This window comes from Chiroxiphia lanceolata, chromosome 2, assembly GCF_009829145.1.
Source record: "Chiroxiphia lanceolata isolate bChiLan1 chromosome 2, bChiLan1.pri, whole genome shotgun sequence".
NCBI lineage: Eukaryota > Metazoa > Chordata > Aves > Passeriformes > Pipridae > Chiroxiphia > Chiroxiphia lanceolata.
The window spans coordinates 25,549,453-25,837,810 of NC_045638.1; the positions used below are offsets into that span (position 1 = coordinate 25,549,453).

The 288,358-nt window shown below is 39.3% G+C and overlaps 1 protein-coding gene across 1 annotated transcript; it reads left to right on the top strand.

Annotated features, from left to right (window-relative positions):
* Window positions 1-21,655: 21,655 nt before the first annotated feature.
* ARHGEF7 (Rho guanine nucleotide exchange factor 7) lies at window positions 21,656-147,311 on the top strand. Its single transcript, XM_032680272.1, is given in 24 exon segments — window positions 21,656-21,894; window positions 36,939-37,025; window positions 69,294-69,378; window positions 73,623-73,753; window positions 76,209-76,410; window positions 85,413-85,501; window positions 93,078-93,172; window positions 93,453-93,548; window positions 100,487-100,609; window positions 111,428-111,456; window positions 111,459-111,565; window positions 112,439-112,502; window positions 113,674-113,807; window positions 115,681-115,714; window positions 115,717-115,766; window positions 119,187-119,265; window positions 120,665-120,804; window positions 121,451-121,675; window positions 124,014-124,107; window positions 127,887-127,976; window positions 131,192-131,368; window positions 140,487-140,586; window positions 141,228-141,282; window positions 144,412-147,311. Coding segments are annotated over 24 exon segments (2,574 nt in total). The 5' UTR covers window positions 21,656-21,729; the 3' UTR covers window positions 144,535-147,311.
* The last annotated feature ends 141,047 nt before the right edge of the window (window positions 147,312-288,358 follow it).

The following is a 288,358-nucleotide window of genomic DNA, read 5'->3' on the forward strand; positions in this document are numbered from 1 at the left end:
ACTTGGCTAGAGACTATTGGGATGGTTCACTTAAAAGCCATAATAAACAGCTACCAGGTAATAATTATTTTCACTTACTATCAAGACTGTTTTGGGTGACTAAGGGATAGGAAATAATGTATTGCAGCCACTCACCTATACTTTTTGGATTCAATTGCATCCTGCTTTTGCATCTGTTCCCCCTTACACTTTTTACTGTAATTCCTGATGTTTTAAATCCTGTCATTTTTAGAGTGGCCAAAATCATATGCCTTGTTTTTTCTCTTAAAACTTGATTCTCTATGGATGTGTTATTTGACTTCATACACGTGTTTCTATAGTTGATGATTATAAGGTCAATCACCAAGTGAGCTCACTAGCAATGTGCATTCAGTAGCAGTCCTCATTAGTTGGTTCATAAAAGCATGGCTTTCTTTTCAATTCTTTGTACATTGTACCAGTATGAAGTGCCCCAGGAACTCAATACCAACCTTCTGCTATTTACCAGCCTGTTTTCTATTCTTTTAGCTCAGCTAAAAATTACTTTGACTAAATACTAGCTGATGCACAATCTCATGAGCAACATGAAATGTGCTTAGTAACAGCATTTTATTTAAATAATGAAATCCACAATGGTGTTGAATTATGGTGCTTGCTTCAGAAATGTTTTCAAGCTCTTTACCTTTCTAATATTTAAAGCACATACTGCGGGTGTAAGAAAGAGGAGGACACAGCCTAACTCTCTGAGTAGAAAAGTACATCTTTGTGTTAGCACTGTGAAAAAGGCCCAATCAAGGACCTAATCAAGAGACTGCAGAAGCTAAAGGCTCTCTGCGATCAACAGGCCTGGTATGGGGCTATTGTGTACTGTTTTATAGCTGAGGCATTGTGTTTGCTATTCTGATGGAGCCCTGCACAGGGTATGAATAGGAAAATGGAAGCCAATGCCAGTTCCTGTTATTTTTTTTTTCTGTACAAGAGCCTGTTAGCACTTTGCCACACACCCTGAAGTCCTACTGTCACATGGGCTTGTTTCCTGACTGTGCCTCTGCCAAATTATTTTCACCATCCTTTGTTCATTATTCTCTCCCGGCCTCTCTGCTGCACCTGTGTGCTTTTGAACTCCTTTACGCATCTGGAACTCTTTGTCAGACTCTGGACAGTAGTTTTTCTTCCTTGGCAAATCTGTCTCTCCATACTGTATGAAGAGATCTGGCTGTGTTCCAGCCTGCTTGAAAGCATGGCTTTGCACGGTAAAGTGTGTACACATGAATACCCGAGTGAGCGCTCAAGTAAATCTACAGAACAAATCTATGTGAATGTTACCTGGGTCAAGGCTGAGTGACTTAAATCAGACAATTAGGGAGTCATATTTCACAATTTAACAATTACCTGCTACCAGATCTAAATCTAAACAGTTTTTAAGGGGTGTTAAATTTTTATTTTTTCATTTATGCCAGAAAGGAAGAGCTTTTCATACTCGTTTACTGATCTAACGTAAGTGTTACCATCATTAACAGAGGAATTCATAGGTTTAAGTTACAGAAAAATTAATCTAATAGCTATTCATACTATTGGCAGGTCAATAAAAGAAATCTCACTATATTGATTTTTGGTAGTTACAGCACACACATCACAAGCTGCAGATGCAGGTGCACACTGAGAAGTCTGATGTCCATCTACTTTCCATAGAAGTGCTTTAGCTACTGGGCTATAGGACAAGTTGAAGGCAAAAGCAGTCATCACTCTCATTGAAGCTTGGTGAGGGTGTGACATGGAAAGCTTGAGGAGAATCTGAAGTGCTATACCTTCATCCTGGAGACAGTAGGAAAAATGGCCATATTTAAAACGTGAAGATTCAGATTTACATGAATTCTGCATAGAAAATAAACTGGCCATCTAAGTCTGAATATGTAAGAGCAGCAGTCACAGGAGCCTGCCTGTTTTCCCCGCTTAGAAGCTTCTAGCTTATCAAATTATCATGCAGACATTCAGTGAGCAAATGTGTCGTGTCAGTGAACAAATATTAATTGAATGTACTTATGCCTGTTACCATGGTTAATTCTACATACTTATCACAGAACTGCTGGAAAAATGAGGAGATTATTGGCATGGTTGATTTGTATTCCGTGTCTAATGCATAATACAGAATTTTGCTTTCTTATTTGTGAACAAAACAGTTGGGACTCCAGGTGGACTTGAGAGAGCCAGCAGGCACTGCCATCTCTTGTCAGCTTGGTCTCAAGTAAATGCTTAGGTTAGAAGATGCAGGGTTGCTAACGTTCATGGTTCTATTGCAATATGTGACATTTTTCTTAAAATGTCAGCCTCTTGTTGGACTTCAATAAAGCATTCAGTATGGTTTCCTTCAGCCTTCTCCTGCACAAAGTGACAGGGGACTAGATGGGTGTTCTGAGAGATAGGCAGGAAATTGGCTAACAGTTACGAGTAGGATTCCCCAGGGATCAATACTGGCACTGTGCTATTGAACATCTTTGTAAATGAACTGAATGATAAGATTGAAAGCATCCTCACGAAGTTTGCCGATGACACCAAAATGGGTGGTTGAGGTGGGCACATCAGAAGTGAGAACCACCTTACAAACGCGCCTGACCAGGCTGGAAGAGTGGGCAAGCAAGAACAGTATGAACTTTACAAAGTGTGGTTGGGGAGCAGCCTTGCTCCTGGGGACCTGGGGCTGCTGGTGGACAACAAGCTGAGCAGGAGTCAGCAGTGTGCCACTGTGGCAGACACGGCAAATCGGATCCCAGGCTGCATCCGCAGGGCTGTGACCGGCAGAGACAGAGACATGATCATCGCACTCTACTCAGCACTTGTCCAGCCACACCTGGAGTGCCCAGTTGTGATACCCACAACTCAAGACAGACTGGAGAGAGTCCAGAGGAGAACTGTGAAGGTGATTCAGGGGCTGGAGAATCTGCCCAGTGAAGAAAGGCTGAAGGAATCAGGACTCTTCCCCCCGGAGGTGAGTCAGGGGGCACCTCATTGCAGTATTGCAGCTGCTACTTAAAGGGTAGCTACAAAGAGGACACAGGCTCCCTCTTCACCTGAAGAGGACAAGGGGCAATGGGTAAAAGTTGCACCAGGAGAGGTTTCATCTCCATATAAGAAAGAAGTTTTTTACCGTGAGAACAATCATTCACGGAAATAACTTTCCCAGTGTTGGAACCCCGGTCACTAGAGGTTTTCAAGAAGCGATTAGATCACTAAGGTGCTGATAATCTCATCTAGGCTCCCTGTCTGCACAAAAGGGGCCAAGTAATATTTTGAGGTAATTTCTAATAAGGGCTGTTTTGTAATTCTATTATTATTTAAAAACCTGTTTTCTTTTAAATAAAAGTAAGCTTTTTAGCCCTAGATGTTGTAGTGTCTTGAAATGTTAAAAATAATGTGAGAAGAGCCTTGGCGGGCAAATAAAAGGAGCTGAGAATGAATTATGGGATGAGAATGAATTATTGGAAAGCAAATCTGAAACCTTTTGCAAGCCAAAACTCTTTATGTTTGAGGAATCAGTTCAGAACTTGTAAAGGCGTAGAGAGTTAAGTATTGTAAAAAGTCTCTCTTTGCTGCAGCTGGTTGTGAAGATTCAGATTTACATGAATTCTGCATAGAATTCTGCTTATTGAGAGGATAAAGGAACTGGTACCCCAAGTGGCTTGCTAAATTACCCCATAAATTCTGGAGTTTATATTCTTTGGCACCATAAGAAATTTTTCTTCATTTTTTTCAGAAATGCTTATGTTCTTCCAGGCCTTCTGCTGAAAGTTTGATTATTTCCTCCACATTATATTTCTAATATTCCACTGTATTACTAATCATGTAATATTAGGATTTTTAAAAAATATTTTTAAAAATTTTTAGATTTTCATGAATGCATCTCAGCTTTCATTGGAAATAAAGTATCTACACATTTCAGTTTCTAAGGAAATGCTTGAAAATATGACTGGAGCACACTCTAGAGGCTCAAAATTTCAATGGCAGATAAATTACCCTAAATTTATTCATATATCAAATCTCATGATTTTAAACCCAATTTTGTTATTTTTTTTAAGCTTTTCATTTCTACTGAAGATTTGAAGCAAGGTTTCTGAATACTATAGTCTCATCTGGCATTCCTCTAGAGAACTACCTTGTATTACTCTTAATCTGTTGACAAGGAGCTGGTATGTTCTGCTAAGTCTTATATCTAGGTCAAAGATGGATGACGTTCTGCCAGTTCATAAAGGTGCTGATATTATTTCTCTCGTGTTCTGCAAACTAGGAAAATTTATCTTGCTAGGTTTTATAAAAGAATTGTGTCCTGAAAAGGACAAATGCTGCACTTCATAGATTTGTTTGAAAGACTGAGACACAAGTGTACATAAATTAAGAAATTCTAAACAGGTCTGTGGATGTAATAAGGTTGTATAGAATTTATTATGCCACTTAAAAAAGGTCACTACCCTACATAGAGACTATGTGTTCTCTGCTATTTTACATCATGTTACATGACTAGGAAGCTTGCATGAAGAAGAGGAAGAGCAAGATTGACAAAAATCTCAATTCATAAGTTCCTTCAAATAATTTGAGTTTGACCACACGTCTATCGATCTCCGCTTTGTAGATATTTTTTTATCTGCATAATATTTCCAATCAAATGTGAAGCTTTTGAAGGTTACAGCATAGTGCTGATAACACTAAGATTGTGGGTTTGATCCCTGTATGCACTATTTACTTAAGACTTGGACTCAGTGATTGTTGTGAGTGCCTTCCAACTCAGAATATTCTGTGATTCTGTGATTCTGTGAAGTGTAGCAAAAGGATTAGTGCATGTTTTGGACTGCTGACACTTTAGGATCATGTTTAGTAGTGAGTTCATGTTACTCTCTTGAAGGATGGTGCGAATTGGGCTAAATGTCCAGTTGAGTGACATAGACAGCTGAATGCTGTCACTGTATCTGAGCAGCAACTTGTGAAATCATTCACAATGTTTCTAAGCTGCCAAATAGGCAACTATCAACACTGTTAAATTTTTGTTATTATTTTCAACTATTTGTTAAACATACATGTTGCCTGCTTGGATTCTGTTGATCATGTATTATTTTATGCTGACACTTTGGAGCCTCAAAGATGAATCAAACTCAGGCATCCCTGTCTGGGTGTGGAGTCCACATTCAGTGATCACAAGATGTTTCTTTTTTTAAACTGCACTTGCTGTCTCTGTTCCCATTTCTCTGGCTGGTCGTTTGTTCATTACCCAAAAAATGTGCCCTCCAGTCATCTGTCCTACACTGGCTATGCTGCTTATTTGAAGAATTTGGGGCAGAATTAGGCATTGCCAGGAGCAGCTCTCCTGGTTACAGGTTCTAGGGATGTGCAGCCTGTCTGCAGAGCAGTTGGCCTGGCATGGAGCCGCTTGGCACACTCTTGTTATCAAGACTCTGCAAGTGCTCAAGACCCGAGGATGTGGCCAAGGCAACTGAGGGATGTGCTGATCCAGCATGTCCATGCTGAAACATAGATTTCCAAACTGTAACCTCTGTGCTAACATTTACATTTGGAACAGGTGCTGGAGTTTTTTTCTTTAGTTGGTAGAGAGCCTTTGCATTTTGGAAATTATCTGAATGTCTGTTCAGGTCCATGAACTGCTGTGATTGTAGTTACCAATCCCTGGCAGAAACCCCACAGCTGGAAGTCAAGGATAAAAGAACAGGGGTAAAATGGCCAATGCATCTGAGCAGATCTTTTTCCTGAAAGGTATGGATCACTATATAAAAGTAAAATTTTTGATTCAAAATGTCCCTGGATTCTGGCTTATAAGTGGAGAAAGACAAAGTATTTTCATTTAGAAACTCAAGGAAAATTTTAAAAACTTTTAATATTTTTTGTTAAAAAAGAGATTTCAAGGCAAATTTGTACTTTGTCAATGTCACACTTTCCCATCAGAAAATAGTTTTGCCAATCTTACTAGACAGTTTTCAAAAGCAGACCAAATACCAAGTTTTTATGCCAACCAAAATATCTAAATTCTTTTTTAAAGGAATTTTTAATTCTTTTTAAAAAGTGGCCAAGCTGTCCATTGGCATTTGATCCCTTTTGGCATTCTGTATCCCTTAAAATTTGGAGTTTGTCCAAATTCTGGTTACAGAAAGGGTTTTAGCAGTATTAACGACTGATTTTTGTGTTCATGTAGTGAAATTCCTCTGGGCAGGAAAGCTTATGTTTCAATAGTAACTACCAGTAATGACAAAAGAAAAAGCAGAGAAGACCCACAAAGGAAAAGTAAAGTAAATATAAAGAGGGAGAGAACATTAAGAAAGAGGGTAGGAAAAAATGTGCCATGTGACTGGAGTCAGAGCAGGAAAGATCATTCTTGGGGTTTGATCCTGAGCCTTCTCTTCGTTTACTGATTTTCATGTTTAGCACTGATGCTGGGTAAGACATCTAAGATAGTTTAAATAAAAGTAATTAATAGCTATAAATAAGACAGGATATTCTTAGGAAAGGCATCATTCATACACATTCTTTCAGAGTTTGCTACAACTCCATGGCTTTTGTATTTTTAAAAATTGTTCCTGATTGTGCAAATGCAAATAAAGGCACAGAATGATTTCTGCCTGCACTATAGCCTTTATGTATGCAAACAGCACTGCCATAGTTACAGCTAAAGATAGAGCTAAAGGCTAGGGAAAAGTCAACGTGGAGTGGGCTTGTTTCTTATCTGGAATTTTAAAACAATATTTATTCATAGATCACTGACTATAAATCTTGAGAAAAATTCTTTTTTTTTAACCTTATTTTAACAATTACAAAATTAACATGTTTAACTGTTAGTTACACTTGGATATTTTCTAAGACCTTTATATAAACAGGTGTTGATTTCTTACTATTTAATTACTACAACTTAGCCTTCAAATACACTTATTTTTAACTGCTTGCACAGATACCTTTGTCTACTGCTAAAATTCAGGAGGAGAATTATACTACAGGAGAACTAAGAAAATTATAAAGTGGCTTCATTGTTTTGTGCTACTGTTACGTTGCATGCATGTGTAAAATCAGTCTGTGTGAACTGACAAAAATCATACTGCCTGAACAAAATTTGTATGTATTCAGCGGTCTGAACTCTGCAGTTGGGGAGAGCCTTTCATTGCCAGAACGTGACAGGAAGGAGAAGCCACTTCTGGCAAAGGCACATGATGAAATTAATTCCCATTCATTGAACTCATCTTACTAGTAAGGGGAAGCACTGTAAAAGTAACTATTAAGAGACAGAGCTAAGAACATCAGTGAGCTCAGCATACTGTGCTTTTCAGCTTTTGTGATTTTATTAGATATCTGGATGAGGTCACCTCTTGAAATAGCTGAGAGGAAGAGAAAGGAGAAAAGATGCCGGCTGCCTAACATCATCCTACTAAAGAAATTACATAGCCTCTTGCTAACATGAAGAGATTCATTTTGAGTTGTTGGCTTTTTTTATATTAAGGGATATGCTAACCATTAGGGATTTTTTTTGTTTTGTTTTCTTTCCCTGATTGTTCTTGAAGAGTAAATCAGAGCCATTCCTGTGAATGTAACTTCTTGTCCTGGCAAATCATATGCCATCGCCGTAATTGTTTCAGTCTTTCTGGTCTTTTGTGATGGAAGAGAAATCCTTTTTTATGCTTGCATTTTAAGACCGGAAGTGTGAATGATGATTATTTAGCCTGACATTCTCCGTAACACAGGTCACATCTTAAGTCATAGTCACAGAGGATCCATTAGATAAGTGGCTGCTGTCTCATCTGTTTATTCAATACTGAGTAATAAAATGCCTTGAGCTTATTCCTATATGTTGGGTTTTTTTATATCAAGGTGATAACTATGAATTTCCATTAGCAAGTACTATCACAAGGAAAGACTGGCTATTTTTATCTAAAATTCATCGATTACTGGTCTTTTATTTATAGCTGTAATTCTAGTTCAGATGATATTTTAAATTGCAATTTAGACTTAGGGTTTCTTTGGGGGGTTTCTTTGTTTTTTTTGTTGTTGTTGTTGTTGTTGTTGTTGTTGTTGTTTATTATTTAATTTATTTATTTTTATCGTTTGATATATAGAAGCTTCTGTATGAAATCATTGGGCTTGAAAGGACATCAAAGTTCATCTAGTGCATCTTTCTGTTACCAGGCAGGAACACGTGTAGATATATCCCTTCTGACAGATACTTGCCTAGTGTTTTCTTAAAGGTTTCTAACAGTGCTAAGGTTATGGCACCTCCCCAGAAAAGCTGTAAAAATGTTTCCCCATCTCTAATCTGAGTTCACCTTGCTGCAGTTTAAACCTACACCACAGATATGAAACCCACATTATTTCCATATGGTTTGCAATAGCCATTCTATGTATTTGAATATACACTCCATCTTTTTGCATAGGTCATATATTTTGTGTACTGTGCTGTTGTTCCTGCCTTGCATTCTCATTTTCCCCTTGCTATCATCAGTAGCTTCATTAGCACACATATCTACTGTTATTCTTATTGTTCTTTCATTTTTGCCTCAGGTACTTAGAGTTAGAATCTTCACAGCGAGTAATTTCTTGATAGTAAAACATCAAATCTTGCTTTTATATTTTATCTAAATTATTTTAGCCATACTGGTAAAGGCAAAAGATTTCTAAAGTCAGTACAAGAAGAATTTTTGCTAATTCAAATGTTCTATTTTGGTATTTTTTTAATACTGATTTCCATTTTCAGCTCTCTAGAATGAAAAACAGGGCAGTATAGGTATCCCTTGCACATGCCTCTGTTTCCAGGATGTCAGATTGGACGATTTTGTGCAGGTGATGTTCCTTCCAGGGAAACATCTTGGGAAGCAAGGCTATGTATCTTGCCCCTCAGAAAGATTTAGCTTTGAATTAGCTTCGCTGTGCTACTAGCTGGTAAAGAGTTTGAGTAGTCTGCCCCTAGAAGATAGCTCTTGTTGTGCAATGGTACTTGCTTTCCATGCCCAGCTTCCAACGGTGAAACCTCTGTGCTCCCTTCAAGATGAACCTGGACCATTTCGCCTCACACAATCCTGGAGCAGCATCATGGAATAACTTGGGTCAGAAGGAACCTCTGGAGATCTCCAGTTCAGCCTCTGGCTTAAAGTAAGGCTTATATAGTACTATATCTAGTTGGGTTTTGAGTAACTACTAGCATTTGGGCTGGTCTCCTCTACGTAAGATAACATGGAGCCAGCTGTTTCCCAGGAGGAGCAAGCCCAGCTTTCTCAGCCTCTTCTTTTAGGTGGTGTGCTTCAGCCCCCGGACCATCTTTGTGGCCCTGCTCTGGACTGGCTCCAGATAGTTGGCAAGTCTCCAGTACTGGGGTGCCCAGAACAGGATGCACCCCTTCAGATGTAGCCCCTTAAATGGCCTCAGAGAAAAAAGAGAGGAAAAAACCACTTCTCTTGACTGACTGGCCACACTCTGAGTGCTCGAGACACCAGGGGGTTGATGTAGCTGAGATATAATTTCTGTATGGATTTAAGTTTTATTATTTCGAATGCCTCTTTCAGCCTTTTTCACTTCTTCATGCTACCAGTGCCACACACTTCCTGTGTCTTTAAACAGATAATGCTAACTAATGACCTGTGGGATGTGGATCCATTTGCAGGCTTGCATCATCTAAAGCCTTTAAAGGAAAAGTTGTCTGTAGATCTCATTTTCTTCTAGAATAAGTTTCAATATTAACTGACTCTTCAGATTATTTGCAGCATTCCTGCTGTCAGTGTATTTAGACCTCCCTGCCTGAGTAGAAAGCTGAGGCTTAACTGCACTATGATCAGCAAACTCATCTGTATTTTGGGAGCCTAACTGCCTGTTACAGAGGGGCAGTTTCCATTTCATCTGAGCACATCCTGTGCTAGTGAAATAACTTGATCATGAACATATGTTACAGGAAATATAATTGTAGCACATAGGGGGTTTTTAATTTATTCTTGGACTTATGACTAAAGAGCAATGTCAAAGTTTGTGGTCTAAAAATGAGTATTTCTTGACAGTCATCTTATTTTTAGGTCCTTTAACTTGAAACAGGATTTGTCTTGACTTGAAGTGGTGATCAAAATATACACATCTGTACTTTGCAATAAACAATTAAATGCCTTTGTTGATGCTAAATTTGCTTCTGTGAGATTCTAGTGTTTACAAACCTAGTAAGAGAACAATATTTGACTACAAAAAGTGGAAACATTTCAAAGTTTGTTTGCTTTGTTTTTATTTTCCTTTTGGAAGAGGAAGCTAAATTATATCCAGTTTTGTAGTCCTGCAGGCATGATGTGCCATTGTTTCTCATTTCATTATGTTGTTTGGCTGTAAATTATATATATGTGTATTTCAGATAAACCTATACTGTTTAATAAATACACCTCTAAAATGTACTTTAAAATAAAGCAAATAATCTATCATGTGCTTTGCACATCAAAAGGTACAAAGTGTCTTGGGCTCAAATTTTGATCTCCTTCTTGTATGAAATATTAGATGCTCCTCAAACAGTCCTGCTGTGTCTCTTCAAGAAGTAAAGCCCATTTCCATGTGAATAAGATTATCCCAACCTTGTCACTGAATATTTAAATACAAAAGATCTGCCCTTATAGTTGTCTTATAGTTGCTTAGGCAAAGATCTCAGTATGTTTATCAGAGACTGAATAAAGATTGTGGGGTCACTGTAGCTGCTATTGTTTAAGTCAAAGGCATTACAGTCTGTTTTTGTGTATTGCTTAAATAAGTACATATGGTGTTGAACTACTGGCTTCATAATTCTCACCAGTTGGAGTCTTCAAAGGCTTTTGAAGACCTTTCCTTTGAAGAAACTTGGATACTAGCTGGAAGAGCATAGAAAAAGACCTCATCTCAAGTAACTGCAGAATTCATCACTTCATTATTTTCACTATTTTTTACATATGCAAAATTTTTAGCTGTGGTCCAAACACAATATTGCATTTATTAAATTAAAAATTTGTTGCAACTTCTGTATAAAGATCAACCTTTGTTTACATCAATATTCAAAATCCAGAGAAATTCAAAACAATTTTCCCTGGTCATGAATTATTTCTTCATGCATTAAAAACAATAGGAGAGAGTGAGGAAGGAAAATAAAGTAAAATAAAAAATAAAGATCCCATCAGACTTCTCTCCTTGCCTTTTAATTTGGCCAAAATTAAACTTGGTATTCAATATAACGAGCTATGAAGCCTGGAAAACATACAGTCTTCCTGTATCAGTGCTTCTCTTATTATTGTGCACTTCCTCTACACCACAGGATAGTGCAATGGTGTATGGTGATATATGATCAGTCTTCTATAGCAACAGAGAAGCATCCTTCCTGGAAAGATGTTAAGTGCAGATTCAGAGGGGTGTTTCCTTACCGAAGCTGATAAACAGTCCAGTTCCTCTTTTAAGGCAATAGCAGCAGTGGATGGTGTCTCTAACTTTTCATTTGCCATTTCAGAACATTATGAATGACAGGAAACAGCAGTGTTTGCCTTTTCCTTTGAAATATTTCATGTATGTATGGAAGTTGTGTTCAAAAGACTATTTTTATGTTCGTTTGAGCAAAAGTAGTACAGTTTCACAGGCATGATAGTGGCCAATGGCATTTTTCTCCCTGCTGGTTTAGAAAACAACCCAAGCTTGGAGGTTAACTTCTGAACAGCTCTCGTGGCAAGAACAAGATGTTGAAACTGGCACAGTGGAGCCCATTTGTGAAAGATCTGCTTTCTGGTGGCTCAACCTCATTTGTGCCATATTGGTTGAATTGTCTGAGCTTGAAATCAAAGGTGGAGCATTACTGGTGAAAGCTTGTCTCCCATGTACCTGCTCATTCCTTACACATTTCCATGATCAACTCCTCAGCTTGGGAAACTGCACCCAAGAAAATAAGATCTTACTTTTTAAGTGTTATTCAGCTACAAGTTTGACAGAACAGTTTATTCTCATCCACAGAAGTTGCAGGCATAAATTGCCGCAGATGAAATTTGTCTGCTGAAGTGATGCCTTTTGAATAAATGACAAAATGAGCTTTTATACTTTGTGTTTAGAACAGTACTTTTCCTTTGTTTTGTATTGGAATTTAGGGTACAAAAAAAGCCAGAAGTGGGCTTTTTTTTTGTCACTCCTTTCTCGTGTAATACTCTTAGTTACTTTGTGCAAATTTGTTTGAGAGTGAACTTTGGTGTTTTGACTTCTGTGTTAATTAATTAAATAATCCTATTTTCAAGAAGGACTTGACCACTATACACAAGTGCTTATAATGTAATGCAGTGGTGTCAAACTAATCGTTACTGGTCCAGACAGTCCTGTGAGTTTGGGTGGAAAAAATGATGAGAAAATAATGCGGGTTTGAATCGCAAGGACTATACTCTATTTCAGGCTTTTTTTTTTTCTTTTACCACCACCCCAACTTTTTTTTTTTTTCCAGGATTTGTCTCATTTCCTAGTCTATATTTAGAAGGTTAAATAGGTGAATCAAGTTACTTTGGTGGTGCTATTTCTTCCCAGTGGAAAGCTGTGACATTCAAGCCACAGCAGCACAGCCAAGCAGCATTTGAGCATCTCTGTGTACATCAGTTATGTCAGAAATCAAAGCCAGAGGCTCACATTTAGGTCTGACCCCACCCGTATTATTAAATTTTAAGATGATGTCAATACTGTTGTGAGTTACACATCAAATATAAATTGGTTACAAAACATATCTGAATGTTAAACTGCCTAAGATTGCCTCAATTGGTGCAATTAGACAGTGAATGTAATTTACATGTTGAGCAGCGGAAAAATTCTTCCTTGTACTAACAAGGATACATTAAACAATGTCTCCAGCAAATTTCCTTCCCTTAACATCCTTTGCTTCTTAAGTTATTGTTTAATACACTTCCTAATCCTAAATTAGTTCAGGTAATGCAGATTTAGTACTATTTGGCATTGATGCAGTGATTGCATGTTTTCTTTTGACCAGCATACCTGATAAGAAGCTTTTAATTTCTGAACTGAACAATTATAGACTTGTTTTGTTGTTGAACTGAATATACAAATAATTATGAGGAAAATAGGCAATGCTCCCAGGAAAGCCTCTGGTTTCCAAGTCCAGTCCAATTAGTAAAGAAGGAAGCTTTCTTACACAGCTTTTATCATGGTCTGTTTCGCTGATCAGATAGAGATTCTTAATAGAGATGGGACTGAACGCTCTCCATATTGAAAGATAACTAGGTATAGAGTCAATCCATTATATTGATTACTGGTTAATCTCATATAGGCTTATAAATATCATCACATCAATCATCACATGTAACATGCTAAAAATATAGAGATCTGCAGTGCTTTGAAGGTGCCTTAGAAAATCCAAGGTAAATACCGAAAAGCTTATTTTGTTTAATTAAAAAAAATTTTTGTCTTACCTGTGCAATGTTGCTCCTTTCTGTAGCTATGTCTGACAAGCAGGTGGAATATGCCTTCTGGAAACTGGCTGGAAGATGTGGCAGCAATGGCTGCAGAGTTGTCTTCAAAATATATTTTACATGCATACAGAAACTCTCTATTGGGAGCATAGAAAACATGGGCAAAGAAAAGGGAGACAAAAATTTCGGACAACCTTCAGGTTCTTTCCATGGTTTATAGTCCAGTTCCTGCGTTTAAAAGCAGGAATATCCCATTACTTTGTTGGAAACATGAAGTTTAATACAAGGCCACAGAGTAATAAAAGCCTGACACTCTCCTTATAAGGGACATTTTTATATGGGGTAATAACTTTAGTGGGATTACACCTAGAATCCTAGAATCATGGAATCATTCAAGCTTATCCAGTCCAGCCTTAGGTTGTATACCACTATGGCCACTAAACCATATCATGAATTGCCATGTCTTCTTTTTGGAACAATTCTGGGGATAGTGACTTCATCACTTCCCTGGGGAGCCTGTTCCAATTCAAATATGAAAGATTGCTAGGAGAATATGGCATGGGAGAATATGGCCTATGAGGGCAGATCTTACAGAGAGTTTGTTTGCTAAATGATGATGTCATCTGAGCTTGAGAACTCTGAGAAATCCAGCATGTCAGTGATACTTATTTCTCCTTTGTAATCAGCTCTGGTGTGACTCTGTATGTGCACCTTGGCTTTTATAACATTGTAGATCTTTTGGATTCAAGGCCTCTGGAAGATTTTGTTTGGTAAGCTCCTTGTCAAGTGATACTGATTTATCAGAGCATATTTATTAGTTCTATTTGGCTAAAATTAAGAGCACTGAAAGTTATAATCATTGCCAGCAGGACTATAAAAAACAAGGAAAAATACAAAAGATTGGTGTCCTTAAACACTGGGAGCTTAAAGAGAAAAAGCTGAGGGCTGAGCCAGATAACCATCACCATAATCCATCTCTGTTGGGTAGCTGCAGTTTTAATCAGCAAAAAAGAAAGTAGCCAGAGATGCCCAGAGATTCTGGAGTGAAGCATAAGATTTTAGCTGTTGTCATCTCTGTATGTTCTGTCTGAGAGGACAGGGAGCATCTTCCACAACTGGCCCTCCACCTTCATCTTGGTACCTGGTGACAGCGTCCCTGCAAACCCTATAGTGTAGGGAGGTGAGGGTCCAATAAGGTAGGTAAGCCTTCAGCAGGGCTTGTGCTAGAAGAGTTTATTTAGTATTTGGTTTCTTTCAAAAGGAGCACTAGGAGAACATCTTACTGTTGATTGAAAGTGTCAGAAATAAATCTGAAGTGAACTGTGATGATATAGTCTATATTTAGGTCTATAACCTAAATGAATATAATGTAATAGAAATAGGGGCTGGAAGGGTGCAGATGCTAACTGTAAGGCTGATGGTGACATTTATTGACTGTAACATTTAGTGACTGTAACATTTATTGATGGATCATTAGAAGGCTTCCAGTGCCTTGGCACTTCAGTACCTGCTGCATAGGAAACAGCCATAGTCAACAAATTATATGGTAGGACTAAAAATAAAAGCTCCATTAGCTCACGTGGTCTGCTGCAAAAATAGTCTGGAGAGCACTTAAAGCCTGATGGATGTTACACTGAGCCTTGCTGTGTGCCAGGATGGGGCTCTGGCTGGGTGCCAAGGGGAGCAGGTTCCCAAAACTCTCCCCTGAGCATGCCAATGCCAGTGAGTGCAACCCCCACATCCAAAAAATAGTGAGAGTGACCCAGCAGATGGTGACTAATCCACTTTTACAGTTTTATTAAACATACTCAGAATGTCAATCATTCATACAACTGTGAATAAGAATCCTCTTGCAAACCTCACCAACTAACCAATCCCACCAGATTCAATCATCTTCCTCTTTACTTGAGCAAAGTGTGGAAATTTTATAATAAATACACAGATGAGAGAGCGGTACATTTTGTTGTTCCTCTTCAATGCATTGACCAAGAGCTTCTATCATCTCTGTGGTCTCTTCCCTTCTCTCATTGCCTGTGGTGCCCTTCCATCCTCCCGTGCTTCAGAAATGTCTTGAAAACTGTCTGTCTACTGCCAAGCACTTTGGAGTAAAGTGGCCTATTGATACCACTAGCAGAACACTACTTCACTCTGGTAGTCCCTATTTAAAAACAAAAGAAGCATAGATCTATAGCAAACTTTTATAGGATGGAAAAATTTGAATAGAAAAGGACTCTACAAAATATACCCAAGGGTCACTATGTGCAGCTTCCAACCCTATGAGCCTATATCTGAGAGAAGAGGATTTTCTTCAATTAACCTAGTTTACTAAGTGTATTTTCCAAGCGGCAGTGAACGAGTGTCATTAGCATTCACTCGGAGTGAGAGAATGGCTTTGACTGTGGTTCTGCTTATTTGACTTCTCTCTCTAAACCTTATCCATCATGATGAATGCCTGGCCCACTTTGATTCTGGTAGGCACAACGCACAGTCTGCTGAGGAATGGAGCCTGGGTGATGTCCAGTCCCTGCTACTGCAGTCAAGTCATAGAATTACTTTAACCCACTCATTATACTCCCCTCTAAAAACAGTTGGGTTATTTGCCCCGCTATTTCTTATGAGCGGTGAAGAATTTTATGGCTAGAAGAATCAAATATCTTTTTCTGATTTTCAACATAAATTTATTCAGGACCTGTTTATATCCATTTGGTCTTGTGCTAGCATTGTCCTGAAGCTTAAGTAGCTGCATGCCGATCTGTGATATTTACCCACTGATGTATTTATAGACAGACCTCCTGTACCCTTTCTCAAGCTTTGTTTCACCAGGGCAAACAAGCTGAGCTCCCATAAGATCACTGTCAGTCTTTTAACAACTCCGTTTCAGTGTGATTTAATTTTTCCTGAACATGAGTGTCCAAGTCTCTGTGTTATACTCCAAATAAATTTTTACTACTGACTCTGTAACACTCTTTCTTACCTTCACTTTGCCCAAAATTCTTCATCAGATACATCTTAGAATCCAATTTGCTTTTTCTGTGGATGGTCATGTCAGTTCTCTGTGATCAGAGCTCTTTGCAAGTTTTAGAGCTCACTGTTTAAAAATGTCATAGATTCATCAACTTTAAGGGAGCTGTGACAACTTCCACCAGCTGGGGATCTGCATCTGATAATTCAGCTTGCAGGACACAGCTTTCTCTGCGTCTGGCCTGAAATGGTGGAGCTCACTGCCAACTCCCCTCCCCCAAGACCTTCCTCAGGGGAACCACTGATTTGCTTCTGTCCAGCCTGCAATGTTAAAAAAGCACTTACTCCATCTTATGCTAAGAAAACATAGGGCAAAATTTGGCAAATACTGTTCATTCAGTATGCATGTGTTTAAAAAAAATGTGAAAATCTCAGCTCCCTTTTTTTGTTTGTTAAAATTCAAAATATTTTCATCCATTTTGTCCATTTTGGTTTCTTGCCACTCCATTCTTGTCTTTCATTTCTTTCTCATTCCTCGTTAAGTGTGAATAAAACTTTTGAAATAGCAATTAAAATAGATGTCTTTCTGTTAAGAGAGCCTATGTGTGACTGTGCTGCTGCCTATTGTCCTGCTTCATTTCTTCCTTTCTCAGGTCTATCCTTCATCTTCTCTCATCTGTGATCTAGACTAAGCCCTTTGTGGCAAGGACTTTTGTATTATATTCATCTCTGCCTAAAGCAGAGACACTTATTATTGGTTTGTGAAAGTATAAAGAATGTAGCGGATCAATGCCATTATCCTGAACTGCACTTAGAAGACAAAGGCAGCACAGCTCTTGAGTTGATGCTCTTGGGAGGACAGAAGCAGAGCTACATTTTGGGCTACTGCAGATTTGCCAGAGGACTCTCTGTATATTTCCATCTAAAGATCATAGCCAGGGCAAAACCTACAAAAGCACTGGTGACTGCAATAAAGCTTGTAACACAGAATTGTCTTAGTTGCCTTATCAAATCAAGAAGACATTAACAAAAATTTTGACTGCTAGGACTCAGATAGCAGCAGCCTGGACTCTGAGCTCAATCAGAGTGTGGTGTCAATAGCCTGCACTGATTTAAAATAGACGTGGTGACAGTATTTCTGCTTTTGAATAGACCTTAAAGGCACTTGCAAAGGAGGCAGTAGAGCAGGTGAACTAGAGGCTTGAGAGATTTGAGATCTGTGATCAGGGGAAATAGATTAGGGAGCTGAGCTCTGGGGCATCTCTCCCCCAGCTAAAAGCTTTTTCCCTTAAATCCCACAACAGGTGCACGCAGCCTCCACGAAAGAAGGAGGTTCAGAAGCACCTTTTTCTTTGCTTTTTTTCTTTTTAGGGATGGCTTGGACATTGGTGCATTCAGCACACCGAATGCTCTGATCCCTGTTTGAGAGGCCAAGCCTGCTTGGCCACCCATCACACTGCCCTGGAATCAAGCACTGCAGCCCTAAGCATCATGCTGCTGTCACCCTTGGTCGAACACCTGCTCTGAGAGTCCCATATTTGTGTTTCTGTGTCAGCACTTTAGCTGCACTCTGTATGGTATGCATTTATTTATGCTTGATTGACAGGCCTCTCAGGATCAGAAACTTGGCATCAGCCTATTAAAATACTTTGCAGCTTGGAGGATAATGAAATAGTTTGTTTGCTATTGTGTTTTTTCTCTCCATTGACACCTGTGCCAGTACTATTGATCTGCTTTCCCGAGTTTGCCAACACGATCTTTGGTATATGAGTTTTCACAAAGAGAGCTGGTGATACTGAACTTGTGATAGCTGGTTTCAGGAACTGCAAAAGACCAGCTCCCCTCGAAGTCATTTAACTAGGCATGGAAATACATCTCTGAGTTTTGCACAGAAGCGTGCTTTGTTGGGGTGAGATTTTTACTATAGAGAGATGTAAACCTCCCTAGGCTAAAACTACAGAGATAATTACATATAACATGGGAACCCCATCACAGCAATTGATCCAGCATGACCCTTATATAGCTAATTACGGACTGTCAAGACAATTTCTGTTCAAGCTGGACTAATAGTTAATTGGTTGACTCCCATTGAAATCCTGACTTTGGTTTGGCACAGGGAAAACAGAGAGTTGTGCATCTGGCCAAAGCATCTCATTGCTGCCCTGGGGGCAGGCAGACAAGGTATTAACAGCTGAAAATGAAAAATGGCAAATGAAAGTCCAAAAGAAGCAGCAGCTTTCTCTACCTGTTCTTTCCTTCCTCTCCTGCTCTCCCTCCTTCAAAACCTGTTGCTCAGGCTATAAGACTAAATAATACACACAGAAGTATAATTGTCTTTTTAAGACTTTCAGTTAATTCACAGCGCAGAATAGAGGACATATCTCTACTGGTAACTTTTTGGTCAAATTGAAAACTGGCAATTTATTCCAGCTGCTTTGTCTTTTGCTGCTTTGTCTTTCAACACTTGCTAATCCACAGCAGAAATTTATCTTCTACCTTGTGCCTACCTGGTTTCCTTAGTAACTTCTCATAAGAATATGACAAGCGCTTGCAAAAGCGCAAATAAATTGTCAACTACTTAATCTTTATTTACAGAAAATCTTGTGCTGTTAAATCTACTAGATCTCTGCCAAAGCTGGCTGATGTATTTCACAGAATATTGCTTTCTCTCTTGTTCAAAAAAGGATCCAGATATTATTAAACCAAAAAACCCCACCCCAAAATGTAAAAATCTCATTGCTTGTGTAAAGAGATTTAAGACCTGGAAGTTACCCGAACCTACATGCATGCTCCATATCTATCCTTTGTTTATGAGTGTCATTACCAAAATTACTTTTTCAGCTTTGCATATATTTAAAATATTTTGCAGAAAAAGGAGGTTAAAATCATCCCTCTTGATGCCTTCAGAAAGAGTTTAGATTATTTAAACACTGTCAAAATGGATGCTTGAATAAAGATGTTACCGGTTTATGATTTAGAAGCAAAAGTGGGACCAAGGTTGGGACAGAAGAGAATCACAAAATCTTTAATTGTGAAACAAAGAAGAAGAAGGAGTGCAGATTGGCAAAAATTATATATTTCATTGTTTATGCTACTTCAGAACTTCCACCATGGTGTGGGTTCCACTTGATGGATAATGCAGATGCAAAGTATCTGTCTGTCCTACAAGCTTACAGTATGAATAAATGGACAGTACTGGGGCACACAGGAGGAAACAATAAAACAAGGGAGCTATGCAGAGAGTTCTGGTGGTTTGCAGTAAATACTTTGTAGGGGAAGGTCTGATAAGGAAGAAAGCTAGGAAGGGAGTGGCATGCTCCTAAAGCCTTTATGCACTTCCATTTTTTTCCTTTAAATATTTGGAAATGGTTCCCCTACCTGTGGTAAGCTTCTTTCAAAGGTCTTCAGGCAGGCCATCCACACAGCTTTCTGATGGCAAAGAATTGCCATGTTCGTGTTCTTCATAGCTAGCCAACTATTGGGTAGGAAGCTTTTGCTCAAAATATATATGGAAAGGTGTATGGTTAAGTGCAGAAGAATGGTGAGGAGATAAGTGATGAAGGTCAATACAGCAATAACTCAGATATTGCTTATAATGAAATCCTTTATGCTTTTTTAAGATCACTATTCTGCCTTGTAATGTATTGTTACTTATGTTGCTTCCTTTGGCTGAATTTTCCCAGAATGTGTCATGTATCATGCTCTCTACTGTAATTAGCTGTGTGCTTTTCACATTATTCATGTGATGACTACATCACAATTACTGCTCATGTGGTCTCTCACATAAAAAGCTTCATAAACTCGTGTCCATTTTTCTCTGCCATGCGTCATGGTGCCAGTGGTAGCATAGTGGTGCCAGGGATCTCCCCACTTGCTGCTTACCTCACTCAGAAAACTATTGGGGAACCCCCACTGGGGATTCTGAGGTAATAAATGCTTTCTGACCATTGCTGTGTGCGCTGAGCTTGTGGTATCCAACCCTGCTCGAGTTTGGGTGGGCATCAACACTGGTGGAGGCCATTCTGGTGCTGTCACCTGGACTAAACAAGGCGCAGAAGGAAGGACAAATTTTGGAAGAGATATCACACCTCAGGCATCAGAGTTTAAGAAAATCTGCATCTATTATGGATTAGAAGGAGACAATGTTGGAATTAGATTATCTTGTCTCCAGTCCAAATGCACTTCTGTTTTTCTGGGCTGGTCTGTGGTCTGGGAGGAGACTCCAGGTCAGAAAAACTTACCAGAGGTGCTGCTCAGGGGCTGTGATGATGGCAAATGTGGCAAGCCAAGATGGAAACAGAACCACAGAGATGAGTTTGGGGTTGGCAATATCCCTTCTAACACTGCCTTGAAGGCGGTTTTGTCCCTTGATGGGGTCAGGTGGAGTGTGAGGGGAAGGGGGTAGAGCATGGGCTGTGGTGACATCACGTCTCCCGCCTGATGGCAACAGAGGGGCCCTGGGGAGCCCATGTCAGGTCTTAACAGAAAAATACTGATTGCTCGTAGAGTCCTGTCCAAGCAAAGCCTTGAGGAATGGGTTTTGCCAGAATAAAAAGCACGGGAATGCTTTCACCGCCCGATTTCAGGTTAGCCTTCACAGTCCTTACGGGTATTTACATTGGCTTCCCAGCCGGTGCCGCAGACCGCCGGGCGGACGCTGGCAGGAGGCGCACTGGGGATGGAGCATCCCAGGAGGCGCACGGCGGGGACGGCGCTCACCGGGGCGAGCCCGCGAATCGGCCACTGGGCCAGGCTCCCTAAGGGGTTTCCTTGCGCAGGGCAACGACGGGCAAAGGCAAAAATCGACTTAATACGACCAGTCGGGCCGGGACCCTCTGCTGGTGCTCCCAGAGGTAGATGGTTCGAAATCAGTGGTCCCGAGCCTGGAGCTAACGGCTTGCGGGGGTTTGTTCCCAGCGCAGCGGCGCTGTCCGAGGAGGAACCGAGGGGTCGGGGGATCCCGCAACTTTTCCCCACCGCTCCCGGTGCCCGCCGGCGCCCGCCCCGCGCCCCGCGCCCCGCTGCGCGCCCGCGGAGGCGCCGCGAGCCCGCCAGGGGGCGGCCGTGCCTGCGCCCAGGGCGCGGTGCGGGGCGGGCGCGGAGCGGGGCGCGGGTCTCCGCGGGCGCTGCCCCCGCCCGCCGCCGCTGCCAGTGATGTCATGGGGCGGCGGCGGCGGCGGCGGCGGCGGCGGCGGGGGGGCGGGGAGGAGGCGGCACTGCAGCTGCATGTGTCTGTAGCGGCGGGGCCGGGGCGTCGTCATCTGCATTCACATGGGGGCGGCGCCGGCCTCCGCCTGAAGCCCCCGCCCGGGGAGACACAAAACCCACGCGAGGCGCGGGGCGCCGCGACCCCCGCCCCGCCGCCGCCATCGCCATGAATTCGGCGGAGCAGACCGTTACGTGGCTGATCGCCTTGGGCGTGCTGGAGTCGCCCAAAAAGACCATCTCCGACCCCGAGGGCTTCCTCCAGTCCTCCCTGAAGGACGGCGTGGTGCTCTGCCGCCTGCTCGAGCGCCTGCTCCCGGGCACCATAGACAAAGTAAGTGCCCGGCGCCCCCCGCCTCCCCGCCCTTTGTGCGGCCGGGTCCGCCGTCCCCGGCCCGGCCCCGGCCGCCGCCCCCCGCGGGAGGGGGGACCCCCAGCCCCGGGGAGGGGGGCGAGGGGCGCGGTGGGGCGGAGCGGGCGGTCGGTCCCCGTCGGGAGGGCCGGGGGGACCGCGACGAGCGGCCGCGGGCAGCTTGGCTGGAGGGGCTTTCCCCTTGAGGGCCACGGTTCTGCAAGTGTTTTACAGAAAAAACCGCTCTCCTCCCCAAACCGAAGTCCTGGGTGTGCACGGGAGATGCATTTATTTTGGGGAGTGCGTTGTGGACCCTTTCTGGCGTGCCACTAGCTGGCTGTAAACTTGTCTACGCAACTGCTGGAATAGCCGGTGCCTCACCTCACTTGGGAGGTGATTCAGCTCATCCCTTCCAGCCTCTGAAGGACATTTTAGCGTTTGATGCTTAGTTTTCTTGAAGGGTGTTTTAGCGTGATTTGGTCTTTTACTGTTTGGTAGCCCGTGGAAAAAATCTCATCATTTTTTTTTCGGGTTGAAAAAATGCATTACAGCTCTACTCTGCGTTGTGTTTGAAGAAAACGTACTCTGTCAGGTAACTTTTATGTGTTCTGTGTGCGTACGTAATTCCCGTCATAGCTCGGCTAGAGGAGAGGGTTTTGATTTGTGCCTCAAGACTTGGGACAGTGCATTTGTCTCACCTGATGTTCAATAACGTACTGCACATAGAGACCCACATATCGACAAAACTTTCCTTGTGAGCCAATCCGAGGTGGTGAGAAGAAGATTGATGAAGGTCATCTACTATGCTGATGGGATAACTCCTTGCTTGAAAGTAACACCATATTTTTCACCTTTTACAGTTGGCAAAGCACTCCACTCACTGGAGCCTGCTGACAATGGGCTTTTTTTACCTTTTGTGGCTCTATTTCAAGTAGCCCACAGACCTTCAAAGTTGAAACCAGTGCCTTGAGCTCAGTAGGGCACTGGACTGTGCTGTCTCCCTTTGGTTCTTCAGTTTGCCACCAACTGGAGTTGTTACTGTTTTGTGTTACATTCTAGTGTGGAGGTCCTGGCTCTGGACTGGATCCCCTTCTACAGGATGTAGTAGCTCATTCCTGCCCCCCTGAATTTGCAAGCAAATTAGGACATGACATGCGGATATGGAAACCCCATGGGAGCCAGCAGTGTTCTTGGCAGGTGATGGAGGTGATGAGAATGCAGGCAATGTGTCAGTGGCATTGTGAGCCACCATGCTGGCCAGCAGAGCTATTCAGGACAGCTGAAGCCACTGCTGCCGCCGCTGCCAACTTTTCCCTGCCATCATTTCCCCCAAAGTGGCTCTGTGGGCAGTAGAGCTGAAGAGGATGTGCCTGCTTCCAAAGTGCCATGGCTTTGCAGAGATGGTACATAAAGTGCAAACTGCTGTCCAGTACAGTGGGCTGCAAACTGTGGCTCCAGAGCGGGTAAACATTCTGCTCTGCGATCCGCAGTGATACATGTGACATGTGGGGCTGAGGGCAGGGACTGTCTGGCTATCCACTGGCTTTGGCAGGCTCTGCCCATGCCTCCTTGCCCCCAGGTTCTTTTGCCTGCAAGCCCAAGGAGGGTTTTGGCAGCCTGTCCCACTGTGCTGCTCCAGGCACACTCTCTGAGTACCTCTTGGACTTTGGGCTCTGAACTTTGGGGCAGAGAAGGTCTTTCCCCTCCTGTAGATGTTAAGCCTGGTAAAATGGGGTCCTGAACTCAGTTTGGGAAACAGGTTCTACTGAACAACAAAATAAACAAAAAAGCACAACAGAAATAAGTGTTAGAACAGCGTTTCCCACTTAACATGCTTTTCTGTGTACAGTGTAATTAGGGACAGCTCAGTTAGTGAATGAAAGGCTCTTTTTTCGTCTCAGAGGAGGGAACACCTCTCATGTTCGGGCGGGGGTCCCTTCCTAGCACCCTTAGTCAAAGGAGGGTTTGCAGAGGGGCACAGCTCCCCACAGCCAACCCTGACACCAGCCTGGCATGCAAGGAGCTGTCAGTGGGACTTATCATGGACCTCATGGTGTGACAGCACGGGGTTTGCAGCGGATGGTGTGCAGGCTGGGATGGAAGCCAGAACAGGAGGAACGCTGGCGCCTTGCAGCCTCCCACCTCCCTGAGTTCATCTTGCATTGAGCAGGGTGCTGGGACAGGCAGCTGCCCTGGAGGTCCCTGCTGACCCAGTGTGTCTCCTTTGGCTTTGACTTCGTTGTAAGTCTGGGAGAAATAATCCTTCTTAATTTTTTTTTTTCAGGGGATCTTTGTTTTTGCGAGGGAAGCTGTATGTATTTTTTGGGCCATTCACATTGCACTTTCTAATTCACAGATGCATCTGAGAGACTCACAGACTTACTTTTCCTTCTAACTTTTTGAATATTCTTTTTCTGTAGACTCATAGTATATACTATGTGTGTATAAATATACACACATATACCGGTATATATCTTTCGTACTCTCGTCTACCATTGTAAGTCTGAGCTATTTCCATGATACTTTATTTTTTTTGTTTGCTAATAAAACCATATAAAAGTTACATTTTTCCCGTATCATGTTATTTTTTCCAAGTCTTTTTTGCTACTACTGTTCATTATGTTACTTTTTTTATACTGAGTGCATTTAAAATATGAACCCTTTTATTCCTTATTTGCCCTGAAAGTCTCCCGTTCGAATTGGACATTTTTTAAGTCTAAAAGATTCAAAGTTTGTCTTGATGTAGACTGATTCAGTTCTTAAAATCATTTGAGATCATAACTTTCTATAAATATCTGACATTAGCAGACACTTTGAAGACTCACAGAGTTCATTTTTCTGTAAATACAAAATAGTAACTAAAACCAAAGAGAACATTAAAAAAAAGCAAATTATAAATATGAAGGAATGTTTATAAGTCTGGGGTTTTTTTAAGATGTTTTCTAGAAGATGCTATAAATGCATTTCTTTCTTTCAAAAACAGTTTAGAAAGATGATTCAATATATGCAGGAATGCAGTAATACGTTTTTTGACATTTTGTGCTTTTTAAAGCCTCTGGGTACCCTGAGAGTGATTGGTAGAAGATTTTTAATAAAATATTGTGTGACCATAAAAGGAATCAAGTATTTGAAGTTCAAAGAACAGAATTTTTTTGAGTCAATAAAAACAAATTAGTGGGTTTCAAGCCTGGTTAGTATGTTCTTTCTTTTGATTGCTGTGTATTTATGTACGGTCTGTGCACAGAACAACCTACAGAGCTTCTTGCCAGGAAGTTTTGGCTGAATTTGTTTACATTGCAGTCATCTTCTATCTTGAACAACAGCAAAGGACAGATATTAAATTCACCAGATTTCAAGACATCTGAATGAAAATATCATGAAAAGTAGTGTTATTACGGACTGTCTCTTATTTTCGGGCTCCCATTTAGTGTAATAATCATTTTGTTGATTTTCAGAGAGACCATGACAGGGTAAAACAAAACAGTTGGTTTAGGCAGTGTGATGGTACTGCTCAATAACTTTATCCTGAACACTGAAAATGAACAAAAATGAGAGCAATTATGAAAAAACCCCAAAAATCGTAAAATCAACAGAAACCACAACAGCTTCCCCCACCCTGTCCAAACCCAGCCATGTCTTAGCTTTTCAAAGCACAGAGGTCTGTACTGAAACACCCTGGTTTGTTGATCTGCTCTAAAAGATAGGGAATTGCTGAATTCAAGTAATTTGAATAAAAAGCTGTAATTTCAAGTTACAGGATTTAAACCCTGTGTGATAAAATTGAATTACTTTGATGGCAGGGGAAAGGATCCCCCTGGAAGCATTGCAGTGCAATTGTCTGCCGCTTAGATGCTTTTCCTCACAGAGATCATTTTCCAAACAGATTCCTCCATCACAGACCAGTTTGACCCACTTTCAACGTTGTAGACAGAGATCAGAACTGGAGCGGGAATTTTCCTTGTCATAGGAGGCTTTGCGCTCCATTAAGTTTTGTTTGTACTTTTATTTTTGGTCAGCTGCTCAACAGAAAGCATCGTTTAGAGGACAGCTTTGTTCTGTTTGGGGAAATAGGGAGATGCATCAGAGGATGCGATGCAGCAGCCATTTGACACCCCGTTACCCCCCCTCCCCTCTTGTTAGGGGCTTCTGGAGGGCACGAGAGCAGCTGGTTCGGTGCTTTGAAGCCAGGGGATGGGGAAGCGTGCTGGATGCACGGCTGGGTCTCTCAACGCCCTGGCCCCCCTCTGTCGAATGGACCATCCCCAGCCATTGCACTGAGCGTAAGATTGAACAACCCAGGAGCTGCTCTGCTGCGTGTGGGAGGCTGATCCAAAACACAGCCGCTTCCTATTGCTGCTCCCGCATTGCTGAGGTGGGAGACGGACAGCATGGGGCTGGCCTCGGGAAAACAGATACAGATCGCTCTCTTGCTGGATGAGACTTGGTGTGTGGCTGGAAGGAAACATCATTCCGTCTCCCTGAGGTGGATTGGGTACTGGTGTTGACATTAATTTGGTTATTAATTGGGATACTATCAGGACTGATGGCAGCAAAGATTAAGATCTTTTTACACGTACCTTGTATATCTATATATGATTCTCTTTTTAATGATAGAGGTCTTTGGCTAAATGAGGCATTCTGAATTGTAATTTAGGAATAAATTAACTCCTTGCAGTTCACAAGGCAGATGAACTGCTGTGTATGAGCACAAGCACTGAGAGTCAGTCTCCAAACGGAGGGTTTGGGCTGCCATGTGCAGCAGCCGTCTCGCCAGCCATGTCCTTGCGATGCGGGTGTGCGCCTATGGCTCAGGCAAAGGGAAATTTATGTTCACTTGTCTCTGATTTCACATGGATGTATTGGGGCTAAGTACTTCTCTCCTGTTATGACAAGGTGTGACCTGAATGTGGTATTTCAAGTGTTGCAAAGGAAGAAGAAAGGGAAGGTGTTTTGGAGCCAGAGTTAATAATAAGTGATGATTTTTTATAGCCCAGTACCTTTGCAGAGGGTGCAACGGTGGCTGTGATCTGACTCTGGAGCCCAGGCAGAACTTGGGAATCGTGGTGAACATCCCACCAATGATGCAGATGTTCCTCCCAAGGTAGAAATTTCCAGGTGCTAGTTGGCCCTGCACAACTTACATTTTGGACGTTCTTCTGGCAGGATGGTTCTGACCCTGAAGCGAAAGGTGGGGCTATTGGGGTCTGCCTGGCTGAACCCAAAGGCTGTCCTGCCTTTGCTCACTGTTATCTCTTGGGAAGGTAGTGGGGATGCTTGCATTGCAGCAGCAGCAGAAGGTCATCACAGGACTAGACCTGAGAGGCAGGAAGCAAAATCCTCATTTTAATGTGCATATGCTCTCTCCTCTTGGCAATAGTCCTCCCAAGGAGATTACTGTGCTTCTGGCAAGAATAATCTGCCCTGGACAGCTGTGCCTGCTGTGGCTGCATGCTTGGGGAATGCCGGTGTGCCTACAAATGCTATTGCTCCAGGGTGGAAGCACTGCAAGGTCTAGCCAAGCCCCAGAGGAAAGTTATCCCAAAGAAGGTTGTTAGAATGCCTTTATCCTGAATACATGCTGTTCTCCTAAGTGTTGCTGTGAGCTTCTTAGGGTTGTTTGGTCCCATTACAGAGTTGTCATTTACCATGTTACTCTTATTGCCTTGTGAGAGCAGGGATGCACAAATGTTCTGAAGGATAATGCCTGTGCTTTTCCTGGCTTTGTGGTTCTGGTGACTGGGATATTGTCCATAGAAATATGGTCTGCCTGTATGCATAGAGGAAGCTGAGGACTTGTATCTGTGTTTGCTTTCTTTTTCCTTGAAAATCAGATCCTGTCAATGCATAAAGGTCTAGACTGAGTTTAATAAGGGCATGCCAGACCTTGAAAAGAGGGAGCAATTAAGGAAACTGTTGGTGATTAAATTGTTTTTGTCAGAAAATACAGAAAAATAATGTAGTTTTGCTGGTCTTACTCTGATTAATGTCCTTTCCACAGTTTCTAGATATGTTCTTTCTATGTCTGTGCATAATATGGGCTGCAGAAAAGGTGATTCTTTGGCCCTTGAGTGCCCTACTCACTCTACCCAGACCATGATCCAAATGCTATGTCTGTGTGGAGAAAAGAAAGAACTGTGGGGATGCCATCAGCACGCTTCACTCTGTTTACTACTGCATGCTAGTGGCCGAGGGCACCACATTGTTCAGCTGTAATTCAAACCTTAATAAAACTAGAAGTCTGGCTTCAAAATTGAAGTTTGCAAATTGTGTATGTATATAAGTGTATTCATATATATATATAAAATACATATTTATATACATATATATACCTAATGTATACATATATATTTTTAAAATTTTGCTTTGAACCACTGAGGGGCATTCAACATAAATCATCCTTAAGTAACAATTGTAATTAGTTATTACACAGTGTCCGTGATTTGAAGAGCTGGAACCTTAAAACATTTCAGCATGACATTGCAAAAATACTGTGAGCTGGTAGCATGAAAGCAGTGTCAGTCTTGCACCTCGGCTGGCTGAGCTTTACTTCCTGATCCTCAGCCAGTGTGACACTCCTGTGCTCTCCCTCACTTCGCTGCATAGAGCAAAACCATTTTCTCTCCACATCTCTCAGTATTATGTGGTTACTGCCATCACCCACCACCAGAATCATAGAGTCATAGAAACATTTGGGTTGGAAGGGGCCTTAAAGATTATCGAGCTCCAACATCCCCACGGTGGGCAGGGACACCTTCCACTAGACCAGGTTGCTCAAAGTCCTATCCAGCCAGGCCTTGAATGCTTCCAGGGATGGGGCATCCGCAACCTCTCTGGGCAACCTGTTCCAGTGCCTCACCACTCTCATTGTGGTGAGGAGTTGAGGAGGGGTGGCCAGCTTCATCTGCAAGAAGTTTCTGTCGTGCTGCTTCTTTTCATGGATCTTTGGCACCCAGTGGGCAGAGCCCCCTGTCCCCTCCTGGCCTGCGAAACATTGCTTCTGTCTACAAGTGTTTCATTCAGATCTCCATTTTCCTGCTCTGCAGTGAGTGCTGTTGGATGATGTTGGCAGCTTGCCCAGGAGAGGATCCCCACTGTAGGGCTTTGGTAGTCCTATGGAATATTTTCACAGAGAGAGGCAGGGGGAAAAGCAATAAAAATCATATACCCCCTCCACTGGTGCAGCTGTGCTGACAGAAGTGCTTTTGTTGGCTTTGTTAATGTCACTGGGGGAAGTGGTACCGTTAGACTGGCAGAGGAATTCCCTCTCTGGCATATGTTACATCCACACTGAGGAGCGATGCCAGCATATCTAGCAGCAGAGCTCTCCCAGTGTAAACAAACCCTGAGTGATTGGACTCCTGAAGCCTGAGCTTGCGCTACACCAAAACAGCAATGCTCCACAGGAAATGCTGCAGAGTTTATGTGAGAAGGGGTGAAAAATCCCTCCCCACCAGCCTCCCTTCACAGCAGAATGTCTTTAGTTCGGTTCTTGCCAAGCCTACACTTGGAGCAGCACTTCACTGGGCTTTTTCCACTCACTGACTTCAGGGAAATACATGTCTTCCTGGGGATACCTAATGCTGGCACCTCTGGAGCTCCACAGCCTGATGGTGCTGTGTGGGGTTGCATGCTAACTGATTTCCTCTTTTTCTTTAAAATAGCAAAAAAAAAGTAAACCCACAGGAATTAGGAGTATTAGTTCTCAGTATCTGGGAAACATGGGAAAGCAGATTACTCCTGCAGCTGGAACTAGACCCTCTTACGTGTATATATCTTTCAGGCACACTCCTGTGCATGTATTCCAGTAGGACCCCTGCTTAGTTCAGGTCACAGTGTGGGCCTGCAAGTGGACCCTGATTGCATTTGCAGGGGCAGCTGCCAGTCTTGTAAGCTTTATATGTGTGGCATTCTCAATTTCTTAAAGCTCTGTTAATGTAGGTTTTTTGTGTGAAATATAAAAATATAATGGAAACTTGAGAAAACAAAGGTCCTGTACAGATTGTCCTGGTGCCCTTAACTTACTTGTTTGTATCTTAGGGCTTAATTGAATACCTGCCTCCTAGGAGTCAGTTTATAGACTTCCACAGAATCACAGAATTAGTTACTGTGGAAAAGACCTCTGAGATCATCAAGTCCAACCTTTGACCGGACACCACCATGTCAACTAGACCATATCACTAAGTGCCATGTCCAGTCTTTTCTTAAACACCTTCAGGGACAATGATGCCACCACCTCCCTGGGCAGTCCATTCCAATGTTTAATCACCCTTTCTGTGAAGAAAGTCTTCCTGATGTCCACCTGAACCTTTCCTGCTGCAGCTTGAAGACTATGTGTTTGATGGGGATTTAAACAGGGTCCAAGAGAAGTGACAAAAGTACTGTACTTCCACTGCAAAGAACGTGCCGTTTTCCTGAACATTGTTTAATACAGGTGTATATCTGAAAGGATGAGCTCAAACAGCTGTATCGGTTTTACAGTATCATTTTTGCAGGGCAGATGAAAGGGAAAAAGTTGCTCTAGTTGTTGTGTAAGACTCCAAGGTGCAGTTTATAAAGGCTGCCACAAACCTGGCTGGCATTTTAACCAAACTGTAAATTTTCTTTGCAAACTTAGCTAACTTAGGTTTTGAGGGCTATTTCCAACAAAGGACCGAAGCGGCTAAAGCAGAACATGTGTGTGTTTGAATGTAGGTCACTGTTAATGAAGGCTGGTCAGGCAGACAAGCATTTCTGAATGTGTGTAGGGGAAGAAATCAGAAGAGCTGGAAGAGTCTTTAGTCAACCAGAAGTGCTCCTTGTTTCAGATACTATAGCAAGGTGGAAGTTGAGGGAGTGCAGAGCTGTGGCTTATGAGTTGGTGTGGTCCATTGAACAGTAAAGAAAAGGTGGTGGGGTAAGGTTGTGTGGTAAAAGAGTAGGGCTAAAATGTGGGATTGGAAGATGGTGGTGTGTGATCTGAGGTGGGACAGATGGAAGGACAGAGTGTGGAAGGACTGGTGTGGGAACGTAGGATGTGCAGCAGAGGAGTGTCAGATGGGGAGTTAGCTGTGCTGATGGCTTTGGAGCAAGGCATTGGGATCTAAGAGCTGCTGCTGTGGCTGTCATCAGTAGTGGTGTCCAAGCAAGAGGTTTAGGGAACCTCTGTGCTGTATTATTTCATCAAAAATGGGCATATGTCACTTCTCAGAGAGGAGGCACTTTTGAGTTCTTCCAAAGGACACTTAAAGGACTCTCGTAAGTCCAGGAGATGACTGGAGTTTGGAACACTAAGAAGATGAAGTCTTATTTTGTTAAAGTCCTGGATGGGGTCAAGAACATAGGTGCACTCTTGCTTTTACCTTCTGCTCTGTCTTGATTAACTTCGTGGCCTTGTATCCTTCTCAGCATATAAGAATTTTAGGGCATATTTTAAGGCACCAACCTTCCCCTTTGTACTGTGTGCAGAGCCTAGGTGAATCCTGGGAATGTAAATTTGGGCACCTTAGTGCATGGCTTGTAGGAGCTTCAGTCTTTTACTGGATCTAGCTTTTACTATCTACCTGGCTACCTGCTACTGTGCTTTCAGAGCATGGGTTCCCTCAAGCCAAAATATTGCTGTCTATTCCATGGTGACTGCTGTGTGGATTATTATTGAAAAATTTGTGGGCAGCAGGTTTTATAGGTTGGAAAGAGTCAGTGCTAAAGAGATACAGTACCACAGAGACAGTATCGTGGTAAGATCTGTTGCTCTATCAAGACACCTCATCTTAAAACTGTGGTTTTTTGATAATTCTGATCTGTGTTTTTAGTTTAATTATAGTATCCTGCTAATATGCTGTCAGTTCAAAATGCAATTCTTGAAGTGTTTGGGCAACTGCAGAGGGCTTCGCGATCCTTTAAAGTGCAGCTGTACCTCCTGTTGTGCTGGGAGGAGTGTGGAGCTCCATCCCCAAGTCCTCTGAGCTCAGCTGTGCTTCCTGTGGAAGGAGTGCTGCCCCTGTCATTGGTACCTAGCAATAGATGCTTCCTCGAGAAGCAGGGGATGTCCTCATGTGTAGCTATGTAGCCACTGTTTCTTTTCCATCCCTACTGGATGTGGTTTGTGAGAGCAGGTGTTCTGGGACAGAGCGGGATACCTAAACGCTGCAAGGGATGGGCCTGCTGGGCATGGGTGCGGGTGCAAGCAGAAGGTAACACAATTGGGAGCGGTGGGGAGGGGAAGAACCTGCAGGAGCTGTTGGACAGTTGCAGCTTCACCACCCAGGCCAGTATGAAAATGGCCTGGCTTCCTCCTCATAATGTTTTTAATCTCATTTTTATCCCTGAACGTGAATCCTGGCAACAAAGCCCAGCCTGCAGCACTTGTGCAGGAGGTGTTTGGCTGTTTGTCACTGTGCTTCGTTGGAAGATCCATTGCCCTTGACCAGTCAAAGAGGCTGGAAGCAAAGCACAGCTGCTGTGGGACTGAATGTGATCAATAGGACCCTTTTATTAGCTTTGCTGCATTGTTCATGTACAGTATTTTTACTGGTTAGATTGTGGCAATGCTTTGTGTGTACAAGGTGTTCTGAAACCTGGAGAGAAAACTGTTTCATGCTGAGAGGGGAATCTGGTGTAAAAGGCTCCAGGCAGGATGAATAGGATGAGGTCCAGCATGTGGTGGCGAAGAACAATATCCTCATCACACAGTCCCTACAACTCTTCCCTTTGAGATTGCATTCTTCTGCAATGCTCTTTACAATGCAGGATTTCCCCCTGGTATCCATACTTGAGGTCTGAGTCTTTGAACTTCAGACTAGAGCAGCCATACTCCTGAACGGGACGTTTTTAAGTGTCTGCTGGACATGCCTACTAGTTTGTAGCTAGCTGTTGTGTTCCCTATTAGTTTCTGCTTTCTAGTAACTGAGACAGTCTTCTAACTCACATAGTAAACCATGTTGTACATATTATATGTTGTGCTAGATAAATGATTGATTTAATTTATATATAATAACCCTTCTGTCATTCAGTCTCTTCCTATTGTTCTCTTGGTAGATTCGAGTTTATATTTAAGACCTCATACACCTCTCTGCCTTTGCCCCATTTTGTCAACTTGTTCTGCAGATAAATGCAAATAAACAGCTAATTTCCCATTCATATAACTGAAGATGTCTCCTATTTTGTATTAATTTCTCATGTTTACTCATTGCAGTCAAAGAACTGCAATTTTTTTCTTTTAAACTCATTATTCTACACATTCCTTGCATATTTTCTTAAGATAATTTCTCTGTCCAAATGAACTAATAGTAGCCTTTTTCATTTTTTTAAGACCATCCCTGTCATACCTTTTCATGATGCAGCCTGGCTCTTTTTTATTATTGTGTTGTTGTTGATTAAAACCACAGATATAAACTGATCAAAAAAGATGTAACATTTAGCTAGATACCATCAATTTGCATTGCATATTGTTCTCACCTTTTCTGGATGGTGGAAAATGTACTCTGCTCCTTGATATCTGCAGTGCATCACATGTGTCCTCATTGTACTAGCTGTGATTTCCAGAACTGCTCCCTGAGAGATTAAATCTTAATCAGAACCTGTCCCTGAACAACAAAGAAGTGGTTTAAACTGTGGCATCTCTGTGTATTACCTTACTTGTCTCCTTGGATTCCACCGTGGCACCCTGGTCCCTAATTAAGAATCTGTCATGCCCCTCTGGAATCTTTGTCTTTTCTAATTACTATTAACCTTTTTTATTTGTATTACTAGAGCACATACAGGTTTCAGTTGGACACTGAGGTCTCTTTGTGCTAGGAGCTGTATACACATATAACAAGAAGACAACCCCCATTAATGAATTAACATTGTTGGTCTGTGAAAGCAAGAGGATGAAGCAAATACTGGAGAGGAAAATATGTTACCTCTTTATTTCATTTGCTTTATGTACATGCAGTCTACTTTTTATTAAGCTAAGTCATTTTGGAATATGACCCTACTTTTATTTTGTTTATCCTTTCTTCTCTTAATATATTTGGTGCCTTTCACGCAGGCTAGGACTTACCTGCCTGTGGCCTGCTTGCATGATGTTCTGTTACATTTTGAATAGCCTGTGAGGCTATAAATGTGATCTGTGAGAGACAGGTCTTGCTCCTGAGCTTCCTGTAACTGTATGTAAAGGATGTCATATTCCATAAGTGTAATTTTAACATGGGCTTAGCCCATGTAGCTGCACTTGAACATCCTGGGGCGGGGTTGAGTTTGTTCTTCAGGTCCCTTACTGTGTTTCTCAGCTGTCTGTAGCAAAAGGTTGCCACTCTCACATTAAGATTTCCCAGGTAAATAATGAGTTTGCTTCTTTTTATGGGGTCATTAGCACTTAAAATTTCTAGCAGGATGCAAATGCTAAGATATTTTTAAATTCTTTACCCGTATGCTTCTGTCTTCTGTTGGATAAAAATGCCACTGCAGCCACAGAGCTGAGAAGACATAGCCTGCTTCTTTTATCACCCCGAAGTCTTTTCCCTTGTTTTGTGAGGGAAGAAATGGCATTTCTAAAGATTTACTGTAACTTATTGTTTTGAGGGAAGATGATTTTTAACTGGAAACATGCATTAGAGAGCATTAGGGTTAAAGTCTCAGATGTATATTTGGCATGTATTTTAAACTTCCAGACCTGACATAGAGCAATTTGCAGGGTTTGGGTTTTCTTTGTTGTTTCTTTAATCTTTAATTGGAAATTTTTTCCTTACTCTAATCATGTCTCCCCGTACATCCCCTCCTTTTTATTTTTTTGGCCTCTTTCCAGGTATTATGTGGTCTCTTATGAACTATGTACAGCCTTGTATGAGTTGGTAGTACATATATCTGGGTTTCTTAGAATTATGGAGCTTAATGTGTTGGAGTCTTTGCAACATTTTGTGTTAATGTGGATTATGTTATGGGACAAGACATTTGTTTCTTTTAAGAGAAATGTAGGTTTACTGTAGGTTTTCTTACCAGGGGTTATTTGTGTTTGGAGAGCAGAAGTAATGTTAGGGTTTCTCAGAACGAAAAGAGGCCTTGATGAAAAAATTAGAAGAAAAAGAAAATGGGGGGTACAAAAAAAGAGATGAGGAAGTAACAGCTATAAAGGGAGATAAACCCCAGTTATTATGCAAATAGTTTAAGAAAAAACAGTTATAAATCGCAACTATATAATTCTTATGTAAATATTAAGAGTATGTAGGAAAGAGCATACTAGAAGCATCAATATAGAAAAACTGAAAGAAGTCTCAGGATTCTGTTTTAACAAGGGATGTTGGTATGATAGACTGAGCTTGAGATTTCTTAGTAGAATTAAGAAGTAAATTAATAGAGTAATCAGAAAGTATATCAAGCAAGACTGACAAAACTCATAATGTTTTCAGGAGGGTTCTCTCACTTCTTGTATCCTTCAAACTTCCTGAATTTGTCTTTCAGGATATTGTACTTGCATAGGACTTCTTTGGCATTCCATTTGCATTATAGTATGGTAAAAGGCTTGTTCTTAACCCATGGTGGTTTATTATAGTACCAGATAATTTGAGGAGTTTGGAGGGTATGTGTATGTGTGCTCTTGCTTAAGGAAAGAAAAATTCTTCGACTTGTATTGTTACCAAATTCCTTGTATTACAAAATAGCAGCTTTAATTTAAAACTCGTCTGAATTTTGCATTTAGAAAATGATAGTGACTTGTGTTTTAAATTTCTTTATACCAGGTTGACCCTGTCATGCTGTTGCATTTGTTAATTTTTGTGGTATTGTGGGATCAGAGGTATCTTTGATATCATATAAACGTATGGGAAGGCACTACGTTGGATTCAGCTTGATACGTGTTTAGAGTCGACCTTGTGTGAAGTTTCCAGTGCTATGCAGGTGGATTATACTGTGAGATTATGTAGCCTTGACATACATGTGCATTTAACAAAACTTCCTCTGACTGTAAAACGTAATCAAAGGCCATGACACTGCGTGTTGCAACACCTTGGCTTCCAGGGACTTTCCAGGGCACTTGGAAAGACTTTCCCTTTCCAACAGAACGAGGTGTCCAGGGCTGCAGCTTCACTGCAGGTCAGTTTCGGCAATGATTTATTTGCTGAACTACTTCACAGAAATGAATGAATTTATTGTGAAACGATATGTGCTTATGTGCACATAGAATTTGAGTGAAGCTGTGGGAGGTGAAGCCGTGCCCCTGAAGAGCTTGGGGCTGGCTGCTTTTCCTTGTTACCCTTGGCTGTCAGGGTAGAGGCTGAGCTGAAGGCACCGTGAACGTGCCTGCAGAGAGCACATGCTGCGTTGCCAAAAACTCTCTTAGGTTTAGTCAAGGTTATCCTCCTTGTGAAATTGCTTTTCTTCTGGGGTAGGAAGGGGCTGTTTAATAAACTACAGATAAACAAAGCTCGTTAACATCAGACCCTGGTAATTATTAACTCCAGGTGCTAATATTTTTCCACAGAGGTCTTCGGGGCATTTTTCATGTATTTCCTAGTTAGAAAACCGATACCTAATGGTGGACCGACATCAGAACAAGGAGGCACCGGCAGCCTCACGGACGACACGGGCCACCCGCAGCGTGCGCCTTGTCCCCTGTGCGCGACCACTTCTCGTGCCGAGGAAGGGCCGTTCCCGTGCAGTCGCCTTGCCCTGCAGCCAAACCCGTCACGGCACCGGGCTCTGTATCACCATTTAACAAATTAAGAAACGCTGGGCGACGAGGCCCGGGGGCGCTCCCACGGCGGGTCCCCGCCCGCAGCCGGGGCGGGGCCGAGCGCCTCCCTCCCTCAGCCCTCCCCGCGCCGGGGCAGAGCCGCCCGCGACCGCGCCTGGCCGGGGCACCCCTGCCCGCGCTCCTGCCCGCCGCCCCCCGCCCTCGCACGCCATTTCCTGTGCTCCGTGTTTACTTCCCGGTTCAACCCCTCCAGTGGGAGCGATTGGCGCCGCCGCCTACGAAGGGAGCGGGAGGTGAGGGGAGCGGCGGGGCGGGGGACGCTGGTGCGGTGCCGTCCCCTCCTATCCCCGCGCTGAGCCGCCCGCCTCTTCTCTTGCAGGTGTACCCGGAGCCGCGGACCGAGAGCGAGTGCCTGAGCAACATCCGCGAGTTCCTGCGGGGCTGCGGTGCCTCCCTGCGCCTGGAGGTGAGTCGGGGCGGGGGGCGCCCGGCTCGGTCCCGGGGGCGGGGGGTTTCTCGCCCTGCCTTTGTGCCCGGGCTGACAAGATGGTGGCGACCGCCCCTCCCCTGGCTGCGGGCCCGGGGGGCGGCGGGGAAGCCGCTGCTGCCCGCCCGGGGCTGCCTCGGCGGCCTCGTCGCTGTCCGCTGCGCTGCGGTGGCGGCTGCGCCCCGGCCGAGCCTCGCTCCATCGCCGCGGGATGGCTCGGCTTGCGGGAAGCGAGAGAACCGAGGGCGCTGGTACCGCGTGGAAGGGCCGCGCTGCTTCTCGGAGAGCGCTGGGCGGGCAGGGCGCACCCCGACCCTCTGTCACTGCAGAGAGCCGGGGGTGGGGTTCGCCGGGCCCCGGGGCGGCTGAAACCACTGCTGTTCTGTCCGAGAGAATTCTTGGTGCCTATCAGTTGTGTCCGATAAATTCGCGAGATTGCTTCGGAATCGCCGCAGTTGGCTTACAAGAAATTAAGTTGGTAACAGCCGAACGAAATGCTAATTGAAGAAAATGGCAGGTGCTGTTCCTTCTATTTAAATTTGCGTTACATAAAAGCCTAGCAAACTGCCATCTTTTCCGAACGTGTGTTCGCAGGGTTTCAAATTAGGTACTTGTATATTGCCCGTATATTTAGCTGTAGCAAGTACATAGTGTTGTCGAGTTTACTTGATGTTTGTGTGTGGGAAGGAACTGATGCGACTAAAAACAGGTTTCAGCGTCTCTGCGTTGGGAAGTGAGAGATATTGTATTTTCAGTTATCAGAGACATTTTTTGGGGTGGAAAAAATAGTTTCTGGTGCTTCTGAACTTAAATTAGTGAAATGTTGCCTTAATTAATTCTCAGGGTCTTATAGTATCTCTGGTCCTGCCTGTGATTTTTGCCAGGCAGTAATCAAATATCATTAAAAAAGACTTTGATTGCTTTCCTGAGGCCTCTAAGTATCATTAGTGAAATTAGTCATACTTAGCAGGACTTGCATTTAATCTTAGGTTTCTTCATGGGTAAGGATGGAAATTAAGACAGCTTTTAGCACTGTCTTGTAGAATATGTCTTTACATTTTTACCTGCCTTCTCTTCTCCCCTCCAAATACATAGAGAATCTTGTAGAATTTGATGGGAGAAAAAACAAATTAAGTCCTAAAATACTCACAAACCAGGTCCTGGGGTGAACTGTCCCTGATGTCAAGGGGTTTTTTCTTGGGTTTTTTTCTTTTTTGCTTTTGCTTTGGAGCATCTGTCCCTCCATTTGTCTTTTTAGAGCTGCACTGAGTTTTTCACACTTTGAATGTTCATGTGTGAGAGCTGATCCACATTTCAAATAGCAGATATGCATGAATTTGAGAGAACTGGGGAGGAAGACACTTCAAATCTCAATGCAGAAATAAATTGAGTATTGCAAATATTAAAGGGGGGAAAATAGCACTAATATCTTCCCTTCCCCTTTACTAATTTCCTGCATAGTGTCTTTCACAAAGCTTGGAAGTTATTGCAATTGTGACAAGCTGGGGATAGTTACAGTGTTGCAGTTTGGTCTCTCTTTTGTAGTTGCAGAAAGCTTTTCTCAGCTCTTTTCCTTGGGGTGACAAGAAAATGAAGAAAAATGATTAAAGATAATTTTTGTCTTGCTCTCGGAGCCTGAATATTTTTGGGCATAGTCAAATTGTTAACCTGGCCTCAGGGTCTTCTCAGCAAGACTGCCGGAAACACCTTTCTTATGTGGAGGTAACTGGCAGCAGTAGCTTCCAGCTCAGCGTGTTGGAACAGGAATTACTCCCAAGCTACCAGAGGAGTTGCAGGAAGGGGCACAAATGCTTGGGCTTATGGAGCCTTCTGTGTGTGTATTTATGGCTTGTATGTTGGCCATTCCCTGTTGTTTTCTCATTAGTCTTTCCAACCCCCTAGCTGTGGCCAAAGATGAGAGGAATGGTAACCTGGATTCAACCAGTGAGTAGCTGGCAGGGGCCTCTTGGCCATGGGCTACTCCTGGGCTCTTTCTCCTCCCTCCTTTAACAAGGTGTGAGTCAGCCCTCATGGATCTCTGCCTTTTTCGCTGTGTGACCTGGGAAGATGCCATAGCTCCCCTGTGCAGCATCCTTGTAATGCTTCCTTAACTGTGATCAGGTTTAGAGATTGCATTGAACGAAGAGTGTGAGGAGCATCTCTGGAAGCGGGATATTTTCAGAGAGAGCAGATTAGCTAGCAAGGAGTTAGTGGTGAGTATAAATATTTGACAGAGAGGTGGATGTGTATGTGCTAGCTTAAATAGTAGAAACACTTGGACAATATGGTTGTCAGAGGAAGCTCTGGAATGGTTTGAGATGTGACCTTGTTCTGGGCACTCATGTGGTGTCTTTCTTAACAAGTATTCCACAACATGGAGTTTTACGTGACCTCTAAGGGTTGCACTTGAGCCTTACGTTTAATCTGAGTTATCTGTAGCTGGATCAGGTGATTTCTCAGTGTGTAGTTTTGTGAGCATGGTAGAAGCACGGTAGTGCTTTGATTAGCCTAAGTTCAGCATCGCACAAGCACTTTTTGCTCCCCAGATCTGAACTCCTCTTGGAAGTAATGGTATTGTATTTTTACAAAACCGTGTCAGAGCTCCTTGCCTTGCTGGAGCTCTGTATGACTCCAGTTTTGGAGACTTTGTCACAACATGCTATAGAACTTGATAAACTATTGTGGTTAATGGAAAGTTGCCCAGTAGTAGATGAGTTGTTAGAGTTGCTTTTCTCTGTGGCATCCTCTAATAAGAGGACATGATGACTGTTTTCTTATCTGAAAAGTAAGGGGCAGAGATGAGAAATTTTGTTGGTTTGGAAGTGTTCTGGTGTCTGAAAGTTGTTCTTATTTTCTTCTTACTTCCCAGTGAGTTTTGGCTGTTAGAAAGAGAATAGGATATTCAGAATGGATATTTCAAATTCTAATGAGAAGGATTGCTGTTCCTCAAAGGAAACCAGTGGATCCCTTCCCGCATGCCCTAGTATTTTTTGATATTTAAATGTTCCAGAGAAAAGAGAGTACTTTATCTGGAGCTTGCAGCAGTCTTCTGTGAGATGAAATTTGTTGGTAAAGCAGAGTAAAATAACCAGAAGAATGTTCTGCAAGTGTTGGTTTTTTAAAAAATTATTCTTTAACATGGTTCTTTTTTGTTTGTGGATACAAGGAGCTGAGACATTAATGAAAAAATGTTCCTGAGACCTCAATCAGGGACTGAATTTGCAACTCCATGTTGTTTTTCCCATCTGAAAACTGTTAGTGTTTGCTTAGAATAATTATAGTGTTGAATAGTTTATTCTACTTTGAAGCTTCACTGCCAGTGGTGAATGCCTGTATAGATGGAAGGGACTGTAGAATAGCTGCTTATGATGTCAATTCACAACTTATTTTGCAACTTTTCCTTAGGCATAGGATATTTGCTGCATGCTGTTCTTGGTATTTTTACTTTAAAGGCAGTTTTCCCCTACAGTTTTCATTTTGGGTGGGAAGACACTTAACTGTACTTTCTTCTGAGGAGCATGACATGCTTTTCAAAACAGGGTCCTAGATACTTGTTGTACCTGATGGATTCTGTTCCGGAAGAGTATGGGTCACTATGTATGGTTAAGATGGAACTGGCTGCAGATGTGTCTTCCACAGAAGTTTGGCAAAAGAGACAAAAATGAAAAAGTTTTGCCATCACAATCATCTTGTACCTGTATCATGTTACTCTGGTTTTGTTCTCTTTCGAAGGAGTTTCGGCTTCCTGAATATAATGCAGTCTTTTCTTAGTCTTTGACTAGAGCTGTTTGACAGCTTGCAGAGCCAAAAAGAGGCCATGGAGAAATCACTGTATAGTTCAACAGCAGTGAAGTTTGTTTGGGGAGCACTTAAATATAGAATAATAAACAAAAATAATTTAATGGAAAGCCATATTAGTGTCTACGGTTTAAAGGGCAGATTGCTTGATATAACCTGTGAACAATACCAAGCTCTACATGATCAAATTCCATAAGTAGTGTCTTGGAGCATTTTTTTTCTGGGTTTCATCAAATAAAAGATTAATGGTTACTTATCTGCAAGTATCTAATGTTAACAGATTTCTTGAGCTCAGAAATACTTTGTTTTTGACTTTTGTACTGATGGGCAAGATGGCTAATGGAAATGAAAGACAATCTAAGAACCTTTTCTCTACCTACCAAGAAACCTGCTTGCCACTGGGGTTCAGGATGGTCATTTCAATATATTGGCAGCAATGCTGGAACCAGCATTTTATTTCTACAGTAAACTAACCAAAGAAGAAATAAAGCAAACCTGGCAGCCTTATGCACTCTGAGATCCTGTGTTTGCTTATTATAAAATCCCTTGTACAAGAGGGATTTGCCCTTAAGGTTCAGAACACTGCATGCAAATTTGGGAAATATAATTCATGGCTCTCAAGATTTAATGAAGATATACAAATGCCTATAAATGCCCCTAATAGAGCGCTAACCTTGAGGAAAATTTTGTAAGGGGTGCCAGTGTCATTCTGTTAGACCAGCTAATCTTTTGGGAGCAAGTGTGCCTTGTCTGTCTTCTTCTCTCATACCCACCCCTACCATAGCAGTTCATCTGTTAGGTAATGCTTCTTTCCTCTGAGCCTTACATACTTCTTTGGATCATTATGGCTACAGTCCTACTACCACTGTGGATTTGGAAAGGTATTTTGCCAGATGGCTTTCAAAGATGTATTTGCATGAGGAAAATATAGGCTCTGCTGCTGGTGTGGATGGATTTGGCTGGCAACTGTTAGTGAATTAGGAATAAATAGTTTTCTAGTACTGAAGAGCTTTATACCAGTCTTATGATGATGTTATAGAAATTAAATCATCCACCTATTCCTTTCAGCCCTTGTTCAAACTGTCGTCTTTATTTTGTCAAGAACAATATTCTTTGAATTTGCTCATGACTTCATTCCAACAGAGTGTCTTTCTAACCCAGAAGGTATGCTGCCAAACACCTTCAGGATTCTTTGTCATAAACATTTGCCAGAATGTTGGTGTTTTAAAGTTACCATTCTTTGCTTACAGACCACACATTGGAAAGTTTTATTTGGAAGCTGAGATCTCACTGGTGTGTTTTTCAAAAGGGAAAAGTGGTACCAGAAATTTGTAGCTTTTAATTGAGATATATATTCCTTCCCCCCATTCTCACCCCAGTTTCTCCTTGTTCACGAAACTACTCTGAATATATAGTTACACAGTTAAGTGCAGTGTGTCACTGCAACTTATCTTGTACGTACTGACCTCCAAGACATGACTGTTCCCCGCTACCGGTTTCTGTCCTTTTTCTCGTGTAAATATGATGATTCTGAAAATCAGAAATCAGTGTTTCTTGCAGTTTGTTTTCAGGGGTTTTTTTGGGTTTTTTTTGGGGTGGGGGGGGGGGGGGTGAGGGACCGTCTGTTTTGCGCAGCATATACAATAGAGAAGTACAACCTGAACTCCGTGATTGGAGTCCGTGTTACCATGTCTTGGAACCTAAGGTAGAAAGAGGCTGTTACTTGACTGTTTACATTACTTTAATAAGAATGGCTTTTTGTGATATGAAGGTTTCTTACGATTCACAATCCTTTGTATTCCCATTGAAGAGAAGCCTTTGAATACTACTTTAAGGGTGTCTTACAAATAGAATGGCGGAAAAGTAGTCTTTTTTTCCGGAGGTCAAGCCACTTCCTCATCTTGTATACCATTCATGCATGGTGTCATGGTAGGTGAGAAGGTGATGCAGAGAGGCAGGAACATACAGCATTGTACAGGGAGGAATGGCAGTACCAGAAGCTGTTACAGTTTTGTTCACTAAAATATAGTCTCAAACACAAATGTACATGATAGCTTTTGAGATCCTCACATGGTTCCCTGTTCACTTAAACCTTCCTTCTCTTTCCATGAGAGTTTATTTCTTGTGATTCTGCCGAGCTTGTTGCATCACCAGTAGTGTGGTATTCTGCTATCACCTTTTGACTAAAGTGACTCCAGTGGCTTTCATTAAATAGGAAGAATGTATCTTGTTGGGGTTCATGTTCAAAAGCACCTAATATGGAATAGTTTTAAAAAGACTTAAAAAAAAAAAAAGAAAAAGGTAGCAAGTAACAAAAGTGGATTACAAGTGTGTGTCTGTCACAAATACTGTAACAACCAGCTGAGGAATGTGCTGGTATTTCTTTGGCTGCTTCAGGTTTATATTCAGTACTTCTCAAGTAAAAAAAGATTTGAAATTTTGAATTGGATCATGAATATTTTAATTCCTACCACTTCTTTTGCATTGCATGCTGGTGTGATACTTTGAACACAGAAATATAGGAGAGTGGGCATGTAGACTCTGGCACAATGGCTGTATATCATGAGTGCAGATCTCTTTCTTTGCTGCATGGACCATACGTGACGATGAGTCCAATGTGTCAGCATACATTTGAATTGTTTCAGTCATGTCTTGGTGATCAGCATATACAAGGCAAGTTACAGTGACATTGTAAATATTAACTAGCTCTTCTGGCTTGGGCTGAGATAGAGTTGATTTTCTTCCTAGAAGCTGGTATAATGCTGGATTTTGTATTTAGGATGAGAATGATGATGATAACTCGATGGCTTAGTTGTTGCTGAGCGGTGTCTACACTAAGTCAAGGACTTTTTAGTTTTTTATGCTGTCCTGCCAAGGAGAAGATGGTGGGGACAGGGAGTTGGACACCCTGGACAGCTGACCCCAGCTGACCAAAGGGATATTCTATACCGTGTTACATCGTGCTCAGCAATAAAACTGGGGGGAGTTGGCTGGGGGCTGTCTGCCTGCTGCTCAGGGACTGACTGGGCATTGGTAAACGTTGGCTGATGTGCAGTTGCATTGTGCATCACTTCTTTTGTATATTTTGTTATCGTTATTTTCTCTTCCTTTTCTGTCCTATTGAATTGCCTTTACCTCAACCCATGAGTTTAACCCTTTTTATTTTTTTTATATTCCTTTCCCTGTCTCACTTTGGGGAGGAGTGAGTGAATGGCTGTGTGGTGTTTAGCTGCCTGCCGGGTTAAACCACAACATTGGTATGGATCTGTTCAGAGCAGTTTTGTGAATGAGTTGCTCTGTGGTTTGGGAGAGGCTTCTGTATAACTGCTTTATTTGTGGTGTTCATCTGGATCTTGAGGATGAAATGAACCTTCATCTAACAATTAAAATGTATTGCACTATTAATTGAGAATGCACAGAAGATTTCAGCATTGTACTCATGCTCAAATACACCAAACTGTTTTCACAAGAGGGTTTCAGTGCTTCTTTGATAGAAGAGGAGTTAATCATGTGAGGGAAAGTGTGGAAACTAGGAAAACCAGGAGAAATGGGTGGGTAGAGAGGGCTGAAGGGTTTTGAGCAGAGCTTCAGAGTCCTTGAGGCGTAAAATTCTCCTGATTTGTCAGAGGAGTTCTTACTGTCTGATTTCTTTGGTACTCTCCTGCCCTCCAGCTCTTTATTATGAAGTACAGTGAGGAAGGGCTTATCTGCTGGTTTTCTGAAGGCTGAGAGCTGTGGGAAGGGGGGCACTTTGGATTAGCCCTGAGCAAGGAGCAAGCTGTGCAGAGTTGGTGGGGATACCAGGTGTGAAGACAGCTCTTAGGAGGAGAACAGGTGAGCTGCTCCATCCTCCTCAGCGAGAGAGCAACAACAGGTACAGTAGAGAGAGGAATGGAGATGGCATCAGGACAGTGTTGCACTTGCTGTGAGGCAAGTGCTGAGCAGTGAAGTGTGTTTTAGAAATCAGGTCTGTGTACATGACAGGACCTGCCTGCCATTTTCCTTCCCAGAGGATGGCTATGGTCTTGTTAGTTGCTGTTGTGGTTTTTAGGAATGCTTTGTGAAGTTGGACTTCAGAGGTCTCAGACTCTGTCTCTACACACGCACTTCTCTTTAATAGTTTTGAAGACTTGTAAGAGATTTTTTTAGCTGGCAAACACTGAAAATAGAAATGTAGTTAAAGCTTGCACTCTATAACTACACTTGTGTATACTGAACACAGTTACCTTGTTATTAGCTCTCAGCTGATTTCCCAAGTCTGTGTGTATGACAGAGGGAGAGCGAAAGATTACCTCTATACAGAATGGGTTATAGGTGGTAATATATTGTGTGAAGAAAACTTGAGTACCTGGAGACTTAATGATGTAGCACTGTGGTTTTTTAACATATGCATTTGGACTAAGGTCCTTGGAGCTGAGGCGTATCCTGCCATAGGGGAAATGGCAGTGTTCAGTCTCTGCAGAAGCTTGGAAAACTTTCTCCTTTTATGACAATGACTATGTTGCATCATTTTTACAAAGGATGAATTCTGGCAGAACGTTTGCTTTGAAGATTACCTCAGGACTACACAGAAGAGAGTCCAGCCTCACAAAACAGGCTGCTGTTTTTGTTTACTGTCATCCTGCCAGAATGTTTTGATTTTACTTTGAACTTAAGAGTCAGCGTAAGTCACTTCAGTTATCTGTAAATGATGCAATATCAAATCTAGGTCATTTGTGACTTGCTCTGATTTCTTAAGTGCTTCTAGGTTTGCAACTGTTTGCAGCTTCTGCTTACATGTAAATGTCTTGGCGTGTATGGGAAAGGTGATATGCATTCTGCTGTGGAGAGTAGGTTTCACAGGCTTGATTTTGCAAGACAGTGTTGATGAGAGGAGAAAAGTGCCTTGCTCTAATTGAAAGGAAAAGGAATATTAGAATACAGTAATTTTTCCTTTTTCTTGAGGCGAGTTATCTTAGTGTGCTCAGCTGAATACACAAACAGCTGTAGTACTTGCATGTTTCTGCTTGAGCCCTCTGTTTTGCTGTAGTTAACTGTTTAGATGTTTCATCAGATGCTGGGCTGGTCCTGTCAGTATTACTGAGAGCTGGAGTTTGCCTATGTGGGAAGCACTATGATTTTTTGATACTGCTAGCTTTTTCCAGGTCTTTATGTTTTTCAGAAAATACTGCAAAATTCTAGATAATGGAGAAAATTGTAGTGCTGAAAACCTCAGACTCTTGTTACTGAAAATTTTAGGTGCCTTGAGCTCTGTGCCTCAGTATGCCACCTGTCTGATGAAGCCAGCAGGATTTAACTGGTTGGCTAACTTGGGGGCAGGTGAGGAGGGAAACTCAGTTATGTGGGAAGATGATGTGATGTTTCAGTAGGTGGCAGTCCTTCTCTGAATCAGTCCAGGGCCAGTGATGAACCTGGTGTCAGAGGGAGACAGGGAGAGAGGAAAAAAGAGGGAGCAAAGTCTTTCTGTCAGTGCCATCTTGTGGGCCAAGTGCAAATACCTGAGCCTGAGCGCTGGTGTTTGGGAAAGAAGAGGAATATTCCCTCTGTTGCAGGGCCATCTGCCTGTGTGGTGTCCTGAGGTGGCTCTGCCCTGCTGGCAGCCTTTGCTGGGGGAGTGAGAAGAGCCTGTCTGGACAGCCCAGCAGCAGCTGCCCTCTTTGCCTTTGGGGCCAGCAGGGAGAGGGTGAGGCATTCTTCAGGTACCCTTCACTTTCTGAAGGGCTGGGGCTAGGAACTTATATTTAGCGGATGAAATCCTGCTTGATTCTTCTCCCCCCAAACTTCAGCTGAAGCCATAGACTTCTAGTTTTTTGACTGTTGTGTGTTTTCCACCATGGTGGAGTGTTACCCAATTGGCTGTGCTTCTTTGAATGAGGTAGAGTATTTAGAAATTGTTAAGTAACAGTTGCTTTTGAGTCCAGTTTATAAAAAAACCCTATTAAACACTGAACCAAGTCCCTGCTCTGATAAAAAATCCTCGATGCTACTTGCTTTACTAGCCCTACAAAAGGTAGCATGCAGCAGTGCAGCTGCCTTAGATGGTGAAATAATAAAGGAAAAAATAAAGATGCCATGTACTTCGTAGTCATGAAGGGTATCTTCACAGATCCTCTCCTGCTAGTGCTGAGTGATTTTTAATATATAGGGGTTTTTTTTAATCTGTTTCCATGCTCTCCACTGTCTTGTTTTCTACCCCCTACCTGTGACTTGTTTTCCTTAAGCAGGAGGGCATAAGAGTGGTTATCAGAGAGAGGACTAGTGGTGGTTGGTGAGAACATGGTGATGACATGCTTAATAGTTTTTTCCAGACATATACTTGTTAAATATCTTGCAAAATTCCTGCCTGATCAAGTCTTTTCCATGTGATGTCCGCTCATGTTTCACAAGAATCCCTATGCTGTTTTGCATGATGACTTTAGGAGAGTATTAGCTGGAAGTGTCAGCAAAAGGAGTCCTCCTAGGCTAGTACTGCTGAAAAACAAACCATTGCCATTTTTTTCCTCTTGTCTCTCATCTCCCAAGAAGGGGCCTTAACTGGTTTGATTCTTTCATGCAGCTCACTCAGTAGGTGAATGGAAGGAGTGTGTGAGAGGGGCATTTTTCTTCTAATGGCATTTCCAGTATTGGAGCAAATTAAATAGTCCTCAGTTTTGAGAGTGACTTAAGTGTACTGAGATTTGTCTGAATAGGACTTTGGTCTCTATGCTGAAAGCACTAATGTGCCTTTTTTTTTTTTAAATTTTAGGGGCCTGTACTCTGGATATCCCGGGGCAGGGTTTGAGTGCTGGTTAAAATGTTTTCTCGTTGCACACCTGCCTGGCAGTGACTGAACATGGTGGAGCAGGACTTCTGTACACTAGGCAACTTCCTCTGCAGCCAGGAAAGTGAAGTTCAACTGAAATAGCAAAAAGATAATTGATGGTGGGATTATTGGTAGTTCAGTGTAGCATTAACTGGTGGTGAATTTGTGTAATGAAGGCTGCCAATTTAACTGGTTGCTGATGCCAAAGGAGGAAGTCTACTCCCACCTTTGCTTTGCCCTCCCTTCCATAGCCATTTCATTTTGTGCTGGTTCTCATGTGTGCCAGATGGCTGAGTAAATCTATACAACTGGCAGCCTCTTCCCTCACAGCCCTCCCAAAAGAAGCAAAAGGGAAGGGAAAAATCCCATTCCACCATGGGCAACAGAAAATTGTGCTTCCACTAGTCCACTGCTGATGGCATGGTGAGCCACGTTGCCTCAGGGCATGGTTTCAGTGCCAGAGCTGATGCTGGGAAGGAGTTAGGAACACCTGTTCGCTGCTGAAATATGCATTCCTGCTCTTCTCTGGATGGAATTGGAGTCCTGCTCCAGTGTTTCAAGCATAAATTATCCTTGAGAGTCCCATCAATGGACAGTTGCTCAAGCATCTGTCTGTGTAAGGGAGGGAGGAGTTGGTTTGGTTGGTAGGGGGGTGGGAGGGGATGTTAGGCTGTGGCAGTGCACTGGTTTAGATTAGTGCTGTCTGCAGTGGAAACACCCATAGCTACTGATTCTTTGTTTGGCTCTCCTTACAACTCTGGCACCAAGCATGTACTGCCTGAGTATTATTTTTATGTCACCTATGTGAGTTTACACCATGTTTCATGATTATTTCTGAGAAATATGAGCAGAAAGACCTCTTGCTTTATTTTTAGATGATCTGCCAGACTCCCAGTTAACTACTTGTTACTTCCCTGCCATTCTCTGGGTTAGATTTTTGTTCTAGTATAACTGCCCCCCTGAACTGAATCAGGGTGGATCAGTTGAGTGACTGTGGCACATAGGACACAGTGGAGAAGGGAGCAGTCTGGGACCTCCTCTGTTGATAGCAGCAACTCAACCTAAAATAAATAATCCTTCACTTACTTTTTAACTGGATCAGTCTATTCTTCAAATGTTTTGAGTTCATTCAGTCAGTACAAAGCAAGGGGGAAAGAGTGGGTGGAATTTATCACCCTCTCTCCCACACGCACTTGTTCACTTAATTAAAGAATAAAAATGAGGTAAGAAAAATAGAGTTCCTGGTTCTAAAGTCTGTTACCAGAAGGTACCTAGAAGCACTTGGTTTTAAGTCAGCAGAGCAGGCACTCCTACTTGTTAAATTAACAGGTTTTCCATTCAAAACATCTTGAAATGCTTTTTTTTGTGTGTTCTGTATGTTTATTAGATTCATAGAGTGCCTTCAAAATGTACACTTTAAGTGATGACCATGTTTTTTCTAAAAGCAAGCCTCTGCAGAAATCATGACAGTCCATCATATTTTTTCATTTGATCAAATTCTTTGTTCTCATGTCTGTTAAAGCATTTAAGTATGTTGAGATAGGGTAATTACTTTTTTTGCTAAAGATTGATACCAAATGTTTAAGAAAGTGTTTGAACTACAAATATGGAACAGGATGTTAATCTATACTGATCTAATCATTATTTGATTAGGCCATTTAAATCCATCCACCCTGTGGGCTTGTGAGCAGCATAAAGTAAATTACAAGAAAATGCATTTTCACACCCTTTGCTTTAGGCTAGTTCTTCACCCTGGTGTCACATGAACATTTTGCAAAAGATAAATTTCATGGATAAATGCAGCTAAAGTATTTTCTGTACTTGGCAATAAAACTGACAGAGCAATTCTTCATTGTTAAAATACAAAGTTGTTGTAATTACCTGACTTTGATATTGTAAACTGCTGATAGTTAAATTGACCACATCTAGGTATTATTTATGGCCTAAGTTAATTAGTTGGCTTGAAGGGCTCAGCAGTTTTGAAGATGCCAGTCAGCTAGTTGGTTTCTTTCCTGCCTGTACTTGCTTACTAAGATGACTTATCTCCTAATTTTTTTTTACATTTCTTGCTAGGGGTATCTCATTTTGAGATGTCAATATAGCATTCAAAATTAAGTGAACAAATGTAATTTTATTTATAGCTGTTGTCAGGAAATGCAGAGGAAGATGGAGATGTGCCTTTAGAGCACTCCAAAAAATCTCAAGTCTTGGGAAAGTTGTCTTTGAGATAGAAATGAGAGACTATTGTAACTTAAAATGCTGCAGTCTGTTTTTCTAAGTTCACGCGCTCAGTTGGGGTGGTTTGGCATATGTGTAAATAAATCAGGTTTTTTATTAGTTTAGCTTAAAAGTAGATAAGGGGGATACTTATCTTTGTATTGTAAAAACATTTCAAGACCAGAACAGCCATAGACTACCTTTTACACACCGTGTTTTCTTCAAATCCATTTTTGTTGTGGATGCTACTAAGGCTTTGACCAAGAAAATTGTTATACCAAAACCAAAAAGCATTATTGGACCATTCTATGTGTGCATTCTGGTAATAGGTAATTGCTCTTTTTTTTTTTTTTTTTTTTTTTCCCCGGAACCTTGCGTAGTACTGACTGGAAACCTGTCAGTGCTCTTTGTTCATTGGATGGTCTCAGGCTTTTCTTGGATATGATTTAAGTCTTAGTTTGGAGGCAGAATTAATAGGTGCTGTCTGGATGTTCTGTGGTGCCTTCCACAATACTTTTTTTGGTTTGGTTTATGAAGGAGTGATATTACCCCTGTTTCACAGTGCTTGAGCTGCAGGCTCAAGTGTCCATGGTTTGACACAGCTCTTGTGGGCCTCAGTTAGAGCTGTGAGTGCAAAACATGATGCAGAGCAGACTGAAGCCAGGCTGTGGTCCTGGGGTGGATTAAACCCATTGCGGCAGTGCAGCGGCACAGGCATCGCTTACATATTTGTTTCCCATCCCTCTTCTGGCATGGATGCTTGGCAGATGCCAAGGTGAGATGGTGCAGGAAGGTGGACTGGTAGAAGTAACCCTAATCTGCTTTCTTTCCTACCAAATCAGCTTGCTGTGGGGATCAGGAGGGAGCTGGGACTGGCACAAAGTGGGAGGATAGATTATTGTAAAGTGACTATGCAGATCATCTTTAGGTGATCCTAGACTTAAAAAAAGGTGGGTGGAAAAAAAAACACCCTGTGTCAGCTTGATGATGTGTGGGAAGAGATCTGCCTCTCTCCAACTCAGCCTCTGGACCTGAACTGTCATTTTATCTGCCAGTGGTAGTAGGCTCATGTTTCTTCTTTTTGCTGAGCTGGGAAGAGATGGATGTGTTCTCAACTGTTGTGTTTTCTAAGTGTTGATAGCAGAGGGATAACATTACTTGGCTTCTACACCGAGCTCTTGACAGCTGTTTGTTTCTCCTCTCCCATTCTGCCTTTCTTGCTGGCTCCATTTTCCCACTTGGGTTTTGAGTTCTGATCTTCCTTTCTTCATGTTTTCCCTGGTGACTTGCCTCTCTGTTTCCTCTCTTCTGTCATTCCTAGCCTAGCATCAGCTGATTTTTGAGGTCTTGGAGGTCAGTGCTGTCTCTGGTCGAAGAGACAAGTGTTTTTCAATCTGTTCCAGCTCCTCTGGTGCTGGTCAGGCCTTGAAACACAGAGAACTACCCCAGGAAAAAGCTGAATTGACTTAGTCTTCAACCAGGTCAGGTTGTTACAGCAAGGGGAGTGATCGGCTCAAAAACCAGTAGGAAAATGAGAGTGCAACTTTGTAGCTGACAGTATAGTTAAAGTAATTGGATTTTCCAAGTGTTTGGTCCCCAGGTCTCTATAATAGTATGCTTCCTTTCACTTGCTTTTAGCTCTGTCTCATGAATCCCAGCTAAAGTTAATTATGGAGGCTTCATTTTATAGTCAACAATAGAAGCCTCTCCATAGGATGACCTGTGGTGGGTGGGATGGATGTCTCTCTAGGGATGCAAAAGGAGACAGCATGGACCCAGACATCTGAAAAACTGTTTCCTAAATTTAGGTGAAGCTTAGTATTGGCAGTATAATTCCTGCCCCCCTCCCCCCCGAGTTCTATGTCAAGACCTCCAGGAAATGTTCTGCTCTGTGCTTTGCAAGTGGACTTCTTGTGAATCTCTGATGTGCTCAGGCAGTCCTAAGCATGTGTGTAGACTAGTTTAAAGAAGAAATAAAACAAAGCCAAATAGTTTTAAGATGGTCAAAATTGTTTGGGTTTCTTTTTTCTTGGGAACAATTTCTGGTAGAATTTGGAAAGAAATTTTGATAGAGAGAGGGTATAAAGTCTTTAAAAATTCTACAAAGGGAGTTAAATTGTTTTGAGGTTTTCTTGGTGTCATTTCTGGTAATGACAAGATGGGGAAGTTCTGATTATGATAAAGTAAAGCATGAGACATGTGCACTACATGAAAAGTACTAGTCCAAATGTTTGAAGTTTAGGAAAGCTTAAGAGAAAATAAAGATCTGATAATGGAAAATGTTAACACTGACAGAGCTACTTGGTCCTGCACACTGCTGATCTGCAGTAAAGCTTGTCAGACATCTACTAGTGTCTTTCAAGAGACTGGAAGTGTTGGGGTGATGTTGTACTGCAGTGCTCAGCTGGTCAAGTAGGGTCTTAATGGTTTTACTTCGCTACTGAAAGTCCTGAAAGTAGAATTCTACCTAATTGCTGCCTGTAATTTCTCTCAAGTTTAAGTCTGTTCTTGGTAGTAGTTAGGGCAGATCTCATTAAGGAGTGCCCTTACTACCTACTGAATACTAATGGTTTCACTAGATATGCTACCCAAGGGAAATAATTATATCTTCATGGCAGTGTCTGCCCTCAAGTAACTGTGGTGATGCTTGAAAGGTGAGATACACTGAGGTTTGTTTGAAATAATCATGATTTTAATATTAAGGCAACTTTTTCATCTTGGTGCACTTTTTTTACTTCTGTAGAATAAGGAGGCTTTGTAGTTCAAAAGAGGAAGCCTTGGGTGCCCTTCCTACAAGTTAATGAAGGACATGAAATCCCATCATGAAACTCTCTCCTCCTTTGTTTTCCTGCCTCTTATCTCTGAGGGAATTTATGCAAGCAGGTGCAGCCTGTGCACAGGCAGTAAGCTGTGGCTTGTTTGACCATCAGAGAACAGAGGGCACAGCTGCTCACCTGCTCTCTTGGCTTGAAAGAGATTTGGACAGAATGCATTGGCCTTTAGTTGGGATGGCAGGTGGCACTGGGAGACTGTTTTATGTGGGAAGTCACAATGGTTTTTAGGATTGTGGAAGTGAAATTGTTCGGAAAGCACTGGGATCATGGAGTTTTAGGTGGAGAGTTGCCATGAAGCAGAACTTGAATTGCTTTGGCATGATCCAGACATTGAATTATGACTTAACTCCATTTTAAAAGATGTCATGAAGTTAGAGATTATGGTCTGAATGTCTGTCTGGAAGGAACTACTTCCATTGCTAGTAGAAGGTTTTATGGAAACTACTGCTGCAGGCTTTAAGCACAATCTTCATGGCTGGATTTATTATCTGGGTACCCTAAAACTAATTATGTAGCGGGGCACAAATATGAGGATTATGTACAGTATACATGTATTGCTTTATCAGGTGTGTTGTTTAGGGTAACATGCCAGTCTGTGCAAGAAGCCTTGCAGAGGCTTGAGTAAAACAAATTTTGTTTGACAGACTGATGGTACAAAACAAGCATTTTCAGTCTGTAATGCATTTTCAGTTTGTCCTTAAAAACAAAGGAGAAGTGCTTTTTAGGAGTTACTTTGTGTCAAATTTGTTTAAAAACTGTATGTTTTCAGAGCTACTGTAGTTACTCCTTAGGTTAAAAAGTCTGTTCACTTGGAATTGTTCTCTGAGAGTTGTGATTTGTTGGAAAATTTCAATATTGTCCTAACTTTTGCTTTTTTAGCTTTGCATTGTGTCTTGCAATGTGTCTGAAAAGGTTTCTCACCTGTAGAACAACATAATTTTTTTTTTAACCGTAGTCACCTTCTCAATGACGTCTTCCATCAAGATAACATGCTAACAGTACCAACATTTTGAGAGAACCCTCCTGGATGTTTTTAAGCATTTCCACTTTGTTGGAACCCTATCTTTGTATTTCTAAATGCTTCTAGAGCATCCTATTGGAAATATTTGCTTAACTTTTTAACCTACTTTTAGAATGGCACATTTTACTCCATTATCCATCCAGGATGTGATGCCTGCCTTTGCCGTGTGCAGAGCCACCTTGGTGGTGTTTTTGCGTGTACTGAACTCCTCTGAGGCCAGATCTTGGTGATCACTGTCCTCGTCACTACTTTTAATACACGACCTCTTACTTTTCTGTTTTGTTGCACTGACATTTTCTATGTTAATAAATCAGTATGCTTTGCAGACTACATGTTTTGTAGAAGTTAGGATTCCAGTGCAACATGACTCTGGAAATAACAGGATATCTGCTCTGATCTCAGAGGTAGAGGGTTGAGGTCTTGCGACTGATGTTACATCAGTGACCTCAGAACAATTTTACATGGGGTTTTTGGGGAATGTTGTAATGTAAATCATAATCTGAAAAGAGTTTAAATATGCTCTTACTTTGGCTGGTTCTGAGACTTGTGCTAAATGCCAGTGTTATAGCCATTTATGCCTTTATAGGGATGTCCATGATGAATTGTCTTTCTGAGGATGCTGTAACTCCATTGAGATTTGATTGGTATCGTTTCATCTTAAAGTGTTATGTAAATGATAGTTTCAGTTTTGATGCTTCCCTGTAGGGGTTTCAGTTATACTTGAAGCTTCATCCTTAACTCAGCAAACTTGACTTTGTGGGAGGCTCACAATTTTCTAATACACAGAATATCCATTAGTATCAACTGCTTCAGCTCCATAGTATCAACTGTGAAGATGGGTCAGTATAATAATCCATAACTTGTTCTTCTAGACTGAGGCTGACTTTTCTGTGATATTTAAATAGCAAAGATTAAGTGGGGAGAAAACTCCCACGTGTTAATATACCATATGAAATTTTAAAAACAAAATGTTACTTCACTTCTGTGCCGTAACTTTAACATATTGGTATAATGGTATTTAGAGCTGTTTCTTCTTGCTAATCTCCTTGCTATCATAATTGCTAGCTAATTTTGAAGTAGTGCAAAGTTATGTCGGTGTTTTGGTGGTGCATTTAGTGAAATTAACATTACTGTGTCGGCATCTCTTAAGGTGAATAAGGTTTGTTGCACATCTTTTGCTGTAGCTGTGGGTTGCCCTTGTCAGGAAATCTCTGTAGTCCACAGTCGTAGACACAGTCCTGCCACTTCCCTAGACGCATCCCTTGATTCCTTGGTTGCCCTGCAACCAAATCCCACACTAGAGATGTCTGGCGGGTACACCTGTAGGAGGCGTGAGTCAGCATTGCACATCGGGGTAGCAAGGTGCAGTTAAACTGAACCAGGTAAAATGTTCTCTCCATCTTCTCACAGGTAACTTCTGTCGTTGTAATATTTTTCTGTCTTCCAATGTGACTATTTGATTGCTTAGCTCAGCTTTTAAATCCTGTAATAGTTTTGAGGCAAAGTTTGATGCATGGTTTTGAGAATTTTGGTAATAAACGTTAATTATTGTTACTGAAGCAGTGTTTTACAGAGTGGTTTTTTTGGTAGTAGCTAAGTTAGCATAACAAATATTTTTTTTTTTTCCTAACTTGGTTTTGGGGATGAAAAATGTGGAAATAGTTTTACTGTCTTTAGTGATGTAGGAATAGCTATGGAAGTTCAGATCAAAGGTTTGTGTACCTTGTTATCTTGTGAGATGCGTGTCTGCAATAGTTGCCTGGAAGAAAAAGTAAAAAACCCAAACCAGTGAAAATACAGTGTGACACCTTTTGTTAAATTTTCTCAGCTTCTGACAGTCCATAGCTGAGGAGCTTTGTGAGGAGTCATGGATGTACAGCTGTATATTTAACAGCTCAGTGGACCTCCTTCTATGGCTTTTTTTTTTTTTGATAGCTTTCTAAAGATTCTTTGAGCTCTCTATTTACCTTCACATCCTAGGGCAGTAAGTTCCATGTGTAAATTATGCATTTTATAAAAACTTGCTTTTGTTTGTTCAGCTGCTGCAGCTGGTGGTAGTGGGTGACTTTGTTTTAACGTTATGGATTTTCTCTGTGCTATAAGTGACTTTGTACGGCACTAGTGTACTGTGTTATATCCCATCTCTTTCCATGATGAACAATTTTAGTTTATTTGCTCTTTCCTCATATGAAAATCATTGCATTAATTTAGTTGGTTTAAACAGCTTACATTTTTGTACCCTTTCTTGTTTTACAGTATTATGGTGGACCACAGCTGCTCCAAAATACACAGCTACAATAATACTATGGAAATAATAAAAAACATGTGGGTTTTGCCTCTGTCTCATCTGATTTTCCAACATTATTTTTCTTGGACTTCATGACTTGGCTGATGCTTGCTCTGAAGTTGTTAGCTGCCTGTTGTCTTTTACTTGTCAGTGTGAATAGCTAATTTAGAACTCATTTTTGTGCAAATATAATCAAGAAGTTTTGGGGGGTTTTTATTATTTTGTCTTAGGGTAGGTTTTGCATTTGTTGGCACTGGATTTCACCTGCCACTTTAATGTTTGGTCATCCACATACAATGGTATAGTAACTGTTTTCTGTGACTTCAAGTTTTGACTACTGTGAATATCTTTGTATCCTCAAAAAATTTCTCTTTTCGTGCCCCTTGTGAAATTGCATATACATTGTGTTGAGTAGTGTGGATATTAAGTTGGATATGTGTAACTTTTGATACTCCCTTCATAGCGAAAACCAGCTTAAATTACCTTTGTTTAAACAAAACTATCCCTTGTTGTGTTGTGTTTTCAAAGGATATTCAGTTATGATGTATTAACTGGACTACCCTGTGTTTAGCTAATTGCTTCAAGGAACATAGAATCATTTTGGAAAAGTTACTTCCTTCCACCAAAGCAATGTTAATTCTTTTGTATTTCCCTATTTATGCAGACCCTACCAGTTCTGTTCTTTGCTGCAGCTTTTATCAATTTACTAGGCTTTGGCATTGGCTTTACTAGTCCTTAGATCTCTGGATAACTTCCCTTCTTTCCTTCCTTCATCTTTAAAGGCTTAGTTCGTGTTTTGCTACCTTCCATTCCTCTGCTACCGAGGCTGTGCCAAGTACTGTGTTGCATGCTGTAGTTAAAATTTCAGTTTAGTATCTGAGTTTTTGCAGACAGGTGTCATGGAGTCCTGGCAAATCACAAAGATGCTGTGCTTGGTCATTCTGACTATTCTGAGAATTGTAGCATCGAGATGAGTTATATTTATAGCAATGCACAGGAGAAATGCTGTATTTAAAGGAAAAGGAATAGTCTGCCATTTCAAGACTTAACAGAAGTTGTTACAAGAAAAACAAGGCATGGAGTCCATGTGAGGTGCAGGTGAATGTATTGATTCTTCTGTCAACAGAAGAGATGAGTATCTGAGGTCGACAGGGTCTTGATGACGAGCAGCATGGAGAAAGTGGGAAGGTTGTTTTCTGTTTCTCCTTGTACAGGAGTTAAGGGTTACTCAGAATAAAACAAGCAATTGGCAAGGTTATAACAAATGAAAGGAAGTGATTCTTCACCCGGTAACTGAGCTGTGCAAATAATTTCTGTGGGTTTTTCTAAAAGTCGAAATTGTGTAATTTACAGAACTGACTAGAGAAGTCTGAAAAATCCATTTAAGACCTTTAGGTGCAGACAGTTCCTGAGACAAATTGTTGGAAGAACATCTTGGTTAAGTGTTACTATGTAATATTTGCCTTTTATATCCTTCCTTATTGGCAACTCTGAGATGCAGGTTTTGGGGCTGGATAGGCTGTCATCGATTTTTCTTAAGTGCTAGTCCTGATGCCACAGATGGCATCCCTAGATGCTGCTTGGAGGAGTGTATGACCCTCTGCTAGAAATTCTTCTTGAGGAGCAGCAGTTACATTAGCAAAAGACCTCACACTGAAACAATCTTTGCCAGTCACTGAACTGTTATAACTTGTAAAAGGATGAGGTAGCATACCTGTTTCTTCAGAAGGTCCCAAGCTGTGCTGCCTGTGGACAGACACATTCCTGATCATAAAGGGCATCAGTTGCCACAGTCATGAACTCCTCAGCATTGGCTAGCTGCCTTCAGGTGATAGGAATAGGCTCTCTCTGTATGGTTACCATTGATCATATTGTGGCCAAGGCTTGCTCTGTTCATGTCTGCTGTGGAAACCCAGGACCTGCCTTCTGGATCAGGATACCAGACTGGGGCCCAGGCATCACTGCTGAGGCCGTATGTGTTGCCAGTGAGGGACTGGGTTTGGGACTCTCTTCTGTGGGGGCTGGAGCATGAGTGATTGTGTTTTGAGAGAGCATTGAAGTTAGGACATTGCAATGGGGAAGGTGGTGGCATGAGGCTGGAAGAACCTTGGACAATGGAGACGAGACCGTTTAGGAAGAATTAAGATAAACTGTTGGGCCTGACTGCTCATAGTATCACCTCTAGCTGCCCTTGTCAGCTTGGCTGCCCAAGCCTATCATATCAGCCAGTGAATCAGAACTATAAAATTCTTGCAATAGCTAGTTTCTTGAAGGATTTATCTTTATTTCTTTCAGATTGAATGCCCAGGCATTATGATGAATAAGCAGAATTGGTGTGGATTGAATTTTTGTTGTTGATTGTAACCTGCTAGAGGCTATCTCTTATTAATATTTGGGATGTGGAAATTTGTGTAGATATTCCCATACACCTTAAGTTTGTATTTCTTACAGAAATTTATTACGGCATGTGAGCATGATGCTAGACGACTGACTGGGGGTGGATTGTAGCTAAGTTGGGGAAAGGGGGGAGTGTTATTGGTTTTTTCCCCTGTTGGAAAATATTTGAACTACTGTGAAATGTCAATGCAATTCCCAGTACTTCAAGTGATTTTTTTTTTTTCTTTGACAGATAAGATGTTTCTTTCCATGCATTGGCTCAGGTGCTGGTCTTGTTTGATACTGAATTGGTTTAGCTCATGAAATTTGCAGCAAACTTTCTACTTCTTGCTAGATTAGTCTTCTGCAAGTTCATCTTCTAGAACTGGGTTGCTTGGGGGGGGAGTTTAATGACTCTCTGAGTGAAAAGAGTGTAAAGGAGTGTGGGAGATTTCCATCCTGAAAGCTTGCACTTATCTGTGGGCTTGCGAATCCCGAGCAGGAATGTTTTACCTAGACCTGTGTTGCACATCTTGCTCCGAAGTGGCCTACCTTGCCCTTCATAGAGATTACTTGTCTGCTGGCCTGGCAGCTGCTAGATGCCCTCAACTTACAGGCTGTTGTATTAAATTTGCTTCAGTTTTCTGTCTTCCTAGACCAAAGATGCTGGGTCCTCTGGCTGCCCCATGGCTGCCCAGGCAGATTCCCCAGCTCTGCCGCAGGAGGAGTGATTGGTCACCACAGCAGGCCGTAGTGAGGTTTGTCCCTGTTCCTGGATAAAGTCTTGTGCCTGCTTTGTCAAAATGAGTGTTAAAAATGGTGGGGGATGCTGGATCGTATTATTGCAGGTACCTGGGAGAGAGATCCAGACTCTTTTTTAACAGTATTTGCACTGGCTGAAATCAAAATGGTAAGCTCTGGATTAAAAAGGGTTTGCTTGGAAGGAGTTGTAGCTCAGGGATGTGCATGCAGTTTTGTGCTTTTCAATGGATTTTTGAAAGGGAAGTACTGAAATGAATTTACTCTAATTGAAACCTGAAATGTTGGTTTTGGACACTTCTTCATTTCTGCTAACTACTTGGGAATTATTTTTTTTCCAGTTGGTGGTTCTAAATTAAATGAAAGTTTCAACAGGCTACATGAAAATTCAGTAAGCCTTTATTTTTAATTTTTGGCATTTGCCACAGCATATTAAAGAAGCAATTGAGATTTCTGATTAAATCCCTTTTTACCAGAAGAGTGTAGCACTTCTTTTCTTTTTTCTTTCATTCTTGCATTTCTATGTTATCTTTTTCCCCTCTCCCACTTTTTTTCCACATCTAACCACGCTTAGTCAGATTCTGACTGTTGCCAGAATATCAGTTCCCCTTCAGTCTTTCTCCTCCAACTGCTAATACATATTAAATGCTCCAGTCATTTTCCTTCTTCTGTTAAAATGTCTATTTAAAAAAGTGTGTGTGCACAGAGCAAAACAAGACTCCCAAGCTGATGAGCAGTGGGGGAAATAGTGCGTTTGAGGTCAGTGGGACTGTGCTTCTGGCTCGTGCTCTGGCTGTAGTTTGTTCTCCATTGATGCTGAATCTGTGCATCATCTGATCACTTGGCTGCACACATTTGTTCCAGATGAAATGTGAGCATGTGATAGCATTTAAGTTGTGGCTAGAGCACGTGGTAGTGTAGTAAAACAGCCAGCAGGCTATTTTAAGAGGGCAGATGATAACCTCATGTAGTACAAAATCCTTTGCAGTAAGATGCCTCTTTTTGCCCGCCCCCAGCTCTTGGTCTCTGACATGCTCTGGGCTTACCAGTGTCCATGAACGCTCCTGTTCTGAAACAAGTCTGTCTCAGCAATCTTACCATGTGTCTGTGGTAATTGGATTTGATGGTAATGACTTAGACTGGTAATTATCTACTCTTTTTCCTGTTTTGCAAATGGAAGTTTGGATTGCAGGTAACACTACCTATTTTGGACCCAGAGAAACAGATTTTCCTAGTTTGGGGTTTTCTTGATTCCAAAATTTTCGTTGTATAAATTAAGCTTTTTGCTTCATTATATGGACCTCTTCCCCTTTCTCCATACAGCATGGCTTTTGAAACTAAGCTAATACTTCAGAAATTAGTTGAGAAATGTTGGCAGAACTTGCATCTAGACAGAAGGCATCTGAAATCAGTTATGGCAAGCCATCCTTCCTGTGTCTTTAGGTAAGAATATGGAGATGCTCACAGTTTAGCTGATGTGTCATTTTTTTGTTTTAGAAAATAAATCTAAAATTCAAGTATTCCAAAAGGAGACATCTCTCTTCCTAGCTGAAAGTTTCCTGAATGTATCAATTTTCTCTTCATTAGAAACTGGTTTAATCTGAGCCTTAAAATATTTAATGTGCCACTACTGACTTCAGCCGTTGGGAAAGAGCAGTTTGTAAAATCTTGCACAGAGATGATTTCCTTTGGAATGTTTATGTTCAGTAAGTGCTTTCAGACCCTGGCCAGGCCAATTAGGCAGCCTGTTTTGGTAGTCTTAACTGCTGTCATTGTCGCTGTCCTCTCATTTTGATTTCTGCTGTCAAGTTTTCATTTTCAGTGCTTGAGTACTTCTAGTTAGCATGAAATGTTAACTAAAGTGTTTGTGCGGAACCATGATTTCTGATTGTCCTTTCATAAAGGCTTTTCCAAAACTTGTTTCTTTTTAACTTATTGGGGAAAAAAAATTCAGGAATAAATTGTTGATGTAGCGGTAATGTATGTTTCTACTTCAAGATGGGAAACAGTTTGCAGATTCTGTTACAGTAACTCCTACTGTGATTTAAAAAAAATAAAAGAAAGTGCAGCCCCTGGAGTGACCCAGTCACTCCCATGACTCACAGTCGGTCTAACCGGGGTTGCAGTCTTGAGAAGGTGAGCCGTTGATAGTGTTACAGGCATCACATGAGTTCGGAAGACCAAAAATCTACCCTATCTTTTTTTTTTTTTTTTTTTGGTAATTGCAAGTTATTGACAAACTGATTCAAATAGTTGTCAGCATCTGTCTCATGGACAGACTTAAAAACTGATTTCACAGGCTTTCTCCTGCTACACTGACCTTTAATGAACTATTCATGAGAGAAGGCACTAACTTCACAAAATATAAGTGTCTACTCTCAGAATCAGCATCACAATCCCAGAGGATATGTTAACTTTGTTCTTGTGGGGGGTGAAGGGGCAGTGAGACTTAGAAGCTGCTTTCCTTCTCTGTAGCCTGTTTTATTTGGGAAAACCCTTCACCTTGCTCTTGTTGTTTTCCCCTAGGAAATGGCTATTTAACCATGTTCTTGTTCCTAAGATGCACTAGCAGTCTCTGTCTTCTGCAAAACATTAATTTTTTGCCATTTTTATCACTGAGTGCTTACTCTGTTTTATAGCAAAGCAGACTGTATTTGTTTCCAAGTGTATATTTTGCGGGGTTTTTTCTTGGTGCAGTGTGTCTTCTTACTTACACACAGTATTCCCTTTGCATTTTGGCCTGGATTTCCACAGCTGCGTTTCCTGATTTATTTTAGGAGAGTAGCTTACATAGTTCTTGTCTGTGTGTATCAGGAAGAGAATTGGGTTTTACTGGGCTCAATCTTTCTTGGGGTATGTTTCTGGCCAAGTTTGCCTGTTGACGGTGCCTCTCCTCATTGGCACTGGAAGGTGCTTATGCAGTTGCTGTGTTTCAGCCCAGAGAGTAGGTGTAACCTGTTGCATTGGCAAGCACTGAGACATTTCAACTTCAGCATCCTGAGAAAATTTTATCTTTGGTAATCTAATTCCAACAACTTTTATTTTTACCTGTAGTTCCAGAAGTGTGAGCTTCCTTAAGCCTTAGTACTCAGTCATGTATTAATCCTATATGCTACTGAATGTTTCTCTCTCTCAGTGGCTGCTGAGATTATCACTTCGTAGTCATCAATTTGAAAATGATATAGGATGAAGGTGGGATAGATGTAGCTTTTGTTTTGCTGTGCGGGTAGAAATTTGGAACAGGCTTATGTTTTCTTACTTAAGCAAGTGTAGGCAGTGCTAACCTTTCTATTTCTGTTTTTTAAATTACATCTTTGTTTGCTGCTACTAGGAGTTTGTGCTCAGAAATACCAGATTCTATAACTTTCTTACAAAGATTTCATTTGAGGATTCTAACTTGCTGTGTCGCATTCTAAAAACAGATTTGGAAAGCTTAAGAAATTGTGCAGTTCATCTTCAAAAAGAAACGTAGTATTTCTTTTGTGTTTCTTTTTTTTAATACTGTTTTTGCTGGGGTTGATGACAAGTTGTAAATGTTTTGGTGATGTTTAGATGTTTACTTTGAAGCAGTGGTTTAGGTAAAATGTTGTTTAGTATTTGAAATTAATACTCTGTAGTGTCCTTAGTGCTTTGATGTGACTTTTGGACAAAAATTCTTGGAGCTGGAAATCTTTAGGACTCTAAACCAAGTTTTTTAACCTTTGTCCTCTTTGGATTTGTGTCATAAATGTTTATCTGGATGCACACACGCACAGATGTGCAACAACCATTACAAATGTCCATATACATTTTTTATGACTGGTTGTGCTTGCTTTTGTGGATGTTACATCTTAACATGTAGGAATTAAATGTTGTTGCAGGAATTAAAGCTTTCTAGGTTGTGTTCTGGTTTTAGTACGGTTAGGTTTTTACTTTTGAGGAACAGGCTTATATAAGCAGCAAAATCTATTCCAGACCTCCTCTTAAGTTTTATTCATTCTTTACCACTGACTTTTCTCTTGTGAACTGTTACAGAATCGCGCAGAAATCTTACACTGCAGGTCTGTTCTCCCAGTTATTTTTCAAATTGTTCCTTTTGTCTTACTCTTAATTTTTGAAACAGAACCTAATTTTTTTCTTTTAGCTCTCCTTTGTGCTGTACATTACTACATTTGGGCAACAACATGCTTCATAGAGATTTCCAGAACATTCGTAATCATCTCTTCTCCCCCCTCCCCTTCTTTTCCTTTCTCAGTTGTCATAGTTCCCTGCTTTTCTTATCTCTCCTTTTACTGCCGCAGCTTTCAGATGATAATGCAGAGCTCCAGCAACAGCTGCTGCTTAATAGCTGGAGGAGACTCAGCACCACTTAGAGCTGACCTAATGTGAGAATAAGTGAAGAAATCTATGATTACACGTAGGCTTACCTACAGCATCTTTTTTCCTGCTTGGACATATTAGGTGTCATCACAGGAGGGTGAACCTCTGTGGCTTCACCTTGCCAGCTGCCGCAGGGGTTGTGCCACACTGGGGGCGGTGGCACAACAAAGCAAGATGTTGGGATTCTTAGTGTTTTTCAAGAAGATGATCTGTTTCTAACCACGAATTGCTTTTTTTTCCCTACTGCTTCTTTATTTGCGCTCCCGTGGCCAAAAATACTGCAGCGTGTGCACTAGGAACAGGTGGAGTGACACGTTGTCCATGTCATGCTGTGCTTTACCAAGCCATCCCGCTCATTTCCTTTCATTTCCTCCGGGTGAGTGAGCCAGTGTTCTCCTAATCTTTTGCGCTTGGGGCCCAAGGCCTCGAAACTGAGCTGGAAAGTGTCCTGCTGGTTTAGTACACTCAGCCTGGGGGTTACAGCTTATTTTGGGGCTGGCTGGTGAGCTTAACAGCAGCAGCAGCCCTATCTGTGCTGCACAGATGCCTGAGCTCTGAAGTCCGCTCCTCAGCTGCTGCAGTTTGTGATGCAGTACTGTAAAGAGAGCTGTCATCTATTTTTGTCAGATGCTTAAAGTGTTAATACCCACGGAGAATACTGTACTGGGTATATTCAAGGCAGTAGTCAAGGAAGGAAATACATATTAGGAAAAACCTTTCTAATTTGCTCTTAATCAGTATGTTAACTTTTCTTACTATGACGGTTAGATACAGTCTCACTGATACTTTAATGATTTAAGGATACAAGCAAGTTAAGATTGGTAGACATATTAAAGAAGAAGTGTGTGTCTGGAAGCTTGACTGAATTACCCTCGATTGTTCCCCCCCCCCCATCTCCAGTTGTAGACCTTGTCTTATCAGGTGAAGTACCTTATTTTAAAAATACTTCCTCCATAACTGGCTTCTGACTTTAAGGTCTAGAAGGGGAAAATAAAATAGTATAAAGGTTACCTGAGGCCTTAAAACTGAGTGATTTGAAGAAAAGAATCCTGCTGCAGGCTTACTGTATGCTGTAGTCTGCTCTCAGCCGGTATATTTTCAACTTTTTCTCATTTCCTTTTTCTTTCATGAATTTCTCAGTTAATATTTTTACCTTTCAGTAGATATTGGTTATTGCAGGGATATGAGAGATGAGCATTGTTAGTTTAGTTTTATTTCCTTATTCGTATTAGATCATAAACACTGTTTGAACAAAGTCTCCATCTACTGAGAGTTAGTGATTTAGATGACTTTAAAGTTACCTGAATGTATTATCCTGGCCATTTTGAATGTGAAGGAGTTTAAGCAGATCCATGCATTAGTCTTGTTTAAAATGGGAGGGTGGATTTGGTGTTTGAACAGCCAGTCTGTGGATTAAATGAATCTTAAAGGCATTTTGTTTGGTGTTTAGGAGTTGTCAATGATGGAAAAATGAATATGGCTGTCATGAAGTGAATTTAAACACTGGCTTATTCATAGTCATTAATATAATTGCAAATGTGGAATGACCATCCAATGTATACCTTGCTATAGGGGTTTTTCTGTTTTTGATACTTGACCATGTTATGTAACGTGTCATGAATGATCTGGAAAAGGTCATAAAATTGTTATCCATTGAGTTTGTAGGCAGTTGAAATCCTAGGGGCAAAAATGCATACATAATTATAGGAAGCCAGGCCTGTGTATTTGGAATTAGTATGGAGTGTGGAAAAGAAAACCAGAATCTGTGGGTCAGGGCAGGCAATTGGCAGGTTTTGGCAGTCAGTGTGCTGTGACCAAAAGGGGCAGAGTACTCTTGAATGTATGCATAGTGTTATAGGTCACCTAATACCTCTTGCTGTTAGACTGTTTGATCCGGTCTGGTAGAATACAGTATCCGTCTGGGACATTGTTGTCGTTTGACCCCATCTGGCAGCCACTCGCTTACTCTTCCCTGGTGGGATGGGGGAGAGAATCAGAAGAGTAAAAGTGAGAAAGCACGTGGGTTGAAATAAAGGTAGTTTAATGGGTACAGCAAAACCCGTGCACACCAGCGAAGCAGAACAAGGAATTAATCCATCACTTCCATGAGCAGGCAGAGGTCCAGCCATCTTCAGGAAGGCTGGGCTGCATCACTCCTGGTGGTGACTTGGAAAGACAAACACCATCACCCCCTTTCTCCTTCCTTCGTCTTAATGCTTATAGAAGGCATATCTGTGTGTGGTCCTTTCTATGGTATTTAAAAACGAAGTTAGTTAACTAGTTTGGTCAAAAGACTTGGCTCGGCTGGGTCCTCATCTGATGTGATTTCTGACAGTTTTATTCTTGTATTCTGCCTAATGTTTTATCTGACTGTCTTGGTCAAAGATAAAGATTGCATCAATAAGAGAGTGAACTTCATCACAGGTAGAGTCTCTGCAGAGTTATAAATGTTGTTTGCCTGGAAAGTAAGGGCATATGGGAAATATTTTTTCCAATAAAGTCTTGTTCAGTGTCTATATATGCCTGTTGCATAATGTTTAAAAGACAAATCTCAATATTTCTAAGGTAATATCTTTCTAAGTGTTTGTATTTTTAGATTTAAAGAGCTGTAAGCATGTGCAAGTTTGAATTCATGTGCGTGTGACATGATTAGAAAAGTGGGTTATGTTAGTATTATAGAAGATGATTCAGCATACAGACCTTATTATTTGGTAATATATTGCAGTATAAAAATAACTTTGCCTGATATTTGAATCTCAAAATTCAGCTTTGATTTTTGCAATTGCAGAATTGGGAGTGCTGTGTGGAGGGGATGTTTGTCATCTGGTGTCTCTGAATAGGGAAATTATTCTTTTTCATATCAAGATAAAATTTGACAGTCAATTCTACAGCTCACTTGTCCATAAATATTGGACTAAAGATCACAGGCCACATACAAGTCAGACTTCTCTTGAAAACTTGGAGTAAACTGTTTTCTGTGGCAATCCCATGGGAGCTCCTTGATGCTCTTACTTGTATTGGAGTTTTCAAATATATTGTGAAATGAGCAAACCTTCTCTATTTCATTTGTTTTTTTTTTTTTTTTTTTTTTTTTTTTTTTTTTTTTTGTTTTGTGGTTTTTTTTGGATGTAAGATTTTTACAATCAAGAAGTTGCGTTCATAATAAATTAGCTTAAAAATATTAGAGTACCTGTTTTTTCCTCACTTTTTGTCTCTCTAGGTTAGTTTATTCTTAAACATTAGGAGAAAATCTCTCAGGAGGGTGTCATGGCTCCCTCCCCCTTTATCATTTGCTGCTGCTGAACATACTGGCCATGAGCTGCTGAGTGTGGCTTCCTGTCAGAATTGGTTCATGTAAAATCACAAGGAAGCAAATGCTTCTTGTATCCTCCCATTGTGTTGTTTCCTGTGAAGTAGCAGACTGGATGCATGTCCTGGATACAGGCTTTTTTATGGCACTATACATGTTGGGATGGTCCAATCAAATTGTTTTTGGTATCCCCTATAGTCTCAGTATAGCAGGAAATGAGGCTTCCTCGCATCCTGTTGTTCTCAAGTTAGCCTGATACTGGAGAGCTCTTGGCTGTGTCAGAATCCAGAATGAAGGTGAGCTTAAAATGGTTTTAGGGTTGGGTTGTTTTTTAAGTTTTTGTAAGTTTAAGCTGTATTTTGTAACCTTTTCCTTAAACATTCCTTTCCTTAATCATTCTTTCTCTCCCTTGTAGTCCCTTTCTGATTCCATTCTGGTGTCTGCATGAGCACCTGTCTCATGTATTTCCTTGTTTAGTATCAAGGCCAGTCTTTCATGATTCTGTTCACACTTCAAGTTTCCTTATGTAAAAACTACCACTATGAGCAATGAAAATTTCACACTCCTGAGACTTTTTTGTTCCATAACAGCTTAATTTGTTCCCCTAATTTGCACAGTGGTTAGGCTGATCTCCAGTCTGGTTTTGCATTTATAAATTATGCTATTAATAAAACCTATCATGTCTTTATTGGTTTTGTGAAGTCAGATTATTTCTTATTTCCTTAATGCCTTTTTTGTGTATTGAGTCTTTTAATACTACCTTGTGTTTCAGAAGAAAACTTACCAAATTCATACCTAGGCAATTCTCTGGTCCCTCTCTTTTCTCCTTACAGCTTCAACTAACTAAGAGTAGTCACTTAAATTACCTGTAGCCCAGTGAAACCTGTTGAAATAATTATTTGACTTATTTTATGTGAGTGATAACTGCTTGGAGTAAACTAGTGTGCACCTCTGCTTAATTCTATGTCTGTTCTGTGGCATTGTTCTTTTGAACTGTGCACACACTACTCGAGCTTAAGAGATGTCGGTACCTGTACAGCCCAGGTAGAACTGCTGTGCCTGGGAGCAGAGATGATCCTCAGTCTGAGCGGGGGAAAACTGTGCACAGTAACTTGTTCGAGTACCTCAAATACCGTGGATGCACTGGGAGGAGTTTTTGCTTACTAAAAATACTGTCATTAAATGTTTCCTAAATCTCTTCTACCTTTCTTGGGATATTACATAACCAGTCACAACTGGTCTGGCAGCCACTTCTGTGATTATTTAGGTAGATTCTGTTAAAATTTTCCCTTCTCTTGGGTTCAACTAGCCTTCCTTTGTTTTTCTTCCTCTTCTCTTGGAAATAGGGGTTTTTCCTCTCCTGTCTTGGAAGGCTGCTTTCTGAGGTATGGACTTTCTGATAGTGCCTGGGCAATGGGTTTGTTATCAGGAAAATGAACGTGTTTTTGTTGACTTTTTAGATAAAAAGCTCTATGCTGCGGGAAAGTAAATCTCTTTCTGTTTCTTAAATCAGTTGGAAGAACTGTAGTAGCTGTCTTTTATTGTCAGCTTTCTAGTCTTGCACAAAGAAGTACTGTGACTCCTTCCAACTCTTGGAGAATCTATTGTAAGAGCTATTTTCATGAGACTTTGGATGAGTGTTTCCATTACCTCAGGCAAATATTATGGGTCTCTTTTTTTCTTTTTTTAATCTTCTCTTCCCCCCCCAAAATTCAGATGTTTAATGTCATCACTCAGTGCTTGAAAGTTACTAGAGCGTTTTCTACAAGGTAGTTTGAGGTTTGGATTTCTTTCCCACAGTTAAAAAATTAAAAATAAAATAAAGCTCATCTTTCATCCCTCTGCTTCCCAAACCTCATTCTCCATCTAACCTATCCAGAAACTGCATTTGTCTTAAAACTCATTAGTGTTCAGGAATGCCATTTTCCTCTTTCTTGTAGAGTAAAGAGATAGCATGTACATTGTAGTACTTCTTAAAGTATTTGTAGTAATTCTAAAATGACTTTGTGAATAATCAGGTACAACATCTGTGCACTGCTTCAGAAGAAGAAGAGTATGCCAAGAGTAGTGGTACCCAGTAACTTTTTTGGCCAAAATGTCTGAGGAAAGCTTCTATCTTCTGATAATTGTGTCTTTTTCAACTTTGTTGGAGCTTAAATGAATGTTGATATTTTTACTTCATATACTCTTAACTTTTTTTCAAGTTCAGCTGTTGCTATATTATCCTTCTATTTAAAAATAACTTGGTTTGGTTTTTTTTTTTGTTTTGTTTTTTGTTTGGTTGGTTTTGTTTGTTTGGTTTGGTTTTTTTTTCTTTATGGGAAAAAATCCCTCCACAGTTTTGCTGGTCCATAACAGTCACTAAAAGACTGATACCTTGATCGTGAAATAGCTTCTGCATTCATGGTTTGCATGATAGTATAGAAATGCTTAGTTTAAAGGCTTATTTCTGTGACTTATTACCTTTTTCTTGTTTGTTTTTAGACTTTTGATGCAAATGACCTGTATCAGGGACAGAATTTCAGCAAAGTTCTCAGCTCTCTTGTGGCTTTAAATAAGGTGACTGCAGGTAAGTAGACTGCTCTGTCTTGATGTTGACTTACAATTAATTTCAATTTGCATCAGTGTATATTTATACCTGTTGCTGTATCCATGATGTAATGAGCATGTCCAGCATTTTAAAAGAGTTTTTGTTGGAGTTTATGTTTTTAACACTTTGGCAGTGATATCTTTGGGTTCCCCAGTGGTGTCTTCTGCAGAAGGAAGCTTTGTGGTAGAGCTGAGACTAAGCCTTTAAGCTGGCAAGCAATCTTAGAAAAAGGGGCCTGGTTTTTTGGTTGTTTTTTCTATTTTTTCACCCCAGTTTGAAATACTAAAAATAACTTCTGCTCTATTCTGTCATTCTCATGTTTGGACAGTTTTATCAGAATGTTTTGCCCTCCTCACTCTCTATTCCCCAGCACTACCCTTTCTTGCCAGTAACAGAAGAATAGCTAATGTCTTTGATCCCTTAAGCCACATGTTTCACTGAGGTAGCAACTAGAAATCATGAAACATTTGCTTCAAGCTCTTTGGTGGGAGGGGAGAGAGCTGTAGAAATAACACACAGGTGAGAGGTGTCCATCCATCCTTGTAGGGTGAGGCTGTGCTAAATGATGCCAACTGGACCCAAGGACAATCAAGAAATGTTAACGTTGGTGACCCTTTTGGCTTCTTGCTGCTCCACCGTCAGCAGCAAGTTTCAGTAGTGCTCATCAGGTCAGAATCAGGTGAGAGAGATTTAAAAATGAACCATACTTGTCAGTTTTTATGTGAGGAAGAAAAGTGATAGAAAAGTCAGTGGTGGATCAGTGTTACTTCATTTAATGCTAGTGTGATAAGTATCTTGTCACTTTTATAATACTACTCTCATCTATTTCAACATAGATTTTAGGTTTTGGTGGCTTTTTCTTTCCCTTGCATTAGAAAGCACCTCTTGAGTTTTGCAAGTGGATTCTTAGATTTAATGAATGGGCATGAAGTAACAACCATTGACTTCTTTTAAGCTACTTAGGTTAGTTGGAGATACTGCCTCTTGTCTGCAGTGTAAGTGCAAATGCAAACCAGTGTAGTACATCTTTAAAACTGCTGTACACTGTAACTGCCTTTGCTGTCTTTGAAAATGGAGAAAAAGTGCATTTATTTTGTCCAGATGTCAATAGATTAATGCCCACAGCAGAAAGCCAGCTGCAGCTGGCTTAGAAAGGACTCGGGTGATCCCTTTCGTGGGGGGGCTGGGGGTGGTATGGAAACCAAAAATCGAAACCACGTGCAGACTATGGTGCTGTCTCATTCCTAGGAGTGAGCATAAGTCTTCCTGTTCAGCTCTTCTTCCAAACCATTTTCATTACCTAGGTGTTTGTGTAGAAGATGTTTTAGACTCTATCTCCCTGCTCTAGTATTGGAAGATGGCTTTCAGATCCCTGTGCGGGTCTGCAAGAATTTCAGGCATACACAGGTTCTTCTGAGATGGACCTTCCTACCATACAAGGAATGTGAGTAATGAACATGATTACTGGTGGAAGGCTGCTGTGGATGTTCACTCCATCAAATTTTTAGTCTCAGGAGGGGTGGAATCGAGGAACCAATTGTTGTTTGTAGACGAGTGAGAGGAGAGGAACTGATATAGGGAAGTTGAAATAATGGTAAGAGGGAGAAAGGGTTTTGCAAACCTTGGACATCTTTATATGGATGGAAGAGTAAAGCTTTTGAGGAAATTACCAAATCAATATTTGTCACACATGCATTCTGCTGCCATTCCGGATTCTTGGTTGTTTTAGGAGCAGAGTTGATTTCTTTCTCTGACAATAATTCCATTGAGAAATTCATTGAATGTGTTTGTTAGGATTTTAAGAGAAACTTTAATGGATATGTGAGGTCTGCAAGCCTTTTAAATCTGTCAAAAGTTCAGACTGATTTTAAAGTATTCAGATATTATTGGTAAAAATACTTTCAATTTCCATGTGGTTTGTCTGTAATAATTTTCTTTGTTTTCACCATACGCAGTTCCTAATTCAAACCTTAAAAGGTGCTCTTGTGTTGGTGTATTAGCTCTGCTGTTGGGAAATAGAAAATTTCAGGAATCAGACCACACTTAAATGCAATGTAGTGTGTTTTAGGGCTGCCCAGAAGCCAGAACATACTGTCATAAGCCAACCTGATCCTATTTTTTGAGGTGAACTGTGTTGAGGTATAATGCTGGATTTGTCTGTTCTACTTGACTGCAGTTAGGAAACACAGCAATCTGGACATGGAGAGGTATCAGGTTACTTTTAATTCTTAAGTTCTATTACATAGTGGTGGTTATGGCAAGTTTAAAGTTTCTGGGAGCATTAGAATTGTCCATATAGTTATGATTTACAAATTAAGCCCATGATTTAGTCCCGGTTCTCTACTGGTGGTCTGTGAAAACGAAGATGTATGTCCTTTCCATAATGGACTGTAATCATCAGTGTTTATCTTAATACTGTGACCTTTAAATGCTTTTAGGAAAGCAGGTTCACAAAGTGTGATGTCTTTTGTTACTTCAATGCGTAAGGATACTATTCGTACAAAATAAGCAACTTGATATGTATAGTTCTAATATTGCACTATTTGACTAGGGGGTGTATATTTATAGGGTTTTTTTTTTAGGATAGTGATTTCTGAATGGTAACAATGACTCATTTAAAAAAATACACCCGAGAAGCTGTTTTCTGCTCAGTCGCTGCAGACTTGGAGCATCCTTTGTCAACACTACTGTGTTTGTTGTCATTCTCAAACCCTTTCCCTCTTCCTGCATCTCAGCTGCTGTTGGATACCGTGCTGAAGTTTTAAAGGCTTTCCAGTTAAGATGAATCAAGTCGTCCCTTCAGATTTGATGTGGAACAGCAGAAATGCCTTATTCACTGGTCTCCTCATGGATCTGAGCCTTTGTGTTATTTCCCTTGGACAAAAAATAACCTGGATTTGCATAATCATGGTCTACTTTAGTCTGAAAGTAACTATTAGGAGTAGTTGTGTGTCAGAGGTCAAGTGCTGGAAGAAGAATAAACTACTAGGAAAGAGAGTAACAGAGGCATAAAAACCAGGAGAGCATTTGGGAGGCTTGTGTAGTCTAGTGAAAACATCCAGGTTCGGGACTGAAAAAACTGCATTGCTTTCAGGGCTTCTTGAAGCTCACATGCTCGCTGAGTAATTTACTTGTATGTGGGAAAACGTGAGGAAAAGGAATGACTTTCCATACTTGTGCGGAGGAGCAATGTTTGTCTGCTGTCCTGTGCAAGTGCCCTGGGAGTTCAGCTGTGAGAACTGGGGACAGTGGTACAGCCAGGAGCAACCCCTGTCCCTCCAAAACGTGGGAAGAGGCTCCCAGCAGGGCTGTGGGAGGCCGCAACCAGCACTGACACTGACCCTGGCCCTTATGAGCTGCTTTTGATGCAGCCCCTGTCTAACTGTGGCCTTGTTAATCCAAATGAGGACTCCTCACCGGTGGGTGGGCGACATTACCATCCTAGGGAGGTGCCAGCCCAGTGTCCGGAGCTGGGGCTGCCCCAGTGCCTCCCATTCCTGGCTGGGATGGTGGGATGAGCCCTGCCCTGCTGTTCCCTTGATGCCCCCAGCCCACAAGGGAGCCCAACAGCCCCTTGATGGCACATAACACTGCCCTTCAGAGGAACATACCATGCAGGTGTGCTTCCCAGAGTAGAGACAAATGAAAGAGGGGAGAGGTTTAAGGAGGGTGTTTGTTTATTTGAGCAAGCAGTTTTTCTCCTTTCTGTTCCTATTTCTCCCTCTAAAGAAGAAAAAATAGCTTAGTTGGCAAAAAGAGAGATGAGACAAAGAAATTTAAGGAAAAAAACAGTGGAAGGAATGTTTTAATTGAGATGGAGATGGTGAAGGCGCGGGGTGTGGTGCTGCGGGAAGAGCTAAGAAACAGATGTGGCTGGCTTCACTTCAAGCAAGTTTTATGCATTCAAAGTTCTTGGCCACCAGCTAAAATGATGCTGGTTAATTACCTTTAAATAGGTTGGTAGTGAGTAGGAATAGAGAAATAGAACCCTAACCCTCCTCTTTCTAAACGGCCCAAGTTGTTTTCCTGTCTGTGTGGGAAGAAATTGACAGTGTCTCAGGATTTTAGATTATTTATTGCTATAATTTTTGAATCCTGAATTACTGAGCAACTGCAGATGTATCAAAACTGGTTTAAGCATGTGAATTTTACAGAGGTAAGCAGAAGTTAAATGCAGATTTTTTCAAATTCTAATATTTACCTTTTTTTCCACACTTCTACAGACATAGGACTGGGCAGTGACTCTGTGTGTGCACGTCCCTCATCTCATCGGATAAAATCTTTTGATTCTCTGGGATCCCAGTCTTTACACAGTAGAACTTCAAAACTCTTTCAGGGACAGTATCGGAGTTTGGTAAGTTCTGGAAAAACGAGACATGCTGCAGTGTGATTTTTTTTTTTTCCTTTTACCAAGTTTTATAAGTAACCGATAGTGTAGCAGAGTAACTGTTTCCTCTCTTTCACCACTGTATTTCTAGCCTGTGACATCATGTTTTTGCAGCTTTTCTTATGATGTTCCAAAATGCATGCAGCTTTCTGTGAACTTCTAATGATTTTTTTTTTTCTTTATTTAGCACTGCATGTTGTCTGCATACACAGTGTCTTAATGGATTTGTGTCTGTCTTTTTCCAAAGGCAAGAATCTCATTTTCTCTCTCTCTGAGTTTAGGAGTGATATTGAACGATATTCAAACCTCAGCAAAGGTGGTACTTTTAATGTTGGCAGTAGTGGTAGTTATTCCTGTTGTCTGTTATTCCTACTTGTTTTGAGGTTAATCCTTCAACTTGCCTTCAGGTAACTGGTGTGGACAGTTGTTTTATAGTACAGCTGAAATCAGGGTTGAGTACCTCATAGAAACTAAACTGTGATAAAAGGCGCTTTTAGTGACTGAAGGTTTGCAAGGAGGGTTCAGATCCCTACTGAAACCTGCTTTTTCTGTGCTTGAAAGAGGTTGTCTTGAATAGTGTGATGATTACTATGTGTAACTTGAAACGCCATGCTCTGCTTAAGCTTTCTTAGGTGCAGTTTGTTTTCTCTGTGCAAGTTTTTGCCCTAGGCCACCAATTCCAGCTCCTGTTCTGCTGTTCACAACCCACTCAGTTTTGCTGGTGCAGCTGTTTGTGGGACTAGCTGTTAGCTGGATCACTGAAGTGATCAGAGTTTTAAGTACTTCTATCACTTTGTTGATCTGAGTTACTCTGCACAAAGTTAGAAAGAGCTGAGAAGTGTAAGAAGGAGGGAAAGAGAGCTAGTTGCCAAACCCAGGAAATTGTTAGTTTGGTTTTGTTGCTGTAGATGATCAGTTTGGAACTGTTCTCACCAAATTTGTACTCAGTTTCCTTTACTGGAAAGCCATTCTGACAGAGCAGAGGGGACTGTAGTTGATCTCACTGTGCAGTGTTACTGCTTGTTTTGTGGCTTTTTACTGTTTACTAAGCCAAAACATTTTCTCTTGTTGAGCAGTCATAGTGGATGAAAGCACATGATGTACCAGCAGAGAACTAAGGCGGAGGTACCTGTTCGAAAATGTGCCAATTTTATTGTCAGACACTGTGACTTAAAGTATCTTGGGGCTTTCTGCATGTTTTTGAAGTTGTTTGCCCTCATTTTCCTATAGTTTCTCAGCTCCTAAGTCTGATGGTTAAATTGAGTTGTGATACAGTAACAAGATTGCTGTGGGTATGAATGAAGCTGCTGTGTTACAGGATTCAAGTGACAATATGCAGTACATCTTTTGATCATCTCAACTGTATAGGCAGCATGTAGGTGAAAATCTTCTACCTGAATAGCTGACTAGGATTGCTTACACAGTCATCTTCTCACTAAGTTACTTTTTTAGTTACACAGGTAATCCTTAGTTATAGACAGACATGATTTGTAGTCCTGTTCTCTTAGTTCCAGTGCAATGTATTTAAAGCTGTCCAAGTATTTAGCTTTTCTAGTATTAAGGTTTTCCCTGACTCTCACGAAATGCTTGAATGGTGCAGATATTCAAAATTGACATCCATGAACAAAATGCTAAATTTGAATGTCATTAATTTGAAAGACTTCTTAGAAGTATCTATTAACATTTAGTTGTTATGACAGAGCAATAGTCTGTCTTCACATTTGTGATAGGGGATGAGCATGCATAAATATCATTATATGGACAGCTGCAAGTCTGACATGCTGCAGACTTCCAGCTTTATTAAGCTTGAGAGAAATGATTTGTGAGTACTTATTTGACATAAGTTGCATAATTGTTTTGTAGGTTTTATGAAAGAACACTGTCCTTCTTCATTGTCAGGCCATGGAGTCTTGTACATTCAGCTGTGGAACCTTCCAACTTGATCTGTTACAGGAGAAAAAAAAAGAAGGTTTTAAGCTGAAAACTCTATTTATATCCAAAACTAAATTAAATCCAACTCATTTTCTCCTCCCAGCCCAGTTTTTTAGAAAAAGACTCTTCAATGTAAAACTCTTTGTTCTTTGTAGATACCAAAGGCAATTTATGCTATTTATAGAAAATATGTTTTCTTTATTATTCTCATTTTATTTTCTTTATTACTCTCATTTTAGCTCTCTTAACCCCTTCTGATTTGAAAGGGCTCTAATAAGACAATATACTCCCTGGGCTGATGAGAATTCATAGATTAAAAGTTAGAGAAATACTACAAATGCCAAATCAGTCCTTATAAAAGCTTTTCAGTAAAAATGTGTGGTGAGTATTGTGTGTGGAGGAGAGGCTATTTCCATTTTCTGTTTTCTTCATGGAATAATGTTTAAATCTCTAATGTGATCATTTTGTTCTTTGTGTTCTCACTTACTAGGACATGACAGATAACGGCAACCATCAGTTGGTGGTGAGAGCAAAATTTAATTTTCAACAGACAAATGAAGATGAACTTTCTTTTTCAAAAGGAGATATTATTCATGTTACAAGAGTGGAAGAAGGAGGCTGGTGGGAAGGAACTTTAAATGGAAAAACAGGGTGGTTTCCAAGTAACTATGTACGAGAAATAAAATCAAATGGTGAGTTTTGAAGGGGAGAGCATATTTGCAGAAATTCTTGCTTTGGATAGAGGTTGATAGTTGGTTGATTCATTAAAAATGATAATGTTTTTTGTTTAAACTTGACAGTATTTTCTGAACTTCATTCACAGTGATCATTAATCCTCAGGAACTCATACTTAACACCCCAGTTCACTATATAGAGTGCTCTGAGGCTTCTGAGTTATCAGTAAGCATGCAGAAAACTTCCCATTTTGTTTGCCTGTCTATCTCTGTCACAGTTGGACTGCTCTGAGTTTCTTGGTTTGAATTCCTAGAATACAGGATTTTGACTCAGCTGCTGACTTATTTTGAATTGGTGCTTTGTGTTTAAATAGTGAGAGATTTCCTACAAATCTCTTTAAAAACAACACAACAAAAAAATGTACCAGAAAGAAACCCCAAACCATCCAAAAAAACTGCAACAAAAAAATTACTCAACACATCCCATTACTTAGAAGCAAATAATTGCAGGAAGGAAACCCAGTTCTACCAAAATCCACTTTTGAAAGATAATGTATTTCTGATTTTTCTTTTTCTTTCATGTTCATGTGCCTTCAGCTTTTCTTCATAGAGGCTTCACCCTTCCACTGAAGTTTTATTTTAACCTTTATACAGTGAAAGTGCCTTCTGTAAATGTCATCTGAATATCAAAACTAACATTACTGTCTCCTTTATTTCCTTTTTTTTTTTCCACGTCTTTCCTGTCTCAGCTTACTTTCAGAGATTAGGGATAAATCTGGTATGATAAAACTACCCAGAGACTCTGGGAGGCTTTATCACTCTTTCCCATATCACAGCTCCAGTGAAAATGCACATCTTTTGAGGCCGTGCTAAAGTCATTGGCATGGCTTTTTTTTTTTCATTTTTTTAGGCAGCCATACAGGTGCCTGATTGCAAAGTGAGGTTGTAAGGGTGAAACTCCACTTTTTAAACTTACTTTTCTCCTCCGGTTGCATCCTCTTATTTTCTTCGTTGATTTACTGTGTATGGTCCGTTGTTGCAAAATGCTGGTCTTAGATCTGCAACTTCATTGTCCTTTTCAACTAGATTCTCTTAGACAATTCTCCTAGTCACAATGTAAGACTTAGCTTTAATGTTCTTCAGAGATTAATCAGATGCAGCTTATCTTGACAAACAATTCATGAAGCTTGTTTTTTGTCTGTAGTGTTGTAGCATCAGTCATGATGACCTTCTTGTCCCCTCGTTACTCAATTAAATCAGTGTGGCAGAGGTCTTGTTTGGATTTCGTCAGTTTTGATCTCTTCCAACACTTGAAACTGGAACCTGGGTAGGCAGTTAGGCTCCAGAATAGAAATAGCTTTTAACAGTGAACATGTAAGAACCAGAAGTTTCCAGTAACTGAAATTAAGGTGGTTCTTGTTTTAGTAAGAATACTGCACTTAGGTGAGGTACATCTTGAAGTCAGAAGAGACAACAAGCTGTAGTACCAAGGTTAGTACCACGTACAGTTTGATTCTTGCAAGTCCTTGCAACCCTGTCTGATCCCTGGGGCTGAGTTGCCTCTAGTCTTTAATTTCTAACATTCACTTCTGGCCCTCAGAAAAATTTTACTCCCCAGTCGTTTTCTCTCTGCTGTATAGGTGTGTTCTCTGTGCTACAGCAGCTTACCTCTTTGGGCTTCTGCAAGACTTCTCGCGTTCTTGGAGTGCTCTCTCGTATGTTCAGTTGTTTCTATGGAAGGCAATGTGTGCCCATGCTTTTTTGTTCTCAAAAAGCTTAGTCTATTGCTTATTACAAATGTAAAATGACTGACCTGTAGCTCACTAGCTTTCTCTGTTCTTCTCCATTGTAAAATTACTGTTTTGCCTTTTCTGGTACTTTATGACCTTCACTTGTCCTCTCTGGTTTCAGATATGGATGTAGCTAGTTCTCTTACTATCAGATCAGCACAATAGGTACTGTGTAATTTATCAAAACAGTAATTTTAACCTCGTTTTATGCATTTGTAGGTATGTGTTTGAATTGTCTGAAGTTGACTTTTTTATAAGAAAGACGAGAGGGTGGTAAAAGGAAGCGTGGCATACTAAGAACTTCTTGGTGTTTGTTAATTACTGTTGAGTTGCAGATCAGTTTTACCCCTTGATGTATGTATGCTATGGCATGTTTTGTTGCCACTACCCCTTATGTTCATGTTAGTTGTATTTCAACTGGTGACCTGACTTCTTCTAGTTACTATTGCTTCTTTTTGTGTGTTTGTGGTCAGTATATATATTTATGATATGTGATCCATGTCAGTTTTGCATCTACCTTTCCTGTCCTTTCTTTGAGATGCCTGTAATTTTTAAAGGAGTTGTCATTCTTGTGAGCCTTTTCTGCTTAAGTTATCATTAGTGGCAGTTCTTTTTTTAACCCGTATTTTTAAGTTTACTGAATTCTTCCTACTATAAGATCATTGCTACATTTTTTTTCCTTCATTTTATTGCTTGGTTCCATGAAATTTGTTATGAATGTTTTTATTCTCAACTGATTTCTGCTTTTTGAGTATTGTTGACAATGCTAGAGAGAGGGCTTTTCTGTAACTCTTCTCCCTTCTGTATCCAAGTGCATTGCCACTGTGTCTCTTGAGGTTGGACTTCCTTTGTTCTACTGTTCTTGTCGGAAAAAGGGTGTAGTGCTGTTTACCATAAAGCTCTGAAGTTATTTGAACAGTGGATGTTCATGAGAAGTTTCATCTAGGTTATATGTGTGGGTTCACAGTCTCTTGCCCTCCTGTGTCCCTGCTCTCTTTAGCTTGTCTTCATTAGGAGGGTTACATGGTCCATTTTTCTCGACTTCTTGCAACTATAAAATCCTCACCTCAGGATTTTCCTAATTCAGAAATATTTTAAGTGCCTTCATGCCTTAAGCATGAGGATGAAACATGAAAGTGCTTTTTTTCCTTATGTATTTTAAAACTAGTTAGAAGAATTTGATGTCTTGTTAGCTCAAATTCAAAATGTGTTTTCTGTCAGTGTTACAATGAATTGATTTTAAAAAAGATCAGCATAGAATTGTTAAAATACTTGCTCTTGACTAAGGTCCTGGATATATAATCTGTTTTCAAAATACTTGTAAAATGTTCTGGCATTGACAGTATTACTCTGCCCTTCTTTCTTCTCTGAAATGTGGCTTAAAATACTGCAACTAGTTAGAAATTCTGTACAGGTTACACTGCTTTCATTTCTGATGATGCATTATTTGGAATGCTCCCAGGAGATGGTGAGTTTGACTAAATAAATCTCCTCAGTTTGTTGCAACCTGACTTCTGCAAACTAGGTAACAGAAGAAACGAAAAGTTCTTCACTCATGTGTGTTTTTATTTTAATTCTCACAAACTTCATAGGCGTTAGATGTTTAGATAAATGGATTTTTGTTCTATGTTAAAATCCTCTAATCAGAAAACTGTGTATTTCTAGTCTTGTATTTCTAGCTTGTAGGGTGTTTTTGAAGTTAGATATTCAAGGAAAGGAAGAAACAGCTGCTTAGTAATGGGAACTTTACCCACATTGATTTCTTAAAACTTTTAGAAGAAAAGTAAACTGTATTACATCTGTTTCACAAGCAGAGCATGTTACATGGTAAGGTATCTTAGAATAGCTAAAACCTTGCAAAGTTGTGCCCACCTTGTACCTTGCTTGTTTAGCTATGCCAGAATGATCAGTATTAGCACAGAATTCTAATACATGCATGAGATGAGCTGTGAATGGTTGTAGGATAGATACTGAGATTATGGAGCAAAACACAACATTTAGTTTCCTTAGGCTGTGAATAGTCAGTGACTATTTTGGGGAAAATATATTTGGTCGAGATGGAAAACTGGTTTTATTTTGCTTTTGAGTGTGTGTTTATTCTCTCTGCCTTCCTGACCCAAGGGGAAAAGGAGAATTTGTCTGAAACTGTGATAGCTATGATCAAACATGTAAAGAGAAAAAAAATTTCTATTCAGGTATGTGCCTTTCAAAACAATGGTCCATTTCTCTCTCCCTCCCCCCTTTGTGCACGTTTTCGTTTCCATTTTCAAACCCTGTAATATCTTACTTTTTTTAATGTTCTTTGATCACTAATCAGGAAGTACTTTGAAACGAGAGGACTTTATTTGCATCCTTCTGTACTGTTACACATGACAGAGGGTAAAAGGTAAATACTGTGTAAACTTGTTAGATATTTCACAGTGTGGCCTTACTGAGGTTTTTTTTCTTAAAGTGGAGCAGGAGTGGGTGGAGGTGGAGGTGTCTCTTACATTGTTGTTTCTGTCTTGCACAGTAGAGAGATTTGGAGACCTAGTTTTGAGCGTTCCCTTGCAGAATGGGATGCACTTGCTTAGCTACTGTCAGATGTTAATCAGATTTTTAAAAAAATCACATGGTCACTTGCTGAATTTTATCCAAGCATAATCCCTTTAAATGGCATGAGATTATGCAGAAGGGAATATAGCTTTGTAAAAATTACATTTGATATGTCACCAACTTTATCCTAATTCTTCACAGAAATTAATGTGTCATTACTATCCTAGCCTCTCTTCTGTTACGCTTTCTTGACAGTTATATTAGTATCGGCACTGGTGCAAACTACAATGTCGGTGGTTCTTCTGGTTGGATGTTAAAAAAAATAAAAAATCAGTGTTGGGAAAAGGTCAGAATATAGTGGAAGTGTAGAGAACATCAGCTGTTTCCATCCTGTGTGTAAGGGAAGGACAGATGCACTTCTAGCTTTGAGGAAAAGAAAAAAGGGAAGGAAAAAACAAATAATCCCCCCAAGGAATATTAATTTTTCTCTCCCCAGCCATGTACACTTGGAGGGGTATTTTGTTCTCTCGTCAAGTATTATTGTACAGGCATAAATAGAATAGAGGTTGGGACCAGTAAATACTCTTGGGGAAGAACTAGTGTCCATATTGCAGAGTGGACCACTTCGCAGCGATGCTTGAGCCAGCTTGAGAACTGAGAACAAGTTGAGGTCTGCCCTCTTGGTGTTGGACATGAACCAATTAGTCTAGAAAGACAGGGTTTGCTTATAGTACTTCACTAATAGAGACCACATAGCTTTTGGTGTTCCAGTTGGCACATCTTTCCTTCCCTAATGTAGGATGAAATAGCTCAAATCAGATCTTTTATCTGCATTACGCACCGTAGCCTGGTGATCGCAGAAACACATGGTGCTGTTCTTGCAGTAATAGCGTTTAAGTGTTTTAGTAAAGTATGTTCTGAAGGCAGTGAATACTTTGTGGAGTAGCATGAAGTAGAGCATTGCATGAAAATGAATATGACATAAGCTGGAGACATGACAGAAGGGAGAGAATGTGAGAATCTCAAGTAAATTGAAGGCAAGTGAAAGAAATACTTGCATGTAAATTAAAATAGAATGAAACATAACATTGGGAAGGATTGGGTAAATTGTCTCTGCAGTCAATCAGTAGATGTTTGTAAAGGATAAGAACGTTTTAGAGAGTACATCGAATCTTGTGACTACTTAGGGAAAGGTTATAAAAGCATTCCAGTTGTTATAAAAGCTGCTTCAAGTTGTTTTGGTCCTACTGAAGATAATGAATTGCTGGAAGAATAATGTTAAAAAGCCTGTGCCACCCTCTCCACTCAAAGACGATCTGTTAAGTGAATTCTATCTGGTTTATCACTAGCCACTAGACACTTCAAAGCATTATCAAGTGTAGCTGAGGGCAGTTGAATGTAGTGCTTTGATCACAAAAGAAAGTGATAGTGGTAACTTACCTCCTGGTTTCAGTCATCAACTGGATATGGTCTCTTCCAGTAATTGAGATGCTTGTTTGCTTTGTATGTGATCATACACTGTGCCTGTTCTCATTGTGCTTCCAGTGTTAATGTAATGGATTCACATTGTGACTAGGAGAAAAGTGAGGAGAAGGCAAAAATTTGTATGGGAAAACTTGGTGTCTGGCTCAGGTCACTCTCTTCCAGTGCTTTGAGAAACAGAATAATCTCTGTGTTGGAGTGGGCAAGGTGCCAGGGTTTTGCTAATGTTTCATAAACCTATGGACTTTATAGACATATGGACCTGTAAGATCTGTATATATTTCCAGTATGCTGAATGGGGATGACACCTTCCTTTAATGAAATATGCTCTGTTTGCAAAGGTACTCTTAATGTTCTATTACAAGAATAATAAATAACACTTAACTTAGCATAAACAAAGAAAGTGATTTCTTATGTGCAAGATCAGGATTTTCTTCTGTGTACTTGTGCAATAAGCTAATTGCAACAAGACTGTTTCTTATTCCTCCTCATGAAGCAATGCACTGCTTGAAGGCAGAATACCAGACATGATAGACAGCTGGACTAATTTGCTGCGTCTAATTCTGTGTTTCTACAATAGAAATGGCCTTTACATTTTAAAAACTAAATGCTGATTATGGCTGTTCAGGCAAAATCATTTGAATGTGATTTATTTTTTTTTTCTGTCCTGTTTTTAAATCTGAATTTGGACATATATATGTCTCTGCTGGATAATTGAATTAGCTAAACAGCTGGTAATATAAATGACTGTACATTTCAGCAAACAAATCTCCCACTTTGTTCAACAGCTTAAAAGGAGAAATGTATTTTTGTACCCTTTACAAGAACCAAAATTCTATGACCAGCCAACTCTCTCCAGATTAACAATGGCTAGACATCTGTATAATGATAAATTCAGTGACAAGTATTTACCTCTATCCTTAAATAACTCTTGTTTCTCCTTTCCAGACATGTGTTATTATAAATTCAGTGACAAGTACTTACTTTTATACCTAAATAACTCTGGTTTCTCCTTTCATGCTTTTTGGCACATGATTAATAAAGCTTTAGGTATTTAGTGAACCTGAAAGTCGCTGTAAATTGGAGGATAAGTCAAGAGCTTCCACAAAGCATGAAGGCAAAGAACCAAGTTCGTGTAAATGACATCATTTTCATCATTCAGTACAAAGAAATTAATTGTAATTGTCCCATAAGGAGTAGCATGATAGATGAATATATAAATGAGTAGCCATACATACGACATGATTTTAGGTTCTTCTTTCACACTGAGTATTTGATGGCAAATCTGCTTGAGTTTACGGGTTTTTTCTAAGGGGATGGGAGGAGTCCTGTCACTTGGAATTACTTGGCTTTGTAGCAGAGCATGTATGTGCTGCAGGGCTGGTGGCTGAGAGCATCAGTGTTCCCAGCTGGATAACTGCTTGATCTAATAGTTTTTGTGCTGCCTATTGGCTTAGGTCTGACTTGGGGTGGGTAAGCGGGGGATATTAACCGAAAGGATTTTTTTTGTCATCTCTGAATGTGGTAAGGAAAAATTGGTTTTGCCCTTGTGTGGCAGTTTTTAGACAGTGTTTTATTTTTAGATTGGTTTTTTGAGACTTCCAGTGCAATACAGAGAAAAACCCCTTAAAGATATTAGCGCCTGTGTGCTCATGGGGCGTGAGCTGTGCCTTATGGACCATTAGCTAAAGCCTCAGGTCCTGCTGGCCTGCCAGGCACTCCTGGCATTGGAGTTGAAAGGATGGCCTTCATCTGTAGTCAGCTCACCTGAGATGGCACTGTCCATGGGGTTGCAGCTGGGTGGCCTGAAGAAGCACTAAATTTCTTAGGAGAGGATGGTACCATATGGACTGTTCTGCTTATGATGGCAGTTCCCTGATTAACTTTACTTTCCATAAGAATTTTCCATAGGCAGCCCTTAGAATGGCTGACTGGGCTTCTGGAAAGGCAGGTCTGTATTTGAGACTTGCATAATTTATTCTTAGCCTGAGGTATTAGGTAAACTAGAGTTAAATTATTAATATATCTTTATCAAAATGTGTTTGAAACAGGAGCTTGCCTTTAAAATAAAGGTAAAACATCCAGTAGGTATGTTTTGATGATGGTTTTTTGGTCTGGGGTGGGGGAAGGGTTGGTTGAGAATTTGCCATTTTATAGTTTGGCTACAAATTACTCAAATGTATATTTGAAAACAGCATACTAGACAAGCCTGATAATTAAAAAAAAAACCTGAAAAAAATCCAAAACCACCAAAGCAAACAAACCAAAGCGCCATAATGTCCTGTTAAATATGGTCTCACAAGCTGGTTGAGTGCAGAGTCAAATGATCATGCAGCATCATGCTTTTGATTTTTCTCTCACCTCTTCTTTGCTCCTTTGTGATTGACTTAGAGGAGTGGTAGTGGTGGGAGGGGAGGCTTTAGGGGTTTGTTTTCTGTGCCTCTCTGTTCTGGGAGTCAGCACTTGGGTAACTCTCAGGGCTCTTGTTTTGATCTTGTAGACCAATCTTGTCCTTCTAGGAAAAGTATGCATTAGTGAGGGATACACTCCCTATGGGATTATAGGAAGGATTTGTGTTATGAAGATGTTATGAAGAACTCTTTCGTGTTATGAAGAACTTTCTCAAGTGCATAAGCATTTTTGTTTTTTACTTCATTACTAGCAAAGGACAATTTGTTTTAAAGATGATTTTTTGGAATAGATATCAGGTAAGTCACTTCACTAGTGTAGTATTTTGAATCTCTTGTTTCTACCAGAATGAATGTAATGTCTCACCTCTGGTATGTTCAGCCTTTGATTGTTCACTTGCTTTCACTGAGTTCATTAAAATGATATTAAAACTTAAAAAGTACTTTTGTTTCAAAGTGCCTATAGAGTTTGGAAATGCCTGTTGTTTTTTATTTTTTTTAATTGCAATCTGTGACATTTTGTTTTTAAAAAATAATTTTTGAAAAGCTTAACTGACTTTCTGGTTCCAGGAAAAAGAATGGGAGGTTTTCAACTTGCCTTCAGTGAGGCTAAAGTTTCATTCATTGTGAACTTATGAACCATTTTGATTCTTTACCAATAATTTGAAGTGCAATTATGTATGTTTCTCAGTGAAGCACTATTTTCACTGTATTGTATGATTAATATTTTAAAGCAGTTTGTTTGACCTCTAGTGTTGAGCTATGAAATTGCACCCTATTGACCCCAAAATATTTTACATTTCAGAAAAACCGGTTTCCCCCAAATCAGGTACATTGAAGAGTCCACCTAAAGGCTTTGATACTTCTGCAATTAACAAAAGCTATTACAATGTGGTGAGTGATCATTTTTCCTCCATGGGAGCTGTTATATACAGTAGAATGTCATTAACTAAATGCTCTTATCTGCACAGAAAAAAGGCAGTCTTGTCAGAAAGTGCCAAAACTGGATAGTGGTGTTAGTGGATTCTCATGTAAACAAGTTCATCATTAGTTTAATAGAATATCACACAGATTCTTAAACATGATGCAAAATTATAGTCTAAAGCAAGTGAATAATAGGCATTTATATAATATTATACTAATTAGTTTGCTAGTTGTTAATTTCCCTGTTCTCCCCATCTCCCAAATATGCAATTAGTGTTCCCCAATCTCTGTGAATTACTGAAATTCTGCTGTGTTAAAATGCTTAAGAATACTGTTGTCCTTTTTGTTGAATAAGAGATTGAACATTTTGAAACAATTTTCTTCCTTTGTATTCATGCTTATAAATCAACTCTGTTATTAACCTTAGGAACCTCTCCCTTACACTGGTGGATAGATTTCATAGCAAAGCGGTACAACCAGAGTCAGCTTTTAACACATCCCCAGGAATTCATAACCTGGTACTCAGACCTCTTTAGTAGATGCATGTAAGAAACATACCCAACTCTGACTTAAAGTGTGTTGTAACCATTTTGAGAATCATTTATTTATTAAAAGCAGATACATTGGGAAGCAAAAAAGCATCTTATTGATTTTGTTCAGCACTGCTCTCTGCTGGTGTAAAACCAAACCACAACATTTCTTTCACTTTTCTTTGAAGCAGCTGCCATTGTTTTCATTTTATTTGTCAGTTTTTAGCAACAATCATAAAGAATCGTTTTATGCTTTCATCTTGTGTGGTTGTGGCATGAATAACACCAACCACCTGGAAGAACAGAGGTGTTTTGTGTATCGTATCCTCATTGAAAACAGTGAGGCCGCCTCCTGCTCCTCCCTCTGACTTGCCTCCTGCCTCTGCTGGTACCTGCAACTCCATGGAAAGGGGAGGGCTGCAATTCTTTGGCTATTGTATCCCACACCTGCTAGTCAGAATGGAAGGTACCTGTGCAAGCACACCCTTCCTTCTGCAGGAAGTAAAGACCTTACTGTGGTATATTCAGTGACAAAGTATTGGATTGTTTTCCTTTTGTTTTCACTATCTCTCTTTTTAGTCTTTTTTTTTTTTTTTCCCCGAAGTTGTTGTAGTGTGTTTGTCTTTGTTTGATGTTGAAACCTATGATTTTCAATGCAAGGAAGATGATGTGATTGCAGTACAGGAGAAAATTTAGTTCCTTCGCTAGGTAGAAGACTGCTCTTATGTTTAATCTGCATTTATATTAAGTTTTTAATCAAAATAAATTGGGAGCTGCCTTGAACATCAGACATTTAGATTTGGGGGTTTGGTTTAATTTATTTGTTTATTTAAAATATTTGGTAAATACATGCCACATTTACAATTTTATATTATTTTTTCCAATAGACCTCAGTATGAGTAAGAGTTGCAGCTGCTTAATTTAGAGTTAACTAAAACTTCAGTTTGACTGTGTCCAAAATAAATTGAATCTTGTAGTTGCATATTTTACTTTGTAAGAGTAATGCAAACCATTTTGGGGGATGATTGTGTACTTCAGTGAAAATAATAGAAAGTATGTCTGAATTTGTTCAGGAAGCTAAGTTATAATATGCCATACAATTTTGAAATATCACCTTTGGCTTTTGTGAATTTTTCCCTGGATAACTTACTATCATCGTGGAGGCTCAAGCTACTCTATACTTTTAGAAATAGAGCTATGGCTGGCTTTTAAAGTAATTTAATTAAAAAAAAAAAAGGAAACTAGTGACCATCAGACACCTACTCTTGGAATTAGGTTATTTTTCATCTTTTTCAGGTGCTGCTCTCTTGATGCACTTAACTTCGTGTAATAAGATTCAAGCTGTTTTCACTGCTAGCTATTTACTGACTATTGGCACATTGTGGGGGGTGGAAATGACCAGTTCATAGTTATATATACAGCTGTACATACATATTTATATACATACATACGTACATGTTGTAAATTAGAGCACTGCCCCTAGAGTGCTGTTCTCAAATCTGTCTGCCGTGAACTGGGTAATTGCCTGTTTTCACATTTTTTCACACTGACAAATACCCCCACCTTTTTTTTTTTAACTTGCCATTTTATTCTTTTTGTTTAGAAAATGAGAGGCTGTGCTATAGTATGCACTGTGTTTCAGAGAAAGCAAGACTTCACTGTTGTGTCTAAAACAGACATGTTGACATTTAGATTTTCTTGAAAAATCTGAAGTGCTTCTGATGGTGTAGTGAGTTGACCCTGGCTAGATGCCAGGAACCCACTAAAGCTACTCTCTGCATCCTCTTTGCAACTCGACAGAGGAGAGAAAAAAAAACCCAACAAAACAGCGAAGGATTCATGAGTTAAGAGCTGGGAGAGATCACTTACTGATCACCATCATGGGCAAAACAGACTCAAAGTGAGGATATTACTTAAATTTATTACTAACAGGGTCAGAGCAAAAAAAAATGAGAAGTAAAATAATCTCACCCACCTCTCCGTCCTTCTATGTTCTCCCTCCTCCCCGCCAGCGGTGCAGGGGGCTGGGGAATGGGGGTTATGGTCAGTTGTTCTTCTGCCGTTGCTGAGGGAGAGGAGTCCTTCCCTGCTCCCGTGGGAGGACAGTCCTTCATGAACCTCTGCAGCATTAGTCCATCCCACAGGCAGTTCTTCACAAACCGCTGCCTGTGGGTCACTCTCCGTTGGGTGCGGTCCTTCAGGAATGAGCTGTACCAGCTGTACCCCCCTGTGTGGGTCCCACACAGGGCCACAAGTCCTACCAGGAAAACCTTCTCCAGCGTGAACTCGTTTCTCCATGGGTTGCAGGTCCCTGGCAGGACCCTGCTCCATCTTGGGCCTCCCACAGGGTCACAGCCTCCTTTGGATATCCACCTGCTCCAGCATGGGCTTCTCCATGGGCTGCAGGTGGGTCTCTGCACCCCGATGGTCCTCCATGGGCTGCAGGGGCACAGCTGCTCCAACATGGTCTGCACCATGAGCTGCAGGGGCCTCAGCTCCATCTCCTGGAGAACCTCCTTCCCATCCTTCTGTATTGACCTTGGTGTCTATGTTGTTGTTCCCATGTTCTCACTCTGCTCTTCACTGGATGGAATTTTTCACCTGTGCAATAAATTTCCGTTCTTAAATATATTATCACAGAGGTTTTACTATCATTCCTAATTGGCTCAGCCTTGGCCAGCAGCAGGAAGCCCATCCTGGAGCTGGCTGGGATTGGCTCCACCAGACAGGGGAAGCTTCTAGCAGCTGCTAACAGAAGCCACCCCTGTAGTACCCCTCCACACTACCACAGCCTAGCCACAGAAACCCAATACAGATACCGATATACCTATAAAATAAAAATTTTTCGTAATTATTAAATATGTATGATTTTAAATGTAGTGAAGACAAACAGCAAACATATTCTCTGAATTGAAAGTTGTTTAACTTGTGAGTTGAGTTTTTATTCTATCTTAATACGTAAGCTGCAGACATGGGACTTCTCTGTTCTAGAAGTCTTATCAGTCTGTACAGATAACAAGGTTAAAGTAAAAGCAGAACAGCTCCAAATAAACCTATGGCAACTGGTAGCTGAAAGGATGTAGCTCGAGTTAAAGAGCAAGTGTTAAAATCTGTGTTAAGAGGCTTTCTTGACAACCAGGCATGTATTGAGGCTGGTACTCTGGGACTGCTTGCTATTTTTGAGTTGTGGCCATCTCCCACATAAGGGGATGTGCTGAGACCTCTGTAACCCTCTTGATTGATTATTGCTGTTTTTCTTGGGGAAGGTTTTGTGCAGGTGCAAGCAGCACCTGTGGGTACATTTGTTGGACTGAGGACAAAATCAAAGAGCAGATCAGAGGAAGTCCAGAGGCGGTAGAGAGGCTCCCTTTCTGAGAGAGGACTGGGATAGGCTAAGGGAAAGGTGCTTAATGTCAAGAGAGGAACTGCTTTCACTGCTTTCCTTTGTTCTTCTCACCCTTATAAAAAATGTTCTTTATGGATTCACAGAGCTCTGTGTGAAGTTCGTAATACAAACCACATACTTTCTAGTCCTCAGTGTGCTTAATTAGTTGCACCTTGCAGTAAGTGTTGCTGAGAAGACAGACATTTGTTATACATGTACATTTTACCTGGCTGAGGAATGCAGGTTAGTAGAGAATGCTGAGGTCTTGTCCTCCATAAAATGGTACAAGTCTACAACAGTGTGCAATCTGAACCAGACTAATGATCAAGCATCCAGCATTTTTCATGTAGAAGTAATTTAGTAACTACTAAGTGGGCATTTTGTTGCATGTTATTCTCTGAAAACAGAGCAGGTGTTACTCTGAGTTTTATTTTTACATGAGATCCCTCGAGAATTTATAACTTAGTGTCCAAAATAAAGCTAGGTTATCTCCACTCACAGTTACCTTGAGATTAAGTAGCTTTTCTAAAAGCAGGTAAAGAAATGGGCAAATTTCTCCATAGTTATGAGTGTTTGGACGACCTCATTTTTCATTTAAGTGTTTGAAAAGTAGTGGAAAATAAACGCTTCTTTTGGGGCCGTTCTGTTAAAGTTGGATCAAGAGTTTGTGTCTACTGAATTTCATAAGAGTTTTTGAGGACCCTTGAGATATGATATACTTGTGCAGTGCTTTACACTGCCCCTCTCAAGGGCCTGTTGTAAGGGATTCATCTTGCAAATTCTGATTCAGGAAAATTAGATACTGATCACCATTTCGCCAAAGCATGAGATATTTTGGTTGAGTGCCATACTACTGTGAAAAAATGGGAATGTGCTAACGGATCATGCCCAAGTGTATCTGTATTCTGCCTTTTTTCCCCTCTGATTTGGAAGGCGATCGACTTTGTGTAGGTCATTTTAAATCCATTTTTAGGTGATAGTTATTGCCTTAGGGAGATGACTGAGGTTTGTGTGACAGAATTGTTAACCATGCTTGAATTTTCCATGCTGTGTGATTGAGAGAGCTGGTGCTGTATGAGCTCAGTTGTCTGTGCCTGCCATTCATCAGTGTTACAGACTGCAAAAGCTGCCACTTCAACGCTGCTCTTTTGGTACTCGGTCTTATCTGTGCAAATGTTGTGGTGGAGTTGTGGAAACAAGGTCTTCAAGGTCTCATGGGGTCTTGCAGCAGCCAGAATGCACAGAAAGCAGGAAAGGGAAGAAAGGTGATTATTAGATCATGCGGGTGAGATGTGGATATGAGGAATTGTAAGGGTTCTCTGGTGCCAGAATACTGAATTACAATGCTGGCTACTTGTCACTTCAAAGCACAGTCCAAGCGTTTAATCCTCATAGTTTCTCAGTGAGGTAGGTAAGTCAAGCTGGAAGAATGTGAGATTTCACAGAAATAATGTTTTAGAACTGTGTAAACAAAGTTATTCTTCAAAAAATGTATGCAGTGAAAATTGTACTTGTTAAAAAAACCTGAAATAGTTTTAATGTGTCCTGGGAAGTGTTTAAAGCTATGTATATCTGTAGTAGTGTGTAGTAGTGTGAACTACTAAAATAACATAAAGTTTAAGGGCATCTGGTACTCTGCATAGGTTTTGTAGCATAGTTTTATTTACAGTTGCATTTATTTTCCTTTTTCCACTAATTGTCAGAATGCTAATTCTAGTTTTTAAGCTTTCTCGTTATTGCCTCCCCGCCCTGTTTAAGTCTTTTTCCTCCAATCCTGTGTTCTCTGTATTGCAAAGAAAATCCTCAAATAAAAATCCAAACTAGCACAGGAAAATGAGTGTGTCCAGCATAAAACTAGTTTTATTTCAAGCTTTTCAGACAGCTGTTTATAGTAGAGAATGAGAATAGTCTTTGAGAAAATGGACCAGTGGTGCAGCCCTTCAAGATCTCTAGCAAATTTTTTGATTTTTATCTTTGAATGTCTTTTAATACTTCGTTGGAACACTGTGTCCTTGGTTTTCAGTCTCCTTTTCCCTAGTGTAAGAACTTTGGGCTAGGAGGTTTTTGTAGAAAAAGCTGCATTGAAAAAGATTGGTCTTTCATTTAGTTTTGAACCTCATGGATGCTAAGTACTTTTATATTACCATTTTAACAATTTACTTTCTTTGTTTTATATATGTATAAGAGAATATGGGGGTTAATTAGTACTATGATTGGTGGAAATACTTTATTTCTGTGCCTAAATGGTAAAAAAAATCCTTAGCTTTTTTAAAGTTTGTGTGTCCATGTTGTACTGTATGCTGTAATTTCTTAGTAGCTGTAACTTTCTGTGTGACATTCTTCTGCCACAGCGTTTAGCAGAGAATGGAGACATTTTAATCTCCAGTTCAGGATTCAGTTTTGCAACAAAAGAATGAACTCAAAAATGGTCTCTCTCTCCCTCCAAATGAATAGAAGCATTCAAGGAATAAGCAGAATCAATGACACCAATGAAAAGAGCAGTGAATTCTTCATTGACATACTGATCTATTTAAAGTTATTTCATCAGGTTTGCATTTAGGAATGAATGGCTTTTTTTACTTCCTAAGAAAGAGTATTGACTACAACAGTGAATAATGCACTCAATTACAGTCGTTCTTATAAATGCTGAAATGAGATATTACTGTAGGCTTGACAAATATGGCATGTAGCAAAATGAGAAGGTTTGTGGTGTGGCTTATGACCAGTGAATAGCAATAAGTTTTCAAGTTCAGTTCTGTCACTGAACTACATTTAATTCTGTTGATTGTCTTGCAAACCATTAACTTTTTGGAGAAAAAAATAATTTGCCATCTAGAAGCACAGTAGAACCTGATGTGACTATATTGGAGGATATCCTGAAGCAGACTCCCTGGAGATGGCCCAGTAAAATGTTTTCCTGTACATATTTGGGGTATTCCAGTTGTTGGTTTATATTCAGCCAAAAACCAAGTGTGTGCTGTATTTTATAAATTCTTGGCTTTGCATCAGAATCTGTTGTAGTTTTCTCATGGTAGTGTATTCCCAGTGGAAGGTTGGGCAGCCCCATTTAAAAATAATGTAATAACGCTAAACATTTTGCTAAATAAAGTTGGAAACTACTTGTTATTTGTAAATTCATTAATATTCAGATGTTCTAGGTAGAACAGTGCATCTGAATACGTAAACACTTTGCCAGCAAGATTAGTTGTAATGTGTTGTAATTGAGACTGAGAAAACAACATTATTTGTTCTTTTCTCTTACAACTTCTATTGTGCTTTACCAGCCTCTGATGATCTGTGACTGTTCTGAAGAACATAAGAGGAATAATTGCCCCTGGGTTTGGAAGAGCACTCTGTATAACATTCAGATTTTGCACTAAAGTTTTTGAGTAGTGAAATTCCTGTTAGCTTACCACTGTTTTTGTATATGGCTGAAGGATGGCTCATCATATATATAGTGGGTTTTTTTCCCTATGAATTTCACAGATGTATAGTATTCAATGCTTTCTTGCCGATACTTGCATTTTTAATGTAGGAACACTCATTTAAGTTTTTCTTATGCTAAGTAAATTTTAGTATGCTTTAAAACTGGTCTTAAAAAATACCAATTAGCAATTGTCATTTATTGTAGGTGCTACAAAATATATTAGAAACAGAAAATGAATATGCTAAGGAGCTACAAACAATGCTTTCAAACTACCTGCGACCATTACAAGCCAGTGAAAAGTATGTGAGTTTGTTCTGTGTTATAAATTAAGTTTGAGATCTCTCATGTATTGGGGAGGGTTAACGTGGTCAAAATTTCAATGTCCATGTGTCTTTTCCTCTGTGGACTACGAGGTTCTTGAGGCAGGGCTTGCTTTTATTCAGTTTACTTGCTGACTGAAACAGTCAGGTCCTTGATATAAGAACTAGTAAGCACTTTCTTTTAGCACTGTAGATTGTATTAATGCACAGTTAGTCAATAACTGCAAACCTAAGCATGTTTTATTTACTTTGGCTCCAGGTTAACCTTGGCAAATACTTCATACTTAATGGGAAACCTGGAAGAAATAAGTTCTTTCCAGCAAATGCTTGTACAGTCTTTAGAAGAATGCACCAAGTAAGTACTATGCATATGAGATACAGTAAAATTCTAACATGCAAATTTTTTTTATTACTTAGTTGTTGCTAATGTTGGACATAATTTTTTTTCTTCTCACTGTAAGAATTGTTGCCACAGCAGTACAGTAATAGGTGTTTGGAGAATGTATTGGTTGCTTGTACAGGCAGATATTGGCCCTAGGATGCAGTTGCAGAGGTAGAAATTTTGATTTAGTTTAATGGCAATTTAAAAATTTCCATGATGCAATTGCATACCAGTAGGGAAATGGTGGGTTTTGTTTTGGGGGCATGAATTTTAAGTACTTTCTTAAAAGTAAGAGAAAGAATGAACAGACCTTATGTAATGGTGCAACAGTGAAGAAGGAGGTAAGTGACTTGGATGAAGCGCATTCTGAGAATGCTTGTGCTTAGTATTCTTCTGACCTGAACAGTGGTAGTCATGAAAAGGTGCTGGGAGAGGTGGCCAGGATAGGCAGAAGGAACAACCTGAATTAAATAAAACCCCTCAGTGCTTGTGCTGCTATAGGAAGCATGAAGCACAGAAAGAAGGGGATGAAGACACTTCTCCTCCTTCTGTAGCTGAGGCTGAATTGGTAACTTGGTATTTTTCAGCTTGTTACCTCAGCACTTGGGGATGCTAGAAAGAAGGTGACCATATCACATTTGCATTGTCCTAACAACTTTCTGGTGTTAAAACTCCACTGAAAGTAAAATTTCTGTTTCTAACCTCAATTCTATCATTTTCCTTGCCTATATTCTGATTTTGTCTGACCACATGGTCACATTCCTACTCCAAATATTCTTGGTTTCTGCCAAGTTAGTAATTTGAATTGCTTGAATTTGAGGGCTTAGACAAGTTTCAGTCTGCTGAATGAATGAATGAATGTCTTGGATGCAGGAGAAAATACCTCTTTTGGCAACAGTGATCTTTAGGTCACCTCAGTGTGTCTTGTTTTGACCTTTCCTTCCTCACTTCTGAGCTGCTTTGTGTGAAGAAGCAGCTTTGTCATGACAAAGTATAAGCTGCATCTCCACTAGGCAGTACCGTATGTCTGGGACTGTTGCTGACTTCCCTCCTACCACCTGGCTTCTGCCCTTCTCTCCTGCCTCTATGCAACTTAGACCAGAGAGAAGGGAAGGGAGGATGGTGTAGTTCAGATGGCTGTTCAGCAGTGTAATGGAAACATTCTTGAAATGGTCTTTTTCATGGTGTGTGTGAGAAAGAAGGATATTCATTCCAGACTTCATCAGTAAAGTGTCTAAATCCCTGAAAGTGACCATTTGTCAACAAACTCAAATGTTTCCTTTCTTTTCTTGTCACTGTGCTTTTTTTTTCTCACTCTTTTGTTACCGTGATTTTGTTTCTGTGAATCAGAAGTTAGGGAAATAAAGTACCTTGCATGGAACAAACTGTCATCTTTTGAAACATTTTGTTAAGGTGGAGTAGGAGATCATATGCCTTAAATATTAATGCATAATGTCCTTTATTTGTTCTTTCTGCTAAGTGAAATGTTGCTGTGTAATAAACTAGGTACATACTGGATTCTAGTAGGTGGGCACAGGAAGTGATGCCCTGGAGTTACTGAAGAGTTACTGCAAATATTTTGTGTTATTGTCATTCCGTAAATATGCTTGTCGTGCCAAGTTGTATTTTCATTGTAGTGTCCTTGTGTTTGGAATCTAGTCCATCATGATTCCCATCCTGTAGAAGAATGCTTGCTCTGCTGCCTTTTTTTCTCTTTGTCCTTTTGCCATATTTTTTTGGTTGGTGAATCTGTTCTGTAAACCCAGACTAGCTCCAGGGCTGAAAATAGATTTATAATTTTATTTTATTTTTGGCAGAGAAGGTACATCATTGAGGCACTTCACTTTGCAACATCCGGTGTACTTCTCAATAAGGACAGGCACATGACACACAGGTCTGAGTGGTGTGACACCAGCCTGCATGAACTGCTTAGGTATAGTCTTCTCTGTAGGAAATTGAAGTCTTTTAGGTAGTATCACAGACTCATCCCCTTGCCCTGTAGCAACCACAGCTTGATTTTTGTCCCCTATTCCTCATGCCCCTTCTCTTGCAGTCACAGTAACTGTGTCATCGTGTTCTGTGTCTAAGTGCAAGCAGATACTTCTATTCCTGAAGTGGAATGGAATTAAAAAAAAAAAAAAAAGAAGGGAGAAGCCAGGGTGTGAGAGGGAGACTATTTAAATGTAATCCAAAAGTAATTAGTGTTTCAGGTTTAGTTTTGGAGTGCAGATACAAATTAAGTCTCTTAAGGGTTTATCTGAGTATCATCCTTTACTTTTGGTTATCATGGATATCAACCGAAACAAGACTATTACTATTAAGTAAATTTGAACACCAAGGAGTTTAGATATCCTGAAACAAACATGCCTAGTAACTGATGTCTGATAGGTAAGGCAAAGAGACAATTAGTGAAAGGTGTGGTTTGGAAGAGAGCATTGAAAATTAGACTGAAGTGTTGTAAATGAGTTGAATACTGCCTAGTTTTGTGCAAACAGTAGCTCAGAAAGTTGAGAAGTGGCCCCTTATTTCAGTAACCTTGTTAACTGTGAAGCGTCCAGAGATGACATCCAATCCTATGTTTCTTCACAAACTGCATCTCTTGGAGTCATCAATCGCAATTATCCTGTAATAATTTTTACAGACCTTCACTTCTCTGCTATCAACTTTTAAGTTCAAGGCATTCTCTGTACTCACCTCCTGCAAGCATGGCAAACTTACTATTGATGCTCCAGCTCCTTCAAGAGGGTGAGAGAGTGGAAGTAAATTCTGCTGTTTATCTTTGTGGGAGGAAGTGGAGAAGATCAGATATTCTGTATTGTCAGCTGTCAGGCCAGCTTTAGTTCAGTTCTCATTGCTGGTTTTGATCTGTCTTAAAACTAACCTTGTTGTTCAATCACACTTACTTTTTTATTTCTTTCCTTAAATTACCAGGCAGTGGGAGCCCATTTTAAATCTGGAGAAACAGAAGTGATAGCCATTGGATATAACTCCAACAAGCAGATAATGTCAGGTAGTTTAGATATAGTCATATGATGATTCCTCTAGCATGTCTACAACAGCAGAGCCTTTGTTTTGGTTCTCTTACATCTGTAAATAGAATTAAAAGATGCCTTTGGCTTTTTAGAACTGAAGTTGTTATAGTTTATATATATGTATAAATATTTATGTGATTCCTTTTTAATTAAAGTACCAAATATGAGAAGAATATTGGGATGACAACTTCAGAATGAACTGTGAAATAACTGTGCTCTTTATTGAACACATTAATTACCAAAGGGTTTATATGATGTGGTGATACACATTAAATTGTTGGTTTTTCAGCAGTTAAAGGAGGTATAGATAACTTATCTACTGAAAATTGTAGAACACCTGCAACTAGTGCATGGATTAGAAAAGTTAAAGGGGATAAGTTGCCACCCACTTATAAAGTCTTTTAATTAGCTTAATTCAAAGAATGTGCAGTATAAAGTGGCAATGCATGTGCAACACATGAAAGAGAATAATGTCAGTCTTTGATTCTGCTAAAAGAAAGCAGACGGAGAAGACACAGATGTCTGCTTGGTGCAAACAGCCATAATTCACCCTCCACCCACATCACTACAGTATGAAATGGGAATTTAACCATTTTTAGCAACTGTGTATTGGAGCCTTCTGCTCTTTAATACTGAGTTGTATGCCTTGAGTATGTCTTCAGTTTGTGACTTTGGCTGCATCGATTACTCGAAGAATGTATTATTAGCTCATGCTTAGATTTATTTAAAGGGGACCAGCTGCTAGGCAGGAAATGCTGCTAGACAGGCTGTAAGAATAACATTCCCTCAGTGTGCTGGGGATTGCCCCTCATTTTCCCCTAAAAACCTGCAAAACCAGACAATCAATGCTGCTCAGAATTTAAACCTTTTTTTTTTTTCCAAGAGAAATAAAGATGCAGACAGTAAAACATGAGCCCTAGCCTTTAATATAGGGCGTACTGATAATGTGATCAGGGTGTATCTGGCATGATTTGTGTGCTGGGGATTCAGCTGTCATTTTCTGGGTGTCTGTAATGAAAATCGCTTTCAAGTCAGGAAGCGTGTTTCCCCTGCCTCGCATTTTGAACATCTCTACAGTCAATTTTGATTTCATTTGGGGTAGGTCTTCCCACGCTGTGCAGAGGGACTGAACAGCTTAGGAGATAGATTTAGTGTTTTGAAATTTGGGGGAGTATTTCTTGGCATGAACTCTGAATTCTGATTACTATGAGCAGACCTAAGGAGTGGGACAAGATGACTCTGTTTGAGCGGGATGGAAACATCCACTGCCTGGAGGAGTGGTTGTCCTGGAAAGCTGAATGTTTTCTCTTCTGCTGAGGTTCACTGGAGCATCTCTCACTTTTTTTCCAGGGAATATACTGAATATTGATATCTAGGAATTTATGTACATGTTCAGGACAACTACAGAAAATCTTGACTTTTAAAATTATTTTTTTTTTTCAGAAAAACAATATTCTTCAAGAGAGAATTGTTGGAACTGATCTTTGTGTGGAGCCCTTTGACTGTACAAACACTATATCTATTGAGTACTTACTGAGGACTCATTTATAGCAGAGTGAAATACTGGGTTTAAGAGTAGTAAAATAGATAACAAGAACAACAACAACAAAATCCACTGTCTCATCTTGCAAAGAAGCAAAGACTTTGCATACTTTTGTTAGGAAATGCAGTCTTTATGCAAGGAGAGCAAGTGCATGGAGAAATTGAAACATTTTGTTGTGCACATGTTGTACAGTGGGTTTAGGCAAGGTGTCAGAAACAAGTTTGTAGTCTAAGACTGATCAAAGTTTAGTGTCCCATCTTCTGGTTAGCTTCAGTGTGGGTTATACAATTGGCTATTAGCTGTACCCTGCAGCCTACAGCTGAAGAGGCTTAGTCCTTCAAGTGGGAGTCGCTCTGTTGAAGAGTTTCATCCCTCTGACACTCTTAAAATATTGCTCTTTTGTTTGTCCAATTTATTTGTTCTCACATAGGAAGCAGCCCTGTATAGATATTTCTGTGTGGTTCTGAGAATGGGGGCATAGTAGCAGTTAGGATGCATGGCTGGTTACAGTATATGCTTTTTTCCGTCAGTTGGTGTATAACTTGAAAATTATTTTAGATTATAAAAAAGTATGTGAGTGTGCTTTTTTGCATCTCACCTATACGGCTTAAGGAGTTAATAGGAATAAGATTGGAAGAGCTGCACTCTTTCTTTCACCTCCACCCTGCTTATATTGATGCAGAAATCAGAAGTCAGACTTGTACTCTCTGCTGATTGTACCAGTTCTAAGCTGGAGTCATGCAGCCAATTTCAGATATTTATACTCCAGATGTTTTCTTGCTGCAATGTTCAATAACAGTTTCTGCTAAAAACTTTTCAAAATTACATTGTGTGTATTCATACTGTCTTCCTTTATATCCTGTCCTTCTTTACTTATATGAATATGTGTATATTTCTGGAAAACCTGATCAAACTGATTAGGTTTACTAAGAGTGTGTGAAAGTAAGCTTTTCTTCTAAGTCATCTTTTTTTGAAGTCACTGAGGCTGCTATTATTTAAGCACCATTTTATGCTAGGCAAAGTAAGCTCTTCTGAACAGAATTGTGAAATTTTCCTTCACTGTTTAGCAAATGTGGTGTATCTGAACGTGAAAGATATAGAAAGTATTTCTGCACTGATGGTGGTAAAGCAGCATTCTTGCCCTGGTTACAACCCAACATGGTCCTTAAAAAGGAAGATGAGTGACAATTGTGTAAAAACAGCCTGTTACTGCACTGTAACTGGTTTCTATTTGTGTTATTAGAGCTTAAGAGGGTACTTGGATCTTTTAATGAATATTTAAATCCTATCATCTCTGCTTGTGTAAGGTAAAGGAAGAGAATCCTGTTGCTACTCTGTCCAGTTTTTGTCTTAATTGCTGAAATAGTGCTTTTAAGATTTGTCATGGCATATATAAGTGGATCATAAACTGTTCTAACAGATGGTTATATTCACTGAAAATTTAATTCCTTAAAGAAGGTGCTAATTACCATTAATTTTTGAAAATATTTTGCTGAATGACAGTTCTACAGGTATGTATTATATTCTGCCTATACTGTGGTGGCATAAGCAGAAGGAGGAGAAAACTGTTGGATGCTGGTCAGTAACCATAGAAATCTATCTGTTATTTTTACAAAAAAACCCCAAACAAAAATAACAACAAAACAAAAATCACAAAACGAAACCAAACAGACAGTGTGTCCTGGTTCTACCCCAGCCAGCTGCCAAGCCTCACGCAGCCGCTCGCTCGCTCCCCCACAGTGGGAGCGGGGTAAAAGCTAGAAAACTCGTGGGTTGAGATAAAGACAGTTTAACAGGAAAAGCAAAAGCTTCTCACACAAGCAGAGCAAAACAAGGAATTAATTCACCACTTCCCATGGGCAGGCAGGCAGCCATCTTTGGGAAAGCAAGACCCCCTCACATGCAACAGTTACTTGGGAAGACAAACACCATCAGTCCAAACATCCCCCCTTCTTTCTTCTTCCCCCAGTGTTATACAGAGCAAGATGTCCTATGGTATGGAATATCCCTTTGGTCAGTTGGGGTCAGCTGTGCTGGCTGTCTCTCCTCCCAGCTTCCCTTTTCCCCCCCTGCCTTCTTGCTGGCATGGCAGTACAAAAATCAGAAGAGGCCTTTGCTCTGTTAAGCCCTGCTCAGCAATAGCAGAAACATCTCGATATTAGCAACCCCGTGTTCAACACAGATCCAAAACACAGCCCCATAGCAGCCACTGTGAAGAAAATTAACTCTACCACAGCCAAAAACAGCACACAATATACACTGCTTTTCTAGGCTTTAATTTATTTCTGTGTCTGGTTGGTATTACAGTATTTTCATATTCATTACTCTGTTTTTAGGTTGCCTGAAGCTCAGCAGAGGGTTGGAGGATGTTTTCTAAATTTGATGCCTCAAATGAAAAGCTTATACCTTACGTACTGTGCCAACCATCCATCAGCAGTAAATGTTCTCACAGAACACAGGTATGTTTACTCTGTGGTGTTTTAAGTCTGATACCAAAAGGTGTGCAACATACTTGCATTGTAAAGCTATGATGTCTCTTTTGACATGTGTTTGGTATGGTAAACCTTGTTTAAGGAAAAAAAAATTATTTTAAAAAAAGTAGAAATACATAAAGCCCCATGACACAAAGCTGTTTCGTATGATCAGGACCAGCTTGTCACTTTTGGCAGTGTTATCAACTGTTTGAAAGAATTTTTTCATTAAAAGAGCACATGCTGGACTCTGAATATGTAAAACAAATGTTACTGGTTGTCATTTTTGTTTTAAAAATGTTGAGATCAAAACAAGTTTGTAAAATCATGGCATAATTGACATGACTGCTAGTAGGCTTTCTAGACAGTTGGTGCACTGTAACTTAGCCCTGTAAAATCCTGTGTGTCTGTATGTACTTCATAATCGTATACCCTTAGCTTTACTTTTGAGTGATATGAGTGTGAGCTTTTTAAGTTTACAAAATTACTGTTTTCTGTGTGTAAGAAGTAGGATGCCAAGTTAACATGATGTAGGTTGCTCAGCTTTTGAGCAGGCCTTCAATTTGCATAGAGGATGGCCTGTATCACTTTGAGGGAAAAGTATTGAGGCCAGAATTTGATTCAAGAAATCTGCTTTCACAAACTTTTGCTATGTGTTTGTATTCTGATGATCCACAAGCTGAATCATCTGTTATTTTGGGGCTTTTTATGTTGGCTTGTGTGGTGCAGGACAGAACCATGACCTCCTCTTGAAGGTTAGCCATAGGAGAAATTCTAGCAAGATATATATTCTTTTTTGATTCATCCCCCTTCCTTTTTTGTCTTCCTGTGATAGAAATCCATCTTCAAGAGTTTTGAGTATTCTTAGCACTTTGTAAATGAAGAGGAGCACAATTGATTTTTTTACTGTAGTGTTAGCTTCTTTCAGGAATTCAATTTCATTTTAACAGCAACATCATGTGGCATATTTGTGAGCTTTACTCATAATATTATGAAGATAAATCCCCTAGTTTTAGACAAAAAACCTAAGTATCATTTGTTAGTAAAACATGCAACTATGTTTCAACTCTGGTTTACAAAATCAAGATGCAAATTGACATTACAGTATAGGCAGAAAGAAGGTAAGTTTTTGTTATTAAAATTCAGTAGGACAAAAAAATGTTTAAAACTCCCTGATGAAATCCTTTAGTGTTTGCTTTCTTTCAAATAGCCCTCTTCTAGTACCATTTTTGTTAAATGGTTAAACCACTTGGGTGATCTGTGCCTGTGGGATTTTTTGTTTGCTCATGGCCTTTATGCTCTTTCCATACAGCGAAGTGATCGTCTACATTTCTTTAGATTTGGAGATTCTTGTAAAGGATTATCCTAACTTTCTGAACTCTGAGAAACCGGTGATAGAAATATGAGGGAGGAAACCTGTTTGTTCTGCAAATGGAGAAGAGAAGCATTTCTTCTCCTTCATGTTTCTTTGTGCATAGATTGTCCTAAGAAAAATTCAGCATCAGGTCTGTGAAGTCAACTTGGTATCAAATCCTGGCAGAGCCAATATAAGTATCATAGAGGAGTTAAATAATTTGGATGTGGAAGCAGGTTCAAAGCAATTGTGTTGTTTGTATGAGATAGCTTAAGGGAGAGAAGTTGTGATAGACAGTTCTCTGTTTAATGCTATTGTGTTGCCAAACGTGACTCAACAGAATTAAATCCTGTTGTTTTTAATTACCCTTATTTTATTATTCTAATACCTTAATTTTTGTTGTCCAACATTGCTGTAGTTAGCAAGTGGCTTGACTAAATATTCAGCTTGAGACAGCTGCCATGAAGAAATCAGAAGGTGGCTTTAAGCAGTTCTGAACCTTTTCCTCTTGGAATGCCAGAAAACTTTTAATTACGTTGTTTTAAAAGTGTGGGGAAAGAGGGGAATAACAGACTGATTGGAAAATAGTCAGAACTGTCTCCTTGTCTGTTTAGCTGAGATGTTTTTAATGTATAAAAGCATCTGTTATAAAACTTAATGTAAAAATTACCATGAGGTTTGAGGATAGTCATGATTGTAATAATGATGAAACAACTGCACTGCACTTAATACTGGATAAAAGACCGAGATTTAAGTCTTTTAAGAAAAGATGATGTTTTGTTGGGTTTTTTAGGAGTACAATTTTAGCTGAGGATTCAAAACCATTCTATGTGTTTTAATACCAGCAAAAAATAGGAGAGAGAAATAGGTGTTTGTGGAATACTTGGATTTGAATATCATGTTTGTAACAGCTGTGCTATGCAGTGGCATTTTAGAGAGGAAAAAGGAACAATCTGGAGCGGTTTGATATTGAACATATTTGATTTGTAACAATCTTACTGTCTACAGAAGATTATTTCTTGCCATGAACTCTGTGCACTTCATAAAATGAACAGGTATGTATTAACTGTGCCTCTGAAAGCCTTTTTACAAAAAAACATAGCAAATAATTTAAAGTCAAATTCTTATATCACAAAATTAGTATTTTCTGCAGTTTATTAGGCTCACTTGTTTTTGCTGGGAACCATACCAACAAAAAGAAATCAGAAACATCTCCTACTAGTTACCCTAGACAAAACTTTAGAAACTTTTCCTCTATTTGGTTTTGGTTTTCTTTATTCTATAAAATATAATTGTTGGTTTTTTACTGTCACTGATTAAAAAGCTTGAAGAAAATTGGCTGTCATTAACTGAAGCATTAACTGTGTTTTTTCTTTAACCATTGGATCACTGTAACATCAAAATTGTGAGCAGTTGTTTGGTTTGGTGGAATATTACACATATGAAGTTTTTATATGTCATTTGCTGAGGTATTAAGCATGCTCTTCAAGCAGTGTTGTAATACCTGTTAAAATGTTGTTGACACCTGGTAAAGAGTCTGTGTCTATGCATATATATATATATATAAAACAGGATGTTAAGTTACTCAGAATCATTGTGGACTTCTAGACAAAAAATTGAATAGCATTTTTGTGAAGCCAGTTCTAAATAGCAGTACTTTGGGTGGAATTAGAGATTTAAAAGGGGTATTCAGTTGGAACGTGACTGTCTTTTTTTTTGGGTTTTTTTCCCCCTTTTTTTTAAATGGCATCCAATATGAATGCCTGTCTGTTTCCTCCTTCTCTTCCTTGCCATTGCAGCAGCAACGTGGGGGCTTTTATTCAGTTAATACAGAATAAGGGGATGTGTGTGCATATATGTTCACATATGTGCACGTTTATGTAAATATGTAGTGAGGTGTGAAGGCGATTTAATTATATTATTTAAAGAATAAGAGATTTTTGATGTTCAGATCCTCAAAGCCACAAACATATTTCATTTAATAAGTTAAATTATTAATAAACTATTAAAATAAGTATTATTAGGGACCTGAGTGTATATGACCATGAAGAAATGGGAATAAAACCTAATGGAGCCCCAAACAGGAATTTGGGTTCCAGAGCTATCTGTTTCTGAGGTTGTATTTTCCTCTGATAATCACTACAACAACAAAAACTTTCTATTAAGTTCGGAGACAGATTCTCTTGGTTCCAGTTGTGGCTTTATAAGTTTTATCGGTGTGTTACAGTTGGTACACAACATAATTTCTTGAATTTTATACTGTCTTGAGATTTGGTAGGTGCCTTTTGTCTCAGAAATTGTTTTTGATCTATTGCATACTTTTTTTCCCTGAATTTAACTTTTTTTCTGTGTAATAAATCAGTTATTTTGAAGGATTCAGTAATTTTTATTCAAATCTGTCATCGTATCTTGTAATTGTGTCTTAAACCACTGGCTAGAGCTGAAGAGGTGGAGTTTGGCAGGTACAGTTGGGTAGTGGCTCTGGCAGAGCACAGTATTTTGCATGTACCCTCCACAGTTCCCTTCTTATAGTGGCTATAGTGCCAGTGTACAGGATCCCTGTTTTGTTTACTTTATTCTGTAACAATCATACCTGTGTGACTCCATTGTGTCAGGTTTGTTTCTAGTATCTCATAATTTTGCTTGAAGATCCTAGTTCAAGTGCAAGGGTAGGTGATCCACTATATGGTATTATTTTAGGAGAGAATTTTTGCTAGCTGGTGTTACGACCCGCCCCAGGAAAATGGGAGGGGGGTAACCCAGGTTCTTATCAATAATTCCCTTGAGGTGGATTAGAGTGAAAGGACACTGAATAATCGGTGTCTGAAAACATACATTGGTAAGGTTTATTTTAACAATTTTGTATCAACAGGTATGCTAGCATTTCGGGTGTGGCATAGAGATAACCTTTGGCGGGGGGAGAAATGCATAGGGGAGAAAGACAGGATAAGAGTAAGGGAGAGTAAGGAAAACGAAAAGATAACAGTGGAAAAAACGTATATAGTCACCACCCACGGCGTCCAGCGATGACACTTGGTAGTTGCCGCTTCCATGTCTGTCAGTTGAAGTGGTGACCTTGATCTGCTGGGGGTGAAGGAGGGAAGCCCCCACACTCCAAGAAGTTATGAGTTGTTATATCCATGGTCAGTGTCACGGGCCATGCCTCGAGCCTCCAAACTCTCCCTGGGCCTTCGCAGAGTTTCTGTGTCTGGCCTGGTTCCTGCCTTTCAAGATTGGCAGGCGGGGGGGGGGGGTGGGCTTTGATGGGCCATCAGAGGTATAAACTCGGCTCTTTCTGCCTTTTCAGGGCTTGACACCTTCAACACTGGAGGGGGAGGGATGGGCCCAACTGCCCATCAGAGGTCAAAAGCCTGCAAAAGTCTCCTAGAATACGTAAATCATTAACCGTTTCAGTCTCTGACAGCTGGTGAGAGCAGTACTGCCTTGATAACGTGGTGTTCAGTCAAAGTAGCTCTGGTTTCTCTGTGTGCTTCTGATCATAGACATATGCTTGTGTTCCAGTAAGAGAAGGAACAGAATGAGCAACTGAAGGTGTAAAAGAATGAGTTTCCCTCGGATTAAGAAACCCAGTTGGATACAAAGTACAGAAATGAGTAATTACAATAAGGAGTGCCAGGAACACGAAGTGTTACCTACCTGGGGAAGATCACAAGCCACAAAGTTCAGTACAAGGAGAAAGTCCGGTAAAGAAAAAGTGGGGGCAGAAGCTAGGACTGGCACTTTGTGTGGACTGCATCCAAAAATGACAAGAGGAAAGGTATTTAAATGTAGAAATTACTGAAGGGTGGATAGCGTAATTAAAAAAAAAAGTTTAACAAGCCCCACTGATGAGTGGACATAAGACTCTTCTGAAAAAATATGGACAGTGCAGACCCAACGTAACCAACATTAAGTATGTAATTTTTGGAGGAGTGGAGTGTGGTGTTAAGTTTTCTTTACTTTGTTTAAACAGCACTGTGTTTATTTTAAAACAACAAAAGAAAAATGTTCTCAAAAGAAAATTAAGTTGATGAAAAAGCAGCCAAAATTACTGACAAACACCTGCCTCTTTTATTTTGCTAAGTGGCAGCACCAAGAAGGCAATTCACAAATCTTTGCTTGTTCAAACATTAATTTTGCTAGATTCTTCTGTTCTCTTAGATAACATGTCCCAAGCATATTCTACACTTGCATCACAGACATACCAGTCTGGATAAAATTTGTGGAGCTGAAACATCACAATTACTCTGAGTAACTGGAGCATGGAATACAGATCAGCTTGAGTCAGAAAACTCTTTGTGCCTCCCCCACTTTGGAGGATCCCTGAGCCTGCAAGTGTGCAGGCTGATGTCATACACCAAGCAGCAGTCCCTGGGAGAGGAGCTTGACTGGGAAGTTTAGCCCTAGGAAATTAAAAGCTGCAGTAGAGGGCTTGCTGAGCCAAGCTGTGTCACAACGCTCTCAAAATGCGGTGCCTGTGTTCAGTCCTCAGACCCCTCAGCAGTGATAGCTCGTGCTCCATCTCTTACAAACAGAGACCTACTTCAGAAGTGTAAGTTGTGGTTTTAAATGATTTTTCTGGATCTGCTTTCCTCAAGTTTAAGTAGCCTTTTTTTCTTCGCCGTCTGTTACTTGTAGGCACATCCGAACTTGTTTTCTTCCCTCCCAGTCTGATTTGCAGCTTTTGAGGCAGATATACTATGAAAGATTTGAATATATTAATAAGGCTTAAAGACACTTTTCATGGTGACCTTTAAAATATCTCAGCTGTGAACTAAGTCTAGTCTGGAATGGGGAGAATTCTTGAGCTTGAGATTTCAGAATAAATGAAACACAGCACTTAAGTATGCTTCTCTGCATTTTATTGTGTAAAATAATGTAAGTAGTGAATTAAGGTCTCATCTGCCTCTTTCTGAGAAGCTACTTAAGCAGTTGTGACTGAGTTGATGATTTCACCATTCAAAAGTTTTTCCTGTTCAGCTAAATGATACCTTTTTTTTTTTTTTAAATGTACTGCGTAACTATGGGCTGGAGTTTCGTTTAGTGCATGCTGCCTAGGAGACTGTGGTGCTTGCAGTCATCAATTGAAATTGTGACATGAAAGAGCCATTGTCTTTGGCAAAGCAGCTGACACTGACTTTTTTTAAGCTGCAATTAATTAAAAACCACTTGTGAACTGTTGTCATGTTTGAACAGGATTTTAAGCCACTCATAGGTTATTGAAAGTAAACTCTTCCATTATATCCTGTATTGTGTTTATCTTTTGTGACTAAATGAAAGACATTCACTTTGAGCTAAAGTAACATCCACATTTTGATGGATATTTTATGTCAACAAAGCTGCAGAGGTGGCAGATTGGTATAGCATGAGTAGCATGATAACAGGGTCTGCATGATGGAACTGTTCAGACAAAATTTTGGGAACTCTTGTATTAGTGAAGTGTGTGCACGTGTTCAGACTGGAGCTTGAGCAAGCTGGCAAGTCAAAACTTGTCAGAGGGAAGTGCAGAATTGTATGAAAGAAAATATTGTCCTCTTGGGAATGTTGGGAGGAAAACTACATCATTCAGTTTTAATTACACCTATTAACACTTCTCAGTATAAAAGGCTTGCTGATGATACCATTGCTAAGCCTGTTTTTCAGGACTTTGTGTACATTTCCAAGTGAGCTGAGGTTTAAACTTGCTCCATAGGTTCCTATACTGTAATTAAGTAAAAAGATGATGATAAACCACCAAGTATCACTTGAGCAGTGAATGGCATAACCAAAGAGCGTGTTTAGTGTAAGGGATTGCAGAGCAGATAGCAAAACCAAGTTAATGCCAGGTTTTTATTTCAGGTTTCCATGTAGTCGGTTTTAACTCAGGCTACAATGAGGTTTTTTGTGCTTTCTCAGGTCTGTTTTATAATGCTGAAGTAAAGATGAAATGGAACAACAATAGTGAAAATTAGAGTTGTGGATGTGGGTGAAATGGTAACCAATGTTCCTTCTGCTGTAGAAGCGCTAAATTTAAAAAAAAAAAAGGGACAAGGAAGTGCAGGCATTGTGTTAGTGGGTAGCTTAGCAAATATAATTTATATAATGTGTGTATACACCTGACAGCATGGAGATGGCCGAAGTAATTAGGAATGGGGGTTTTCACCTTTTTGCAACCTAAGGGCAAAAATTAGCACTGATCAGAACAATGTTAAATTGAATGGCCTGTGGTATTTGAGATTGGCACATCCTGTAGAACATACTGCTGTGTAGGGGTGAAAAGAGAAGCTGCATAATACTTGTATGAATTGTGCTGCCTGAAATGCGGAAGAATAGTAGATAATGTAAAGGGGCAGAGCTGGTAAAATTAAGCAGCAGGGGCTGTGTGTCTGACTGGAGTAATCAAAATGTAGTGAATGAGTATAAATAGCTTCTTCCTCTTGGTTCTCATAGCAAATGTCTTTCACTTCAAAAAGATGAAATATGATGAAATACCAAGTACTGTATGTAACCTAACTTTATGATGCTGACATGGATGGGGGTGCTTACAGGTAGAATTAATGGATAAAACAAAAAAAAAAGCAGTGGTGTGCACATGATCAGTATAATACGCATAGTGAATTGAAATTTAAAACCACTGGGTGTCTCCTGACAGAATGACTTTCACAGGTGAACTTTGGTAAAGCTTCCTGTGGAAACTGGGTGTCATGTCTTCATTACTTACTGGAAACAGTTTGTTTCCTTTAATCTGAGTCAGGAGGAGAGGACATGCCACCGCAGCATAGCCATGCAGCTTGATGTTTCAGCAAATTTCCCGGAATATTTGACCAAGAAGTAGCTGGTAACACTGTAAAACCAAGACATAGTTATCAGTCAAAGTCTTTAGTCTTGTTTAGGGTGCCACTGGAATCCGTTGTCAAGTTCTGAAGTTCCTGTGATTTTTGCTGAGCAAGGGCTGGGACTAAGAAAGCATTAGGCAAAGTAGGTCTTCAGACTCTAGGTATTCAAAGTTGGCCAGCTTTACCTAATTTTAAATTTAAGTTCAGAAAATACTCAGGCTTATCTGTGTTCCATTATTATGACTCTTCCTGCAAGGTATTGTAGGAGGTTGTTCGATGAGTTTTTTAATTTTGGCTAAAACCTGATTATGTCACAAACTGATTTTAGGAGGCCTGGAATTGCTGATATATCTTGCTTAAAAGGGATGTAACAAAGTCTTTCTTAAGTGTGCCTAGCCCTTCTCTTTGCATCCTTAAAATGCACAGCAGGTATTGGGAAATCCCCTCACCCTTTTTCTGGACTGAGCAGTTGAATGAAGCAGAAATTGCACAAATACATGCACGAAGGAGTGCCTGGGCCTTGTTAGAATGGGGGTGGTGAGCTCTAAAAAAAGGTGACGTAAAATGATGTTGGACCTGACAATTCAGAAACAGTGCTGGATATACATAAGCAAGGTAGTGTAAGTAAATAACTGATTAACTAATCTGAAGACAAGTAAACTTGGAGTAAACTGTATGGAAAAATACCTTCTCTTCTGTTAACATCTGGGAGATGAATGATCCATGTGAGATAGTGGGTAAAGCACTTATATTGGGGTGGGAACGTGACAGTTCGTAGAACTATAGAATCATTTAGGTTGGAAAAGACATTTAAGGTCAAATCCAACTGCCAAGTCTGCCACTAAACCATGTCCCTAAGCACCGTGTTGATGTCTTGTTCTACTGTCTTCATCTGTTTGGACAAATTACATTAATAAGCAGTGTCACTTGTTCTGAAATGAGGGGGAGTATGTGTGTGTGTCTTGGGGGAAGTACAATGGTCTGTTTTGTCTTAATGTACATAATACTTTTAAATACCATGACTCACTGATGATTGAGTGTGTGTATTATGTCAGTGTCTTGTCAGTGTTTTTTCCCTATGGAATTCGAGCAGGTCAAGATTTGCTTTCACTTCTGCATGGAAACTCTGTGCCCTAGGTTTGGAGATCCTTGCCCTTTCCTTTTGTTAATGTGACCATAATGTACAAGTGTACATGTCCTTTATTGCTCTTTGATATTTGACGCTGTTTTCTTTTTTACACTTTCTGAAAGTACTAAATATGGTATCTGGCTAAGGCTTCCTTTGAAAAATGAGACAATACCAATGACTATGGAGGGGGAAAATTAAGTAGTAATTCTGATTTATGAGAGCGTAATGCTATCGATCAGTAGGAAGTAAAGACTTTCAGAATATCTTAGAGTGGAATTTACTCGACTGTCACATGACAATAGCATTTTTTTTCTTGTGTGTTTTTTTTGAGAACTAGTTAGTTTACTATAATAAGGGCTTAAAACATGAGCAACCTCATTTGCAGATGTCTAGAATACTTGAATGTAAGATGCTATCTTTTTAATAAGCAACTTTCTGAATTTCTTTTATTTAGATTTTGTCCTTAGAATCCCGTGTTCTTCTGCAACTTGTATTTTGTGAAGCCTGGCAAGCAGCCCAGGTCCTGCTGTATCTTCCTTTCCCAATAGAGAGGGCTCATTTTGTTCCTGATAACTTAAACTCTTGAAAAGCTAGTTCTCCTCCACCATGGTCCTCTGAAACCTCTGATTTATAAGGAAGCAGAAGATGTAGCTATTTTGTCTCCTTGATAGCAAAGTGAACTGAAATTCTCAGATGCACTGCTTTTTCAACTGAGTTAATGTAAAAAGTTGAATGGCTGGACCAGTTCTTGTAAAAGATTCAAATATGAAAAAACATCTGGAGAAGGGGAAGTAGCAATCCATGATAATTGGAGAGCAAGTATTTCTTACAACAGCTTTGCTGTCCAAACAAGTTATGTTGTGTTAAGCACACCCTTAGTGAAACCCTAACTCAATTTAAGAGTAGATTACACAGTAATTACTTCTACCATTTGTATGGATGTTCATTACTTTTTTGCAGTAAAACTTTGGATGTGTGAGATGAGATCATTAAACATGTAAGTGTGGGAGGGAAGAAAGTCCTGAAACATTCTGTGTCTTCTCATTAGTACCTGACACCTAAAAAATAGTAATTTTTCTTTAAATATGAAGCCATTGACTCGTATATTACCTGGGTAAACCACCTCTAAGGTCAGTTGTTATTTTACTAGAATAAAGAGCTAAGCAATAGAATAAGTGCAAGTGGTTTTGTTCTTTAATCATTGCTTGGATGGGGTAGCGTTTAGGAATTGCCTTTGAGCAATGGTTGCTTAGAATGGTGGATTGGATCATGTGTCTTTTTATCCCTGGAAGGACCCCAAATCTACAAATGACTTTGTTCCTGTAATTTATTTAATGCATAAACTGATCACAGCACTTAAGTTGTATTGAATTACTTTTTTATTTATTTGGCCCCTTGTTTTATTGGCATATTTTGTTGTAGATGAAAAATTGCAGTCAAGAATCCAATGTAATTTTAGTTGTCTTGATAATTTAATCTTAATTTGCTTAAATATCTTGTGTACACAGTGAGGAACTAGGAGAATTCATGGAGATGAAAGTGCCAACAGCCCTGGGATCCTTGTACTGACCACAGGCCTCAGCAACCTTTTATTGCGTCTGGATAAATACCCCACGTTACTCAAAGAACTTGAAAGGCACATGGAGGTATATCTTATCAGCATTTATGTTCCAGCTTAATGATGATTTGACAACAATTATTTTAAAGGTACATGTCAAACATGATGGGACCCAAAACTACATTTGTTTGCTCTTCCGTCAGCCTTCTAAAGTAACAGGCTGCAATGGTTTATTTAAGACTCAGTGCAGTGAAACTTCCTGTAAAAACTAAACATTTAAAGTAAAACTGTCCAGAGAAGCTAATCATCACTCTTAGAACAGTCTTATCTCGGGGTCTTTAGTTGGCTTGGCATCAAATGTGTCTCCTGCATACTAACTTGAGGCCACTTATCTTGTAGGAGTGCTGCTTCTCACCTCAGCATGTTGAACACATCACCAAAATAGTCCCTTTGACTTCTACTCACCACTGTTCAAAAGTGATTGTTACAATACGGAAGATGTTCAAGGAGCTACTGTTTTCGCCTTTGCATTTTGTAGGTTAGATGTTTGGAGTGTGAAAAAAGGAGAAAACCAGAAGGCATATGGGTCTTGTCACACAACTTGATTTGTCAGTCAATGACAATGACACATGCTAGTTAGTCTGTAAGGAATCATATTTGAGACAAGCTACATGCCAAATAAAACTCTCCTCTTAGGATTTCAAAATTTCTTATCCGCTAGGTTTTGTAAAACTTCTGTGGCTCTATTTAAAGTGTAGTGGGAATGTGACAAATAACTGCAGTTTTACTAGAAGCAACACCCACCAGTCTTTGATATAAGGCGGCCACGAAAAGAGAGCAGATCCGTCTACAAATTCAATTTTGCAGAAATTGTTTATTTGTTTGTAGTTCAGCTTCTAACATTTTTTTAATTAATTGTACTAGAACTAAACTTTTATGTATGTTTCTCCATTGGTTTTAGGATTATCATCCGGATCGTCCAGATATTCAAAATCCATGACTGCCTCAAAAATCTTTCTGTAAGAGTCATAAAAGACTAGATTATCTATTTAAGTAGAATATTTTCTAATTTTATCTGCCTCTATTGCTTAAAATGTGACCTTTTTGTAACTGTTTGTATAGTAAATTTTTGAAAGCCTGGAAGTTGATGCTGTTTGTAGGCAGACCTAAGAATGGTAAATTTAGGATGTGGAGTTACAGCAAATAGATTGTTGATGTCAGAGTTGCGCAAAGCATTCTGCACCTCTGTCTGCCCTCTCTCATCGTGCTTCATTTCCCTTTCTACCGGTGCTAACATAAGTAGTGTCCTGAAGAAGGGCTTTGTTAAACAAAGGAGTACGTTTTCTGATGTTTTTTAAGTGCATTCCTTCTCAGGTAATGGTGTTGGAGCTGGGGAGAGAGGATGAAGAGGAAAGTGCTAGTGAAGTTCAGAAGATGCAAAACTTCCAGTAATAATTGAATATTGGAAGCCTAATCTTTACAAAAGAAACCAAAACCCACACCTCAACTGCAACAAGTATATAATTAATGCAGTCTGAGTTACAATAAACTTAATGTTTTATGCTTCCTGTTAGGAATGTGTGCTGGTGGTAACCTGGCATTTTCTATTTTTTATTTTTTTAAAATCAGAATTTAGTCTTATCAGTGTTCAGAAGAGGTTGTGGATTCCATCCTGTTGGGTGCTATACAAACAAGAGGAAACAATTCTTGTTGAGAAAATTCAAATTAATAGAAGCAGGTTGGAGGACACTTAATAAAAATAGGAACACCAGGTTATACACACTCATTGTTTGCACAGGTGGCATGTGTCTTTTACTGAAGAAAGAGGCTTTCTTGTATAGACATGTATTCTGACAGCTGTGTTACTCTTTTCTGCTGAGCATATTTGGACATATGAAAATTTGAATACAAAGAAAGGAAGAAATTTGAGAAACAGAACTATGACTGAATTTGGGAACGGTAATTGAAGTCAGTGTATTGAAAAGTAAAATATTTAGGTTAGCAAAACTAGTTTATAAAAAATATTGATAATAGTCATCTAAATGAAAATGCTTCAAGTAAGGTGCTATCTTCTGTGTACCAGAAGCACAACAATAAATACAACTGTAGTGATATTTCTATCCTTAACCCATTCCAAATCGATGGAGTTAATAGAAGTGGTATTTTTCCCTATGTTTGTTAGGCACAATGGTCAAGAAGTACGGAAACGGAAAGAACTTGAACTACAAATACTGACAGAAGCTATCCGTTGCTGGGAGGGAGAGGATATTAAAACACTTGGCAATGTGATTTACATGTCCCAGGTCATGATTCAGTGTGCTGGAAGTGAGGTAACATCCTTCTCATCTTTACTACTGGTCTTTCCATTTTGAATAAAGTTCATTATAATCATTATGCAACAGAAATAAATGGAATGCTTCAGGGATGCTAATCTAAGTTAAAATCTGTCTCTGTTGACTTAAAGCCTTCTTTCAAAACCTGAAAAAAAAAATTTCCTCGAAGATGGATGCGTTCATCTGTAAAATTTATTGAAAAGTGACCGAATACAGCAGTTATAAATATTGTAAGATGATTTTTGCAGGACTGTTTTGAATGGGCATAATTAAACAGGATTTTTCATGTGTAGTTATATTACAGGATCATTTTGCATAGCAGTTATCACAGTGTGTTTTAAATAGCAAATGCGTTCAAGTTTTATGTTGTAAAGTGTCTGGGGCACACGTTTCTTCCTGGTTTAGGCACGTTGCTCAAATAGTAAATTTTGAAATGCACGCTTGAGATATTCTGTTATTCTGTGATTCAGAAATGGAATAAGATGATACATTAGAAAGTTGAAAGTGTCAAAGTCTGGATGATTTTTTTTTTTTAACCAAAGAAACAAAACAAAGCACACAAGAAAAGCTCGTACTACTATTTACCTATGTTAAAATAATCTAAAAGCAAGTGTTAGCAGAAAGGAAATGTTATACGAGTTACTGACATATTTTACTGCTTGTTGTTTCCCTGAAAATTAATGAAGCTTTGAACCTGGTGGAGGCTTTTGAATTGCAACCTCATTCAGTCAGCTTCCTGCCTTGGAACAAAGATGTCCATAAATATAAAGAAAAAGAAAAATGTTTATGCAACTGAATATTTAAAAGTTAGTCACTTGATATTTTTCTCTCAGATGTTTAGTTAGATGCTAAAGTAAATAAATAAGATTCAGTAGAGCTAATAGTGCCTCTTCTGCAGTCATGTCTCTTTTGAAGTCTTCAAAAACAAAACAATCATCACCCCCCAGTCTCATTATGAGATAAAATGTCAAGTGGAAGGGACTTCTAGAAGTTTCTGCATAGCACTACATCTTTTTGACTAAATACAGAACAGCTTCATTTGTGCACCAGCAATGGGGTTTGGTTTTCTCTTTTTCAAAATGATACAGACCTTTGTAAATGTTTACTAAAGAACAGGAACATTAAAACTTACTCAGGACTTGTATTTTTGCCAAGATGCTAGAAATTAAGACGGTGGCTTTGTCAATGGATGTATTTGTTTTGTCATAATATTTTAATTTAGTGCTTCTCTGTTCTGTTGTCTGTAGCAGTAGATTAAGAGTACACTTACTGCTCTTTCCATAAAAATACCCCAAAACAAGACCACAATGGACAATTCCATACATGAAACCATCAAATTAAAATCAGACCAAAAATAATGAGTGCTTTCTTCTGACTACAGAAATTACTGATTTGCTTTTAGTACTTTCGTGGCATAATCCAGTATTTAAAATCTGGTCTCTCCAATTTGAGAGACCACAGTCTTGATACTATTGTAACAGCATCCATCTAAATTATATTAAGAAATATATCCAACGTGTAATTTCATTTTTGCTGAAACTGGCCAAACAGTGGTTGTCATATTAAACAAGGTCAGTATTTCACCCAGACTGTAAAATTTTTAAAATATTAGGCTGTACTCTCCAGGACGCAGTATAGGCATGTGTCAATACGTTTTCTACTTTTCAAGTAGAAAAATAGCTAACTCTGTATTCTTTCCTTTCTTTTATTTTTTTTTGATTTCCATGGAGAGCTAATGTTGCAGTAGGCAAATATTTGTGGAGTAATTGTGGAGTTGTAATTGTTGATAGTTTTTAATGATGTAAAATGGAAAAAGGGGGAGGGGACTTGTGATGTTGTATTTACTTTTTCATTTTCTTCTTTTAACAAGGAAAAGAATGAAAGGTATCTTCTTCTCTTCCCTAACATTTGCTAATGTTGTCTGCCAGCCCAAGAATGAGTGGGTTTATCTATCAGGTAAAGTAATGCATGTACCTATGTGTATAAATGTGCTGGGGTGTGTGTTTTTTCCAAATCATATTTCATAGAAAACTTGGAAAGATTAAACTTCTGCATTTATAAAGGTAAAATTCCGGCCTATGAGGCCAGGTTTGTTAGGGTTTTGGGGTTTTTTTTGGGGTGTTTTTGTTTGGTTGGTTTTTTTTCAGTTGTGACTACCAGCAAGGAGGGGGTTTTTTACCTTGTTAGTAGTTGCTAATGAGAGGAAGTATCGGTAGCTTTTTAGATCTACACAGAAAAAGTGTGCTGTTGCATAGGTTTGTTAGTGTTCTTTGGCTGCTGCTTGAGTCTTAACAAAATTACACAGTCCTTTTAAGCTTTCCTTGATATGCTTGGGCTTTTACCATCAGTTTGTTTATATGGAGCTACATCAGTGTGTATCTTTGAATCAGCAGAACGCTTTTAAAATTAATCTTTTAGATTTTTATTTAATGTTTGTTGAGACACAGTGTAGAAGTTGTTCTGGGGCTCGCAGACTAGATTCCCTCTGGATGAAGCTGAACTGGAAGGCACACTCCAAAAATGCACTTGATCTGCTCTGACTGTTGGAGAAGATCAAGTACATGGGCTGACATTCAGTCCGTAGCCCCAGCCTAGGGCTAAGCCCAGTGTGACACCACCAGAAATGCACACAATGTGGCCTTGGACCTTAGCACTAGGTGTTTCCCTCCACAAATCCTCTGCTCATTGCTGGTAGACACGGTCTTGGAGCTCTTCTACCAAGTTCCTTTTCTGAATACTTGTGGCTGTTACCCCACAGACCTATTCCAGAGATGGAACAACTCTGCTTTAGTGCAGGAAGATGAATGGTGTTTGGGTTGGCTCCCCTGTAGCTCTAGGGCATGTTTCACAGAAGCACTGTACATTTTGGATGTGTAGTTCCAAAGACTCCCGACAGGCAAATGCACAGTCCATGACTTTTTGAAATCTGTATAAATGTTCTTCAAGTATTACCACGCAGGTTTGAGGCATCACAGTAAAGCACCATAAGCAAGGGTATAACTGCAACGAAGTTCTAAAGAATTTCACCTGCTAGAAGTGCTTCTGTAAATGAGGCACTTGAGCAGTTTATTCCTTTCTCCCGATTTGCCTGCTTTGAAGGAATGCTGAAGCTTAGTCTATCGGTGTTCCTGTTTTATCACCAGAGTCAGTCACAAAATGTGACTTTTTTTTTTTTTATTAAGAGGTAATAAATTCCAAAATTATGTTTGGATTCATACCTTACCTGCCACGATAGTAGCTGTATTTGTCAGAAATGGTGTTGCCTTCGGTAGTTCAAGTGGACTGTCGAGTTTCTTAGCTTTGTGCTCCTTCTGATTATTCCAATGTTGATGGAGGTCCTAGAAAAGGCAGGTTCCAAGTGGCACATTCAGAATTTCTGATGTATGTAGATTCTCGTGTACTGATTGAAAGGCAACTGACTGGGATTTTAGTGTTGTTAAAAAGCAGTATGAAATTAACAATCTGTGAGGTTTTATTTTGCCTCTCCTACTGTATGTCACATTTCTTCATCCTCCCTCCCACTTTATCCCCTAGGTGCACATCATTGTTCAGGAAATAAGAAAATAAGCAATTTTCTGTGCATTTGTCTTCAGCTTCTACTCAGAATGGCCACAGCCCCTTCTTAGAGTTCACCATCCAACCCTCCATTGAATGCAAATCTCTTAATCTCCTCATAACTTCTTGTATGATTTTCTTATCATGAGCATGTCTCAAATTTCAATGGCTACATATTAACAGCAAGGTAAAATTATTTTCAGCACTGTTTGTGTCTGAGACGGTGGCTTAGAGCATAATTGCATAATGTGGGCCTCCTAGACATTTTTTCTGAGGTTCATGCTTCAGAACTCAGATGGATATGGACAGAAGATGATGCAGTTCCCTCAGTCATTCCCACAGAAATTATGCCACTGGAGGCTGCATCCTTCATTACACCCTCCCTGCATTTCTGAGTAGTCCAGTTGTCAACAGGCTTCAAATTGTCTGGTTGATTGTGCTGATATCTGCCACATGGGCAAATGGGGAGAACTTTTAGCAGTGGTAAACTGAAGTCACAGGGAGCACAGACCATACTTCACAGGGGGACTACGTGATTGTTTGTTGAAGGAAGGGGAGTATAAATGTTTTACAAGTTCAGTTCCATTTTTCTCTGTGTTTTGCTGGCTGTACCTTTTCCTGCCATGCGGTTCAGGTGATCTTTGTCACCACTCTTTTGCTTAGTGTTTGCTTAGTCCCTTCCCACGAATGTCAGCAGTTCTTGCACATCTCTCTGTTGTGGTTGTATGCTGTGTTACTCATGAACCAGCAAACAGGGAAAAGAGGGGAAAAGAACAAATATTAGCTGCATTGTAAGTGCACATGTCCACCACATTTCCTTCGGTGGGGAAGCTGCTGCAAGACAACTCTTCTCTTTGGTATCTTAGGCTCGAGTATGTTCTGTGCATACAGAATACCAAGTGATTTTTCATTTCCAAGCTTGTAAGAAACCTTTGTCCATTCTACAGTTGTTAGGAAAGAAGAATGAATAAAGTCGGTTTTTATTCTTTTCTCTCATTGGAGCCAAAATTCCACAGTATATAGTATTTGCTCTTTTGCCAGCGTGTGTTGAATAGTGTTTGTGTGCAGGAGAATACAGGATCTGTCTTAAAGAACTTTTATTAAAGTTGCAGTTTTGGTAAAACCTTTCATCCTGAAAATATTTGATCTTATTTATTGTTCTGTATTTTAAAGGGTCAAAAGTTATCCTAAACTGACTTTTTTTTTCATTTTAAACTGACTGGGTTTAAAATGAGATCTTCTGCAAATTAGTATGTTCTTCTGAACAAAGATTACAAATTTGAAGGCATTTACTGCTTTCCCCTCCCCCCCCCCAATATTTTTGTGAGTGAATTTAGTAGTGACATTATTAGAGAAATAAATATTCAGTAAATAATTGATGCATTGTTTAGTGGAATCTTCCTTTATAATATACTTGTTCCACAGACCTTATTTTGAGAGCTAATCAAACAGCTTACAAACAAATGTGCTTAAAGAAAGTCACCATTGCCTCTAATCTTGTAACATGGATGACCCTGAGGTCTCAGTTTCAAGAACCTGAGGGTATGAGGAGTGATCACTATTACGTTGTATGGATTTCATAGCCTGCATAGGTACCAACTATTCTTATTGAAGTCACAGACGTCATTTGCAGAAATTGAACATATGAAAAACTTCTGAGATGTTTGTGTTGTTTTAAATGTTTTTAAACCCATCAATATGTGTGTTTGTCAATTTACTATGAATGTTTTTGTTCAGAGCTTAAAGTTAGTATTTTCTTTACTTGGTAATGTTTTTGTGTGGTTTGGATTTAACTTCAGTGTTACTGCCCTTTTCTTTAAGGGAAAACTGCCCATGACTGGAATGACTATTACAAAGCTAGAAGACAGTGAAAACCATAAAAATGCATTTGAAATATCAGGTATTGCCCATTAATATTTTTATTTACTACTTATTCTAGGATATACTATTTCAGACATCAGATGCTCTGTCTGGACAGAGGAAAAAACTTTTTTGCTGTGAGGGTGACCAAACACTGGCACAGGGTGCCTGAAGAGATCTCCGTCCTTGGGGTACTCTGAAGCTCTCTGGCCATGATCCCAGGCAACCACCTCTGGGTGTCTGTGCTTGAGTAGAGGAGTGGATGACCTACAGAGGTCCCTTACAGCCTCAGCCATCCTGTGATTATACAAATTTTGTAAGGCTGCTACCCAGAGCCTCATTTGAAGACTGCTTTTTACTGCTTGTCTTAAGCAGTTAGGGAGCTGTCTTTGCATGGGATTCATCCAGGAATTTCTGTATGTCAATGACTGGAGGCAGTGGCCTTGGAGAAGGTCCTTTATAACAAAGTAGTTTACAGTATGCTGTTCACCAGAAGAACAGGAGTTCTAGAGACTCTGGAAAAGCTTTGAGCAAGAGCTTTCTTTTAGAAATGGTCCGCCTCTTTCCTGAGAGACCTTTAACCTCTCTGATACTAATGATGATTGCTGTTGTGCTTATTTTGGATAATTTCTGTCTGTTAAGTCATTTGTTTCATCATATATCATATGTCCTTAGGCAATTTAAAGGACAGTGGGAGCAGGGTCTACAGGGTGGAGCTTCATACCTTCATTTATTTCCTGGATTAGTTCTGCTCCAAGCAGGTTGCATTAAAGTAAAATGATTTTGACCCTCTGAAGTGGTTGACAGTATCATATCAATGCCATGAGGCACAGGGGAAAAAAACCTGTTGATGGTGTGTGTTTTTTGAGATGATGCTATGGAGCTGACCTCAAGAGGAATGTGATGGGTTAAATGGAGTTAATTGCAGAAATTAATTTTTGGTTAAGATTGCATTCCCGAATGACTTTTCCTCAACTTTAATACTGGATTCAGACCAGTTTTATGTTGCTTTCTGAGAGACCAGTGAACTCTGTTTTATAACTTTTCCTGTATTGTAGCATACGGACTCAAGAATGACTTTTTGGGATATATGCTGGCTTTCCTGGTAAGAGTGTAAGGCTACTAGATGAGCCTGACTCCTACATCTACTTCTTGACATTAAGGTTGTGCCTAATTACTAGATCTGTGGAAGAAAATAGAACTTCTGTGCTTGGCTTAGAATAACTACATGGAGGCAGTGTCTGTGATACCTGTCTTAAGGCAACATCTGTTACAGCCTGGAAAAGTGGGATGCTGTTGTACTGAAAATAGAAGTTAAAATTTTTTGCTTACTACTTAGAGGATATAAAGTTTTAGGAAATGAATATCTTTTATAATTGTCACATTGACTAAGTTCTTCTTCTGTGATTTCCTGTATGTTCTGGTATCTTTTCACCTAGGAAACATGATTGAAAGGATACTAGTTTCTTGTAACAACCAACAAGATTTGCATGAATGGGTGGATCACCTGCAGAGGCAAACCAAAGTCACAACTGTTGGGAATCCCACCATTAAACCTCACTCTGTGCCGTCTCACACGGTAAGGAAGAGCTTCTGGATTGAAGTGAATGAGCAGAATTAAGTTGTCTGGCAAATATACCACAAAGGAAAGCATTACTTCTTTTAGCCATTAGTAACAAGAACTGAATGTTGTGACTGTAGTTTAATGGGTCAAAAGACCATTCTGTTTTTAATTGTGGGAACAAAAAATGCTTAGATCTTGGTGTAATAGTTTAACTGGGTAAAAGAAAATTAGTTATCATTACTTCTTCTGTTTTGACCAAGTAATACATCACCATCTTTTAAGTGTACTTAGAATAGTAGGTTTTAATTGGTGATGTATTTGACAGGCTGTGGAGGAACAATTTACTAAAGTAATTTCTTTTGAGTTCTGCATTTGAATTGTTGGATATGAATGGATCTAAATTTAGCTCAGTCCTCAGTGGAGAGAGAAGTGGGAGCAGGGCTGCTCGTAGCTATTCTTTCTTTAGTGTTTGCTCTGTGGTAGACAATAAAAATTGTTTAAGCTCCATTTTTTCAAAGAATGTAGGGTAAAAAATTTTCAGAGGCCAGCTGTAATAAACAGAAGTACTAGATAGCAAATGAGATTATTTCACCAGTCCTTGACGATACTATGTCTTCGTTAAGATAATATGCTTTCTTTCCCTTCCCATCATGTTTGACAGCTTCCTTCCCATCCAGTAACACCCTCCAGTAAGCATTCAGACAGCAAGCCAATACCACTGACTCCTGCGTACCACACTCTCCCTCATCCGTCACATCACGGGACTCCACATACCACGATCAACTGGGGACCGCTGGAACCTCCGAAAACCCCCAAGCCCTGGAGTCTGAGCTGCTTACGGCCCGCACCGCCACTGCGGCCTTCAGCAGCTCTTTGTTACAAAGAGGTGAGATGCAGCGGCCAAGAAGTAGGATTCTGTAGCAGGCCTACAATGGGAAGTTTTAACCTTTTTCACACACCACCATTTTACGATTTTGTGCATGTTTTTGTATAATATAAAGATGATTTGACAGCCGATGCTGAACCAAAGGTAACGTACCAGTGCTGTTTGTTTCAAAGAGGAATTTAGTCTTGCGGTTCAGAAGATATGAAGGCTTATTTTGTTTTGTTTTTAAACTAACAGTTAATTTATTATGTTGGTCATCCAGGCTTATTGCAATCTAAATTATTTTCTAAGGACACTGCAAAGTACTTAGGATAAGGGATCCTTACTGCTTCCAAGTAATGTACTAAATCATTCCAAAGAACTGTGGTGGCATGGTTGACTCTTGGTTCATGATATTTACCACTGTTACTAGGTAATAATAGAATATTTTTTAAAAAGAAGACTGGTAACTGTCAAAATATATGTAATGTTCCTGTACTCAAAAGAATCTAATAACTAATGTTACTATTAGCAGGAAAAAAAGCTGAGATTTTAAGATGCTGTTTTATTTTTTTAAGTAGCATGTGGTATGAGATAGGAAGCCGTTCCAAAAGCTATGAGTGTGTTTAGCTACATGGTAGGTTAATTTGGTCCTTCCACTACATTTTGCGTAGTTTTGTCAAGAATAAGAAAACTCCATATTGGTCACCATAACTGGTCTACTCTGGCCTCCAGTCAGGAGGCCTGGAGACACGCCATCTATAACGCAGCTGTCTCCTTTGAGAACACACGCAGGATCACTCTCGAGGAAAAAAGGCAACGCAGAAAGAACCGTGTCTTGCAAAATACACCATCTAAGGAGTCCTTCTGCTGCGCCTTTTGCAATCGGATATGTCTATCTTGTATTGGCCTCATAAGCCACCAGCGTGCCTGTAGCAAATGTGGATAGTACCTTCCCAAATCTTCGTTCGCAAAGCCTAGCCATGATGATGAGGTTAATTTGGTCCTTCCACTACATTTTGCATAGTTTTGTCAAGAATAAGAAAACTTCAGATTTATGTAAGAAGTTTGCATGTATGTAAGAATATTGCATGCTCTCTAGCCTGGTGGTATCTCCTGTTTCAGTATTTTTATCGTGCATTCTTATTATACTAGTTTAGTGTAGAACAGTGGGACCCAGAAAGTATCATGCACTTATGCCTAAGAACATTTTATTCTGCAAGTATGAGATGTTGACAGCAAAATTTTATTTTGCAGATATCTGAATTTCAGATTCTTAGAAACCGTAGCCTAAGCACTGTGTCCCAGCGAGGCCTGGCTGTGTTTTTGTTATTGTGGGGTTTGGGTTTTTTGTTTTGGTTGTTTGTTTGCTTTTGTTTTGTGATGGCTGTGTGTGACACTTTCGTTTTCTTTTGTAAATCCCCTAAACAACAAGGAAAAAGTGATAAAGTACTCTGCAGTGCAAGATTAGTATTGTGGCTTGTTTGCTACAAGAGGTTCTTCTGTTTGACTGTATTACTTTGGCTGTACTGTATGCTCATTTTGTTATTTAACTTAAAATACTTTCATGCTTTCATGTGTAGGCTACTAAATTATCTGATGTATTAAAATTTTATCATCTTTACAGTATTTAGCATACTATGATGCTCAAAACCTATCCTCATTTTCTTTGATCTGTCCTGATCATTCACCTTTTACTTTCCTGTTCTTTATTTTCATAGAAGATGTCTTGGGTCCTTAGAGTAAGGGGTAGACCAACATATTCCTTTTGTTCCTGAATCCTAGCATTATTCCTGTAAATTAACATGACCACATTTTGAGCAGAAATGCTGCTGAGGTTTTTTTGGTTGGATGGATGGTTTGGATTTTCATTCTTTTCCTTTTTGTTTTTTTTTACTGTAGGGCTTTGTAAGAACAGACCTAAACTTTTACAAATTTTGGCTTTGAAGAGTATACTGTCTGCCAAGCTTCCTTGTTAGGTCAATTTTTACCTGCTTCTAAGTAGACAAGTGAAATGGATCACGTCTCTTCAATAGTTCAGGGAAAAAAAACCTGTATTAATGTATTCCTGCCTCTTCCCTTCACTCTAGTTCCCAAACAGCCTGTGTGCTTTTGCAGGAGGTTTTCTATATATTTCTCTTATTAGAACATATAAAATACCTGACTTTGTGCATAGTTGGAGGAAGGGTAGAGTGGAAATCAGCCAATTCAGGCAGCTTGAAGGTGGCAAAAAATGTTAGAAAACTTAGTTTTGGTGCTGTTAAAAGGTTTTTAGTTAGTAACTTCAGTATGCATCTTAGAAGTTAAACTTTTGAAATATTGTATAGAAGCTCTACTCTTTTTATTTTTCCCCATACAGGATCTCAGTAAAAGCCCTAAAACCATGAAAAAGCTGCTTCCCAAACGCAAGCCAGAACGGAAGCCATCAGATGAAGAGTTTGCTCTGAGAAAAAGTAAGAGAGATTTGAACAAATGTCTGCATAATACAAGTGTTGGAATTAACATCAGTTCAAATTCTGTGAAAGTTAGGTGTACAGTGTAAGCAAATCTAATTTCCTCTCTTGTGTCAGGGGAGAGGGGTACGTATCTCCAGAGGATAGTTTGTTTTATTTGTTTTAGGTGCTTATGCTACAATGGCATTAGTTATTTTCTAGTGCTTTACTGATTTGGATCCACTGATACAGTGGATGTATGCTTGTGAAGTGCCGATTTCTACCTGTTTATTAGCGGGAAGTGAGGTTGAAGGTAGAGCCATGTAAAGTTCAGTAAGGTAAACCTGACTTTTAATACTGTAAACAACAGTTTGAAGATTCTGTACCACTCTTGCAGAATACTTTGTAGCTATGTTCCTAAATTGATTATGGTAGGAGCTTCTGCTGAGCTTGGTTTTGGAAGGCTGGTTATTGCTGCTGAATCAGAGATGTGTTGCTTCCATGGTCACTTCTGAGATCCAACAGTCTTTTCTAACCTTCTGTAAATAAGGTAATTTGCTCATCTGTAGCTAAAGAAATTGCAGAGCTTTAGACTACTTGAAGTTAGAAGAACAACACTAAGCTGAGAGACTGTAGTGAATGTACAGAAAAAGAGAAGGGTCAAACTCTGGATGCTTGGATATTTTGGAGTGAAGAGAACATTGCAGGACTGGAAGAGATACTAAGCAAGTTTGCAGGCAACAGAACACTCAGAACTGTTGACTCTCTCAAAGGCATGGAGGTCCTGCAGAGAGAACTCAACAAATTAGAGGACTTTGCGATCACCAACCAGATGAAGTTCAACGAGGGGAGGTGCCGGATTCTGCACCTGGGATGGGGCAACCTCGGATGTAGGTACAGACTGGGGAGTGAGATGCTGGAAAGCAGTGCCATGGAAAGGGACCTGGGGGTCCTGGTCAATGACAATTTGAATATAAGTCAGCAGTGCCCTGGCAGCCAGGAGGGCCAACCCTGTCTGGGGGGGGCATCAGGCAAAGCATCGCCAGCCGTTCGAGGGAGGAGATTGTCCTGCTCTGCTCTGCACTGATGTGGCCTCACCTTGAACATTAGGTGCAGTTTTGGGTACTGTAATATAGGAAAGATATTAAGCTGTTAGAGAGTGTCCAAAGAGAGGCAACAAAGATGGTGAAGGGCCTTGAGGGGAAGCCGTGTGAGGAGCAGCTGAGGTCACTTGGTCTGTTCAGCGTGGAGAAGAGGAGACTGAGGGGAGACCACATTGCAGTCTGCAATTTCCTCATGAGAGGAAGAGAGGGGCAGGCACTGATCTCTTCTCTCTGGTGACCAGTGACAAGACCTGAAGGAATGGCCTGAAGTTGTGTCAAGGCAGGTTTATGTTGGATATTAGAAAAAGATTCTTCACCCAGAGGGTGGTTGGGCACTGGAACAGGTTCCCCAGGGAAGTGGTCGCAGCACCAAGCCCGAGAGAGTTCAAGAAGTGTTTGGATAGTGCTCGCACGTATGTAGTGACTCTTGGGAATGGTCCTGTGCAGGGCTAGGAGTTGGACTTGATGATCCTGATGGATCCCTTCCAACTTGGTGTATTCTAATATTAATGTTATCAAGAAAACAGTGTCCACTTAGTTGTCAGTGACACCACTGTAATTCTTGCGTAGAAATTTGTGTGATTGAATAATCCAATTACTTGCATCAGTCAAAGACAGGGAATTTTGTTGACCAGATCTTTACTGTAGCTTTTGCTTCTTTGTCCTTTGCTCATGTGCGTTTTAAGACAGAGTTGTGCCTTGAGTATGGGGTGCATGAAGTGTCTTATGGTGACAATTGTCTCTTATTGGCTTATGGAGGGTTGGAGAGTGAAAGGTTTTCCTCAGGACACTGTTGGTTTGTCTAAGGTGTTAGTCTTTCTGAATGTGCTTTGAATTTCATATGGTAAAGGTTATGGTACTGAATAGAATGATCCTCTTCATGGATGTGCAAGTGGCTATTTTAGTTCGAGATGTTTTATCCTTAAAGGAAAGTATCTGTTGAGGAAAAAATGAAAGTACTATAGTAGAGTATCATTTCAGATGTTGGAGAATGGAGATTCAGTAGTTGTAATGATAGTGGTAAAGCTGTCAACTTACTGACTTAGCAATTATTAAAGAACACAGTGGGAGGAGTTAGGAGTTCTTATTTGGGGGAAGGAGGGAATCTGTAGCTTGCAAATATATTGTTCTACTCCTAATTAAATTAATACAGTATTTTATATGTAGGAGGTAACTTTCAATAAAAGGTATTCTTTGACTTAAAGGTAGCTTTAACTCCAAGAGTGTTACTTATAAAAATCCTTACAGATTCCTAGTAATTAGAAGCTTCTGCTAGTGCTCATTCAGCTTTTTCAACTTTTTTGTGGAGCTGTAAAAGTTTTCCGTGGAGGAACTTCCACTGAACTTAAAGCATACTGATAGATAGGTTTGGGTTTTATTACTTATCTTTTCTGGAATCTGAGGGATTTATGGCCTATGTTTTGAGAACTGCTGTGTCAAATTAGCATTATAACAGACAAAACAAAAGAAGTAAGGTGTTCTAATTGAGTGCCTCACAATACTCATTTCAGAAGTGAAATATTTGTCCTGCTACTGTAATAATCATAATAATGCTGCTGCATTCTAACTACAAAATCCAATTATTTTTCCTGCCTGAAAGAGGAATAGCCTCTACTTTGGAGTACCTGCATCTCTTAAACTCTAGGAAAATTATATCAGGTCAAGATAATTTCTTCAGAAGTTTGCTTGACAGCTAATCCTGACACATGTTTGGACAGTTGGCTTTGTTCTGGTGATAACAAATCACAAAACTAACAGGATGCATTGGCTGACAGAGAACACAACTACATTTTGATGTTGAAGATCGTTCAGATTCATGTAGCAGAAAATGTTCAAACCTAGTTTTTTCAAGAAGGTAAACAGGAAAAATGCTTTTAAAACAACAGATTGTCTTGCCTTGCTCGTAGACTTCTGGTTCCATCTAAACTAATGGCAGAGGTACCTCTAGATTTCAGATTGATTGAAATTTCACTCTGTTACAGGTATTTTTACTGACTTGCCCCAGGAGAAGATTTGGTGTGGAGCTCTGCCTTTAGGAAAAATTTTGCCATGTTAAGTTTGAATAGTTAGATATTTTTCAGTAGTGCTGATTCTGTGTTGAAGTGCGATAAGTTTAATTACTTTACTTTGCACAGATATATGATAGTGGCATCTTTCCTACTGCACACTGTACTGAAATTGTACTTAAATTATGCTGTTAATTCTGAGTTTCCTGTTGAAAGGAATAAATATATATATATATATATATACACACACAAACCCCAGAAGTTTTCAATATGTCTTCTGTGAATTAGTACTCTGTTCCTTGATTTCTTTGATTAAATAATAAAGTAATATGCAGATGAAATTGTATGCATATATAATAACTAGACTATACAGGTTTTTTTCAGTGTAGTGACTGTTTTAGAACCAGAGTGTTTATACTTCAAAACCCATTGTGTACAATTTCAGATGCTCAGAAAATTTCTTGAACGTGAGGGTGATTACTCTGACTTGCTTTTTCTAAGCATTTCAAAATAGTATTTATCTTTTAAAACTGTTACTTTAGTGTGTTGAGGTTTGGTTAAAATAGTGTGATTAAGAGAATTTTCAAGGGTTGATTAGGCTGAACTTTGGAAATGTAGTGATTTGCAAAGACTTCTCTGTATTAGGAAATATGACCATGTTTAAAATTCTGCTTTTTCCCATTGATTCTAGGTACAGCTGCTTTAGAGGAAGATGCTCAGATTCTTAAAGTCATTGAAGCATATTGCACAAGTGCCAAAACACGTCAAACACTAAATTCAAGTAAGTTAGAAAGTAGTCAAATGGGTAGAAATGGTTATCTAAAACACAAATTACATAGTTTGCAAAAAGGTGTGTTGTGTGTCCTCAGGCCTTTGCAAATAGCAAGCTGGACCTGCAAGAAATAATAACCTGTTTCTGGCTTAACATCAGTGCCAAATGTTTATGTATTGGATGCCAAGGAGCATGGTTAGAGACTGTTATTCTGTCAGTATTTAAAAATAATCCAGAACAACAGAAACCCAAACTTGTCATGGTTTAAAATTGTACTAAACCTTCACTAGTGAATGAGAGGTGTGTGAACTGAATATGACAGTTAAACAGTATGCTTTTGATTAAATTTCAAGAAGCTGGTTAAGTAGAGATGAGGAATGAAGTCATAATAATTTTGGAGGACTGTATCTTTGTTGTGTTCTATTTAACAAAGACTTTCTCTATGGAAAAGTAACCTAGACTTATAAAAATTTCTTTCATTTTACTACCACTAGTTGTTTTTAGTATTAATTACAAATTTTAACCCAGTCTCATAATTTCAGGAGAAGTTGTTCTCAGCTATGTGTGTTGCTTAAAGCCATTTTTAGTTTCTCAGATCAATACCTAGCATATTGAAAACCTGTAACGTGCCTCTGGGGTCCTACTTCATTTAATCCAAATCAAGGTTGCCATGTGGAGTTCCTCTGTATTGTAAGTAAAACATTGCACAAAGCAGGGGAGTCCACCAGCATGTGTTCCATTTACACGAGGGAGGAGAAAATGCTGTTGGCTTTGTTCCTTTTTGCACTGTTGAATACTGATTTAATTCAGAGATCCTTGGAACACAGTATAATGATCTAGAAGTACTTGGCTGGTTTTGCTGTAGTCAGGAACTAGGACACTGGACATCATAACTTCTTGTCCACAGAAGCTGTTTCAACTTGCAGTATTAATCACTGTTACTGCTGTCTACAGTACTCTGGGCCCATTTTGCTTCCAAGCAAAAGCACTTTATGCTGACAGTTGAGAAGCCTCAAAATGCAATTGCAAACTTAGTTCATGGATGAACTAAGATGGATGACACTAATATGTGTCCTCTTACTATTATCACCTTGAAAAGAATGCAACTACTTTGTATTCCTACGTAAGTTAAAGTGGGAATATGGCTGTTGTCAGTTTGTACATTTCTACAGACTGTAGAAACTTTTGAAGTAACAGCAAAAGCCTTCCTTTTAATTTTTCTGTCTTGATGAACTGTAGATCTCCAAGGTGATAAAATTAACTATTACTATTTTTTTATTAATACTAATCTATTTTATAGCCCTGTAGTCATTACAGTAGTTTGTACACTTAATTTGTACAGTTAATTTGGATAAAAGGAAATGAATGTAATCAAAGTTCTGAAGATATACTGTTGTTCCAAACAAAATTAAATAGATGATTGCTGTTTAAATGCCTGAACTATAATCTATTTATTATTTCCAAGGATAATGTGACAAGAAATGGTTGGGAAAACATTTGCACTTGCATAGTAGGGTGTGTGTGCAGATATAAAATGGATATTTTTTTTTTTGCTTGCCTATTTTTTCCTTTCCTATGTATATTTAAGAAATATACATATTGCTGTGGGTATCATTGCATACATCAGAAGTTGACAGTTTTTATTTGCTCTTAGTTGCAGCAAGAAACAAGTTTTTTTTATTGAAAGCACACAGCTGCTGTGTTTGAAAAGAATAGTGTTGTCGTCTAAGACTTTAGGTTTCAGAAAACCGGTTTGTAGACTGGAATTGGAAATGGGGAAAGAACCAATCAACCTGGAATTGCTTCTGTAGGAGCAGTAATCAGTGTAGAATAATAGAATGAGAGAGTTGCCTGTAATCCATGAAGTATGCTGTTGTTTTACACGCTCCATTTTTACTTCTGTGTTAATATTCTGCCTGTCCCTCACAGCACTCCTGGGCAATTCCTGCACCTTAATCTAAAGCCCAAGGGGTGCTGCTTTTGGCAGCGTCAGTTCAGCAGAGCCGTGGCACCAGTGCACGCTAGTAAGGTGTGGCATTAGAGGTAGCAGAGCAACTTTTTTTCAGTTCTTTGGGTGGGAAAGATGTGGGGTTTAATTTGGGGAGACAGATGGAAGTGAAAGAGCAAAGTTTTACTTTCTCGTGCTTCTTGAATACTGAGTTTATTTTGCGTTTCTACTTCAAATGAAGACTTAAAATCTTTTGCAATATCATGTGTATTGCAAAAGCACACCCACTTACATATTTCAGTCCTTGGATATTGCCAGGCCTTTATAAATTAAAAAAAGGTCCTTAGACTACCCCAGAGATCTAAAGTATTTAATTGGGAAGATAGATTCAGATAGAGGCGTGTAGGAAGAGGTGCGTGAGGGGTCGGAACGGGCTAGGCAGTATTGCTGTTAGCCTCTTGGCCCTGTTGTTCTGTGAGTAAATTTACCACATGGTTTAACAAACAACAAGGGGTACAGGCACAGAAAACCTGTACTTTGGCAGTCCCCTTCAGTGGATGCAAGATGTTGCTGCTGATGTAGAAGTCAGCAGCCGTGCTCTGCATGAGAACCTTTGCTTTTTTTCCCCCTGCATTTTCCTCTTCACAGTGGTGACACAAGCACTTCTGTGACTGTGTCGTGAGCTGGTGGGAAAATTACCTGCTTGAAAAAACTAACCCTACGAAAGATTCTTTCATCAGAAGGTGTTTCCTTACCTGGCTCACGAAGCAACTGTACAAAAGATTGTGTCATTACAAGGGAGGGAAAGGATGGAGGTACATATATGTGATGGGGAAGGGGCTGTTGCTTTTCACATCAGCACTGGATCATGCTGGCTTACTGTGTTTATTGTTCTGTGCCCAGTCAACCCCCACCCAGACCAGAACTGACACTGGATTTCAAAAGAACCTAACTTCCTCTTCAAAAAATTTTGTTATTCGAAATTCTCAACTGAGAGTAGAAGCTTAAAAGTCACTTCAAAATTGTATTGTAATGGTTCAAACATTATTATATGCTGAGTGTAATTTATACCTAAACCCCAAACAAATTTGAAAAAAAAATAATAAAAAAAAACAACTTTGGTGCCTTTTTAACAATATTTTCTCTTTTCCTTCTCTTCCCATCACCTTTTTGCTTTTATTTCATGTGTTTGGTTGTGGCTATTCCTTACGTTCTCCTCCTCATCCCACCTCTGCCTATCCACATCCACCATTTCATTTCACCTATACATCCTTAGCATGGCAAGGCACTGACCTGATGCATAATCACGTCTTGGCTGATGATGACCAATCAAGTCTAGACTCCTTGGGTCGTCGCAGTAGTCTTTCTCGTTTGGAGCCTTCAGACCTCTCAGAAGACTCTGACTATGACAGTATATGGACAGCCCATAGTTACAGAATGGGGTCTACATCTCGTAAGAGCTGTTGCTCATATATCTCTCACCAGAACTAATGCACTTCTGAGCTTTTTCTTAACAAATGCTTGTTGTATCACAGCCTGCTTTTCTTAGATGTTTTCTTGCTGTTCCTTGTCTCTTTAATGTGATATTTTAACAACTTCTGAGGGAGCTCCTGAAACTTCAGTTATACCTGGTGGATGGCTCTATTGCCAATTCAATACACATACAAATAAGTCTTTCTAAAAAGTGTATGTCCTGTTAAGGATGCTATTTCCTGAGGGCTTTTTTAACTGACAGATGTTAATTTGTAGCTCTGAATGGTCTTTTTTTTCTTTTGACTTGGTCAGTGTAGTAACAGGTCCTTTGTTTCCTTTTTTATTTTAGATACAGCACATTTTTATATTTTGTACTGAAACCATACTGGTTTGTGAGCTGAGTGCCAGCTATATGGAAATACCTTAGTGGTAGTGGTTGGATTTTCTACATATTATTAACAAAATACAAAACTGGTAGAGTAAGAAAAATGCAGCTTAGAAATAAGCGGTACAAGAGCTGTAAAATCATTCAGATATTCACGTATCTGGCCTATTTGTTTGGAAGAGCATTTGCTAATCCACAAAAAATTCTGGTTTTATGGTGCTGTCTTTTCCTCATTGCTTAAAATGTTTATATGAAGGACCTCACTGCTCTCCCCCCACCCCAGTCTGGCAATTGTCATGAAAACCTGGCAGTCCATGCTCATTACATGCAGTGTTTTGATAATCTCATGTTACCTGTGGTCATACTGTCACTTTACTGTATGCAGTAGCGTGGCAGAAAGCAGGGTTTAGATGTTTACTTGCCTGTTAAAATACACAGCTGCCAACTCTCAATTGACCATTCTTCTTCAAAAGACGAGATGAAAATGGTTCCCCTGATGGAGGCTCCAGTGTTCAGCATCTGAAACTCTAGGTACAACTGTAATCAAATTGGCTTGTTTGAAGTTCTGAATAATAGAATGCTTGGCTTTTGGGTTGTACTGTTTGGAGCATGTCCATGACAGATTTTATTGTGTCTTGTAACTTCTCTCATGAGCAGGTTTGTTTTCACAGCAGCTCTTCCCTTACAATCGTGTTGGCTTTTCAGAGAACTGTGACATGCTGTGCACAGCTGAAGGTCTCAAACCTGCACCAGGGGCACTGCTGGGGTGAAGTGTGTGTGTATATGTTCTGTCTTGTTGCTAAAGTAATTGGCATCAAAACAAAAATTACATGTTTTCTAAATCTTTTTTAGCATTAGGGAAAAGTATGATGAATGTGATGAGAGATCAGAAACAGTTCTCGGTTTCACTAGGGTTCCCAAGTGCAACTCCCTTATCCCTTTTCACATAAGCATGTTATCCAGAGTTCAGACATTACTCTGTGAACAAGTTCAGAATAATCATGATGCAATTAACTGCAGCCTGGGAACTTGATCACACTGTTTAGAAAATAATCAATACCTTTCTGCAGGTTACATGATCAGAAAGTTAGTAATTGCTAGTAATTGTTAGTAATTGCTAGTAATTGTTAGTAATTGCTAGTAATTGTTAGTAATTGCTAGTAATTGTTAGTAATTGCTAGTAATTGTTAGTAATAGGCATGCATGGTTCCAGAAGATGGTCAGTGTGGACAAGATATTTCAAAGCAGCTCATGTCTTCAGATTTGCATTCAGTCTTGTTTGATGATGTGTTTTATCCTCTCTTACTATTATTGGCATTCAGTAATGTGACTAACAAAAGCAGTGGTGCTTACTAAGGAGGGTTTTCAGGGCTGTTTTACTACTGGCCATATATTTATGTAATGACCAGGAACTTCTGTATGTTGAATCTTTTTTAAATGGAGGAGTGTTGCTTAGAGAAACGAGATAAGTATGTGTGCTCCATGCCATTTCACAGCGCATTTGTAACACACTTCACTCCCCTCTTCCTTTCAGTCAGTTTTTGTTTTGTTTGTTTTTGTTGGGTTTGTTGCCTTTCTTTTTTTTAACATATATGGAAAGTATGGATTTTTGCCCTGTTTCTTATGCTGTGGTGTTCTAGTTGAATAATGTTTTCTGCACTGGATAAATGATAATTCTTTTATGTCTGTTTCATGTTATATAGTGTAAATATGAGTTTGTAATACACTTGTTGCACTTGAAATTTCCTTATCACACAGAAAGGTTTGCTATCCAGATATGAAGATTTTACTGACTTTATATACACCAAAGCTTTGACAGTTTACCACCATTAATTATTGTAGCATTTAAGTCATTAAGTATTATCATAATTAGGATCTCTCATATTGTCTATCCTCATATTAACATCATAGCACATTTAAAACCATTCTATGTCTTCAGTGTTACAGGCTGTAAGCTGTTGTGAACTGATCAGGAGTATTAATGCAAAATGCTTAAAACAAACAAACAAAAAAGGCAAATGTGGAAATGGTGGTATTCAGTCCGAAGGTTCAGTGTTTCTATTTTTGTGGAACTTCAGTCATGGTAATAACAGTACCTTATGTTTATGCAATTCTGTAAATTGTATGTGTACAGTTACAAATACACTGGAAGGATGGAGAATCTGAATTGGAAGGTAGGTTCAAGCCATTGTCAGCCCCTCTTCACATGGCTTATGCAGTGTTTCCATAAATTAGTATTTGCCATAAATTGAAACCAACCAATATTAATTGGGTGTTTTGCATAATCTTGCCAAAACACAGTAATGTGTATATAAGTGACGTAAAACATAGAAAAAATAATATATATTGTGCACTTCATTTGTGAATGGGAGAAGCCATCTTTAGTAGGTGACTGCCTTTTGAAAATGCAAAATGGATGTATATCTGAATGTTGCATTGTACTGTACAGTATGCATATTGTTTGTGGTTGCATATATCAATTAAGTGTTTTGTTTTCTATAAAAAGAACATCTGTTATGTACAGTTGAAATAAATTTTCCATTTGCTAGACTGTGACTTTAATATTTAATTATTACACAGGGGAAAGGACAGCATAACTTGTAACTTAACACCTTCTCTTTTCCTCGTGCCTCCTTTCTCTTCCTTCCTTCTTCCCAGAGGAATCAAATGCTGAACTGAAAGACCTTTTTTGACATAACTGTGTAATCTTTGTTTAATGTAGTTGACACCTACAAGAAATTCAATGTATTGTGAAGTATGTATTCTTCTATATCTTCTCTTTTTTTAATAACATCTATAGAATGTTTCTCTGTTGCCTCCCTTTCCCCTTAAATTGATTTTATTTTCTTCTCTTTTTGGTTTGGGGTTTATTTGGTGGTTTGTTTTTTTTTTTTTTTTTTTGGATTGGTGTGTTCTCAGTAAAAACACTGGCTGAATTACTGAATTACTCTGCAGGTCTTGTTACCAGACTAAAATTTTATGAATATACTAATCGTTTAAATAACTTACATGTTTCCAAGATTTAATATTACAATGTTTCTCTTTTTAAAGTAAGAGTTATCTTTAGTCTTTCTGCTTAAAAGATGCTCATATATGAGTGAATTTAAATAAAATTATAAGCTAATATACATGCTAAAATGTTTACATCAGTATAAATGAAATGATCGCTTCTTTCTATTAGAGTTCATAACATTATTTTGCTATGATTGTAGCAATTCTAGTTTTAGTCCTGCAGCCCTCTGGCTGGAAGTTTTTGTGTTGGTTAGTGAAATACAGGAAGTTTAGTGGGATGGCTCTTTATAAATGTTGTCTTAGAAATATCCCACTTCTTCAGATGGCGTATCTGTCTGTTTAAATTATGCATTCTGTTCTTATGTGACTAACACTTGCATACAAAGTTGTGTTTTGGTCCACTTTAATTAGTTCCATTTCACTCATCAAAGCATATTGCTATAAACTGCCCAGATCAGTCATCTCAGTCATGTGGAGTTTTTTCCTGTTTGTGTGTCACTGTTAGTTAAAACAAACAAAAAACTACTTCATGCCCAAACCTTTTTTATTATTCCCAAGAATTTGCAAACAGTGGTGTATTTTGTACAGTGAACTAAAGTTTAGTCTGATATTTGGATTCTGATTTGTTTTTTTCTAAAGGGGCACCCTTTTGATTTTGGCAGATCTGTAGCATGAAGGATTGTTTTTTCCAATAATTAAATCTCAACACACACAGAGTCTGGGAGCACCATTTTTAGGATTCTTTTTATTAGGACCTCATGAAAAATTCGTAAAGAAAGAGAGGGTTAATTTGGTAGGTCTGCTCATCCACTTTAACATCCTTAATATAACAAATGCAGTGTTGTAAGTGACAGGTAGTTTTTTTTTTGTCTGACTTTTGCTTCAGTAGGAAGTGTACATGACCATACATGCCAGTGGCTAATGGTAGATCTAAACAGTTTTATACGCACACACTTGATTTTTCAGTGGCAAGTCATGCTTCTGTCTTTGAAACTCAAGCAAATTCAATTTCTGAGAGCTTTTTAGCTTGCAAAGAGAGCCTAATAAAGTAGTTGAAAACCAGAATTGTATATTTACAAGTACTGTTGCTAATTTTACCTTTATCCCTGCCTTGTTCCCCTTCTTACCTGTCCTAATCATGGTCAAGGTATGAAGAGGTGAAGAAAAGAACAATACTTAAAAGCTGTGCAACAGAGAAATTGCTGCTGACCTCAGATTATGCTGTGTACTTCTTGAAATTAACAACCATCACCACACAGCGAACTTCCATAGCTTAAATTAGGGCACTCAGTCTTCTATGACTATGAGCCATCTCCTCCAGGTGGCCAGCTGGAGGAAGGAAAACTGTTCTTGATTGACTGGAGAAAGCTGGCTTTTGACTGAGGCCTTGAAGTTAGCTGCTTTAAGTAGGTGATGTGAATACCCACCTCCATTTTACTGTTGGTTTCAATGGTTCTTGGACAGACAAGGTCTTTGAACATAGGCAGAGACTTAATATCCGGTTAAAGTGAAAAGGTTTCTGAATTCCATCCCCCTTTTTTTATCTCCCTCCTGCAAAATTTCTGGACTCTCTTCACATGTGTCTTCTAAATGATTCAAACAAAGGACCAGACTGTTTACCAGTACAGCTCCTGAAGCTTGTCTTCTGTCAACTTGTTAAGGTCCCTTCCAACCCAAACATTCTGTGCTTCTGTATCAACCATTTTGTAAAATGGTCAAGCTCCTTTAGAGGAGAGGGGAAGAAAGGCTGGGGTTGTGAGTTATGATTGCAAACAGACATCACTGAGAACCTCTATGGCATTCAATCTCTGTAGTATCTTCCTGTTTTGGTGTTAAGACCATACTCCAGGGCTAGGAGTGACATTCTACCTGTTTCAGACAGGTATAAAGTGAACTTCTGTCATGAAGTCTTTCAGCCATGTAAAGGTTTCAGAACCTTCAGAACAGGTTTCAGCTTTCCTTTTTTTTCCAGAAATGCTCAGAACTGCTTGCTTGTTTTTGGCTGATTGATTCAGCTGGAAAGGACATCAGACACTGAAAACTGAAAGCAGGGGGCTGTTACCCACAGGCCTATTCTTGTATTTCAGGTGTTGCACGACATTATGCAGGGGGTGTTGCTAAGGTCTGTAGCGCTGATCTTAATGCTGGGTGGGCTGTGTTGTTACTGGCTTTAATCTGGAGGCTAAATTTGCTAACCTATGATTTAGGGCAGAGTATTGTCAAAAAGCATTGTAATTCTTTATTCTCCATTCTAGGACTGAGAGGTATTGATAGATACCTTTATTTTTGTGATGGAATTTAATTGATGGAAACTTAATTGAATCTTGATTATAGTGGTCAGTTATTTACCTTAATTATTCAACAGATTTCTAAATAGTGGAGTTGTTCTTCCAAGACCCTGGATTTAGGAGTTCCCCATTGACAAGTTATGGCAACTTACTTGGCCTTAATATTTGTTCATTATTCTTGAAGTATTTGTTTGGGTTTGCCAAACATCCTTTCTTCTCCCATCTACCTTACTTCCCCCAGTACCCCTTCAGCCCCCCCCCACCCCCAAAAAAAAGAAAACCAAATGAAACCCTGTTTTGTACAGCTTGGGGTAGGGGATGCCCATCTTTAAAAAAACCCCACAAAACGGAACAAACCCAAAACCATCCAACTAGTACTTTTGATTATATTGTCTGAAGGTGATTTAGGGACAGAATTGTTGGAAGTCAGTTTAAATATAATCATTTGGCCTGTTTGACTTTTGAGTGAGACCAAGTAGTGTCTCAATAAAATTCAGAAACTTGGATGCTTAGGCTTGAGGGATGGCATGACAAACTGAAGTAACTTGATTCTTCTGCTTTACTTCATGAAAATGTGGAGTATGTCTCAAAGTTGTTTGGAATTATCTGAGCTGCAGGAACTTCCTAGACCATGCTTTTAGTACAACACAGTGTGAAATACCCACTGTACTGTAACACAACACTCTCTTCATGTCCTAAAGCTGTAGCTTTTGTGGAGAGAAATGGTTACGCAGAGAATAGGCATAAAGGTGGAGGCACAAGGTGCAGTTTAGGGAATATTCCTGAGTACCAGTGATGAGGTGACTCTGCTTGAAATTACTGCTGGATATGTAATAGCCAGAAAATGCATGTTAAAAAAAGCTGCTGACATAAATGGTGCATAAAAGCAGGATGGCGAAATAGTTTCTTTCTGTCTTTAGAACTTGACTTCTCAAGTCTGTTACTGTGCACATGCTCATTTGATTACAGGGTCCTTTGTGACAGGCTTGATGCACTGTGTGTTTGTACCTGTGATACTCAGCATGCACTTGTGGGGTTTAGGAAGAAAAGGTCTACAACAATAAAGAAAAACCCACCGAAGCTCACAAAAGCAAACCAAGATTAAGGAGCAAGTGTGTGGGTTTTTGCATAAATACAAACTGTGAGAGCAGCAAAGATCTGAGATACAAGTAAGAGTTGTATGACTGAGGGTATTGGAGCAATGAAGCCAAGAGTGAAACTTTTGATGTCTCGAGTTCCATGGTAGTTAATGTTTTATGGCACAGGAAGGTCAGTGTTCATAGCAGCAGTTTTCCATTGTGTGTATATGTGTAGCATGAGGTTTCCTTGTGTGTATAATATTGGTGAACTGCTTTCTATGTCTCAGTAATATTAAATGTTTGCTGTGCTCTGCCATACATACATCAGGATATGCTAATGTAGACGTCTCTTTTACATGCATGTGTGTGTATAACATGTATGGGACGTTTTTTTTTTCCAAGCTGTCCACACTATTTCTACTTTGCAAGGACCCTTATTACTCTGCCCAGGCAGACAGTTGGATGCAGCTCTGTACAGAGAGAATGATAATGCATGCTCCTTTTGGTTGAAGGGAGTCACGGGTGAGAAACACGTGACAGTTCTGTTCCTTTGGTCAGTGTGTCCCTTGGTGTGTGCTGAGCTGAGGTGCTCCACGTTGATACAGAGACCCAGAATTTAGTGATCTGGTAGCAGCTGCTGCCAAGTAATTCCTAATATAACGTTTAACTCAGTGTTGTGTGTTACCTGTTAGGCTAATAAAGCAGAGCAGTAACCAGTTAACTGAAATAAACATGAGACAGCTTTTTACAATTAGAGATTGACAGTGCAAACAGGGAAGTGGCCTTGAGTTGCTTGCCGAGTTTGGATATGTTTGTTTTATAAGTTGTTTCTTCCTGGCAAATAAGTGGGAGTGGAAGCATATTAACCCTTAAAAGATTTCTTCACTCCATAAGAACTTACAGCTTTCAAGGACAAGATTCTTCTTCAAATCTTCAGTTATCTTTATTCTATATAATTTTGACAATCACATACTGATACATTAGATATTTACTGTAAGCTTAAGGAAACTGTTTTCTTCATTAGACATTTGTCATTGTTTGCTAAAATAGTTTAAGTAGTTTTAACACATAGAGCTAAGGTACAGTCCCTACAAGATCATTGCTCAAAACTCAAGACTACAGCTATTTGGGAAGTTAGTATTTTGTAATGACTGTGATTTATTCCATTTTTTATTTGTTTAGATTATGTATTTTATCATGAACCATAAAAGAAAAGAACTGTTATCACAAAGCAGCTGTTCAGCAACTGATTTCTCTGGACAGGCCTGTGCTCTGTAATACCAGGTTATCAGTTCAAAGTGGATGAGATGTTCCTCGTTAATGAAAGTTCATTAAAATGAATTGGTAGGCAAATGTACCCTGTTTGTTAAAACTGATATCTTAGTTAAAATATGCAAGAACTTTAATGCCTTATCTGCAGTGTTTGAATTCTGAATAAATGCTTAGACACCAATTTATTTACAGACCTTCTTAAAAAAAAAGACACTTGTAACTTGTTGCAGCCTAATTAAATAAAGTTTCTAGAATACATACTTTATGTATGTATGAATGGATGCACATATCTGAGATTAGATTTTTCCAATCATAACTATTTTTTTTCTAATCTGTGTGTTTTACCTTGATGTTATAAATTGTAATGAGTGTGGAAAATGTTTTGAAGATTTTTGAACGTTCTTAGTTTTTATCATCAAACTGAGATGCTTTTAAAAACGTTTATTAAATACAAAGAGTGTATTTCATTTGGTAGGAATTTATTATAGGACTAAAGCACTATCTGTAAGTGTATTTATGTGTTGTTCACATACACAGAAGTGTAGTGCTTATAGTGTTTCAGGGAAAGGGGTTTTAACTTTTGTCCCCTCACTGCTGTGTCATTTGATACCGGCTATTCTGCTTCTCAGTGACAGAGTAATAGGTTTAGAGCTGAACTGTTTCTTGGATTTTTATCAGTGTTAGATCAGAATCTGTCCTTGAGGCTTAAATCATGGTTGTTTAAACACAGCTATCTCTTTCTCAGTCTGCCATTGTGAATTTGTATAGCTTTTACTGATGGTTGAATAGTGCACTGTTTGTTGAATGGTGTAGCACCCCTGTCGATGACATGGGAGTTGTCAGCAGTGTAGTAGGAGTGTCAAACAATTTTTTGTTGTTTTAAGGCTGTGGTTTCAAATGTAAAAAATGTGTCAGTAGCTTCTGTTTGTTGAGGGAAGGGGGAAATGGGAAGTGGTATACCTTGGTTCTGCAGGTGTATCATGCAGCAAATGAAAGAATGATCTTTAAAAGGCCCCAACAATGTTTGTGATTTGCTCATTTTGTAATTTATTTTTACAACAGGTTCCCGTAAAGAATCAGCTCCTCAAGTCCTGCTTCCAGAAGAAGAAAAAATTATTGTAGAAGAAACTAAAAGTAATGGTCAGACTGTTATAGAAGAGAAGTAAGAAAATATTTAATGATTGACAGATTAAAGTAGTGAACTTTTCACTCTTCTTCCTCCTGGCTCCCATTATAATAGTGTGTGTATGGTATGTTTGTAGTAGGGAACAGAGCTGAGTATCCTGCCAGTCCTTTAGTTGGCCTTCATTTAAATATCTGGTTTCTTTGTATATGCTGTACAACTTACTCCACTCATGTCAAGAAGTGAAATGCTTCACTTAAAAATAATTTTTCCAGATGCTATCAGATTTCAATATTAAACTGCTGTCATCTTTCTAATTAGTGTGTGGCATCGTTCTACTTTTTTGGTAAGGTGTATGTTGGAAATGAAACTACAGTTTTGTTCTAGAAAGCTGGAATACAGAAACTAGTATTGGTCTGTAAGTGCTGGAGAGGTGTTTCCTGTCACAGAAGGTGGTAACATGTCCTTGCCTTACTGAATATAAATTGGGATAAGAGATAGGGGTTGTTTGTTTGTTTGTTTTTAACACAGGTTTGAAATTAGCAATTAGCTGTGGGGTTTTGTTTTATAGGTTGTTTTTTTTTTTAATTGCATTTCATTTTGCAGTTTTGTCTAATAATAAATTTAGTCACGTATTTCTGGAAACTTTTATAACAGATCATGTTCCTTTTTCGTTTTAGAAGCCTTGTTGACACAGTATATGCATTAAAGGATGAAGTACAGGAGTTAAGACAGGTTGGTAACTTGCTACATTTATAGCAACACGGAGAACAAAAAGATGGAAGGCTTATTGTAAAAACAAATACGGATTGTAAGTTTATTCACTTTGACAGGCATGAACTTGAATTTTGGATTATTTTAAAAAGTACCATTTGAGGAAAGGTACCCTCTGTTGTGGTCGTCATCAGTCCTTTGAGAATAGTGTTAAGTATTGTTTCTCTGAGGTGAATTACTAAGCTATTCTTGGATATTGCAAACTGTGAAATGGCAGAAGCATTAAGCAAATTCAGTTCTGCTGTATCACCAGCAAAGTAAGCTTATAGAGGCTGAGAAATAGTATTTGCTCTAGAATGTATCATTTTAGTAGTATAAGTGTCTAGATCTATTTAGGCCTTTATTAACAATCCTACAGTAACCTGAACATCTCTTACAAATCAGTTCTTAAAACCTCTCATTTCTAGAGATGAGAGTCCTTTTCAGTGCCTATCACGTGACCTTTTTTAAATGAGGGTTTCAAGTTAGCTCTGAGTGCTGCTTTGTCACTTGTTTTAAGTGCCCAAAATGAGATGTTAAAAATACCATCTTCTTGTCAGGACACAGCTTGTTTAAACTATGTTAATGCTGCCACATATAGTCTTTGCTTAATGTATAGGTGAAAAAAGCATTGAATTTTCCTCACTCTCCAGTGTATGAATTTGCTAACTGACCTTAAGCAGTCTGACTCAGGAAGTTGGATAAAATTCCTGTGTTGATTAAAAAGGATTTGTATTAAAATTTCTTTAGGTTTTGGGCTATAAACGTGAATCCAAATTCTTTGCCCATCTGTAAGGATGCCCAGAATTTCTAAGGTTGTCATGCATGTTCCTTTCAATAGGACAGTTGATGTCTTGCATACTTCAATTCTACTGGTTCAGCATAATAAGCATGAGTATCCCAGGTTGGATGCAAATTTGACAGTCTTTTTAAAAATACAATTCACGTAATACAAGCAGCAATAATAGCCCATGAATACTCCCATGGCCTGACTGCTTTTGTACAAAGAATAAATGTGCAGCCTCACTGAGGCTCTGCACATCTCTGTGACCCTTAATCAGAAAGTCACCTTCACCTGAGCTTCAAGCAATAGCTCTCTTTTCCTGTGCCTTTCCAAATAGATGGTCTTGAGTATCTAACATCTTCCAAAGCCAAGACATATTAAAGCCTTTAAATTCATTTTCTTGGCTTTTGGGACTCTCAGCTTAGAAGCATTTATTGCTCCACTGCTGTGATGCTGCCAACCAGAGAAGTGGCAGAAATAACCTCTGAGCTGACAGGGTCCCAAGTGAGCAAGGCCTTACGGATAAAGGCTCTCTGGGACTACACAGTGCCCTGCTTGGTATAGACACCAGGCTGCAAAGTGGGATCCCTCCCATAACACCTTCCCGAGGTTATTCATAGCTCTTGCTCCACAGGCACTACACTTGAATAGTACAGACCTCAATTGACAGACTTAATACATTAAATCTGTACCTACAGGAAAACAATGAAATTTCTGAGTTTCTCAACATACTTGAAGAGGGAATGGAGTTAATGAGGTGACAGACCCTGGTTGTGTGTATAGGCTAGAGAAGGAGAAACTGGAGAGGAGCCTGAGGGAACTGGTCGATGGCAAGCCAGGAGGGTAACCGTGTCCTGGGAGACATCAGACAAAGCATCACCAGCTGGTCAAAGGAAGTGATTGTTTCACTCTTCCTCTATGCCGGTGCGGCCTCACCTCAAGTATCATGTGCAGTTTTGAGCACCACAATTTAAGAAAGACATTAAGCTATTAGAGGGCATCCAAAAGAGGGCCACGAGTATGGTGAAGGGTCTGGAGGGGAAGCCTTATGAGGAGCAACTGAGTTTGTTCAGCCTGGAGGAGACTGAGGAGAGACCTCATTGTGGTCTTCAGCATCCTCATGAGGGGACTTTGAGGTGCAGATACTGATCTCTTCACTCTCGTGACCAGTGACAGGACTCAAGCTGAATTGAGAGGTTTAGGTTAGGTATCAGGAAAAAGTTTTTCACTGAGAGTGTGGTTAAGGACTGGAACAGGGTCTTCAGGGGGAATGGTCACAGCACCAAGCCTGACAGAGTTCAGGAAGCATTTGGACAGTGCTCTCAGGCACATGGTGTTATGCTTGGGGTGTCCTGCACAGGGCCAGGAGTTGGACTCGGTGATCCCAATGAGTCCCTTCCAACTCAGCATATTCTATGATTCTGTGATCACATCCTATTTCTGGAAACGTCTGTAAATAAGAGCTGATGTCACCTCCTCAGTGGGACCCCTGAATTGCAGGCCTGCATTTGTTAAACACCAATAGGTTTGTCTTGGGGCCTTATTTCAGTGTTATGTTCTGGTTGCTTCCCTACTGTTGCCAACATCACCTTGGCCTGTACAGAATTAAATGGTGTAAGCATTCCTGTGGATTGGTCAGTAACATCCTTACAGTCCTGTTGTTCATTTATTTCAGTATTGCCTGATGGCACTAAATAGTGAGAACTCTCTATTAACTCTGCTTGTTAAAGTACAAGCAGAGTGATGGTGTTCCTTGAAATTCAGACTTAGACTGCTGGTAGTTATCAATCTGGTTTAAAATTTAGTCACAGAAACACTTTCCAGAGAGCGTAATGGTTTTCAGGATACTCTTTTCAACTATTTATGTTCCTAATGAAGCAAGTCAATTTGCATTAAGTTTAAGAAGCTTTTCTGAGATTGTGAAACTAGTTAAAATCACAGGAGGCTCTTAAAGGAGATATTTAGTCTGTTTATTGTTCCATTTCCTTTCTCCATTAGCAACAAATATATTCTACTCCTCATTGATTAGATTTGAACAGATTCAAGATTATTGGCCATCTGTGACTACCACTTCTGTTATAAAGGCCCCCTAAGTATAAATAGGAAGTAGCTCAGTTTCCATTTTGTGATTTTTGTTCCATTGAATGAAATAACATATGTGTATGTAACTTGAGAGGTTTTAATACAAGTTTTGCTTTTGAACAGCTAATATCTGTTTTACTGAGAAGAACCTTCGGAGTTTGTAATTGACAATGTATGTGTACTAAGAAAAGATCTGTCAAAAGCCCTCAAAACAAACTAGTAATATTTCTGTCTCTGTTAAACAGGATAACAAAAAGATGAAGAAATCATTAGAAGAGGAACAAAGAGCTCGCAAGGACTTGGAGAAGCTTGTTAGAAAAGTTCTAAAGAACATGAATGATCCATCTTGGGATGAAACCAACTTATAACTAATTTTTTTCTTTTTTGTCCCCCCTTTTTCTTTCTATTGAAAGACCAGTTGTAAAACTGAGCTGGGAAGCCTTCTGACATTAGTCAGTGTTGCATCAAGAACACTACAAAGCAGGATTTAACTGGATCTAGTGATTTCTTCCTCTGAGCATACAGAAACAGTCAAGCCATTTTCTGAAGCAATCTGTGCTTTAAGTGTGGAGACCATGGATCCTGAACTCTACTAAACTTAATTTGTTTGCATCTAAATTACCTCATTTGCAGAAAGTGCAGCACCTGACTAAAAGTCCATGTTTTTCAGTGGCTTTTTAATTAAATATATATTTTTCATGTAAATAACTGTAATTTTGAATGCATATGTGATTGATGTATCAGGGCTGATATGTTTGGGGTTTTTTCTCTTGTTACTACAATGGTCACAAGTGTTAGAAATGATGGCAGTACTGTCTTACCTAAGAATGGTATGAATTATGAATTAGGTCCAAATTACCCACTCATCACACATGCAAATTTAAACCCCTGTTTTTCCTATTGACCACTATATTTAAATCCTTGACTGTTACTTGTCTGTCCACACATTTTCAAACAGTTTACAATTCCTTAAGAACAGTATTAAAATACAGAAAATTGTTTATTGACGGTAGAAACAATTTTTAACAAAATTAATGTCCACAACTTACATTCACATACACTTGTTTGGCAGACTAATCTGTTGTGCTTTGGCCACCAGGAGACTCATGTACTTGCCTGCTTTTTATGACTGTGATTTTTAGGTGTTTGTGTACTACATTTTCTATTGTTGTGCTTAAACATACAACTGGCTGATAATTTAATGGATCATACTGTTTGTTAAACAAAAAAAAAATCAATCTAATCCAGAATTTTGTGAATAAATCATTGCTATTTATATTTTATGGTCACAGCAGTTAAATTTTAGCTAACCTTTGTGCATAAGACACACAGGCTAGACCAAATTTCATTCAGAGCTTTGTTTTTATGCCACTATAAGACTCTCTGGAGTTCCCGTACTGTGGAAGCACTCATTTCTTTCCTACCCTATTTTCTCAGCATGTTGCTGGTTTCTGTCCTGCTAGGATTTGAATGGAAAGAGATATGAAAATAAGATTTTTTTTCTTTTAAATCATACTGTAATTTTTACTTTGCACTGCTGACAGATTTGAAAATACGTAAAGGAACATTAATTCCCAAGTCTGATAGGTGCAATTACTGCAGTTTCTTGTATTTGAAATAGGAGATGCTACATCACTGCAAATGGTGAGCTTAAAATGGAGCACTTAAAATACTAATCCCATTAAAGCTCTTTTTTTTTTTCATAGATTTCATCAAACTTTAGGTTCAACTCCAGATGGTGCAGTTTTCTGAGGGGGTTTTTATTCAGCTGACCGTCAGAAGTACAGATATAGCACAGACCTGAGTCGCACCTTTTGCAATCCTGATTTTCTAGTGCCCTTTAACTCCTGTTAAATGTAATGCTCAGACTTGAGCAAATGTTTATATGAACTTTAGTAAGTTGGAGCAAGGGTGATTAGGGTCGTAAGAACTGTCATGCACATTTTAAATCTTTTGGAAAATCTATTTTTAAAGCTATCCACTTTTTTCAGCCAAGAACAGCTTTTTTAAATAGGAAATTATGTCAGTTATTGCATACTTGTGAAATATTCTGTGGGAATGGATACTTGATAATCTGAATAGACAAGTTGTCTGTTTTAAAAAGCTGAATATATTTGTAGGTATTTTGTGTTCCTGCAATTTAAAAATGTTTTCCTTTAATCCTAAAGGAGGAGAAAATGAAAAATGTCTACGTTACATATATTCACAGAACTTTAAACTTATTTTAATTCTCTATACCAAAATCTTTTCTTGATGTTTGCAGTTGCACAAAAGTGTGGACTGGCATTTATATTTATCTTCACATTTAGGAAGTACTCTTGCTGAAAGCTAAGTGATACTAAACCATGCAAATTCATAGTATTTTGGCTAAATTTAGATTTGGGAATGCTGATATAATTAGAATTTTGCTAACATTTTTACTTTCTGACATTCAGGCAAATTTACAGAGTGAACTTTAATTTTCAACTGAGCATATGCAAAAGGACATTCCAGAGGAAGATGTATAAAAGGAAAACACTAACCTTACCAGTATTTAGCAAATTTACTCAGGAAAAACTTCCATCATGACAATTTGTTTTACCTTGTATTGTGAAGAGTGGTGTTGCTATGTAAATCTGCTGACTCTTAGTGCCTGTGATTATTATAATTTCTGACAGTACCCCTATACTGACATCTAATGAACATGCCTTAAACACTGGGATTAAGCAGTTGTAAAATACGACCAGGACTTAGGGACTGACTTTATTCAAGATGGATTGGGATGACTAATTTTCATTAAAAAAACACAAAAAAAAAAAAGGGAGAGGAGATGGGAAGAAAACCAACCTAATATTGCAGACAGCTTTTGCCTCTAGTGTGAAGAGCACCTTCAGGCTTTTGGGAACCAAGGAGTATCTGAAGCTTTTTCCATTGACAATTTGTTACACTGTATATAAATTGTAAATGTCACCATGGACCTTCTGAATTGTTGGAAACTTTATATAAGCATGGATAAATGGGGCACTGTTTATTTAACCTATTAAAGGGTTATTTGTTTGCTCTCATCATTTAGGGATGAGGAGATGAAGCCATTTCTTGTCCTATAGATGTGAAGCACTTTCAGTTCTGAACTGTCCAAAATGTAGCATAACATTTCACTGTACTATACTGATGTATGTGTGTTTGTCTCACCGTGTCATGACGTCTTAAAGATTGAACAACTGACTGCTTTTGTATAAACCTTCTTAATGTCAATCATTTAGGGAATTTAGTGTCTGTTTATGATGTCTGTGGAGAACTCAAATTTAGTTTAGATGTCACAATAATATCCTGGTATCGACTACTAAGGCGTTTATGCTACATTGCTGTAATTAAACCATGATTTTTTTCCCCTACCCTATGAAGTGTTACATTTCATCTAATATGTGGGCTGTGAGATTAAGAAGGTAAATTGCTTTAATTTTTTGCCTTTCTTATAAATAATAATCTCTGCAATAGTTCCTATACTGTCTTGAAAGAGCTTTTTCATGGCCTTTTATAGTAGTAAATTCATACCTGGAGACAAACCGGGAATGTTTATAGGGCTGAGAAGAAGGATCTTAACTGTTGCACTGAGGAATGTTCACTTCTTTGGTAACCTGACTTGCTCAGGTAATGTAAGAAATGGAAGGATTGAAGGTGGAATATAATGAGAGCAAAGAAAGAAAGAAACACTAGAAACTGCATAAATTAAGTAAAATATTTTCTACATGCATGATTTATCTGAATAGACTTGAAATTTGTGATAAGTGTGCATCGTAGGGACTTTTATGTGGTTGGTGCTGCCTGAAATAGGGGAGTGGGATGATTTTTATAGTAGGAAAATGATGGGTATTGCTTTTTACTGGATAATGAGATGGGTTAAGGGAAGTGGAGACAGTAATTTGTTTGAAAAGAGGGTTTCAGTCTTTGGACAAGGCACTTGAAGGGATTAGTAACTGAGCTTAGGTGTGTGAAATGATATGTTTATTCCAGCTTAGTTTAACAAGGAGGTATACTTAGGAGGAACAGAGGACTATAAGTATAGTGGTTTATAACTGTTATCAGAAGTCTCATTTTCCTGCTTTTCTCTATATTCATCACTATACAGACAGGTATTCTCCACAATTTGAAATCATCATTTACTTGTCACCAGAAGTATTTTGGAGATTTTCTTTTTGTGTCTTCTTGTGGTGGGTTGACTATGGCTGGCTGTCAGACCCTCACCCAGCTGCTCTCTTATTCCTTTCCCTCGGAAGGAGATGGGGGAGGGAGTAAGATGGAAAAGCTTGTGCATTGAGATAAAAGATACTAATTTCTTACCATTTAATAAGGGTTGGATGGTAAGGAACAAACAAAAACTAAGCCACCTTTCTCCTACCACAGTCTTCCTTCCGAGGCTGGACTTTACTCCTTCATTCCTGATTCCCCTATCTTGCCCTCTTCTCCCACCCAGCAGAGCAGGGATATGGCAATGGGGGTTGTGATCTCTCTGTAACAGTTCCTGTTTCCTGCTCCCTGTTCTTCATGCTTTTTCCCCGCTCTAGTGTTTATCCTCTCCATGGCTTGCAGTCCTTGAAGGATAAATCTGTTCCAGTGTGGGTTCATTCCTGTCTACAGTTCCTGTCAGGAACCTGCTGCTGTGTGGGCTCACTGTGGACTGCAGGTTACTTCAGTGGATCTGCTGTAGTATGGAGTTCTCCCTGGGCCGTGGGGGAAATCCTGCTTTACCATGGTCTTCTCCACGGGCTGTAGGGGAGCCTTCTCCAGCACCTGCAGCACCTTGTTCCCCTCCTTCTCTTACCTGGGTGTTCTTGCAATTTTTCTTCACTGCTGCACTCTAAAATAAGTTCTCCTCAAGGCATTACCATTTTGTTGAAGAGGCTTAGCTGTGTCCTGCTTGTCCAAGGGGTATCTAATTTACATCCTGTTGGAGCTGCTACACCTTGCAGGCTCATAAATTTAGATGCAGAACCTGCTGTTACCCACTTGCAGTGATCGCCTTTGCTTGCTGTGATAGGTCATGAGAAAGGAGAGGAAGGAGCATGTAACACTGTCAATTATAGGAATGAGAGGCTTAAAATAGTCAGGAGAGGTGTGGGTGAAATGTGTGTGTGTATCTGTATCTACTCCTTGAGTCCCACAGTGCTGATGCTGAAGGGTCCCAGAAATGTGGAGTTTACACTTTGGAGAAATGGTGAGAGGAAGTTTGAGATTAATTTGCTCCGCTAGACATGCTTCATCATCTGGAAAAGGGATATAGGCTTGCTGTATTTCACCTTGCATGCTCTGCACTTGAGCTTTCTCTTTAATTCATGTGAGTCAAATGTTATCTTGGAAGAGGAACTGAGCCTGGATTCAGAACTAAATTAACCTCCTGAGCTGTCCATTAATTTAAGTGGCTGCCTTTAAAGCCACTGTCCAGGCCCAAATCTAACTCTTGGGTCCTTAGGACGAAATAAAAGCTGCAGTTCAGTGAGTTACTGTGAACAGTTACAACTGTGGTGTCAGTTTATTTAATGGAAGGTCTTTGCAGCCCTAAATTTTGCAGGTGCTCCCATTAATTCCTCAGCATTCTCACTGATCTCATTCCCTTTCTCTGTTGGACATGCACAGGCTCTCCTTTATGCATGGCAGAGCTCACTTCTATGTTTTTTTTTTTTCCCCTCAAGAACTGTCTTGGGTGGTCATGGATCTGTCCCATCCCCCATTTGTCTGATTTTGCCATGTACACCTGCAGGGATATCTGCTGTCTTTCCAATTACCATGGCAGTGCTGAACAGCCTTGGCAAGTAAGACCCTGTGCACATTTTGCTGTATACTCCTTGTTCTCCTCTGTGTAAGCAGTGAGTCCGATTTTAGGCTGACATTTTAGGCAGTGGACACTGACACAGTGAGAAAGCTTTTACCTGCTGCTATGCACCCATCCCAGAAGTGTGGCATGCCCTATGAGACACTTGGGATATCAGACTCATAGAATATCTTGAGTTGGAAGAGACACATTAGGATTGAGTCCAACTCTCTGCTTCTTGCAGGACTACCTAAAACTAAACCATATGACTAAGAGCGTTGTTCAGATGCTCCTTGAACTCTTGACAGGCTTGGTGCTGTGGGGAGCCTGTTCCAGTGATTGACCACCCACCCTCTCAGTGAAGACTGTTGTGTTTTAACCCCAGCTGGCAACTAAGTGCCATGCAGCTGCTCACTCCTCACCACCCCCACCCCATGCTGGGGAGGAGAACTGGAAAGAAAAGGTAGGCCTCATGGGCTAAGATAAGAACAATTTAATAACTGAAACAAAATATTTTGATAATAATTATAGTGATACTAAATATTGTAATAATAGTCATCATAAAAACAACTGTAATTATAAAAGTGATGGACAATACAACTGCTCATCTCCAGGTACCCCAACCTGTCCCCAGGCAGCAATTGTCCTCTTCCAGGTAACACCTCCAGTTTATATGCTAAGCATGACATTCTGTGGTATGGAATATCCCTTTGACCAGTTTGGGTCACCTGTCCTGGCCGTGCTTCCTCACAGCTTGTGCATCTGGTCACTGGCAGAGTGTGAGATAAAAGTTCCTGACAGGGTAAGCACTACTTAGCATCAACCAAAACATCAATGTGTTATCAGCATTATTTTCATACTGAATCCAAAACACAGCACTGTACTAGCTACTAAGAGTAAAACTAACTCTCTCCCAGTTGAAACTGGGACAAACTTTTTCCTAATGTCCATTCTGATGTCATACATAGGCCTGGTGAGATTCCCCAAACAATTTATTTTTTCTTAGCCAGTGTATCACTCAGACTTTGCTAGCCATCTCTTGCCAGTCAAGTAGTCTATGATAGCTGTGTGTTTGCTGTAGACATAAAGGAACAAAACAGAAATAGCATGTTTTTACAGTATTTTTCCAGCAGGGGAGTGTGTTAGCTTCTGCTTTGTCAGAAACTACTCAGTTTCCCTGAATTTGTTAGTATTTGTATTTTTGTATGCTTTTAAAACCAACTGGAGTTAGCTTTTTCTGTATTCTGGAGCTGCTTTTCAAGCTCCAGGAAATACAGTCTATTAACCTTTTGTTCTATACAACAAAAGTAGACAGGCACAGTTGAAAGTGTTCATGTAGCATTTGACCCAGCTGTGTGCATAGGATTTGTATGGGGTTTTTTAGCATTTCCCCATGGCACGCGTGACTTACCATAGCATTTGTGCGTTCAGCATCACAAGAGCTCTTTCAAGCACAATGCAATGTTGAGATAACACAGGATCAAGTTTATTGTGAGACAAAACTAAGCAAGGGATTTGGCTGTGATCACTAGCTCTTTTAATCTCTGGCCTAAATCTACTGCAGACAGAATTTCAGAGGAACTGAGAAAAATCCAGTGCTACAAGACTGGTTTAATAGTTCCCACTTGAATTCTGAGACTGAGTGGAGAAAACACTGGGATGATGCAATGCGTGATCCTCTATCCACTGTACTCTCTCATCACTGTCTAACAAGATTTCTGCTTAGAACTTATGTTACAGGACTGTTAACAGTGCTAAGAAGGGGAAAGAGCAATGCATTGAGGGAGCATGGTGACTACCTTGGTCTTGAAGCTAAGCATTTGAAAATACAGGTTCAAGAAAGTGCCCCTGCCCTGGCCACCAGATCTTCAGCAAGATTTCTGCCTCAGCATCCAGACCTGGTTCCATGTATCCGAGGGCTGTCTCACTGACCATCTTTATCACTTCAATGCAAGAAATGACTTATCATTTCAATGCATTTCAATGTATTTCCTGCTAGTAGGGAAACCTTTGATTAAAAGAAAAAGCATTCTATTATCTGGCTCTTCTGAATGGCTTCCTGCTCATTAAGAGCATCAGATTTTATCAACGTCCACCATGAAATACTTAACATGAAGAGTTCTGCAAGGCTCTAGATCAGGAGCTCAGATACATCTGTGTGAGAGGCACTGGTGTATGTCAGTGATTTCTACCTAAATCATTGTACATGCCTGTAAGGCTGGATTCATCTGCACAGCCCTGTGTGGTGTGTGCCAGGAGGATTCTTCTGGGCAGAGACTTTTAGAGGCTAGTTCAACCACCCTGTAGAAACAAATCATCCTTTGTGCTGCACTCCAGACTAAAAGGATGGCATCAGCTGGTTTGCATGCAGGTAAATTAGGCAGCCTTATGCAAAGGTGCACTATGAGGGGGGACATGATGAAGGAAACGGGGAGCTATGACATGGGACCAAGTTCTGAGGTGAGAAAACCACAGTGAAAATACTCTTTTCTCATTATACTGATAGGGGAAGTACTGACATGCTCTTTCAGCAAGGCAGTGTGTCCTGTGTGCTATGCACACTGCGAGGAACAGTAGTGTGAAAACTTGAGTGGGAAGTGACAGACAAGTTGTTGCTGGCATTACTGAAAACTCTGGCTATTGGAAGAGGTTGGAGTGACAGGCTTTATTTGAGGGGGAAGCAGAAATGAAAACACAGTGCACCCCACAGGCATTGTCCCCGATGAGGTGGAAATTTTTGAGTGTTTTTTGTCCACAGAGCATAAGCTCCTCATTCTGCTGTTTTCTGCTAGGTTTCTCTGCTATATTATGCCTCCCACATCCATCTGCTGACAACTGTGATGCTATGTGGAACACTGGCCTTACCGAGCATCGGCCCACATTATGGGGAAAGAAGGATGGGATGCAGATCCTGAGCAGCTGGAAAAGCTTCTACCCCTAAACGTGAACCTACTGATCTGGTCTGCATTGAATCCTTTTGTTTTCTTAACCGCCTTAGAATGCCTGTGCATTTTTCTGCTTCATTTCCGACTGAACCCAAGGCTTTCTGGAAACTCCTCTTCATAGTGTGGCAAATAAAGACAGCAGACTCGTACCATGAAGAAGCATTTTCTGTTTAGTCTGATTCCTCCCAGCTTCCAGGCTTGGCCTTCCCCTTTAAGTCACATGTCATCATTGACTGTAAACTCGCTGTTCATGGTCAGGTGAGATCTCCAAACTGTCCACAAGGAAGCTTTCCCAGTAAGATTAGAAAGCAGAGATGTAGTTTGCTCTGTGCATTCATGCATTGTGCAGGCAGTGACTGCACAGTAATACATTAAACTACTCAGTAAGCTATTACTTGGTTTCTAGGCAAAAATGTGATGCTGTGAGGCTGTTTTTCCTCTTGGCTTGACTGTGTCTTGCACCATTTGGAAGTGCTCCCTGATCATGCTTAATAAGGTAGAATCTGTTTTTATATTGATTTAAGGAGAATAATTTAGAGAGGTTTTTGGATCGAATGAGTTTATGGGAAATTCAAGAACTCTCTTCCTTTGTCAAATATGACTGAAGTCTGAACCTCCATCAGGAGGTTCAGATATTGCTCAGATTTGGAGGGAGTATGGGAAGCAAAGGAGCTGGCCAAGTGATTTTGTAGTTTTTGAACGTACCTCAGGGAAGTTAAGCAAAAACAGAGTGTACAGACTTGTACTGAAACATGTAATTACTTGTCAGTCTTGAAATAACTGAAAATATGATGGAGCTGGTCTACATCAGACACTGTTATGAGGCACTGGAGCAGATTGCCCACAGAAGCTGTGTATGCCCCATCCCTGGAAGTGTTCAAGGCCAGGTTAGATGGGGCTTTGAGCAACCTGGTCTAGTGGAAGGTGTCCCTGCCCTGGGGTTGGGAAAGTGGTTGGAACTAGTTGATCTTTAAGATCCCCTCCAACCCAAGCCTTTCTGTGATTTTTATGGGGCACTGGGATGTGGGTGCCTGTGTGGCAGTGGCTGCTGCCCAGCACAGCTGAAGCCTGCCAGCTGCTGTAGATTGTGCCTGTGGGCAGCCATAAAGTCATGTGGATGTTTGCAGTTTTGCTAAAAACCCCTTTATAAAGCTGGTAACGCTTTGCTTGTTTAGTTGCCAAGTTCACTTTTAAGAATGGCTACCCAAAAAGTTTTGGGATGTTGTTGCTGGACTTGTTTTCCCCTATTCAGTGTGAATTAGTGCCGTGGATATTTGAAGAAAAATATATATGCAAAAAAAGTTGAGGAATATTGATTGAGGGAAATCCACTGTCTCACAGACACTGTCTGCAGCTAGAACAAAGGTGACTAGAGCAAAACTAAACCTTTACACCAAAACCCAACTCTGTGAGCTTGTCACAGGCATGCACCCTCTTGTCCCTTTGGTGCATTGTCCCTCCTGCTCGTGGCTCAGGAAGCTGTTGTTTCCATCCAGCCCTTTCTCCCATTGGCTGCTGGCTCTTGACTGCACAGAATTCATATATTTTGTGCCAGCTGAGGTGGTCCTGGGCAATCTCTTTTATTCAGCTCAATGGCTCTGCAAGGGTTGTTCCTCAGGCAGCTCTGAATAGATCTGCTTTTTGTGAACGTGGCTCTTTTTCACCTCTCCATGAAAGTCCCTGGTCTTATCCAAACACTCCTACTGGCTACTTAGATGCTGTCCTGGAGCAGTAACTGCAGGGCATTGTTTGGATGTGTTGCTGCACTTGTTTAAAGAAAAATATTTTAAATTAATTTGATGTAATGGATATCAAACCAACATGACGTCCACATTAAGCTGAGACAGAAGCAAAAAGTTGTGTAAAACAAAACTAAAAAGCCTCCTTGATGACAGGTCTCTTCCTCAGTCCCTGTTTTGTGAGTATTGGTCTCTGGAAGTGCTACTTCCAGAGTACAGGTGAAAACTGTAAAAGGGGAATACTTGAGGGACAGAAGTTGGTAGGCTGAACCTAGTCATTTGCTGTAGCTGATACTGTTGGACAGGTAAGTATTTCCCTCTCCTCTGCCAAATTTGAGGCAGTGAGTCTAAGGAGAACCTATTAAAACATACCTGGAACACAATGACTGACAAACCGATGCCAGTCATTTCCTGCCAGGTTTTGGAAATGACTCAAAGTAAGTTATTTCAGAGTATTTGCCCTTGAAATAGTGATAGACAGGACATGCTTTTACTTCATAAGCTGTGGTATAGAAAGCAAACTGCTTTGGGTGAAAATATTTAGTTTGGATTTACATGCTTAGAATATGAAGAGCAAATGATTACTTTCATTATGCAAGGCCATAGAGGAAGCCACAACCTGTCTTCAAGGCTAGAAAAAAAGCACATTGGATGAAAGATAATTTTAAAATGTAAACAGTCAATATTGTAGTGCTTCACCACAAAATTGTACATATTGTAAATGAGTCATGCCACTACTTCGAACTGTGGTAAAGCAATAAACAGGATTCAAAACTGGAATGGTGTAGTTCGGTCCTGTGCTCATCAGAAAAATAGAAAATAGGGAAAGAATTTTGGCAAAACCTGAGTGCTTCTGAAATCTGGTGCAATTTACTGAATTTTGGAACATTACGGACATGTAAGGTTCACAGAACAATTCAGCTAAGTCTAATTTGCCTTTGTTCACTATTTTGGACATTGTATTGTAAGGAGATTGTGTGGTTTGATGAGTGATCCTGTATAATGCATTTTCAGTCCAGAAAAATTTGTAGAAGAAGAAAACCAGATCCAGAGGAGTTTGTCATAAATACTGTATTAAGTTTGGAACAAGCACAATCCTAACAAAAGCCATGATACAGGAGTACAGGCTGGGGGAATTGGAGGTCTGCTAACCCCTCTTGTCTCTTGTATATTTATCGTGATATTGTGTTGTTTGTGTCTGAATTAGACAATGAAACGTGTTTTGTTCTGATGCTTGGGAGGAATGAGCCTGGATGAGCTCTCTAAATAAAGCTCCTGGATTATGCTCTTGGCTTCCTGGATACCTTGCTCTTGGAGAGAGCTCTTGAATTTGCTCTTGGATACCTGCATGATCTAAAGTGCAACATGCCTATGGCTCTGTAAATGCCAGCAGTGAAGAGGTGACTCCAAGCGTGGCTGTCCACTAACCAGTGTAGGAATTACTTTGTTTCACAGAATCACAGAATATGTTGAGGGGGAAGGAACACCCAAGGATCATTGAGTCCAACTGCTAGCCCTGCACAGGACCATTCCCAAGAGTCACACCAGTGACTGAGAGTACCTGAGAGTACTGTCCAAACACTTCTTGAACTGTGTCGGGCTTAGTGCTGTGACCACTTCCCTGGGGAGCCTCTTCCAGTGCCCAACCACCCTCTGGGTGAAGAGCCTTTTTCAGTATCCAACCTAAACCTCCCCTGACACAACTTCAGTCCATTCCCTCGGGTCCTGTCACTGGTCACCAGAGAGAAGAGATCAGTGCCTGCCCCTCCTCTTCCTCTCACCAGGAAGTTGTAGACTGTGATGAAGTCTTCACTCAATACACAATGTCTGGGAGCAGGGGCACATAGCAAGGGTGGAAAGAGAAGAAATGCATGAAGAAATCGTAAATTAAGGACAGCTTACAGAGTACAGGTGGAACAAAGAAACAAGATGAGTCCCCAGCCGATGGAGAACAAGCTGGGGTTAGCAGGGTTTTCTGTGCTCGATGTGAGGGGAGTAGGTGCTTGGAGGAATCGCATCATCAATCAGGAACAGCAAAGCAGCATCGTCTGTGGGAAATCCGTACCACTGCCTTCAAATTAAATGCAGAAAGCATTAAGAAACTCTGAGTTCCAGGGAGAACCCCTTTCCGTACATCATCTTCCCGCAAATCTGGCAAAATCCCACCGGCTGTGCCACGCCAGTGTCTTTAACACTCTGGGCTGAGGAAACGGCGCGCTCTGCTTTTTTCACTGCAGTTTCCCATATGTATATTTCTACCCCTCCTTGAAAAGAGGGGACAGCCTGTCCTGTGCTGTGGGACTTGCACCGGCTATTTTTTTTTCCTCCAGGCGAAGGGAGATGCTCCGGGAGCCGCGGGGCCGCATCGGCGGTGTAGGGGCTCCTCCTGCTGGCAGCTGCCGGCCGGGCCGGGCAGCGGGGCACCTTTGGGTTCCCGTTCTACACACTCTCTGAATGCAGCAGCAAGCAAGTAAAAAGAGGTTTGTAAACAGGACCATGCCTAAAATCCTCCCCAATAACCCTGTCTCGCGGCTGCCGGCTGAGGTCAAACCACAACAACCTCTTGTTGTTGCTCTGGCATTCTCTTCATTGCTCTATATCTGCCTTCTCCTGGTTTAACCCCAGCCGGCAGGTGAGCCCCACGCAGCCACTCGCTCACTCCACTGGGACTGGGGAGAGAATCGAAAGGGTAAAAGTGATAAAACTCGTGGGTTGAGATTAAGACACTCTCATAGGTAAAGCAAAAGCCATGCACAGCTGCAAAGCAGAACAAGGAATTCATTTTCCACTTCCCACGGGCAGGTAAGTGTGTCCCCTCCCAGCTCCCTGTGCACCCCCAACCACTGTGGTGGTGGGGTGGAATGGAGAGGCAGAAAAAGCCCTAACTCTGGGCAAGCCCAGCTCAGCACTAAAGAGTGTATTGACACTGTTTTCATCACAAATCCGAACATATGAACTACTATGAAGAAAATGAACTAGATTATGGCTGAACCAAGTACATGTCCCAGATACTTCACAGGCTTCCAGAGACCACATCTGGCTGGATCCAACCTCCTGCATGTTCATTGTCCGTTTTCAGTGGAAAATTTTTTTGTTGATTCTCAGCATTTGGCAAGTCTGTGGTTTCATATGGTGGTTTCTGTCATCATAGCTGTCATTCCCAAAAAGAGCACCCTAATTACTTCCTGCAGTTATCATCAGTCAAGGATAGCTGCAGCCCAACAACTGGTTTTGAAAATTACTGGGAGTTTTTAGTCCGAGTTGGAACTGAGATTTGGAACCACCTTTCGGTGTTAGTAGTGAGGGGCAGAAAACCTGAACCCATATTGAAAAGAGAAAAAAGTCCTTCCAGACTATGGGTCCTATTTCTGCTCAGGGATGTTTAAGTATCTAAATCCTGTTGGTTCTTCAGGAAATTTCCCCACTGGCCAAGAGAAAGACTGAGCAAGCTGGTCTTTTAATATTTCAGAGCTCATAGGCCTATACTGGAATTAGAAATGTGACTGTAGCAGAGAGGAACAAGCCTGAACTTGACTATGCCATCATCTCCACCTGAGCCCTGATGGTAGGATCAGCTAAAGCAGTACAGGCTTTGTTGTGGGCTAAGTACATGATTAAATATATTCAGGCTGGAAGAGATCTTGGAAGGTCTTTAGTCCATCTTTCTTCTCAGAGCAGGGACAACTCTGAGTTCAGACCTGATTGCTCAAGGCTTTGTCCAGTCAGATCTTTGAAACCCTCAGGGATTAAAAACTAACCGGAAAATCCAGTGGGCTTGGACTGCTGATCCTGCTGATGGAACTTTATTCACAACAGCTGGATTACAGGTAGGCTTGGCAGATCTCCAAGGCTGCAGTGTAGCTGACATTGGTTCTAGCTCAAATAACAATGTGGTACTGTCTTCACTTGCATCTTGTTGAGCATCAGGGTATGTGCTCCTATACCACAATGATACTGAGTACTGAAGTATAAAAGGACCCTGAGATGTGACGCACTACAATGCTGATACTTCCAGAATATATATAATTTTTAAAATGCTGTATGGGACAGAGCTAATGGAAACAGTTGACATAGACTTGTTCTGATGCTGTCTTTGAGAATCATGGTACTGCTGAAAAGGGGAATGGTCTTTCCTGTTCTTCTGGGTGGTTATGATGAGGCAGGTCTACAGCTCATGACTATGGTTCCAGGCCACAGATACCTCCAAAGGAGCAGCTCCAGAGGGCTTCTGTTAAGACAGAAAATTTTGACCTATTAATGTTTGTGTTCCTTTAATATTAGCTCTGCATCCTGAAAGTATCCCTTGCTGTGGGTTCTGTCCTTTCCTTTTGCAGGCAGTGTCTTGTGTGAGTCCCTTGATGTACCAGCATATAGCTTTCCCCCACTGTTAGTTTTTTCCTAGTTGTAGTCATTTCACAATCCCATTTCCACTTCATATTATAAAAAACTTCCTTGATTAAATGTTGAGCTATTTGTAAATATATTGAAATTGGTCAGTGACAGAACGAACTGGTACTTTTCTTTATCTTCTGCAGTAAATATTCATTATCTTCCTCCTTTTCCTGTCAAAATGGAAGTAAAATTTTCTATTCTATTACACAGACTTGAAATACTAAAAACCTCTGATGTGAACAATTTAAACTTATAATACAGTAAAATATGGAATAATTATATATTACAAATTGAATCTCAACATTTCTATTGTGTTCAGTCTGTCTTGTGTTCTGCTGGACTATTCAGACTGGCATCAGCAAGTCTTCCACTGAAGGGTATTATGACTTGAAGATTGTGTTGCTATGAATAGTCAATTCTGCCTTTATTTTGTTTGCTTCAAACTTTAATTTATTCTACATATGCATTACGGATTTCACTTTCAGTGATTATGAAGATAATGCAGCCACTTGCAGTGAAGTTGAATGAAAAGCTAATGTTAAATTCACTGCCTTTTTTTCTCTTCCTTTTTCCTATTTTGTACTTTTTGAACTTCGTGCTTATGAAATACATCACCAAAAAGTGCTAGGACAGGTATATGTAACCATAGGCTGCTCTTTCTGTGGACAAGTTAGTTAACTGAAAACCATTCCATGTTAATATTTAAAAATATAAGATTGTTTAGATGTCAGACTTTGCTTCTAATTTTGGAATTTATGTCTTTTCGTGGACCAACATTGTGGTGCTCCTGCCTTGGGAAGGAAGAGCTGGACCTGTGCCCATGGAAGCTTGCCACAGTCTTTTTGTTCTCATTTTGAGTTATTGATGCCCTTATGCCCCTGCATCCTCCTCTGGTGACTGGCATCACATTGTTTTTACTGAATGAACCAAGAGAACTTTCCTCAACTATGTGGTTAATGGAGGAGGAGAATATGCAGGAATAATGCCCAGATTCCAATTAAAAATTATTTAAACGTCCATTATAAAAATGTTAGTGCAGACTACATGTGTTAATGATTGAGAAATCAGCCTGTTTGGAGACAGCTAAAGACTGACCAGTGTTTCAGTTCTGTCCAAAACTTAAGTTGATGTTCATAAGTTGGCTTGTACTTGCATTTCAGAGGGTTGGTTTCAGCTTCCTCACATAGAGCCACAGGACAAAAGGAGACATGTTAGAGAAGAGAACAAGGTCTTTAGGAGTAAAGGGACAGAAATAAGCATACTCAGAAAAAATTACTGAAGAGATTTCCAAAAACGTAAAGCAGGTGTGTTTTCTCCATGAGGGGAGGAGAAATCCACAGAACAGCCCCTTCAGAGAGAAGTGAGATAGACAATTTTTCTTTACCTTTTCCTATGTGGGTTGTGCACTTATAAGTTACTCAATTCTGTGATTCTTGAAATACTATTCTCTTAAAAGTCTCATTACTGAAAATGTCTGGCTTTCTTATAAAAAGGCTGACCAAACAGGAGAAAGTTAACCAGATCAGTGTGAGAAGCTTAGACAAGTAATAATGAGGAATACAGATAAAAAAGGTGTCAAGCCATCGATAGGAAAGGACTTTTTTTAAATTATGCTAAAATAAAGTAATATCTTGTGTGGTAGTGATAATGGGTTAGAAAGAAACTCAAAAAGGGGAAAAGTACTGACCTACAACTCTTCAGCCTGGAGTGTCTCTTGAATGAGGAACTCATTTTTTCTTAACAGATTTTGTCTTCAGAGTGAAGAAAGAGGTTTCTGACATACACTTTAAGGTGGTCAAGGAACACCAAACAAAGTGAACTGCACAGTCACGTTTTCATCTTCGGAGAGGTATCCCTGCCCGTGGTAGGGGGACTGGAACTATATGATCTTCAAGGTCCCTTCCAACCCAGCGCATTCTATGATTCTACGATTACAGCATTATGAGGTTTCCAGCCCCAACCTGCCCCTCATATTTTACTTTTTCTCCTCTTAAGTCCTTTCTCTTTGTGAAACAAGTGTGAATCATAGAATCAGTTTGGTTGGAAAAGACCTCTGAGATCATCAAGTCCAACCCTTGATCCAACACTGCCATGGTTACTAGACCATGGCACTAAGTGCCACATCCAGTCTCATCTTAAAATCCTCCAGGGAAGGAGGTGAAAGACACACATAAACAGCTGCATGTGCTTCAGTAGCATTTTCTGGGAATTGGGTTATTTCACGTTGTGTAAGATTTACTTCTCTAGTTTTCCCCATTTGATTTCACTTACTGCTGAAGTAGCAGGTTCACGCTGAGTGCAGAGAAGATGGTGCGTGGTATTGCTTCTTCTGGCATAGAGCACCTTAGACTCAGCATGAGGCTTCATTGAAAGAACTATTGTGCAGGGAGAAAAGGGTATTGTTTTTCATACAAATCTCTGCCAAAAAGTACTGCTTCATTGAGGCTGCTCAGAATTTCACATCCTGATTGAACTGATTGGACAGTTTTGGCCAAAAGAGGGGAAAACATGTGATGTTTTGTAATGCTTGGTTCAAATGACCCAAAATAAAACATCACAGTTCTTCAGGGTGGGTTTGTAGATAAGTGCAGGTGCTGCCTGTGCAGGGAGGATGCATTGGTGCTTTTCTTCCTTGCTATGTGATAACCCAGAAACTAGGGAATCTTCTGGCCAGTGGGGACACAGGCTTCAAACCTTCCTTGTCCTGATACCAATGAGTCTGTAAGGCAGGCATAGTAATGCCTTGACCCTTTGCCTTGGCTGTGTAAATAGACACAGAACACTGAAATGCTTCCTATTTTAAAGTGCCAGTACAAATATACTCAGGGACTTGGTTCCTTCATGGTAAATGAAAAGTGTTTTAGGGTGCCTTCATGACCTTGCCACTGTTTTATCAGTCCAGATCTAGGCTTTTAAAGCTGGGGTTTTTCTGATGGTGGATTTTTTTTATGTTACGGCAGTTAAGATAGCAATATTATTACTATTTCTAGAGATACTTTGGGGTTTTTTTTATTTGGCATCTTACCTTTTACCATAAATTTTCATGATTTTTTCATCAATTAAGAAGATTTAAAAGTATGACTTTGTGGAAGGTTTCAAAGGTAAAATTATCTTTTAGATTGCAGGAAAAAATGAAAAATCTTGTAAAATCCTAAATCGTGATTTCTCTGCATGTTTGTTTCTGAGTCTGTATCAAAGAAATCAGTCTTTTCTTAATTTCTGCTCAAGATAATTCCCTTGTAAGTCAAGGGTGTAGACCAGACTCTTCATTTAAGGAAAATTAAAACAAAGTCTCAGTTAAGGGTCTAAACTACCCATATCAGTTCCAATAGCACCCTATGAATGTCTCTAACTTGTGGACAAGTGTCACATGTTGGAAGAGAAAAGCTGTTCCTGTGATACCTAATATTCATCATGCCACAAATGTGTGCTGTCTGTGCCACTCCTTTGTATAATCTGCAGGCTGCTGCCATCATTATTTAAAGGAGGAGGAAGAAAAAATGTTGAGGAGTTGTAGATGACAAAGTGTAATTATTTTTCAGCCTATGTGAAAGTGCTCATGAGCTTGATAATACTTGTCCTAGGCATCCTCACTGCATTTATGTATACAGCAGGTGAGTGCTTTTACTCTATAAAGAAAATGTAATTTTATTGACTTTGCCAAAATTGAATTAATACCATATATAACTTGATTTCAAAGCTATAGGTGCTTTCACAGATATTGAATTTTTTTTTTTTTATCTCCAGAAATGTCTGTGCTGCCTGCCTAGGGAATACAGAATGAGGATGGGGTATGTGAATAAGCTGTGTGGCGAGCCATAACAAAGCTACTTTGAGTATCATGTCCTATAAGCTTGGATGGTGATTTGATGCGACTCACTCCTTTCAGCCATGGAAAAAGGATGACAGACTGATTATAACTTTTTCTCACTGAAGGAAGGGTTTGAGAAAAATTATTTGTGCCCTTTTGGACAGACTTGAGCTGCTTAAGCAGCTGCATCCTGCCCTGACTGTGCAGTTCAGCTGTAATTAAGATGTCTAAATGTGGGCACCTTTTGTGTGCTAGGTGTTCAAGCTCTCCTGATAGTCTGTGGAACCTAGAGAACCATTCAACCATCTGATGTTTGCTTTAGGAGGTGAGATGAACCTTGCTCTGGGATCCCATTACTCTGCTGATTAGTGGAACTTGATCCAGTTACCTAAATATAAGCATGCCTTGCCAAGTATGGTACCCTAGGGTAGTAAGACATCTGTCAGCCTCATACAGATGTCATCAGGACCTATGGGAAATCTCTGCCTCGAGGGGGCCAGTCAGAAAACCCAGCTCATCTCATATGATACCAGGTATCCACATTTAAGCAACTGAACCCAGCTCTATCTCCCTGTTGGCCATATTGGGAGGTTGGGCACCCAGCTCATGTCAGCACCCAGATTCAGGTGATTGAATCTCAAACTGAATCTCCTCTAGACTTCTCTTTCTTAGTGCCTACCTCTTGCTCCCTGGTAATGTAGCGACACTGTGGCTTGCCTTGCTGCTGTTTGGGCAGTTTATTATAGACTGAACTTGTTCATGTTTAAATAAGAGATGAGTTAGATTTCAAAGTTATATAGGACAAAAGCAGTCCAGTACATCCTTACAGGACCACAGGTGGGCACAGTGATACCAGCCCTCATTGCCAGACTGGTGTGGTAAAAGATCTATCTCCTGCCCTGCCATTTCCTCTCATGAGGATGTGGAGACAATTTCTCTGTCTAGCTTTGGTCTTTACTCACAGCTGGTGGAGGGTTGGGTTCAAATAGTCTTCAGCCTGTGTTCTTGCCTGAAGACAGCCATCCTGGCCCGCTTTGGTCTCCTTATATACAAAAGTACTAGAAGCCAAGGTTAGCGAGGAGGCTCTTACTCCTCTAACAGTGCTGCCTTTTTTTCAAGAAGGCCAAAAGATGATGTGGGAAGAACAAAAAAGTATGTAATGAATTCCACTGATGACTAAATCCTGCTTCTCCATATAGCACAAATTCATCAGAATTTTGAACCTTCTTACTGCCATCTGCATAGCTCCTAAAATATTCCTAACACCAATAAAACCCACTAAAAAGATTCTGGTTTTCCTTATTCATTCATAAAAGACCTTTGCCTATAAAGTACTGGTCACCACTTCAAAGTGATCCTACTTCATTAAGTTCTCTGGGATTAGTGAGGGAGTTGTTTTAGTGATTTTGGTCCTGAGGTAAGACATAACTCCGTATGGACCTTCAGTAGTCATAAATGCAGAGAATTTTTTTTATTATTATTTATGAAAATATGGAGTGAAATGGATATTTATTTCAGCAAAGATCTTGGAGAATTCCTAAATGGGGAAAGAAGTTCTGAACTTGGTTATAATCTGTTGGTGTTAGAAATACTTGAGGTTCTGAGCTGTGGGGCTGTGGAAAGGGTTGGTATTCTCATGTTTGCTTGTGACTCAACAGTGGTTGAAGTTACACAACTTAAACTTAAGACAACAATATGAGGTTTCTCCACACTGTAATTTTTGCTGCACTTCACTCTCTGCCTTCCAAAGGCAATATTCACTTCTTTTTTCCCCCTTTGTGTTAGACTTCCACTCATTACTAACAGCCTCTGCTCCATGGGTGCTAACTAATTACTAGTACTTTTGCTATGACTGGAAGAATTGAGGACCACTACAGGATGGGTACAAGATAAGATGTTGTAAATGTTGTAAATTCAGACATTTTTAGAAAGAGTTATTTGGCCCTCCAGTAGGAGTCCAAAGAAGTTATTTCACCTGGATTGATTGCGTTCCACTTTGTGCTTCCTGACAGAAGTTTTTGTTTTTAAAGTAATTTTCCTTTCAGTTACTGCCCAAAGATGCCTATAAAGTGTTGCTTGCTATGTTTATGTGTGAAGAGCTCCCATGGAAAATGAAAAGCGTGGCATTTTCATTAAAAACTTTCTCCAGAAATTAAAAAAAAAATTACTGGGACTTTTTTTGTGGCTTATCATAAATCCATAATCAATATTCATTTAATAGAGGCAGACTTTAGCAATCATTCCAATGACACACTTTCACCAAACATATTTTGACACTGAACTAATTGTGTTATCCAGACAAACTTAGAACAGTATCAGATAGAAGTCAAACTAATATGGGACCACTGGCAAACACTCTCATTATAAACTGGTCATTCATCATCATCATCATCATGACTGGGCTTCGCAAACAAAGATTTGGGAAGAGCTCTACCCACATTTGCCAGAAGCACGCTGGTGGCTAAAGAGACCAATGTGAGATAGACAGGGCAGGTTGCAAAAGGCACAGCAGAAAGACTCCTTGGATAGTTATCGGCAGGATATGATTCTTTCTGCGTTGTCTTTTCTCTTCAATGGTGATCCTGTGTGTGTTCTCAAAGGAAGCAGCAGCATTATGGACTGTGTGTCTCCAGATCTCCCGATTGGAGGCCAGAGTAGACCAGCAATGGAGATCAATGTGGTCAAAGCTGAGATGTTGCTTCAAGGAGTCCTTGTATCTCCTCTTTGGGGCTCCTCTCTTGCGGCAGAAACTGGTCATTAATTCCTGGTTAAATGATGTAAAGAGACTTAGAACATTTATCCAAATAAATTGTTGTTTTTCAAGTCACTTAAATGATATACAGAAAAGAAAACAATGTGATTGCAGTTAAAACACTGACTTGTATTCATGAGATAATGGCCATGTCATTCACGCTGCTTGCTTGCCTGTTGAGTTTCAGGGTTTCCTTCTTTTATTTATCTAGAAAACTCATGTGCCTTAAAGAGCTGATGACATATCAACATAGAAACTATTGTCAAATTTGTGTCCAAAGTCACAAATATTTATTATCACTAGAAATCAGAAAGAGTTTTCTATTTCTTATGTTTCTAAACTAGATATTGCCCAGTATTTGCACATAATGATTATTTGTAGAGTCACATCACACCTGGATGAAGTAATTTGTTATCTAGGTGAATAAACCTAAGCCAACCACTTCAAGATTGTAAGAGTAGAATCAGCAGTAGTATGGAAAGAAGGAGCATATATTTATTTCCCCTTAAATACAGAAACTCCACAAGTGGAGGGGCTTTTCTAGAAAGAGGTTTGGAAGAAAGATTAGGAGTTACAGCAGGAACCAGCTCAGATCTAGCCATTTTTGAATCTCCCAGTTCTGCAACAGGTACCTACAACAGAGATTTGGCTTTTATGACAATGGGACCTGTATGAGAATCAAGAACATTTATGAAGAGGGATGATTCACCTGACCACAGAGGGAAAAAGCTTCATAGTCAACAAGTTGGCTAACCTGGTATGAAGATCTTTAAATGAGAAACAACAGCAAGGGGAGGTGATGAGCACATTCAAGTGAGGAAGTGCTGGACTGGGTGGTAAGCAAAGGGTGCAGGGTGGTATTGTCAAGACAGACCTTGTAAAGAACAAGACAGGACTGAAAGGACCTCATCCAAAGTGGATAACATAAATAAGGAAATGACTACAGGACAGCGTGGTGGGCAAAGCTCTTACTTTTTATGAGCTATCAGTGAACTTGGGTGCCTCCCTGAAGTGCCTGTGCACTTGTGCATGTGGCATGGGAACAAATGAAAGGTTTAGAGATCTGTGTACACTTGCAGGGCTATGATCATGGGATTACAGAGAGATGGTGGGACAGCTCATGTGCCTGGAGTGCTGCAATGGATGGATAGGGTCATAGGTTGGACTCAATGATCTCAGAGGTCTTTTCCAGCCTAGTTGATTATGTGATTCTGTGATATGGGCTCTTTAGAGGGACATGCTAGGAAGACAAGGAGAAGGACCTACTAGTTGTGAGGGAGAACAGTGCGACTGCATGGAGCTCTGCCTAGGAAAGGATGATGAGCCAGCTTAGCACTCAGAGGGTCCAGGTTAGTGGGTGGACCAGCAGGGGTGGTGTTGCACTGGAGGTTCTATACACTGCCTGATCAGGATCAAGTAGAAGCAGCTTTTTCAGAAAACTACAAGAAGTAGACTTCAGGGTCCTTAAAAGAGGGAGCAAGTCAAAAAGCTGGACAATAAGCACAAACTTCAGGAGAGCAGAATTTGGTATCTTCAGAGATTTGCTTAGAATAATCCCATGGGAGGTGGCCCTGCAGGTAAAAGGGGTTCAAGAGAGTTGGTTGATATTGGAGGAATGCCTCCTTCTAGCTAAAGAATGGTCTATCCCACTGGTACCGAATGCATACTTTTGGTAGAAAAATACTTACCTTTGGTAGAAAAAGATCAGGTTAGAGAATACTTAACCAACCAGACTTACATAAATCTATGGGGCCTGATAGGATGCATCCATGAGTGCTGAGGAAGCTGGCAGATGTCATTGTGAGGCCACTCCTGATTATCTTTGAATGATAACAGTGACTGGGAGAGGTGCCTGAGGACTGGAGGAAAGCAAGTGTCACTCCTGTCTTCAAGGAAGGCAAGAAGTAGGACCCAGGGAACTACAGACTGGTCAGCCTCACCTTGATCTCTGTGAAGATGATGGAAGGATCCTGGAAACCATTTCCAGGTGCATGTAGGACAAGAAGGTGATTTGGAGTAGTTAGCATGGATTCACCAATCCAATAAATGATGAAGTGACTGGCTTGGTAGCTGAATGGAAAGCAGCAAATATTGTCTCCCTAGACTTTAGTAAGGCTTTTGAATAGCCTAACATCTGTCCATGAAAGTGAGCTGCTATGCTGTGTTTATTATTCTGTGCTGTGTTATTAACTATTAGAAGATTTCTGCTTTTACAATTTCATTAAAAATGTCTTAAAGCAAAAAGTAACTTGATATTTGGCACTGCTGCGCTGACATTTGTTAGACATGTCTCAAGCCTTGAAGGTTACAAAGGGAGGGATGGTTCTGGGCATTACATGATTTCAGGCTGCAACATCTTGCCATGACAAGGTCTTCTCTGAGTAAGAGCAAACTTGTCACATTAGACTTCCAGGGAACTTTAGCATGGAAAGTGACATGTTCATGGTCTTTGCCCAGACTCAAGCAGCAGTGGAAAGAATTAGGAAGGTAGTTGAAGTTTTAAAATTCTTATTTTAAAATTCTTATTATTCTTGACTAAATGTCAAGTTATATGTTCTTTAATGGGTGATTTGAAGTTCCTGACCTTAAATACATCAATCTTACCCAGACAGGTAGGCTGCAAATGTTGGTGTTGTTAGTTTTTAAGTCTAGTTGCAGAAATGTTTAAAACTGTAGCGCTTCTTTTAACTGCTTATTTTCCAGGCATGCTCTGAGAATGGCAAGAGACAGTGAGTGAAGGAGGCAGAGGTCCCTGTTTGCAATCCCCAGGTGCTTGCTGAGCTCTTTTTCTGAATGACTCAGTATAGTACAGATGATGAAGTAGTTTCTAAGAAAAAAAATTGATCTGTTGTATACTAATGTAGTTTTTGAGGAAAATCCCTTCTGAATCATCACAAATGTTCTGCAATGGTTACTAGAGGACCTATTTTGCACCTATAAATAGTTTATTTTATACTTAGATTCAAAGGCAAGTATCTTTCCAGCTTGGAATTAAACTCAATGTGTTGCTTTGTCAGACCATTTGTTGTTGCAGTAGCTGGTTGATTACAGATGTACATCTTTTTTTTTTTTCTGGTCTTTTTAGAGGACTGATCACTATGGTAACCACATTACAGAAAATTGCTTGTTCTCCTTTAAATACCCTTCAGAAAAAGGTCATTTGTTATTAACATTTTCTGACTAAATTCAAAATGTTAACATCAAGAATATTGTCACTGTTTCTATACTTACATGGTTGTTTTTTTTTTTATCATGCACCTTTCAGTTAACTATCAAAACAGTACAAAATATTGAGACTCCAAAACAATTGTAAAGCTGCAGACTTCTGAGTATGTTTTGAAATATCTAGATTCACTCACTTTGCTGTGTTTTGGCTGCTGGTGTGCATGGCTTTATTCAATTGTTTTCAGTTTTCTGATTCTGAGAAAAATCCAGGCTGAAGTTACTATTTCAACCTCTGCATTCTAGGATTGAAAGGAAGGGGCAGGCGTATGACTATTATGGGCAGCCATCTGTTGTTGAATTATGAAATAGCTGTTCTGGATAGTCATTTAAAAGCCTGGAAATGGCTGGTTAAAGGTTTCTACTCTCAGGGTAAAATGCATCCAAGGAGTGTTAGATGGGAAAAATCAGGCCTGATTGTAATAATAGGGTCCTAGCCTGTGAAGTGAGAACACACAAAGTTGTTCTCTTACTGGTGTATGTCACTTGTGTTTTGCTTGATTGGACATGTTGTTTCTTTGCCATTTTACATTATCTACATTGCCGGCAAAGGATCCTCACATTTGTATAGTTTTCTTGGTTTGCAGATAGCTATTTGCAGCTTTTATGCAAGCTCAGTAAACAACTAAAAAAAAAAAAATCCCTTTTGTTGGAGTTCCATCATTTTGGAATTGACAAACAAGTTAAAAAGGCTGCCAAAAGGAAGCAGGAGTTGGAGGAAGTTAATTCTCATTGATGTGTGCATGCCACTGATAGCAAGTTATGCCTATGACATTCTGACATCGCCTCTCAAAAAAGAGAAAGAGTGGAGTGGAGTGAAAGACTAAGAGGATGTTCATTTAATTGGAAAGCCTACTGAGATCTGAGACAGCTGAGGCAAAGGATGCACCCTTTTTCTGCACAATGGCATTGGCTGAAGGTTGTATATAAGGTGGCCTTATTAAAGTGACAAGGCAATTTAATTCTTTTGTGCACAATGATTCTACTTCATTGATTTACAATGGGAAGGATATAATTTTGCTAGTGTTGGCAAAAAGCTCAAATGTCAGGCTTTTCAAATTGCCATACTTGCCTTGTTCAGGATGAATAATGAATAAGTCACCTTTTGTCTACAGTTAAATATTCTTGAATAAATACAAAGAACATAAAAGACATAAATGATTGCCTGATTTATATTTAAAATAAAGATCAACATTGTGATAAATGGTTGAAAATGCTTAGTGTGAAGTAATATGACTATGCTGATAATTACATTATCAATTAAGGGGCAGCCCAGGTGTGGAGTGTTACAGAATGGATGCCAGAGAGAAACCTCCAGTGTGGAACATGCCAAACTTGGTTGTCTGGAAAAGGTGGATGAAGGAGTGAAGATACCCATAGCTATGCAGGGGATCACATTTTTAAAATTGGAGCATTTCATGTACTGAAACATCCATTCTCTCAAGAATCTGTAGCTGTCGCTTCTTGCTTTGTCATTAGCAGGATGCATTGATCTCACATGTGGAAGCAGATATTCCTCCATTTATTCCTTATGGTTTGGGTGTGCAGAGAAAGTTGTTCTTAATTTCTCAGTATCTGTCTTTATTTAGAGTGGGACACATCTTAAAAATCAGCTAAACCCAGTGTTCATAACTGGGTTCGTAACTTCAAGCGAAGTTGTCAATATCTCAGTAAAAGAGCTGGAAGAACTTTGAAGAAAACAAGACGCAAAAATATGCTGAATACTCTTCAATATCTGATTCCTAGACCACGAGCAACAAGGCTTACTTCCCTATGCACACACATACAGATCCCAGTTTGCCTAAAATAATTGTGTTAGTCCTGATCTCTTTTTCTTTCTCTTTTAAAAAGCTTTCTTTGTCTTTATTTAATTTCTCAATGTTTTAAACAAGATGATCAGAAAGATGGTGGGTAAGCCTCTTAGACACTTATGTGAGATGAAATGTATGTTTTTGAACTTGCAGTGGGGCAGCAGGCAGTCTCAGAAGCAGCTGGTTAGCTTGAGAATGGGATATGGTGAAGATCTCAAGATGCTGTACATGGAAATGAAAGATGGACAAGGGATCAGACCCAGCCAGCACGGGTTTAGGAAGGGCAGGTCCTGTCTGACCAACCTGATCTCCTTTTATGATCAGGTGACTGACCTGGTGGATGAGGGGAAGGCTGTGGATGTGGTCTACCTGGACTTCAGCAAGGCCTTTGACACCGTCTCCCACAGAACACTCCTGGAAAAGCTGGCAGCCCATGGCTTGGACAGGGGCACTCTGTGCTGGGTTAAGAACTGGCTGGAGGGCCGGGCCCCACCCCCGAGTGGTGGTGAACGGGGCTGCATCCAGCTGGCGACCGGTCACTAGTGGTGTCCCCCAGGGATCGGTGTTGGGCCCAGTTCTGTTTAATGTCTTTATTGATGATTTAGATGAGGGAATTACGTCCATCATCAGCAAATTTTCAGATGACACTAAGCTGGGGGGGAGTGTCAATCAGCTGGAAGGCAGGAGGGCTCCGCAGAGGGACCTGGATAGGTTGGAGAGTTGGGCTGATTCCAACGGGATGAGGTTCAACAAGGCCAAGTGCCGAGTCCTGCACTTTGGCCACAACAACCCCCTGCAGTGCTACAGGCTGGGCACAGAGTGGCTGGAGAGCAGCCAGACAGAGAGGGACCTGGGAGTTTGGATTGATAGGAAGTGGAACATGAGCCAGCAGAGTGCCCAGGTGGCCAAGAAGGCAAATGGCATCCTGGCCTGGATCAGGAACAGTGTGGCCAGCAGGTCCAAGGAAGTGATTCTTCCCCTGTACTCAGCGCTGGTGAGGCCACACCTGGAGTGCTGTGTCCAGTTGTGGGCCCCTCAGTTCAGGAAGGATATTGAGGTGCTGGAGTAGGTCCAGAGGAGGGCAACTAGGCTGGTGAAGGGACTCAAGCACAGGTCCTATGAGGAGAGACTGAGGGAGCTGGGGCTGTTCAGCCTGGAGAAGAGGAAGCTCAGGGGAGACCTCATCACTCTCTACAGCTACCTGAAAGGAGGTTGTAGCCAGGTGGGGGTTGGTTTCTTCTCCCAGGCAACTATCAGCAAGACAAGAGGGCATGGTCTCAAGTTGTGCCAGGGGAGGTTTAGGTGAGATATTAGAAAGAATTTCTTTACAGAGAGGATGATCAGACATTGGAATGGGCTACCCAGGGAAGTAGTGGATTCTCCGTCTCTGGAGATTTTTAAAAAGAGACTGGATGTGGCACTTAGTGCCATGGCCTAGTAACTGCAGCGGTAGTGGATCAAGGGTTGGACTTGATGATCTCGGAGGTCCCTTCCCACCCAGCTGATTCGATGATTCTATGGAGTATAATGGAATAGGTACAACATGTGCATGGGTCCTATCTTAGATTGTGATGATAGAAGGTAGGATCACAGTGCTTACATGCAAGCAGGCCTTACAAAGGTGCTGCAGGCAACTTCAACTTCCTTGTAGTATAATGTATGCAACCTTACAGCTAAGCACACACTTTAATTCTATTTATGTATGTGTGATATAGTGAGACACTAAGTTCCTATCAGTAATAAGCTATCAGCAGGAAAAACAGATCTGCCATCCAAAATTCTTCCATTGGACAAACCAAATATTATACAATAGTAGCAGACTGCAGCTCTCTAGATGAACCAGGTTAGGGTGTGGGGATTGCAGGAGGGTTTTACGTGCATTGTGTGATAAGGTTCCTCAGCTTTGTGCAGGGATAGCATGTGCCATTCTGTTACTCTCTTCTGGGACAGCTTTGATCTTTTCTTGTTCTAGTCTTTTCTTCATCCCACCCCAGGCTCTCCTGTTCTAATCTTCTTATTCTCCCACACTTTTCCTTGTTCAGTGGGTCCAAATATTCTCCTTTTTATCCCTTGTCCCAGATTCATAACCTCCAGGACTATCCTTGCTTTCCATGTGTGTGTGCTCCCATTTCTTTTTTCTTATCTCATTTCTCACTTTCATGGGATGTGTTGCAATGCAAACTGAGAAGAAGCTATTTCACCATCTTTCCTCCCCATTTGTTCTATAAGCCCAGCAAAGAACAGTAGCTCAAAGACAAGTGCTCCTGCCTTACTTGCTAGCAATGTGATGCTTGTTTATCTCCACACAAGGTGATGGCAATGGCCGGTAATGCTTCTGCCCAGGAGCAGAAACCAGTTTCTTCCACTCTGTCCTGCAGTATTAGGCCAGATGTAGAGAGGGACTTGTTTTTGCCTTGCTGCTAAGAGTTCTTGTGGGTGTCCTTCAGCCTCTCTTTTGCAGGTTTGTCCCTATTCAGCTGTTTCCTGAACGAGTTTGTGCTGGCAGCTGGCTTGTGAAAGCTTCGGGTGTTCCCTATTATTTTAGTGTTTCCTGCTTTTTCTAAAATATTATTGGCTGATGATTCCTGTAGTACCTGTTTCCGATGTGGCTTTTAATTCACAGGGCTGAGTAGATTTAAAGTTATGTTAAATGACTCTTTTGCAGTTGGTTACTGTTAGAAAGGAAAATCCAATTTCTTATGATATAATCTGAAAATCTATCTATCTATTTATCTATCTAGATAGATAGGAATTTATCATTCTGAAGCTGCCAGGTGTGTTCCTTTGGTTTTACTCACCTACCATTGAAGAGGATGAAGTCATGTTATAAAGAAAGAAGCACATGAGAAGAACATGAACATTGCATGCTATTTTTAGAGATTCTGAATAATTTTAAGCTACATGTGGCTTAAAAACTTCTATTTGGCAAAAATGCATCCAGTGTGTGCTTCCATTTACATGTTTTATAGAATATCATAGCCTTGACTGTGCCTTTTTGTTTTAACTTTACTGCTACATATCTAAATGACTGAGAAACTGCTGTACTTCTGGGTGAAAACAAGCTACTTGTGATTTCTTTACGTCTCATGATAATAGTACAGTTACTGGAGCTTTACTTGCAAAAGGAGTCTGTTGTGTGAGTCAGTGTGGTGAGCTACAAGGGGCGATGAAGGTAGATTGGAAGAAGGAAAATACCGTATGCAATAACATTCCTCTTGGACTCTGTGTGGAGTCAATCAGTGCTTTATCTACATCATTTGCTACATCATTCTCCCAGTGAGGCTGCATGGGCCAGCTTCTGCTCAAACCTTGTTTTCTCTGGTTGTGTTTCAGGTCCATCCAAGATCTTATGTTCTTCCTGAACGAAGAGCGAATCTTTTCCACTGATATTTTTGGGGTACTCCAGCTTCACAGTATGACCTTAAGATAGAAAGATGAAGTGTGTTATCTGTATAATAAAAGCATCAGACTCTTAATAGAAAACTTGCAAGAGACTAAAGTAGTTTGTCCTTGTTCACACACCCCTTAGTTATGGTTAATAAGAACCCCTATGGAATTGGATCTTCATTTTTCTTCTGGTTTTTGTTTTTTGGGGATGAGGGGGTACTTGTTATCAGGAAAAGCAAATGTAAAATATTATTATGGACCTTAATGATAGTGTAGTTAGAAGAATACACCTAGTATGAGCATTACCCCTCTGCAGTGGGAGAATGGATAGATGAGACTGCTGTTCCAGTGAGGACCAAACAGGCACCACATTTTTGTTTTCACCCGAAAGGATACTTATAAAGGGTAATGATTTCCAAATCAGCGTCCATTAAGCAGAAGAAATCAGTATACAATGACCATTTCATAGAATCATAGAATAGCCCAGTTTGGAAGGGACCTCGGAAGATCACCTGGTCCAACCTTTTGTTCTACTGCAAAGGCCGATAGGAAAAAAACCGTAACTAGCATACTTTGTTAACTCCAAATACTTGTCCTATATCCAGAAAGTGTTGAAAGACTGAACTATTTCAAAGATTCACATACCTGGCAATGCATTTCAGGACTTCTTTGCTTGGTTTGTTTTTTATGAGAATATGCACAAAAACCCCTCTTTTAGTACTGGGTACTCTTAGTGCTTAGATTCCAAACCTGAGCAATGGAGTTTGTCAATTGTATCAGTTTTTGCCATCCTCACATCTGTCAGCTCCATTCATTCACCATGAGAAATGTCCTGTAAGGTGTTTTTATTAAAAAGAAAAAAAATCCCAACATTTGATAAGGTGGTTCATATTTCAAAACTAAAGACTGAAGAAACTGGAAATATAAAGATGAATACTGCTTTTTGCTCACCTAACTCACGTAATTCTAGCATATCTTTTTGTTTTGACATTAAAACAAGTCTCCTGAGTAGAAACTGAATGTTATACTTGCAAGATACCATTTTTAGGAAGGATTTATAAAGCGTTGTTCAGGTAACTGGCTCTCAAAAACCACCTTTGTGTGAGCATCATGTGAGAAAGTATTGGAGTAACAAGCAGAAAGTAGATTAAATCTTCCCTATCTTTCTTCAAGAAAAATTCTGAGAACTGTGCAAACTCCCAGACTTATGTGAACTGCATTTGGTAGGTTATTCAATTACTCTGACCTGTCAGCATGGTTTAGGTATAATTTGTGGTCAGGGAAGAGAACAGTGGTTGCTGTTCAGAAACTGTCTTGGTGTATAAGAGGATTTCTTGATATCTGGAAACCACAGGTTAAAATTAAAAATTAATTCAGTTCAAAATAAGAATTCAATGAATTTTTTTTTCTAGATGGAGTTAGTTTTTTCTTTGTGCTTGAAGTGTAGGCTGAACAAAAGCAGAGATGTTTCTCAGCAGTTGAGTTAGGTCTCCTCCTTTCCTCCTTGGTGTGTAATGGAACATCACACACTTGTGGCCCAAATCTTTTATTTCCTCATCCTCAACTTTTACTAGCATGTATTTTAAAGTCAATAAGATGATTTGTCTCTTCGATCTATCCCTGTGGCTGACTTGTGATAAATATTTTCAATTTTTTTTGTTTGTTTTGTTTGTTTGTTTTTTAGAGCAGCAGAGATCTAAAATGTGCACATATGTCAGGATAACAGGCCCTCAGAAAGCAGTCCCTGTGAAACTGTTGCAGAACGCAGTTTTGGCTGGTGTGAAACAGTACTTTTGGGAGATAGCACAGAGTGGCTTGGGGGGGAGTTATTCGTTGGTCTTGTTCCCTCATTGTCTTGTGTGCTTTAGTTCTGGGCCTCATGGGGGCATGGGCAGGAGTTCATGTAGAAGCTACAGAGGGGAAATGGGTCTTTGCAGGGACTTGAATTTCAGCACCGGGATTGCTCCGAAGCTCGTGGGAAAGAAGGGTCTGATGGGAAAGGGCTTCAATTCATTTTTGGTGAGAAAGAGGATGTCTGCGACTGTCAGCCCCTTCTTGTGTGAATGCCAGGTGACATGAAGGTGTAGTCTGGGTGAAAGACTTAGCTTATCTCCCTGCAGACTTTGTGTATCATCAGGACCAGCAATGAGCAATTGTAGTCTGAGACCCCTGGAGGAACACACCTAAAGTTCTGTATTCACCTGTTAAGTGAGACAGAGATGAAGAAAAGTAATTTTAAGAATCTGTTTGAAGGTTGCCTTTGGCTTACATGACACAAGATGCTAACGTACATGTCAGCTCCCCGATATATAAGACCAATTTTATTTGCTCTTAGGAAGCCCATGCAAGATTTAATCAATGAAGACCTATCTTGCTGGTAAGTAAAGACCAATGGGAGCAGATATGCAACAGGCAGAGAGAAAAAGAATGAGCAGTTTCTCCTTCTTTGCCCAAGAGTCATCTGTAAATTTTGTCTCAGGTGCAGTTTTCCATGTTTTCTGAGTCTGGTTGCTAGAGTAGACTGTCAACAGGCTAGCCTAAAAGATGATCACTTAGCAGCGAATTCTCTTCCCTCCTGTTCAGTACTTTCCTCATCTTCTGCCTTTTTTTTGGATTTAAATGTTTGTGATTTTCACCTCTTTATCCATCATAGCACACCATTGACTGAATAATACACATTTATTAAGCTGCCCTCTTTCTGTGAAATAAATGCCAGTAATAATCAGTCAATCATTCAATTCATATGAATGTGGAATTTAGATGTGGATGTTTGAATTGGGTTTATAATATACCATTTCTTGGTACAGCATGTTCTTTGATAGCGTTCTTTTAAATGACTGTTTCCAACTGCACTGGAAAGCACCTATGAAAGAAATTGTTTGCGATGTTCAGTTTAAATCTCCTCTTTTCTTCAGCATTTTTGTCTGTATTTCATTTCTATGCAAATTACATCTTTGTGAGTTAGTAAAATTTTACAAACCAGTTGAAATACAGTCATGGAATGAATTATCAGAGAAAATTTGGAAAATATGTTCATGAAAGGAAAATTGAGGAAAACATTTAAATCTAATTGTGTATTATTCAAAGAGAATTTCAGAGCAACTCTTTGGCAAATATTACATAAATGTATGCCTATATTAAATGATTAATTTACCACAGGTAATGTACTTGAAGGCTCAGAGACTATTTTCCCATTAGCCTGTGCATGAAGCACCTCTCAGCAGAAATACAGCCTAGGTACACAAACGCACTTAACTTGCTCATGGGGAATTGCAGAGAAGGAATTGTGAATGTAATGCTTGTAAACAGCTAAAGAGCAATGGCAGTCGCTGCCAAGTGATCCAGTGCTTTTTCTCCATTAGCGTGACAGTGATGGAGTTTAACCTTGAATGGAGTCAATCCTTGATGACCAAGAATCATTTCATCTCTTCCCAAGTATAAAGTATCCAGGCCCCCTAAATTCCTTAACAACAGCTGGCAGATCCACTGTGAATACTCCGAATAACTGCCAGATTCTCAGCAACTGATTTCCAAAATGGAAGACTTGATGTCTGCATATTTGTCAGCCAAGAATAATTTCCATGATTTGTGCCTCCATGACATATATGCTTCCTCTCATGAGACAGACTGGCTTTGTGAATAGTTTCAACATTTACCTAGGATGAATGTGGGCTGAAGAGGCAAAGAGACTAAAGGGCCTTCAGTACTTTTGGAGCTACCGTGGGAGAGAGCAATTGAAATCCAATCCAAAGGCTGTGGTGATGTGTCCAGAATCCAGGAGATTCTGTAGCAAAGCTAAACATGAGCCTTTTTTTTAATTTATATTTTTAAAATAGCAAGTTCCACTCATGCCTCTTTATTTACAAGTCCTGAGCTGCGTGTAACTGGCAGAGGATGAAGGGTGCCAGTTATTTTCCACTTCCTGGATTTCCTGAGTTCTTCAGCACATGGTCAACAAGTTGAGGTCACTAAGATGTGCCTTTTAGGAACTGACAATGACTGTGGTCTTTTGAGACACCCTGACCCACTTGTGTAAGTAATTAATATTTGTTCCCTTCTAGTTCCTTATCTTTGTGTCTTAACACTCTGGTCCTCTCCGTTATCTTTCTGTCATCTCCTCATAATGCAGACTGTCCTCTGTTTAAGTCTAGGTGCTTTCTCTGCTTGGGTGTTCCAGGAAGATGTGTGTCTGAGTGCTGGGAACTTACATATCTGGGTGCTGTGAACACCTGCCACTCTTACAGCCCTATTTCTGGCTTTCCTTTCTTTTCCTTCCACACCCAGACATGCCCATTCACTTTCCATTCCTACCAGTCTTAACACTTTTATTAGAAATCTCTGTTTTCATGCATGGGTTTAATCAGTTCGGCTTTCTGCACCCAGTAGAATGTCTTTTCACTCCTTATAGATTGTCAGTGATGGTCTATTTCTTCTTACATCACAAGCTAACAGTGAAGTTTCAATGTACATGAGTATCTGAAAAGAGGGTGTCAAGAGAGTGGAGCCAGGCTCTTCTTGGTGGTGCCAAGCAGTAAGACAAGAAGCAACGGGTAGAAGCTGATGCACAGGAAGTTCCACGTGAACATGAGGAAGAACTTTAATGTGTGAATGACTGAGCACTGGAACAGATTGCTCAGAGATTGCTCAGAGTCTCCCTCGCTGGAGATGTTCAAGAACCTTCTGGACACAGTCTTGTGCCATGTACTCTGGGATGGCCCTGCCTGAGCAGGGAGGTTCGATCAGATGACCCACAGTGGTCCCTTGCACAGAATCCATTCTGTGTTTCTGATTCTGTAATGAAGAATAGATGGATGTGTGTTTGGGTTTTTTCTACAGTATTTTCTGCTATTACGGGTATGAACAAAAGATCATGTTTCTAAAATAGCTCATATTTCTGTACTGAATACATAAGTCTGTACATACAGTGTATGAGTTACATGGTAAATATGATACATAGTAGCTTGTAGGTATCAAACCTTATCTATTTTGCAGTGCTCTCAAAAAACCAATGGGATCCATTGATTTGATGAAATTCAAAAAAATCATGAAAATTATTGAAGTATTCAAATAGTAGCCAAATTAAGACAATATTTTTCAGGACAGCAAAAGATAGGATTCCTCCTCTTTGATTTCAGTAAGCTTAAACTAAGTCTAACTAGTTTTCTAGGTTTGATGTATGAAGTGTTTAGGGATAGGCATCTGCAACTGAATTGGAATGGGAGACTATAAATTTACAGATGGTCCAGAAATATGATAAGGCAATTATTATTCATTATTTTTCACAAAAGAAGGGCTGTGGAAAACATAGCTAAACCAACATCCTCTCTTTAAAACCAACATGGTGTGTAAATTAAATCATTCTACACATTGCCACAGGATGCAATTAAACAAAAAAAAAATTAAGAAATTGTAGAACAGTTCAAGGATAGGTCTGTTGCTGGGTTATTGAATTTACTAATTTTACTTTGACATTTGCCTTGGGAAATCCCTGTGCTTCTCAATGAGATGGGGAGGATATACTGGGGACAAATATTTCTAGCTACTGGCTAATATCAGAAACAGGACATTATTCTGAATGGACTTTTGCCCTGCTCACTTTTGGGGTTTTATCTTGCTTTGTCTCCTTAGGTCTAAAGAGCATCACTGAAGTCACACTGCAGTAATATTGAGTAATCTCAGCACTGTCAGGATATTTGTAAGCATTATGTTGCAAGAACAATTGATTGGAAAAGTTTTAAAGACAGTTCTGAGTTTGTTTTTCCAACGGAGCTCATGACAACAAGAGCAAAAGCTGACTTCTTCAATCACAATGATACTCATATTCAGAATTTTCGTGAGTTAAGTAGAAAAAAACCCAAAAATATTCTTAATTTTAAGAGATTGTAATAAAGATCTAATTCTAGTATTGGGAATGCTTCAGGTAGTGGGTTTGGGTTTATTGGTGTAATAAAAATGGCAGAGAAAGGAAAAATGCTGAGGTTTTGATTTGGGTTTCTTGAAGGAGAAGGAGCTCTTCTGACTTTTTCAATGGAAACTTCTACTGGAGTGTGCTTCCAAGGGGGCTGAACTCCTGCCAGGATGAGGAGAGCCTTTAAGCCACACCTCTCTTTTCTTGGCAAGAGCTGTAAGTATAGGGTTTCTATCCAGCACTTCTTCCTCTTACACAGAGTTTCAGTAATTCCACTTGGAAGAACTTGGCAATTCAAAATCAGGTTGTGACTAGCTGCTTGTCTTACTCTGGTTACACACTTGTTGCCAGTGACTCTGTATTCATGTACAGCCAAGACTGAAGCATCTGTTCCTATTGTGTCTTCTGCTTTCCATCCTTCATGTTCTTCCATGTTACCTTTCTGCACAGAAGCTCTTCCATTTGGTGTACATCAGCCTAGGACCTTCCAGAGTCTAGGTTGTGTGCTGCAATGCAATTTGTATTTCACTGCTCGGTCTGTTCTGCTTGAGGCTCTGGGTTCTTTGCCTGGCAACTCAACAAAGCAGAAATACTTGTGGCTTGAGGTTCTCCTGCCAGCAGGGACAAGGCAAGGTGTGGAACTGGGCCAGGAGCTGTTTCAGCCGTTTCTGTTGGTGTCAATGAATATATAGTCCAGACAGGGTCATTCTAGAGGCCTCTGTGGAACTGAAAAAGCAGCTTTGGGGGGTGTCAATCAGCATGCAGAGCTCCAATATGATGCATTATGCTAGGTGTCTTGGGGGGCTCTGATTTTCATATTTGGACAACAGCACTCTTTTCTGTGAGTGTATGTGATGAGTTTTGACCTTGGCTGGATGCCAGGCTCTCACCAAAGCCTCTCCATCATTCCACTCCTAAGTTGAAAAGGGTGGAGAAAATACAATGAAAGGCTCATAGGTCAAGATAAGGACAGGGAGATCACTCACCAGTTACTGTCATGGGCAAAACAGACTCAATTTGGGGCAAAAAATGAATTTAATTTATTACCAATCAATTCAGAGTAGGATAATAAAAAGTAAACCTAAATCTAAAAAAAAAAAAAAAAAAAAGAGAAACAAGGAGAGAAATCTTCCTGCTATCCCTCCCTCCTTCTTAGACTTAACTTTACTTCTGATTCTCTACTTCACACTGCCTCAGCAGCACAGGTAGACAGGTGTGCTGGTTTTAAGGTAAACCGGCAGGGGAAATGAACCCAACTCAAAAGAGAGATTGTAAATCAGAATAACAATTTAATAAAATAATACAATAAGTACGATTATACAGACAAACAATTGGTTTTAACCCACAAAACCCAAATGTATAACCCAGCACCCTGGGACATGAACAGAGTACTGTTTGTTGGGCCCCCTGAGTCCAAAGTAAAAGGAGAGGGGAAAACCTGTTGGTGAGAGTGCTGCTGCAGTCTGGTCAAGAGTGGTGATTGCAGTCCAGTCGAGAGTGGTGGTTGCAGTCTGGTTGAAAAGTGGTGGTTGCAGTCCAGTTGAGAGCGATGATCTGCAGTCTGGTTGAGAGCGGTGGTCTGCAGTCTTCCTCTGGATCCCACGAGTGGTTAAAAAAGTTCCAAGACTCTAAGATTATATATTCTTCAGTTCAGGCAGGAATGCCCAGTACTTCCCTCAGGGTGGGGAGTTCCACAAAGGGTTCCAGGACAGAAGCACCCTCCTATCTCACAGGCCTCTTAACACCCAGTTTATAGCCTGAGGAGTCAGGCTGCTCTGGGCAGATGGTGTAAATAGTCTGTTGATAACAGTTTCTGGGAAATGGCATGGAAGGCTATAGAATATGCAGGTTTGGGTTACACCCACACAGTGATGAACTGGTCCCAGCTGTTCTAACTAGGACAACAGGAAATGGAGGCTGTAGTCAGTTTGTTACATACTGTCCTGCTCCACCATAATATTTACACATAAGTGGGTGGGATAGCAGAATAACAGGCTAAAAATCTGCTGAACTTTGGCTACTACAGTTTGAGTAGTTTTCTCTATGATTGCCACCCTCTGATCTAACCTATTGCCAAACTTTCTCTTTCCTTCTACGACATCTGACTTTGGCATATAGTGCTACCCTGCTAGGTACTTAATATTTGAATAAGGAAAAAATGCAGAATGGTTTGATAATCTAGACTAGAATTTTAGAGGAAAATATGCCAGATCTGACAGCCCAAGAGAGGTGAGGATGCTGTGGCTATGTGTTCCCAGGTCCACTCAGCAGCAAGGCTATAAATGTCCTTCTAGTAGGCACAGACACACGGAGCACACACCCACCCCGCATCTATAAATACATGGCTGGCCACACAGATCACAGACACACAGAGTACTCACATAAACATAGCAGCACCAACAACCTCATCCCGCTCCTCTCCATGGAGGGAGGTCACTAGGGAGAGTATACCTGCCTATACAAGGTGGATCTCTCCCGTGGCTGGGCTCAGACACCCAGTCTGCCCAACAGCGGGCCTTTGGATCTCAGTCTCCACAGCTGTTGGCAGCTGGATGTATGAGACCCCAAGGCTGAACCCACTCTGTAGTTCCTGGCACAGACTGCATCACTCATCCCCCACAAACACTCTGAGCTGGCTGGGACTCCTCTGAGCCCACAGCTGACTCCACCCAAGCTCTCACCCTTACACACACACACACACACACACACACACACACACACATGGCTTTCACTCCTAGAGACCCCAGACCTCACCAACTCTCTGGCAGCTGGTGGGACTTCCCTGGACCCACCAATAACCTGCTCCTCCTGTGGTCTCACCTTAGAGACAGACAGACACAGACAGACACACATATACCTGGCTCCCAAACCGCTTCACATACTCTCAGGTATCTCTTGTTGGGCTCACGCACTCACCAGCACACCCACACTCACTGTCCACCATGGACATATGGGACCCTGTGACCCAAGGCCCCACTCTGGTTGCTGCACTCGGACCATAACACACGTGTGCACAGAAAACAGAGAGCCTGCACCCAGGAAAGAAAAAAGGAGTTTAAATAGGGAATAAAACAGACTGTATTTATCAGGCAAGGGACATGGACATACAGATGTACCAACCAGCTCCCTATTTGCATGTATCCAGCCCTTTTTATCTGTTTACTCCTCTATTTTCCCACATTTCTTCCTTCCCCAAATCAACTGGATGCCTGCCTTCTCCCCCTTTGGTTCCTACCCTAAACATAGTAAATCCTGAATAATCCCAAACTGCTCTTTCCCTGCATCCCATATGTTCCACCACCAGGTACCAACTCCCCCTAGTCAGAAAGGTGATATGGAGGGCTGTTCCTGATGACTCATCGTGGTGGACTCCATGTCTGGGCACCAGAGTTGGTGGCTCTGGTGGACCAACCTTGGGAGGGGTCCAGATAGGGTGTCCATTCCTTGTGAGTCCTTAACTCAGGATCCCTGCCTTCTATCGTATCACTGTTCTCCTTTGTGGGAATGTTTATCACTTAGCCTAACTTATAACACTTTTCTGTGCAGCAGGAAAAAATGGAGAGGCTTGGTTTTTTACTTTTCTGTATCGCAGCTAGGGAAATTGCAACTCCAGGCCTACGTAGATGTCTAGCTGGTCTGTTATCCAGTCACCATATTCCAGTTTCTCCTCATGCAACTGCTGCACAGACTCTAGGTACTACAGGTCATGATTTGTATGCACAGTGAGACAGGTCAAAGACATTTTTGCTAGAAATACAATTATGAAGAATGTTGACACTGGAATATGTGAACATCTCAGAATGGAAATGGAAACTTTTGCTTCGTGCTCCCAACAGCATGCTATTCATCCCAACAGCTGCTCTTTTGCTCAACAATAGATATGAAGATTGATAACTTGATTTAATATTCCTAGGAAAACATTCAAACTTCATTCTTCTTATTAGCATCATGGTCAGTTTAGAGTTCCTAGAATTTGTACATATAGGATTTCTTAAATTGCTCCACAGATGAAGATTAATGGGCTGGCTAAGGTTGCACAGGTAATCCTTCCTTGTGCCATTTTCATAGAGGTAGCTTTGCAAAAGCAAAAATTCCAGTTATCTCTTCTCAAAGTTGGATCTTGCTGATGCCACACCACACTTCTACCAGACTGCTTGAGGCCTACATTTGGCCAGCTGCCAGCATGCTAGAAGGACAAGTGACTTATTCAAATGTGCTGGGGATGTCTGTAGTACAGAATAAAAGAGTGGTGGCAGCTCTGCTGATGAATTTGTCCTCAGAATAAGAACAAAATCAGGACACATTCTTGCTGCAGAGTCTTGAATAGAGTCTCTCTCTTTACAGTGGTTGAAAGACAAATTCAGCCTAAAAGTAAGGGCATGATGAAGGAAACTCTAGCAGTATAGAAAATTAACCATTGTTATAATTTATCAAGGGCAGCCATGCCCTTCAGTGCACAAATTTCATCTCAAGATGAATTCAGGCATACATTCCAGTACAAGAAAGGCTTTTGAGCTTGAAATAGCATATATAGAGACAATCTTAAAGTGCCATAATGCACAAGGTTGGACTAGAGGATTATTCTTGTCCTTCAAGTCCTTACTCTTCATGTAATTCCTGTCTGCAAGAAAGAATAGCCTTGTTAGTATGTGCTAAAGGTGTAGTGTTTCTAAAGTGAACACATATGCAAATGGAAAAACTGTGATGGGTAATGGGGAGATGGTTTTCCCATAATGGTTATAGGGTAGTAAAACAGCAGCTGGTGGTTTCTGCGCTAGGATACTGACACATTAAAAATATACCTTCCTCCATAAGCAGAGATTAAACTACACAATTTGCATAAAGAAGAAGCTAATGTAATGTTGCAATGAACAAATGCTGGGTGAAAGAGAGAAACACAGTAGAAAAAGAGTTTGACAGACCAGAAAGAGATTTAGGATAGTGAAAAGCAGTAGAAAGGAAGAAGAGGTCATTGTGTTTGCAAAAGATGAAGCCACTGTAATACAGTGTGGGACCTGTTTGTGCAGAGTCCCACTCAGTGAGAAGAACTGGATCACCATTTTTTGAAATTTCTTTTTCTTTCTTTCTTTTTTTCCTCTCTTTCTCTCTTTCTGTCTCTCTTTCCTTCTCTCTTTCTCTTTCTTTCTTTCTCTCTCTCTTTCCCTCTCTCTTTCTCTTTCTTTCTTTCTTTCTCTCTCTCTCTCTCTCTCTTTTTCTCTTCTCTCTCTCTTTCTCTCTTTTTCTCTCTCTCTTTCTTTCTCTCTTTCTCTCTCTCTCCTTCCTTCCTTCTTTCCAGAGCATCACTAAAAATTCACATGCCTGATACATCACACATACCTGCTTGAATGCCTTTCTTCATGAGAAAAATTGTATCTTTCATCAAGGTAATGTATTTTTTTTAAACTGTCAGAATCATTCCAATGAAATGCATGAAGAAATCAATAGCAGAATTGTATTAAAGAAAAGCCACAGCTTTGCTCACAGTTAAAGGTTTCAAGTTCAATAACATTGGACTTTAAAGAGAAGGAAAGAAATTTCCTTCATTTTTTCTATAATGCACTTAATGCACCATGCAGAGAAGAATAGAAGTACTGTCCAATAGACCCTTTGTGTTTTCTTCAACCTTTGCTATCAGCTTTCTTTTCCATTTCTTTTTAATTCTCGTTGTTCATTTTCAAAAAAGACCCCTCCACTGCAAGCAAAGCTAATTGCTTCCAGTGGCACTGCACCAGATACCACTGCATCCTGTCACAAACCACATCTGAGATGTTTAGAGAACTGCCTTTTATTTTGAAATATTGGTAGAAATGGCATTCCTGAGTGTCTTCTTTCTAAAGTAAGAAAGATAAAAAAAAGGTAAAAGATCGGACTAGTGCCATAATGAGTACATTTTTTTCAAACAAACCTGTTCTCGGTATGATAATACACAGTGAGGAGAAGAACCAGATAAGCAAGATGTAATTTCCTTCTGTCACAAATAAAACTAGTTATTGACATTTATTTTCTTTGGGAGTCCTTTTCTGTCACAAATGCAGGACTAACCCAAAAAAAGCTGCTGTTGTTTGGAACTATTCTTAACTACCTAGCTAACTTCCTGGCTATACCTTAGGTATGCTGTCTGCAGTGTTAGTCTCTTTGGTGTCTCTAAGCTATCTTCTTCCTTTTAAATCTACTTCAGGCAGTCATTTATCACAATCTCCCTTTGAACTGAACCTGCTTTCTTCCCTTGCTGTCTTTGAATATTCCTCCCACCGACAGCTACTCTTTCTTTACATTCTTTTTGCATTACTTTTGTGTGGGTTTTTCTGCCAACTATCACAAGAGATTTTTGCTGCCTAATTTTAAATAGCATTTCTAATAGAAGACTGTTTACTTTTCTAAAGTAAATACTTTTCTGGTGAAGGAGAAAGGATTTCTGCCAAGGAGCAGACAATTGCCTGTATCCTTACAAATACTTAAACTGGGGTTTAGGTTCACATGATCTGACCATCTCTGTGTTAATAATCTGCCTGGTGGATCAACACTTCTCTATTAACGTTTCCCTTTCCCACTCATTGAAAAACTGGTTATCTTCCACCAGTAACAAACTCTGACTGGGTTTCCACATGAAAATCAGAGTCTCTAGGAACACTTAAGAAAACATGAATGTGTTTAAGGACCTGGTGTCCAGGGCCAATAACATTGACTGACAGTATAGCCTTGTCACCACTTGCTCCCATATCTGTGGCATTGTTTTGGGCTGTTGACTCTCCACCCCAGAGAGCAGTTTCTGTTTGACACAAAGGTCTCTGAGTCCATCAGCAATTTTCCCACCTCCTGCAATAATGCGAAGAGCAATGGCAAGCTATGTCTTGGCTCTTTTTTTCAAAAATCCCATCAAAGTGCTCGTCCTTTCAGGGGAGGAAAAAAAAGGTGCTGATGAACCCTTATTTGTCTCCTCACATGCACAATAGTAATGCTTTTAGCCAGTCTGTACCAACTTTGTCTTCTCTCCTCTTCATGGGTTTAGACTGGATAGAGGCATGGTTTCTGGTTGAAATTTCCAAATTGGAAGAGAAAGGGAGCAGACATGCTGACCAAAAGACTGCTGGAATGCTTGGCTATGGTAGGAATAAAAAAAATTGAGAGGATGTTTATTTTCAGGTTACGGGTACATCTAAGGCCTTTCCTAAGAGCAGATAAAACAAATAGGTGGGAATAATAAAAATTCAATACATTAATTAATCTGATTACATTTATCTGATCCTAGTTGAAGTGGAAGATAATATCAAAAGACTAACTTGTAGTTTGAAGTTGTGCAGTGCCTGTCCCTCTCCCTTTACCTGTAGGAAGCCTCTGTAGTGTCCTGTGTGTCTCCTGTATGTCTCCTTCTTACCATCCAAGTGCTGAAGTGCAGGGTGACCTGGAATCTGGGAGAGCAGATAGATGGCTTATGGTGCTTTGACCCATATTTGTAAGGCAATGATACAACAGCAATCCTGTCTTTAAAATGTCAGGGATTGCCTAGTACTAGCTGGTTCAAACTGTTTAAAATAGACCGTGACACCTCCTTTTGCAAAAAGACAGATTTTTAGTATTCGCCAAGTAGTGAATTTACAAGTCAAGTTCTGACAGGTCAGATCATTTAGCTTTTTTCTTTTTTTTTTTTTTTTTTTGGTAAGGTGAGGGCAGCTTTCATATCCCAGATTTGCATTTCATTCACTGTCTCTTCTATGTCAGCACACACCACTCTCGCTGCAGTCACTTAAGTGAGTGGAAGTGAAGGGAACAGGAGGGTCAGGATGTGTGGGGAGAGTCAAAGCACTGCTCTATTTGCAGGGGAGGATGTGATGAGAGAAGGTAAAGGCTGCTGCTGAAGTTAGACCGGATGAGGAACACACTGGTCTAGTGGAAGGTGTCCCTGCCACTAGACAGGGACCTGGCATGGGGGTTGGAACTAGATGATCTTTAAGACCCCTTCCAAACCAAATAATTCTATGATTCTATGAAACACTGATAGGATCTATGGCAAAGGCCTGTGGGAAGATGAAGTGAGAGCAGGAAGAGACCTGGGGCAGGATAATGTCTTTGGGAAACCTTGTGTTGGTATTGCTCTTCTGTGTGCCTTTGGGCATCCTGATCACATTTTGTCAATGGATGAAGGCACAGAAGGGATAACTGTATAATCATTCTTGTGGAAAGATTAATGGCGAAGACCTGGTAGAGGCAAATCCATTTGCTTTAAATAATCTCTTGTACTTAACCAGTGGCTTGGCAGCTTCCCTTGTTTTCCCTGTGCAATGCTCTAATGAAATAGTATGGACAAATCCCAGGGCTATTTCCCTAGTTACTGTTGTCCTGGCAGAGTGTTTAATGCACATTCATGACATTCAAAGACATCTCCCTGCTCCACCACATCAGTCTCTTGTGTATGTTGAGGGATTGAAAACTATCCTGGGTTTCCACCTCTAGTCTGTCTCTTACACATGTAAATTGTCCACTGGTTTAGCCCGTGTCAGACACGGTCACATTTCTGCAGTACAGGCTTTACAACAGGTGCCAGCAGGCCCTTTGCTGCTGGTTTGCATGGTGGTGCCTTGTGTGAAGGACTTTTCACACCTGCCCTGAGTGCTACCTGTCCCAAATGAAGATGGTAAGTGTTAACGGGTGAGAAAGGGGGCAGGGTGCAGCCATTAATTATCAGAAGAGTCCAAGCCCACTGTCAGCTCAGCTTTTCAGAGAGAGGCAATATATTAAAATACTGTCTTTTTGTAAAACTTCCCCAGTCTGTTGAATCCTCTATGTTTAAAAAAAATGGCATATGAGACAAAAGATATTTTCAGAAAGCATCTGCTGTAAACAAAAATATGCCCACGTGTGTGACTGCATATAATAGATACACACAACTTATAAGAGTGCTTCAAAACCAACTAGATTTTTTTGTGGATATATATGGAGACCGCTTTCATAGTCTGCATGTGCACACATGCACACATTTAAATACACAATGGTAAGAGATCTCTTTTGATACTCAGTACTTTTCTATCTCCAGTAGCTTTTTCACTCAGCAGTGGTGCCAAGAATATCAGAATTTATGGTTAAAAATTGTGTCCCTGGACAGCGGTATTGTACCAGGTGCTTTTACCACCTTGATGTGCCAACTAACCTCGTGAATGGGAACTGGAATTTCTGTAACTGGACAATTATTTTTCACTGGTTACAGTATATGTCCCTAAAAAATACTATTTTTCTGAATGGAAGTGGTTGTAGCTATCCTCTCTCTAATCAGGCGTATCTACACAAGCATAAAACATTTTCAACGTTTAATGGCTTTGGACCTAGATATGAACCTCTGGATTAGCATCTGCCTTTAGCGAGAGCTGAACACTTTCAGCTTTTCAGTGTAAACCGTGCCTGTGAAAGAGAAGTGGAAAGGATGTTAAAATTATTCTGCAACTCCACTATAGTTATGAATGACCAAAACCCAAAGATAGCCTTTTTTCCCCCCTGAAGTCTAGATGAGATTAAGAGGAATGCCTGAAATGTGAATCTCAGGAGAGGTAATATTCGAACATACACAATGAAGTAAAAGGTAGAAATGTAGCATGAGCCAAGACTTGTTGGTTTACTTATAAAACTAATTCAGGTTTCAAAGTTTCTGTGTTAGTCAAAGAGCCCCACATGGGACTTAGAGTAGCAACCACAATTAATTTTCTGCTTTAGCTTTTTGAAAGTTGATGTCTAACCACTGAAAGATGTAAATTAATTAATGTATTTTTACTGTAGATATGTAAAGAGAGAGAAACTGTATCAAAATTAGTACCCCTCAATTTGCTGCATTTGAGTCGTTCCAATCTGCTGTATGTGAATTTTTGTGGAGACTTCTTAATTTAGTGACTGAGCCAATTTAAATAATAGTGGTACACAGGCTGCTTTCATAATGCAGCATCCAGGTGTCTTTGGCAAAGTCCATGTACTAACAGTTCAGTTCCACTCTTCTATCATACATGTTCTACAAACCATTTAAGAAAATCAATAATTTAAAAATCTTTTTGTCTAATACAGGAAAACCAATTTATGCCCTTTATGGTCTGACAACTTCATTTTTATTTCTTGAAGAAAAAAACCCACTTAAATCCTAAACCCAATTTTGAGTTATACAATTGTTAAAAAGCCTCAGAAATTAGTAAGCAGCTTTTAGAAATGTTTAACTTAAAAACAGTCAGGAAGGGGGTTTTTTTGTTTGGTTTTTATTTTTTCTTTTACATTTGTTTAAAAAATTTATATTCTCTCAAAATGAGACCTTTGTGCCAAGTTTCATTCTGGAGCACAGCTTTACAGCTGAGCTAAAACCCCCTATAATAGGAGAAAAGTGACAGACCCTTAACTATAGTAGCATGAACAGCAGTGCTATAATTCCTGGGTGAACTTTGTCCCTGGATGTGTGTTTTTGGAGTGTGCCGGGGTGACATTCAGCCTCTACATTCATTTTTATGATAATTCAGAGTAAATTGTGGTGCAATAAACTCTTCAAGCCTGTCTTTCTTGTGAAAGCCATGAATCAATCAGCTGCAGGCTTTTTTGGGTCTTTTCAATGTATAGTGATCATTTAGATTTGACATGCATTGTGAGACCTTGGCTTAGCTCCTCTCTATGGTCTGTCATTAATTCCAGCCTTTACTGTTCTGAAGTACAGTGAAGGATGACTGAGAAATCATTGCCCCTCTTCAGCTCTGTTATTGCACAAAATAGCAGCGCAATAATTTTTTGTCAATGTTTTACTCTAAAAGCTTTCTACATCAGTTTTGAAAAGGAAGCAATAAAGCCCATTCAATGGTATGAATAAAAATCCTTTGAGGTTTAGGCGCAGGGCTGCTTTTCTTCAGCTGGTAATCAAATTGGAGCTAAAATGAAATTGAGTTTTCTTATGAAAATAGCCTTTGTTGCTGGGAAGGCTGGTAATTCATAAACAATAACCTGCTCTTTTGTGTGGATAATAATATATTCATGTTCTTTCAATAGGGTAAAAGCCAGACCTAGTGCATTATGGTACAGTAAAAATAGCAGAAGGAGCTTGCTGGAATAATCTTGAAGAAGAGATGTAGCATTCGGTGACTTAAGCTTTCAGCTCCCATCTGAAACTGTACTTTGCTTTTATTTGCAAGCCGGGTTTTAGTTGTTGATTTGTTGCCGCTATACAATATTTGGTTAATTGTGGAAGATCTCAAGCTGTGCTCATCACTGCTCCTGCGAAAGCTGCTGCCAGCTGCTAGAAACGGAGCCTGCTGCTACAGGATGTACACTATTCACAGGAGCAGCCTCTCAGCGCTGATTATCACTGAAGAGTTCCCTGCTCTCCATCACTCTGCGCCCTGCACGCAACCGGACTGCGGAGCGCAGGGAGGTAGGCTGCCTGCCCTCTCCTCAGGGTAAGGTTAAAGGCGTGCAACGGGGCTGCGGAGGGAGCGGTGGGCGAACTTGGCTCGGGATTTTCCAAGCGCCGATGGGGAAACGGGCTCCCAGCCCCTGTGAGGATGGCATGGGCTCAGTCACTTTGGAGCCAAGCAGGGGCTGGAGGAGGACATGAGGAAAAAGTGAAGGTTTCCAAGTGCACTATGAGGTGCTCTTGGAAATGTTGCCTTGGGGCTCAGTGTTTTTTTCTAACTAGCCAGGTGAGACTTTGGAGGTTTGATCCAGCACTGGTTCTTGTTGTATTGGCATACCTCGTTGTCACATCTGTGTTTTGTGGCTCCATGCTAAAGGTCTTGGTACGAGTGGAGGATACTCCCCAGATAGGTTGTGTGAGCAAAGGCAAGAGGCTGGCAGAAAACTCTTGGAGCGTGCCCTGTCTGTAGTGACTTTTCTTTGCCTCAGCTCAGGGGGAGTGGAGGGTAAACTTCAGTCTGAGTACCTGAAATTACCTCCCTCCTGCTTCTCTCTATCAATTTATGCCTTTAAATTGTTGATGCCTTTGATAGTGTTGAGCTCTGAGTGATGATAAAAAAATTCGCATGCAGACACGGACATGTAAAAATGCTGATTTGGAGTCTGTTTACGTGTAAGAAGCACACTTGATCAGCCTCACCAGTGCTGAAGTGAGAGATTGCTTAAGGCTTTAGTTGAATTTTGACTAGTCTTCCTGCCTGGGTTACAGAAGTAATACTAAACCCACTCGTCAGAGTGCCCAGGGAGATGCAGTGTGAAACATCATAGCTGGTCAAAACTGTGCCATTACTGGTGGATTTCAGTGACAGGGAGGACTAGAGCACTGACCGTGTCTTGGTGGCAAGTTGGAAGTAGCTTTGCAAAGGGCTTTCTTACAGTGAAAGGGTTCATAATCCAGACTCTGAAAACCACATTCCTTTTAACCAAAACAAGGAATGGATTAATATCAGCTGTATTGTTCTCCTTACAAACGTACACAAGGCTTGAGAAAAGCTTAAAAAACCCCAAACCAGAACATACCCTAGGCAGATAGAAACTAAATAAGAATATAAGTGCAAAGTCTTACAATGGGGATTATTTTCAAAGTAACATCGGTGTTCTATCTGTACCATATGCAAGGCTGTCTTGAAGTAGTTGCAGAGGTTTGAGGGTTTTATTCATTTTTAACAGTGAAATTACATGCTTAACAAAAGGAACTTTTAAAGGCACAGTGGTAACTGACAGTCAAAGCAATATATGTCATTATCCAATTAGTACACACAAGTGTGTTTTTATTATTCACTTAACATACCTCTGTGTTTGGCTCTCAGAAATACAGTGGTTTATTTCTCAAAGTGTTCTAAGACTGGTTTGTGTTTTACTGCTGCAATTGGAGTAATATTTTTGTACATTAAAAGTATTTATATTTATATTGTTGTTGCTCATTGGGTTAACTCTGTTTAAAGAAAAATCTCTGAAATCAAAAATTGTGAGTAAGTGCTGGTTAGACAAAATGTAGCATGCACTCAATTCTAGTTTTCTTCACAACTGCTTTATCTTCCATCCAAAGCTGAATTGAGATAAATAATATTGCTTGTGTTTAAAAGGATGATAATGTAACTAAATTTTCAAGTGCATTTGAATGAAATGTATGTTAGCATATAATAGAGCATCTGTTGGTAGTTGCTAATATGAGCACAGAGAGACTATTCAGTAGACCCAACCTTTTTGTTTTGGTGAAAAATAAACTATCTAGCAATGTGTTTTTGGCATTTGTTTCATCGGAAGACCAGTGAACTGACAGATGTGGTGGTGATTAGCTCTTCGATTTCAAGCTTAGCAGAGTACTGGTGCATTGTATTTCCAGATTTCTTTAGGAGGAAACATTTCAGTTGTAGTTGGACAGTGCTGTTTTCCTAGCACCAAATAAGTAAAATAAGTATAACAAGTTTGTCAAAGAATCCACATTATCTACAGCTTTAGAAAGAATTTAGCTTCTTTTTCTATATTTAAATAAGATTCAGTGAATGTGTGTCAAGTGGAGTATGTTTCCTAATGTTTCTGATGTTGGATTCACCTTTGTCATGGAAATGCATGCTTTGTTCTGGGATTCATGCAGAAATGTTGCTTCATTTAGGTATACATGCTCTAACGAAGCTCTGGTATGTGCATAGACGTGCATGAAAACAGTCTTTAAATTTCACTAACATTAGATATTTCCCATACTGACAGCACCAGAGTGGGACAGCTGTGTACTAAAGAAAGTACAAGCTTTCTATGAGAGAACTGTTAATGCATCTCCTACCCAAGTATTACTCTGTTATTTAGCAGTGCTATGAATTATGAATAATTGCTTAACAGTGAAACACTGTAAGACCTCCAAACTAATTTATTGCTGCCTATTTTAAACTATAAGTAAATGTTTATCAATGTTAACTTTATTATTGCTGTAACTCTCAAAAGTAGCTATTTTCAACTGCAATTAGCATTTCTAAGTTTACAAAGGAACACTTTTGCAGTCTGTGCAGCCATGAATTACATGCTATTTATTACAACACCCAAAATTGTCCCCTGTTGACAAAGTTGGCTGGACAATGTACATTTGCCTTGAAATTTTTCATTTCTACTGATGCTGTAGCACAAGTTCTTTCATTGCAGAAAATAAGGTAGTTGAAGACCATAAAACCCTGAAGTATAATAAAAATTAATATATTTAGGTTTGGCATATTTTATCTAATCAATGCATTCTACCACTGGGGAAAAAAAACCCTGACCTTTAAGATAAGAAGGTAAACTAAGTGAATTAAGTTATAAATGTATTTTTGCACATTTGCTTTCTCTGTACTAACTGTATTTAAATTTTTCAACCTTGTTTTTCAAGTAGTTTGTGCTCAGCTTGGCTGGATTTGCATGTAGTTTTCTCAAAAAGAGAGTATTTAGTAAGGCCCGTCTGGATAATTTATTCATATTAGAATTCTGGTGTTAGAATAGCTCTGACACAAGGCTTATTTGAAAGGCTTTAAAATGTGTAAAAATAATACTTTAGAAGAAAATGATATTAAAGAATTTTTGTCAATAATGATGATAATGAAGGTCACGAAGTGCAACTCATATAATTTAGAAGAATATCTATTGAGTGCTATTTCACAGACCTTCCTGCCTTTACACTTGTAATTGTTATGTTTGCTTAAACTTTATAGATTTTAGTAAAATGCTGTACTTCGTGTGAATTGCAGACATAAAAGTTCAGAGCAGTATGAAGACTCAATACTTTCATGCCTGTCTACTTCAATACTTGAAAATTGAGAGCTTGTTTACAGGTGACTTTTTATTTTCAAGGTAAATATGAGGTTAGCAGACTTCAATTTTTATTGTGTTTTCAGTTTTCAATGCACTCTGCCTTGTCGGTGTACTTGATACCACGTGGTGCATATAAAATGAAAAGCTTCAAGTATTTTTATTAAGACACCCAGGAAGAGCTCTGTAAACAAGGCTTTGCCTTCTAGTGCTCAAGCTTTGCATTGTCACCTGTTGTAAACACACTCTTACTTCCTCGTTCTGAAATGTGGCCAGAAAAAATAGAGCAGATCTCTAATGTGTGTGGTGCTTTCCTAATGTAGCTGTTTGAATATCAGTGTTCTGCTTTGAAATGGGAATTATCTGTTTAATGAGGAGAGCTGATCCCTCAACATTTCTTAGTGTGCATGATGGCCTGAAGGTAACATTATTTTACAGTGTAATGCAACTCATTTTACCCAAACTATTCTGAAAGACAGTTGAAGCAGCGTCTTTCTGCTTTAGGTTCTCAAGCACAGAACAAATAAGTCAATAAAAGTAAGATATTTTGCTGGCAGGTGGGTTACTTAAGGGGATTCAGCAGTTGAAAGAAAGTATGGATCCCACTTTAGGAGCCTATAGTTGTTCAAAACAGGCTGGAAATAAGCAGAGGAAAATCAGCTCAACAGTGAGCTGAAGCAAAATTCCTCCAATTTGCTGTTACAAATGGGAAACCAGGATCCTAACTCTCCCCTGTCTAGTATTTTGCTGTTTCTCTGGCAGCCAAAGAAAGTAGGTGAAAAAATAGAGGCCAGCATGGCAGCTGTGTTGCAGTTCAAAGGCCAGAGTTAGATTATAAAACAGGGAGAGGAGGAAATGGTGTCTGGACACAACGAATTTCTGGCACCACAGACAACCCCAAACCATTAGTAGTGTAAATATAAAAAACGTACTGGCTGCAGCTGGAGGGAGTTTTAAGTCACTTTGCACAGCTGTGAAGAATCAGATGTCTAAGGAAGTAAATTCTTGATCAAATGATTTCTCACATTTCTAGCATCATCTTTGATGCTGCTGGCCAGAGAGAGAATACATGTTGCAAAATCAGACCAATACTTCTTGGGTAAATTGAACACGTACATACGGAAGGAAATAGAATTTGGCAGTTCTTAGGAATATAGAGAAGGCTCCCACAAAGCATGAAACAGTCCATTTTTTTTTTAAATTTACTTGTACCTTGACAGTACTTTTTTCTTTTTCTTTATCTGTCCGTGGAATATTTTTTTTCTCACTGGTTTTCTTACCTCTTTGCTAAACAATTTAATCTTCTCTTAATTTTAGCTTAACTTTGCTCAAAGCACTGGTCTTGATTTCCCCAGAGCATCCCATCACTTACAAATATCTGTAACTAATTTGAAATCAGATGTGAAAGTGATGGGAAACACTGGGAAATCAGATGTGCAGTCCAAGTAAAATGCTAGCTTTGCACAGTTTTTCAGATCACTTTTTTTTGTCAGATGTAAAAGCACTGAAGTTGAACAGATTTTCTGTTTTGCTCCTTAAGCCATCCATGTTTCCAACATTAACATAGTCTACAAAAAATTATGCTTACACTACCACACCGAAGCCAAATAGATAACATCCATCTCAGAATAACTGGAGCAAAAAGTAATTGGTGCATCCACTCCACAGTACCATAGCAAAAGGAAAAATTTAAGGGTAATCATTATTCTAAGTGTTATGGGTACTCATTTTTATGGTCTAGGCTTGTAGCACATCTGAAGTATTAAACAGCCATCCTCAGACACTTAGACAGCCTTTTTTCCATACACTGCTTACACTGAAGAAAGAGCACGGCTCATACTTCTACCAATCAGCAAAGATACAAAACTTACAGAGAGTTATAAAAATGTCATTTCAGTCTCCCTAGGAAATGGAACATCCAGCTGCAAAGCATTTATGAAGTACATCAAATACTTCATATCTCATAGCAGCTAGTAAAATATCTCTTGATTTATCTGTTTGAGAGCTCATCTCCAGTGTTTTTTTGGAGCTGGTCTTAATCTTTCATCAAGGTCTTTCATAGAAGTTTTTAATCATATTGGAATTGTGAAAATGTTGCTTTTGAACCATATTGGAAATGTGACTTTATGTTGCTTTAACTGACAATTTTTAACAAAATCAGTGCAAGCATGCCAATAAATGTTAAAGGATAAAATGACATTGGACTCTACAGTTGTTTTATTAGGCTGAGCTGCAAATATGTAAGATGAATAACAGACTACTGATTAAAAATTGACTTCACAACCTGACATAACTGTACTGAAGCCATTGAAATTATTTGTTCATAAGTTCATAAGAAGACTTAGTGTGATGAGTTTTTAAAGTGAATTGAATAGTTTCAACAGGTCTTCAAACCAGAATAGTAATTTGAATGAAACTTTACTGTCTGTTAACTTAATAAAGCCTTGCAGCACTTACAATCAAGTGACACCCTGATTAATCTAATAGAATAAGAATGTGTGACTTGAGTGACTCAAATTTGATGTGTGCATCAGAGACATTGATGGCCAGCATCCTTGTCAGTCGTGAAGTTTAAGTACAAAAGTCCTGGCTTGAATGGATATAGGAAAAGGTCCAATTGATACAGATCTATAATCTAGTGAGAACCTTGTCATTTAAATTTCAATTCTGGGAGACCAATTTTTGTTTTCTATTGACTATGAAAGCACATTTTGCTTGAGATGCTTCCTCAATATCTCATACTAATCTAATCCAGAACAGACCAGCACTTTTTGGTACTAAGTAGATAAAACATATAACTTTGTATGTGTCTGACTTTTTATCCTTCTGAAAAACTGTTTTGGAGTCAACTTTTTGACGTCAACCCTCTCCAGAATAACAGCAGTACATAATCTTAGTACATCAAATACAGTTAGGTATTTGTAGTGAGACTTGGGTGAGTTGGGGAAAGAGGACATTGATCCTCTTTCAGTATGTTTCTCAACATCGAACGCAAAGCTTACAATAATGAACTTTTAGTTATTTTTAAAGATAAACCCAAAGTTTTTTAATACAATAAGGGAGCTCCCTATTTGGAAAACTGAATTCACATTATCCCTAGAATCAAGCTTTTGTGTGTGTAAAGGCTGCCTTGGATGGCAACACAGCAAAAGGAAAAAAAGTCCTGTTCAAAGAAGCAAAGAGCCTTTAAGCTGCAAGAGTCTGTGGCTTCAAAATAACGACCTGTCTGAAAGTAGGGGTGTAGCTGTATACAGAGAACCTGAACCAAAGGACACTGCTGACAGTTCCATGCAGAAGCCACTGTAGAAACTGGCAAAGCTATACGCTCCGTGAGCTTTTGCAAACTTCCTGTCACATTTTTGGAGAACATCTTTTCATGGGCATTACACATCACTCTATGGATGTGCTGTGTCTTTTTAAAGGCTTTCTCTACCTGATCAGAGGTACTCTAGCAGAGTCTTTTTGTTATGTTATTCGTCATATGAAGAAGAGGTGGTAGGTAGTTCAGGCTTGAGCAGGTAGTCATGACATCACTGCCCAGTTTGTGGCTTGGATTCAGCAGTGTAAGAGATAAGGGAATTTCAAAATATCACTGAACACGGCATGAAAGACTCTTTGAGCTTTATGACACACAGGAAGGGGATATATCAACTCTGTGATCAATTAGCTGTATTTGTTTTCCAGGTAACTGGGAAGGGGTGGCTGTTGCTGCACAAAACCAACACAGGATGAAATCCTTGCGTTAATGAATTTGTCTCTGAAGAGAACATTAGGCTTGTTGTTTGGAAGGATGGATCCAATTGTGTCCTTTATGTGGTAAAAATATGTGTGAGTCTAAAGCCTATGAGCTCTTTTTCAGCTTGAGAAAGTCACTAATGACTACTTTCCTGGGTAATGCTGATGAACAGAAATGCTTTGAGACTAACTGTTCATAAGGAATAGCCCATAGCACAATCATAGGTGGCAATAATTTACAGCTGCTCTCATTCCAGACTGGATATGACATAGAAACCTAAAGATAGAAAGATATTTGTTCAGTTACTAAGCTCTAGCAGCAGTCACGTGCTGTAGTGATCCTGTTATCTGAAAACTACATTTCTGTTCTGAATGTCCAGAGGACATTATGCTTCCCATGATTTTCATTCTGCAAGAGAGTGAAATATCTACTCACTTTATACAATAATGCTTCTCTCAGTAGATGAGGGGCTAATGTCTTATGCTCCATTGAAGCTCATTGTCAAAAGCAGCAATGAAGACTTGCCGGTTCTTTTTGGTAGCATGTCACATGGATTCTGACCTTCTGTGGCAGTGGCATTTCATCACTTTTTATCTTAGGGCTGGGTACAGGACAATGGCTGGCTGAATGGGAATTAGCATTCCCCAGGAGGCTGATACACACATGGCCTTGCAGAACTCTGTGGTGGGCTCCCCTCCTCATTGGCACCCTGGTCACACAGGGCCTTCTTTGTTTGAGTTTGTGCTGGATCCTGAAATGAAGAGAAGAAAACGCTGTCAGGGCTTACTTTAATATTGAGGAAGAAGAAGAATGGAAAGCACTGAGTGTCTGTTTTCCTACCTGACTTTCACTTGGGCAAAAGGGAGAGCCAGCAAGCACACAGAATTTGGTCAAAAAGGAATCAATCACCTCTCTAAATCAGGACAATCTCCTCCTTTTCCCTTGGTCTCTTCTGTTGCTGGCTTTACTCTATCTGCTGGCAAGGAAGTTTTGGGATCCTTTAAGCTCCACAGAGATCTGCTACCTTCTCTGCTTTTAGCAAAGGAAGAGACAAATCTCTGAATTGTTTTCCTCTCCTTTAAATCCTACTAAGTCTTTCGAGGCCCTTAGGCTGTTGACAATCTAGTGCCAATCTGAACTCGTGCTGTGTCATCTGGAAGAGGCTCCAAGGGAAGAGGTCACAACACCAAGCCTGACAGAGTTCAAGAAGCTTTTGGATGATAGTCTCAGGCACACGGTGTGACTCCTGGGGATGGTCCTGTGCAGGACTAAGGGTTGGACTTGATGATCCTTGTGGATCCTTCCAACTCAGCGTATTCTATGATCTCTATCCTGCCAGTAAGATGCTGTGATTTGGGGTTCTGCAGTCACACTGACAGATCATCTCGAGTTTCTTTGATGTATTTGTGGGCATGAGTTTCTGGAGTGTCTTCAGCTGTTCATTGATAGCAAGAAGAGAGTTTTTCCAAGCTACTGACTCATACTCTCACGAAGGATGGAGCTCTGCAAAAGCTGGTTCCTGACTTGTACAGAGCCATGAGTCCATGAGGTACCAGGTGCAGGATGTTTAGCTTGCTGACCTGATACAAAGGCCCTTGTTTCAACGCAGTCACAGGTTAAGTGTCCCTACTTTGGGTTCATATTAAGACACTTAAGGCTGAAGTGCAATTTAGTACTTTAAGTAAACTCTAAGCATTTTTCAGCACATGCATCTGCTAGAACTGCAGGCATACAGAATTAAGTTCAGAGAAGGAACATGATCTAGTAAATCAGCTTTGAGTGAACAAAGCAACTGAATGGGTTATCTGCAGAAAGTTTGTCAGGTGGTGTCTATCAGAATTGACCAGTTGGGGAAAATCTGTAAATCACTAGCCTTCAATACTTTCTTCAAGCATGTTTTTCAGAAAAGATGTGTCTGAACATGTCTTTGGGTTTCTGTCAAGCTGTCCAGCAGGCACATCAGATGGCCCATAGGAGCAATGGGAAAGTGATGTTCTCCCATATGTTTGTTTTTACTTTTTAGTAACAGATTCATTTCATTCTCTAAACACTATGAAGAATTAAATACAGACGAGGATGAACTTGGTTTCAAGGGGGCAACTTGCTGATAATGCCAGTAAAGATGTTGTGCTCATTTGAAACTCAGAACCATAGAAGGGAATATGAATGTGTGGGTATTGCTGGGTCCCAGCACCTGTACACACATAAGTGGTGTGATCAAGGTCTGCAATGTCTTTTTACCTGTTAGAGAATCTTCTTGCTTGTTACTAGTTTCTAGCAGACCATCTCCTGACCTTGAGATACTGATATATTACATGGTTTGTGAAGCATCTGGGGTTCTTTACTCTGCGACTTACATGAAGTAGGTGTTGAGAGCTGAGAAATTTATATAGGATGCCTATCTAAGAAAGACAAGATGAAATCTTTAAAATTGTTTTTAGGTGTCAGTTTTGCCATTTATCTTTGCTGAAGTATCCTTGTCTAAATGAAGTATCCCAACCGAAGTATTGCATCTTTGGAGATGTTTCATGTTATACCAGTAACTTCTTTTTGCTTCATTGAGCAGTAAAACCTGCTCATCTCTCTTAATTGATTAGTGTGCATTCGTCAACAAAAATGTTTTCTCCAATGAAGCTTGTATCTTTCTGTAATCAAAAATACCTGATGCAAAGAGCTAAGGACCATAAATATATGTATCTCCTTGTTTACTCTTGATTGAGACTGGATATTCTGGTAACCCTCTACTCAGGAGAAAAGTAGATTCGGGTAAATGACTTCCATTATCTTTATTGTGAGGATACTTTAACAAGGGGTAGCTATCTGTTGCTTTCCTCTGTACATTGAAGCTACATAATATTGCCATGTTTTCACATACATTAGTCTGATGGGGCTATCTTTTCAAGCATTTCTTGATGAAATACACATGATGAAACCCAGCAGCAGTTAGAAATAAATACCTGTGGCTTGTGAAAGGAGATACGTTACAAATGACAGCAGGAATATTCCTGAAATATTCTTATATTCATCAAGTCAATGTAAGATTAAACAACATAAGGCACATGATCCAACAATGACAGTTTAATAAATGCTCTAATTAATGATAGCAATTTTATTAAAATACTTATTAATTACAATACATTGGTTGCAAAGATACTGCTTTGGGAAGTATCAGTATCTCATACTCTGTTGCAATTATTGGAAAAAGGTAATATCTACACTTTCTGAAAGATGATACTATAAAAAACCCTGAGAAATATATGAAACTCTCTTAGTTTCTTTTGCTCTATCTTTATAAACTCCTCCTTTGGATTACAGCAGGAGCTAAAATTTCGAAATAAAAACCAACATGGAATTTCATTTATGCCTGAGTGTTTCAGCAGATATTTTTGTGTATATTTGAAAATGCAATGCAAACATGTTCTGGAAATGGATATTGGACTGTATCATCTCAACAATTTGAAATCTTAAAATTTGGGAGTAAGACTGATGAATGTAAAGCATCATAAATATTTCAGTGAAATATTGTAAATGTTAACTGAAATATTTAAAATTAATATAATAAAAATCATAATAATATTCAAGACTTCTCATTTTATGGATTATGACCATATTCTTATATTCTTCATTTTGTGCTTAATAGATCAAGTTTGAAAATTGATGAATAGCAACTTGTGCATCCAGTACAGAACTTTTGTGCAACACTATGAATTAAAGTTTTCATAGCATTTACATAAGAATTTGGTAAAACCATCAACACTGTACTGCCAAGGCTGTCCAGTCAGGTGCTGATGTGTGTGAGAAGACAGAGGTGTCTGCAGGTCCCTCTACTGTCTCTAACTGCTTATACCAAGGCAGGTGGTGTATTTGTCAGTGGTTAGATAATTGATTTTAAGGCTCATGAAGGGTCATAGGATGGTTTTAGTAAGAAAAGTATCTTGAAACCCCTGTGTAATGATGAAGAAGGAGGTTTGGTGGAGCTGTTCTCTTGGCGTTAATCTCCATTAACTACTACTTCTTTTAGCTTTTCACAGCTTTTTATGGTGTTGGAAGAATGTTTCACCTGCTTTTAGGTTGAAATAAAGCTCTACTCTATTGTCTGCCCACTTCTTCCATGAAGCGTGAAAAGTCCTCTGCACTGTTGAGTTTTCAAACTTAACTTCTTAGAGGCATCTATGACCTCACTTTTTATTTTTTGCTTTATTCCCTGCTTCCCTGCTAGATTTGTCAGAGATAGAGTGGTTGACTAGGATTCAGTCTTTGAGGTTATTATTTGCACAGGAGTGGAATATGTGAACAAACAGGAAAAAATAACATGCAAGCAGCGTTATTCTGTTTCTGAGGCACCAAATATAAAACTAAAGATGGAGTTATGCTGAGGAACCATCCTTGTTCACAGAATTGGAAGAGCTGGGACACTATGTTATTTAATCCACTAAATTCAATATGCTTTGAAGGCTTGACACAATGAGTCCCTCTTTGTCCACTCCAGTAACATTTGAGTTAAATGTTTGCTGTTGAGGACTGTCTAAAAGGCAGATTGGTTATCGAGTCACTCTGCAAGGTCCTCCGGCAAATGGCAGGAGAGTGGTAAAATGGGGATCCAAGATGGGGATACTGATGGGGATACTTAGTTACTGTAGCACAGTAACTACGTATGTAGCTATGTAGCAGTTCACATGTGAGGGAATGTTGGACTGATGTGTAAGAGCATGAGGCCAACAGATATATTGTTGAGACAGGCTATGGGAGAGCCCAGCGAACTAGGAATAAAGTCCAACAGGATGGAAGGTGAAAATCAGTAGAAAGGTAACTTGACACTGTAACGCTTAAACCTTTATGGTTCATTTCTGTCTCATGCCCAACTTCTCAGTGGAAAAGTGAAATTTGCAAGGATTGTTTAGGCCATTAGCAGGGTCCAGTCTCCTCATTTCTATTGTTGTCTGTGTGTTTCTGAGAAGAGTTTCTTTAGCAATGCAGTGCTAAGGTTGGTCCGAGATAAGGAAACTTAGAAATCTTTCTATAGCTGAAATGCTGTGATTTTTTTCTAAGGAAATGCCTGATATGGTGCAGTGTGCTGTGCTCAGCCTCTCCTCATATAACAGATGATCCAAGCACTTCATCATCTTTGTGGCTCTTTCCTGTACTCACTTAAGTAAGTCCATGTCCTTCTTGCACCAGGGAGTCCACCACTGGACCCAGCACACAAGATGTGTCTCACCAGTGTGAGTTAGAGGGGAAGGATCATCTTCCATTACCTACTGACTACATTTTCCCTAATGTAGCCTAGGATGTCAATATTTTCTTATTTCTAGAAAAAGATGATATCCTGAAGCACTGGTCCTCTACCTGCCAGTGGCTGAAGTATTTTCAAAATGTAACGCTTTAAAAGCTCTTGTGCTCTACTGCTGCTCCAGGTGCATGCAGCTGCACAAACCTGTGTACTAATGCTTTTAGTGTTAGGTGCAAGTATTATAAAGAAGTGAATATAGTGAGCTTATACTGGAAAGTGTGCTAAAATTAGAAAGCTAGTTATCTTTCCCTGTTTATACACAGTAAGACATGAATGCATGCCATGTCAGTGTGTAGCAGCTGCATCTTCTGTGTTATCTCAGACTTCTCTGTGCGATAGAGAAGCCAATGATTTTGGCTTTTGCTTTCCTGTGCTGATTTTATACTAGTGAAACTTCCAGGAAATTGATGGAGTTACATGGGTACAAATCATAGTACAACAGAATGCTCAGTTGACCCCTTAATTCTCACTGAAAGCATCCTCCAAGACCTAGTGTTGTTAGCATTGTAGGACTTAGGGTCTATAGTCAGTCTACCTTAATCTCTTAAATTAAGTCCAAGCACTTGTAATTAAATGTAAGACCATCTTGAAAAGAAAGACATCAAAGCCAGTTTTGGACTCACCAGAACATAGATAACAGACTAGCAGCAATAATGAGGCCAGATGTCTGTAAGAAAATAACCTTTAAGTAGATGTACACTAAGACAGTCCTGCTGGGAAACAGTGAAGTAAGTCCAGTATTTTTATGGAAAACAGATCTTGACTCTATTGACAGTGTTTTGGCACTTCTGGTGCAAAACAGGAATATGCAGCTGCATAGTTTACAGTCATATAATAAAAAGCAATATTTTGAAAACAGATTTGCAGTGCTTAGAGCTTTAAACCATACAGAACAAAGGAACTTCTGAAAAAAATCTGGCAGGACTCTTCTGTTGTTGCCATCATTAGGATGTGTTTGAATCAGTTTCAGCCTTGCTTCTGAAATATTCCAGGCTTTTACATCTTGTTATAGACCTGAAGGTTTTTGAAAGGTTTTGTGTTTTATCAAAATAAAATGTACACGATAGCATAGGCACAAAAGAACGTCCAAAAGACACTGTGGAATAACATGCTGATGCTCCTCAGTGTGTGCAAAATACTGATCATGGGACAGTAGCAAGTCCTCAGAGAACTCAAGGGTAGCTACTGGATTCCTCGGAGTGTCCAATGGAGGATGCACCACTGGGAAAGAACAGAAGGGATGAGCATGTGATTTGGACTCAACAAATTGTGGTTGAATTTTCATAGACCTTCAGGAAGGCTAATTGCTGTTTGGAGATATGTTGTGGACATTGCTATAGTCATGAGCAAGCAAGAAGACAGATCTTACCTCAATAAACAAGTGAACAGCACATAAGCGAAAGACATGAAGAAACAGGAAAATTAAACTGGAGAGAATGAGAGCATAGGATAACAATGAGTTTTACAGAAAAGCAAAGTTTTCAGTTCATATTTTGCCTTGTTGATGTCAGAAGGGTGAAGTTGGTTTTTAAGAGGATGTCAGAGGTAGTAAGAGATTAAAAGCCAATAAGCACAATTAGGACAGCTTGGAAAAGTGGGGAAATACTTTGGAAAGAAGCAAGAAAATTGTGTTGACTCTGGCATTACTGGCAGGGGTAAGGCAAAGATCAGAAGTCTGTTGGGATACTCCACGTGGTGCTGGCCTTAGAGTAAGAGACTGCTACTGAAATGATCCATCACTCCAGCGAGGGAGCTGGAGTGATGGATCACAGCAGCTGGGATGATGAATTTGAAGATTGTCCCTAGTAGCACGGATGTGAAGACGCCTGAGGTGACTGATGTCAAGAGAGGGAAGGAGGAAATTCCTGGAACCAGAACAAGAGCTAGTAAAAAGCAGGAGGTAGAGATTTGAAGGTAAGATAGTTACCAGATGCAAAACTGTAGAGACACAGTGAAGGCAGGCTTGGTCCAAACTTAAAATGATGCTGTATCTTCATATACAGGCAACCCCTCAAATAAAACCTCAGGAAGAGGACAGCAATGGTATGTATGAAGCAGTAGATGGACTATAGCAGAGTTCAGGTGAGTTCACCAAGGACTGGTAGGTTGCAAGGGGAATTCGCTTGTACTTTTGTAGCAATAGAGAGGTGCTCAGCATTGCTTAAAATCAGGAGGCAGTATCTCAGTGAAATTGAATTTATACTTAAAAAAACCCATATGAAAGACCACAAAACATGAGGGCTGAATCAATTCATCACAAACAGAGATGAGGAACCTCAGAGCAACACTGTGACATAGTTAAGCATTTCTCCCACTATAGGTGAGAAAAAAATGACAACAAGGAGCTTAACACCTCAGCTGAGTACTTGCAAAATACATGAATGGTGAAATAGACTCATTGACTGCAACTGCCCTGCTTTTTCTCAGAGTTACATAGGGACATAAGTGCCTTGCTGAATTGAGAGCCCGAGGGTAAGGATTAGAACTTGTGGTTTTTTGGCTCTCTGCCTGAGCAAAATTGGTTATGCCACACCGATCCTGAAACACAACTTCTGTTTGTATTATTTGCAGAGTGCTGTGGGGAAATGAAAGCTGGTAAGGCATAATTTTATTTGTGTGCTTTGAAAATTTATATTATCATGTATTTCTTGCTGCACTGTAATGAAACTCTGATTTCCATATTAAAATTAATAAAATGAAAAAACATGAATGCAATATTTCTGCTGAATGCACATTGACTGGAGAAGGTTTTCATATTATTCCACAGGTATACTTACGGCAGCCTATTACTTGAGAAGGCTGCAGGTCCAAAGGAACTTGAGTCATTCACATTTTGTTTATCCAGTTACAACAGAATTCACACAGGATCCACATTTGAATACCACTGTTAAAGTAAAAAGTAAGCAAATAAGTTCCATTGTAATAATGTATAAGCATTTTTTGGCTGTTGCTAACTATAGTGGTGTGTTTATGAAAGCTACAGCACTTACTACAGAGAAATAATCTGCTAAAGTAGAGCTTATATTTAATAATGAACAGTCCTTTGTTTTATCACGGATATTGGGCAGAGAACAAGAGCATCACAACTTTGATTTTGGTTCAGTAAGTATATCAAATTCATTCAGCTATGACTGTGTTATTTGGACCTCTCAACTTAGCAAAGACTGAATAGTTTGCAATAAATAATATCAGTGCCCTGCAGGACTTGGGAAACGTGTTGTGCATTCAGAAGGGGTGGTGGCTTTGAAAGTTATAATTGTCTATCATCTCTGGTTTTTCCTGATGAATGCAGGGATCATGGATTGTTCCTTACAACCCTTCAAAGGTATCATAACACACATTACACTAGCAATGCAGTATATTAGGGAGTCCTCTGGTCAGTGCCCAATTACATAGGAAGCAGACCAGCAGGAAGAATACAAGTATTTCTACAGCACGTGGAGATTTATATTAGACATTAGGAAAAATTCCTTTATTGAAAGGGTAGTTGGACATTGAAACAGCATGCCCAGGGAAGTGGTGGAATCACTATCCCTGAAAGCGTTAAAAAAACATGTGGATGTGGCACTTAGGGACATGGTTTAGTGGTAAACATGGTAGTGCCAGATTAACAGTCGGACTCAATGCTCTTGGAGGTCTTTTCAAATCTAAAAAATCCCATGATTCTATTCCATGACTTCACCTCCCCTACACTCAGCCTTTGTACAGTCTCTACTTATTCCTCATCTACCCGCTCAAAATATTCACGGACTTGCAAGAGGGGAGAGTACTTCACTGTAGGAGAGGGAGAGGCAGAGGCCAGATGAGATTTTTCTAGGGCTTCTTGCTTGCTGCCAGCGCACTCTCTTAGGACACGGACCTTATGTCTCCCAAGATAACTTTATGAGGATGGAGAAGTGATCTGACAGACCCACAGATAAAAGGCATTTCTCAAGTCATCATCATAACAATTCTCTCTGTCATCTTGGAGAAACGTCTACCTATTGGATGGGAAAATAGGCAGAAGGTGTTTCGTAAAAATATTTATCCTTTTCACTCTTGCCCAGATACCTCTTGTGGGATTTATGACTTTAGAAGCATTATGCCAAATGAATCATTGTTTCACTAAAATTAATTTCAGCGTGCCAGAAGGCTATAATTTACATCATCATTGGTTTTCTTGGGTAGGTCTCTGCTACTGTGCATGAGGAAAAGTAAGCATCAGTGGCAACAGTTTGAATATTTTATTAGATGACACAGCAGTCTTCATTGAAAGCTGTTATCACTGACATTGACAGCATGGGCAGTGTGTGATGGCATGTGGTGATATTTCCTGCCCGAGCTGTTGTGTATACTCTGAATGAAGAAATGTTGTTGAGAGATGTTATTCTTGCTCTGGTTCCACAAATCTAGAAAACATTAGATAAACAAAGGAATTGTTTGTTCTCTGTGTTATAAAATAAAATATCTCCACTTTTCTCCAGCTTGTCTGTAGTCTTTAATCTGGTCTTTCATGTCAGAGAAATAAATTTGCTAGCAAATTTTCTGGAAATGAAACTTTATTTTGGGGTATATTACCTAAAATAGGATACCATATACTTTTATAGAAATACATGCATATAATTCATAATGCAAAAACAATATCATACTGTAAAACTACAATATAATATCATTTCATGCTTTTCAGTGTTTTAGTAGTAGGACAATTTTCTGATGAAGTTACTTCTGTACCTGGTCCATAATCCTTCCAAAAAGTATAAAAAAAATGCATTTCGAGAGTCTCTTCCCCAGGGAATCTTACTCATCAGAAAATACAGTGCCTCTATTTGTGTTCCTTCAGCTTTCAGTTGATTGTCCTTTGTGGTCAAGAATATTTTGAGTAACGAAGTCTTTATGGGTCTAATCCCTTTTTAAATCCAAAATAAACTTCAGTTTTGATTATATGAACTCAAGAAGGACTCAGTTATTTGTTCAGAATAACTAAACTACATTAAATAATTTGAGGTTTTAATCCTATTTTCAGAAGAAGTGGTTTAACGTTAACTGTGAAGGCAGCACCACAAAATAAAATTTAACTAATCAGCTATACTGAGCTGTACGTTTCTCATGTTGCTTTGGTTTACAGTAGTAAAGAAAGTACATGGGAGATCATGCAAAACCATTGAAACCTGAAATGGACACCTCAGTTGCTTTTCTGAACTGCATTTCTGTGGAAAAAAATGCTATACCTTTCAGGTATAACAGTGTGTAATTTACTATTGATTTACAGCAGACAGAAAAAGATTCATCCTAAAGGCATTGCCAGAAATTACTCCATTTGACTTTAGAGTCAAACTGTGCCTTTCAGTGGAGTGCCAGTAAAAAGGCACATATCTGATCTCTTGTTCACATCACTGAATAAAATTGTTTTCACTTGCATGTGAAAGATGTATTTTGATATTGCAGCACTAAGAAGTATTAGAAGGTATACTAAGGCCTTTGACACCACTGCCCCTTTCTGTGAAGACCATTCTGGATACAAATGATCTTTTTCTTTTTTTTTCTGCATGCAGAAAATGAGGCAGGATAGGTTTCCTTTTGTTACCTGGTATTTGGACAGGGAAATTAGTTTGAGTGCCCTGTACTTTCTGTTTGATAGTTACTTGAAAGGGAAAACACATTAACAGAGCACTGACACTGAGGTGATGCAGGGCTAGAAATGCTCCTCTTGCTTCTCTGCACAGCTCTCGAAAGCAGTGTCAGTCGCTATGGGGAACTATAAAAGACCATAGCAACACCACGAGAAAAGGTTTTTTTGCTGCAGCTTTAGTGTGAGCTTTTTGTTCCTCTTCCTTTGGCTTTTGAGCAGCATGGGAAGAGGGGTGAGGTCAGTGGTTTCTGATGATGTTGCAAGGCACAGATTAATGTTTTCCTCTTTTTCTGAACCTGTTTTGCAGCAAATACAGCATTGGAGAAGTGCGTGAACATCACAGGTTAAGTTAAATACTTGTTTTGGGAAAGACCTGCTGATTTAAATACAGACTAGTTCCCTTTGGGCTTTAGAATAAATACATTGCATTTCTTTTTAGAAAAAAAAAAGGTGGTGAAATAGTTATGGATTTTAGTGATAGATTATTGGTAATTATAGGCAGGGTTGCTTTTGTAGATAATTATGTGTTCACCTCACCCTGTTATAGAGGTCTACCTCTGAGTTAATTGCTCAGAACTTTTTACAACTATTGTGGAGAAATGGGCATGGTAAGAAAGTAGTTCACCTATTAGTTTTGTGATGAAAGGAATTGTTTTCTAGAGGCGCCTCTTTTCTCTCCATCAGCTGTAGAAGGTGCTAAGGGGATCACCTGCAGAATGCTCATCTTCTGGATGTCCAAATGAGGGCATAGCAACTCCATGCAGCAGCAGTGCTCTCCAAATTGAGCATCCCAAGAACAGGAGATCATCCTTCAGGTACCTACCTGGCTTTTTACTGGTAGATCTCGTGTCCCTCCCGTTTGGACCATGGCAAGCAAAGCAGAGCAGCACATCTGTCTTTATATCCTAATTTAGACCCTACTTCTCTCAGGGAGCCACTCATCTTCCCCACCACTGCCAGTGTATCCCTCAGCACCAAGGTTCTGCCATTGGCCTTTCACAAATTACTGCGACCTCCCTTCCCTGATCTGTCACATGGTGCTCTGGCCAGCTGGCTACAAACTGTGCTGGTTTTCAGTCTTTTCTTCTCCATACCTATATATTGTTAGCGCTTCCAGCCAACTCTCTGACAGCAGCCCACCTGCCATCATCATGGCACCTTCCAGAGGCTGGAGTGAGTAACAGTCAGGTACCCACCTCAGGGTTGAGCTCTTTGGACCAGACAACCACTATACAAAATATGGGCAGGTTTGTCATGGGGGCTGATGATGTGCAAAGACTGCCCCTTACATGGGTGTTTTGTTCTGGAGGTGAAGTTTTAGGCAGCTGTGAAACATCCTGTTCGAGAAATGAGCCATCCCAGAGACCGGTGTTCACAAAATAAGGAAGTAGGTCTTGGGTGGACATATCTATAGATCTTTTTAATTCCAGTTTTTAGCACTCAGGCTCCTTCTTGTATATGCTTTTCGCTGAGTGCCTTTCTTCATTTGCAAATACAGTGGGATCAAATAGAGGCCAAAACATAGGGTAAGCTGCTTGATGTTCAGAACATTGTCTTTAAAATCCCTGAGTACAGGGTGGTCTTTTAAACCTTGCAGAGGCTGGTGGGCATAAAAGAAACCAGGTGACTGCGCGTCAACATTTAAATACCTACCTGTTTGAAATTCAAGTGCAAAATATCTTGCAATGAATTTTGGGGAGAATTTTTTAGTGATCATTAGCTTTATTTTCAGAATTATGTTTGGCTGTTCATTAAAACCCATAGGGAACATGGAAATCTTTGAATGACAGGAGAGTTAAATCTTTCTGATCGCTGTAAAATGTTACAAGGCTAGCATTAAGGAATAAGAATGCAGTGAAGTTTAATTAGTATTGCTTTCTATGAATACTCTGAAACAGGTCATTAAACATTATTATGTGCTATGATTATTTCACCAGTCAGTGGAAAATGCCTCAGTGTTAACCTGAAAAAAATATCTTGAGCCATATGTAACATTTAGAAAGATTCTTGTGTCACTCTATAATCAAAGCCTCATTTCTGTTGTGATGCTATTATTCTAAGTCTCAAGGTATTTAAAATTTAGTGATGTTTCAGTCTGCTTTTCCTCTTGGACTGCATTGTGAGAAAAAGCCCAGGATGCCTGTCTCTGCTCCCATCTCTACTTCTAGGTCACTGTGGAACTACTTTTCCATGGTGTTCTTTTTCTGCATTTTCATACTAAAATTGCACTGAGTTGGGTTACTTTAGGAAGGCAATGTAGCATGCACAAATCTTACTAAGGCAGAATTTCTTTTCCTTTGAAAGTTGTGAGGTATGCAAAAATTCTTCACTGCTATACAACTGTACCTTGTGTGAATTTTTGCTTTTGCTCAAAATGGAAAAATACTTTATTTGATGATACTCTGCTAGAAAAGCTTTAAGACAATATTCTTACAGGGAACTGAGTAAAGACATGTGCTGTGCTACATCTAAAGTGTATGTGTTTTAAAATTTATATTTCTTTATTGCAAACTGCCCAGGTGCAAATCAGTCATCTGTTTTAACAACTGTTGAGGCTTAGGTTTGACACTTTCATTCACAACTCCATTACAGATTGTAGATGCTTATCTCACTGATCAAATAAAAAGCTACAGGGAAAAATATAATTTTGTATTTAAGAGCATCATCCTTTGCTAGTTTTCCTGACAAGAGAGATAGATGTGGAGATAGCTGAGGCAGTGTTTCAAAATCCTTGTTCTCTCACTCTCTGGGATTTTTTTTTGGATGTCTTTTTTTTAGACTTTCATTGAAATTATATTTTCTGACTCATACAGGATATTTTTTTGTTAGCATGTATTAAAATGAACTAGGGGAAAAGAAAGTAAATAAGCAGCTGGAAAATTTTGAAAGTATGAAGCTACCAACTGAGATTTTGTGACCATAATTAATAATTGAAGCATCTGATTTCCAAAGTACTTTACTTTCCTCTCTGAAAATCCATCCCTTTCAAGATTGCTGTTCAAAACTTGAGCCATATGGTTTTATTTTGTTATTAGTTTTCTGTAGTTTCTTCAAAAAGTAATTCTCCTGGCTTTGTGTAAAAGCGTGACCTTCCAGAGGAGGAAGTTCCCATTTAAACTGTTCCTTGTACCATACCATAACATCCCTTCATTTCTATGAATGTGCCCCATAATGACATTGGAATACTGTGAATGGGGAACACCAGTTAAAATGGCTCCCAGGAACAGCAAAGAGACATATCAATCAAATGCCACAAAACCAAAAATCTGTTAGGAAAATCAAGATATCTTGTCTCTGTATGTAGGGGGTGTAATTTTTTTTAATTCTTATTCTTTTACACTGGAGGAATTCACTTTCAGAATTAAAACAATACAGGACTTCTTGAATGTAAAAGAAGTTGCCATTTAATAGACACCTTTGACATGGACTGGTGTACTGTTTATGCTCTCGGCACTGTTTAAATCAACTTCAACAGTCTGCATTAGAAAGAACTTGGGTCTAAAGTGTGTGCTTCTGTGCTGGAGCAGCTAATAATGGCAACATGAATTCTTGGTAGAGGAACAGTTAGGAAACAAGAAGCAGTCACTTGTTGGTGGAAATAAGTCCTAGTAGCGGTGGCATTATCTGAAGTAGACTTTGAATGTCTCAGTTCCCTGAGTGGTACATCCTTTCCAGGTAATGACATTATGATCCAGAAACATCTGATTGCACTTAGTTGCTCAAGGTGCGGTACAGAGCATATCTTTGTTGGACCACATTAGTGTTTCTCTCTGTCTGCTCTCAGTACTGTCCAAAAGACACAGGCCCTTCTAAAGATCACTTCTTCCAAACTGAAGACAGAAGTTTGTCTGAGTAGCATGATTCATTAAAAAGATGGAGATTCACTGAAAAACTCAGCCCTGATATACAGAAGGGAACACACAGTCCAGGCTGACTAAATCTCATTTTAAAAGATAGCACATGCAAATGAAGATAACATCAGAAATGCAAAAGGATCAAGACAAGATATAACTAGCTAAAGCTATCAGAATGTAATGGGACCAACAGAAAGACACCAAGAGAAGAACTGGTCTGCTGTACAGCAGCAAATAAAAACTATTAATCAACAAAGTGTCAGAAGTGCTATATAGCTTTTTTGTTTATTCTTACTGAAAGTGTCAGCTCTGATCAGACCAAACAACGGGAACCCAGAGCTATCAGTGTGGTTGCACTCAGAATGTAGTTGCAGACACAATGGTGACATTTTGTGCCACTCATGAAAATCTGAATGATGTGATAACTTTCTAGTGCTGTAGCAACTTGACATCTAGCATGCAACACACACAGTGAGATGTTTAGAGGAACTTGCATGCCTTAAATTTTTCAGTATTTTATGTTAAGAAGGACTTTAGGAAGTTGAAGGGGCAGCCTTTATTTTACTCAGGTTGTTTTCTTATTTCATGTGTTAGAAAGATAATGAGTCTCTGAAAGAAAAGTTTTCACCTGGACAGGCCGTATAATTGCCATACAGCCTATTGAGTACTTGGTTGGACTGCTTAATGTTTCAGTGCTAACAATTTGGTACCTCTTAGATATGTAAAATATTGTACTGAGCCCAGGCACTCAAGGTTCTCCCTGTTGTAGAACAGAAAAAAAATCTCTACAGCAATTTAATTCCACAAGCTTTTCCAATCACTTCAAGCAATTAGTTCTGAAGACTTTTTCTTGAAATTTACATAAAACACATCCTTTCCTCTAATCCATTTTACAAGTGGCAGATTATTTCTTGCACCAGGCTGCCAAAGGTGATGAAAAGAAAGGGAGAATGTGCTTGGGCTGCAGCAGTTGCTGAGAAGGACTCCAAGAAGAGCAAGCTCCCAGCTCCCCTCGTTGCTCTCAGTAAAGTTGGTATAATGGGAATAAGAGGTTAGCTGATCTCTGGTAGTGAAAGGAGGTCATCCATAAATGCTCTGCAAATTGATGGTGGCTACAATTTTAGATCTGGAATGTGTAGACAATGAGAAATGTTTGCCAGTAGATGGAGGTAGATCAGGCACTCTGGGAGCATTTGGATGGGCAAAGTAGTTGAGAGAATGAGAATATAGCTTGTTTGCATTTCCTTAGTTTCTGTGTCTGAAATTCACATGAATGAAGGATAAACGATTGGTCATGATGATCACAGACTGGTTCTACCACTGCTTGGAGTACCAAAGGCTGTCCTGTATGGGGAACTCTCAGAATCCCAATCCAGGACTTGATATGATCTAGAGTGGTAGGTTTTTTCCATGATATGGACCAGGGACATGTTAGAGATCACTTCCTGGAATTAACAGTCAGAGTAGTAACTATTGCAATGGTATTATCCTAGTATCATACATAAAACTGTGGAGTTTTTTTGTTTTGGTTTTTTGTTTGTTTGTTTGTTTGTTTGTTTTTCATTTCATGCTGGGCTGTAAAGTCAAAGGAAGACTGGATTGCCTCTGTTTTTCAAAATGTCTAAGAAAGTTAGTGGTGCAGTGAGAAGGATTGGTTATGCTGAAAGCTCTCTTATGTGTATTTTTAATGAATAGATTTGCTTTTATTTTGAACTCTTGTATGGATTATGTTATGGATGTGCAAAATAATTATTTTACGGTGTGTCAGTTCATTTAGAGTATTTACAACTGTTCTAAAACTAAATCGATGGTCTCTGATATTCCACTTGAATGTCTTAATATAAGACAGCATAATCATTTTCAGTTGTTTTTCTCCTTATCTAAGTAGGATCAGCTCTTTTTTTATAGTTTGAAAAATATAGGGTACTTCTCAATATCAGTTGAGTTTAAGTTTGTTCTTCTTTTCATTGGCAATTAATTGTTTTTTTTTTTTTAATTTGCACTGTTGCCTTGGGGTTGCAGTATATCTGTACAGCTGAATGTGGATTTGCACAGAGTAGTAATAAAGAAAGAGGAGAACAGGGAAGTATAGCCATGATCTGAATAGGAGATTCAGGGAGCTGTACGTGCTACATTGAATGGCAGAGTCATGAAACCCTAAGTGTGATAAGATGTCCTGGAGTGAATGCGAAACTGTGCCATAAAGTGATGTGAGATGGAATAAGATCTTCTTTACTCTTCCCAGGAACTTCATGCTAAACAGCTACTGATGCAAGAGCAGTTATCCTGCTTCATGCAGAAGTGGTCTCAAATTCAGGCTTTGTGCTGTAGCACCCACAGAAGGGACATCCTGTGGTTAGACCTAGATCTATTCTTCCCCAGCACCCAATTCTTGTTAGAATTCTTAGTGCAAAATTCCCAGAAGCTATTTAGGCAAAGCCCCTGCGTTTCAGTTTTGTTGGAATGGGGAAGGGGATGTCCACAGCTTTTGTGCAAAAATGAGGGTAACCTGCACCCATTAATAGGTACAGGGATGAAAGTGATTCAGTCCTGTACTACAGAAATAGTAAATAGCGGAGATAGGTATAATAATGTGTGCTTTCAAACACACAAAGCTAAAATCTATTACCTTTCTGTTAAACTGCTTGTCTCTAGAAACGCTTTGGTGAGTCTGACTATATTTTAAGAAATTTTTTATATCTTTCTGAAAAAAACATGAGAGAGATGCATTGTGGAAAGATTTTCTGACTCGTCTTCTGTTTTCCCACATCACCTAACAATCTGAAGGAACTCAGGGGCCTGTATCATGAATGTGCTTCATTACTTGTTAGCCTGCATTTGCTTTTCGAAATCTTCAACGTGGGTATTTCTAGAGGCTGGATATATCTTGATATGCCACTGTAGGCATTCAGGGGGTGACAGGAGCACACATGAGAGTTATATTATTCTGTTAACAGTTTTATAATTTCATACTTGCAGAAGTTTTAAGTTCTCAAACATGACAGAATTCAAATTACATCTGAGGCAAGTTTGTGTAGTTTTAATTTCTGGTGCATTTGACCAACACAACAATTTAAAAGTAGAAAAAAAGTATATGGTAAAAGCTGAATGCATAGGTACAACTTCAAAAAGCCCAGATATAAAAAAAAATAAATGGAATTGACCGTAAGGCCTTTGCACTTCTTTGCTGTCTTTGTTTTAAGATTGAATATTAAATGAGTAACTGGAAGGGGGAATGAGGAATATAGTGTCACATTTGCTACTGTGTTTCTAGAAGCTTTATTTCTCCATATATAAAAAACTGATTTTGAGAGTTTTCAGATAACACAAAAGTTGGAAGTGCTGAAGACTGCCTCTCTCTTATTTTATTTTATTAATTTATTTTTTTTCAAACCTTGGATTTAACAATGGATTCTTTTCAATCCACCTTTGCCCCCTAATTTTTTTCTGTTTTATTTTACCAAAGAAATGAACTAAAATCTCAGTTTATTACTGCCCAAAGCAGCTTTTCAACACAGGCCCCATTTCCTGTTAAAGTAATAGGATTTTCCCATTCATGTCATTTACCCATTAAAATTTTGGAGTAAGTCATTGTCAGTTACAAGGTATGGGATGTCAGCATCTATTTGGACAAAACAAGTAACTATATAGAGGGATTTAAAGCATTCAGACCAGGATTTGAGATAGTAAGAACAGATTATCTGGTTTTAACTTCATCATATGAACTGGATTGTCTTGGTGACAGATGAAAATAACCATCTTGAATTTGCAGTAGCACCAAAACAGTTTAGCCAAAGAAAATACCAGTGATTTCTTGGCAGCAGTGAAGGTAGCAAGAAGATATTTTCCATAAGAAGGTTTACAGTTGAAAGCTGAAAAATGTGGGTTGAAAAATCCTGTACTATGCCTCACAGAATTGTAGCTCCTGCATATTCTGCTTTCATTATTTCCTATGGGCTGAGTTCCCAATTAAGAGATAATGTCTGATACCCCAGGATTTTCTTTGTCAAGACCAGAACCATAAGTCATGACAGGCTGTAATGTGCAATTAAGTTGAAGTTACAGATGGGAGACTAAAACCACACAGCTACTTTCACTAGGTGGTGAATAAGCCATGCAAAGATTAATATTTCAGTTTTCTACAAAAAAATATGGATTCATTTAATTAATTCATTTAATTAAATTCATTTAATTAGCCTGTTTGATTTTCAATGTTTTGCTTTCCTAGTTACCTTAGTTTAAGTAGAATTTTTTTCAACAGTTCCTAGTCCTCAGTCTTGAAAGTACTGATGTTCACTTGTGAAAGTAGATTGCTGAAAGCAAATGTAAATTTCTTATGAAATAGAACTGACAAATATATTGCTAATACTACAACTTAAGCTCAGAAAAATTAAATTTTAAGCATATTTAGTTAATTGAAATCTGAGATATTGGGACTAACTCAGGGAAAATAAAGTTCAGTGAGAGAAATTCAAGAAAGAAACTTTTACAAACAGCTTACTGAATATTTGGGGTTTTGCAGTCTTGAAAACCAAACATTTGGTTTGCTTCATTTTACCAGGGAATTTTTTGGGACATTGTATATGTAAAGAAAGGGAGGATTGGACCTGGTTGAGTCCATTTCACCAGAGAGTCACCTACTGGTCACCGGCCAGCTTGAAAAGGAATGGGAGTTACCTCTTGGAGAACAGCTTTTCCATCTCCCACATTACCATTCGTTTCAGAAAGAGATTTATTCCACTAACTGCAAGGTGATTGTCTTCCCAGGCTAGGCAGTCTCTTAGATGTTTACTGTTAAGTGGAGTGAGAGGAAGGCCTCATGAATTGAGATACGAAATACCATATCATTACACTACATCGTAAACCTCCAGAAACTAAAATGTTAGGAAGGCATTGGAAAGCTTTCCCTCTCACCAAATGAGAACTGTGTCCATGGCACATCAGTTGCCACATCTATGTTACATCAGCAGATGGTCACTAAGGAAAGAAGGATCACTTCATACTTGCCTTGATTTTTAGTGCTCTTTACTCCATATGTTCCTGGGCTATGCCCATGAACATTATTCCACGTTATGCCACGTTAGCTCATCAGCCAGTTGGGTCTCTCCTCTGACTTGCAATGGTCATTCTTATATAAACAAATATTTATAATTGATCTTTGGTATATATTTGAGGAGGATTCTTAGGTGACAAACTTTGAGGAAAAGTCTCAAAAGTTTCAGTCTTCACCTAATCAATAGACTCTTTTGCCACAAACACCAATGAAATATAACAGTAAACTGGTTTTATTGGTGATAATAAACATCAACTTAATAATGAACTTGGATTAGATACAGTTTTTATTATAATTTAATTAAACCTGAAGCAGCTGTGACATTACAAGACTGTATATATGTAGGGAAAAAATTACTTTTGAAAAGTTTAATCTTTAGTCTTACTATGTCTATTTTGCATAATTCTATGCTAAAGAAAATCTCAGAAATAGAACAGATATTTATTTTAACAAGCATCATGATTTCTTTCAGTTTATTAGTCTTACATTTAGATCTTATTTCCAACCTGTGCCTTGTGCTCAGCACTATGAGATCTTTTCCAAACTGACATGCAGATTTAGGTGGAGTTTCTTCTATAGAGGTTTTCTTTGTGCTCTGAGCTTCAGAAGGACTGGAGTAAAGTACCTTTGTACCCTGGCTGATGTCATTAAGGTGGTACCCACTACTAAACTTTGAATTGGCTCCAGATAGGATGCAATCTTAGTACTGTGGTCAAATCTGGGAGTCTGTTCAGTCCCTTTGTCACCCATGGAGAATTGTTCTGTGTCAGTGTACCTCACCTTTAGCATGGCAATAAAAAAGACAAAACACCTACTGATTGTTACCTGACTGTTACCCAGTCCTGAGGCTCATGACAGCTTCTCCGTGAAAAGAATGTGCCTTTTCTATGCTATGCCAGGTGGGATCGAGGACTTGCAGTACAAGCCTGCAACTGAGATGGATACATATTCCAGCAAGGCACTTTAGACCATGTGTGCTGAGGCACCAAATCTGGGCTTCTACAGTGCTACTCTTCTCAGCCCCAGGTTCACATGTGTGACATACCTCTGACTGATAGATCAGTGAAATGCCAGTGACAAGGTAGGCTTTTGGTACTGGAGATGAATGACAGAACTGCCTGCAGGTTGCAAGAGAGGACAGGAGGGAATGTGAAGCTGTGCTAAGAGGGTGAATATCACATGTAGAGTGTGGCACTTGACAGATAAGCTAGACAGGGCCAAAGGACTTCCTGATGAGATGTGGGAGACCTGTTACCCAGGTGTGCTTTCTTTTTGTTTTGTGTTCCTTTTTTTTCCTACACATTGAGTGAGATCACTTTTGCAAATATCTAGAAAAATAAATGGTAACTTAAAAGGAAAGGGTTGACATCACGGAATTTTCCCTGATGGGATAGTCCCATGAAAATAACACAGGCGAAATGCACAAGGGATCTATATGAAGTCTACAAGCACTCTCTCCATACAGACTTGAATATAAAAGGATGTTTGTTCTCTGTTCAGCCAGATAGGGTTTATTTCAAAGGCATAATGCAGTTTTAGCAAAACATGCCTTTATTTTCCAGAATACCTGTACTGAAAAATAGACCTACTTCATTGTTTGCAAAGGTATTCTGCAGAAAAGTGTGTAATATAGAAGAGAAAGAGGTGCTAGTGGTTTTGAAAAAGAGAAAGTAAAGGTTTGGCAAGCACTTCTGAGAATAAAGTGTTCATTGATTAGAAATTCGTGAAAGTCGCCGCCATCTAGTGATGAGATGTTGAAGATGTTGCTTGGAACTAAGCAGTACCCAAGTGCGCGAGGCGTCTTTTCCAGCTGTGGTATATTCACTCATCACACTAACTGCATCCTGAACCAGTGGGTTTTTTCATTTTGTCTTGTGCCACATGTATTAACTGGGAACAGTTAATTGTGAAGGGGGTGAAGTGCCAAAGCCGAAAGAGGCTGCAGAGCTGTGCTGCTTCAGCTGGCAGCTGCTCAGAGGAGCTGCAGTGAAGGGCAGCAGCACGTTTTCACCATGACCCTCCTGAGCCAAGTGGCTGTACTTCTGCCACATAACCCAGCCGGCTATATACTCATGTCCTGGGTCCCAGTATGTGTATTAGACCCTGAAGAAGTCACTGATGCCTAAACAAATGGGTAACAGAGGCATATGTGGGGACTGGGACAGCTTTCTACTATAGGATTTTGCTTCCCAAACTCTATCCCAGTTCAGACAGAGAGGTCCACTGGGAAGTGACTCTGGAGCAGCTCCACTGACTGAGGAAAAGGTATTGCCATAGGAAAATTATAGTTCAGAGGAAGGCTATGACTCTTACTCCAGTGTGCATTCATGTTTGTGTACCCTCTGCAAGCTGCAGGCACTGAAAAGGTCCTGCTAGGACAGAATTACAATAATCAAGCCTTCTGACTCCAAATATGTATATTAATGTTGCTGGGACACTGCGGGACCAAAAAGGAGCAGCTTGTGTCTCTGAAATTTGCTGCCTTTCCAAAGGTGATTGCCACCTACCAACCGAAATCTGACAACCTTTCTGAGGAAGGAGCATAATCAAAGGTGTTATCAAGATACTTAATCTGATTCAGTACCTCAGCACACATCCCTTCAACAGCAGAGGCATGAAGGAAAAGAACATCATAATAGCAATGACCTTGAGCAATCTGCTAGACTTCTGATTTCCCCGATTGAAATTGTGCCAGCAGCATGCGTTACAGCAATCAAACTCAATCTGCTTTGTATCACTAGTCTGAGTTTATTATAGCTGACTTGCAGTTCTAAAGGGCCTGCTGCCCAGTCATCTAGTTTAAATATTGTGCCAGGGACAAAGCTAATTGGTACTAAGTCAATGGGAGGCTTTACTATGATGCAGTCTCTTGGAGTTCTTTTACGGAAACAGACCTATGTTTTTGTTTTCTGCTAGAGGTCAGCTAAGGAGATTGTATTTTTATTAATACTGAAAAATAGTCTACTATTTGGGTGGGTCAGTGACAAAAGGAACCAATCCATCCAGCAGCAGGACTGATGCTCCAGTCCTCACAAGAATAACTGAAATCTGGTTATCTGAACAAATAACAAATTGCAAGTAGGGAAATTGTTGAACCTTGTGGGTTGATGAATCATCTTTGTGACCTTGGATGACCAAAGTGAAAGGCCCTCCATTTATTATTGTCTGTGGAAAAGCATATGGATATTTTAACTCTCCATCTACTGCCCAGTTGTCAACCTTTTTATTCACAATTTCTCCTTCATCTGGTACTACTCAGTATTTTCAATATTTATATTCAATATTTACTGTAGTGTTTGTGGGCAATATCAAGCTGAAAAGGGTGCTCGGACTATGGAAGAACAGGGTGCAAATTCAAAATTATTTTAATGAATTGGAATCACAGAATTTTCTGCATTGGAAGGGATCCACAAGGATACTCAAGTCCAACTCTTAAGTGAGTGGCCCATACAGGGGATTGAACCCATGACCTTGGTATTATTAGCACCAAGTTTTAACCAAGTGAGCTAATCTCAGGGAAGAATGCTTTGGCACAAAAACAAAGAAACCAAAACCAGGATGAACCTCGATGTCACCAAATACAGGATAACAGAGGATAAAAAATGGTAAACCCCACATTTGGAAACAACAGGCTAGGTAAGACAGGTTAGAAAAGGACTAGAAGATAATACTGATTCTGGTAGATCATGGCACAGAGATCTATGGAAAGAGAAAGTGACAGGAATTATTTGTAAGGTGTGAAGTAATGTGTTTGCTCTACTTGGCACAATGAAGTCTCTGCTGCAAAGTTTAGTGTAGTACTAGGGAGGCATCACAGCTTAATAAGTTCAGTGAAAAACCATGAGCCTGGCAATGATGGAATAAACCTTTATGACTGCATATTGAAGAATTTGGAATTATACAATCTACAACAAACCAAAAGGGGATCTGCTTTCAAACAAATGAAAAAGTTGCAAAATCAGGAGATACTATTTACCACATGCTGTACTGACAGGATAAGAAACCGTGAATTAAAACTGCATCAAACTTCAAGTTAGACAAACCCCAATATTTTCTTATAGTAAATATAAGCACATACTAGCACATACAACTGCTCTGGAAGAAGGTAATGCAGTATAGAGTTTTGAAAACAAACTGGATGAAAATCTATCATAAATGCTTTGGAGACAGCTGAATCTGAAGAAAGGAATGAGAGGCATGGAAAAATACTACTTCCTCTCAATTTCTCCCATCCTTACTTTCCACCATGAAAGTGCGACCTTTTCAGGTAAGAGCATATATTTTACCTTCTCTGTAAACTCAGCAGCTCATTAAGAGAGCAAACCATTTTTTCAGTATTTTAAACTCAAGGAGAATACAAAGACTGACAATCAATTCTCTACATATATATAGCCTCCAAAATGACTCACACTTGCCAAATTTAGCAGCTTTCACTGATGATCATAATCAGTGAAGATGAGCCATGTTAGGGCATTCCTGTCACGTTCAGATGATAACATGCCTTTCAGGAGTATAACACAGCACATATTCCTGACCTTCACTACTCTGAGTGAAACTTTAGGCTATAGTTCCAAGCAGTCATAATTGAAACTGTTGAAAAATGACTTTTTTACACTAAAACTAGAACTTTAAAGAACAATATACAGTTATGGAGTCTTTCATATAAATGTTTCTTCGCATAAAACAACCAAAATCTGATGTTTCAGACACTGTTGTGGATGCCCCATCCCTGGAAGTGTTCAAGACCAGGTTGAACGAGGCTTTGAGTAACCTCATTTAGTGGAAGGTGTCCTTACCCGTGGCAGGGGGGGTTGCGACTCAATCATCTCTAAGGTGCCTTCCAACCCAATCCTTTCTCTGGTTTTATGTTTATACAATTTGCATCATGTTTGAATCTAGGGCTTTAAAATTTCTAATGCTTCACTTCTCATTGAGAAACAACTCATCTGTAACACGTTACAAAACAGAAACAGAATGTAAAGCAACCATGATGATAGATTTGTTAGTGAAGTAGGCTTAGACAGAGAGAAGGATCTGCTGTTTCAGCCCTATCTCCAGCCAGGAGCTTCTCCTGAGGTGTGGTACATCGAGCTCCCTATGCCCCAGGGAGCAATTGAACTGAGGCATCCTGCTCTAACAGCCAAACCAGGAGTTTGCTATATCTAGACAGGCAAAAATGCCTAGTGTTCTTGTCTTTAAGAGCAGAGTAGATCAGGAATCAATTTTTGGCTGTGAAGCTCAGCCTCATGCTGGCAGAAATGCACTTTTCTTTTGTTAGCTGCCGGCTGGCATCCTGCTGCTCAACCTCCTGGCTGTTGGGATTTACACAACTGGATACGGCCAACTGTACGGAGACCAGGGACCTCAGCTGTTTTTTTTCTGATGCTTTCTGCCTAAATTCACTATCACCCCCAAGCTCTTGTCTTTAGGAAAAAACTACAAAAAAAAATCTGCATATGCTTTAAACACATATGATCTAAACATTGTGTTGTTACCTTGGGTACTGTGTCTTTGCAGCTTTGCTTCAAAGACTGATATTTGTCACTGGTTGGGTTTCTGCTACTTCTGTGACTTTTGGTAGACTTGGATCAGGTTCATGGGTCCCTCTGACTTCTCTTTTGGTACTGCATGTAATTTTCTGAAGTTCCCAAGGCAGCAAAGACAGCAAACCAGTGGTTTTCTGTACAGTCAAGAAGAGTAAGGGCTGTCCTCTGCTTTAAGCAATCAGATTTCAGTTTTGCCACTGCAATACAAGAATTGTGGAAGTTAGGAGAACCAGAAGACAAACTGGGCCATTTAACCCTCTTTCTCTGTGATTAAGCCCAGTCTTAAGCAATACTTCGTAGTCAGTAATCTTCTGTGGTGTAGACTGAGTGTAGGTTTTCTGGAATTAAAAAGGGAGGTAATAGGGTTTTCTTAGCCTTAAGTACCTCTAGATGATGTTAATCCACCCCTAAAGAGAAAGACAATTGCACTAAGGTATAGCTATAGTGTATTTTTGATGTTTTGTGTAGCAGGTATAGTCAAACCAAAAGCAGCAACGATTTTATCAGTGAAAATACCACCTCGAAATGCACGGTATAAGGGTTAGGTTTTACCTCTGTGTTGGCATGTATTTCTACAAGACATCACATCACATGCACTGCATGCAAAATGTTCACAAGGTCTTTGTCCCCTGGTTTACATATGATTCCAGGCTTTTTTCTTTTTTTGTCTCTTCATTCCCTTCTAACAGAGATTGAAAGCAAATTCATGATTTTGTGCACTCACTGTCACTATCACTAAATTTTGGCACTTTTTATTGGATTCATCTGTGTAGTATAGAGCCAAATGTTTGTGCCCCCATCTCTTTCCTTTTCAGACAGCAAGAGCTTTTAATGTGTTTTCAGGGTAAGGCATGCCAAAACCTGCCACTTAACAGATTGTCTTTCACATACAAGGTGTTCAATCATTTAATTAAGCACTAACACATTAGGCCATTAATGTGTGTCTTGGGTGTGCTGGGATGCACAAACTAAAGGCAGAGTGACTTCCATCACTTCAGCAGTGCTTTCATGCTTTGGTAATGTGCATCCTGGAGTGCCTAGTTGCTGTAATAATATGGACTTTCTCTATTTGAAAGAGCTTTTAAATTTTTCAAATGTTTTCCTTTAATGTTTTATTGACTACATTTCTCTTTTGGAAAAATGAGTTATTGATGTTGGTCTGTTGAGATGCCTGCATGCTAACACTCTGTTGACCCTGTTGCTTTCCTCAGCTATTAGAATACATCCAAACAACCTTTTTGTCAGCTTCATGCAATTATAGATGATGAAAAAATACCAGACTGGAAAATTTCTGATGAAAGCAGGGTCACAGTTCAGGGCCTTGTTTTTTAATTTTTTTTATCAGTTCTGTTAATAATATGTAAAAAGCACTATTAAACTTATATTGATATATGTTAATAATAAATATACATAATATAATTTTGTGTTAGTAAAATTATGCTATTTCCTCTTGCACTTTTAAAATAGCATGGTAGGTTTTTGAGTAGGTCTCACAATAACTGTATGAAATAGATAAGAATGCTGTAAACTGAGGTATACAGAAGCTAAAGTTCTCTTTACATTGCTAAACACTGATTTTGTTATCAGTGTTTTGACTGTATCTATTTTTTTTCCAAAGCAGTAGAGAAAAATGCCCGTAGGATAATTAAGAATAAAATACTGAAATCATGTTTAAGTAGTGCAATGCTTTATGCCCAGCTGAAAACAGAAGCTTTAACTGCACTGTACCCTGAGGAAAATGCACTGTACTCTTGGTGCAGTTAAATCTGTTACTGCTTTTCTTATCCCAAAGGATATATTCTCTATTTGCAGTAATTGCTTACATTTTTGAAGGCAGTTCATGGACTCTCTTTTCTGTTTTCTCTTTTCTAGAGAAAGTTGCTGCCTCAGATTATGTTTTTTACACTTCTGTTCCCTCTTATTACCTCTCTGGACTCTCTCCATTTGGCTCACATCTTTCTTGAAGTGCCATGACCAAAACTAGACATCACACTCTTGCTGCTGCCTTACCAACACTGAGTCGAGCTCAAGTCCCCGTCAGGTAAGACGGAGTGGCTCACAAAGTACTTCAGTCTGTATCAGCTGCCAGCAGCGTCAATAGGCCACTCCAACAGTCAAGACTCACTGAAATGCAAGAGTCCTTGTCATGTTCTCTCCTTCCCCCCACTCTTAGCAATGCACCTACCACTACAGAGAAAAATATGCTGTACTCCTTGATTTCTAACTGTGGATTATCCACAGGACACTGGAGTCAAGGCTGTAGTGATTATCTAAGGCTGGCTCATTGTTGCCTTCTTTGAAAAGCCGAAACACATCAACTCTGTCATTCCCAAGTTTTCAACTCTACTTCCCCCTGTTGGAGTGTCCATGATTCCTGGAAAACAGTACACATTGTGTACATTGATACATGTAGGAAACTTAAACAAAAGAATTCTCTAGGAATGCCTATTTTAAGTAAGTCCTAAACCACCCGGAACAAGAACCCCCTCTCCTATAGTTCAGAGAAGCAAAGGGCCTAATCTTTTTTTTCCTGCCTAGAAGACCTTTACACCATCCAGGCAAAGATTTTGTCCTTGGGCTTAACTATGTTATAGTCCACTCTTCATGGCATTTCTCAAGCCAAATTCAAACTCTGGTTGTTTAGTAATTGTAATTCTTCTTCTCTGTATTTACATGTGATTGTTCCACTTTTGAGTGGAAACGCTGAGTATACCAGGAACGGTAACCTCAAGATGTCACTGATTTTCAGCTGTTTTATGGACATCAGGTTCAGTTAGAGCATTCAGGTGGCTAGAGGTGTAGTTGTATATTTATGATATTCAAATCTAAGAAATGTGTGGATATGACTCTTTATTAAGTAACTACAGCTCTTCGAAAGTTCCTTTAAGGATTCTAAGGTAGAAAGGCTTTTGACAGTCCTTCTAACAAGAGGCAGAACTAGAACTGAGAACTTGTGTGCCTAAAATTTCCATTTTCTTCCCCATGACCATGGAAAGGCAGTTTGCCCATGTTATGAATCAGAAGAAGGAAGGATTCACTGGACCTAGTTTCTGTTTGAAAGGTGTATGCACAGATGTTCTTAGTGACCTCCAATGGCTATGAGTTTTGGGGGCAAAGTATTTATGATTTCATAGCAGTCAATGTATTGATATCATAGAATCATAGAATGGTTTGTGTAGGAAGGGACCTTAAAGATCATCTAGTTCCAACTCCCCTGCCATGGGCAGGGACACCTTTCACTAGACCAGGTTGCTCAGAGCCTCATCCAACTGAGTCTCGAACACTGCCAGGGTTGGGCAGCCACAACTTCTCTGGGCAAACTAGATGTAATCTAGAGCCTGGCACAGGAATCCTATGAATGTCATTGGTTTGGAGAGGTAAAACTCAGCAATTTCAGCTGGGGCTTCATTTGCAGCATCAGGATCAATCAGACATGGCTTTTAAACTGTAAAAAAGTAGATGAAAAATCAGACTGAGAAGCTGTTCCTTCAGGACTCCTACAAATGGCTTACTCTTTTTCTTCATTTTTGAAGCTGGATGATACTTCCATAAAAGCCTTAAACTCTTAAAATAACGATGGAAATATACTAAACACCTAGTTTGTGTGTGATTTACATTTCCAGTAAAATTCTGAGTATTTTTTTAGGTCTGTTCTTTCTACATCAAGTGTTTTTCTTGACGTTCATCCTTATGAGACACAGACTGTTAGAGCATTTAGAGTTCAGGTCTGTGTTCAGACCTCCGCTTTACTGCAGCTGCGTTACAAGGACAGCACAAATACTCGAAAGGGATAGTTATTGAATCATATAATGATTCATATAATCTCGGCTCCGCCTCCTGCCCTGTGCCCGCGTCTTCCCGGCTATCCCGAGCTCTCTCCTGTCGGGAGCCACTAACAGGGCCACTCCTTCCGCCGCCACCAGATGTCGCCAGCATCCCTATGGAAAAGCAGCCAGCCGGGACGGGCGGCGGGAGAGAGCCGCGGGTGACCGGCACCGGCGCTGGCAACCGCGGGGGAGACACGTTCCCAGACCGGCCCTGCAGCTCATTGCAGAACGGGAGAGAGATAAGGAAGTTCCTGTGAATTTTGAAGCCCTCCTGCCATCGTCTGGGACTGTCCTCGGTGCCGGCGGGATGGGGAGCACAGGGGCGGAGGGAGGTGAGCTGGTGGCCGCTGACTCCGGCGGGTTTCTTCGTGCAAATCCACACCTGCAGGCTTTGCTGAGACGCGAGTGCAGAAATGGCAGCTTTTGAGTAAAATACCAGTAGTTTTGGCTATCGTGAGGTGACCACTGTGCTCAGCCAGGGACTCTGTTCCTTTCACCTTCCGTCCCTGTGTCACACTCGCTGGAGCAGAGAGCCTCAAAAGGTCTTGACCCCAAGGCACTTTATCCCTCAGGAGCCTCTAAGCACAGGTCTTTTGTGAAACCGCTCCATCTTTCACTGCCCTGAGCATCAAAATGCATTCTTAAAAGACGTCCTTTTGCTTTCTCTGCTTTTGTTCTGAAAGAAAGTTGTCGCGGACATTAAAGTGGCTAAATCAATGTTCATCTCCTGAATTCCTGTAATTGCTTATTTCTTCTTCTTCTGCAATTAAATTCAGTATCCTCAACCCTGAATTTATGGCTTTTTCTTCTTTAGTGACTGTTTCTCAGCCAGCCTTTCAACCCACCTGATCCCTTCATTCTGCTTTTATCACCAATTCTTAATTTTTTTTTATTTCCCTTTTCAGGGTTAGTCTGGAACTCTAGATAGGAGTCTTACCTTTACCTGCCTAATTTTTGATTCTTGTGATCTGAACTTTGGCACAGAGCTAGTGTTAAAACAGACCATTTTTTTTAGCAGAGAGAGGGTTTTTGTGTTTAAGTCCAGCTGCCCTTGCCCCAGTGCTCTTTGTGTCAACTTTTTCTCTTCAGAAAAATGAAGTTGAAGGAACGTGATATAAAATGCAAATCAGAAGTAGTATATTCTTTTAAAATTGTGTAATACCATAGAACAGTACTATGCTCAACATTTTTAGTTGCTATAATATGATTTTTTTCCTGTGAATTCCTAGTAAGAGCTAATATTTAAAACTTTTAATGGGAGGAAAAAACAGATTATGTTCATTATGTATCTTGTTCAATATGCAAAACTGGATGGAAACAGAGATAAATACATATAATTAGATAATGATTTGTTCTTGATGCATTAGGATATGACTCCTACTTAAATAATTCCAGCTGGAATGATGACTCTCACAGTCATACGGAAAGCAAGAAAAAATGCGGTGGATGAATTTCTCACAGTTCTAATGTTGAGTTGATATGGACCAGCATCCCAAACTGTGTATCACTCAAAGCTTCTCCACCTTTCCCCTCAAAAACAGGTGTTCACTGGTTTTTTTTCTTGACATGATTTCCTTGATATAAAAAGTCAACTTTAAAATAAAAAATAGGAAAGAAACAAAGAAAATAAAAGTCAATCAGGGCTTGAAAACCCTGTCACATGGACAGACAGGGTCTGATTCTATTTCAGGAGCCTCAGCTGTAACCTTTCATCGTATCTGAATGCAGCACAACCATTTACTGCCCCTTCTGCAGCTGCCTCCATCACAGTCTGCTGACAGGAGGTCCATGCAGGCCTTGGTGTGTATAGACATATTGGTGTGGCTGCATACATAGCATCACCTGTGCTGGAGGACATCTGAGCATTCTCCTTCAGCATCTGTGTGTCCTGGGAGAAGAGGTGCCTGGGGAAACCTATGGAGCTTCAGGTGGCACTGGTGAATTTCTGGATAGCATGTGCTGACTGTATAAACAGCACTATAGTGTACATTTTCTGATCTCTGAATGCTTAAGTATGCTGTTTGAACATTATTTTAACTTATTTGTTGTTGTTTTTTTATCCTTAATGGAGTATTTACTATACACTCCTGCATCTATTGTGCCTTTAGTTCTACTGTGCTCTGGTGTACAGTGGATGTTTACTTGTCTTTGTTTGAAATAAGATGTAAATAAATTAGGTAAGGTACACTGTCAAACAGCAGTGCTCTGTGGTTTGCAGTCCTTGCAAAATGTGCCAAATCCCATCATGGAGCTAGAAACTGGTCTGATACTACTCCTTTCGTTTCCTTTCTGTTGCACAACCGGAAACTTGTTCAGTGATGACCTTGGAGATGGGGAAGATGCTCAAGGCCAGAGTGGGCTGAGATGCAGAGTTTACTCTTCACTCCCAACTACTGGTTAAAAAGGGTTTCTGTGGGGAAAAAATGCCGTACTCATTGAAACTGGAATGTTTGACAGGGCGGGTTGGTTTGAGCAAAGTTATTTAGTAGAGAATCTGGTGTGAAAAGCACCTGCAGATCTTAGGGTTTCACTGTTCGAAGTTCTTTCTGTGGTGCAGAGCTCCAGTAGACAAGGGTTACAAGATTTTTGGTCAGTCCTTTGTGGTGCTGGAAGTCCTTCAGGCTCAGCTGAGCTCACTCTCAGTGGGCAGCAGGGTAACAATGAGACTCTCACCATCAGCCCTTTAACATTCTCAGACCTTCTGAGCCTCCTGGGAGTGGCTGCCTCTAGGGTGGCTGACTCAGCAAGGATTAGCTGTGTGGCTGGGCTGGATTTCTAGATTTCATCTCAGGTTGACAGAACAAAGTCAAGTCAATAAGGAGGCCTGAGGCTAAATCTAAAATGTTACTTTACAGTCCTGAACTCAAAATGTGCTTATTGCAATACAGACTTGAAGCATTAATGTTCTTCAAAGCATCTCATCCTCTCTCCATGCTAGTTTCCCTCCTCCAGCAGTATCCCTGGAGGGGAGGGTGCCCATGCTCTGCGAACAACAGAACTGTCTAGTGCAGTTCTGCATTCAACCCTTCTGGGTCAAGCTGGATTTATTCTGTGGTTAAGGAGACTTTAACCTCAGAAAGGATGGCTGTAGTTGTTCCAAAAGTTCTCCTATTCAATGACACCACTGTAAAAGATATCTTCCTATGATAAATTGAAGTAAATCATAATGAGCCAAGAGCTACTTTCATGTTATCTATCTTTCTGAAGAGACCTCATAGAAAATATGTCATCACCTTCATAATAGGGCATCACATAGTTACTCTCTGTGAATGTTTTAATGTAATAAATCATCAATGGAAAGCAAACAACAATGCATTACCCACCTTCATTTTCTGTCTTCTGGAGCTCTAAAAGCATTAAATAAATATTTATTAAATTTAATAATGCTCCTGTGAGAAAATTATGCTAAAAAGTTGGGTGGCTTGTCCCACAGAAACAGGATGGATTTTACAGGGCAAAAAATAGCCTCATGCCCCCTGCACTGTGGAGCTATTTAAAAACCTTGAAATAACTTAAATTCTGTTCAAAATATTTATATTCTTTGTCCATTGCATTCTCCAGTAAGATAGCCTAGTTTCAAATGTATTTTCAGATTTCAAATAGCAGCATGAGACAGTGAAAATGCAGATTTTCCCCTAAATAAATTGTTCAATGAAATATGCTCTAAGGACACTGACAAGTTGCTTGCAAAGTTACTGGGCTGTGTCGTGATCTGCAGCAGCTGCTATAGTTAGACATGCTGTATCATGATTTCTGGGATGTTAGTAATGGGGATAAGGCCAGGCAAGTGATAATATAAGTATATGTAAATAAAAATGGACTGGTGGAGTTAGGATCTGCAAACAGAAGAGATACACACTGTTCAGCTGAACAAACATCTCTCACACAATGCAGCTGACATGAGAATAGCCATAATCAATGGGATTAATAAGGTAATCTGACTGCTAAAATGTAAAATGGCTAATTCCTGTGACATCTGAATTTGGTTTAACCTGTGAACAGCAGTTAATTTTAGAAAAATCTTGCATAACAGTGCAGAGTATTTAGGGTAACAGTCACCAAAACAAACATTTACTAATATATAAAAATAAACAAAAGCATTATTAATTTTCTTTATGCTTCCCCAGTGTCAATATTTAACATGTTCTATTGTTCTGACATCTGGGCCATTAAACAGATAAAGATAACACGGACCAGAAAAATGGCCAGCCAAGCTATCCACAAAGTTTGTGTATTATGAAATGCTGATTACAACTATGATGCCTGCATTTGAATTTGTAAGCAAGCCTCTGGAGGTTAAAAAAAAAAAAGAAAAAAAACCCAACCCAACAGTGACAAAGAAAAGTTCCCCTCAAAACAAAACAATCCCTCCAGAAACTCAGCCAAACCCCTACATAACTACATTAGCAAAGAGGAATTTGTGCATGCAGTTCTCTATTCATTCGTACCAGCTTTTGGAGCATGCTAGGTGTACGTGCTTTTTTAGTAAACTAAGCCAGATATTTGACTTGGTTGTCACATGAGGTCACTTCACTTTTGCTGCCCTGTGGAAGTGTGTGGGATGAACAGGGCATCAAATAAGCAATGGAGTGGAGAGCTGTGCACGTGCATTTCCTGTGCAGGACAGAATGGATGGCTCCAGGATGTAAAGGCTCTTCTCTCTCTCTTTTTATTTCAGGGTCTCTGAAAAATGCACTAACAGCCAACTTTGTGATTTTATGACATCTTATACCTACCTTTTCTTCCATTTATAAACACATATATGTATGAACATTTCCTTAACACAGTGTTACAGGTGCTTTTAATTCTCTTTGTATGGAGTCCTCCAATACTCATAACACTAGTGCTCCAAGTTACAAACCTGAGAACAGCAAAAAGTTATGCCCCTTTTGACCTTTTTTTCATTTAAACAGTTTCCCAAATAACTTATATTCTCAGGGTGTCATTTTGGTGATCATACCTTTTTAAAAAATAGGATTGATTCTCACTAAGAATAACCAGAATTATTTTTAAGGTAGTATTTCTCAGAATGGAAAATACTTGAGGAGCTCAGAAAGCTTCAGTCAGCTGTGCAGGTGGTTTACATCCCTTAGTATAAGGTTGCTTTGTTATAGAGCAAAGGCTCATCCTTGAACTCTGGTTTCATGTTTGTAGCTGGGTGCCTGTCCTAAATGACTTTGACTGCAGTATTTAATGGCGCTATCTCTGTTTCCAGACTTCTCACTGTCTTGGTTTGAGAATATTTGGAGGGGCAGAGACCTCGGAGGAAGTCTCCTTCCTCCAATTCAATTCCCCTGGTTCTCTCCAGTACAGAGAGAGAGAGAGAGAGAGAGAGAGATCAAGCAAACATGCCCAGATGCAAGTGAAAAAATAACACTTTATCAAGAAGAATGCTAAACAATACTGATAAAAGTGGGTTAAGCCAATCAGAAAAATTCCCAAGCTCCCACCCGAAAACGAGATGGTGGCCGGCCTCTCCAGAGTCTAAATCAGTAGGCATACTTGGAGAAAAGAGAAAAGAAAAGGTGGGTAACAAAGTCTTTGTGCAACCTAGGACACTCACTTTTTTTTGTTACATAGTAGACATTAAAACTAGAATGTCATGTCATGAAATCAAAGTATAAAGACTAATTTTATAAAACATACAAAGCCCTCTTTGCTTCCATGCATGGGTGTTTCTAAAATGTGAATCATATCTTTACTGCATGAGTGACTTTGCACTGGAACGGGCTGCCAGAGAGGCTGTGGAATCTCCCTCGTTTGAGATATTCAAGAACCATCTGGATGTGATCCTGTGCAATGTGCTCTGGGATAATCCTGCTTGAGCAGGGAGGATGGACCAGGTGACCCACTATGGTCCCTTCCAACCTTACTCGTTCTGTGATTCTATGAAAGGTTGAAAGTGTTCCAAGAGTTTGAGTTGTATACGTACAAATAGTGTCTTTCGCAGGTACTCAGACATGTAGGTAAATGAACTCACACAGAACACCAGATCTGAATGTCTGTCATTTTTGCTTTTCACAAGTATAAAAGTCAAGTCTCAGTGCACTGATTTCATGCTGTCAGTGTTGTGTCCACAATAAATGCCTTGGTGAAGTAATGAGGGTGACATTTAAAATAGTTATTTACACAGAAAAGATTGTATGTGGTATGCAAAAGATGAGTTTGCAATGAATCAGCTACTCTGTACTAACTCCCATGGATGTTGCTGGTGAGGGCTATACACCATTACTCCACTTTCAGAACTATGGCCTTTTGAGGGGAGAGCAATATAGACAAACCCTAAGAAGGACTGGAAAAAGAAATGCACATTTGCAGTCTGGTGGTCTTACCAGGATGCCTTTTATGTCTGTCAGAGCTGTAAGAAGGGATGCTCCCTGCTTGCTTGGGACTCACCACTCATTCTCTGCTCTCACTGCTGGGACTGGGGCTGCTGTACAGAGGTTGCCTGGTTCCTACTGCCGGAGTTGTATACAGGCACCATGCAGCCTACATAGTGCCAAGAAGAGGGTTTGGTCTCTGGATTGAAGTGCAGTTGATTCAAGCCTGTTTTGACAAAGTAAAATGTGTTTGTTGTGAAAAGCACTTACACAGCAAACTGTAATTACAGAACAGTTAGGTTAATAGTGGAGCCAATGCAACAGACTTGTTCGATTTGATTTGATCCAACAGCCCAACCTACCCACTGAACAAACCAGACACGAACATTCCCTTTCCCTTTTATCATCTGGGGACTTGGTACATTCTACTGTCTTATCCCGTCTAAAACCAGTAAATACCAGTTTAACTTGAAATTTGTCTTTCTTCCCTACATATCTGCAGTGGTGTTCCCTGTGGAAAAATTTCATTTTGTGCTTGTTTCTAAATTGAGGAAAACAGACTATTGCCTCAATTGCCTGCATTTTTAATATGTACACTGGATTTAATGTGTAAAATAATTATTAAATTAGGTCTTATTCCTCCTTATTTTATATTTTGCTGACTTCTCAGAACTTCAGTGCTGTTTTTCCATGAACCATTAATAATTCAGTTCTGCCTTTATAAGCCAGTCTTGCAATACAGACAAAAATATTTTCTTAGGTTCTTATGGCTCATTTTATGCAAAATGGCTGTTGTGCTTGTTGTGTGTCCCTCTTTGCGCAACTTGGTGCTGCCTTCACTCTGAAGAAGGGAGAGCTGGGCACCCCCTTGTGACTCTTCACTGTTAGGACGAGAGACTGAGTTGTCTGGAGGAGAGGGCTGAAGAAGCTGCTTTTGTCTGAGACGGGGAGTCTTGGCTAGGCATTGGTAGAGTTTGTTAACCAGATCTGAAAGCCTCAACTCGGGTAATAAGGTGCTGAAAGTATGATTGCATGTTGAGAAGTGTGCATACTCACCTCGTGTTACACTGATGTGAACTGCCACCTCACTGATTGATGAACATGTGCATATTATCATCCCATTTTAAAAGGATGTTCACCTGTCTTTTATTGTCTTGAATGTCACAAAATTAAAAGTGTTTTACCTTTTAGATCAGTTGTTTAACAGATGTTTGCTCCTTGAGTGAATGACAGGACCTTTTGTTTGCTTATTTTGTAAATGGTCTACTTTGCAGCTATGACAATATATGGCTAACTGGTGGAAGAGAAACTGGAATGTAGGTGGCTGGGAAAATTGTCTTCCTCATCTAGTACCTGGAACTTAAATGACTGCAAACACTTAGATATGGTGAATATTCACCCCGTAAGTCAGCTTTTCAGGATGTCAGTACCAATTAATACTTCTGTCAGTAACACTGAGCTAACCATTAGTGATAAGATAATGCTATATTGGTGTTCTCTTCAGGAAGAGGAGTAATGTTATTTTGGGCCACAAAGCACAGAAGACAGAATTGTGAAGTAATTGGACAGAAGTATACCCCTTGATTTCATAGTGTTACAGATTCTTATCTGTAAGAAACATGAATTCAGATTAACCTCGTGGCTGAAAGCTATCAAACAAAGATAATGGCATCTTTGTGTAAAGCCTTGCTTGTGAGAGCTCTCTTGCCTGGAAATTTTCAAGCAGAGAGGGAAAAATGTGACTGATATGGAAAAGAAATAGGTGGACCTCAGGTCTGTAAGCTTACCTGCTACAGTTTGAAGAAGCAGGAATAAATACCAAGTTATGAAATTTAATGATAGGCCTGGCCAAGCAAAGGCAGGGCCAGAGTAGTTTGCATCTGGCTGGCGCCAGCCTGAGGACCTGTTTCAGTATACTCAGTTAAGTACTTTATGTTAAAAAAAACATAGGCTTCTGCCATCCTTTTTTTTTTGAAATGTGTTTTTAATTAAAACTTTCAAAAATACTTCAGTAATGTTTTGCAGGATTGTCTTTGGAAACCTTGTACGATGTGTCTACTGTAAGTCTCTATTAAATTATGACAGACTAAAATAGGATGATAAATTCATCCCTGTTTTACTTATCATTCTTAATTTTTCCTTCAAGTTTGATATTCAAAGGATGTACTTACCCTACACTTTGCTCTGTCTTTTGATTAACCTGACAGCATAATTCTGTTCTTCATTAGACATAAGTTTACATAAATATTTAATTGGATAGAAAAGTCCAATGCAGTTGCCTGCATTGCACCATCTTGAAACATCAAAAGATTTCTACAGGGAAACTTAAAAAATAGTGGAAGCAGCTCCGCTGAAAACAGTGTCCTTATGCCTTCTTCTGGTAACAAAGAACCTGTTCCAGGTAGTGAATACAGGGTCTGGTAAACAGATTTGTTCCTGGATGTCTTCTGAAATGTCAAATAGCTTTGTGGTTTCCTGAACTCCTGCTACATTGTTAAAGCTCTGCCTCATCTGTACCTGAGGTGCTTTGGTGACACAGTCATCATGCTTATTAAGTGACGTGTGTCTGCGGAGAGAGATGTGCCACTGTGCCCGATGGAGAAAACATACATGTGACATTTTTTCTTCCAGGTTTGCTCCTGGTGTCTACTTTTTCTTATTCTTCCATCAACCACTGTTTCCCAGCCTTTGTCCAGCCTACAAGAGCACTGTCTGCCCTGAAACTGTGAACTAATGACTCCGTATTCCCTCCTCCTTCCTTTACTAAGACAGTTTACCTTGGACAAGAAAACAAGGAGATAGTTTACCTGTAGCTTTGAACTTCTGCAGCTACTATTGGACATTTGGATGTTTGGGCACTCAGCACCTCAGAAAATCCTATTTCAGGTGTTTAAAGTAATCTTTTATTGCTAAGCTGCTTCAAGCTGTGCATGAGCAGATAAACTAGGTGCATATTTTTCAGGGACATTAGGAATTAGTAGATTTAAATACAGATCATTTCCACAGCCAAGGGTGTAAAATTCAAATGTTTTAGATCTGCTACAGTAAGTACATATATGAGCTTTGAAAAAACTGTAAATGTAAGACATAGATAAGTAAAACAAATCTGTCAGGAAAATAATCTGTACTATACCTTACTGTTACATGAAACACATCAAACAGTTTCTTGCATAACACTGGGACTTTAACACTAGTAAATACTCTGGTTTTACTGGAAGCCGACTATTGATTTACTAGTTGTGTGGCGACCTGATACCTGCAGCATTGGTCTGCCTACACCATTTTTCCTGGCACCAAGACAGCCCATTGCTTTCAAATACTCCTTACTGTGATGTCTGTGCCAGACTATCTGAGGATCTCAAACTGCCCCACAGCCATTAATGTGGCTGTGGAGTAGCCAGTGAGTAAGTAATATTATTTCTGTTTTAGAGATGAGGTGGACATGGGAGAAAAAGGTGGCTTAAATGACATGCTGAAGGCCACAGAAAAAGTTTTTATGTTCAGGTGATGGTTCCTTTAGCTCCAGACCCAAATATTCAGGATGAGACTCTCCATGGTGAACAGGAAAACAGGGGCTAGGCACAGGGAATCTCATGCTAGCTTGTAATAATGCAGTTTTGTTTCTGAATCCTTAGCCTGCTGCTTCATAGTTGAAAGGGGTTCAAAGTAGCAAAGCAACTGACATGTTTTAACTGTTCAGAACCTCTGCCCTCTTCCTTGGCACTTTTGCAGAGCTAAGGATAGGTGAATCTTGGCAGTGGTTAACTGCACCCTCCTTCCCAGCTTCCAGTACCAACACAGGGTGAACTGGCAAAGATTGTATTTCTATCCCTTGTTTTCTAAATTGGCTTCTGTGAAACAGCAGGAGGAAGAACACAATGTGTGACTCCAATGTAGTACATTCAAATTTTGGCATGAGGAGTATCTTTTTTTATTTTTCAATGAGATTCTGATCAGGTTGTTTGAACATTTTTTCCCCTCTGAATTTCCTTATTATATTTATTTTTAAATATTCTTGGTCATGCTGTCTTAATGTTGTTTATCTGTACCCCTTTGTCTCACAGGAGCAGGTTCACTCCCTCCCTGCCTTGACACATTCTGCCCAACCCAGCTGATTTCTTGCTGTGCAGAGAATCTATTCATGGTTTTATGAGTGGAAAGGGCTGTTTGCCATGTGGAGCCCAGCAGGGCTAATAGCATATTTTTTCCCTGAGCTATTATTCCATTGGATTTCTACCTGCCTTTTTACTATTTTGCCGGCTATTTACATGGTCAGCTGATAAGTGATAGGTAAACTTACTACTAATTGAATTCCTCTTTCAGGAGTGCAATTTGGGGTGGACAGACCACACATAAGGTACCAAGAATAATATTCCAGGAACATGTAGGCTCTGACTCACACCAGTTATCAGGATGAACTGCAAACTCCGTGTACTATGTAACTTCATGTAAGATATTCCCTTCCAAGAAACAGCTCTGTACTTTATGGCAGAAGATTTTGGAAAGATGCTAAAGCTTTGAATAGGGAAGGGACAGCTAAGGTTGTATATTCACTCAGCTACTCCTCTGTGTCAAAGCACTCAGTTTCCAGGAGTAGACAGCTATAATTTTCACTCTTGACACTTACAATCAAAACCCCTTTACACATTTTTTCGAAGTTCACAATCAGCTATGTTTGGTCCCCATTGCTTCCATAGAAAATTTGGGGTGAGGGAGGTACTGATGATAGGCTTTCAAGAAAAAGGTCAAAAAAAAAGGTTAACCACTATCCAGCCACCATCATTAGAGGTAAATTTTAGGAGCTTCTGCCAAAGACCCATCTAGCCTGAGACTTTCACTGTTGACTAGGAAGTTTCCTCCACTCGTTCAAAGCATGGACAGCAGTGCTTCAGTGGTTAACACTGTATAGTAAGTTGTTTGTGTTTTCCTTAATAAAATTACTCACTGAGACCTGGAATGTCTCTACACATTTGTACATCATGTTTTTATGTTTCTCCTGTGTTATCAGGATGACCATTCAGAACTCAAAACTGTCCTAATCCTTGTATTTAAAGCTGAAACTTGAAAACAGTCAGGGATACGCCCACTGCTTTCTCGTAGACCTTTCATCAATGAGGATAATAACACAGAAGAGTTCCCTAGGGTATATAGTAAACATTATTAATGTAGGACTTGTGTTGTAGGCCAGTGTTTGTTTGGCCCATTTCCTGTCTACTGACCAATCCAAGATCAATGTCTTTGCTCATCTTGCCCTCTGTATAAAGCTGTTGACTAGTGAAAAATAGAAGAGAAATCAGAAATAAAAATTCTGATGGGAAAAGCTCATGATTGGGCACATTTCATTTAATTTCATTTCTTTTCATTTCTCTTTCCCATCAGAAACAAATCTGACAATATAACTACCAAATTAAATAAGCTCAACACCTCCTTTAGTTTGAAAGTTGTTACCACACGTCTAAGCAGCAAATAATTTCTAGATGCGATTTTCATTGTATTGACATGAGTAACACTTTAATCTAATTAACAAAATTGATATGACAGGAAAATGAGAAAGAGAATATAGAGTTGCCATGTACAAGCTTCTTTTTAAATAGAGACATATTCTTTCCAACATATCCCATGTGCAACTACTTTGACCAAGAGAAGAGAATGTCATAAAACACTGATTCTGTTCACATCAATGTTTTGTCATGAACTCTAATGGTAGAACATTTCATTTCCTGGTCCCAGATTTAGTGCCATTCCCAATATATCTTATTTGTGTCATGTTCTAGCATGAGATGTTGTTTGCTGAGGTAATTCACCATAATTCTCAGTGTTATTGTCTCCAAAGCTTGTTTCTTTGAAGTTTAAATCTGTTTCTACTTGGTTAGCTTCTTGTGTCATTCAGAATTTTTCAACAGTTCTGACAATTCTTCTATTTTTATGCCTTGATTAGTGCTGATGCAGTTAACAACAGTGACAGGTACAGCTATGTGTTTAGTCACAGAGCTATCAGTCCTTGCAGTGAATGAAGTAACCTACATCTCAGAACTGGTGTTTCACGGTCTCTTCAGATTCAAGAAGACATCTTCAGAATGCATTATTCAAGTAGTATTTTAAAAATTATTCTTGCAATCTAACCACTTGCTTACCAAAACAAATGAACAAAAGGTGAGTTAAAAACCAATACAACAATCATATTTTTTTTAAAAAAGAGTGTGAATATAGTGGAAGTTTTAGTGATCAAATCAGATTCTTGCTGGTAATGGACAGTTTGTGAAAATATGATTTATGAGCTATAAGTATGAATGAAACAACTACCTAATCCAGTATCTCTGAGACCAAGAAAAAACAATTATGTATTGTTGCGTTACTATGAGTTGAAAAAGCAGTACTGCAAGTAGTATAATTGAAAAGGCATCTGAAAAGCTGCTGCAATTAGCTGTTGCAATGAACATACTGGAAAATTTTCTGTCCTTATCTTTTAATTGTTCTTTCAATCCTTGCATCCTTTTCTTTTTACATCGAGAGAAACAATGCAAAACATTTTTTTTCAGGATTTCAAAGAGAGCTATTATTCATTTATTCTTAAAACAGGTGTTAGTACTTCATACAATGAGGGCTTGCTCATTTACGGAAAAATTCTGGTCCTGCCGTACTGTGAAACTTATCACTGTTTTATATAAAAAAAATCAGAGCTTGTATTAGTCCTCGAATGTCCTTCCTTAAACATTAATAGCACTGAAAGATATTGACACTGGAGAGGAGGTTCTCTTATTAGTATTCAAATAAATCATCTAGCCTTTGAAGATTCCTGCATGCATAGTCTTTCTGTGTTCTGTTTGGGCACTCTATTTCATAAATCAGATCTCATTTTTGGGTCTTGGTGACGTTGAATCTTGTGTTGTGGTGAACAGGAAATTCCTCTTTACTATCACTTGGGACCAAGATATGGCTGAGCATTACGTGAAAGCTCTATCTTGTGTGCAAATAAATACTTAATGGGAACTCAAAACCATAATAAAATAATTTGTCCCTTGGGCCTTGCTTCTTTGGCTCAGATTTCTTCTATTCACTACCTCAACTGCCTCATGCCTTGCTATCTCATACTCCCCATACAGATCTTTTGCACAATGATGGCAAATTTGTCTTATTTGAGGTCTCCAGGCCTTACTGCTGATGCTCTACCTACTTGTTTCTCTTCAGATAGTGCTAATCTAGGACTGCAGCATTCTCTATGAGTGAAAGAAGGAAAATTCAAATTGATGGTCAATTCTTTCTTGTATTTTTAAGAATAACTATATTATTACTCTCTGGCCCTTGAAACCTGGCTGCTTTTTCAGTATGATTGTAGGTCTAGGATTCAATTTCAGCTTCCTTGCTTTAATAACTGAGTGATTCTCAGGGTAGCTTTTTTTTACCAGAGAGCTGTTGCATGTTACTGCAGAGTTTCTGCTCTGAAAGATGTAGTTTTGACTGTGTCAGACCATGAAGATGTAAGAGATAGCAGTAGATGGATAGGCTCCAGAGAAAGACTACGTTGTCCAAATTTGGCAATGGGTAGCTTTGATCCTGGTATGATTCTGTTTGATTAATTCAGTAAAAATTTATCATCTGTCCTGATCTTCTAGCTAGCAAAAAGGTGGATGAATGTTTTTTAGACTTCTGTTTTAAAGACTCTTAGAAAGTTATAACTCAAGGAACTCCTGTCCAGTCAATGAAGTACTTGAAAATGGAAATCCCCAGATCTCCAAGCCAGCTCATCCCTTTTGAAATGAGCCATTATACAAGGTCCTAGAATAACTTAGAACAAATAAATTTCAAATTCCCCAACATTTTCCTCCTAGGTAAAGCACAAGAGGTGTTTTATGCACAGAGAGTACATGGAATGCAAAAAAACAAGGACAGCATTTTGGACATAATGTACATCTGTATCCATAGGCCCCTGATAGTCTGTCTATTTTTAGATGAGCATTTTGAGGAAAAATTTGAAAAAGATCATTGGTGTTGGTTTGTGGTCACTCACACAGCAGTCAGCCTAACCATAAAAAAATCTTAAGAAGCACAGAAGAATAATTACTTGGAAAAAAAATCATACATTTAGGGCAATTGCCTGTTAGAGTGACAAGATTTCCCCTTCTTGCTACCAAATAAAAAATAGTGGATATAGTAGATGGGCCTATGGGCTTCCTGGCAAGCACTAGGTCAAGGTAAAAGAGAAGCTGAGGGCAACAGTTTCACTTAGAAGTACCCCGAACAAAGGCAAAGCTTGAGATATGATGACTGGTAAGAAGAGAGAAAGAGAGTCATAAGAGAGTGGACATCAAAACTGGGGCTAAGGAAGACTCTACTATATACTTAGCCATCAAGCAATTGGTATTACTGGAATGCATTTGCTAGAAAGTACAAGCAGGAGAAAGCAAAGCTGTTCTTGTACAGTTATTTACAAATGGGTTAGGACAGCCATGGAACAGTATCACACTTGCAAAATGAGCTCCATATGAGATGCATTTTTTGTCTCCTTTAGAGTGCAGACCTGAAATGACAAGTTTGATTTCCTTCTCCTCATTAAAGAAACTTCTGAGGCTTGATCACTGGACTGTCACCACTCCCTCCCTTTCACTTCCCTGGAATGTTGAACATGATGGACCAAATGTACATGCTATCTACTAGAGAACTATTTTTGGAGAGGGGAAGGAGAGGCTGATCCATGGATCTGTGGTTAAAGGTGCCTCCAAATGTTTTATTAAATAAACTCATATTCAAGTAATTTAAAGATACATAGCAAATAGGTAAAGCAACAGGAAGTTTCCTCACACAGACCTTTGCGACCATTTCCTTATCGTTTTAGTCTGGGTGCAGCCCACTGAGTCTGGATCTTACACTCTTGTGGAAGAAGTGACTGCACTGAGTTTTCTTGTTTGTGTCCTTTGGCCATCAGTCCTGCAATATCTGTTGCCCATACAAAGACTGAAAAAGGATTATAGGTATGTAACGCCACCTAAATAGAAACAGGTCAATTAAGGTATGTATGACATGTTAGGCATCTCCTTTGTTCACTGGTATTTATCACCCAGTGTTCATCTAACATTGCTATGACTGAAACTTTCAAGAGTATTTTGAAAGACAGAGGTGTCTCTGTTTCACAACTGCATAATGAAAAGAGCCTCACTTCCCAGAATTTATAAGTACTTATTGATCTGCTCTCTTCTCAGTGAATGCTTTTTATCAGACCGCAAATTTTCTGGAAAGATATTTTTGTTCTGAGTTTGTTTACACAGTGCACAGAACAACAGTGTGCTCAGTTATCACTGAAGCTCCTTGGTGTCACTCATTGGAGTAACTGTCATAACTCACAGTCCTAAGAGAGTGTCTGTTTCTCACTGTCACTGGTGAGATAAGCTATATTTAATGCTGCAGCATCAAAGCTGCCAATTTTACATTTGCATTTAGCAGTACAGTTACGAATTAAATACACTGCCTGCCTGATTCTGGTTTGCAGAGGGTAAAGTGATGCAATTACGTTAGAAGGGAAAAACAGTTACATAAAAATGAAATTTCAAAGTGTAGGGTTTGGTATTTTAGGAACATTATACAGGTATGGATTTAAATGATGTGAATTTATATGTTATCAGGAATGCTATATCAAAAAATGTGCACGAGCATATTGAGATAATCTTCTTATTCTGCAAATTTCTATAGGGTATCCCTGGATTGAAAATCAAAGACCAGTCTGCTATAACTATTATCAAAAAAAAGGAATTTTTTTTACTGGCAATAGAGATGCAATATATATCTTTTAACTGTAAGCAGTGTTGGGGTATGATTAGAATGAGAACTGGTTGATTATCTGTTTGTTTAAATGAGAAAAAATGCATCAAGTTCCTTTCAGATGGTGGACTATATAACAAAGTACCAATCAGGATTAAGCATCACTTCTTATTTTCTTTAAAAGGCTAGTGAAGTAATTGAAAAACACTGGATAGAGTCTGTTGTTCTAAGACAGCATAAATCTAAAGTACGAGAGACAAACATACAATGGTTATAGTTCTTCACTATCCATGTGTCCTATGTCTGAACTATTTATTAACTGAAATGTGAATGGCCAATGAAGGGCCAATTTATATGTTACACCAAGAGATGTATTATAACTGCCTTAAGCATTGATTTCCTTCCTTCGCCTATTCTTGATTGGGATATACACACATAGAACTGCAATAATGTGGGACTTCCTTATCAGATCTTGGATATTTCCCCAGACTGTCTGCAACCATTAACCTTGCATATTATCTGACTTTAGTGATTAGTACAAGCCACATAAAACCGTATTGATGGCCAGCCCTGGGTTAGAATGGTGAGCTGAATTATTGGAGGTTAGATTTTGCTGACTTTGTGATACAAATGATAGTATTATGTTAGTCCTGTGAAATTGCTAATTTGTCATTTCTTTCATGGTGTAGTCAATGATGTGGTACTAATGAATGAGGCCCATAATTGTGTGATACCGAACTGTAGCTTCTTGCTGATGCTTTCTGCACCTGTATTAAGAAGAAGTGAATGTCAAGATTCTCTTTGTTCACTCACTAGTTCCTCTTGCATTTCTGTGCCCTGCTGCTAGATGATAAGAAATAGTGTTTGTATTTAAAGTTAAGGACATTGAAGTTCTGTTTATAAGACTAACTTTGTTCGTTTGTCCCCATTACTTCTATGAGGTGCTTTTGGTAGGATTCTGTCACTCCTTTACTCTTGCAGCTCCTCACTGAGATGCGTGCGCTGCATCTGCAGTGAACTTCAGCAAGTGAAGTCCTGAACTCCTTCGGGATCTTACAGTTGCTGCCATTCTGAGATCACTTCAAGAAGTATATTTTCAATGTACATCTCAGAGGCTATTCAGCAAAGTGGGCTTCCAAAAGGATTTGGAAGATAAGCTGGAGTAGGTGAACTGGGTCAGTGTTTGAAACATTTTGTCTTTTGTCTACTGTTCTACTTTTAATTGAGTGGTTGTGAAAAGAGACTTAATTGGACCAGATTAACACATTGCACCGCTCAATGAAAATAATTCTCATCCTTATGATTAATTTGGGATTACCTTTCATTATTTTTTCATTCCCTTCTTCTTCTTCTTCTTTAAAAATTTTATTATGAAGAAGAATGAGGATCAAGGGAGAAAGGGAAAAACAGCAAAAAAAAAAGAAAAAAGAAACCCCAAAAAAAACCCACTAAAAAAGAGGACCAAGTCTTTCCTTTTAATTGATAAAATAGGGTTCATTGTTATTTATAAGTATAATTTTGGCTTGTGTTAATAAATAGTTTTTAGTGCTTATAGAATCATATAACATTTTGAGTTGGAAGGGACGCAAAAGCATCTAGGTCTAAGACATTGAACTATACAGATATCTATTTTCTTTCCATTTGGCATCAAGAAGCAGTTGAGTCAGACCTTTGGTTTACTTCTGCAAAGGTGGACCTCCCAAGTAGCCTGAAGTGGGGCAAAATCTCCTGCAGCAAGGGCAGCTGTGGCACTGCTGCCCTGAGGAGCATTTTGGTGGTGCTATGCCATCTGGTGTTGTACCTAAAGTTCTAGACTCAGAAAATAAAGTAAATTTTGGAAAATCTCAACCTGTAAGACAAAAAGATGAATACAGAATAAGAAATAGTATTTATTATGAGGAAAAAAAAGAAAAATAATCATGGTTGATTGAGAAGTTTGAAAAACAAAACCAACTGGATTTTGAAGGCTTGGAACCCAAAAAGTATGTGTGGTGGAGAGAGAACCTAGGGTTTACATTATTATAAATTTTTTTTAAAAATATGATTTATGCTATTTGGATGCTTGTTGTAGGCCGTGTTGGTGAATTTTACAAATTTGAAGTCCTGGAGTCTGATTTAGTGCTGCGTGGTTTGGTCTGATGTTAGCATGACACCACTGAGCTTAAAATAATAGATCTCAGGCACATGTCCTTGAAACCCCATCCCTCAGAGGTTTAATCTTGATAAAATCACTTTGGAAATAAGCTTTTTAGCCTTCTTACATGAAAAATGGAAATATTAACATTTGTTTATATCTGAAAAATATTTTTTAGTTTTATATAAGAATGACTCAACCAGCTGTTAGTGAATAGTGCTACAAAAATGTTCTGCTTCCCCTATCAAAATTATAGTAGAAATTTATACAGTAGAAAATACAGTAGAAATAAACAATGCTGAAATGAAAGAGTCAAAGTCCCAATTAATTTGGTATGCTTAGATGTAATTAGAAGTACCTTCAATCTTTTTAGGCTCATAATTCTGTTCTCTGGTTCTTTATCATGTGCAGCTCATAGTGCTGTAACAAACATTCACTGATGCTGCAGTTGTTATATTTCTTAAAATTACATCAGTATAAATAGTCTTCTTTTGTAACAAACTGTGTATTTATTGCATTAGTTTTCAAGCCAGCAGTCATGCTATTGTACAATGTATTATTAACATGTCTCTGAGTTTAGAGTGACATCTTCCTTCTTCTGCTGAAGAACTTCAGCTCTGATAGTGACACACTTGCAAATTGCTCTGCTGCTTGAAGCCTTATAATGGAAGGTAGGAAGGTGACTATTTTTCATATCCAGGTTGTCTCAGTGTAAAAGCAATTTTGTGTTCATTTTAGGAGAACAGTTTACGCAGGAGCTTGAGTCTTTGTGAATGAACAGATAAATTCTTCCATCAGAATAATTCAGAAGTGTGTTTGTTTTTTTTTCCTTTACTCATTCCACAACTATTCGTGGAATGTAGGTGCATGAGCTTTTTTGTTAGGTGTGGTAGTTCAACAGAATTAACCAGAAAATACAGTAAATAATGTTAGGATCCCACTAATTCAGAACTGGTGTCTTTTTGGCAACAGTAAGTTTTGGAGAGCATAGGAACGGTAGGATTTAGAGAGAGACAGCAGGGAGCACATCCCATTTCTGCATTGTGAAGGACTTCTGCAGGACCATTTCCTGTGGGCTTAGGCAGTGCAACATAACAAACGAATCAACAAACCAGTTGCTATTCCTAGTTCTGCCCCCAAGTGTAGCTGTGATTTTATCTTTGGAATTTAAACTTTGTGGATGATCTCTTATAACATGTTTACACAAAGTCAGGAATAAAAAGGGTTGAAGTCAAGTAGACACACTTATTTTCCTCTGTGTGATGTGTGAGCTCACTCCAGGTTGTAGCATTTGTTAAATTTTGCCTACTCAGTTTCTGTGAGCATTCTGTATGAAGTATTCTGTGTGCTGTGAAATGTTGGTATCCAAAGATTTAGATTGTTTTGTTTATCTATTCTTATGCTGCACAAAAGTGTTGGCAAGTTTCCTGCTTATTGGTCAAATCAGAGAGTTTAGATCCATACGGTACTTTTTGGATTATAGAAAGTTTTTTTTCTTTGTACTCTAATAAAATGAGGAGGATACTTGAAGGCTAGGAAAGGTTGTGTTGGAAATATATCTTGGAAGGTAGGATCTCCTTCAAGAAGGAGATTTTTTAATGACCTCCTCCATAGGTTCCAGAGACTGGTGGTATGTGCTGTTGAGGGGTGTGTGATCATCGATTTGTCTGGTTTTTTATTTCTTCATATAGTATTCTTATATGATAACTGGGTACTGTCTGTAGCTGTGTGCATATGAGTCTTCAGTGTGTTTATTTTTTGATAAATTAAACTGTATATTGCATCAAATAGAGAAAAAGCAAGTTATTTATTCTTCTGGTCTACCTCACAACAACTGCAACACTTTAACATTTTCAAAAGAACTTTACTCTGTTTTGTTTAATTCTGGTCCTACTTGTTTGGTTTGGGGATTTTGGGTTTTGTTGGCTTTTTTTTTTTTTAATCTTTGTAATTAGTAGATGATTCCTGCTCTCTCTTGCTGTTCTGGTTAGAAAAGAGTATTGCAGAGGTGTAACACGGTGCTGGAATTTTGCCCTAGAAAGCATCTGAAGTGGGTCAAAATATTATCTTGTGGCATTAAGGGGTCCTTTTTGGCTGTTAGCAAGGCAGCTTCCACTGATGCTAAAAGTGCTGGGAAGTCTGCCTTGCCTTTCCATGGATCCAGAGTAGCAGGAGCTGGACTCTGAAGACCTGTACTCATCCTTTCAAGACTAATTTCCATGTTGCTGGACCCCATCAAGGCCAAGCTGAGTCTCGTGCTAGCATGCGTCATCATCTGTAGTCTGGCAAACACATGATCTGTACACTATTTCGTGCCCCTTCAGCATAAGCTGCAAAAGTTTATCACTAAAAGTTACTGAGAAGATAACTGGGTCTTTCACCAAGTCTGTTCATTCAGGCTCTGTACATATTGCTGGCAAGCCTTGCTGATGTGATGGTAAAAGACTTAAATAAACCTGACTTGTTAGTGGTTTATTTGGTTTAAGAAAGGATATTTTTGACCTGAAATCCTGTACGTTACTTGTTCAGTTGATAAAAGAACTGCCATTATTGCTACAGATTATCTGTTTTGTTCACTGTAAAATATAAAACATTTCCATTGAAGGAAAATACACCACCATAAATAATTAAAACTATTCCGATTGACTTTTTTAGTCAATTTTAATCTGAGCTTAAATCACAATGGTCAGCCATTTTATTTATTTTTTTAATTACTGATTATTTAGAGAGATTACTCTAAGCAATTACTAGTTAATATCCTTAATAGCCAGTTTTACATGTAGTCCACTGCTATGTTGCTACTGGCCCTGCTTGAGAAATATAATACACTCAATATCAGATCACATCCTGTATGTCCCCAGTATTAAAGAGAACAAAATGAAAGTAATATGTATTTCACTGATAAGGGCCACTTTTCCTGTGATTATAGTTCTATCAAAATGTACCAGTCTAATATTAAGCACAGCTTTACATATCTTTGAAATAATGCAATTATGTATAAGAAACCTTGCTTTTGCAATTAAGACAATGAGATCTGCCCCATAGTGTTATAGGGAGAAATCCTTTTCTTTTTTTATTGACAGGGGTTTTTTTCTTCTTGATGTTATTGACAGCAACAATCTTTTTTTTTTCCTGTAGAGTTGCAGTGGTTCTGTCAGTGATACCTGAATTACATATTAAATGGCCTTGTGGAGGTTCCTGTTTTATTGTAATCAACCATTTAGCAACAATTGGATGGTATATTTATGCCTCACAGTCACTTGTTTCACTGAGATTAAGGAACTATAGACCTTCTATATGTGTTATTGTTTATTGAACCGTGTTTGAAGAAATTCGTCTACTGCTTTTTATTGATGGGAGTTTCTGGCTAACAGCACTTTAAATAAGTGGAAAATGCTCAGTTATCACCCAATGTGAACAGGATCAATAATAGTTTAGTAGTGTCTGATAATTGCAGTGGCTGTTATATACAAGAGCTTGCGTCTTCTTGAGTGACTCTTATCAATCTATTGTCCGTCATCATCTGATAATCAGACTGAAAATATAGTGGGGAATTATCCTTTTTTGAATCAAGCTTGTGAAAAACATCTGAAATAACGGTAAAAAAATCCTCATTGTTCCACTCAGCAGGAAGAAAAATTTAGTATCTGGGTGAGTGTAGTGAGAAAGGGACAAGAAAAAAACCCTTGAGTGCATTTGGTAAGTAGAAAAATATGTATAACACAATGATATGAGGGCAAATATTTTTGCAATATTTGGAGATAGGCTTAAAATATTTGCAATTATATTCTGCAGGAGTCATGACCCTTTGTATATCTCAGGACTATGCTGGTGACTTGGAAGGAAACCATAGGACACTGATGGCAAGCAAGGTGTGCTAGAGTGCAGCAAAGTGTAGCTCTTGTTCCTTTGTTCCTGAGGGCACCAGCATCTCCACTTCACAGCACAGGCATCCCAATGCTGTGACAGTGTGCAGCTTTGCCTGCTTCCTCCAAAGTGGGCAAAGAGAAGTAATGTTGCTCTTGAACACAAAGTTCATTGCAAACCCCACCTCCTCTCTCCATGGTTTTTTATTATACTCTAATCATCCTCTTGCTCCTTTCTTCTCTCTTCATTTTCCTTTCCCTTTTTTAATTTATCTTTTACCTTGTTAATTCCAATAACATGTATAGCCTGACCGTCTTAGGTTTCATGGCCTTTCTGCTCTACTAACAACAGACAGAATTGCCAGAAGTCTGTCTGGGCACAGATTTTCATAATGCTAGATTCAGTTAACTCATATTTGTTCTAGAAATCAAGAAAATAAATAAATAAAAGCAGTTAAATTTTATGTGCCTCTGTAGACCAGTAGCTCCACAAGTGTATTCTGTTATAATAAGAACTTGATGGTTTGTGTGTTGTCTACCAGGAACACACATTGAGATATTTGAGAATTGGTTTCAACTAGTATAGTTCTTATTACCTTTTATGCCACACTTCTCGATTCCCTTATGTACAACACTGCGGGCTGCTGCTGGATGTCTTGTTATGTCCTGTGCTAGAGATGATGTGCTCCTCCTGCCTGTTCCTGGGTGTAGGACTTCAAAAGGAACATGAGGACATTAAAGGCAGTGACCTAAGTCACTAGTTCATGGTTTATGTCATCTTTCAAAAAAAACAATTTAGACCTGAAAGACAGAATGATGCAAATTTCCACTACATTGACATTACTCTTGCAGGAAAAAAAGTCTAGTTTTTGATCCAGCTCTTTTTTGTCCTCACACTTGTTTTAAGTCAACTTCTGTGACAAAAAAAACCCCAAACCAAAAGTGCAGCTGAAACATTCTTGACTACCTATGTTTACAAAATGTGTATGGTGCAGTACAAAGTGTGTGGTGCACACCAAAAATGACTTGCAGATGATGCTAATAATCCAGGTAACTTTTTATACTTCAGCCCAGAACTATGCATTTTGTTTTGTTCAGAAAATTCAGCCCTTAAAAATCAAAGTGCCATGGAAGAACATTCTTATCTGATTTCAGGCAATCCCCATAATACCATAAACTTAATAATGAAAGAATATTACTAATGGACCAATATATGGCACGTCTATGAGAAGCTTTGCCACTTCTCTTCATGGAGAAGTGAAGAACAACTAGGCTCTAATTTGACTGTCTCAAGTAAATGCCAAAAGGCAGGATCACTTTGATTTCCAGCTTGTTACCAAAATAGAGTAAAGCCAAAATTCAGCCAACTAGGAAATGGAGAACTATTTAATTGAGGAAAGAGTGATTTAATTTCCATTTTCAGTTTCTCAGTTTGATTTATACTTCCTTTAAAGAGAATGAAAGTTGCCACTCTTTCTGTTAAGATTTAATGATATTTTGCAAATTGTTGATAAAACCTAATAGGCTTAAGGAAGTAGTACTTGCTACAGGTGGATTCCAAAAGGATAAGCATTTTAGGTGGAAATACAGTTGCTTGAAATTCAAAGCAGTCATTTATAAGTCACCTTCTAATCTTCCAGTTTTCTGTAAACCAACTCCAAGAAGAAACCAAATGAGGTGCTTGTCCACAGCACTCAGACTCCTATATGGTTATAGGAAAGCAGTGTCAACCTCCCCTGTTCGACTCAGAAACATTTCAAACTGATGAGTGTGGGTCTCCATTCAGGTAGATGGCTTGGTTGCACCCAGACCAGCTAAATACCTGTTTACCTAGTGTTTTTATCTTCTAATCTTTTTATATCTTCTTCTAGTGCCTACTGATTACAATAAACTTTTGTTTTTCCTCTGTAGCTGTCTGGTTTGGCTTGGAGGGTGGGAAGAAGTTCCTTTTGGAGCCAGTCTTTGCTCTTTCCAGAGCTCTTTCCAGAGCTCTTTCTCTCATTTGCCAAGCTAGGGCTGCCAGTCTGTCCAACGCAAGGCATTGAACAATCTGAGCATGAATAGAGGGGTTCAGCAGACCCATGCAGCAAGCTGTCTTCAAGCTCTAGGACCAGCCCTTTCTACCATCTTTATTCTCCAGAATGCTGACAGCCTTATATCTGATATCCAGAAAGTCAGTGGGAATTGTGCTCTTCCATTTTAAGTCTAGATAAGTGGGTGTCAATTGTTTATCTTACAGCCAGTCTCCAGAATAAACCCTATAATCTAAGAGCATTGAAATGTTTTCCACAGCTCATGTCCTTCACAGAATCATAGAATGGTTCAGGTTGGAAGAGACCTCAAGGATTATCTGGTTCCAACACACTTGCCAAGGCCATGGACACCTTCCACTAAACCAGGTTGCTCAAAGCCCCATCCAACCTGGCCTTGAACACTTCCAGGGATGGGGCATCCATAACTTCTCTGGGCAACCTCTTTCACCTGTCTCACCCTGCTGTCCCCCCCCCCCCAAAGAATTTCTTCCTAATATCTAATCTAAACCTAGTATCTTTCTGTTTGAAGCCATGCCCACTTGTCTTACCACTACATATCCTTTTAAAACGTCCCTCTCCAACTTTAGGGTGGAATAGGTCACACGATGAACCCAAGACCCCTCTGAGTTAATAGTTTCCCTATTAAGATAGAGAGGAGTTCATAGGAGATAGAGAACAACACAAAAATGCATTTAAACTAGAACAGAGTAATGTCTTTGGTGCTAAAGGACTAAAGGAAATATCAAATGTTCTCAAGGGTTTTAACAGTTCCATCAGGGGTCATGAAAGCAGAGAATGGCAATTTTATAATTATTACTTTAAGAATAGGGATTTCTCCCTCCTTCCTTTCTTTTTTTTTTTTTTTTTTTTTTTTTAGAAATGGGAAGCTCCTTTAAAAGGAGTGACATTCAAATATGTTACAGTCATATCCTCAGTCTATAACAAAACTTTTCTTTTGAAAGTCTTGATATTCAGCAGAGGTTTTAATGGAAGGTTCTTTAGGTAAATTTATAGATGTTTATCAGTGAACAAAAATTTATTATATTTAATTCACTTATTCTTTCAACAACTCTGGTGCCCGTTTTTAGAATGTAATCCCCTGAGATATAAGATATAGCCCATTTATTTCACCTGGTCTAAGGTCTGCGGTGGGTTTTTTTGCTTTGCTTTTCTTTGTTTTTATAATTTGGGAAGATGGGATACTGACTCTCACATGCTTTACGTGAATATTATGTACCACTCATTTAAAAGAGTCTTATTACTGCATCAGCCCCTATCTTCCAGAGTTGCATGAGAGTCCACTGAAGCACTGTGTTCCCTTATTGAGACATTTTTGACAGAAAGTATACTTGAAGCATCTCTATCCCACCTTAGTCCAATATGGTCCTGAAGACTGCCATTTCTTGGGCACTATTCATCATCCAGCTTGACATCTGCTGAGACAGTTTCCTGCATCTGCATTTAATATTCTAGTTAATTTATTTATAATTCTGGCTGCTCAGTAAATGGCAAGATCAAACAGATTTGGTATGGAGTTTCCCAATAAAACACTGATATTATGAAGATAAATATGTCCTTGTTTGAGGTTCCCCAACAGCTATGGTACTGTGAAGCATTTAGGGTTCACAAAAAGCACCACAGATTTTTTTGCTTTGGTTTGGTTTGGTTTGGTTTTTTGTGAGTAGACCTGTTCAGAGCAAAATTGGGTCTGAACACAACTTTTCAATACAACTCTTAGTCTTCAACTGATTTGTGGTAGAGACACGACCCATTCAGCTGCGTAAATATCTTAAACAACCACAGGTTAAAAAAATGAAGGAAAATATATTCTGCTTTGTTACACATTTTCCACTGATATATTAAATAACATACCTTTGTGAAGCAGGTGCATATATTAATGGGAGCTTTAACAGTTGATTTCTCTGTTTCTGTCACCATTATAATATTACTTAATCACATCTTTTTGTATCAAATTTACCCAAGAGTATTTTTAATAGAAGCATAAAAGAAGTTCAACGCTGGGTATGAAACGAAAAAGAATTGGGGTCCAGTCTCTTTGGCAAATATTCCATAATAAGGTAATCCTTTAAAGGCATTTCACATAGCTCTGAGAGAATAAAACAAATGATTTAGGGTAATTCTGGTCTTTCAGATAAATACACAACTAGATTATGTGATTTACATTAGATTATGTTAGTTTATATGCAAAAATATGTGAAGCATTCCCAAGGAGTAAGGACAGATCTATATAACTGAAGAGATCTTTAACAAGCCCGTACTTCCCCTTTTTAAATAATAAACTAGAAATAATGTTTGTGTTAGAGCTTTCATGATATGTTTGAGAGCTTTTCTTACAAATTATGAATAAAATTAACTGCTACTCATTCTCATGCATGCTATCATGTTCTTATACACCAATGTATCAAGGTTTTTTACGACAGCATACTAATACATGTATATCATTAACATTCACAAAATGAACACATCTAAGAACAAATAGGTAACAAATAGAAAAATAAGAAAAGTAAATTGGATTATTAAGAATATGTGTATTTTTGGGTTTGTGAAATAGAAATTAGGAATATCCTATTAATAAAGCAAGGAAAGTATTTGCTTGTTACATAATTTTATTAAATAAAGTTTTTATTTGCACTTAGAGTAGACATATCACAGAATCATAGAATCATTTAGGATGGAAAAGACCTCTAACATCATCGAGTCCAACGTTTGACTGATCACCATCTTGTCAATTAGACCATGGCACTATGTGCCACATCCAGTTGTTTCTTGAACACCTCCAGGGGTGGTAACTCCACCACCTCCCTGGGCAGTTCATCCCAGGGTTTAACAACCCTTTATGTGAACAAATTCTTCCTAGTGTCTGACCTCAACCTTCTCTCTCGCAGCTTGAGGCTGTGTCCTGTCATCCTGTCACTAGTTCCCTGGGAGAAGAGGTTGACCCCCACCTTACTTCCTCCTTTCAGGTAGTCATAGAGAGCAATAAGTTCACCTCTGAGCCTCCTTTTCTCCAGGCTAAACAATCCCAGCCCCCTAGATATGCCTATCCCTAAATATCCCTCAGTATGATTTAAGGTACATAAAGGGCACCAAGGGGTAGGAACTGTGGTAAGTTTTTTTTCTTTTCCTGGAAGACGGTGCAGCAGAAAATGAATGCGTTACAATGAGTCTTCTCAACCCAATCCAAAAGCCTTTGTTCAATTGATTCCTTCCTTTACTGTAAGTGAAGATTTTTCATGTGAGTGAAGACTGTAGGATTGCCTCCCCTCTGACAACAACATCTGGAAGAGAGCTCTCACTTAATTGTACTGTAATGAATATATGGTTTATTTTCAGCACCTCTAATTATCTATTTATACTTTGCATACTACTCTGAGAGTAATTTTTTTCCTTCAGCCTGGCACCAGGGACATTTCCTAGAAATGCTTAAAACTATATGCATCTGATACAGAATATGGGTATCACTGTGATACAAGTAAAAATTATACCCTACAACATGCTATGTATCAGTACATCATAAGTTGTGTTCGCAATACAATTAATGACTCTACCTACCCTTGACAGTTAAGGTTGCCACTTCCATTACAAATGAGAGGCAAACCTGGCAGATGAGTTAGGAGTAAAGCACATAGCTGCTTGCTTCCTGAACTTTATATTTGCAGAAGAAAAAGATCAGGGATGTTAGAATTAATGAGATGCCCAGACTAAATTCAATCACTAAAATTAGCAGAAACAATAAGAATCACATATGATGTCTTTTATTTCCCCCACTTGCTCTCCTGCAGTGCCTTGATTGGTTTGTGTAATGAATAATAGTTTTATTTATTATTATTATTAGTAGTGTTAGTATTATCACCACCTATTAATGAGCACATGCCAGTTTAAATAGAGAAATGGTACTCTCTCCTTATTCATGTGTGTTGTTTATAGGAGAGTGAAACATGCAGGGTTAAATGTGAAGACTACATCTGCAAAATTTCTTGACCTACAGTGATGTAGGTATATGCATATGTATATATGTATGCTTATATACATATGCATATATATGCATCGCTGTAGGTCAGGGTCCTCCTTCTTTAAGACATAAAAATTGCCCTATGAGAAGTATAGGAAACCCCCAGATGCATACAAATCAGCAAACCCCCAGACAAATGCAAGACACAATGAAGATCTCAGATTTTAAGAAGAGTGTGGGTTTGGATTTTTTTGTATTTCTTTTTTTATAACCACATATACCTGACATAGGTACAGTATCGATCTGCCTACTGGTGGTGAAGCTGGCTTTTTGTTCATTTGGTGGTTGTGTTACCCTAAAGCTGCATGTCAGTTCATCAAAATCAATTCTCTTTTGATTTTTGCAACAGCAGAGATGGGTCAGCTAACAAATGACAAAGAGCCCTATTCATGACAAAGCGATTGTTGCATTACAAGTACAATTTTGTAGGAGTTTGACAAAAAAAGCACAAGAACACAATTTTACTGCATCATTTACTGTCTCACATGATTCCTCAAACCTCTTGAATGTCACATAATGCAGTGTTTAGATTGCCTTCAGAGTAGACTAGTCACCTTCTTAAAGAGAAACACACTAGATTCAAGTGTATATTTTTTCAATTAAAAAATATTCTTAATTTAATTGTATTTCCTAACATTTTGCAATAAATTCAGAAACACCTTAACTGACCAAACAAAACCAGTTCCACTTTACTCACAATATTATCTACTATTTTATCTACTATTTATTTTAGTTACTTAGAACAGATTAGATAGGTGAGGGAAGAGCTCACTGTTTTGAATTGGTAGTTTCTTCTGTTAAACAGTTAAAAATGCCTCCTGCAAAGCTGTCTTGACTGCAAAGCTCAGACAGAATCTGAAAAAAGATCCTCTTGATAATTTTGCAGAGATTTTTATCAACTCAGTGCTGACAAGTGACGCAAATGTATGAATTAGAGGGAGGGTATGAATTAACATTTTCAGGAAACATAATTTTAAAGCTGACATTTTTGCCTGAATGAGAGTTTTTATTTGAGCAAAACTGAGCTCACACAAACCATAGATGTCTTTCTTTGTAGACATTTATCAGATGAATGGCAAATCTGTACATAAAAATCCAGTTAAACACTTCAATTTAGACACAAACATAAGTGTGATAGTTTTCCTTGGGATGGGCGTGTCTTTACTTGTGTCCATATGTCGAACATCCTGGGCATACATTTTAGCTCTTTCTATTGCAGTAGTTACAGTTTGGAAGTTTGGAAGACTGATGACTTACTGGTTCAAAGCTCTTGTTTTGGAGTAACTCTTGGATGCCACAGAGTTTAAAGAGGTACTCTTGTGATCTCTGCTTTCAACAACCATGGTGTAGATCTTCAGGCAAGCAAGGATTTAGCATGCTGATTGAGACAGTTCGCTGTCTCTGATGGTTGTTAACTTTTGTCTCAAGCCGAGATACTATCACCTACTTGATACCTAACTAGCAACACAATTGTCCCTAAATTGGTACGTTTTGTGCCTAGGAAGCCCTTAAATCAAGATTTCTGAGCTTTTTTTCTCCAGGAATTCTTGAAAGAACCATCGATATTTATTTAGCTGTCACATGCGGCAGAAAAGGCTTTTTCATTATTAACTTTTCTGAGAGAGGTTTGTAAATGTTGCCAGGTCGGTGAACTTGCACTGATGGCCAAGACATAAGTTTCTTGGACACGTAACATGAGTGGAGTCTGTGGTACATGCTGGCACCCTCATTAGAATTGGGAACACAACTCCCCCAAGCTCTCTATCTCCACAAATCCATGGTCAGAGAATTATTAGACCACTCTGGGCTTGTTCTTCTTGTTGCTGGGGATTTTTTAATTGCAAAAGAACTCAAAAGAGAAGCAATTGCTGTTCATTAGTCAAAGAGCATAAAAATGTAAGCAATGACTATTATATCTGTATAGATGTATGATTTTCATTTAGATTTATGTAAATAGCTATGGAAATTATTTTGGCCCTTGACTTTCAGTAGGTTACTGGTATGGTTCAGGGAGTTGCAAAGTTTGAACAGACATATTTTAGTTCCTTTGGTCACAGGAGTAACTTTTCCCTGCTTAAACAGTTTAGTCACTATTCCTTTTAATTTTTTTGTGAGATGTTAAGCAATTTCCCCCAATTATAAACTTCAAACTATTTAAACTGTTTGTTTTTAGCCCCAGAAGTTTCAAGCATGCAGATGCCTTTTTTTTTTTTTTTTTTGCATGTGAATATTCTTTCATGTTTTAGTTTATAGGCACAGAAATGTCAATTTACTGATCTCTTCTGCAGAGGGAGTAGATATTAATATCCAGGACCATGTTGGACAGCCCTTTTCACAGCTCCTTAAGCACAGAATAAAAACCCTTGTTGATTCTACTGAAACACCTAAGACAGGGCTATTATTATTACATATCCATTTATCCTCTGGTGTTACATTTATCTTACAGACAACACTCTTTAACCAAGGTGTTGTCCAGATATCTAGCAAAATGCATTACTCTGGGGGATGTGTTACTATTTATGAACCCTACTGCAATCTTATTCCTGATATGAGTGTGAATATCACATTAACTTCATTTGGAACAGACTAAGTCTGCCAGGCTTGGTTGCATATATATTTCAATGTTCCTTTGGGAATTGTGCAGCTCTGATATACCTTTTCCTTAGGGCTAGTTTAAGGTCATAGTATCTACAAGTATGCAATCATGATCCATATGTTTCCTTTGCCTATTTCATATTTTCTGAAATGTTCAATAACATTTGTTTTTTCTCTAACAAAAAGTCCAAGTGCCATTCTTTTTCTCTAGCACATGCATGTGATTCAACTTGGGATCCACATGGTGCAGAGATTCTAGGAGTCCATAAGGGCATTTTTTTTGTCCCAGCAGTCTCCTTTCGGGGAGTTTGTCAGTTTGCACTATAATGAGAAGTAGGTTAAAAGAAAAAGGGCATTTTAGTGGAGGAGGGAATTAAAATTCAGCAGCCTAATATCAGCAGTAGTTTATAACAGGGCCTTATAAAAGGCAGTTCTGTGTCTTTTTTTTTTTTTTTTGTGTGCACTTTTATTTCCTTTGATATCAGCAGGGGAATTTTCTCTGCAAGACCCATTCCCATCTCACTTTTCTGCTTTCAGATCCCTGCTGCTCTAGGTTTTCTCCTTTCATTTTGATATATGTTATATTCTTCTACCTTCCCACTTGAAGGTTGTAGGAAGCTCGATATTGCCCTTAAAATAAAGAACACAATTGACGCGAAAAATTCTTCAGGGAGTGGCTCTGTTTTTCATATATGTCGAAAAGAATCCTTCCACTTACTGGGAGGCCTTGATAGTGGCCGAGGTGAAATCTTCAGGGTATTATCCTATGTCTAATGAAATTGTACTAGAAATGGTAACTTGCTACTGGCAGTTTCAGCTGTACCATATCTTTAATAAGAATGCATTTGTGTATTGTATAATTACACAATAATAAGATAAAATTATGGGTTTATGTATATACATCTATCTCTAATGCTGCAACTGAATCAAAACTGTGTTGTAATGAATTACTGCTCAGATGTTTGCCCTCTGTGAAATATGACAAGCTCCCCAGTTTGAAGTCAGTTCTTTTCTATGCTTCCCAGGGCAGATTCTGAAAAACTGGTTAGGTGCTTCTGCAGGAGTGGAGAATTTCTTTCCGGGCACTGATCACAGTGTGATTAACACGTTCCAAACGAAAATGTGTTTAAACCTCCCGTGCCAATTACCTCAAACTGTTTGCTGGCTTTTCTTTGGCTTTTTGGTGACCCCAGCCTGGGCTGGGAGGCAGCGTGCAGGGGAGACATATGGTTATCCCACACAAGCATTCAGCAGTGGCCTCCGGTGCATTTCTGGTTGTTACAAATAGATGGCACTTTTGACTTGTACTAGAGCAATTCTGTTAGTAGGATGCAATACCTGAAAAAACCCCACTTGCTGAGGTTTTTGTAAGTCAGGCACATATTTGTTATTACTTATATGGGGCAAAAGAAATGAGGCAGATTCAAATAGCCTGTATATCTCAGGCAGTGAAAGCTTAAAAATACAAAAAATTAAACAGTAGAATGGGCAAATCAAGTACATTTATAATATATTTTCAGACTCACACACTGGATTCTCAGGGCAAGCTGGAAGAGAATTATCTTTTAATACTGAGTTGCTTTAAATGCGAATGAGGCAATTGCCACAAAAGTCTCTTATTTGCTTCTTTTCTGGTCTACACGTGTGCACAGAGAGACACACACACACACGGGGGGAAAAATCAGCCTGTTGTCTTGCAAGTGTTACTTATCATATTAATTAAAATCTGGTGACACGATAACACTAGCAGCTGTGTGGGAAAGCGAGGGAAATTAACAAACGTTTGATTTGTTGTGTTGCTAATGTGACACTTATTATACAGGTCACAGTAAAACAATACCTCAGCCAAAATATGCTAATACTGGTGGAGAACTGTTGCAGTTGTAAAAACATTGATGTTTATTATAGTGAGACAAAATAGCACATTACCTTTAGCAGACTGAATTGCTGCTTCTCAGGGCAAGCATAAAGTATCTCTGAAGGTTTAATAATTAATAAAACACCAAAACCACAGAGGCAGAATAAAGTGAAATTGTTATACATATAAAGCCAGTAAAAAGAAAACAACCTCAGGTATGAAAAGGACGTAAAGCTGTTAGAAAGCAAAATATGTAATTTTTAACGGACAAGGATTAAATGGAGGATGCCTGCAGTTTTTTCGTTTAGCATCTCAAGGAACTTTATTACAAGAACAAAAGAAAATTATTTACTAAGATACAAGTAATGCTATAAAAAACCCGTAGCACTGGAAATGTAATTACATTTAGAAATTAATGTCTTAACTGCCCTTTTTCCCCTGAGGAAAACTAATATGCAAACTTATTTTTTAGTAGTGGCTTATATCCAATCAACTGTTTTTATGACATTTCTAAACAAAGGCCTTTGGACTTTAAATAATTATTCCCATGCTATTTTTGGATCACATATAATTGCTTGCTCTTTAGTACATTTTCCCAAACTTAATTGCACTAGACTCTGAATCTGAGAACTTTGTAATATATAGATACATAAGTAAATTTACAGAATTCAATTCTGAAATAAGAAAAATTCTACCCACAAATGAAGTAAAATTAGGAGCATGCATTCAGCATTTTGTAGCTATTTACATCCTCACAGGAATAATTTAAGTTTTACCTTTTCAAAGATTTCTTTCATTTCCAGGGTATTTTCTCAATTGTACCATATTTTTGAGCCCAAGGAAGGATTTTTATTTTTTTTTTCCTTTCTGTTGTTTTGATCATTTTACTGAAATGGGGTGTATGAAGTCAACCATTTGTTTGACAGTCTTTGACAGCAGATTATGTAGATTTTGCCTGACAGAACACTAGTCATTCAGAACTGAATTTCGAGTGAGCAATCTAGATCAGAGGTCAGGCTGCGGGGTACAAATGGTGAACAGATATTTCACCTTGCCATGTGAAAGGATGCAAAAAAAAGCAGACAAATCAGGAATTGGTGAGAACTAAAAGGTTAAAGCACAGTTGATGCAATTACACAATATTTACAGCCTAAAATTGTGCTGAAGTCCTTTTGTACCTCCTGCTCTTCTAGTTCACGGGGGAAGTCAGCTCTGATTTGGAAGTCTTCCCCGAAGAAGTGTAAATGCACTCTTTAGAGATCTGCTCTGTGTCAAAAATGCTAAAATGTATCTGTTCCCACTTGCATTTCCCATCATTCACCTTGGTTTCAGTTTCAAATAAATATCATACTACAGAGATGCACCTGCCAGAAAATAGTTCCTTATTCCTCCCCCTTTTTCAGAATATCAGTAAGGGGAAAAAAAAAGTGGAAGAAAAAACATAGTTATCTGGGGCAAAACTCAGGTATAGAACGCAGGGACAAGACATTTTGACTTTTCAGATGAAAATTGCCAAATGCAAATACATAATACTGAAACATTGATTTCAACTATTAGAGGTAAAAAAAATACCAAAACAAACCCAAACCCCAACCCACAAAAGTATTCTATATTTTAGTGCTTAGAAATTAAATCAATTTGCAAATATTTTAAGCTCTCAACAAAAATATTTGATTTTTTTTTCCTCTTAGTGACGACTATTACCAGTTACACATACAAATAAAACTAACAGGAGCATTTGAGTTGGAAATATAAAAAGAAAATCAGGACTAGATAGAAAAGATGATTTGTTTTCATTTTTTTACCTCTGAATTACTTGTAATCAAAGATCATTTTCAGAGAAATACTATCCTCATATATTACACTCATTCTTTTATTAATGTCTTTCAAAATATAGCAAAAGTCAAAGCAGAAGAGGTTAAAGAAATTCCAGGAATCTATTAAGTTTTGGGAGTTTTTTGAGAATCTGTATAAATTAGAATAAGCTTTAGTGAAAATTTCCACCTCATACAAGTATGAAAGGCTGTGTCTACATGTTCAAGGAGGTTAAGGATACCTGAATCAATAATAAAGATGCCAAGAGAACAATTTAAATCTACTAAGTAACTAAAATCCTAAAACCATTATGCGGGGGAAAAAAAAGAGAGAGAGAAAAAAGAAAACACTTAAGGCTGATGAAATATCAAGGTTTATTATTCTATTAGACTTTGACAATGAAATGAAATACACAGACCTCTAACAATGTTATTAAAATAAAATTTCAAAGCTTGATTTTTCAATCATACAGTCAAAGAAAGGGAGACATTTTACAGTCATATCCTGTTGAGTATAGGAAAGTTCTCTGTCAAAGCTGTGTAACATTTTGATTAAGTGCTTGATAGATTATAAATATAATTCAAAGCTAGCAAGACACTTTCATAAATGGATCTTCTAAGAATGACTTGTGATCAATTTCAAATTACAGAAGTTTGTAATATATCCATTTCTTCACTGTGTGTACTGTCCTTAGTAACACCTGCAATTACATGTGTGTTGTTTTGCCTGCATGTAGGTACTCAGTGCAGAAGCACAGACTTGTGCTTGTATAAATCTGTATATACATACGTGTATATGGACGTATATATGTTTGCATACTCACAACTCCTTATATATTGTTTCAAGCAGAGCCTTCTCTTCCACAGATTTTTTTGGTTTGGTTTGGTTTGGTTTAATTTCATTAATATTACTTTGCATGTCTTTAGACAAATTAAATCAATGGGAAGACCAACCATGAAACGTTTTGGACAAGCAGACCAGACCCCAAACCCACAGATGATTTCATAGGAAGTCAGTAGCAAATGCAATGCCACAAAAAGGGAAGTACAGAGCTTTTCCTGTTAGAGCACAGTGAGGAACAAAACACTCCTCTTTTTGTTACTGTCTCTCATTTCCGCTGCCGCATGACTTTGTAAGATCTTTTGTAAGGGGAAAATATTTTGGTATGAACTGAGCAGTAGCTGACTGAGTTCTGTGCTCTCAACTTTTGTTACCAGTACTGTTCATTGAAATAATATAATTTATTGATATAATTTACCTCTCTCATATGAATTGTTTGAAAGCAACCAGTCTCTTAAGTGCTATTGATCTATGCTCTACCCTGATTTTAATGGCCCCTCTTATAATACTCTCTTTGGAACCTACTCTATTTGTCCCTAAGTACATTAATCTAAATAATTACAATTATATTCATTATAAAAATACTCTATGTAGTACCTAAAAAAATTGACTCTTAGCTGGAATTAACTTGTCATTATCTTGTTCTGAACTGAAAGAAGTCAAAAAAACAAGAAATGACTAGACAAAGAAGAGAAAATTTCCGGAGGGTTTATTTAACAAAGGAGAGACCATTTCCAGTGAAAGTTATACCACACAACATGTTTTAAATGCATACATTCAATACCATAATAAGTTTACAGTCTATTGTTGGATCATAGGTCATCGGTCATGAATTATAATCTGAAATTACTTTCTTATGAATAAGCTTCAAAGCTACGAAGCTACGCAACCTTTTCATGTATCAGGATCTTTACAGTTCACTGGGAGAGATTCATTATCAATGCAAGCCTGAGAAATTTGGCAAGATGTTAACTTTTATTACTAACATTTGTTGGTCTAGTTTACTGTAGCATGCTGTACAGTGTATTTATAATAAGCGTTAGACTAATAATAATAAGAACTTTCCCTTTGAAATGTCACAAATGTGCCATTCCCTTTAATTTTCCAGATATATGGGAAGTGTTGATAGAAAAGAAGGGGGGGTGCCTTTCAAAATATGCAATTTGGGGTTTAGGAAGAATTTTTTAAAAGACCAATTTCCATATATCAACATTTTGCAGTGAGTTCCACGAAACATTTTGATATGATTTACCAAAAACAGTTTTTGCATCAGGAACATTACAGTAGCTAATCTGCATCTGTAAAGAGTGGGAAATGGAATAACATTAGGTATAAATGTAATGTAAAAAAGAAATAAAGTTAATGTAACATTATGGTAGAGAATTTAAATGTACAATACTGAGGATATTCAAAGTTATGGTTCCAGTAACACTAACTCAGCCTTATTTACATTGTAGCTTTATATTTCTTTTATTCCTTAAAGGAAAACTGATTTGTTTTTTCTCAACTATATAGGATAATGTTTACATATCAGGAAACATTTGACTCTGAGTTTAAACTGAACACCAAAGATATACATTGACTAAAACTGGGTGTTTCTGACTGTGGCCCTGGAACTACCTTTCTCATTAAAAGGTGAGAGAAATTTAGCTTGAGACAAGGGTATTTAAAATACTGTTCAGTAATTCAGTGCAGTTAATTCTTTAACTGATGATTTATCATGACATTTGCTAGAAGTACTTGAATATCTCAGCTAGAATTACTTGAATTCTAAAACTTTTACTTAAATATTAGATGCTCTTAGTTATTTTACATTTAACCTGATGAAATTTTTTAGCGTGTTTTCCATTGTGATTTTATGCTGGTAGGATCATCCACGGTACAACATCTCAGCAAAACTGCTGAATTGTATTACAAGCTTCAGAAGAACCTACCAAACTCTGTTCTAAAGATAATAGATGAGAAGTAACCAAAACGCTAATTGTCTGTATTTGGTTGCATGCTTTGCCGTAATGTGGGGTTTACAGTGAAACAGGAATCTCGTTTTCATTTCACTTTCTTTGAATAAAATTAACTCATTACAAATCCATCATATCCTGCTGTTAGGCTACTCCCATGTATATCATTAGTCTAATGCAGACCCTGAACCTTCAGATTCCTCCACTGTAGACATCTAGCACTCCAGTGACAATGAATCTGTTAACCTCTTTTTGCGTACCAATCCCTACAGAGATATTTGAAACTCTCTTGGCTACTAGGTTATACACAGAAATCCCAACTTCCCTCTGTATCTATGGCACAGGGATATGGTGCAGCTGTCAGTAATAGGATAACTAAAGCTTGCTCATTTTATATAGAAATGTTTGACTTACAAGGCATTCGGTTGCAGTTGTCTCCCTGGGGGATTCTGCCTTTAGCACAAAATCCATCATGCTACAGATGTCATGATATTTTTTAGGACAAGATTGGTGAGGTCTTCTATGGTGTGAGAGAGATATCTAGGTGACACCACTATGTTTAGAAATAGAACAAAGCCAAGCCACAGATTGGGTCATTGTCCCACCATCAGTTGTAGTATATCCCCTTGCATGGACCAGGGGATAGTACATTCCAGGAACTACTCCTAAGGGGGACTCTGATGTAGGGGAGGAAAGGTTAAACCCATAAAAATGAGCTTTGTCATAGCACATGGTCCATTTAATTGTCAGCATAGGCATCTCCTGGCTCATCTAACACACTTAGGTTACCAGAGAATCTTAGGGATTTGTCTGTGCTATTAAACTGTGTGTGCTTCTGTAGATGATTCCTGGCCCTGGACTTTCTGTGACCTACCTAAAATTGTGTTTGTCACCAGAATTGTGCCTGTAAATATTTACATGCTTATATTCTGAAAAATAATATATGAAATGTTCTTTGAGTGTCCTATACACACAATACAACTGAAATTCCTGGATTGTTTGTTTATATCCTCAGTCCTTGAAGTCTTTTTTTCCTGGGTAATAAGACTTTTCTATTTTAGACCAAAGTAAAATCAGATTCATATTTCATTAGTCATCATACTCCTTAGCAATTTTGCTACACAAAACAGTCATTTCACATACGGATTAAAAAAGATTTTCACTGGAGTTTCAATCCTGAAGAATGTAGAAGGAACATTTGGAGAGAGCAATATAGAGACATTTCCACTGTTTAAAAAGAGAATACAACTCTTCTGAAATCCTTCAACACTGTCATTTTGGAAAAAACAGAATGACATTATGAGTGAAAGCCTATGCTTATCTGAGTGTGATAAATTAGAATCAGACCCAGCTACATGGTTCTGATTGTTTCCACAGAATGTTTCCAAATAATTAAATATCACACACATGACATCAGAATTCCACAGGAAAAATACTTGAAAATCTACTGAGGGGTAGTGTGAATGCACACATGCATAAGTCTGTTACTTGGTAAGACATTCTAAAGTGAAAGATCATAAAAACCAAAATTTTTGAAAAGACATAACTTCTGAAACAATGTATCCAGATATTCCTAAACCACTCATCTTCAGAGTAGACTTAAAGCCTTTGAAAATCTGAAATTGTAAAGCTACACTGTATTTTAGTCTTCGTATGCAAAAGATTAGAAAGGTAGTTTTTAACTGATTGAAAAGCAAACTCTCTACAAATATCGATTCCGTAGCTTGAGTGCCAGCACAGACCTGGAATCCGCAGTCTCTCAGCCAGGATTAATCAAACTCTGTCCAAAAAGAAATACTCAAACTTCACAAAAATCCTTCTTGGTCCAAATATAAAGGAGTAAAAGGAGTAAAATTCCTCTCTTTCTCTCAGACGAAAACATTGAAGTGCACCCTTGAGAAAGGGAAGTATATAATGAAATTACTTATTTGAATTCTACAAAAATTACAGAAAAACACTGAAAATATTGTTATGAGATACTGTGGATTCATTGAAAACATCATCATGTGTATATCAATATAAAAACATTTAAGATAGCTCTATGAAACTCACACAGCACTGCAGAGAAGCAAATACACATATTATTCTCTCCTTCCTAATGATTTAACTTATTACCTGTAAGAGAGCTGTATATTGCTTTCCGCAAAATATCACTTCTAGATTGGGCAAATAAGTTGTGACAGAAAATCATGGTTAATCAGTTTTGAAAATTAATATTTTTAAAAAGTTATCAATATTTGGGATAGCTGGAACTTCCAGACATTTCTGCACGGATGACATTTCCTTGTCTTGGAAGATACCAATCAGAAAACCCTCTATAAAAATCCAAGATTATTCAGCTTTCCTTGATTAGAAAAAATGTGGTGAGTTTCTGCTTTCCACAGTGACTTATGAAGGGGAGGTCCTAATTCAGAATTTGGCGTTGCTCAATCATCTGGCAGTAGTCACCCTATAGGCACCAAAAGGAGAGTGAGCAAGCGAGCGCTTCCTCCAGAACATTAATGTAGAAGATTTGGTTCAGGTTTCTCCTGGTCCAAGGCAGTTTGGAGTAGCAAAGGGTGCCCACAGAGACCATATCCTGGGCTGCATCAAAAGTAGTGTGGCTAGCAGGTCAAGAGGGTGATTCTGTCCCTCTACTCCACTCTTGTAAGACCTCATCGGGAGTACTGCATCCAATTCTGGGGTCCCCAGCACAAGGAAGAGGTGGAGCTGATGGAGCAGGTCCAGAGGAGGGCCATGAAGGGCTGGAGCACCTCTCCTGAAACAGTTGGGATAGTTCAGCCTGGAGAAGAGAAAGCTGCAGGAAGACCTTTTTATGTCCTTCCAGGACCTAGAGGGGTCTTATAAGAAAAAGCTACCTTTTACATGGGCAGATAGTGATAGACAAGGGGTCATGGTTTTAAACCAAAAGAGGATAGATTTAGATTAGATGCTATAAAGAAATTCTTTATTGTGAGGGTGATGAGGCACTGGTACATATTGCTCAGAGAAGCTGCCAATGCTCCATCCCTGGAAGTGTTCAGTATTCGGTTGGATGGGGCTTTGGGCAACCTGCATTAGTGGGTGGCAACCCTGCCTGTGGGGGGGAGGTTGGAACCAGAAGGTCTTAAAGATCCCTTCCAAGCCAAGCCATTCTATGATCTATTCTATGGATTTGTGGCACATGAAATTGGAGATTATCAAGAAAATTGGGAGAAATGAAGTAATGTGAGGAAGAGGACAGGTAGTAAACAAAAACAAGAAGAATTAGGATAACAAACAACATGCAGTTAAAAAAACACCCAAAACAACAAAACAAACCCACACCAAAAAAGTAGAAGAAAGATCATATACCTGTAAAAGTATTGATTTTAGAAGACCAGATACAGTTCAAATGCAGAAACTTCAGAGGGAAACTTTGCAGCTTGGTACAGGAGATCAGCTGAGAGGACCATAAGTCTCCATCCTAGTGTTCACATTTCTAGATGTTGGAAGGAATAGACAACACAGCTCTCAACTGCTCTACTTTCAGGTGTTCCTTTCCTTAGACCTCGTGTAATCATTAACTCTGGGCATCTGTTATCCCAAGATGACTTTGCCCCAGGAAAGGTCTGTTTGCTTTGTGAATGTCATATGTTATTTCAAAACATAAAGACTAAATCATAGTTAACTGTTGCATTAACTTGCACTAAGTCCAGCTCTTCCTGAGCTTTGACTGAGAGAAGAACTTGGGAAGGTCATGATGATTTTGAGTCTGGTCAATTCCAGAACATCAGTAGTGTTCTCAATATTATGTAGAAATACTTAATATCACAGTGTGCTTACTAGTGTCTAATCATCAGAATCAGAGATGAGATGTATAAATCAGCATTCATTTGAAATTTGTTAACAAAATGTACAGAATTTTCATGGTCAGGCTGGATGTTAGGCTGTTCTTGGTGAATTTAAGTACACTGTAAGACTGCCCACACAATCAATACTCAAAAAAACGTGGTTACTTTTGCAGGCATTGATGAATGTCAAGATGAAGCTTTTTGTATATTACTTTTGATATTCTCAGTCTACCCTGAGCTACTCATCTCTGTTGCTGGACAGAGAGGCCTCCTCACCCTGTATTTAAACTCTTTAAACATATTTCTGCTGAAGTGAGAATACGAACAAAGTAGCCTTTAGTATTTCCCTCATTTGTATGAAAAATTTGAAAATCAAACTTTCCTGGACATTGGTTTTTATTGGGATTTTTTTAGTTGACAAAAGATGAATAAAAATGCAACTATTAGGTGAACCAAGAACTCAACAGTTTTGGACCACATGATCATTACTAACAAGGAAATCACATACTTGAATTTATCTTTGAAGGTCAGAATAGATGACTCAGATACTTTAGACAACTCAGATACTTTTGGTAGATGGAAAGTTGTGCTGGTCTTAAAGGATTTATTGTCAAACATTTTTATCTCTAGGTGACTTTTATACTGTATCATAATTTCATGTTTTCCAAATTACAAATATACACTTCAGATTCACTTATTGTAATTCCTCCAAGTATTTTGTTTTCTTTGTCTCTCTGTACTGGCAGTAAGCCCCTTCCTGTGACAATTTAGAAATTAATTTGCTCGGCTATGGTAGAGATCTTACAGATTTTTTGTTCTATATTTTCTGTGTTCTTAACCTCTTTTAGGTTCCACCTCAATGATTTTTTTTCTTATGCAACCATGCCCATCATGCTAACTTAAAATTTGTTGCTCTTAAATTAATCATTACTGATTTTAGATCAGCACACTAAAGAAAAAAAAAAAGTAACCCTATTAGAACCCAGATTTGAACCTGAGCATTTTGCTACTTTGCAATTCTCATTTGGGATGGAAGTGGTTAATACACTGCAAGCACAGGAATAATGCTTGCCCTGTTAAGTTCAGACTGTTCAAACTCTTTGTGAAAATCTAAAGCCAAGAAAACTTTTCCTTTCAGGCTATTGTTTAGAACTTGCTGTTGACAGCTCTTTCCCGACTGGAAAAAATACTTTCTTTCCTTGGTTTCATTCCACTGACCATACAATTAACCTACTTGTATAGTGTCTGTTTTTGATTAATAACTTCTTGGGTTTTCACAAGGCTGCACAGTTTTATTTAGTTTCATGGTGTTGATGGGTTCTGCTTGAAAATATCTTTCTGAGTTTTTGAAGTCTTTCCAGAGGCAGAAAGGGCTTGTCTTTACACATGCATTACATTATAGATATTCTCCCTGTACCCTTTATTTTGGTATAAACTTTCTTGGGCCTGTCAGCCTTCTTCAGTTCTGAAGCAGCACTTCAGTTTTCTCTATAATTTTCTCTCATCCTTCCAAAAGGAGGTTGTTTGTTGGTGGTTTTTTGTTGAGTAAAGGCAAGTATCCATTCCCAAGCCTGACTGATCTGTTAGTAAATTATTAATGGATATGTGAGATCAGTGCATAAGTCTAGTGCATCTTGTGCTTAATACAGCCTAGGTTTGGCATATTGCAATATTGGAAACTTCAGCCTAAACTGCATTTCAGATGCGATCAGTTATATCTTTGGCTAGGGACAGTGGATCGTAATTAAAATGAGAATCATGAATTTGCACAGTTACTTAAAGGAATAGATGTTTCCCTGGTTGTAATAATTCTGCTGAACTTTTTAAATACAGCCATATTTTTAAACATAATGTGGATAAGAATTATTTAATTTAAAAATATATGAACAAGAATTTTATGTTCTTTCTGGCAAAACTTTTTTCCTTTTTAGCAATAGTGTCTGGTTTTGATTAATAACTTCTTATTTTATCACATAGATTCATAATTTTATTTGTATAATTTTGATATAGACCAAATATAATTAACTATCTTTTATAATAATTGTGTTCTTTCTTATATAATAGCATTTAAAAGAGTATTTAGAATTTCAAGACTTTTTAGAGCCCTTAAAAACTCAATGTTCAAACACAATGAAAATGTCAGAAACTAATGATGATAATAGAACAAACTGCTGCTTTAAGACGAAGTAGAAAAACTCCGTTTTATTTTTATATTTGAAGTATTTATCTCAAAATGGGTTTAAGAACTTTATACATTGTCACTAGCATAAATTAAGAAAGAAGCCCTCAAACAGTTGATTTGTTTCACAGTAAAATAGCTGTAGAAATAAATTTATATATGGTGTTGGGTAGCCATATTTTGAGGCATTCAATTTTTAATAATTGACTGCCAGATAGAATGACAAAATAAAGAACAACCAAATAAATTTCAGTGATGAAGAACGGTGGGTTTTTCCTTCTAATGACTTTGCTGCAGAAGGAAGCTCAGTACCTCTTGACTTTTACCATATAAAATCTGCGTCTTTGAAAACTAGTTTTGTAGTAATTCTGGAGGAGGATGTTGTCAGCAGCGGCCCGGTGTTAATGACAGCCAGCCTGTGGCAAGACTCTTTCCTTTTGCTTTCCAGGAAAAAGAATCAAACCTGGTGGTCAAATATGCTTCTACTGGCTCAACGTACAGACATAAAAACCTTCTCTGAAAAATGTAACATTGGTAGATAATCTTGAAAACAGTTGTCCAGGCCACTTTGAACTAAACATTTGTAAACAAGTCTTGTCATCAACACTTTTGTCATCAAAAGGGTTTGTGAAATTTTTCCTTGTTTCCAAACCAGTTGTTTTCTTAAAAAGAGCTAATTCTTTATTAATAATTTAAAAATATTATTTTCATTTATAGAGTCAAATCTGGGTAGATGAGGCTGATAATACTGCCAAGGACTGGGTCATGGAGTCTTAAGTGGTGGGAAACAGTAGTGGAATCAGTCAAGAGACAGGCACATAGTCAAAAGAATTTGTGATTTAAGAGACTGACTCCTTTTCCTATCCAAATTGTAAACTCTGCCTCAATTGCTTTTGCTTGGAGTCTCACACCAATGCACTGTTGTGATGAAATTTGAACACCTGACTAGTACTCAGGGCAATCTGTATTCTAATCATATCATATATAAAGTATCATGACAGGCACCTCACATACACTATTAGGTGTATCAGATGTATGTATATTACACCACATTTTAATGCATACGCTATGTTACTAATAAAGATACTCATTAGTAGCATGTATATGGGTATTACAGTATAAGACTAAGTAGGTAAATATGCAGGCTCTCTGCACACAGGGAATTTAAAAATGAAAGGAGTGATGATGCAGAGGAACTTCAAAACCCGTAAGTTCTGAAGAAGTTGGAATAAGATCAGCATGTTGAACCCTCAAATACAGAGTCCTGAAAATAATTTTCTCAAAGTTGAATGAGACATGTAGTCTCATCCTCTAGTCTAGCTTCCAGACTAGAGGAAGATTAAAGTTGCTTAAAGATATTTAAGTTAAAAGCAAGAGAAGATAGAAACAAAGTTGAGGAGGAGAGTCTTAGAGTAGAGAATAAAGTAACAGCACAAGAGTTTTGGGGTAACATTTGAAGAAAGCTGATAAGGGAGATTAGGAGATAACTCTTATAAACTAAGTTTACAGCAGAGAAGTCTATGGATTTTCAGAGAATTGGATGACGGTAGATAAAAATGTAGAAAGTAGACAATAAGCCACAAGGACTTCTTCCAGTGGTGCTCTACTGCTCCAGGCTTATACACATACAGTCATGAAAGAAGCCAATCAACATTAATATTAGGGAGTATCACTATTCATACCATGCCTAGGAAGAGAGCAAAAGGTTGGACCAAAGCAGGTCATTTAGACTTATAATCAATTAGAATTGAGGAACTGTTGCCTCAAACCTTGCTAGTAGTGTCTAAACTGAGCTTGAATTCAAAGCAAAGTTTAAACCGCAGTAAAGGACATTAGCACAGGGGAGATATACATGACTTCTATTGAAATATTGTTTTCCAACTGACTGCCTTGCCTCAGTCAAGCCTCTTTTGTCATGAACTTCCTTGGGATTTCAAATGTCTCTTTTCTGAATAACATTAGTAGCCCAGATCTCTACTGAGTGTGCTAATGAAGGTGGCCCTACTGCTCCTGTCTGCCTTGCCAACCCTACACCTAGCTCTTCCAAAGCAGCAGAGGAGCTGCTTCAAGACCACTGAAGTGGGACCTCTCATTGTTAGAATGCTTTATGATTCTCTAAACATTTCCTAAATTTATTATATTTAACTTACTGTGGCTGTGATCACTGAGCACATGGAGAAATGAAGCAAGACGGATATTTTCTTCATAGTAGTAGAATGTCACAAAGTAATTTTCTCTTGTGTGTCAGGAGGGAGTGAGTTTTACTCAGAGTTTTATCTGCAACCAAGACAGTGACAACCACAAATTCTAAATGATCATTTCTTCTACCATTCATCTTTGATTTTACATCTCTGAAGTAACTGTTTCTTTCAGCTTTGAGTAAGGTCACTGGGGTTCCTGAGGGCCAACAACCACCCATTTAAATCTGCCAGTACTGTTGCAAGAGGATGAAGAAGCAAGCAGTTCTCACGTCTAACTTTCTGCTTGCCCTGCCCAGCCATCATGAAACTTTTTGTCTAAAGATCCCAAAGACAGAGACTATTCTGAAAAAAGGGTTTCATCCTGAAGCAGGAATATGGGTCTGTATAACAAGGAAGAAAGTAGCATGTGCAGATTGGCAGATAATGTTTTTCCCTTTAGAGTACCTAGTAGCCAATACCCTAGTACCCTTTGATTCCTCCCATGAATCCTTTTTGGAAATGATCTTCCAGCCCAATATTTATAGTTAGATACAGCTGCCTTTACAGGTAATAACAATGCCCTGCATGCAGTTATCCAGAGAACAGTACAAGACCTCCTTCCCAGAGAAAAAATGCTCATGTTTGGTGCTTTCAGCTCTTCTACTGCTTCAGTTTTGAACCTAGATGTCCTCAGACACTTTTCAAGGTCTGGTCTGGTACTTCTCTGATAATGGCATCACTTCCCAAAGGGGTGGATAATATGCACTGTGTACCTTGTTGCTTCGGTATCTGTGCAGCTTTCTTCCCACTGCTTCTGAACATAGCCAAAATTCCGGTGAAAACAATCTTTGACATTCAGCGCTGAATGAATTCATAGTGTCCTATGACAAGGTAGAATATAGCAGATGAACAGCCTACTCATATCATAAATGAGCCTGAATGCAATAGAACATATGCATTAGAACTGGTTAATTGTAAATTTTCATGCCTTAGGTGAGAGGACAAAGTATATTTTATACAAAATTTTTGGTATTGCTATATTTAACTAATTGATTCTGTACTCTAGCACCACTGCCTATGTGTTGAAGAGGCATTTACAGAATCATAGAGTCATAGAATAGTTTGGGTTGGAAGTGATATTTAAAGGCCTTCTACTCCAGCTCCCCTGAAATGAACAGGGACATATTCAACTAGATCAGGTTGCTCAGATCTCTGTTCAACCTGGCCTTTATGTTTCCACGGATGGGGCATCTACCACCTCTCTGAGAAACCTGTTCCAGTGTTTTACCACCATCCTTGAAATAAATTTCATCCTTATATCTAACCTAAATATACCCTCTTTTCATTTAAAACCATGAACCCTTGTCCTATTGTTACACATACAAAAAGTTTGTCCCCATCTTTCTTATGTCTCCTTTAAGTACTGGGAGGCTGCTATAAGGTCTCCCTGGAGCTTTCTCTTCTCCAGCTGAACGACCCCAATTCTCTCAGCCTGTCTTCACAGGAGAGGTGCTCAGCCCTCTGATCATCTTTGTGGCCTTCCTCTGGACTTGCTCCAACAGTCCACATCTTTCTTGTGCTGAGGACCCCAGAACTGGATGGAATACTCCAGATAGGGTCTCATGATAGTGGAGTAGAGGAGCAGAATCACCTCCCTCAGCCTGCTGGCCACACTCCTTTTTATGCAGCAGGCTTTCTGGGCTGAGAGCACACATTGCTGGCTCACGTCCAGCTTTTCATTCATCAGCATCCCCCAAGTCCTTGTTGGCAGGGCTGCTCTCAATCCTTTCATCCCCCAGCCTAATTTTCTTTTTACTATTCTTTACTTAGTAAGTCCTAATTTTTTTGGGGGGATGAGGGAGGTGGGGGAGATGGTGACAAAAAAATCCACTTGTCCTGTGGGAGTTTGCTAATGACTCCCAGAAATGTGTGCTCTTACTGGGGAAAAAGTGCCTTACCTATAGTTAATCCTACAGAAATGTGGGGTGAGGTCCCAAGACTACTACAATACTTATTTTACCCAAAACATCAGGTTGGTCCTTAAATAGCAGTCCCAGAAGCGCAAGACATTTTATTATTCATTAAGTTACTTAGGATCCACTATATTTTTTTTAAAGTTATTTAAAAAAACTCCCTAGAGGAGTTCCTAATATAAGATCTTCCAGCACAGATGAAAAAGAGTAAAGTATCTACAGCAAACAATCTTCTGCTGAATTCAATCCTTATTGTTTAGGAAGTGTTGTAGGCAGCAGCAGGAGTGCTGAGCAATCCACATTATACCTCTCTAAATCCAAGATCCGTCCTGGACCTCTGCATGGGCAACATGACAAAGATTCTTTGCCTTTTTTATAAGGGGAAATACTTATTTCTATGTTTTTCCTGAATACTTCTGTAGCAAGTATTTTTCTGTGTTGGTTTGGAGTGGGCAACTCTAGATATAGGTATGTGTATGAGAGGGCCAAGCGGGTTGATGCCCCTGGAGAACAGAAGGCAGCAAAGCAGAGGCACTGTAAATGTTTTTAGCAGTGCAGTATCTTTATGGAGAGTCCTACATTAGAAACGTACTACAAACGAAGGGGTCTGGCACCAGATTATGTATCTTAAAAACAAATGGGCGTGCTTCCAGTTAATTCCTGAAAAAAGAAAGGTGGGTGGAGGAGGGATTATGCACATGCCCTCTGACATCTACCAGAAGTTGTTAGTTTTTGTAGATGTCATATTTAGTTGAAATGAGTCCTCTGCTCTGACTTGCTAGGCTCTCTGCACGGGCTGTCTCGTAGGCACTCAAGTCTAGTTGCTCAAAAGGGCAGAAGTTCAGTTTCACAAGGTTTGTCCTAAGGCAGAGACGAGCTCAAAATTCTTACATTTTCTGTGGTGAGGCAAACAGTCTAATAGGATGAACAAAATGTGAGGGCCAATGAGATCTGGAAACTAAAAGAATTAGCTATTGATTGTAATGAACACATAGCAAAGGGAGCCTGAGCTTTACAAAATGAATTAAGCAAGAAAGGAAATAAAAACTTCTCCCAAAAGGAGAAGCTAATATTTATGAAAACCACTCACTCACGGTCAGATTATGAGCTTGAAGTTAATACCATCAGTAACAGCATCTGGAGAAATACTTTTTTCATTACTAATAATTTTAATTATTACTATTTTAATTAAATTGTCACTTGTGCTGGCTTTCAGTAACCCAAATCACCATTATGCCTAGATTTACTTTAGTCATTAAAATGATAATGTATTACAGCAGATACACAGCAACTGTGTTTCAAGGTATGCTCCAAATTACATGATGTGCAGCGGTAAAGATCCATACCACCAAAATATGGATTAATTTTCTGGAGTTTGTTGTTGTTTTTGTTAAAATCGCAAAATTTTAATAGCAAAATTTCCAATATGAAAAAAGAGGTTCTACTGTAGAGAAAGGTATCAACAGAAGTTCATGGTAGCTGAAGAATGCAGCTGGTAATTCCATTCTGACTGACAGTCTCCTTTTAATCTTTCCTATGCCCCATACTGTCAAACTGGCTGATGTGCAAAGGTCAGTGCCTCTGTCTCCCTTTGAATTGTCACAAAGTCTAGCAAGAGATGTCTTAAAAATCCCTCCAAAGATGATGGAAAAGGGTTTTGGCCAGTTAGCTAGCTACTTATTTCTGAAGAAGCAAGGGAAGGAGCCTACCTATGTCATGGTGGTTAAAACTCAGAGATTTGTATACCCTCCCCAAAGATCATGTCTGTAAAACTCTGATGGTGAAACTGGAAAGCAGGGATATAACTACACTACTCAGTCAGCAGATTTCAGCCTACCCTCATTTAAAATCTATTCTTTTTAAGTTTTGTGGACTGCAGTATTACTCTCCTGTCAAATCACTAGTACATAATGAGAATATTAGACTGTTTTCCCTAATAGGATTGATCATACTAAAAAAAAAAAAAGATAAAGCACAGCAGCAAGTACCCTAAATACTCTCGGCAAAGTGGAGCTACCATGCCCACCATAATTTGGAAGCTGTTGTCTTCATTTTTCAGTGATTAGAGTTTGAAATTACTTGATTCAGCACAGTCCATTTCCTTTCAGGTTCATTTCTTTATTATGTTACAAGAGGAATAACTTTCAGCTTCCAGCCACCCACAGAAGGTGCAGTGTAGTGCATCTGGTTTATGTGCTTTGTGAATGCAGTGGCTGCTGATTATATATTATTCGCCAACATACTAAATACAAAAGCAGATAGTTGCCATGTTTGATAGGTTAATTTTAAAGGGGTTTTGTTAGCAAACAAGTCTTAGAAATAAAGCAGAAAAATGCCCAAGTTTGGTTCCAGCCTCTCCCCCTCTCCCAGGGAGGAGCTGCTTGCTTCTTCAGTAAGAATTCAAATGAATTGAAAATTCCTTTAGAACTGACAGCCCAAGTGTAAGAATGATAAACGGCTTTGGCCTTGATGATTTTTATTAAGCACTAAATGTCACATTTAACCTGCATTACTGAAAGCAATTACCCATGTATCAACAGTCAAGCAGTGCAGAGCTAGCGCCTGAAGCAGTAGCATTATGCTCCATCTGGGAATAAGGATTTTCAATTAGAAGGCAAATAGCTGGAGAGGGGATCAAGTCCTCCAGTGGCTCCCAAAGGAGGTCTATGAGAAGCAAAGTCTTCATATCCAAGTAATCGCAGGCAATGTCAACAGAGCATTCCAAACCATCTGCTGCCAGAGTAGCGTTTACTTTATCAAATCTCAATATTTACAGAACACTGATCAGCTCGTGGGACCAGGATGGCTCACTGCCAGGGTGTTCTGGGAAATTCATTTTAAGGTGTGTTTCAGTAGGCTAATTAATTTACAAGCACCTGTTTCATCACTGGGAACTGTTAGCACACCAGATGAGCTGCAGCGGGGGAAGGGGACTTTATATCCTAGCTAAATTGATTTAAATTGATTTTCATTTACTGATGGCATGGTTGTAGTTTAATATGAGCATGACCTAAAGTATTTTTGTTTATTAATGTGTGAACCAGATACCAGATACTCATTAATAAATATATAAATAATAATAGTTGATTATCTGTAAATATACTTTGGCTTTTGAGACCTACAAAATTTTTAAGTTAATATAGCATGCACCTTTCTACAGGAAATATTGTGTATGTATATGCAGTATGTATCCTATTCCATTTTGGTTATTTGTGGGATTTTTTTCAATTCTGTGTTGTTTAAAAGAAAAATACTGAAAAGATTTTTCTGTTAAAGATGGGCTTAACTCTGTTAATGTGTCATTCAGAGAGTCACTTTGAAGGAAACATCATGTTGTAAACCTCTTTGTATCTAGCACTGGTAATCATGCCACCTAACCTCACACTGCTCTGACATGCTAGGCATTGGAGTTCCTAAATTCTGTCACAGTTTCCTCCATCAACAAAGAAACTTGAATAACTTATTACACTATGTCTTCACATCAGGGAGTCAGTTTAGAATTAATTAATTTATGTTTAAATGTCATTTTGCAAATGGAAAGTTCAGGATAGACTAGTTAAGATGTGACAAGTGGCACTGAGGAGTGATTTGTAAAGCCAAATTAATCATTTTTGTTTCATGCATACAGTGTTTGGAATTAAGGCTTTTTCTCTGTCTATCTGCAGAGCTTCTGCAATCTCTGCATGCTACTCCAGAAACAGATAAGAGGTACATTATGCAGCAAAAGACTTCTTTTCAAAATAAGTTGGACTTTTGGGCAGAGTATTTTCACAGAAAACTACTCAGATCAGAGTGAAGACCCAGAATGAATTGCAAACATTATTTTGCTAAAATTTTGCTGAAGTGATGGGTTTGAGAAAATAAATCAGAGAGTAACTTGTGTCTAAAAAACAGGATAAGATTTAAGAGGCTTGGGAAGTCCTGGAACTCTTAAGCTATCTTTGAGGTTTTCAACAGATCTTGTCATTCAGTTCTCACTCTGTAAACTGAAGATAGTGTTTTCTGCCTTTTTTAGCATCTCTAAACTGGGTATTTGTGACTGTGTTTAGCCATGTGCTATTACAGCAGTTTGCAACTTACTGCTCCAGTATCATTTGATTCCTCTTGACATTGCAGTAATAGAAAGAGGGAATGATGATAATTTTATTCTAGTAATGTCAAGATAACCCAACCCATATTGACTTCCTCTTAACATTCCTGTTGTTGTCCTTCTGAATTACTGGTCTAGATCTTCTTTACACTGTGGGTGTATGGTGCCTGTATGAGATGGAGGGAACAGGAGAAAGCTTAAATAGTTCAGGCAGCTGGAAGCTCATCTTAAATAGATTTAAACTGGAGATACAGAATTTTTTTTTGTCATTGTAATAGTAGTGAAAAATTTATAGGTGTTGGTGGATTTTAAGTCTTTAGATCAAAACTGGGTATCTCACATACCTTTGCTTGGCCTCAGCAATAAAGACCCAGATAATGAAATCCTGTGGCCTGCTGTGTGCTGAAGATAGAACATGTATATTAATTTTTCATTTGCTTTTGACTTTAGGTCTGTCTTTCCCTGGTAAATTTTGGGCTACTTGGGAATAATAAAAATTATTTTGAAAAAAATTAATCTCATATTATGTTATATAATGGCCTACACATATGAAGGAGCTTGAGTCAGGTTCTATTACAGGAGTTTTGAAGGTCCATGAATGGGAAAAACATTTGGAACTACTTGTCTGGTAAACTAATGGTGTTTTATTGCTTTAAAATTTATTCAACAATTTTGTGTTTCATCCTTCAGAAAGAAGGAGAAAGAGCTTGGGTCTCCTTTATGCTTTCCTGGCTAGAAGATGCTCCAAGGGGTGCCTTGGAACATCAGTGACCCTGGAGTGTCTGTGGCATTTAATAGAGTGGTCTTGTCCTTGACACATACACAGGCACATTCCTTCTGTGTTAGGAATCTCACTGAAGACTTTACAGGACAGTCATATAGACTTGTTTGCCATTGACTAATTGCAGAATTGCCACAGATATTTAGAATAAGCACCCAAAGGATGAAAATATTCTTCCCTATATTATTCATTTTTATTTGGGATCCCATAACTGTTATGTGGTAATGAAAGGGTTTTTTCAGTGTAAAATGTTTTACTTTGTTTTAGGTTTCTTCCTTCCATAGCCATGACCTGACATGCTCCATGTCTTTGGATTCAGTTTAACAGAAGAGAGCTTGTTTACAGCCTTTGCATTTGCTATTCTTTGGGTAGAGATATTTTTCTAAGAGAATTATTTAAGGATGAAGGTATTATGAGTTACCTTGTTTGTATATTGCTGGTGGAGCAAAATAATGGATTGGAAATCCTTGCAGATGGTTGAAACACTTTTTATGAGTATCTACAACTTTCAACTTTATGATTATCCCATAGCCATGATCTCATCCAGTTTCTCATGTAAAAAGCAGTGTGTTTGGATTTATTTGAATTTTTTCATATCTTTTTTGTGTAGAGAAGAGATTTTACTAAGTTGTTTTTGTGGATTTCATGGTGTGGTTTAGTGTTTTGGGTTTGGGGTTTTTTTTTGTGAGACACATGTCATTGTTTGCCTCATCTCAGACTGTTTGACTGCAGTAATGTCAGTGTCTGAGTCTCCTTCATGTGGAAAATGAAGAAAATTTAATGATGCCATAAAGCTCAGAGGGGTCTTTAGTTTGCTCAAGATCTGAGATAAGGGTAGTTGAACACGACCATAAATTCGTCGCTTATACTGTGTTGACCAAGCGCTGGTGTTTGTGCAAAACTGAAAATGTGGCAATTCTTGCTTCAAGAAGCTACTGTAATCTAATTCAATGGCTTAAAACAATGTTCACATTCTATTTCTGATTTTCAGAGGACATGTTCATCAAAAATTTCAACATTTCAAGGAGGAGAATGTAACTGTTTAAAAATGAGAAAGCTGTAGTTTTTCAAGAGAGCTGGGATTTGCTTTGACTTCTCAAATCTGAAAAAACACTTTGAAGAAGGGATGACTAACAGAACACATTATCAACATATTAAAAAGCCGGTCTTCAGTTTAAAAATGTATGGCAGTTGTTATTAATAAGTCACTATATTTTATACTTAAAAGCAGCTTTTTCTTTCCAAATTCTTCCCAATTCAGTAAGAAAGAATTATTTATTCCACAATATTTTTCTCCATTCTGCAATCAGTACAGTGATGGATATTTTACATTTGAAAGAAACTTCAGTAGAAATGTAGTTCAGGCAAATTGAGATAGATCAAATTGTGAGTTTTCAGGATCATTTTGGTATATCTTAGGACTTCAGAACAAGATGAAATTGTTTTGATGTACAAAGACAGTAGCACCAATCATTTAATATACACATAAATACCAAGAGAGTAAAGTCCTGGGCTCTCTGAAGTCAGTGGCAAAATGTTTCCCAGAATCTAAAATTTTATTCAGTAAGTTTTGAAAAAACATGTCAAATGTAGTAATTATCTTGAAATAATTGTTTTAATGTCTAAGAGAGACTGAAGAGAATAATATGGTCAGCCAGCTCGATGTTGCCAGCCAGCAATTCACAGAATGGTGGAGGGAGAGGGTGGCACTTACAGTGCACTTTACAAGTGATGCAACCACATAGCAGAAAATAGACTGAAAATCCTATTTATTCCCATAAAAACCTGTTAGTACCGTACCACTACAGTCATGGGTTTGTGTCAGGTGTTCTTTGACAAACATACTAGCCTGATGATTCCTCTGCACTGTTAGTTGTGGTGTTTTGTTGTTATTTTTTTGCATGCACTGGGACATGTGCTTTATTTGCTAATGAAACTCAACAAATGTTTAAAATCTTGCATTCTGAGCACAGCTAATTAACAACTGCAGGGACATAGTTCTGTATTTGTTCAGTTTTGGTGTTTATTGTAGCGGAGGTTTGTTCCTTGCAATGCAGAAAATACATATGTACTCCTTAAGTCCTGGACATTGTGTGGCCATTGACTTGTTTGAAGAGAACTCCCCAAACAGGTTTAATTACTACATATAGAAGTCTGGCTCCATTCTCCCCTGTGACCTAGAGGTGAAAGAATCTATATTTAACTTTTAGCAGGGTCTGTAATCTGTTCACTTCCCACTGTTTGCTTTATTGTTCTACTTCAGCACCCTTTCACAGCCTGGCTTCCACAGTGCTCTCTCAAGAGTGATTCAGCATACTGTAATTTTACTGCTGGTAGGTCTGTTTTATTTAATGGGATTTGTTTTATTTTACAATATTACTTTAAGCTCTGATCTGTTGTAGGATAAAGATGTTACTATGACAGTGTTAGCTTCTCTGTAAATTACAGTGCCTTGAGGATTGCATTTTGAGACTTCATATAAACACTTTACAGAGCTAATAACATAGATGCCATATGTAAAGCTTGAAAAATATTTAAATAGGGTACATTTGAAGGAATAAAACAATCAAAAGCCTTTTGGGGGATAATGCATAGTACACTGAATTGTTTAAACTCAGCGTACAGCTTTTAAAACATAACCCATGTGCCATCATCCATTTTCCATTTTTTTCCTGCTTACCTACAATTTATTTGAACTATTGAAATATGTTTTCAGCAACACTTTCTTTGGAAACTAAAACACAAGCCGGACCTTTGATCAAATGTAGTATTTCTCTTCCCCTCCCCTTCCCTCCCCTCCTCTTCCCTCCCCTCCCCTCCTCTCCCCTCCTCTCCCCTCCCATCTCTTTCTTTTTTGTTTGTTTGTTTTTGTTTGGTTTGGTTTGTTTTTGTTGGGGGGGAGGAAGAGAAGTTGTACATGTGGTTTTTGTTGACAAACTTCACTTCTTCAATTAATCTGTAGAGCTAGCACTGCTTGCCTTTCTTCAATACAAATTCTTATCTGAGGTTATATGTACATGAGTCCTGTGGTCATGTCTCTTAGTGAGCAGAGCCCACCCAGATAACCAACCATGGGACCTGGGACTTAGTGCTTAGTTGACATGGTGCTGTTTGGTCAACGGATGGACTCCGTGATATTGGAGGTCTTTTGCAACCATGAAGATTCTGTGATTCTGTCATCCTAACCCAAAGTTAATTTTCCTGAGGAATTAATTCTGAAGTTAATGCTGTTACTTCCCCTCTAAATGCTCCTCTCTACAGGTGCCAGCACCAACAGGTCCTGGTACTGCAGCTCTGAGAAAAGCCATCTGGAAACCATGGACAAATTACTTGCACATTGTTTTGGTGACCCTATCTGAGCACCACCATTTATATGCACCTCCTCTCATCTACCTGTTCCTTTTCTTTGTTCCTGAGTCTATTTCTTGCTGTCAAGGAATCTGAAGACTTGGAACTAGGGCCTGAATCATCAGAAAATGGCACACACTGCGTTACTGTCCTTCTCCAGTGTGAGGCTGAATGGCTCTGTGGTTTCCTATATAAAAAGTGTCTTTTGTGAGATTGTCTCTTTGTTTAAACAAAAAGGGAGAAAGGGAGAGAATGAAATATACTATGGAATACTCAAGCAGATGCTTGGCATTATATTAACACATGTATTATGGCGTATCATGTAATGGTACACTGTGGGGAATAGTAATGAATAGTTTGGAGCACAATAATGTGCATTGTTGATGTTTGTTAAAATAAAGATATTCAATTTATAATAAAAGGGATTAAAAGCTTAATTCATGACTATGTTAATATTTGTCTGTAAGTACACAGATAAATGGTAACGTACCTTATCACATTAAACACCTGCACGTACAAGTTCCCCTGCTGAGATCTCCATGGGATTGTATGTTTTACAGAGCTTAAACTTTCATTTCCCAAAATAATGATATCATTCATTTACAGATATAGATAGGCTCTTCTTACTCAAACTCCATCCTGAAATGAGAATTGTTACTTCAACTACAAAAATGTGGGATTAATTACCACAGTGATTGCCTGCTGCATCATCTGATGGTATTTGTATATAGAATTTATATATTTTGCAACAATCTGATTGCCTGACGGAAGTGAATTAACACTTTCTAAAATATACTGCTGTTAGAGGTAAATGATACATCCAACACAGATGTGATGAGCCAGGCAGCGGTGGCAAGCAGATCTCAACACAGATCTCCCAGTGCCTTCCCCGTATTTCCCACATGCCATCCTCTGTGACCAACAGAAAAGAATGTGTGTTTGCAAAGAAAATGCATAATTAAGGAGGGTGATTGATGTCTGAAGTATTTCATTGTTTAGCTCTGCTGTGCAAGTGTTTACAGGCATACTGGATGCCTGGTGCAATCTCAGTGTATGTACTTGGAAGGATCCAAAGGACAAAATGTCAGCTGAAGCAACCACCATATTCCTCTCCATGAAGAACATAATCCAAAATAAAATGGTGATAATTCAGACTCTCTTTGCTTGCCAGCTTTTCTAAAAGTAGGAACAGAAAAGGTAAACCAGTACAGCAGCAGGACAAGAGGGCACGGTCTTAAACTGCACCAGGAGAGGTTTAGGTTGAATATTAGGAAAAAATTTTTTACAGAGAGAGTAATCAGCCATTGGAATGGGCTGTACAGGGAGGTGGTGGATTCACTGTCCCTGGAGGTTTTTAAGATAAGATTGAACGTAGCACTTAGTGCCATGGTCTAGTAACCACAACGGTGTTGGATCAAGGGTTGTACTTGATGATCTCAGAGGTCTTTTCCAACCTGGTCGATTCTGTGATCATGTAAGCACCGAACACAATCACAGCTGTTCATGAAGTAAGCATTTTATTTAAAGGTTTGTTATGAAAGGTGTTTTCCAGGCACTTTCAGGTTTATGGCTGTATCACATAGTCAGAATTTCCTGGCTATCACATACACAGTAAACCTGCATAAAACTCTTAATTTTGCTATCTTGTCCTCTACTCAGGCAGGTCTCACAGGTAGCACGTAGCTTCTAATCCTCCCTTCACTGTCAGTTCTACAGGACCACATACAGTTGTTTGAGCTTGTCCTACCAGGCAAACTATTTAACACATTTTCTATTGACTAACAGTTTAATGGCAACATAGAGCTTAATTAATTGACTGTCCCTTTTAGTACCTCATATTCTTTTCATTCTGCAAGTATATTCTCAAAGAAAAGGAAGATTTTGTATTTTAAATGGTTTTTTTAGCCTGTAGTTTGATTGTTGGATGCTGAAGCACAATGGAGAGATTATGACACTCTTGACTGTGTCAGATGCATTTGTCTAGTACACAGCTGCAGTCTGAGTCCCTGATGTGCTGTGTTTTTTGTGTGTTTTTTGTGCGTGCATGTGTGTGCATGGCTTGTGTGAAGGAATGACCACCTTATGAAACAGGAGAACCAGGGAGCCAATCATTTGAATGTCACCCTGTACCTCCTGAAGTAGCTGTTCATTTGATGAACACCTTGGATGTGTGCCGTATTGGCCTTTTTAGCCATCAACGTGCTTGTAACAAATGTGGGTAGAGCCCTCCCCAAATCTTCCTTCGCAAAGCCTAGCCATGATGATGATGGATGTGTGCAAATGTACACATTAGGAGACATTTTGCATAGCTAAGGGTGAGTGAGACACTCACCTTGGGCTGGTAGATGCTTACCTGGTAGGAGGCTGTGACTGTCTGGGACAACAGCAGGAGTCTGGAAGAGAGGAGAGTTTAGAGTTGTGCAGTTACCTCTATTCCAGTGACTACCTCCCACCCTTGGTATCCTCCCATTAAAGAGAGGAATTAAGGAGTAACTTAATTTAATGAAACCTGCATTCCAAGGTGTAGAGCAACTACCAAAGCTCACTTTTCAACAGCTTTGTGTCCCCTGTCTTGTGCCTGGAGGCCATGGTGGTGGTCCTACCCATCCTCCCTTACTCCAGACTCAGTGGCACGTTGATAGGAAGACTACCACTGCTGACACCCAGGCCTTGTAACTCACGGGGATTTTCTGTGTATCAGATTTGAAAGTTGGTTGCATTTTCCAGAGAGTTAGAAGGAACTGGAGAGGACAAGCAGACACAGTAGCAGTACAGCCACACAAGCAGGAAAGATGAAATCTATAGGCTAATGTGGTCCAACAGATCCCCCTGCCATGATTAGTCATAATGCTCAACCTCTTTATTTTTAACTGTCTCATGGAACACAACATTTTCATCTACTGTAAGAAGAAGTGTTCTTGTTAGGGTTCCATCTTGTATCTTAGATACATTTTGGCAAAACATTTCAGCCAGACAAGCTCTAATTTTTTACATTCCTACTCCAGTTCATGCTCTTCCTTCTTCTTACCGTGCCTAGTTATTATAGACCTGCTCCCTGATTCAAATCATATTCTTCTGTTGGAGACCTGTCAGTGGGGTGATGCATTTGGGATCCTGTGTAAACCAGAAACTTGTTAGCAATAAATAAGAACCAAGAGACTAATAAATCTAAGTTGAGCTCTGAGCCTTGCTACTGCTGTCTTTTCACAGACTTTAACCTGTTTGTAGATCCAGACTTTAAAAAGTACCCATCACCCAAGAAACAATGCACTGCCAAAAGACTGATATATGCTATTTCAGCAGCATCAGTGGCTCTTTAGATGAAGTGGCACGGCCCTCACATTCCCCTGCACAGAGCAGCTGACAAAGAAAGGGCCGACTGTGAGCTGTGAACTTGGGGCAAGCTGTGCTCTGTGCGCCACTAGGAGAGCTGCCTGTCTCAGAGCTGGTGGGCAGTGAGACAAGACAGCACAAACCCACAGCGAGCTGAGATGCTGGATCACCCTCATGGAAAAGAGGTGTAGTTGTGCTTCTCCTGGTCTCTGCAGAGGCTTGGCTGCTGATGCCTCCTCCAAGGGTTATCACCGCCAGCAAAGCAGTAAAGAAATGCATTGTGTCACACAGTAATTTGGGATGGTAAAACAACATCACTTAGAGGCAACACTGTGACAAGATTTTCCCTAAACTGTGATACAGAAAGTTTTGAATGCTGTGAAGAACATCTTTGATCTGCTTGCTCCTGCATGCATGTTCCAAACATGCAGATACACTATTAATACAAAAAAAATTTTATCTAACTAGGGAAACGCTACTGAAAACATTTGATTTAAAACATGTTTCTTATGTATTTGAGAGATGAGACTAATAAAATACTGTTGTTACATATTAAACAGATTAGATTGTCTAGTAATCTGTAGATCTATGAAATAAATTTTATGATTTTCCCATATCTTCATATGACTTTACTTTTTTCCAGAAATAAAGCTGTGCACATGTATTTTAATTTTTGGTTTTATTTCCTTTGCCTTTTTAAAATATATATATTTCCAAATTTTTATTTAAAATCTTTAATCAAAATTTATTTATATGTGAAAAATAGGGAAAATTATGTTGGAGACCTTTTCAAATCATATTCATCTATTAAAAAATATGTGTTTCTGAGAATTAAAAAACTTAAAACCCTTCTTATTCACACTAATATTTTAGATCTTTCTCTGAATGTATATTTTTAAGATAACTACTGTTGTTTGGAGGAAGATCAGTTTCTTTCTCTCCCCCCACCCCCTTATTTCTGCAAAATGACTTTCTTTTTAAACGCAGGGACTTTTGTTATGTTAATCAGTCAGGGAACATTTCCAATTCAATTTTACCTGAGCGCTGGTCAGCTAGAGTTTCCTTTGTTTGATGTCCCTTGAGTCTTCCCTTGTCTTTTAAACTGTAATTTAGTTGGAGCTGCTGTCAATTTACTCTGTCCATTACATTTGCAGTGATATTCCAGACATTGTCTTCTATTCAGTCCTAGAGAAGTTCCTTGACCTAAACAAAGTGTGTAGGGTGAAATCCTATAGAGGTTGGAAGTGCAAGCACAGAACTCTTGTTCACCATGTGCAATACATGCATACAAATAAAATTGTTGCTACCTACCAAGATTACTGCTATTTTGTTTTTAATCTAACAGATCCTTACACTAGAGAGAGCTACCAAATGGTAATTAATTAGGGTTTTCAGAGAAGGGGACATGCCCCATACAACTGGGCAGCCAGTTTTCTCTCTGCTTTGTCATGCCTCTGTAGTAAGGGGATTTTAAACCCTGCTACTTTTTAACTCCACAGAACAGACCTTAACACTGAGGTGGATTTTTTTATCATAATTACCAGCTGTCATGGAGTTCAACAAATAGAGCAATTTTCTTGCCCTTAGTCCATATCAGCAAGTTCCTAAGGCTTCAGTGAGCCAAGTGGGAAATTGTTCCTTTGAGCAGTTGTTTTCAGTGGGACAAGAAGGGAAAAAGCCCCAGAAAAAGCCCCAGAAAGAGAGTGTTAGAGCCAATTTTAACCATTGAGTTACCTTGACTGAAGGTGATGCCATGCCTGTGACAACAGAAAGGGAAGGTATTGCCTACATAAGCTTCCATGTGTGCCTCTGGAAGCTGTTACCTAGGACTGCAGAGCTCAAAAGTAAAACACCAGAATGCACCTTTCCTGCAGTTAAATGACAAATGACAGAGAATAAAAACTTCCATTTCATGGAAGAAG